At 34.7% G+C, this 243793-nt stretch overlaps 1 protein-coding gene across 2 annotated transcripts; it reads left to right on the top strand.

Annotated features, from left to right (window-relative positions):
• Positions 1 to 86048: 86048 nt before the first annotated feature.
• On the top strand, positions 86049 to 226790 carry LOC118188552 (glutamine synthetase 2, cytoplasmic-like). 2 transcript variants are annotated; one of them, XM_085825740.1, is made up of 7 exons: positions 86049 to 86183; positions 182787 to 182973; positions 185450 to 185611; positions 196713 to 196859; positions 213637 to 213764; positions 215913 to 216112; positions 226023 to 226790. In XM_085825740.1, the coding sequence occupies exons 2-7, from the start codon at positions 182805 to 182807 to the stop codon at positions 226309 to 226311; spliced, it is 1095 nt and encodes a 364-aa protein (XP_085681866.1). In that variant the 5' UTR covers positions 86049 to 86183; positions 182787 to 182804; the 3' UTR covers positions 226312 to 226790. The 2 variants fall into 2 exon arrangements, with proteins under 2 accessions (XP_085681866.1, XP_085681865.1); XM_085825739.1 differs by lacking the exon at positions 86049 to 86183 and adding an exon at positions 144719 to 144972.
• Positions 226791 to 243793: the final 17003 nt, after the last annotated feature.

The following is a 243793-nucleotide window of genomic DNA, read 5'->3' on the forward strand; positions in this document are numbered from 1 at the left end:
TCAAGGCGCCCCTTGCGCCGACTACCATTGACCTCTGTACAACGTCAAGCCCGTTTGCAGTGGTGTCGGGCTCATTCGCACTGGAATGTCACTGACTGAAGTAGAATAGTCTTCAGTGTTGTGTCCCGCTTTGAACTCAGCCCCGATGACCAGCGAAGGCGAGTTTGGAGACGTCCCGGACGCGTAATGGCAGACCGCACATTGAGTTGATAGTGTTAAGCGAATTTCGCTTACTGCGCATGCTTGATGGTGTACATTTGGCGCGGGGAGAAATATTGGCGAGTAAGCAACCCTACATTAGCTTATTTGTGATGTCCGTTGCTGTCCAGTCTGGTTCAGTGATGTTTACAATTGCAATATTATGGAACTTTGTTTACTCGTTATTTTAACGTCCTTACTGATTGAATTTGCTTTTTTTATTAATATATGTTTCATTTTAATTTAGGCTAATTTGCTGATAACGGTGCATTTAATATTTGTTAACATATGTTCGTAATAATTCATTATTTAGATTTAATTTGTTTACATGTTATAATTCAGTAATGTAAACTGGATTTTCTCTCCTAGTTTGGTAATGTATGTTGGTGTTTTTTTTTTTTTCTTTTTTTTTTCTTCTTATTTCAAAGAATTAAGTAAACAGCATTAAGTAACGGTAAAATTCTTCAGTGTTATTTACAAACACTTGCTATATTCCAATGAAGGAAACAAATCATTCCTTAAAACTTTTTTCTTGATGTTACAATATATAGAAATTTAGGAAATGTTAAAAAAAAAAAAAAAAAAAGCTAATGAACTGTATGTGTATTAAGAAAGGATGATACTGTGACATAGTACATAAACATACTTGCATTTACAGCATATCAAATTTACTGAAATGAGAAAATACATACCTGAAAGCAATCTTGCAATAGCATTTGTTTTGCAGTTCTTGCGCTGGGCATTTGTATTTACGCTGATTTCCTTTACCCATTTTTTGCACTCTTCAATCGAATTCATACTTGATCGTATCATTCAGCTTTCCAGTTGCTCGAGCAGTACAGGATCGTATTTTAACACAGTAATTACTTTACATTTACATTATACTCTACGAAGATTTAAACGCTAGATTTGTTTACAATCAGATGGCGGTACATTTACCATATACCGTCTTTATCTTCTTTTCAAATCGTGCCAGCATAATAATAACGCCAACTTTTTTTCTGGGCATGCGCAGTATGCGACATTCGTTTAACACCGTTCAACTCAATGTGCGGTCTGCCATTACGCGTTCCGGACAACGGTGTGATATCAACCTGACTGTCTTTCGGCAGACAGGCCGACAACCAGGAGTGATGGTCTGGGGTGCCATTTCATTTCATTAGTAGGACCTCTTTGGTTTTCATCCGACGCAACCTTACAGCACAGCGGTACGTCGACGAAGTTCTAAGGCCCGTTGTGTTGCTCTTCATATCACGCCACCATGGGCACACATTTCAGCAATACCAGTGATCCACTGGATATTTCGGTGCTGGACAAGTTATCTTTTGACCATAACCCGGCAGAATATCTTGGACATCGGATATTGCATCACATCGGACATTAGAGCCATTAGTACAGAAGGGCATTAGTTTATTAAAGCTCTGACCAACATTCTTACACTCTACCAACAGTATAAACGGTGGATGGCATTGATTCACAGATGCCATTATAAATGCGTAAAAACTGTTAGCAAACGTGTAAAAAATATTAGACCAAAACGGACTGAATATTAGACTGAACTTAGAAATCTGGTGAAGCAGTTGAAAGCAGCACGGAGGATTTTCCAGAGGATAAGACAGCCATTCGACAGGCACAGACTTAACCATCTCACCAATACTGTCAAGTCTGTTACAAATACGGAGTCACAAAACGACTGGACTAACTATCTAAATTCGCTCTCCACAAATGACAATTCCACCTGGAGAACTATTTCTAGGTGCAAGAAATGCTCAAATTCCGTATCTTAAAAGTTCTGATAGGATCCACTACATCGAAATTCAGAAATCAGAACTATTAGCATCGTATCTGGAATCTCACTTTCGCACAAACAGCATTCAAGACACAGCAACAGAACACAATAGTCTCTGACATTCACTCTCATAACTTTAATACCTCGTGCACTGTAATAACAAATCCCCTCGGAAACAACATTGTTGCAGACCGACCATTAAAAGTTCTTGGCTGTATTAAAAAGCTAAAAAAAAACAGTATTGGTATTGATCAAGTTACCAACAAATGCTTAAGATGCTCCCTATCGAGCTCATTAAACTTATCTTCAAACTGACAGGTATGTTCAAAGTGATTATGAAGTGACAGTACTTTCAGAGGAATGGAAAACAACAAAAATTACGCCGATTTTCAAACCAAAAAACTGTGCTATAGAACCTGGTTCATACAGACCGATAAGTCTTCTTTCATGCATAAGCAATCTGATGGAAATGGTCATTTTGACCAGAGTCAAGCATAATCTTGGTAAAAATCACATGTTAATGCCACAGCAGTTTGGTTTTCAGAGCAACTCATCCACGTCGCATCAGCTGTACTAAGTAGTAGAGCATATTTCAGGAGGTTTACAAAATAAAAAATACACATGTGGACTATTTTTTGACATAGCCGAGGCTTTTGATCATAAATGGATGGACGCACTAATCTACAAAATACACAATCTGGATTTCCCAGATTACATCACACACATAATTAAATACTATCTAACAGGTAGACACTTTTTCGTTCAAATTTCAAACACATACTCCACCCAGCGAGCTATTTCAGTTGACGTCTCACAGGAGTCCTTAGTAGGCCCTACATTATTTAATATATACGTGAATGACATTCCTTTCACACCCAGCACTACATAAAAAACGTACGCTGATGACACAGCGATCCTTGCAAAAAATGCATTTCTTAGTCCAGTTTTTCAGCACCTTCAAAACTAAATGCATGCACTGAAGGCCTGGCTAAATAAATGGAAATTCAGATTAATGTTGACAAGACTAGCAGTTATGTTTACAAGAAAGAAGAACAGCGATAAAAGTCTGCAATTTTATGGAACTACTTTGCCCTTGGATCAGCAAATTCCGTATCTTGAGGTGATCCTCACAAAATTTCTTACATGGTCCCCATATATATATATATATATATATATACATATGATATTATTCAAAAGTGTCGAGTACTTAAAGCTGAATTCTTTACCTTAATGGCTCAAAATAGTGTTCTGTCTATGGATAATAAGTTACTCATTTATAAATCTGTTTTCCGTCTCATGCTTTTGTTACGCCTGTACGGTCTATAATACTCTAATTTTCATTCATTTATTTATTTATATTTTTTAATACTGTGAGCGCACATGAGACTATGATGAGTTTTGGAGCTATGAACAAATATTTTTCATTTTATAAAATTGCCCTGGATGGTCAATACGAAAGTGTGTAAAGTCAGTCCTTCTTCTCATCAAAATTTTAATTTTAGCATCTAAATTCATACTTATTTCATAAAATAGTTTTTAGTAGTGTTGGGAGATAAATAATTTCAGAGGTTCCATTGGACCGGAAATATAGGTTTATTTACATATCACAGGAAAATATACAATTCAACATAAAAGGTTTGGCTCAATGAAATGGGTGACAGCAATTATAGTTACTAAGCATTTTTGAAACATACTACATAGTTCATTTAACTGCAATATAATTAGACACTTTCTGAAACAATTTAAATTCTAAACAAAGGCTAACTGCATCCTAATTTATACACGAATAGTTCACTGCATCCTCCAGTCAATATTGGTTAATATCACGGACTAGTAGGTGAGCTATATATGCTCTACATACACCTTTAAAGCATAAAATCATGTTGTTAAGAATTTTGTACATATATAAGTAATTTTAGTTAAATTATATGTGAAACTGTAGTAATGTATAATGTAATCTTAAAAAAAAAAAAAAAAAAAAAAAAAAAAAAAAAACCCTCAAGAGAGTGATATTCAGCTGGAAAAATAAGATTACAATGACAAGTCTATTTAACATCAAGGTAAATGGCTATCTTGCTAAATTTGCTAGATATCGCCAAGCGGACGATGAACGGCGACTACTTTTTGTCACCAAATTTCGCAAGAAATTGCCAAAAGTCACTTTTTGACGATATTTCGGTCCGGTCCCTGTACAACTGTAATTGAAACTGTAACTGAGCCCTATACGTAACTGTAACCACATCCGGCTATTATATTTAACCTTAACCGTATATGCCTTCCAGTAATCCCGAGAAATGGAAGGTATTAGAGATTTCCAGGCGGCCGGGAGAAAACTGTATAAGACAGGAAAGAGTATCCTTTTCTCAATTTCTAGAATTTCTAGTTCAGAGCTGGCTGCGAAGTATTGAGAGATCGTGCGGGCTTCGCTCTTTGGATGAGCTTTGTAATGAGTTTCATTTAAGGTTATTAGTACTTTGAAGTGATAACTACTGATTGTGTTCTGTTATACTGAAAACAGCTGTACGAGTACTTTTGTGGAAAGTTCCAGAACTCTAAAGTGTTTCTTTTGGGAAAATAAAATTTCAGCAAGGTTCTGTATGCATTCAATCCATTACGAGCCCCAATGCACGAGACAATATTATTAACATAGAAAGTATAGAGTTAGTAAAGATTTAGTTAATATGTTAGCAATTTCTGTATTTGGACAGATGAATTCAATTTTGATAGTATGTGCTTTTGCCCACTCCCGAATAAATTTCACATTAATATCTGTGTGTTTAAAATTATCTGAATACTTTTTTACGTATGCACTGATACATGATTGATTATCCTCAAACACTGTGATACTGTTATAAATTTTGGTATGTTCTGTAATCATCTAATAGTGTCCGAAATATTGGTAGACGTTCAATGAACTATCGCTAAGTGTAAAATAATAACTAAAATTTGAGAAGGGTGTAAAAGAAATATTTATTTAAAAATAAAAAAAATAAAAAAAAATCGAAGGCATACCTGGTGCTTACAAATCAGCCAACCACTTGTGGCTATGTAACTTAGAATAACGCAGTAAATCAAATGTAAAATTTAAACTAAAAGCTAGTAGCAAAAGGCTACACAAATAAATTTAATTCTAAGTTGGCCCCTTATCCGACCAGTATAGATATTTAAAACTGGCAATTGTAATACAATGACGATGACTGCAAATCTCATCTCATCTCATATAGCAGCCTAGTAACGTGACCTCGAGAGGCTGAATATGCTCTGTAGTACAATTACAGAGGCTTTTCGCCCATTTTTAGACGCTTTGCTATAAGAAATTGCCTGCTTAGAAAAGGTTTTTGAATTGCAACTTTATTTTTTAAATATCGTCTGCTACTTGACAATTTTGTTTTTATGCAAAATGGCGATTTTTAATGAAGCAATGGACGGAAGGCTAAGTTTGTGCTCTTTCTGAAGAAAATTATTCATGTTCAGTTATTAAAAATGCTGTGAAATCCATGATTTTATGGCATCTAAAGCAACGATAGATAATATTGTCAACAGGAAAAGAAAACAAAAACCGTCAAAGTTGGGTTTCAAGGAGAAAATTTGTTCAAAATGCATATCCAAGGAAAAAACGAAATGTTTCGAATGTTTCAAAGATAAGAACTTTGATGTTAAAAGAAGATTTTCAAAGTTAAAGGACGGTTGAATAATCATTAAAATGCTCAGTGTCAACTGTAGACAAATTGATTAATGCTGATTTGAACCCTTGTCCACGACATATCGCCGAAAGCAGAACGCGCTGCAGAATTCTCTATGAGAAACAATTATTCGGACAAAAATGGAAAAGTTTTTTCGCAATAGATGAATCTTGGGTATATTTAAATGAACGGCAACGAAAAAAGATCCATTCACTATCATCAAAGAGAAGAAAAAATCTTAGAATATGGTTAAAGAATCTAAAGAAAGGTTTTCAAAGGGATTTATGATTATCGCTAGTTTTTGATATAACTACAAATAAAAATTAAACAGTGGGCAGAAAGCTGTTAAGGTCAACTCTACATATTATCAGAAACTTATTCTATGGCCAGTTTTCAAATATGTAATACCCTCTCTTTACCCTCACTTTACATTCATTTCCATTTATTTCATCAATCAGTAGAACTGCATCAAGACAAAACAAGCAGCCCCACGTCAAAATCCCTTCTTAATTTCCTGGAAAAAAAAGTAGAACAAGATACGTGTGTCTAGGCTATACCTTTCACTCATATCTCTACTAAATCTCCTGATGTATCATCCACGGATTGTTCTTCTTTTGGGCTTTTCAAAAGCTGATTCTCCAAACGTCGACCTACAACCCTCCTTGGACATTGGAAAACTGCTCAAGAGAAATGGAATAAAATATTTCTTTTAATGATAAAAAAGGCTTTCATTACCTTGGAAATTACGGTGCAGAAAGGTGAAGAACAATAAGGGTTATCAAATGGAATATTTAAAATACAAACATTTTAGGTAAAATATTTCTATAAATGCAACGAAAATCGTCTAAAAAATGTGCGAAAAGCCTCTGTAAAAACCTCACTCTAAGTGCTCGCGGACTACTTTGCTCTTTTGTGGGAAAATGGAAGGAAGAAGTGACAGTAAAGATCCAAAACATAAAATAACTGTTTAATTAACATGAAGGAACCTTACATCTTTCCCCATGAGAATTTAATCATTCGTAACGAAGGTCTTTAACGACCTTGGTAAAATCTTCAATTTTAAACTAAATGGAGGCAACTTTTTACAATCAAATATCTTTAAAAAAATAACATTACAAAAGACTTTCACCAGGAAAATTGTTCGGCACACATTTATATTTTTTTCTAGAAGCAACAGCTCTCTTTTTCAATCATCTGGAAGGGAAAATATTTTAGCACAAAACGTTACATATTCATTTCCATTTTAGTTTTACCAGGAAAACTTTTATTCATGCATTCTTTCTAGCATTTAATTCTCCCGCTGCCTTGAGGAAAATGTACTGAATGGAAAAACATGTGATATTGTACAAGTATTTCAGCACTAACACCTGACCGAATACAAGTTAATAATGTACTAGACCTCAAGAACACCTAAATTCAAAACTTTTTATAATGTGCTATAAAAATTCATTGAACTTTAGTGTTGGTTGAAAAGTATAACATTTCAATACTTTCATGTATACCGCTAACTTTTACTTATTTTAGCTGAAGTTGCTAGCTTACTCTATTTCGTGCACATGTCAAGAATTCAATTTTTACAAATGTGCAAGCATCTACTTTTCCAGTTTAATAAAATCACACAGTTTAATAAAATCTTTTACGTTTACAAAACAAACTTCATAAAACACAATTCATATACATTGATAAAAATTTATTCAGTTTACACTTTATATCACATGTACAGATGCTGCTTAAATTTATTCTACAAATATAATCTTGTTACCTAAAAGTAAGTCTCGTGACAGCAAAGTAATAGCTGTTACGCCACTTTAACCAGCAATAAATATTGAATCAGAAGCTCATGCTATACAGGTAGAGCGTTTGCCCACACTTTCTAACTTTCCCTTCTAGAACTACAGTATTTAAACCTTTTCTCGTCATTGTATAATTTGTATTCTTGCACGCGCATTACCAAATTTAAATATTCTGATATTGACAATTGGGGGAATGAAGGCTTATAGGAAAGAAAGCATAAACTTAACTGGTTATTCAAAATAAATATAACCTAGAAAAGTAACAACAAAATACGAGTAGCAAACGCGAAGACAAAACATGGCATATTTAAAAAAAGGTGTTTCAAAGATTTGCATTTTGCCAGTTAAGAATAATGTTAAAACATTTCAGCCATAACTGCAAAACGTTTATGCTTGCGTGGAACTGTAAACTATGCTGTGATTTATTGGCTTTCTTTTCTTTCTATTATACCTTGTAGGTTCGAGGGGAAGCATATCAGAAAACTGTACGTTATATGTGGTTGCAAAGATGCATTGAGAACGAACGTATCGACAGAGCTTGCAGTGGAGGAAAAAAGTGAAAGAGAGGCCTGCAAGAATCAGGCCACTTTGGAATGTTGGAATGAACTGTAGATCTCATGATGGTGTGACGAATTCGAAGACAAGAGGTGCGTAAATAAATTTATTTGGGTTCTTTCTAGGCTATATGCAAATAAATAAATAAATAAATAAACTTATAAAATATTGTTCTCACAGTAGAGTGAGAGGGGGAAAAACTATAAACATATCCAGGCAGTGTGAATAAAGTTTCTGTTTAAAACTGAGCCAAGATGAAAGTTCTTGTTTGGAGATAGTTCAAGATGAGGGTTATTTCAATATGAGGCTGTTTAGAATTGATCGATTCTCTAAGCTAATGTCGACTGTTGTCGAACTGAAGTGATTCTGAGCAGGGTGCTCCTCCGTAAAGTAGCGGCGAACCCGGCTACCTTGCTGTAATCTCTTGGCAGAGATGCTAATATCGCTCTATGCAGAGCCATATAAAATTTGCTCCTGGCAGAGCTGGAAACCACCTTCTCTATATACAGCAACTTACTCTTACTCTCTCTCTCTCTCTGATTTTGTTCAAGTCGTCCTGGGCGTGTTGGAACGAATCCCAGGACCCTAATTTGTCCGTAATTTTAGAAGCGCTTCTTGATTGGCGAGAGCACTTTGATTAAAATCTGGAACGTCCGTGAAAACTTTTCGGTTCTGACTGGGGACTCAAACCGAGTGGTCTGAGACACTGAACCTATAAACTGATGAAAGGGAACGGAACAACGTCTCCCTTCGAACAACTATACGAGGAATAAAAGGCTGAGATAGTTTTGTGACTGCTAGTCACTTCCTCTTTCCGAGAATTCGTTAAAAAATACTCTGTACGTGGGAACTTTGGAGGTGGTTATTCTTTTTCTCAGAACTACGTGATGGTCGATAAAATTGTTTAAGACGTTACAATGGGAAGTAACTGCAATGAGACATGTAAAGCTCAGGAGGAGATCTCATGTAATCTGGACTATGCTAGAAATTCTTTTATTGATCCTCTTGTAATGCTTAATTTCAGTTTTCGAAACTGTACCTACAACGAGACACTAGACTAAACTGGCTGTCATTCACATAGAGCACTCGACCCCATTCCTTTTGCGCCCAGTTCTTGTGTTCGTTCCCGGAAGCATAAAAACCGACGTCTCCAATGAGGAAGCATTACCTTAATGGTCGTGGAGCATATAGACTATATTTGTGCAACATGCTGGCCACGTTAAGGTATGAAAGAGGACGTTCAGTAATTTGTTGCATGTGCTTTACGATATCTCCCGCTGGCTTCCTGTTTCTTTTCGTCAGTAGGACAATATACCGGTTGTCACCGCCGTTAGTGCTCCTAGACAACCACTGCTGAACCCTCGAACAGCTGCTTCTGCCGTTTGAAATGCTGTTCAGGCACATGAAACGATGCTTTGAGTGATACCGATCTCATCCGCTACACTTTCTACATTTCGATGTTATTCCAGCTTCCTTATCCAGCTTTCTAATAATTATGATACCTCGGGTCCTGCTGATGAATTCTTCTGGATTGCCTTTTGGCCCTATCATACGTTCGTAACAACTCAATGTCGTTGAAATCATTTCGCACTTTGCAATAACTTTCACCAAATCGCTGAGCGTACACCGCTCGTGCGACACTCCTTCCGACATTCCTCCTTCTAAAGTCATGTGCCATATATGCGCATCTCTAAAGCATATTCTAAAGTCATGTGCCAGTCTCAACTCAATCCACACATGTACGATAGGTTTAAATTTGGAGAATATAGAAAGAGATTTGATACTTCAGGACAGTTGTATATTACCTGCTGTTATAAAGTTGTATGTCTAACATCGTTATTATAACTCATAGAACTTGGATGTATTTTGTTTTCCGAGTTTTCTTGCAGATATTTTCAAGTTTTCATTAAGAATATTTATGCATTTATACTGATCCATATTATTTTCTATAAAAACTAAATTTCCTATCATAGAGGCAGCGAAACATTCCCAAGCCATTATGCCTCCACCCTCGTGCCTAACAGTAGACAATAAGTTTTACGGAGTCAATTCTTCATTATGCTTTCTTTACACAGACACATTCGTCTAACGGTCGCAATTATGCTAAATTCTCGTCTGAAAATATTGCAATGTGGTAAATCTGTTAATTGGAATAAATGGAATTTCTTGGTGTCTATACGCACGCCCTAATAACTCTTCCAACAGTTTCAAGATAAACTTTTTGTTGCAAATCGTTCTTCTAGCTCAACTGGAAGTTTTACAGTACTACTTTATTTTGATTTTTCACAGGATGAATTTCCGATACTTTGGCGCTAGTTTGGAATGCGGTCCAGACTTCAGTGCATTTTCAACAGTCTGACGCATTTTCTATCGTTTTAATACATGAAAAATAATGGAACGCGTTCTATAAAAGATTTTTTGGATATTTCCAATGCTTTTGCCGTCTTTAAAATGCTGAGCAATTAAATTTCTAACAGAACGTTTTTTAGTTTGTAGTGCCTTGCTCTCTTCATTTCAAGTATGGAGCCGCCAATATATTTTGTTAAACAAGTAGTAATTTCCAGTGCACATGATAGTTCTTCTGATGTATTTTAATTTAAAACGACGATTAAGAAATATCGTTTCTCAAAAGATCTCAACAAAAATGTTCGAATTATTATATTAGTTACTGAATAGCACTTTTTGAATAAATTATTTTATTAGAAGGAATACATTGATGATATTTATTTTGCTACAAACAAGGCTTAAATTTAAAAAAAAATGTTATATTAGGAAAAAAAAATAATTCTGTGTTTGAGTATTTAGTACAAGATCTATGGAAACACATTTTAAAAATATAAGTATCCGAAAACAAATTTGAGCCACTTTAAATTGCTCTTCGAAAGTACAGAAATGGCCTCTTTTACCCCACATGGTAGCGTTATTATATTGGCCAGCACCCAAAGAATTTTTAATAGTGGTAGTAGTATCATATAAATAAACCATATAAAGTGCATCTTTGTAAAACTGTTTATTTAAAATGCTCCTTATATCACTTGAAAATCACTTGAGTTCCCTTTATCCTTTGGATATCCACTTAAAACCATGCACAGAATAATATAATCTTTTGTCTGGAATCTGGGAAACGTTATACGTTTGCATTTTATATGCTTTTAGTTTGGAACAAACACTGCATTTTATCGGGTGTTTTACAACGAAAAGAATTCCATTCAAAAACTTTTATCAACTAAAACTTGGCATCACAGATAGTTCCTCAGTTAGGAGATAATTTAAAGAGATGAAATGATAAGAAAAGTTTTTGCAATACACACTTCGCTGTAATTTTCACTAAAATCTCGTTTAAAGAAGAATGGATATCTACTATGCAGAAAAGATCATTTGAATTTTTCCTGAGAAAAGAGTGATTTCGTTATGGATTCGCTATTTTTTTTTATCTTTCTCAAAAGCTTTTGTTTATCAAGTGTTTAAAACAAAGCAATCTTTTTCATTCTATAAAATGTAAGAAAATCGTTTGCTTTTAAGATTAGAGAAAATATAAGTATTTAATAACCACTGATAAGAATTAAAAACAAGTTCTTATTTTGAATTCAGAAAGTTACGCCCATTTAAATAAGTACACGGCAATAAATTTAGAGTGAAATTTCGAAGTGAAAGCACCCACTTTCTACCCCATTTAAATTTTTAGATTTCAAAATTTTGTGCAATTTATTCGAAGACATAAAAATAAATCTTTTGTCAAAAGCAACAAAAAGCTTTCAAATAATTAAATACCCTTATCATAAATTACTTTTAATTTAAAAATAAGAAGAAATGTGTTCTACATAAATTTTCTGATTAACTTTTGATAATGGAGATGGTTAGTTGACGTTTCGAAATTTTTTCAGCATTTTTCACTAAGAATGATATATATTCTTAACGCTGATGATTATTGTTTTAGCTTTATTAAAAATACTACTTTATTAATACAGCCTCCATTATTTAAACGATGGGCGGATTGTCGACAAATCTTTCAACTATATTGCAAACCATCACCAAATAGCGAGTAGTTCAAACTACGGATATTTATAGCCCGCCTAGTCACAGAAGAATTCTCAGTAGGCTACGCGTTACTACATTTGATTGTATTTTGCCATTTTCAAAATGCTGTGAATAATTTTTGATTTACAAAGGAGTGAAGAAGATGCTAAAGATTGCCAGTTATTTGTCGACGGTTTGGGATATACATTATGATTTATCGAAAATTGTGGCGGCGTTTAAATAATGGATCTCAATAATAAGGAAGCATTTTTGCTTATTCTTTCGAAATTTTTGGTCGAGCGTTTATTGCAGAAATTGTTACAAACCGACCGTCATTTTACACAGCGACTGTTTTCTAAAGAAAGTTGCTCATTGAGCTTGAAAATATTAAAAGTAAAGTTTATTGAAATGGAAATTATTAAGACAAAATACTGTTACAAAATTTCGATTTCCAAGTTGACAAATAACTTAGTCAGCTATTCCCTCAATATACAAATCATATGTTATTTACATTACATCACATAATTTTTTTTTACACTGAAAAGCATGTTTGTATAAAACAGAATTTGTTGAAACAGTGAAACAGAATTGGATGGAGAAAAACCTAATTTTAGTTTTGTAGTTGTAAAATGTCTGAAAATCTTTAGCTCTGTCAAAAATGAGAAAATGGGAGAAATGTTGGGGTTGAAGTCAACGATCTTTGAAAGATGCCTCCTGATTTTGATGAAGTTGGACGTGTAACTTTACTTTCCGCGTATACAATTGATTGCATATCAGTGCACAAAACATTCTTGATGATCTCTAAGTGATACATCGCAGAGCTTTTGCATACTAAAGCTTACAATTATACAAAGAATTAAAAACACTTTATACTTTTATATTACTTTATATATTTTTACTTTATATATTTTTACAAATTTTCCTCATGGTACTGACTGGTAGCGAATGTCATCAGCCATTCGAAATATCGAATTTATGGTTTAGAATCAAATTGAAGAACCTAGTTAAAAGCAATGAAATTAAAATCCAGCCATGATTAGAGACCGAGTCTCTCCTCTATGTGTCGGTGAAGTTTACTACATGTGCAACTTTATTAGATATCATTATCGAAGATTCAAATTTAAACTTTAAAAGACAAATCATAACTGGCAACTATTAGTCGGAATTAGAATTTAGAATTCGGTGACTTAAAATCCGAACTACGACGTCGTTCAACCTCTTTAAGACTGTGTAAGGACCATCCCAAGATCACTGTAGTTTAAGAAAGAGTCTTTTCCGTCGAATTGGATTCCACAACCACACCTTGTCACCTTCGTTGAATCTATGTCTCTAGCTCTCGTGTCGTGTTGGGCCTTCATCTTCTCTGTCGCCAAGTTGACTCGCCCTTGTGTAAAATTGTGCGTCACTTCAAACCGTGCCTGGAGGCCTAGAATGTACTCCACAGGCGATGAAGGCGCATCCAGGGGGCGACCAAACAAGAGATCACAAGGCAGACGAAGGTCCGACCGAAGAACTTCTGCAATGGGGAATAGCCGGTAGTCTCGTGAACAGCACTGCGATAGGCTGGTAAGAATTTCTTGACCCAATCCTTTTGGATTCTGGTAACCACGAACGAAAGATTATTAAGGATTGGCTCGATCAAACCTCTCTACCATGCCGTCTGACTGGGGATTTAAAGGTAGTGGTAATATTTGCTATATATGCCGTGAGATTGTAGGCAGCACTTCTAAACATGGTGCTAACGTTTATCTTTCCATGAATGATTAAACCTCTCTACCATGCCATCTGACTGGGAATATAAATATATTCTTTGTGTTTTGCCGATGTCGAGTATCTTGCAGAGTTTTGCACTCCAAAGATGGAAATCCAATGCTGTATCATTACCTCTGCTACTGTTACAGCCTCTTGACCAGGAATAGCATATACTTTAGGACACTTAATGAAGTAATCATTGACAACCAGGATGCATTTGTTGCAATCACAGAGGTTCTCGACAGAAACCTCAGGATGTGAAATGCGATGCGTTCAAAATGTGCTCCTACGTTGTAAACTTGCAGCTTCCTTCGGCTGCGTTTATTCTGCCCTTTACGACCCGCACAGGCATTGCTAGATTGGCACCACTTTTTTGCACGTTATCCTTTGCATAACTCTAGCAGAAGTGCTCTCGAACTCTATGCAATATCCTTTATATTCAGAAGTGGCCTACTGTAGGGCTGCTATATAGTTCTTTAAGGATGTCCGGGTTCTTGGAAATATCAGCTGCCATCGGAATGTCTTTCCATAACCCGATTCGAATTTCCGGTACAAGACGCCTTTTTGAATACGGAGTGAGTACCAGAGAGCCCAGTATTGTTTTCTCCTTGGACTATACTTCGAAATACCCTGCCAGATAGGTTTCCTGTTTGAAGATTCCATAAATTCAATTATAGGTTTAATGTCGCTCTCTTCCAACTGTCTTTCCTGACTTCTTCGTCACTTTATGGGTCTGGGTCAGATTATGTTGAATTTGTAACTTGACGTACGATCCGAATAAGCAACTCGTATTTCGCTTGAACCCTGTAACAATATCAGCAACTTTCTGACAAGGTCTTCTAGACAAGGCTTCGGCATTTCGACGTGATGATCCTTTCTGAGGTCAAATACTTATGTTATACTCCTGCAGTCTCTGTATCCACTTGTTATTTGACCTTCGGGATTTTTGAAATTTTAAAACCAGATCAACGCTGTATGATCTGTGGGAGCAGGAATTTTCTGCGTAGAGATAATAATGGAAATGTTCTATTAACTATGGCAAGCAACTCTTTCCTGGTGACACAGTAATTCCTCTCAGGTTTAGCTAGACCCTTGTTCCAGTAGGCCACGGCACGTTCTTGACTTATTATTTCTTGGTACAAAACATAACCGATATACTCTCTGCTCGCATCCGTGTCGAGAATTAATAGCTTGTCGAGCTGAGGATAAGTCAGGATCGGAGCAGATGTTAAAGCTTCATTGAAGTTGTTAAATGCATCCTCACATTCTTTTGTCGACAAGAAGCTTTGCTTGTTCTCTGTCAGCTTAGGGTCTTGCGGTGGAAGAAGAGCACTTCACAAATTCCTATAGTGGCTGCAATGCCCCAGGAAACTTCTCGGCTTATGCACATTTTCGGATCCACCCTTTAACTGCTGACACTTTCTCTGGATCCGTACGCACAACTTCTGCAGAGATGACATGTAAGTCACTTCCTGTGTGAATAATTTACATTTGGCGGGACTTTAGATTCACTTCCTTCAGTTTCTGAAGCACCCTTCTATGAATTTCTAAATGTTCTTCAAAACTCTTCTCGACGATGATGATGTCATCCAGGTAAATCAGACAGGCTTCGTAGAAAAGACCTCTCAACACGATCTCCATGAGGCGTTCGAATGTTGCTGGCGCATTAGTTAGTACCAACGGATAACCTTGAGCTGCCAAAATCTTTGTCCGGTAGTAAATGCCGTCCTTTTTCGGTCATCAAGTTATATCTCTACTCGTCAAAATCGACTCTTTAAATCAAGTTTCAAGTTTCAAAAATCACTTGCTTCCAGAGCCCAAAATATCGTTAGTTCTAAGAAGGAGGTAGCTGTCTTTCTTCGTAACCTGGTTCAACCGGCCATAGTCGATGCAAAATCTAGTTGAACCGGCTTTCTTTCTGACCTGGACAACGGGAGAGCACCATGGACTTGTTGAAGGCTCGATATCATCGCTTTCTTTCATGTCCTTTAGAAGTTTTCTACCTCTTCCTGTTTAGCATCGGTAGGCGTCTTGTAAGTTGCTTGATTGGTGGATGATACTCGGTACCGATTCTATGCTGTTGCAAACTGCTTCTACCTACGTCAGAAGACGAGCGGGAGAAAACATCTTGAAGATCTCGAATGACACGTTTGGCTGCATTTCTTTCTTTATCGATTAGTTGTGCATTCTGCAATAACTCCGGTATTAGGGTATCCGAAGACAAAGAAATTGGTAGACAATTGTGTTGTTGAATGCAGTTTACTGGAGTACATGCTGCAAGAAATCAACCTTTCCGAATGGTTTTGGTTTATCACTGACGTTGGCAACTTTCACCGGGATAACTGTCCTCTATATGTCGACGAGTGCCGAGGCTACTAGTATTTCTTGCTGGGTGTTAGAGTTCTTAGGGTATTTCATTCACACCGTACCAGAAATTTCTGTTTTTGGTCAAAGATCCAAGAGGTAGAAATTCTGTTCTTGTTGGTATTGTAATATTGTTTTGAGCTATCATTTTGTGGACAGATTTAACTCTTTCATCATTAATTTCGAATAAGATTATGTCCTTAGAGGCAGAATTCAGCTCCTTAAAGTCCAACGAAAAATTGTATTTACTTAGAAAGTCCAATCCGAGTATGCAAGGATCTGTAATCTCTGCCACAATTTCCGTGTGATGGTAGGCGGCACTCACAAACGGGATGTTAACGTTTAATTTTCCTTCGATATCTATCGTCTCGCCAAACACAATCTGCAGGGTAATTCGGGTTTATCTTCTAGTTGTTCAGCCAAATCTTTTAGGATGATGGCAACGTTGGCTCCTGTATCGATAGTCATATTGCAGGTAATTCCATTGTTATTTCCCGTGATAAAAGAGTCTATTAATGCCGCCATTCACTGTAGAAATCTGAAGCGCTCTGAAATGGGGCTTCTCATTAACTAGCTACCTCCGCCCCACGTGATGGCCTGTAATTAGTATCCATTCATCTGGCTGGAAGCGGCCTTTGCTTCCGTGCTCTGGGGTGTTCTGCAATTTCTTCGTACATTACCATCAGCATCTGTTTTTGAAAAATGAGCAGACATCTCTGCTCAGTCTGTTTTTGAAAAGCTTTCATCTCTTGCTTAACAGATACTTGACCAGCTGCCATCTTTCTTAAACGGCTTACATATCTCCTTTAACGGATTCTGGGCCCGCTTTCATCTCTTCTTTGAATGCAGCAAAGTCTGCCACCACTTGTATTAATTGCTCACCCATCGTTCTTGTCACTGGCATTCAATCCTACTTCTGACACAAAAAGGTGTTGTGTGCGTACTGCTTCGCAAGAGATTGAATGCACACAGCTCCGATGATAGGTTGATAAAATTCGTTGTATCAAAACACTTCGGAGGTCTGGAACTTTCCGCAAACATAGTCGTACAACTCTTCAAAATATCACAGAGTGCAATTAGTACTTACACTTCAAACTACTATGGACGTTAAAGACAACGGAATGCAAACGGAAACTAAACAGCAAAGTTATACTCCGAACTCATGCTAAGCTAATAGCTAACAACAGCTAAGAGCAGATGCACTCACCGGCCTTATATAGTTTTCAGCCGGCCACTGAATATTTCTAGTATTTTCTGCTTTTCGAAATTACTTGAAGGCAATATGAGGGTCTAATTACAGCTAATAGAATGATCAATTACATTGATTATTCAATTACAATATCTGTTACGGTGATACAGGGACCGGACCCAAAAGTCGCCAAGTGGCCGCCAAGTTTGGTGACTTTTGGAGATTTCCCACCAAATTTGGCGACAAAATAAGTTGCGGGAACCGTTGCCAGTTTGGCGATATCTCGCCAAATTATTGAGATACCCATTTCTCAATGTTAAATCGATTTGCCGCTATATTCTTATTATTCCAGCATAGCTTGTCTCAAAAATTTTCGACGTTACATTAACAAAAAAATAAAATTCATATATAATTGCACTAAAATCATCTATCTATGTTCAAATTCGTAACACTATATTATCTGCTTAATCAAGGAAACGCTTTTGTCTTAAAGATTTTATTATTTTACTAAGACAGTACACCATAAATAATTCACAAGATCTAGCAAATGATCGTAAACCACAATTAACTCAAGATTATTAAGATATACTTTAAAGCTTCGTTTCATAAACTCTTTTCAAGCGGGTACTATTTTAGTAAATTAGAATTAGTATGCGTCTATTTTTTCACAATTTCGTGTTTGTTTTTATATTAAATCAATTGGTGTTTTCCGATTTCTGTCCTCAGGCTTTAACAGAATTTGTAAAAAAGCAGCTTCGATATGTGCAGCAAATGTTATTCTATGTTGAGAAAATTAATTAGCAAATTTAATAATAACGGGTGCAGTTTTCTTTTCTTTACCTTCCACATTTAACAATGTTTGATAAGAAAATGTTTATGCCTACCTTTAATTAATGAAATCAACAGGACGCTTGGAATTCTTGCCATTTTATCACATGGAAAACTTTATTTACAGCAATTTACAATTCGTTTGCTTACAGAAGAATATTCATCATTTTTCTATCGTTGCCACTGCATCTCAATCAAAAAATTCGCAAACGGTAAGAAAAAATAATAAATATAACATAAAAAAGCTGCGCCCTCTCGTGGCTAGCAGCACGAATCTGTAACATCTTCCCCCTCGATGAACTCTTGGTTCAACAAAGGATTGGATTCTGAAGTTATCTTAAAGATTAAATGTTTTTAATCTTCTAAAAGTTTAAATGCTCATAGTCTCAGTGTTCACAATCTAAATTCACTGTATTCAGTTTAAACAATTCAGGCCATTTCTAACGGGTACAATAACTGCATAGGACAACGGAAATTATTTCCATTAGCTAAACGGATAGTGCAAACCCTTATCTTTCCATCTTGTCCTGGATGACACTCTTGTACAGCACCCATCTTACATAATAATCTTGGTAAGCTTTCCTCATATACTAGAACTACAGACCCTTCAAAAGATCTGTAACACCATTAGGGTTTTTCTCTTTTTCAAATTTCCCAGCAGGAGATTTAAAAAGCATGCAATGCCGTCACTGAGACTCGAAAACTCCAGACCTTTCCATTGCTAACCGGAGGTTTTTTCCGATTACACCCTGAAGGCGTGTGGAAGGCAGAAAGGTTAAAAAACTTAAAGGGCGACTGCGGAGGCCGGGACGCAGTTGCCAAACCCTGGCGGTGACGAAGCATCTTCTACCACCTTATTCGTTCGTACGTCACTTGTAGAGACAATTAGGCATTTTAGTTTGAAAATGAAAGTATCACGAACCCATGAAAATTTGTAATATTTACCACATGAAAAACAAGTTTCAAATGTGAACCTTAGAGATTCGAGACGCGAACGTATGTCAATGCATAATTCTTTCCCAATAGCGATATAATTTTCTGCTAGAAAGATTGTGGAAGAAAGGCAGAAAATAATGAAATATTTGGGTGTTTTACACAACTAACCAAACAAACCGAGTTTTCTCTCAAATTCCTTTAACTATTCTTGAGCAGTCAAAACATTACCTTGCAGACAAAGATTTAGTTTATTTTGTTTTAATAATAGATCTGAAAGTTGTCAATAACTTAGCCACATATCATCAGCAAAAAATGAAGTACAATCTTAATTTCATTTATAAATAACAGGACATTTCTGCCAATCTAGGAGAACCATACAGCAGACTTCTGAGAAATGTTGTCCTAAAGCGTATTGAGCTGTATACTAGAATGTTAATTTAAATAATTTAGAGATTTTAGAGATTTCTCATATGTCAGTTTTAGCAACAATTTTATCTTGCTCTATTAGAGGCACCCCTATTAGAGGCTACGACATATACGGTTCCTCATGGAAGACACCAATTTTGGTAAACTGCAGGGTGAGAAGAAAGAAAGTGAAGCCCTAGCCTGTGAACTTTTTCCGACATGGTTGCATGTAATGTGAAAATGTAGATGTTAGTGTTAATTAGATGCGGAGTTAATTACTTAACGCAAGGTTCCTAAGTTGATGTTTCTAAGATTAATATTCGTATCGATGAGTTCATATTTGAAGTTGTCAGCATAATTTACCTGGTCGTTTGTTGCGGCTTTGGAACAGAAATTTTTATTGAACTCCTTGATAAATGATGGTATGTTATGAACTTTAAGATTGCGATGTAATTGTTTGTTGCGAACAACTCAGGGAACATCGGTGATTTTACCGTAGATAGTTATCTTGAAAGGTCTGGAGCTTATTAAATTCGGTGTTGGATGACGTGCTCCAAGCCCGCAAGCCTCCAAGGAATATGTGGGAATTGGTCTTAATATTGAAATATAGACGCGTTTTTCCCTCGCAAGATGCACTGTTGACGAGTGTCTACGAAAAAACCTGAGTTTCCAATGGTTTTCCTGTTATTTTAGCAACGTAATATATCTCTATGGCGCTAGTGTATAACACTTTTGTCATTGTGGCCATGGCTTTTGAGTTAATAGTGCAGATCTTATTTAAATGATCTCACATTTTTTCCTTTTGTTTTAGACAGAGAGAAAAAAATTGTTGAGGAAGATGGATTGACGGGAGATAAAAATTGAAAGCGACAGTTGGTTGAAAAGATTAAAATGAAACAATTAGTTTTTTTCAAATAATATTCTAAATTTTAGATTAGGGGAAAAAATTTCGAAAGAATACTTCTGCTTCAACAATCAGTTAAATATTTCTGATATGTAAACCAAAGAGAACGTAATACGAGCGCATAGATGTAAAAACGTTAATTTTTCTTCAAAAATTATAAAATTTGCGTACTCATTGCCACACTATCCCATAACGTAATTCTGCAACAGAAAACTGATATCGCTTGATAATTCCACAATCCAGGCTATTTAAAAATAAATAGTCAAGTTCTGTTGCCAGTTTCTATGAAGAAATTTCTTATCTTTGCAAGTTGAAATTAAACAGCTGTTGCGATTATCTGACAATGGTTACAAGATGACTAGCAACCATTGTCAGATACAACAGCTCAATGATATCGCAATGAAAACCTATGTCTGATAAGAAAACAAATTCACAGAAATTTTATTTCAATGAATAAACATTGACTCGATTTATCTACAGCAGTTATTGGATACATATAGGACAGTGGTCTCCAAGCTGGGGTATGCGATGTGATATTTACTGGTACGCTAAAGAAGTAGTTAACGATCATTCGCAGTGTATGTCGTGTATCACGTGAGTTCGAGGTTCTCTCATTGGTCTCTGCGTCTGGTTTTACTAGCATATGGGAAGCTCAACATTATAACTGAACCGGCTTTAAAGCGCATGCATATTACATTACATTATTAACCCAAACGGGCGTTAGGTCAGAAGCGCTATTAAACTCGAAATGGCATTTTGCGTCGAATCACTTTTCAAATTGTTGCCATGAAATATTATCGCCCTGTACTGTATTTAAATAAACTAAATAATGAAGAATATACATGAATGTATGTATGCTTCTGACTTTGTGAAAAACCAACGGTACCTAGAGTCATCAAATTTTGAACAACATAGTCTTCCACCCGAACATGGGCACCTAGAAGCCCGAATTTTAAAATTTGTTTTATTGTCTATTTCATATTTTGGAACGAATTTTTGATTAAAAACAACAATTTCAAAGCGAGCAATGGCAACACTGTAGGGAAGAAAACATTTTTATCTCCAGCGCACAAGACTGTCTATCGGAAATTCCAATGATATGCTGTTTTTTAAATATTTTTAGCACAATGTAGTATTAGCTCAAATGCTAAAAATGAAAAAAAAAAAAAAAAAAACCCGCCCGTTTGGACCTAATATAGAATCTGAAAGCTTTCAATTATTATATTATATATTATATTATATATTTTTGCGTGCGCACGGGTTCGTAATAGATTGAAAGCACAAATCCAACAATAGGTTAATAAAATTTGTTCTTGTCAAAAGAAATATATCACAACTCTGGAATTTTCCTCAGAGATATTCGTTCAAGTGTTGAAAATATCACGCAGTATAATCAGTAGTTATACTTCAGACTACTAAAAACGTTAAATGCAACGTAATGCAAAACGCATCTTAAGAGAATGCTAACTCAGGTATATAAGTTCACACGGAACAAAACAACTCGCAACAAAGCAAACTGAGAGCAGATGCTCTCTCTTCGGCCTTAAATATTTTGCAACTGGTCGCGAGATATTTCTTGCACTTTATGCTTCTCAAAATTACTGGAAAGCAATACGAGGGTGGAATTACGGTTAGAAATAATGTAGCGGTCGATTGCATTTATTCAGTTTCAATACAAATTACCGAGATACCAATTTACTCAATGTTAAATACACGTGATCCTGTATTCTTACTTTTCCGGCATAGCTTTCTCTTAAAAATTTATCTTGCGCTACATTACACAGAAAAATACAACAATTTTAATTATAATTGTACTAAAATTACCTATGTAAATACAAAATTCGTAACAATATTATATTACAATGCATTATACTATATTATGTTATTTATATTACAATACATTACATTATAGTATTATAGAGTACAACTTATAATTACTTTCTTATTAGACGTACGTGATCAAAATTTTGAAGATCGCTGATATAGGATGTGGCATAAACTACGTAGGTTTGCAATATCACAGATTATCATGCAAATCAAGACTGCGAAGTTAAAGGTCTAAAATCTTTGTTTTTGATTAAAACACGATTACTGTTAATAACAAAAATCTTGAAAGAAATATCTTTAACAGAGCTGTCGTCTGAATGCAGTTCGTCGGCTTTGTTCGCTTTGTAGGTCCCCGCTCTTTTGGGGCTACCCTGGAATAACAAAATGCCTATTTTCGAGTCTTTAGAGTTCCGCTTTCGTTGAGTAAGGCATAATCCTAGTGGAAAAATTAGCAATTATACGCATATCGACATGTGAGTTCATGGGCGAGTACGTGACGAGTCCAAAAGACCGTAGCCGATCTGCCAAGTCCGGTGTGAAGAAATTGTATAAGTGAAAATCGTGAGGTAGTACAGAATTAAATGAATACCAGTAAAGCAAGAAAGAGTCCTACGTGCATAGTTTACAATACAATGGTATGCAAAAAGACACATATAAATACACAGCAAAGAAGCAGACAGATGACTTAATGAAAGACAAATGAAAGGTAATAAGTGGGTGTAATAAATACATGAGGAATAATATACAAATAGGTACAAATAAAACATACATATGGAATAAGAGTTGCATGTCCTAGGTGTTATTATTTTTTTTTGAATTAATTAGTACACAGTACCAAATGCTTAGTTTATATGTCTCAAGACCGCAAAGCGGTCTTTTTCTGTAAGCCCTTACGTTATAGTTGTATTTCAGAACAGGTATGGTAGAATTCTGTACCTGTGGAATCTTGTTAAAAAATCTGTCTGCCAGAGCAGCGATATAACTATGCAAACTCTCGGTGGATTGCCGAGTTTGTTATAAACCACGGACAATCCACCGCTTACCTTAGAACAATATTTTGCAGTATTTGCAATTTGTTAATAGAGGTTTTACATGCATATCCCAAGACAGGGCAGGCGTAAGTGAGGAGAGAACGTAGCGTGGCTTTGTAAATGAGTAATTTATTATCGATAGAGAGAACGCTCTTCCGAGCAATTAGGGGGACGAGTGTACGTTTACGCACTCGGAACTTGGCTATAAACTTTGTAATATGTGGGCATGGGATGGGGGTATTATACATATTGACGTGGATGCTGTAGTCAATTTTTTCTTTCTTGTGAATAATATAGCATCAGATTTATCTACGTTGATTTTGATCTACCAAGACTGCAGCCAGGACTCCAGTGTGTGTAGGCGATCTTGTAATGTTTGGATGACTGAACCATGAGATGCGTTTTGAGATAGAATTGCCGTGTCATAAGCACACATTGCTAGGGGTGTGTGTGGTGTGTCGTTTGGGTAAAGATTAAAATATAGGGACACCAGCTCTAATGGGTCTGGATGGGGGTATTATGGTCTGGATGGGATCCCCAACCCTAATGGGTCTGGGGAAGGAGATTAGATTGTTGACACGAACGACAAAGTGTCGATTCATGAGATAAGAGTAGGTGCTGTTAGTGAGGTAGTCTAGGAAACACAGATTTATGGTTTTGTACATGAGGCCCTCCAACCAGACTCGATCAAAGGCCTTATCCACGTCCAAGAAGATGGCCCCAGTTATCAATTTGTCTTAAAGACCTTAAGAGATGAGCTCCGTTATTTGATATCACTAGTGAACTGTAGAATGCTTTTTCTAAAGCCATGGTGTTCCGCAATGAGCAGGTTATTATCGTTGACACGGTTGAGTAGGCTTTGCTGCTTTAGGAACTCTGCAACTTTGCTGGTTGATGATAACAGGCTAATTGGACGATACGAGGCAGGATCAGAATGTGGATACAGTTCGTCAGACACTCATTTCCACGAGGCAAACAGTTATCTGTAAGAAGCAAAGTTTCTTCGCCCACTGCGTGCGCCTCCTTTATACTCTCGGACAATGGAATGTCTGATCTTGTGATATTGAGGTTTGACTGGAAGAAATATTCCTGAAGATTCACCGCATGGTTTTTTTTTTAAACCATGTGGAAGCTCTAATCTTATCTACCTATATGCATGAAGAACATGAAGATATGCTGTCTTTATATCACCTCCCGAGTAAGATGAGTTTTTAAGGAAAGGGTGGGGGTCATTTGAAACAGTTTGTCTCAATCAAGCGGAGCACTTATCATTATCACATACATGTAACAATATAATGCCCTGGTCTCAAAATAGCGGCCCGCACGCCTCATGCGGCCACGAAGCAGTTTTATATAGCCAGCGAATACATTTCCTGGGAATAAATGAGCATTATTATAAAAGAATTAGAAAAAAATGGAGCTAATTAATTTACAGTGTGATGTAAATATTAATCAAAGATATTTAGATGAAAATTTGAATAACTTTTACTAGCACATTTCAAAAGATATATACCCTCACAGTTATGAATTTTGGAGATAAGAATAATCGTTTTGTTTGGGATCACATTTATATGTGCATGCTTTTTTAATTTGCTTGAAAATTAATAAATTCTCTGAAAAAAATTAGACTGCTGATGAGTATCTACAATTTGCGATTAAAATACTTTCTAGCAATTTTCTCCAAGTTACAAATTTTATAAAAATCGAAACGCCATAAGGTGTTGTGGATGAAACATATATTACGAAACAAAGAAGTTTATAATTATTTACACACAAACATTCATTTTTTGTATGCGTTAGAAAAATGTAATAAATAAAAGAAAATAAATTGTCATTATTTATTCTCAAATTTTGTTCACCTCAATATATTAAATTTATTTGAATAAAGAACATTCCGAAAATTTTAGTATTTAGCTGTGAGTACGTTTAGATAATGAAATGTGACCAAAAAAATTTCTTGTAGATACCAACCTCTAGATTTCAGACATAAAATAAATTATAAATCTCAATGTTTTTCTCTGCGACATTTATATCTAGATCTATACCTAACTATCTATCTATCTGTTTATCTATCTATTTTTGCTATATTATTTATATCTAGATCTATACTTAACTATCTATCTATCTGTTTATCTATCTATTTTTGCTATATATATATATATATAGCAAAAATATTTTAAAATTTAGTTTAAAAATGTATTTCGTTAAAAGAATTTTAACTTTGCAGCACATTTCTGCAGCCTTGAGATCGCGTATTTCACCTGCGTGCAATTTGAGTTTGGGGCCATCCTCCTGCTTTAAAACCTCGAAGCAAGAATTTAATCCTGCTAAATAACAATTTTAACTGGTCCTAACCTAGAAATTAAGAATTTGCAAAAGTTTCGTCATGTCAGTCAATACATGAAGAAATGTAAGTAAGATTTGTAGAAATTTCTACAAATTTCTGTGGCTTATGCACAGAGTACTTTCGAAATTTTAGACAATATCTTACAATATGTATTACCTTCACAATATTAAAATTCTACAAATTTATTTAACACAACACATTTACTTATCACATTAAGCATTTTACACACTATAATAATAGGGTTCAAAAATTCAGTAAAATAATCAAGTCTGTGAATTTCTCAGGATGACTCATTGATCGTTTTCCGCTAAACGCATCCACATTTTTATTTGCGGGTTCTAGTCTAGGTTAGACTTTGTAGTAGTATGATTAGATATATAGAGACAACATTAGCAGTAATGAATTGCATCTGAATGAGAATTTAGCCATGTGAGAGGTCAATGAAGAGGTTAATGTGTGTAGTTTGATTATGGCAAAGCCTCGAGGGCTATCTGCCTAAAGGGCCTTTGTGGAGGACTTTCTAAGGGAAACTGGCTCGTATACACGTTACACATGGGGAAAACCACGAAAACGCTCATGCAGCCAGCCCGTTCGGGGGATTAGAACCTCGGACCGAACTACCAGTGTTTAGCGACTTTACCGCTCGGCCGCTGGTGGGCCGAAGAGGTCAATGAGAGAATTTTCTATATATGGGATCGAGTAATGGTACTTACTCTCTTCGACAGAACTTTACTATTTTCGAAGAATTTGAGCTCGAATATTTTGTGTTGCTAGAATGTAGTGTCCCGGATTAAGGAGTTAAAAGGAGTTAAACACATTGAGAAGGCTTCCCACCTCGAAAGGATGAGAAGGCTTCCACCGCTCAAACCTTGGAAATTCAGGGTGAACCTGTCCGACGAAATATTTTTAACGAAGACCGAAGTAACTGTGGTCTCTAAATGAAACGTAGACAGCTATGTTGGTATAATTAGGAAACTAATTATATCGCCATACTTCCCACATAGCTCCAAGACTATGGAACCGGTGTGCTCGGTGTTTTGCCAGAGCATTGGTGCTCGTGAGCCATTAAGCCATAGGAACTAGAGTCGTTTTCGTCAGGTACGTTTTGTTATGCGATGGTGAGTCTATTAATTGATTGCTTAATGGGACATAAGGCTCCTGGTAGAGTCCAGTATCTGACTCCAATGCCCACTGTTGGTGAAGCATGTGGCTAGCTACTGAAGAGAGTTGCAGATTTCATTGCAGGAATTTGAATGTTTTGTAGCTTCCTCGAAGTCCACAGTCCTCAGTAGAATTCGAAGCGCGTCTTTGTAGGACGGGCATAGGATTGAATCAGTGAAGTGATTGCAAATCGTAGTCAGCGGCGTTTGCTTGGTTGGAATTTGTGCAATTTGCCCACTGTGGCTGTTCTTTGCAAGTTTTAACAGGTTTATCGTTCACCTTGGCACACTCTACACACGATGGAGAGTTGTGGCGTTCCTTCTCAGGCGTCCAAAATGCTGATAGTTGTAGTACCGCGTGAGCCGAACTTACTTTCTAAAAGGGCAAGAGTTGAAGCCTAGATAGATGCGGCCTTTGCGAGCCAAGTTTAAGATAGTACTCCTTGTCTAGGTTTATGGACCTGCATTAAAACGGCATTGTGTGGACGTGTGAAAGATGAGCTCCTGCAACATTACAAGTATTTTATGGAAGTTTTGATTCCACGGTAATAATTGTATTATCATCCGAAAGTGTTTGTCAAGTGCTATTATTTCGTGCAATCATTGGTTCAATATCTTGTTTATAGCCGGAAATATTGGACTTTTAATTTGATTTGCACTGTGTGTGTGTCTCCAACTTTGTCCTATACTATAAATGCTAAAGGATGAATTTTTAGTGAAGTGCTGTGGTCATCATCACATTTGTTAAAAGATTTTGCAAATTCCAGCAGCCATCCGCCTTCATTCAAAATACCATCAGATAGCGGGTGTTTTTCGGCCTCTTCCAATGCAAGTTTTATGTAAGTGTGTTTTGTGATAGTGTACTAATAGTGTTTTTTGTAAAAGCTACTTTTGCGCCATTTTTCTGGATTGATTCTTCAATAACTTCGGTACTTTCAAGAATATCGGCTTCATTCTCATCATCAAAGGTAGGCCTTTGAATTTCCTTTAGTTTGATGTACTAAACTTGACAGTAGAGTCAATAGCCTCAGATTTATTAAGTTTTTCATTCATTCCTCCTTCTTAAACTTCATGTTTCCCCTTGGCTAATTCCGCAGCGTCGGTCCTTCCTCCCCTCCCCACTTAAGTACCGGAGCAGGGGTTGTCCGTGACCTTCGGGAATCAAGAATTCTCCAGTTGGCTGTGGCTCCCCTCTTTTAGAGACCTTGAACTTCTTCCCGATTCAAGCATGCGCTAGCGTTACAGCGTTAACCTGCAAGTCTTTTAAGTAACTAAGTACCACGCAAAACTGTTTATATATTTCGGCAGTTAGACTTTCTGCAAACAGTGTTAACCTTTCTATTTTTATTACAGTAGCGTATTAGCTGTATAAATATATATATCTGCATTTATATATATATATACGCATGCTGTATGTGTAGGTTTTAAACCATTATGTGAAATAATGTAATTACCATTAATATTTTTTATTAATTCTCTATGTGTTACTTCCACATAACTGGTACTATGATGTCAGTATTTTTATATATTATTGAACATAACTATGTTTTTTTATGCATATATGCTATTGTATTTTTCGCTGTGAGAAAAATTTTGATGTCCCATCTTACGACATGGAAGATATTTTCGAAGTTAGTGCTTAAAAACTAATTTTAGCAAAATTACCCTAAGGCCTCTATTTTTTTAAAATTTAAATTAAAAAAAAATTTCCTTCTAAAAGAGTTTTTAATTTAATTTTTTTTAAAGTTTTTTAATATTTGACCTTTTTATATTCTTCATGTTTATTTTATTTTCATTATTTTTTATATATATTACAAATCTTAAAATAAAAAATAAAAAAAGAAAAAGAAAAAAAGTCTCCTCCCGTCACTAATTGTTTCTGCGCTTTAAGTATTTTAATTTGTTTTCATTAGATTTATTTTCACTTAATTTCTTATTTCTCTCTAACAGTTTCGGCGCCCACTAACCACATTTTTCAGACTTCCCATTAGTTTTTTCTGTCCGTAGACAGCCAACATATTGTTAACACTAATTCAAGCCTCTGATCCCCCTTTTAATCATTTTTAACAACCTTTAATACAATTTATTTTTCTGATAGCTTGCCTTTATATGAACCTAGAGTTTTTTAATAAACTGCACCCAATTTTACTTAATTTTCCCCTTTTTTCTATCATTCATCCCATCTCCTTCAAACACCTCGAATTTTGCATCACCTTATAATTCATTTTTATTTCTCTCATATCTCCTCTTCTTATTAACCTAGAGCAATCTAGAAACCTCCATCTATCGCCTTATAATATCTTTCATCTGACCCACTCTCGACTCCAAATAACCTCCGTCAACTAACCCCTTTTTAATTTTTTTTTCCGCTAGTCTCTTTTTTCCGAACTATAAGCCTTCCAACAAACTCCCTTTCCCATCTTTGAATTTAAACTTTCTTCTGACATCACACTTAACTCTCTCTGACTCCCCTTCTTTTCTCCCTAATATTTACCTTGGTTTAAATTATCCTGTGCTTCTCTTCTAATTAATGTAGAGACTCCAAACAAACTTTCTTTTAGTTTTAACAGGTTTATCAACCTTCCCACTGAATTAATATAATTTTCTTTGACCCCCTTAATCTTGGCCCCTTTTAGTTAATCTATTTTAAGACTTCGGAATAATTCTCGCAACTCAGAAATCTTAGCTCTGCAGTTATTTAACTCTATTATTATAATTTTCAACCATTTTCATCTTACATACTGCAGTTGTGCGTACTTACTCACCTACTGATGAGCTAGTTTTATCTGATGAAAAATGAAAGATACATGCACTGCAAAATCTGAAAGTTGCCTAGACTTGGCAACACTTATTTCGTCAGATTCAACCACCCATGAGGAGAAAGTGCATTTAATCTTTAAAAAGAGGAATAAGTTTCTTCTACCAACGGAAGATCGTGAGCATATAGTTAAGGCTCTCGCTTCAGACCCTCGCTTTGCAAGGCCCCGCATATAGAACATCACCACCATCAGTTGAAGCAGCTGTAAATACAGATTTTGTACTTTATCCGACGTCTGGAACAGCTACCACAAACAATCTGCCAACAGAGCACATGCCCGTATTACGGCGACCAAAGAAACCTAGTTTAGTCATTCAGCCTCGTGGTGAAGTCTCTGCAGAAGAGCTAAGAAACCAACTTAATTCAAAGGTTCCAATAGCGCAGCTAGGTGTGGCAGTGGATAAAATTACATCCACTAGAAGGGGCGGAATAGAGGTAAACTGCAAAAGACTTGAAGAGCGATTTCAGCAGGCCAAAGTTTCAGCCGACATCAAGAAACCAGCAAGGCGGAAAACACGCTGCGTCATCCATGATGTCGCGGAATGCATTAAGCCAGAAGAAATCATTGATGAACTCTGTGCAATTACAAGAATGCCGAGAAGCTCCTATAAGCCCCTTTTCCGCCTCAAGGAAAGGACGAATGGCTGAGTCAAGTGGGTCATTGAATGTGACTGCGTCAGCTTCGCAGCAGCACTCAGAGTACAAAAAGTATACACGGGATGGACAGCGCATGGTATTAAAGAATACCTCGGTATCGTGCGGTGTTTCAGGTGCCAGCTATATGGCCACACCCAAGAAGTCTGCCAGAGTAAAAGAAATTACTGTGGATACTGCGGGGGAAATCATGCAACAAGAGAGTGCATGGCCAACGGTGCAGAATGTATCAACGGTGGAAAGGCCAATCACAAATACGGCACCCATCACGACTACAGGCACCCAGCATATCATCCAAGCTGCCCTGAATTCCAGTGGAGCATTCGTTACGTCCGCAGTATTACAGAGTACTAAGGCAATTACGGGGAAACGAACAGTTGTCACAGAACTCAATTTCTTGGCAATCCAGAAGACTGACACGTACTCAGGCAACAGAGCATCAGATAAGAATCTTGAACGTTTATCTCAAGAACCCACATCTTCCATAACTCACGAAAGCAATTTCCCTTTTATGCCAATAAATACAAACATCTTCGAGCATGATGAGATTAAGATACTCGAGATAAATTTACAAAGAGCGAGAGCCGCAACTGCCCAGCTGGTGCAACAAGTCATGGAAGCGGAAGTAGACTTTATTCTTGCTCAGCAGCCGTACCTGCAAGGAAATAATGTAGCTGGCCTCCCTCTAATGTGGACCATCATCCAGTCACATGATGGAGAAGGCCCAAGGTTAGCTACTATTTGCTGTAATCAAAAATGGGCATCCACTATCATCAAAGCTACCAGAGATACAATGGCGATTGAGGCAAAAAATTTTAGAATACTAGTTACTAACATCTACATCCCCCCCACGGCAGACATTTCTGAATCACTAGATCTACAACAAAGAATTCTGGCTGATTACCCCAACGAACAGCACCTTCTTGCGGGGGACTTTAATGCGCATTCTGAAACCTGGGGATATCCACATACGGATCTGAGAGGACGTGCAGTAGAAGACTTTGTGGCAAGTAATGGTCTATCCATTCATAATGAGCCTGTATGCCTGCCTACGTTTGAAACCGTTAATGGCAAAGGGTGGCCGGATTTAACGCTCTCATCTGCAGCCCTGACCCCAAAGATAAAAACTGGACAGTTGAGGATTCCATTACCAACTCAGATCATAGGTACATTACCTACAGTATAAACCAACAGCATGAAAGGCTAGTAATGAAGCGCTATAAGCTTACCAGAAGTAAAACTACTCAATTTTCTAGGAAAGCACGTCCAATCCTAAATATATTATTAATGGAGCTGCCAAACACCATAACAGTCAAAGACGCGGAAGAATTGACCAATAATTTGATCAGTGACCTCCAAATTATCTGTGACAGCACCTTTGCGCTGAAAATCCCCAAAATGCTACACGCTACAAACTGGTGGACCAGGGACCTCAGAACACAGCGTAGCCGTACCAGAGCTATGCGCAGGCGCATGAAAGCAGAAAGAGATCAGGAAGCTAGACAATTACTATCCATAGAATATAATAAAGCGCAGGCCAAGTATAAAAAGGCCATATTACGGGCCAAACTTAAAAGCTGGAAAAAATTCTGCACTAATCATAGAGATACCTATGGGATTCTGCAAAAATAGCCAGCGAAAAAGTTTTTAAACCGACTCTACATCATACTTTTCATGGTCATGCCTATGGAGAGTCAGGTATTATGGAAGCAACCATAAGAAGAATTCTAGATGCGGTTTTTCCCTCAGATGAAGATGACACATCAGACTTGCAATTGCATCCGGCTTTCTCCCTTATATCAGGCACTCCAAATGATGTACCTTATACCGATTCAGAAGTAAATGCAATTATGCGAAATCTGCCAAAGAAGAAAGCTCCAGGTCCCGATTCTTTAGATTACTATATCATTAGAGCGGTGCACAGAGCGAATCCGAAATTTCTTGTCACCTACTTCAATAAGATCCTCTCTCTGCAATATTTTTCTAAGTACTTTAAGATCGGGCAAGTGGTCCTATTTCAGAAATCCGGAAGAGACAAAGAAGATCCTTCTTCCTTTCACCTCTTCTGTCTTCTTTCGGCTTTAGGCAAAATTTATGAAAAGCTGACAATACTCAGGATCAAGCATCATTTAACTTTGTCTGGCCACATCTCAGGGGCGCAGTTTGGCTTCAGGGAGAACCGTTCCACTCTTAACGCTCTTGACATTGTTAAAGTTCAAAAGATCAAAGAAGATAACCAGCATGCGGCCGTCCTCAGTCTTGACTTACAGAGTGCGTTTGACTCCCTGTGGTGGCCTGCCATCATTGAAGCTCTACATGCGGCAAGCGTGCTTAATAATGTTCTACAAATAATTGAAATCTATCTCAGCGACCGCACTTTTACCGTGGTCTATAATGGCGGCATAGTGAAGAAAAAGCAAGTACGAGGCTGTCCACAGGGCTCATGCGCTGGACCAGATCTCTGGAATGTTACATTTAACTCCATACTAAATGCGCGTTGGCCGTCGCATACAAAGACAGTAGCCTTTGAAGATGATGCCACTTTCATCGTTCGAGGCCACAGCACGGACGAATTGGAGAAAAACTGCAACGAGGTTATCTCGCTCTTTGACAACCTCTGAACTGAAAAACATTTTAAAATATCACAGGATAAATCTAAATACATTATATTTTACAAGCCCAAACAAACTATCATAAGGAACCCGTGCATCAAGCTAAGAGGAGTGACGGTCAAGAGGGTCAAGGAGCTAAAACTCCTTGGCCTCATCTGGGATGAAAACCTCACTTGCAAGCCTAAAGGGTCAAAGCCACAAGAATAGCGACTAGAACTAAAAATATGCAGGGCAAAGATTGGGGATTACGACCCCACATCCTCAAGACTATTTACAAGACGGTAGTAGAAAAAATAGTTTTGTATGAGGTAGCTATTTGGGCCCTACCCATGACTGGGAGGAAATTGAATTTACTTAACAGCATCCGACGACCTTTCGTCCTTGCTATCACGAAAACATACAGGACAACGGCCACATCAGCGGCAGCGGTTCTAGCTGGAATTACTCCTCTGCCAATAGCCGCACTACAAGAGGCAACTGTCTCTACTGTCATGCTTCTTAGGAAGTCAGCCTCATTTAGGGGAACTACATTTGTACCATCAGACTTTGAGAACAAAAATTCTCAGCTCAAAGTTCATCCCGCTAGTTATGGGTTGGGCATTCGTACTCATACCTCTATGTCTCAGGATTTACGGGTAAGAGACACAGGCGGTGCAAATACCATCAGCATATTCACTAATGGCTCAAAAATCAACGAAGAGGCAGGCTGCGCTTTCTTTCTCATTATTATGATAAAGTCTTAGAAACATGGAAAGGATACCTTGGACTTAATAGATCGGTATTCCAAGCTGAAGCAGTAGCATTGCGCCAGGCTATAACAGCAGCTATGAAGTTTGTTGACCGAGAAGTTTGCATTTTCTCAGATAGTCAGTCGGTAATCTTCGCTCTTCGTGATCCATTCCATCCATCACCGATCATAGCAGATATACAATGCCTACTCAAAGAAAATGCGCATGACTGCAACATCCAGATTTTATGGATTAAAGCGCACGCGAGCCACAGGGGCAATGATGATGCAGACACTCTTGCAAAGGAAGCTGCAAAGAATATTGGTGCGCAAGATGTCCAGATCCCGCTTCCCAAATCTTATCTGAAGCGAGTCTGTCGCATTAAATCGCAGCAACAATGGCAAGAGGAATGGGACTTTATATCGCAAGGCCGTAGAACCCATGACTTTGTCCATAGAGTTTCCCAAGATCGACTCATCTCAGCCCCTTTTCTTTCCCGTTTCATTACAGGCCACAGACCATTTCTCCAATATTTCTATCAAAGGGGAATCTCAACAACTGATCATTGTGTCTGTAATGAAGTAGGTACACCTGATCATTACGTTACGTCTTGCCCTCTCACGGAAGAATGGCACATGAGGCTTCCTGATACTGACATTGCTTATAAACGCTTCTTCATTAAGCAGCCGGCCTATTTCAAGAAGCTCAAGAGCATTATTAACAAACTTGAAGCACTAGGACTAGAATTATGCAGCCCCCAATAACAGACTTAAATTTCGCAGAGATTCAAAGCATCAATGCACACTGGTTTCCAGTAGCCTCTGCAAGAAGCCCATCTTGAGTCAGTACGCAGAGTAACATTAGGCTGGGAACACGAAAAACAAATGTAAATATGATTTAATATTATCCAAATGTACATAGTTTAATTATGTATATTTGTAATGAGCATATTAATGCATGGGTGCAACATTGTAAGCATGTGCATTTTATAAATAGAATATTGTGCAGCGTATTGTGAATAATGTATTGTACAGCATACTGTGTATAGTACCTTGGTAAAATGTGTAAGTGCTCATAGCATGCAGAGCTATGCTTTGAGCCGCAGGATGCACAATAATTATAACTGTAGTACTACAACTTAATGTATTCAAGAGCACGGAATGTAAATATTATAGTAGTAATTATTATAGTAGATATATATGTAAATATTATTGCATTCTGTAAATTTTAGTGTATTGAGTGATTTATATATAGCAGTGTGTTAACGTGCATATTATGAAATGTATAGTGCATGGTAAATATGGTATTTAATGTATCTAGCACATGTAATTTTTTAACTGCAATTAATTTAATCTGTAATTTGTTTCCCTCAATGTGTATTTCTAACAGTATTTTTTATAAGCTTTTTGTATTAAGAATTATGTTGTATATAACAAAGAGTTACTACCACTGTCTATATTATTTAATCAAGAGTAATGTTCAATGCAATATGTAGCCAATACACACAGTGCATTAAGTGTAGAAATGAGTTTTGTAAGGTGTTCTAAATATACTGCAGTGTTCAATGTAATATGTGTTATAAAAATTTTAGCGTATTGAGTGTTTTATATATAGCAGTATGTTAAGGTGCAATGTAACCAGTAGAATGTTTAATTACAAAGTTATTTTTGGTATGTTTTAAGAATGCAGCAAAATTTATGCCACAGTTAACTTTTAACATGTTATTTAATCAAAAGTAATATGGGCTGTACTGTATCCTTAAATCTGTATTTTGTATATTATAAGTACAGCACAAGTAAACAAAGAGGATTTCTGTGTGCAAAATGTGTAATTTGTTTGTAATGTGCAATTTTGCTCTTTATTTAAGAGCTCTTAATTTATTTATCTGTTGTATCAAGTTATTCATTTAAGTCTGTCTTATATAATGAAGTTATGTACTCTATAATCCAGTTATGTCTTATTTAAACAATTACATTGTTCAGAATCTATGTTGAATTGTCAAGAATAATGTTTAGTGTAATATGTTGCAAAGAATGTATAGTGTATTAAGTGTAGCATTGAGTTGTAAATGTGCCTTAAGTACAGTGCAATTCTGAACAATGTATATTGTAGCGAGTATGTGTAGCAATGTGTTAACATGTGATGTAGCCAGGAAAATGTTTAATTTCGCATGCAGAAAAATCTATATTTTGCCCTTGTATGGCCATGTACTTTTCCCTTGTATTGTTTTCGGAGTGTAGCTTCAGATAGTTGCGGGATCCGGACGATACCCGACTAGTCTATGTAAGTCGTCCGGGTGTCCGGACCTGCTCTCACCTGTCACCTGTCTAGGTTTATGAGCCAGTTGACACGGAAGTCTGAACGTTGAAGTGACGTATGAAGCTGTATAGCTCTCTCTTTGTCTGATGGCTGATGCGCTTCAAAAGCTACTTTTAGGTCCTCCGCGGTGTAGTCTGGTGGCACCCCAAAGAGAATTATAAAGTCTCTCACGGGCTTGGGTTCTCTTATTCTAAGAGAATCGCTCAAATTCATTTCGGACGAAGATCGTCTCTTTTAATTTTGTTAACTGATCTTGTGCTGCGCAAAGGATCAAAATGTCGTGTGACCTTGTTGGGCGTATCTGTTGGACTTGCAGTTCCAAACTCTTTGATATAATGCCTGAAGTTAGTGGATGCTGAATATTAGAGGGAGTGGTGTTGTGATCTTTGCTGAGACGATTAAGATGTGTTCCGAGGATTTTAGCCTCGGTCGCCTATTTTTCGTCTGGACCAGTGAGAAAGTCTCCAAATGACCCTCGAATTAATCTAAGTCCAATGATGCAGCTATTCAGAAAATCGAAAGAGTAGAACCGGCTATACGACTTGAGATCCGTAGCGGTCACAATAGATTAACACGTACAAATTGCGTTAATGTTAATTTCTTATAACGGTGTGAGCTACTCTGATGTGAACCAAAAGACTCCTATTGGCTTGCTCTACATGTCAAAACAACTTTCCCCTGAGAAATTACCCACAAAGTAGACTAAAAACACGAAGCGCGAAAAATACGTCCTACACCTTCGAGATACCCCACTACATTACGTGGATCAAAGGACTTATCTGTGACCGAGGCCTTGATAAGAACGTACCCCAAATCACCTTCAATCTTTCTTTAGCAAAGGGTAGGCACTTAGACTCGTGATCCAAAGGCTGACAAATCCACACTATTTCGCTAGTTAAAGTTTTACTAAGAACATAAGAATATGTTATCACGTCGACAGAAGCATCATAATCATGTAGAACTAAAACTCTTTCCCCAAGATTATCGCTTTACTTATGTACGGTTCTGAGTATTTTTCTGCACTATTGTGCAAGTTTAAAAAGGGTCAAATTTTCTTCCTTCTTCTTTTTCCACGGGGGACATGAGCTCCGTAATTATAAAGCCAATCCCCCCTCTTAAAACATCGGAGCGGTTTCAGCTTCTCAGATTTGTTCACCTTTTTCTGATCATCTAGTTTCAGGGGGTTATTTGATAATTCTTAGGAGACCTACAATTTTCTCTTTTCCCTTCCTGTTTTCTAGTTCTGTCGGGTCTTACAATCTGTAAACACCTCTTAGTAGCTAATACATTTTCCTTGAAATCCTGCTTCACAGTTTCGAAATTACCTAGTTTCCTTGTTAACACGAGCGATGATTTAATTTGCTCCCATTTGTCTCCTTGGTTTCGGCGCTATTAGTTCTTTGACTATTAGTTCTTTGAGCTCAGCAAAAGTATTGATTTATAACCTGTTTACCCAACTATCAAAATACGTCTGCAATTCATATGTAAAAATCTTTCCATCTTTTGGCTTCTTTGTCTGCCTTGCAAATTTTTACCGAAAGGTTTTTGAGCTTAAACGGTAATGATCTAACAAAATCCGTTTAATTTGAGCGTACTCTCACATTCCTCCCATCATCTTCCATCCCTTCTCATATCAGCAAATTAGTATTAGCTGCTCTACTCTCATACGCAAAATAGAAACATAGGAATAGGGCAGACCATTTGGCTTCTGGAAAAGTCAAAGATTAGGCTTGGCGCTCAAAACGCGCTAAATATAAGCTAATATCAGTGAGCTCGACATCGAATTTTATCACGAGTCTTTTCATTTCAAGCAAATTTCGCTAAAATGGAATATTTGACAGAATGAGAATGGATTCCATAATGCTATTCGCGGTTGTAATTCCTAACTTCTCTAACTCAAACTGTCTTTCTATTTCCTTTCTCTCTCTCATTCTCTGTCTCTTTCCTATCTCTCTCTTTATTTCTTCTGTTTCTTATCTTCTTCATAACCTTTACTATTTAGAATTGTATTGCTTAGTAGCGTTTTTATCATTCCCGAGTCTATATTACGATCAAAATCCTCAGCTAATGGCAATAGCTCCACGTGCTCGGCTCTCATTAAATACGCCATTTTCGTATTTCTAAATTTCCTCTCAATTACTAAATTAAAATATATAATACTTGTATATATAAATCTGTTTTATATGCAGTATAAGTGCTTCCTAATCACTCAAAATTATACGACAGGATCACTCTTCAGATCTTCTTTGTCTGTTATTCGGAGTGCTGCTTGTTATATTTCAAAATCCTTGACAGCATCCACAAAATATTAGAGACTCAGTGTCAATTCTGCTCGCATACCCGCTGAAGAAACCAGGTGGGAGAAGCTGTGGTGGAATATTAGTGTCATCAGGAGAAGAAAGTTTCTAATAGGCTGAAAGTAAGAAGATAAATACCTCTGGATCTACGGGAGGGGAAACTATTGGACTAATTTCGGAGTCATACTTAGTATAAAATTTTTTAAAAATTTAAGCCGCATAGTAACGATAAATAAGGGGAAAGGAGAATTAATAACAGTGAGCACTAGCTAGATCAGTTGACGTTGGCAGCGACTATATAAGCAATTAATTCAGGTAGCAAAATTTTGAAGTATGTACAAAAATATTAGTCTAAGTGAAAGAGCTCTGTTCCAGGTCTTTTTCTATTCACACTATCATAGAGGTTATCATCTACTTGTGGTATACTTTTATTATGCACACTTTCAATATTTCTGAACAATGACTTTGCGACTTTTGCCAAGAAGAAAATCAAAGATAAAATGTATAATAATTGTTGTTCCAAGCTTATCGTTACTAGGGCAACTCGTTACTGTGCGATAAATTTAATTGTTGCCACAGTTGTCACCTTCCAGTCCAGAGGATAATCTAAGAAGCTTTGTATGGTTGAACAATTTTTACACGTCTACCAAACTTGGCAAGAAAGTTGGCAATGTTTCGTTTATCCTAGATTCAGTTTCAAACTCTTTATTGTTACTTTCATGATTTTTTTCTCAAGAGTCTACCAGTATGTATACAAGCTTTAAGTGATCTGCAGATACTGTAGATTTATTGCCATTTATACAGGGCTTAATTTCTAAAATTAGAAGAGCCCTATGGAAGGCCGTCAGCAAAGAGGAACAACAGTAAATAAATAAATAAAATGACTTTTAACTCATTAATAATTTTAAAATTAAATAGTTAATTATTATCAAATTAATTAATAGCCATTTAATTAATGTTTATAAATTGTTTTTAATCAATAATTATTATATAATTAAATAATTAAAATAAAATGAAATGTAAAGAGATAAATTAAAATTTAATAAGCGATTTTCAATATAATTCTATTGCTAAAAATAAAATTTTCGAGATAAAATTTCTACTGAAATTGTTATTAAATTACATAAAAAAAGTTCCGTAAACTTCTTATTTTGGCCTCCAGTGTGCTGCGGCTAGAATTATGATTTATTACAAAAACTAAAAGCATCGGAGCCAGGAGCCGGTGGGCTCCGGCGCAATTTAAGCTCTGATCGTAGGGAGGAAAAAGTTCTTTTATCATTGCAAAAATTAAATATACTTAAAATATAAAGCTGATGAAAATTCAGAAAATGCTAAAAAGAGGGCAAAAGGGAATGAGGGCGTGAGGGTATGAGTGGATAGAAACAAAAAATGAGGGGAATCTTGGTGAGAGAGAACGTTTTCTTTGACCGCGGCTCTTTGCTGATAGAATTATAGCCATCAACCAGATGTGTGTCAGGGGTAAAATGAAATATGAATCTGACTCCTAAGGATGAATGCAAAGTTGCTGGTTACGCTTTTCGCCCCCCCCCGTATTTGGTTACATTAGTGGATACTCTGGGAAGACGATGTATAGGACGTGCTTGAGCAGTTTATCTCAGTATTTCACTCTTACTGCACTCGCTGTCACTTAACGCACATTTAAGAACACAAAATTTCCTTCCTGTGAGGATAACTAACTGTAAGCATCGATAACGATACACTAGATACGATGGCATGACGAGAAATTTACGCGTTCCTAAACAAACTGCCCCAGATTTATTGCCCTTCTTAAAGGGAAAGGTTTCCGCATGTGAGTGAGGGGACTTTACTTGAACGTCTCATGTTCTCATGAGCTCGTACTTCTAGGGAAATATAGTATTGCAAGGTCTGCTTATTGTTAAACTAAAACATTAGGAATTATATATATTTTTTTCCTTGAAATTGTGGCTCAGTTTTATAAAAAGAAGTACCGGAACTCATCTTATTTAGGGCTCCGGTTCGCTCCGGCTAGATTTGTAATTTATCTTAAAAATTCAGAAGTACCGGAGCCGGGCTCCGGTGGGCTCGGGCGCAATTTAAGCACTGCATTTATATCAATTGTGAAAAATTTTTCCAGTCCTACCTAAAACTTTGAATGGTCCCTGGTATGGTTGCGCTAAAGGTTATGGCACAGTGTTTCGTCTAAGCAAGACATGCGAGCTTGTAAATAAATCATCATGAATGAACACGTTGCTCGAAGAGTGCAGCGAAGCGGGAGTTGTCGAATAAGTCGCAGGAACCACATTTGAAAACGAATTGCGAAAACATTCTCCTGGAAGTTTCAAGCAAGTTTCATAGACCATTTCAGCTGGTGATGATTCAATATCTTCTTTAATGCATGACCTCATTCCAAGCAAAACTGGTGGCAACACTTCACTCCACCTAATTGTTGCATGACATTTAATGGATGCTTTTAGTTGTCGATGCATGCATTCTACCATACCGTTATAAATTGGATTAAAGGTCTTGTTTTGTGAGTTTCTAGAAATTTTGTGAGTGATCTAAACAATTCACTTTCGAAGTTTGTACCACGATCAGTCGTTATGGTATCAGGTGCTCCAAATCTAGCAATTCACCCACAGTAAAAAGTCTCAGCTACAATTTCAGCAGTTTGGTTAGCTATTGGTGTTTGGTGTGTATTTAATTATGGCAAAGCACACTAGGGCTATCTGCCTAAGAGGAGGGATGCCTTCGTGGAGGACTTTCTAAGGGAAACCGGCTCGTATACACGTTACACATGGGGAAAACCACGAAAACGCCCATGCAGCCAGCCCGTTCGCGGAATTCGAACCTCAGACCGAACTACCAGTGTTCAGCGACTTTACCGCTCGGCCGCTGGTGGGCCTGGTTAGCTATTGGAAAAGCTTCCGAAGCTAGTGAATCTATCTGTACGAGTTAAATTACACCTGTAGTCTTTTGTAGGTGGAAGTTGGCCGATTATATCTATATGCATAATGCTGATCCTAACATCAGGTAACAGGACTTTTAGTGTGCAGATGAATTTTAGATTTTTGACAAATTAAACAATTTATGCATCCAATTCTGATCACTGAGTGTTTTCCATATAAATCGAGTTTTTATTAGGTTCGTAGTTGCTTTTATTCCTGGATGAGGTAAGTTGTGTAACGTTTCAAAAACTTGAAATCTGAACTTTTGGGGACATACGGTCGAAACGTTTTTAAGATATATCACAATAAATTGGAAGATTTGTTAAAGAGAAATTTAATTGCTTAAAAACAAGACCAGTATCAGATTTCAGAAGGGTTTGTAAATCGCTATCATTTATCCGAGCATGAGCCATTTTATCATAATCAATAACCGGAGGTAATGGAATTTCTGAAATTCTCAAAAAAGCAGCTGCTACTGTATTACTACTTCCAGAAACGTATCTCAAATCGGTACTGAATTGTGATATACATTATAAATGACGAATTTGACGAGGTGCTGCTTTATCATGTTTTTGTTGTAAAGCATAAATCAAAGGATTTGATCGGTGAATACCTCGAAATCTTGACCTTCTATCATGTGCCGAAAAAATTTAATTATTGAATATATTGCCAAAAGCTGTCTATCGTAAGTGTTGTACTTACATTCAGAAGGTGTTAATTTTCTGTAATAAAATTCTAAGGGTTCAACCTTATCACTGACCTGTTGTTTTAATACGGCTCCAATAGCTATTTCTGAAGCATCGGTAACTAACGAAAGTTTCGCATTTTGAACACGATGCGCCAACATAAGTAGTATTGGATAATAATTGCTGGCAGGTGTTGAATGCATCTTTTGTTCTATCATCCCATGTACATTCTGACGTGTCCTTCTTAATTTTTCCTTTCACCAAATCATAGAGACAAGCTTGCGTCTCAACTGCATTTCGTATAAAATGGTAGAAGTTAAGTATTGCAAGAAATTGACTTAGATCCTTTATAGTCTTAGGTAGCGAGTATTCGGACAGGGCTTTTATTTTTTCTAGTAATGGGGGTATACCACCCGAAGAAACTAGAAAACCTAGAAATCGGATTTCTTTTTGCCTCAAAACGTATTTATCTAAAATAATTTTCTTCAATCATTCAAACACCTTTTCTAAATCGGCTTTGTTTGAGGTTTCGTCTTCTGATGCTATGAGTACATCATCGGGTAAGCATAACAGCAATCTAAACCTCGTAGAACTTCATAAATAAATTTTTGAAATGCTTGAGCTGCATTCTTTAACCCGAACGTCATGTTTGTGTACTCATATAATCTAATGGGAGTAATTATCGCTAGCTTTTCTATATCAGGTTGCTGTATTGGAATTTGAGGATAAGCCCTGACAAGATCTGTTTTGTTGAATTTTTTTCCCTGTTAAATATTGGGAAAAGTCATGCATGTGTAATAAACTGTAACGATCAGGCAAGCTAATGGAATTAAATTTCCTGAAATCACCACAAATTCTTCATTCACAATTTTTTTTTTTTTAACAAAATGTATAGGACTAGTGTAAGGACTTTTCAATGGCCGAATGCTTCCTTTTTCCATTAAAGCCTTGAATTCCTTTTTTAAAGGTTCTAATTTTTCATGCGATAATTGTGTAACTTTCGAATAGACAGGAGGGCCTTTAGTTTCGATACAGTGTTGTACATTATGAGTAATTGAGCTATTGTGGAACTAAATAATTCCTGAAAGTTTAAAATTTTATTATAAAGAACATTGCCACAAATGAGAGTTATTCCCAAAGAAGGTCCTACAGCGAGCATTGTCACAAATAAGAGTTAATACCAAAGAAGGTCCTAGAGCACTATATCCTTTAGAAGTTAAATAAGGTTATCGATCAAACATCGATTTTTAATATCTACCAAAATTCCGAATTTATTTTTAAAATCTGCCCCTATGATAGATTGGAATAAATCCGCAATAATGAAGTGCCAGGAAAATTATCTTCTTAAACCAAGATTGAGTTCGAAACTTTTTGTGCCATAACTACATATTTTTGAACCATAGACAGCATATAAAGTCAAATTTTGAGTCGTCTTACATTTTGTAAATTTTTTTAGGAATGCAACTACAGCACTGCTATCAATTAAGAATAGAAAACAGGTACTTTTACCCAAAATGAATAAGCGGATCCAAAATGAATAAGTGCGCTTGACTACCATCTGTCGCCGCTAATACGGAGGCGCCTGATAGTTTTCCCGCCATTTGCATGGGGAAATGCATTTTTTAGCTCTTTGAGCAAAACGGCTATGATACGAGCACAAATCGTGAGTTCGCGATTTAGTATAATAACTTTGACCCCCTGATTTGCTATAATTTCGCTTTCTGCTTTCACTACGAGATGTGAGCTGTGCTGTTGCTTTCAATGCCATGATTTCATCTTTTAAGGTTTGAAGAACAAGTGCATCACAACTTACAGAGGCAGTTTCAGGTGGGTAACCAGATATCTCATTAATTTTATCGGCTGTTTTTCCCAACCCATTTTATGTAATGTAATATATGAGTGCGCTGCAACCCTCCTGGCCGACAATAATCGGCCTCATGGTTAATGTAGCACACCCAACACAAAACCAACTAATGTATCACTGCATATCGATAATATCTTTTGAACTGAAACTGGGAGTCTTTGAAGCCGAATGAATTTTAATATTTCCTGGCTTACGTTACTGGCTGATCAACTGCGCATTTCAAATAAGAGTTGTGAGGTCTTTTATCTCCTAACTGTGTGGAGTAATAATTGTTCTGGCGAACGACACTAAATCTTTCTTCAAGTAATGAATTAATGATGTGTATGATGTATTTTGGATATTCCAGGGTAATGAGTTTGTACAGTAACCCTTCCGACCATATATGATAAAAAAACCTTAGAAATATCGAGAAACAATACAGCAATAATTTATCGATTTTGAAGACCTTTGGAAACAAGCTCTGTGACTCTGTATAATTGATGGCTTGTAGAATGCTTTCTTATGGATCTATACTGTTGTGGTATAATTACATTCTTTGATTTCGTAAATTCAAGTATTCTGTGCAGGATGACAGCCTCAGGGATCTTCCTTAGCTAGGAAAGAAGACTTATTGGTCGATATGATGAAGGTTCTGTTGGCTCCTCTCCGGCCTCAAGATTGTCGTGATTATCGCCGTTTTCGTCTCTTCCAAAAATACTGAAATTGGAGTATAGCACTGATGGCTGTTGTAAACTTGAATAACATGAAGGTACTCATTTCTTGGATCATCTTCATACTGATATTATCCAAGGCTAGAGCTTTTTCTGGGCTTCCGTTTCACAAGATAACATTGAATTTCTGAAGGCATAACCGGAAGAACGTTGTTCGTGCATAGCTGCGTTAAGAATAGGGTAACTATACTAAAGACGATATGTTTTGTCTCAGGGTGAGAATTGTTATTATTAATGACAAACTGAGAAGCATAGTTATCAGCTAGTGACTCAGCTTTCTCAATCTCAGAGTAAGCGATTTAATTACAGCTACAGGGGCGTATGCAACACTTAAATGCACAAAACAATTAAATACAGGACGTGTAACCATAAATTAGATTAAACACAAAATAAAGCATAAAGTGACTCTTCTAAAATCAATAAACAAATAAAATAAATAAATAATATAATGTAGTATAAAATACTACATAAATACGGTAAATCAAAAAATGCAATAAAAAGAATTAAAATATTTACATATATTTACAACACGTTAAATGAATAAACTACATAAAGCTTTGATAGGTATAAGTAAGATATATTCTGGTACTGAAAAATCAGTCTTTTGCCAGTATAAGTTTCATAAATGGCGAAAATGAGTTTAATGCACATCGGTTTTTCTACTGATTAGTATGTATTTGTGCTGGTTCTTCGAAATTTGAACGTAATAAGCGGCAAAGTTTATTAACCAATGAGTTTAACCAGAGGCGGGTACTGCATTTTATTTTAGCGATTGTAACTTCAGCCCCACCCAAATTTATCCCAAGACCAGAAGTGACCAAAAAATGTAATTTTCAGTTTGTAACCTGCACTGCGAATTATAGTAAAGCGAATGTTGTGGCATTTCCTATTTATAAATTTTTAATTTCTTTTTTAATTATTCATGGTCATTCAACAAGTTCTGAATATGAATATATATTATTTTAAATACAATAAATTAAAAAGAAGTAAAATTCCTATTTTTTTGTCTTTTAAACCTTCTGTTTAACTGACACAATTACAGTTTTCTGCGATTGATGTTTTTAATAAAGCAAAAGCTGACAAAGCAGTTTATTAACTTTAAAATTAATTAATTCGATATTTTTAATAAGTATAAATAAATAAATAAAATAATAAATCTAATAATAATAATAAATACATTTAATAATAATAATCATAAATAACAAATAAATTATTTATTTTCATTTTAATACACATAATAAAACAAAACAAAACAAAAAACGCAAAGTTTTTATTTTTTATGAACATCCTAATTTTAAAAAGTCCGAGTCAGGAATTTTGGAAAGATGCAACCCTGTACTCCAGTCACGACGATACCTGCAACACTGCAACCGGGAGAATTTCGCAGCCGCAGTGAAACACAAACCATGGGTTTCTTTTCATACATCTCTCTTGTATGCTGCCTGTCACGCAAGATATATCAGGATAGTCGAATTTCTATAGCTGCAGCGAACTTTCTTGCAATTTTGGCTGATGTCTATTTCCTTTAGAAACCGTTGCTAAATAACAGCTCTGGGAATCTTTTGTAGCTTGTTTTAGACTTTGACCTGTTGTCTATATAAATCGCCAGTGAAAACATTATCACACAAACTGCAAGCATCGCTGCCAAAAGCTCTATATCCAACTTTCAAGAAATCTGTTCTCGTATACCCGTATCTCACTTATATTATTTTGAGAATGAACGAAAAACAGAAGTGATAGCAAAGTTCAAAAATCATAAGATAATGGGTTAAATCTACAACAGTAGCTATTATCTCTATAAATTTATCAAGGGAGCTTCCCGCCTTTAATATTTGCCGATGAATTTTGTGAAGATCCTTTGTTCTCACTGAACTATATGATAAATTACTTTTCTCTTTTTAGTTCATTAACTATTTTAAGAGTTCTAAATAAAAAAGTATTTTTTTAATAAAAGCTTATTTTATAAAATCTCTTTTTAATTTTTTAAAAAATATTCTAAGAATTTATTTAGCTCACTCATGGTGTTTTTGGCTATGGTCAAAAGCTTATCATTCATTTTGAAATTACTTCCGGATACGAAGTTCAAGTTTTGCACAAAATCATTTTTCCTTACAGGAGACAGGAGACTATCAACACAACAACTGCACCATCATTACGACTTTGAGCTTTTGTGTTCTATTGATGGAAACTATCTACTATCCGCTATCAGCGGCATTTATTTGAAATAAAATTTTACAAAGTTAAAAGTTTTCCCAACAATAGTAATCAGTCTTTTAGTTCTGACAATTCTGTTACGTCAAATAGTAAAAAACAAATAATGCAATAATTAAGATACAATAACACGCCGAACAAATATTAATTTAGAAGTCAAACAACAAAAATCAGCGTTATATTTTCAAATTTTCACAGGACTACTTTCGATGGTTTTACCGAACCATCATCCTCAGCTGCAAAAGGTCGAAATTTAATAAAGCAATATTTGAAGATTTGCGAAAAAATTAGAAATTAAGTTAAAAATTTCAGATAAGTTTAACTTGATTCTTTTCAGCTCTATGTGATGACGCTAACAGTAAAATTCTTAGAATTTTAGTTTGTTCGTTAAATGAAGATATATGAAAAAAACTTTTCAATATTAAATTTAAAAAAAAATTCATTTTTGTGGGAAAACCCCTCATTATACTGTATTGTCAAGTACAAAGAATCATCTATATAAAGGTGCAAAATTTGAGCTCACTGGTTTACCAGAAAGTAGTTTAAAAATCGATGACAAACATTTGACACGATGATAGACAATATGAGTGAGCAAAATAAGATATTATAAAATGGATGGATGTTATGCATTAAAATACATTACGACTAGTAATAATGAAGTAAAATAGCAGTAATAAAATCATATTGTATTTCAGTTAGAAAATTTGCAATATAAGTTAGCGCTAAAAGCTATTGACAATAGCATTTTACATGTTTAGGAAATAAAACCTCACTGCGCTATTTTTTTTTAACTAGTATATTTTCTCGCTTCTTATCAACAGTTTCTTAGAAGACTTTTCAACAAGATCTATAAAGCAATTTTGAATAAATAAAATCCGTTTCTTAAAGCTTTCATTTTATCACAACTGAGCAATTAGTATTTGAAGATTGGTTTTATCACCTTATGGTTATGTAGTGACATTATCGTCCTTCTGATTGACAGGGGTTTTAGCTTACACAGAACGCGCTAACTCCATATCATATCACAAGAACTACAAAAATAATAAAATGCACTTATAAATGTACGCAGAATGAAAACAATAATATTTTGATTACACCAGTGCGTTACAGCATTTCATTTACGCTATCACTCACAAGTTTTGATTTACGTAATTTTTTCTTACTGAAAAAAGAAAACGCAGGCCAAAAAGACATTCTCAATGTAAACATAAATTTTCGAGAAATAAACTATGAAGAAATTCTTATCACCTCTTTTTGTAAAAGGCTTCCATGCGATGAAACATGAATGTTTGTTACACTAATCTCAGATATTAAAGGCGTCTAAAATGAAATATTTGGCGACTGTTAAATGCAATTTTATCGTATATGAAATAAGTAATTAAAATAGTGACTGCGTTTAGTGATGCGGTACGACGGTCATCTTGTATTTAGAAAGGAACACAAATGTATCCTGAACATCATTTAATTGACACAAGACAAAAACAGAAAGACATAGAGCGAAATTAATGTTAGATTACAAGTATATTTAATGAATAAATGAAATTAGTTCGAGTTACCGTATGTCAGATACAAATCATCGAAGAATCTACAAGAAGTACCCAAATTTCCTGCATGATACACAGGGCCAGATTTAGACTAGATGAGGCCCTAAGCTATTTGAAATATGGGGGGGGCTTTATAAGTCAGTTATATTATGTTTTAACTTGGGGGGGGGTTTCTAAGCTATAGCTTGCGTAGCTTATACGTAAATCAATCCTGCACTGGTGATACACCTGAGTCTCAGGTTGAGAATCACAAAATTATTAATTAATAGTAGGTTCTGAAGTAGTATGCCAGGATTGTGGATTATGGATTATCTGCATTGGCTTCCCAAAACACAGGACCTGAGGGTTCTCTAACCATAGCTCGTATACATGTCGGATCTCTACAATGATTGTCATTATAATTAGAACTAATTGAAAATTCTGTGAATGTATCTTTCAAATTCCTTATTTGCAAAGGATTTTTTGCCGGATTCGTAAATAGCTTAAAAAGTCAAGATGCATTACATCCAAATGTCTTTAATCTTAATGCATCAATGTTTCCGAAGGTGCTAAGGCTGTAAATGATAGAGGTGTTATATGCTGGCTTAACAAGAAATTAACTAATTTCTTTATGGCATGAAACGTTTTAAAAAAAATCCTCCGTAGATTGTACCATTTTCTCTGCTTAACCATTTCCGGATGGATGACAGGGCGCAGTGAAACTTGTTTAACCCTTTCGTCGTCCTCTCCTGTCCGCGAAAATTTCCCCCCAGCGGCCGTCTGCTTTTCGAAACGTGTAATGTTGTTTTCTCTGTACATCATAACTTTCCATACATGATTTTTGTAATGGATGAATGTCAATGAATATTAAGTAAAATTATAAGGAAATAAAGCATAATGGAAAAATAATAATATCTCTGCTTATTTCTAACAGCAGGATAATTTGATAACATCTGATCCAGGCTGTGATGCTTCTTTGGCGATATGAAGCAACTCCAATGATGAAACACAGCAATAACTTTTATTTAACACTCAAAAATGGCGACATACAAACAAGAAGAGAAAACATATTCTAACATTTAAAAATAAATTACATTCTTCGTGCGAGAGTCGCACGTGGCACTCGAATCTGGTTTCAAATATTGCCATTCAAAAATACCTTAATGTTCATCTATTTAAATTATTTAAACTACAAGATTTTACTACTATTTAAACCTGTTACAACCTCTTCCCCAACGGAGAGACTTTTTCCTGTAAAATTTGACAGTTTAATAAGCTCGGCTTGTTCATTTGCTGAAAGAGAAAAGGTAACTTCTCTCATAAGTTTCCAAATTTCAGGTCAAAAATTTAAAGTTTTAAGCAAATACTTTTACACCACATTTAAATAGGAAGAAAATGGACAGTGTTCAAATTAGTCTTCTTTTTTTTTTTTTCTAGACGGCGCCTAGATCTCTTCCATGGTGGACCAGTTCCTCGGCTATAATTCACAGCAAAGCCTTTCATCAGTTCATCTGTGCCTTTCGGATAATATTCAATTGTCATTTGCTTTCGACAATTGTTTTCTTCGTCTATTAGTAGCGGCTTTGATATTAAATCAAAAGCCGAAAGATGATGATAACGCTGCATTGCAAAATGATTCTCAATATTAATTTTTTTATCGTTTTCCAATTTTTCGTGAACATCTTCCACGCCTAATTCCGGTGATTTAACTTCTTCTTCAAAGACATCTCTGGATGCTTTATTTTCTTCCTTCATCGGTTCCAAGATCTTCTCTTCTGCTATTTTTCTTTTCCTTTGAGCTCTAGTAGAGACGGCATTAACCTGGTGAGGATGACTATCAGGTTCCTTTCTTTGTTTATTCAACAGTGCAAAAGTTCGATTGCCTAATAAATACCTTCCCTTGTCGAGTTCATTTCTAATAATGGCAGCCTTAGTTATTACTCGCCCAAGATCGCAATTTAGTTCTATCTCAGCCAATGGTAAACAGGTTGGATTCAAATCTAATGGATGTTGCACCCACACATTTTCACCTGTCAGCATTTCCGGCGTGATGTATTTGCGACAAACTATATCAATACTAGCACCTGAATCCCTTAATATAGGAATTTTATGACCATTTACGTAACCTATACTAGTATAAGGTAATAGAAATTTATCCTCTGGTTTTGCACTAATTCTGTTAAGATTAGCAGGAGATTCAGTACTATTTTTAAGTTTTGGACATTGGGGCCTTAAATGTTGATAGGACTCACACTAATAGCATTGTGGCGTTTTTCGTTTTTCATATTTATCATCTGGACGTGGACTTCTAGGTCTATGAAACCAGCTTTGCGAATTAAATCCTGATGACAATTTTTTTTTCAGTTTTATTTTTATTATCTGAACTCAATTTACCTTGAGTTAGTGCATTGTATCTTTCTTTCTGCCGATCCACTACAGGTCTTTTTTTAAAATTTTCCGCAAACGTTTTCATAGGCATCAAGTTTTTCAGCTAATTTTTTAGATGAAATCCTCTCTACCCACTCATCAAGAAAATGATCTCGAATTTCAGGAGGAACTCGACGTTTAAGTTGGTCAATCACCATCAAATCTAGCAACTGATCAAAAGTCTTAACTCCTAGACCAGTCACCCATTCTTTGCAATAATTTTCTATTTCATAATTGAAATCCACCCATGTGGATTCGGTACTCTTTTGATGTTTCATAAATTTCTGCCTAAACTTTTCCGGGCTTAGTTTAAACCGTCTTAACAATAAATTCTTCACGTGTTCATAATCTTTATCTTTATCGGAGGGTTCTTTAGCTATTAACTGAGTTACTTCGTAAGGAAGTAGTCCTAGTAAATGAGATACAAATTCTTCTTTATCAATTTTAGCCCATTCTGCTTGCCTCTCAAACAATAGCAAATATAGACTGATATCTCCTTTCTTGTCATCGAATTTCTGCATAAGGCGACGCAGCTCCGTTTTCGGCCGGATCTGTCCGGTATTTTGAGACTTTGTCTCTGCTTCAAGTCTTAATCTCTCTAATTCATACTGTTCCTTTCTTCTCCGCTCTTCTCCTTCTTCCTGTCTCCTACGTTCTTCTCTTTCCCTTTCCTGCCTCTCTTTCCGTTCTCTTTCATCCCTCTCTTTCCGTTCTTCTCTTTCCTCCCTCTCTTTCCGTTCTTCTATTATTGTGTCTAAGACTCCTTTGACGAAGACTTCATCATAATCTCTACTTTCAACAATTTTCTGTTTTAAATCGACCATTTTCAAATCTGCAGTCACATGAACTCGCAGTTCAGCCGCGAGATTTTGCAAATCTTCCTTACGAGCTCTTCCTAAGTAAGACAGTGTTTCTATGTTTAAAATTAACGAACACCGTGTTCTTTATATTTCCTCAAAATAGCTCAATTCAATTACTTTAATTAATTAATGTAGTCAGGAATCACGAAATTAAATGCACTTTGTTAAGTACGTATACCTCAAAAATGAAATATTTAAATTATATGAAATTCATTCTCTCTACCACATTAATTGTGATTAAAATAAGAATAATAACATAGAGCAATATATATATCTACCGTCTGGACAACTAAAATGAATATTAAATATAATATCAAATACGGTAATAAAATAAGACAATTTATTATTAACAGGAAGTAATAATTTGGTATCACTAATATTGCGTTCAGTGATGAACTAATAAAATAAAGCAATTCTACATGAACAGGAAGTAATAATCTGGTATCACTAATATTATGTTCAGGGATGAACTAATAAAATAAAAATACGCACGATTATTCGATCTCGCCGGTGCCTCCAAAATAATTAAGACTGTTATTTCTTCTTTGGCGATATGAAGCAACTCCAATGATGGAACACAGCAATAACTTTTATTTAACACTCAAAAATGGCGACATACAAAAAAGAAGAGAAAACATATTCTAACATTTAAAGATAAATTACATTCTTCGTGCGAGAGTCGCACGTGGCACTCGAGTCTGGTTTCAAATATTGCCATTCGCAAATACCTTAATGTTCATCTATTTAAATTATTTAAACTACAAGATTTTAATATTATTTAAAGCTGTTACAAGGCGGTCCACTCCTCCCATTTTGTTGTTGTAATCTTTTACAATTATTGTTTTTTTACAGTTCTTTTCCGTGTTCTAACATCAATCATCGAGTTATTATGGACTGTACTCATCAAACATATATCCTTCTTGTCTTTCCAATTCACAACCTCATTTTTTTTCTTTTCCTGCTGAGTAGATGTTGAAGCTATCTCTCACTGTCCTGTATCTTATGTAAAATGGCGAGAATATAAAACCCGGGGCAAATTCAATTAAAAATAAAATGCCTGATTAGCGCTGCTCTCTAGGAGATATTAAAGCTCAAACAAGTAAACATTTAGAAAGCGTTTTAAACGTTTAAAAGTTTTAAAATGTAGAAGAACGCTTAAGGCGCATTACGACCGTCCTGAGGAATTTTCACTTGAACGCGGTAGACGCATTACGGACGACGATGTGGTTAATTGCATTATTTTTCAGGATAGAAAGTAGTGTATTTTTCTTCGAAAAGAACAGTTGGGGCTGTAGATAATGTCGAAGGCTTCACTTCTGACAGTTTTGAGGAAGAATCAAGAATAATTAAAACGGTTTGACCATAAAATTATCCTAAAAAATCAAAAGGTAAACGAGACAACCGAGAACGTTTAATTTCTCAAGGATTAACTGGAGTTCTAAGTAGACTATGCTGGCATAGTAACTGTAGCTGATCTTTTAACTGTAGTTGAAATTCCGGAATCTACGTTTAGCCACCATGGGTAGAACTAAGTAGAACTTCAGGTTTCGAAATTTGTCTCTGATTCTTCTGATACTGTTGACGAACAACGATATTAAATCAGTAGCAGCTCTTAAATATTATTTTATTTCAATATTCAAAATTTTTACTTAGCTTAAACTTTAAAGAATGTTAGAGTTTTTGTTCGTTCACCGATTTACAGTTTTTAACTTGCCATTCATCCATTATCAGATTACTGTTCTAACAAGCTTCTGGTTATCGAATACCTAAATTATAGGAAGCTTCTCTTTCCTCACTGCCTGTTTTGGTGGAGTAATTGAAAGCACATCTGGTTAGCAAGATTGGCCACAACTCATTTTTTTCTAATTTCTTTTTTAAAAAACCTTGTAGACTCTACAACAGTAATAGAATTCTTCTTCATATTTTTGCGAACATTCAGTCTTTGATAGTTTTAACTATTTTAGATAATATTGCACTGTATTCCACAGGACAGGTTGGTTGGTCTCTCAGGTCTTCTTTAATTTAGAACTCTGTTATGTTTAGCAACAGTATTTTATGATGGGGAAAGAAACGCTGATAATTTTTAAGTCAATCGTTTCTCAATTGTATCTGCAAATTAAGTACAGATTTATGAAATTCTAAATGCATATAACTTTTTGAAGAAGCCACGATAATAAGATATTGAAGTAATACCAATCCTAGGAAAACATTGTGAAGAACTTAAGACGATTTTTCAGATATTATCTATTGTAAATAATATCATAAATGCACGTATTGTATTTATATATTAGAGATGATTTTATTTGCAGCTCGATTGATGTCCTTAGGACTTTGTGACATTATTTTCCCATTCTAAAAATATTATATTAATTTTTGAGCAGAATATTTTACTCTTGAAAAAATATTTATTGTAAAAAAGAAGACTAAATAAACCCCCAGGCAACACGCCTCCAAAAATATACGTAAAATTTGGATGAAATAATGGTATGGCAGTTTTTTGGCAGTTTTTTCCTCCGTGTTTTCGAGAGATTCAGGTTAGAGTCCCGGCGACGGCACTGCTCATTTTTCCCATCTCCTGCATCAAAATAACATAATGACTCTACGGTGGCGCACGGACTAAAAAAGATTACGGATGTAATTTGTCACCACCAGGATTTGGCGATTGGGTCTCCTAATTCTCACTCGCTCTTTAAAAGGGAGAATGTATAATGTATTTTCTCCCTCCTCTTCACATGCCTTCGTGGTGTAATGGTATCACTCGAAGGATATTCGAGAGGCCCAGGTTCGAGTCCCGACGAGGGCATGGTACATTTTTCACAAGGAAATTCACTTTTTATACGTTCCTTCGGTTCCTTTACTTATATTTAGGAAAGTGCTTCCTTGCACTTTACTTAATTGTGCTTCCTTGTACTGTAAAACGTAAAGCACGAAAATTTCGACTTCTCTACAAAATTTGACCGAGGATTATATTTAAGGGCAGTATAAAAATTGAAGAGCGAAATGTTTGCACGTGTACGTAACTAAAAGTAAAATATCAACTTAGGAAAAGATTTCTGATGTTAAGAAAATAAACAATGAATACTTATTCAAGGATTATTGTGAAAAGTGTTGAGCAATAGAATTTTTTCAAGTTAGAGATCCTATTCACAGAATCTTATAGAGTTCGTGTTCTAGAACACACTGGCAAGGTTCAGAAAACTCGTAATATTATTTCCACCAATTAAAAACGAAAAATATTCATAGTTTAATGAACTTTTTGTATAAGTGCCAGAATATGATTCTAAAGTAGTAAATATCATAAGAATATGAAAAAAATATTTTTAGATTTTGATAACTGATTATTTGCGAGAACGTTCTTTCGGCATACTCTAGTAAATCACAAAATACGTTTAAGGAAGAAAGATCAACCTGGAATTACTAACCGACCCGTCAATGTAAAATTAAATCCCCAAATTCAAAAAGTCATAAATAGCAAATTTTTAACCTAAATATCTCAGTAAATTTTTGTCGTATAGGTACCTTTTTTTTCCCTTTAGCGAGCACAAATGTTTCCCAAATATAATTATAGGGACCGCAGGAACGTATTAAATGTTAGAAAATGTTATAACGTTAGAAAATGTTATAAATGTTAGAACGTATTAAATGTTCGTAAATTTACAAAACTGATTTCTTTAAATTTAAAAATATCAAAACATGAATATTTGAATATTATAGCCAACGGTTGCAAAAATAAAGGCCAGGTAAGTAAGACTTTTTTGGACACGATGGATACCAAAACAAGCTGAATAAAATGCAGACATTTGGTATTTTCTCTTTCCTTATGGAAAGCTCATTAAAAGCTAACGCAGCTTCAGCTGCATTCAAGTTTATCTACGATAATTTTTGCTATTATAACCTGATTTATTCTGGAAGCTTTTAGCATTTAAACATCTTAGCAATAGTTATTCTGTTCCTGATTTGCTATTCCCAGATTCAGAGTCAAGACAGATCAGTAATTGTTCTGTGATGACGTCTGCAGCCTTGATTAGCTGGTAAAGATGATTATAACGTCCGCCTCACATCACTACAGTATCCTGTTCGGCGAGTTGGTCAACGCGTGATCCATAGAGCAGAACGTGTCGCGTAACCTCGCTCTTAGTTTGTTGCCTAGTAGAACTATTTTAACATGCACAACAGCACAAAAAAAAGTAAAATTAGCCATACTTTATAAACTGAAACCAATCAGAAAAAGTTTTTTAAATACATATTTCTTAATCTTTAAGTCAGTATTGCTAATCTAGCATTTTTTTTTTTTTTTTTTTTTTTTTTTTTTTTTTTTTTTTTTTTCATGTGTGGCTTCTTATCTGTGTAAACCAAAAAATACAATACCTTGGTACGTACGAAAGGCTTGATTTCATTTTAGATAAATACTTTCTGTAAATAATATACTCATGAAATTTTTTGTTGGTATTTTATGTAACGAAAACTAAATTTATTCCTTATAAATTCAAGAGTAAAAACAAATCAGATGACTTTGTTTTTCTGCTAAATTTACTTACATCCACTAATGCAGGAGTTAAATTCTTCACCACCTAAATAAAAAATAAATAGGAATAAAAAATTTTTTTTGTACCATTATTTAAAAATGTGTCGAAAGGGGGGCCATTTTATATTCATTTAAATCTTTTGTGTACAGATAATACAATAAAAAATAATGTAACATTGGTGTGGCATGCAGCTTGAGAAATTCTGAACTAGTGTCTAAATTTATCTTTATATGCACAAGAACAGCGACTTATCGAAACATGTAGAATAAAATTGAACGAATGCATTTTTCTTGATGAATAGTACCATAATATATTAAAAAGGAAAAAAAAAAAAGAAGGAAAAAAAAGAAAAAAAGAAGTACAAATATACGTGCTACGAATTTTGTACATAAATAAATAAATGATATTAGTGCAATCATATATGAAATTGCTGTATTCTTCTGTATAATATAACATGAAAATCTAGAGACGAAGCTTGCAGGAAAAATAAGAATACAGTAAGAATATGTCCATTTAACATTGAGTAAATAACTATCTCGCTAATTTGGGAAGATATCGCCAAGCTGACAACGGTTTAGGCGACTGTATTTGTCGCCAAAGTGGCGAGAAACCGCCGCGAGAAGTCAGCAAACTTGGCGACCGTTTGGCGATATTTTCGACAGGTCTTTACATCACTGTAATCGATATTGTAATTGAATAACCGTAACTGATGTTTTATGCAACTGTAACTGTATCCAGCCTTCCAGTACTGTAACTGTATCATATGCCTTCCAGTAATTCCGAGAAGCAGAAAGTACTAGAAATCTCTTGGCGGACGAGAGGAAACTATATAAGACCAACGAGAGCATCCGTTCCTCAGTAGTAGTTGTTAGTTGTTAGTTTAGCTTGTGAGTTCAGAGTAGTACTGAGATATCTCCGGGTCAACTTCGCTTTTTAGATGAATTTTGCAGTGCGTTGTGTTTAACGTTCTTTGTAGTTTATAACTACTGATTGTACTCTGCGATAGTGTGAACACCTGTACGAGTATTTCTGTGGAAAGTTCCAAAACTCTTTAGTGCGTTTTTTTTATTTTTACAAAATATATTTTATTAATCTATCATCGTAACTGTGTGCATTCAATTCACCGGGTGACCCCAAAGTCAATTAACATTTGAAAATTCATTAATTTACGGTATAATGTAGGCAGAGAGGCAAAAACTGACACACATGCTTGAAATGACATAGGGTTTTATTGAAAGAAAAAAAAATGCAAAAAAAGGCCAACATATGGCTTTAGAGAGTAAAAATTGAGTGATGCCGCATGAGAATCGTGTATGAAATAAGCTGTAGTGAGAGAGGGAATCAGTCCTGTCATGACTTACTATCATTACTATGACGTCGTTACTTTTCTATCCTCGCCTCCGATGTTGGTCACGGTGTGATGTGGATTTATCACATCATTCGTAATCGGTCCCTTTTTCTTTGATGAAATGCGTCGTTCTGCTATTCAAATTGTCAGTGTGACGGGTATATGAGGGACGCTGACATGTTACAAAATAGCATCATCCCGAGTCTGGCTGATAAACACCTGTTGGAAGGTATTTTTATGGAGGCTAGCGCTCCACCCCATATTGCTACACGTGTGAATTATCTCTTGCACACATCGTTTGGCGACGATCACTTGCTGAGCCGCCACTTCCGTCATACTTGGCCTCACAGGATCTAGACCTCAGTCCGTGTGATTATTGGTTGTCGGCTTACCTGAAATCGCAAGTCTACTGTGATCGTCCGATCTCATTAGGGATGCAAAAGACAATATCCAACAGCAATTTCTCACCACACCTACAGATATGTTGTACAGTGCTGTTCACAGTATTGTCCCTCGACTACAGATATTGTTGATGAATGACGGCCGACATGTTTAACATTTGTTATAAAGAACATAGTCTTTGCTAAAAGTCAATTGTTATGCTAATTATTGCACTTGCTTTCATATGAAGCGCCATCTGTTTAAGCACTTTTTTGTTTTCAATAAAACCCCATGACATTTCAAACATGTGTGTCAGTTTTTACCTCTCTACCTACATTCTTGAGTGAATTATTGAATTTTCAAATGTTAACGAACTTTTGGGTCACCCGGTATTATGAACCTGTATGCCCGCAACAAATGCATATGAACAGAAAATTGGATTCTGAAGCAAATAAAATTACAATAAAAGGGGGCAAAAGGAATCTCTTTTAAAGAAGTTGATACTTCAGAAACAAAAGTAGACTTTTTTTATTAGCAGGACATGTGATCTCCTCTGATTCGTATACACATATCACAATTTGATTTTATGCTGTAAAGGTAGTTAATCAGCGTCTGGAAAGTTTTGATTGGTTAATAAAGAGTACCTCATAAATATGCAAATAAAATTGTAAAAACAAAGCACTGAGGTAATTCTATTTTAGCTTAATCAATAATATTATGTAGAAAATATTATTTTACTTCAAAATATTCCTTTAGAAAGATTTTTTGAAAATTATTAATAGTGAAATAAAACAAATTGCAGATCTATCTCGCGACAGACTGGTAAGTTAGCAATCGTATAACTATTTAAGAGTTTGATAGCCTATATACATATATTCTTCTATAACTTTTCGTTTACAATTTTCATGCACATTCGTTGAAAGCAAGTGAATAGGAAATCTGGTAGTCTATGATAAAAAGAAAGATAGAGCAGCGTAGCACAGATTTTAATCTCATATTCTCATTTTAGTTCAAAGTTTGTATTTCTTTCTAAATGAGGTTCAAGCTCACACTCAGAAACGTGATTAGTCATTGATTTGATTGTACGTTATGCGTTGTCCCCCCACACGATGAGAAAGAGCATAATGGACCATTTTTATTATCAAAGGATTTATTCATTTCTTATTTACGGTTTCATTTTTGCATTTTTGAGTTCATCAGGCTTCATAGTCACTTGCTTCATATGCTCATGGTTAATTTACTGTCGACCTATATAAGTATGTTACCGGCGACACAAAAAATCTTAGGTAGTTTAACTATTTTATTCGCATTCTTATATGCATCATTTTTATCAAAACTAAAATATATATATATTGATTGTCGCATTTACCAATTTTTATTCCTATCAATCCTCGATCTCCTTACAATCACTGCAAACCAAAAGATGATTATCTCAAAGCGATGATTTCTTGATCTCAAACACGACGAAGGTCTGTATGATTAGGAAATATCAAGTTGAGATTAGATACCGGCGATGATTAAGAATACATTTTTATGAAGAGATCTTTTACAACTGATAAAAAATATTGTTGCGTCGTAGGGGTTAGTAATAGATTGAATGCATACAGGTCCGATGATAAGTTGATAAAACTTATTTCATCAAAAGTAACACTTCAGAGTTCTGGAACTTTCCACAGAAATACTCGCACAGGTGCTCACAGTATCAAAGAGTACAATCATCAGATACGCTTCAAATTACTAAGAACATTAAACAGAATGCAAAGCAAAGCATATCCAAACGACGAAGTTCTCACGGACATCTCTATGCTCCAAAGTCGCTCTGAATTAACAACTCACAACAACTGACAGCAGATGCTCTCTCAAGTGTTTACTTGGCAGCCGAGATATTTTAGTACGTTCTGCTTCTCAAAATTACTGGAAGGCATATCAGGCCGATTATGTTTACAGAGCATCTAAAATCAATTACAGTTATTCAATTGCAATATCTGTTACGGTGATACAGGGACCGGACCAAAATATTACTAAATGATCGCCAAGTTTGGCGACTTTTTACTATTTAGCGCCGAATTTGACGACAAATGTCAGTCGCTAAAACCGTTGTTAGCTTGGCGATATCTCGCCAAATTAGCGAGATAGCCATTTACTCAATGTTAAACAGACTTGTCCCTGTATTCGTATTTTTCTGGCGGAGCATCCTCTCTCTAGATTTTCGTGTTACATTTTATCGAAAAATGCAACAATTTCACGAAAATTATCCGTATATGTACGAAATTCGTAAAATTATCTCATTTTATTATAAGCTTTTACTTAATACAATCATGGTGTTTGGTGGCTACCGCCAAAAGTTTATTATAAAGATAAAATTTTGTATACATATTGTTTGTGAACGGCTGTACTATGCAGTGAAACGATTCTTTTCAAAATTCGATTTAAATTTTTTGAAATTTAATATTGAAAATAATTTTTTGCACATATCTTCGTTTAACGAACAAGCTAAACATTTCATAATATTATTATAATATTCATAATATCATATTCCATCGAATACAGCGAAAGAAAAATCTTTTAAATGAAATTTTTATAAAAGTTTTTACCTAATTTCGAAAGTTGCTTGGTTTCTTCGAATATTTGACATCTATTATTGGAAAATTTCGACATCTAAAAATGTTCAAAGTTTTGAAATTTTCATAGATTATAAATGAAACACTTCGCTCCCTTTTAAAACAAGAAAGATGAAAATACATTAATAGAACGAATTTTCTAGTATTAAAAAAAGTATGCTGTGAAGGAAGAGCGGTATACTGGTTTTTCTTTTCGCATGGAAAACAGTTTCAATGTTAGAACGTCATTATGTCAATCTAATTAGTTAATTCACTTTGTCTTACAGTTTCGAGTAGATCGACGAGGGCTATCAATAGCGATCTCAATGATTTGACGTGAGAGCAATTTTTTGTTTTTTAGTTTTGTTTATAGCTTAAATCATGTCTATAATTACTAAATTAATGAAGAAAGAAGGAATTAGTCATTCCGGAAGACACGAAAATTGTTGATCTAAAAAATAGTAATGTTTTCAAACCTGATTAGTGAAAAAGAAGTACTGCCACAATGACGATATAATGACGATTTTTTTTTTAATTTAATACTGAAACGAATCTTCTCACATCTTCATTTGACGGAAAATTAATCTCGTAATTTTATTTTTGCTCTATCGGATAGATTAGAAAAAAAAATATTTTAAGCGAAGTTTATATGAGATTTTAATGTAATTTCAGATTTTTTTGGGCAAAACCTTTGCACGCACTCCTTTTTTCAAACACTTTACGTAAGGAAATAAGAGTGATTATTCGTTGTTGAAAAATGATTTTTCAGTTGAGTAATTTGATTGATAATGTAACCCTGAGATTAAAAAATTAAAATGAAAATAAAATAAAGCTTTTATAACATAAGATTTTATTTAAAACTTTAAAAGTAGTTAATGAATTTAGTTAGTAGAAAAATAATTTATCGTATAATTTAATACGGAATAAGAGATTAATATAAAATTCCTCTACAGTTTTATATCGCAAAAAATAAAAGCGTGGGCGCCTAATTAACGAAACTAATAATCGCTTTGCATTTCCAGAGCTATAAGCCATTAAATTTGTACATTTATTCCCCACTTTTATTTTAACGCAATTTAAATAACAGTCAGTTCAAATTAAACATTTGATCAGTTTAAGACTGCACAGTTGAACACTAAACTGGCTCATAATATTAGCGGAGCGTCAGTTTGAAGTATCCGCGGCGAGAGAACGTCAAGCCGAGCTAGATTAGAGCTGGCAGAAATAAGCACGTTACGCTAGTGCCAGACTGTCACTAACAAGATCCAAAAGCCTCAGCTTAAATACACAAAAAGCTAATTTGCATTCTGATAAAAAAAAAAAAAAAAAAACGGAAAGAAGTAGTTAAAGTACAGATCCAACTTACAAGTTCTTTAATTTAACGCTGATTGGGGGAAAACTTAAAGTCTACAATTTTTTGCGAAAAAAGTTTTAGTTTGGTTTATTTGGATTGTGACAAAGCATGCAAGGATTATCTGCCTGAGGATAAGATGTCTTCGCGGAGAATTTTCAAGAGGGAACTGGCTCTTATTCCTGTTATATATGGAGGAAACTATAAAAACGCTCACGCAGACAGCCCATTCGACTGGAATCAAACGCAGGTCGAACGACGAGTGTTCATCGACTTTACCACTCGGCTGTTGTTGGGTCCTGGGGAAAGCAAGGAAAAAACGCATCCCTTTCTTGTAGAGATAAAGGAAGCAGAAAAGCTGTTTGAAGCGGTTGGTCGTTAGAAACAGACTGATGTACGATAGCTCTTATTCTATTTAAAGCTTCTCTAATTTGCATATTCTGATGGAAACAGGATAAACAGAAAAAAATTTAAAGCAGCCCAAAATGTGTTAATTTTAATAAACCTTATAACTGCTCTTACGGCATGTGTGAACTTGAAGTTCTTGGTGCATATTTGTATAGGGCGCCTACTGAAGATAAAACTATTTTGTTACTGCGAAAAGTTGTTTATCCTCATTTATTTGTATGGAGAGATGTACTCGTGCAAAAACATGATTTTTAAAGTCAGTTATTTCAAAATAAAATTATTATTGTTAAGTTCGAGTTTGAAGAAAGCTTACAGTGATTTATTACAAAATCTGCCAGAATCAGCTTTACAAGATAACACAGAATATATATAAAGTCCATAACTAACTACACTTTATTCATCACTCCCGTGAAGTTAAAAATTTTTTAAAAAGTAATGAATATCGAATTACATATAGTAGTATTCTAAGAAACCGATTGCAGAATGATATCTTTGGCATCTGTATATAGTTTTGGTAAACGCGCTTTACATTCGCAAGCGACGGATATGCATTAACAACAAATATTTGCCGTGACAAAGATTAGAAGAAAAAACTCAGGAACGGCACTTTTCTGTCATAAATCATTCAATGAAATAATCATCGAAAACTCTTATCAATTTCAAAATTTATTCCGCAAAAAAATAAGAGTCAGCGAACTCTCACAGCACGTGGTTTTCAAGTCTTAAGCAATCCTGATTAATTTAACTTTGAAAAGAACGTTTCTCTTCCCTGATGTATTTCATAAAGGAGTACAACGAAGTCCGATAATATAGAACTTTCGGTGACTTTGGCCATGCCCGAATAGTAAATGTCTTCTTTTTCCGTACTATATTCCATTCTGCGTTTCTTCCCACGCTTTATCAAATTTCAGTTAGTAATGGTTCTTGAAATAAGAACTAGGTTCTTCAAAAGTAAGCACATTCGTTTTGACAATGTTAACCGTTTTATTTAAATTTTTAAAAAGCACAAAAATCAAGCTACTCCATCTTGAAATATCTAATAGTACAACTTTCTATACCAAATGTTTAGAATATCATTTTGATGTTGCCATTCTGACAAAGGACAATTTTTTCTCTTTTGTTCCTAACTCGCTATCCTTATTTATATATTATCATTTATTTATTTATAATCATTTGTAAAATTCACAATACACAGACAGTTGGATTAAAATTTTAACAATGCCGCACAATGATTTTTTTTCGCGGAGTGAATGTATTTAAAAATAAAAAAATATAAAAAAAAATGTGTTTAGTAATTCTGCAAGCATATTTAATGAGCCAAATTTATTAGTAAACATATTTATACATATTTTAATTATATCTAGTCAGTTTTTATTTTGAAAGTCATCAATACTGCCAAGCCATTAAATCTTTCCAAATGAAATTTGAAAGTCTTCTTGCTTCACAAATTATACCCTTTTTTTCGAAGATTATTTTTTAGAATATGAACATTAATATTTTCTTCAACTGTATTTTTTAAGGATTTATCGGCGAATTTCAGGAAAGTATTTAAGACTTAATCATTAAGTGATATCTTGTGTTATGTGCTTACGGGTTCGTAACATATTGAATGCATACACATCCGATTATAGATAAATAAAATTTTATTTTTTATTAAAAGAAATATTTCAGAGGTCTGAAATTTTCCACAGAAATATTCGTACAAGTGTTCACAGTATCTATCACACGGTACAATCAGTAACTACACTTCAAACTATTAAGAGCGCTAAACACAACGGAATGCAAAGCGCATCTAAAGAGAAAGCTAACCCGATCTTACTCTGAACAACAACAACAACTAACTGAACAAATGAGAGCAGATGCTCTGTCTCCTGCCTTATATAGCTTTCAACCGGCCGCCAAGATATTTCTAGTACTTTCTGTTGTACCGTTTGTTCTCTTGGAATTGTTAAAATCGCGTATTTCTGCTTTATTCCTTTGTCGATACATTTATTAAGCTTTGAAAATATTTATATACATATAAGTAAAGAAAATAAACATAAATAAAGATAATAAATAATAAAGAAATCAAACAATGCATTGTAAATGCAGGTTCTTGAACAAAAGGCTAAGTGGAAATGGGGAAAAAAGACCCGAAGCAAATATCGAGCATTTTCGGTTACTGCCGAATGAAATATTGGTAGCGCTGTCTGATGGCAAGAATGTGGGTGAAAGGGATATCGAATTATTGGGAGTGCTAAACCATTGGATGCAGAACTATTGGGCTTTTAGTACATTTAAAAGTAAATAAATAAATGAAAGTAAAAATAAAGGTTTCTGCAGAGTTGATGTTTGAGTTACTTGAAAGTTGGAAGAACCGAAATTATGCTCAATCAAAAATTTCAGTGTAATTTTTAACTGCGCAAGCAGTATCTAGGTAAGTTGCTGATGGTCAGAAACTTTACTGATAGCAAATCAATGGTATGTGTTTGTATGCATTAATAAGTGTTCGTAATCATTGTATGTTTCTGTGAGAACAACATGCCAGTTGAGAGAAGAAACTTGAGATTTTGTTGCAGAGCTATGCGATAATAATTTTTACAAAAGGAGAGAAACTGTAAAATACAGCTAAGAAGCGTAAGGTATCATTGTGCTCTGCGCAACGTAGGAACGAATATTATAGATTTTTTTTCTGAAAGTCCAGAATCATTGGTGATCATAAATTCATAATTATGGAATTCAAAATACATTATAAAATTGCAAAATCGCTCACAAGTAAAAACTGAAATTTGCTGAACATTAAAAATCAACAAATTCTTATTAGAATACAAGAAAACTAGGCTAAAGTAACTGTCAGCTTCTATGTTATTTATATTGTAGTATATCTCCCTTGTTAGACAATAACATCAGACCACGTCAACGAGTTTTATCATGGGCAAGAAGCAAGGCTTAAGCTTGTTTTTGTCTTAAGCTTTGCGTACCTTCTAGGTGACAACTGCTCCCTGCAGTATCATTTAATGAACGGGGCAGGAGTTAAAAATTTAGTTAATTATAGGCGTCAGTACAGTTTGTCCAATTCTTTCCCAATTTTGAAGGAGAATCCTGTCCACAGAAATAACGTATCCGTAGGTCTCCCGATCCCCCGAGAAAAATTTCCACTAACCTTTCGAAAAATTTTCGAATCGGCAAGATTTTATGTGCTTCCATACCGCAAAAAACAGTATGCACCCACAAATGCTAAACTACAAATGCTAAAAAACAGTAAACCATTGAAACTCACAAAATAAAATTAATACCAGCCAATTAAAAATTAAATAAACCAGATAGACATAAAATGATAAAACAACATACAGAATGAATAATATAAATAATGTATAAAAAATCTGATGTGTACACCACAGGACTTCCTTGCACGGAATATTAAATTATAGGCATTTTTTCTTGCATTTCATTTAAACGCATTGGACTGAATTAAATCTACTTCGTCGATAGCGCATAAACCATAATAGAACAAATGCACTCTTTAAAATTCACTATATTTGTTTACCACAGCGACACTCTGGCGCTAGCTTCACTTAATAGCGTTACATTTCGTTCATATTATAAATCAGAATGCATATAAATTTCTTTCATTTGAAGAATTATCTAATCGTTGCCACATGTTCTAAGCAAACAAGACAAAAAAGAAACAGTTTTTACAGACGATTTAGTATTTCTCATTCAATTAATTCAGTTCTCACTTCCCGACAAGGCAAAACTACATAAAAACTCAAAATATCTATATTGAAAATTACGAAATAAATCTTAAACACTTCTTTCCTCGAATACATTCCAGAATGAATTAAACATGATTTAATTCGCAATAATAAGAAAAGGCGTTATCTTTGTTGTTGCGAAGCTTAGTTTCTCTAGACTGGCAACAAATCCGCTATTTTGCCGAGTTTAAAATGTAAACAAACATGTCCGTCATCGCAAAATTCATTAGGCTTAGCCTGCACTTAAACAACTTTTAAACTGTTGATAACTCCACAAATATTACATGCAGATTTACTAAAGGCATAAAAACCTTAACCGGAAGATAAGAACAACATAATTCAATCATTTTTAAAGCAAAAAATGCACAACTTACAAACATATAAGAGTAAAGAAACTGAAATTACTGAGCCGGTTAACAAAGTGGATATATGTATATATACACATATATTTATATATATTTGGTGCGGCCGATTGCAACCAAAATACGAGATGCACATCTACATTTTATAACAGTCCTACATACAAAATTTTAATCTTCTGAGGCTACTCGTTTTTGAGTTATGCGAGATACGTACATGTACGTACGTACAGACGTCACGAAAAATTCTCTTTAGAATTAATTTTAAATCAGTTTTATAATTTTTTTGGGGAAAAAAGAGTCTTTTATTCTGTCCTTACGTACAGATGTCACGCAAAAACATCGTTAAACTGCATTCGATAGCGGTCAAAATGGATATTTTCGTTGAAATATGATGTCGGAAAATTTTCGCGATTACAATACTTCCTTTTGACTCTGTAGAAGGAAGTAAAAAGGGATATTATAGTAAGGTAAAAATCTGTGAAAAGTAAAAGATACAGACAATTACTGACATAAACTGGCATATTACGTACCATCTTAAAAATATTAAATTTAGGAGAAAACTGTTTCTGTACAGTTTTAATGTTTACCAGGCGTATTTTTAGATTTATGTGATTTTGAATTTTGTATTGGTCTTCAATAGATGCTTTAAAACAAAATTTCAAAATTAACAGAAATGATTAATTTATAAAAAAATATTAATAGGAATTATTAATTGAAATGGTTAATTTATATCACAGTGAAGCATATGATATTAGTCAAGCTGAATTCTACTTGTGCTTAACATAAAAATGGACATATTTCTAAAAAAGATTAATCTTATTTCCCTGTGAGTATTATTATTATGCTGTAAGTTACTAGTACTTCCAGCTAGCAAATGGAAGATCCAGTATCTAATCCCTTCGAGATCATAGCTGATATTTTGTGTTTCTTGCTCCAAAAGAAACCTAATGTTTCTGCAGTGGCGCCAGAACCTAAAATTGTGGTGGACGATAATTCATCATGACCTGGATTTGATCCACTGGGCCTTATGCCTCTTCTCAGAATGTTTGACTAGGAGAGAATTCCGTGGTCGGAAGCAATCTCGGCTACGCACTCACTCACTAGGAGAGAATGTAAGAAATATTTGCAAGTCTCTGTGCATTCTCTTGTGGTGTAAGTGATAACACCTCCAGCGAGCGATTAGGACATCCGTTCTGAATTCTGGCGAGAGAATAACTAATTTTTCGAGTTTGTGCTCCAAAATCAAACACTAACATTAGTCAATAGGAATTTTTTGAAGCAGAAAACATGAAAAATGAGCAATGCCCTTGCCATTACACCACGAAGCATGCTAAGAAGGCGGGAGAAATACCTTATAAAATCTCTAAACTTTTATAGAATTAGGATGCATATACGATAAATAAGCTAATCACAAAATTTTACATACGATCTATATTGATTTCGGGAGACTGTACGAAAATTAGGTTTAGTATAAACGAACTTTGTATTTTTATTAGAACCGTGTTTTATGTTGATACGGTGTTTCAAAGAGTTTTTGAAACGAATCTCACTGAGAATCTCAACATAATTTAAAGAAGTAGAATCAAGTAAGCTTAATTTTCACGAGAAAATATTTTACATCGTAGTTAAATTAAGGGATATAGAAATGATTCACCTTAGCTGTGAAAGTTTATTCATAATCCATTAGAAAAACTGATTTTGATGCGGACCTAATTTTTTCCTGCTTTCAGAGTAATTGTGTAGAGACATTAGGTTATTTCGAAGCAGGAAAGATGAAAAATGAGCAATGCCCTCGCCAGGACTCGAACCATGGGCCTCTCGAATACGCGCCGAACTTGCTGACCATTACACCACGAAGGCATGTTAAGAAGGCGGGAGAAATACCTTATAATTAATTGTTTTCTTTGAAATCTGCAAAATTAATAAATAAATTATGTCTATGCTTAATGTAAACAAACGCATAATATAAAGGGCATTATAATATCTGGCTGCCCGAGAGCAGACTAAAATTTAATGATAATACAGTGCTATCGTATTAAATCACGTGAAGTATTCTATCGTTTGATAAAGGGGAACAAAGGAATTCTTACAGAGAAATAAAACCGCAGATATGTTCTAGATAAAAATATTTTTGAATGTGTTTTTTATACCCAATAGTTTTACAATTTTGTAGCGCGAAATGTTGATAGAATTAGTATTATTAAATTAATTATGCGAATAATTAATAAACATTACTACGTATCAAGCAATTGTTTTTCTTTTCCCTTGCTCTTACTTCGCCCTTTTTTCTTCTTCTTCGCCCCCTTTCCAAACATGGTTTCGAAGATTTTTTTCTTTTTTGAATAATTTCAGAAAACTCAGATCCCTCTATTCATCTATTCATTAAATCTTTGCAATCTACTCAGTTTGTTTGCTAATCTTTTCAAATTGCTGCAAATTTTCCTGCTCAGTTTTTGCTTTAAATAAAGCACAAGCCATTAGCATAAAACAAAAGAGTATAGGAAATACAAAATGGGAAAAGAAAAGTGCCTAGACTAACAGCTATTCTATCGGGTGATGTAATAATGCTTGAAAATTAAAACTGGAAATTAAATTTGGGAGTAGTTTTCATCCATAACATTACTTAAGTTAATTGGACTTAACCTAGAACATATAGGTGGAGCACGAAATATCATACCCTTCGTTTTGTTCAATATACGTTTCTTTATCATCGAAATATTACAGAATGAATGATAGTTGTGTGGTCATAAAAAGTTAGTTTAGTGCAGAATGTGTTCAAAGCGTCCAGCCTCTAGCAAGCGAACCTTTGCATTTGTTCCAACCTGCCGGTACACATCTTCCGAAATTGCACGTCATAACTTTATGATTAGAGTCTTATAATGTATTTTCTCTCTCCATTCCGCATGCCTTTGTGGTGTAACTAAAAGCACGCCCAAGTGGTATTTGGGAGGTCCGCTGTTCGAATCGGTGCTACGTGCGTTGTTCAGTTTTTATGTTCCTGCGTTGATATAATCTACTGACTCTACAACCTTGAGTTTCACTACATTTGCTGGCCTCCTTGAGAATACCCTAAGAAAAAATCCTATAAAAAGATATCCCATAAATTCAACTTCAGGCTATTCAGGAATTCCTGCATAGCTTGCATAGTCTTCTATTTGGCACACCACCGACCGTTATTCGCTATCCTGTAGATAGTTTTATCACGGCAAATTTGAGTCCAATACTGCCCTTTTATGCCATTTACAGGATCTTTCACGAACAAAAGCACCCGAATATGCGTTTTTAATATTCAGTACATAATATTAAAAATTTAATGGGGTGATTGAATGATATGGCATTTCATGCATCACCTTGTAAAAACGTACTGCTGCAACGATAGTAAATGATTCAATAAAAATAAATTGTTCAATCGCAAAAATAAATTAAGTATTTAGCCCTAAATCTTCTGTTTCTGCATTGTCTTCTGTAGAAATACAAATGCGTACTTCCCCCCCCCACACACACACACAAATGCTGATTTTATTTATGGGACAAAATGGACTTCTCTCTAGATTAAACTACTTGATGATACAGGCAAATTATTAATAGTATTTTTTTCTGTTAATCACATTATCGGTTATCCCTCTTTTCTCTGTTTTTTGGCTACCTTCAAATTAACCGTGATTTGAGGTTGACCGTAGACACTGTGCCCAGACCCCAGTTAATAGAGAATTAAGTATATAAACAAACCTGCACAGTTTAAAATCTGTGTTTTTTAAGGAGTACTTAGCAAATGGCGATTTCAAAGCAAGTACGGCCATTCCAAATTTATCATATCCCACGGCAATGATATTCCATAGAATATCCAACTGATGTAATACATTTGAGGGAATGTGTGAAAGACAAGCCTAATTAGAACTATTCAGCCATAAGTTTTTAATCAGTTTCTGATATGCAAATCAAGGTGTTACATCATCTGGCAGTGAATCAAGAGCTTTGATCAGAAAGAATATGCGAGTGAATATTTGCCATGCAGCCTTTGATTTCAGTGTGTAAGGATTCAAAACGGTTTGTTATGGCTTCAAAGTATCATTTGAAAGAATCTGTAAAGTGGCGAATCATGAGCTGTTTAGAAGCAGGGAAGACAATCACAGAAGCAGTGAGACGTGTGAATATTTCAAGACAGATAGTTTCTACTCTGTAGAAACAATTTCAGAATTCTGGAATTATTGTAAGGAGACCTGGACAAGGTCATAAACAAAAACCAATCGTATCAAGGTCAATACCTGGCAATAACAGCCCGTCGTAATAGGAAGTCTACAGCTCGGCAGTTAAGAGTTTGTAGCTGCCACTAGAATTTTTGAATCACGGGAATCTATACACAGAAAGCTTAACAAAATATACGAGTACCTTTGCGCAAGTCAAGGATATGTGTGTTGTCTTCACGACAAAAGAGGCATCGCTTGAATTGGTGCAAAGAACATCAGAACTGGAGTGAACATTAATAGTCTCATGCTCTCTTTTCTGATGAATTGAGATTTAGTTTAACAAATGACTCTTAACATTGCATTTAATACTTAAAGCCTGCCTCGAATGATATATTGTTGTAAAGCTCTCATCACTGCCCTACAATCGGTATTAATAAACGTGAAGTGATGCAAAACCAAGCTCTTCGCTTAATTACAGGAGCTGTGAAGTCCACACCTATCGATGTGATGTTATTGTTGACAGGTTAAAAAAAAAAAAAAAAACCTTCCGGGATGCATATTTCACAAGTGCACATCTGTGTAGCCACCGAGGTAGTGGCTTCTAGGATGCACCAATGAGTATCCAGTAATGCTTCTGTCATGTCACATGACCTTTCGCTTTAATATGGTTGAATATGGTTGAAAACATTTTGCTACGTAATTTTCTGTATAAAATAATTAAAGCATAGTCGATTTTTTTTGAAAATTTTCATTGCGAACTTATCAAATATAAGAAGTTGTGAAGATTTCACTACCTGGTTGAAAGAATTTGAAATAAATGTTGGACACCCCGCAAAAATATCCATTTAATACTTCACATGGATATTTTCGCGTGGTAAATAACACGAAGAAATTAATATGTTACAAACATCTGAGCCCAAATGCTATCTTTATATAAAACTATGCATAGAAGAAAAATATTTGCACCATTTATATATTATGTAAATAGAAGTCAGCCCTTTTTATTGCAGTCTATATAAAAAAGATGTTCTATAATAATAGACAATGCAGAATTTTATTCAAAGTAAACTTTACTAATTTGCATTCGTATATATTTAGTATGTTAAATTTCACATTTAATAACTGTTCACTCTTAAATGTAATGTCTACACAAGCAATGCTCATCAAACAGAATGAAATTTCTTATTCACAACGAATATATTCAGTTTATTCAGATACAACATTTAATACTAAACAATAGATATAATCGTGTTATACACAATATGTATTCTATGTATTCGGCATCTTATACTTTCAAAATCAAAAGAATGCAAGCACTGAAATAAGAAAACACTAGATTCACTGAAACACTTCCAGTCCTTCTCAGCTTAATTTAAAAAAAAAAAAAAAAAACACTTGAATTCTCTTAATCCACAGCTGTTAGTAAATGCATAATATTCGAGGCTAATTGTAGCTTGAGTCATTTTCTCGATGTAAAGAGCTATAATATGCAGTGAACATCAATCCAAATATTAATGCATGATAAAAATCGCGAAAGTGAAATATCAGCGATTAATGAAAATCATAAAACGAAAGCACTATATGATTTTCTGCTATTACGCCATACATTTATTACTGCGAAGCAAACGAAAATTAAAACGTAAACGCTCACATGCACGAAGATTTAGCGTCACGAGAGCAATAGAAGCTCATTGGTCCATTTTCGAAACCCCTCCTTCGGTGGCTACGCTGATATGCACTTGTGAAATATGCTTCCGGGATATTATGAAAATGAGGGCCTTGGTTCTCTATGAAAAAGTACTGCATATGGAGAACCCCTACTTGAGCGACTACGTAGTCAAGCCTAGAAAATTAAAAAACCAGTATGGATTTATTAAAAAAGTCTTGGACCTTAAGAAAGATCTTGAGATTCCAGGTAATATACAACCACTCTTGACAACTAGAAGCCCTGGGAAGTAATTAATGTCGAAGTAAGGTTAGACCTAGTGGAAACCAACCATAGAAAGATATTGCACCAAGTGTTTTGAAACGTCTCGCTTTGGAGACCATTGCGACTTATAGATATCCACCTACTCAATGACGGCAAATTTTTACTGATGGTTTTCAGTTTGATTGTCATTTTAAAGTAGTGGCTGGTGTGTTTTCGAATCTCTTTCCTTTTTACGTCCCTGCAGGATATATTGGTACCTCCTTTGATGGTGAAATCGTAGCCATCTGTGTAGCCCTAAAGAAATTATTAGATATCCATTACAAATTTGCAATGGCAATCATTTTTTCTTATTCTCACGCAGCCATTCAGTCAATTTTCTCTGCTAAACATTTATTAACATCTGAAAGTTTGCAATGTCAAGAATTCCTGAGAATTCTCAATTTAAAGGGGAAACAAATCGTTCTCCAGTGGGTGCCTGGCCATGGCGGCCTTTGGGGCAATGAACAAGCTGACTTCCTTGCAAAAATAGAAGCCAGCTTACTACAACTTCCATTTCTTACAGGAGAATTAAACTGTTTTTTAAATATTTATTTACGTCTAATATCTTAGGATATCTTCAGACTCGTACAGCCTTAAAAAGTTGGAGAGTGATAAGGGCGTCTCTTATTCCCGATAGTCCAAGACGCAAGGCAGTTGCGGCTTTCTGCCTGTCTACAGGACATCATTGCTTTGTCGCCCACCTGCACCCCATAGGCTTTTCAAGCGATTCTATTTTTCCACTTTGTGATTCTGGAGAAGAAATGAACAGGGACTACCTGCTTTGATGTGGGGCTCTTCGTGGTCTTCCAGAGCAGTCGAAATACTGGGAGGCAAGAACGGTCCTTAGGCAATGACTTAAGTCTTTTTGTTCTTAGTATTATTGTTTGTAACCTCTGTTTAGTTCTTTGTAACTTTTCCTCTAGCCATTGGAAATATAAAAGTTTAAGAACTAATTTTAAATGTTTACATTTGTAGGAAGTCAAGAATGTGAAACTTTCTTTGAGCATTACGGAACATGACCATGTCGGAAATATAGGTGTGATTTTATGGAGAGGAATAATGATCGATGGACGTGCGCCTCTATACGGTTTTAACAACGGAACTGTGATCGGCCAGAGATATCAGCACAAAGTTGGAATCTTATGTAAGACTCTCCAGAGGTGCATATGAATCTGAGTTTTTATTTGTGGGCGATAATTTTCATCCAACGTGCAAGCAACCCTCGTTGACAGAATTCCTTGAAAGCGAAGATATTGAGCGAATATAGTAGCCAGCAAAATCTTCTGATCTTAATCGAATAGAGAATTTTTGGGTCTACTTGGAAAAACAGCTTCATAAATACATCCTTCTCCTAGAAATGTAAATGCCCTGCTGAAGACCATATGGCCGAAGAAGTGGAATTTGATTCCTGTGTCATTCTATAGTTTTGTATCATATTCAGTGCTCTTAAATGTTTTCCTTTGTATTTATATGTTATGATATTAAGCATTATTCAACATAAATTCATAAAAGTATAATTCACAATTTCTGAGGAAATTTGTAATTTCATGCATATAAAGATAATTTTAGTCGTAAGTGTAAATATGTTTCCAAAATTAGAATCTTGGCTCTCAACTCATAGCAATTGCATTTAATATTTATCCTGGAAGCCTGTAATTAAAACTTACTTTTCAGATGGTCGGAAATAAGAAGCACATAACAGAATGACTTCAAATTTTGCATGAATGCTAATGAAGCTGTGGAATTTTGTTTAATTTTAAAAAAATGAAAAATTTACTACAAAGGAGGATAGTTGGCTTTTTATTACGGTAGAATATGATACGAAAGGAGAACGTATTCACGAGTGACACAAGAAATGTTCATTATGCTGATCTTCCCTTTTGATACAAAATTTCAAAATAGCATGCTCAGCAACATTGCTGAGTGTTTCCATGGAGACCTTGGAGATACAATTCACGATGATGGCTTTCACTTCCACAAAATCCGCAAGGTGTCCATTTAACACGATATTCTTAAGATATCCCACAAGAAAAATGTCATATGAGTTCAGATCTAATGAACGTGCTGGGCATTTTATATAAAAATGACGCCTAGTTGTCATTTCATTTTTGAAAACATTGCAAAGTGGCCATTTGACTACTGCTGTGATATGTTTTGGAGCCCAATCTTGATAAAATCAACAAGAGTTTTCTTTTGAGATTAGAAAGAATGAACTAAATTTTTATTTTTGAATATAATTTTTTAACATTGTGCAAATTTTTAAATGATCTATTACATGGAGATAAAAAAATTCGGAACAGATGTAAATTTGTTTAATAAAAAATTTCAGTATCGTTTCGACATCAAAATATTTGAAGAAAAGTAAATTCATTTTAAATAATAATTAAATTTACATAAAATTAAGAAAATATTTCTCTTATCAGGGGTACATATAAAATAATTAAAAGCACTAATTCCCTGAATTGAAATTTTATAATGAACAGCATAGATTTAATTTTGTAACATTTTTTTAATGATTTAATTTTTGTAATATACGATCAACACTACAAAAATTGCGCAAACGTTACATAAATTTAGGAGCTGTAAAGTGCTAATTTAGGGACGAAAAAGGAAGCAATTTCCATTCCGGTATTCAACGAATATAAATAAGATGTTTTTATTTTTGCTCTTCAGTGTCCCATATAATATATCAGATTTAAAACAGATGAAAATTTGAAGCTACATTTCTATAAAATTCTGTTCTATGAAAAGTTTGAAAAATTTCTACAGAATTTTAGAGACAGGCTTTTCTATAGAGCATTTCCTACACAGTTCCATTTAATAGAATTTTATTGAAAGTACAGATCCAGTATATAGAAATTTTCGTCTAAATATAAAAATTTTAAATTATAAAAGAATTCTAAATAAGTTTCCTTGTTTAATTTTCTATAAAGGATTTTGCAAAAGTTTTTTTAAGGATTTAACAGCATTACAAGATCAACAAAATTTTCTTTTGGGATTCTAAAGAATAAATCAAATTTCTATTTTTTAATACAAGTTTTGAATCTAAATTTTGAAATTGCGTGAGACTCGGAAAGGGCATAAAATTTTTCTGAACGGATGTGATGGTTTTTCTACTCGTAATATAAAATTTCCATATCGTTTTGTTATAAATAAACAAATCTGTATAAATAAAAATAAACACTATCTCTTATCAGATGTACATATAAATAGTAATTAAAAGAATTATTTTCTAGGATTAAATTTTATAAATTAAGAGCACAAATTTAATCTTTATTTTATGCTTAACTAATTTTATGCTTTAAACTGATTTTACGCTTTTACAAGATTTAACTTTTTATTATATAATCAGTCCTGTACAAAAGATTGCAAAGTACTATTACATAAATTTAGAGGCTAAAAATGATAAGCTAGGGAGAAAAAGAGCAAATTCTATTAAAAATGTTTATTTTTGTTTTTCTGTATATCATATGAAACACCAGAAACTAAAAACTTGCTTTGATTAAAGAAAGTTTTCAGATTTCTATGAAATTTATATTCTATTTTATAAAGGCCATATAAAATGTCTCTATTACATTGAAAAACTACATTTCTGTTCCGTGAAAGCTTTATAAAAATTTTTTAGAGTTATACAGGAAAGTATTTCTATAGAGGATTACCCATAAAATTCTCTAGGAATTTCTACGTCATTGATCATTTCAAAATTTAGGATAAAAATTTTGTTCAAAAATGAAATTTAGTTCACTCTTTTAAATCCCAAAAGAAAATTTTGTTTATTTTATGATAATACTCAAAATACTTTTAAATACTCAAAAAACTTCTATAGGATCTTTAACGGAAAGTTAAAGCAAGGAAATTTCTTCCTAATTCTAAAGAATTATGACCCAATTTTCTAAAAACTGGATCTGATATTTTCAATATAATTCCATTAATTGATTCTGAATGCATTATACAAAATTCTAATGTGAGACCTTTAGAGATTATATAAATTTTTACAGAATCTCTCCGTAAATATCAATAGGATTATTGCATATATTGCTACAGATTCTTTACACATAACTGTAGAAGCTATATCTAAAATTTTGTAGAATTCTATAGTAGACTTCTTAGTTCACAAAAAACCTGGGCCATAAATTTTAAATGGAAAGATTTGCTCAAGGTCTCCAGTTTCGTAAAGAGGACCTGAGTACGAAGTACGTGTGATAGCTGAAGATAGCTTCATTCTTGTTGCTTATTGTGCCGCATCTAGTTTATATTCGCTACATTACTGTTACATTCCTCTGTAACTATGTAATGGTGCTCTGAAACCCCGAAGACAGTTATGATTCGTTCTGTGTTTCTGGCTCATTTTTTTTTTCTCTTTACATATTTAATGACATTATTTATCTCTTTGCCTTTTTCTAGCATTTCATATTATGGAACTTTAGTTACCAAGTAAGAACCCAGAATTAAACATCTGAAGAATACCATGTAAGAACACAGAATTTAATAAACATCTTTTCTTTTGAGCTACCTAATGTTTTTTTTTCCCTCTGTTATTTGTTTGTTTGTAGACTTACAGTTCTAAAATTTATCTATCGGAAAAAACTGAGTATATGATAAGAAAACTTTCTCCTTTCACACCTGAACAATTTAATATCGATAATTCTGTAAATATCTTTAGGTAGTTAAGGCAACGGTATATTTATCGGGAAGGACTTCAGACTGAATGGCGTATAAAAAAAAATCCCCCCCCACACACACTCCTGAAATGTTTCGAAAAATAAATAAAAAATGTGACAGTAAAGAAAACATATACACCGACTGATATCGACAGCTTCGAATTATAAGTGATGCGTAGGTTTACCGTCTTTTTCAGATGATAGCTGAGCGAAATTCGTGTCGCCAAAACGTCGCCAAATCTGTATTTTCATCGTTTTTAATACTTATCAAGACGTATTTATTAAAACCAAATCTTTTCGCAAGCAGTTAAAATTAAAATGCTTACATTCAAACACTTTTTAGCAAAATTAATTATTTTTAGCTATTAAATTCATAATTTATGGAGTAGGAAATACAAGGACTTAATTATAATCACAGTGGAAGTTTTTTATGTGTTTTTTGTTTTGAATTAAAATTTTCAGTATTATTAAATTAATATAATTGATTGGAAACTGGCAAAAGATTTAAAACATTTTGCATCTTGTTAAAACTGTTTTTTTTACACCTGATTTTTATCTGCGGGTAACTATCGATTAACCGTGGTGCATTTAAACAAACCGCACCTCTCTGCGAACATAAAGGAAAATTCGCCCTCACGATTGGTCACAACAGAAATGACGTTTCGGGGTATTGTATGAGTGACATTCGTACCTCTGTGTTTTCGTCCTTTCATTTTCGCAGCTTTATAATATCAGATGAAAAAAAAAAAATTACTTACATTGTTTTACAGACGGCGTTCCTAGTTTATAAAAAATAAAATTTTACAGAACGCTGTGAATTACCTGCCACGAACGCTGATTATTTTCTGCTTTTTCTCATAGTTAAGTCTCCTACCTCAGCCGTTAAGCATTAATATGCTTTAATACACTGTTTTTGATATTCATCAGTAATCAATAATAAAATGCATAAAAGAAATTTAAAATAAAAGTTTTTTTCTTAACAAGCATATTTTTCTTTAAATTATTTTTTAACTTTTTAATGCGTTTACCTAAAACCAAGCAATTAATTTTTTAATATTATTTCTTTCTTTAGATATATGTAATAAAACTGCTCCGTTATTGTGATAAAACTGCGTTATTATTGAAATAAGGTGACTTGATGAGAATTGCAACGGAATAGCGTCAGAGAGGACTGCATCATAACTTGAAGACTTTGCTGCGTAGTTAGAACAATGGAGGCATAAACCAGAAAAACTTTCAGACAAGGTATAAATTCCCCAAATAATTTTATTTCTTGGATAATGCACATTATCACTGTGGGTGCGCTATGTACTCTCCAACTTTGTACAGATTACATCTTCTTAAAGGACGAAAATTAGAAAAGTAACCTCTGCGCCAAGGCGATACTAGTGTCTGGAAGCAGAAGGGAGGATAGAAGAAGGAGAGTTACAACGCATTTGACCTTTTTATACTAAATTCCATTTTAGAATCACATGACAGTTTAATGTACAGGATTTTAGGTCTAGATTTCATCCGTAAGTGCGCATCAGAATTGCGGGGAGAAAACTTATTGTTTATTTTAGCATGAAACGGAAGTTAAAGGGCTATTAATTTATTATTTGAAAGCTACATTTTATATTTTATATATTAGATATTTTATATTTTACATATATATATATTATAAATGATATTATAGATTAGTTTGAAAATTAAATCTTTTATATGTTTGCATATTTTTTTACGTATATACATGTTTGTTAAAATTTAAAATTTAAATTTGTTTAAATTTAAATTTAATTTAAATTTAAATATATATATATATATATATATATATGAATATTACTGAATATATATATATATATATATGAATATTACTGAATATATATATATATATATATTCAATATATATATAATCAATATATATGTATTGAATATATATATATATATATTCAATATATATATAATCAATATATATGTATTCAACTTACTGAATATGTATATGTTACGGTGAAAGACCGAAATCTGGAGAATGTCGAATTTCACCGGTGAATGTCAACATTCACATAGTCTCTTAGTGTATGTCCGAAATATTTTCCAAATACTCTTATTTCTGACTTACACCGGTCAATGTCGACATTCACCACGTACTAATGGTGAATGTTGAACATATTATATTTTCTTCTCCGTAATTCAGTCGCGAATAAACGCACTTGAGACTTGAAACAAGAACATGAGAACCTAAAACACACAATACATTCAAAATGAGAAAGAAAATAATAGAAGTTAAAAACTTACTTAATTATACAGTGCGTTCTAAGTGAGAAAATAAAATAACAGTAATAAAAAACTTACTAAATTATGTGATTCAAATCTTATTTATTGCAACAACTTAAACTATTATGGCACTTTATGACCTCTCTTTTCGACTTTCACTACAGCATATCTGTGATTGTCGACATACACCGGTGAGGGTCCGAATAAACAAGAATGTAGTGAAATATTCGGTCTTTCACCGACGTAGTTAGTGAATGTTGATATTCTCCGGTGAAAGTCGACATTCTCCAATTTCACTCTTTCACCGTAGCATATATATTCAGTAAATTTGCGTTTTTCTATTTTTCCATTATTGCTTCAGATAGGTTTTAAGCTCAGATTGACTCCTTTATTTGTAGAAATCTCTAAGTACAGTTTTGCGGTTTTTTACTTACTTGTACGAAGTAAAATGGAACTATTGTAATCGCGAAAAGTTTCAGACAGCATTTTTCAACGAAAATATCCATTTTTACCGCTATCGAATGCAATTTAAGGATGTTTTTGCGTGATATCTGTACGTAAGGACAGAATAAAAGACTCTTTTCCTACAAAAAAATTATAAAACTGCTTTAAAATAAATTCTGAAGAGAATTTTTCGTGGCGTCTGTACGAACGTATGTACGTACGTACGTATCTCGCATAACTCAAAAACGAGTAGCCTCAGAACGTTGAAATTTTGTATATAGGACTGCTATAACATGTACATGTGCACCTCGTATTTTGGTTGCAATCGGCCGCACCAAACCTATATAAATATATTTATATATATATCCACTCTGTTACCCGGCTCAGTGATCTCAGTTTCTTTGCTCTTATATGTTTGTAAATTGTACATTTTTTGCTTTAAAAATGATTGAATTATGTTGTTCTTATCTTCCGGTTAAGGTTTTTATGCCTTTAGTAAATCTGTAGGCAATATTTTTAGAATTATAAACAATTTTAAAGTTGTTTAACTGCCGCTAAGCCTAATAATTTTTCTGATGGCGGCCATTGCTTGTTTACATTTGAAACAGCAGGATAGTGGATTTGTTGCCAATCTAGAGAAACTTAGCTTCGCAACAACAAAGATAACGCCTTCATTTATTATTGCGAATTAAATCAGGCTTAATCCTGTCTGGAATTTTTTCGAGGAAATAAGTGATTAAGATTTACTTCGTAATTTTTTAAACAGATACTTTGAGTTTTTATGTATTTTTGCCTTGTCGCGAAGTGAGAACTGAATTAATTGAATGGAAATACTCAATCGTCTGTGAAAAACTGTTTCTTTTTTGTTTTGTTTGCTTAATTTCTTTTATACATCGTTCTAGCTTTATTATAGTATTTGAGTAGAACATGTGGCAACGATTAGATAATTCTTTAAATGATATAAATTTTGTGCATTCTGAGTTATAATATGAACGAAATATAATACTGTTAAGTGAACCTAGCGCCAGAATGTCGCTATGGTAAACAAACAGAGTGAATTTTAAAGAATGCATTTATTCTATTGTGGTTTATGCGCTGTCGGCGAAGTAGATTTAATTCAATCCAATAAGTTTAAATGAAATGCAAGAAAAAATGCGTATAATTTAGCATTCCGTACAAGGAGATCATGTGGTGTACACATCAGATTTTTTTACAATTGGTTCATGCATGTAAAGGCGACGAAACATAATCGCTTCTATTAATTATTGTTACTTAACCGGGGATTAATTTATTTCCCTTGATAAGTCAATTAATTTCCGTTTATAATTGACAATAATTGATTATATGACTTTTCTTTCAAAAATTTGGTCTTTTACAGCTTATCACATTTTCATTAATTTAATTTTTAACGTTTTCAAACCATGTTCTAAAATTTTCTTTTATTAATACCTTTTCACATGCTCCAGCTCTTGCTTTAAATATTTTTACCTTATTAACGTTATAGATTATAATTTTTCTTTATATTTCTAAGAGATAATTTAATTCCTTTTTCTCTCTATATATAGTATTACAGAAATTTTTACAAAAAAAGTATCCCAAATTATTTTCCCGAAAAATGCTGCTGAAATATTAGTCAATTATAGAGGAAAAAGTAATTAATTTAGAACCAAAACAATAACGTCATGAAAGAAATAAAATGTAAAACCCGTGGAATCCCTAAATCTCCCAATGAAAATTTCGAAAGACCCTATCAACTCAGTATATTTAAACCGGAAGAAACCTCGAAAACAATAGAAATACATAAAAATACCAAAAAAGAAAGGAAGAGAAACACAATCAAAATATGATTCAACATTATCAACAGGAGGTCGATCAGATCCTAACTGAGACAATTTCTAGAAAAACCACTGTGCTTCTATTCACTGAATATTAGCTGATGAACTACTTTAAATTATTTAATCATTATAGTTCATGATGATGATGACTGCCATCGTGATGATGAAAGCTGATATGAAACAATTTACTTTTATATTACCTTATATTAATTAATTCTGTTGTTACTAATCTCTTAGCTCTGAATCTCAGTCTCGAATTTTTATCGTGGCTAGGAGGCAAAACGAAAGTGAATGTGATTGGTTCAGATCTCGGGCATCTTAAAGCTGACAGTACAAGCTTACCCACCTGTGTCCGAATTTTGTTGAGCACCCCCAACCTAGGGAGCGGATCTGAGGGTCTCCTAGGCCTCTTTCCCTATACCCAACTTCTCGAGAGGACTTCGGCTGTACGGTACATGGAGGTAAGAAGGGAAGGAGTGCCAACCGGCAGTAGAAGTGAAGCACTGCTTCGAAGCTTCGGTCACCAGATGGGGTGTTCTTTGTTTACATTCAGAAGCTCGCTTTACAATGTTCTGATAGTACTTCCACACACACGACAGTTCCATACAAATCGAAAAAGGGACACTTTCTCATGAAAGAAACATTCATAATGTGATGGATAATAGAAATTTGTATAGTTTAGTGACATTTACGCAAAAATCACGTCTTGGTTATTTTTCGGTAACTAACAACAGCGATTTTGATTATGAATTTGTTTTATAAAATTCTAAGCTGTTGAACTACAAAAATATAAATTTTAACAAAAATGTTATGCTTAAAAGAATGAAAAATATCTTACGGTACCTTTAAAATTGTATACGTCTTTCGATACCCTTGATAGAGTATTCGCTACTTTTATTTTATGTTCCAGACGCCAAAGTGTTTTAAATAAAAAAAATTTTTTTTTCACATCCATATATTATTGTAACATGTACCTTTTAAAATTTTTTAGAGAGGCTTTACTGCTGTTCATTTTAAACTCATCAGTTTAATTTTATATATCTGAAAAATAATTCCTTTGGGCTTACACGTTTTACTTATTTGAGTTAATTAAAAATAAAATATAGTGAATGCAGAGAAATTAAAGATTTGCACATGCCGGAAATGAAAAATATGAAATATGTATGGGTATTTATGCGTGTAAAAAGCATGTATCTGCCTTTAACAAAATACATAAATATTCATTAAATTGTTTATAAATGTATTGGAAATGAAGAATTTATTCATTTATAAACAACTGTGAAGAAATCTAATTATTAAATGTATCTAATTTATAATGATTATAAATGTTATCTAAATATATAATAACCTTAATATTGAATCGTAAACATAAATTGAAATCCTGTTGACAAATACGTTGTAAAACTATTTAAACAAGAATTGTTCGTATTGGAAAGCAATCTGTTAAAAGGCATTGTAAAGCAAATGCAATGAGATGCGCACCTAAGAAAGTAATAAAGAGTTTTGGAATATGTATTGTTGAAATTAACGGTAAAAAAAATCTGATAAGTATAATTAAAACAATTATTCCCCTTACATTTTATAACTCAGTTACAAATTTTAAATAATACTTAAAAAAAATCCTTATTTTATTCCCTTTCAGAAATGTTCAGAGCAAGTGAAGTACTATTTAAAGTATTTCGATAACTTCTAATAATTCTCTAATTTAAAATGAACCGAATAGAGCATTAATTATAAATTGACTTATATTTTTGGATTTAAAAGATGCCTCAGAAGCCAAAAAAAATCATGTCATATTTAAGAAAGTATTTTAGGAAGAAGCTCTATAAATAGAAAAGAAATAATGCATAATTTTAATATTAATAATACAATAAACTTTGATTTAAATTTTGTACCTTAACCGAATAAAATCGAATTACCTTAATTTTTTTTTCTAATGTAATTAACGAAAACTTGTGAAAATATTTCATTCAAATTAAACCATTCTGAGAAAACTGTTCTGCGAAAAGTGTAGCATTTAATTCCGTTCAAAATGAAATGTTCTTTAAAAACATGTTGTTTTCATATACTTAGGACTGAAGTGTTGTAGAAAAAGAAAATATATACATTTATATGTATATTTACGACGAAATTACAAAATATTTACATACGATCGCGTCAAAACCCATTGAATTTAATGGTAAATGACCCAATGTTTTGGTCACCACGTAGGGATCGCCAGTGCTTCAGAGCAGGGTACGGGAAAAACCTGTTTAGGACTACTCCATCTTACTTCCTACCTCCATGGTACGGTACTTTAACGATCGTCCCGTTCACAAGGACGTTATCCCTGTATTCTTCAGGATTCGTACTCGAACCCAGCCGACTTCGCTGCCACCATATCTATAGTACAGTATCTTGTACTAACAGAAAATTGTAATGAATGAACTTTCTAAATTTTATTTATTTATTTATATGTTTCATTGTTCGGTTGCTATAGTCTATTACAGGGGTGGCCAATCTGCGGCTCGCGAGCCACATGCGGCTCTTTGAAGGATTAGTTGTGGCTCTCCATAAATGTACTCCAGTTCCCTTTTCATTTTTGTGTTATTATATTTTAAAAAATTATTATCGTTCCGTATGTGTTTCAAAATGTCTTTTAAATTACAGACAACAAATATAAAAGATTAAGTGCAACGTTGTAGCAAATTTCCTTTCCGTCCATCGTCTCTGGATTTTTTTTTTCTAAATCCATTTGAAATTAACATAATTCAAAGTGAGTTTTCCATTTCCAATATAATTATGACCCAAAACGCATCTAGAGAATTAGAATTAATAGAGATAAAAAAAGGCTGCTTGTCGAATTATTTCAATATTCGGAACAACGTACTTATGTGAATCATTTTATTCCACTTTAAAATTCGTGAAATCCAAATCAGTATTAACTAACCAGCATCTCAAAGAATTACTGAGAAGTGCTGTCACCAATTATTCACCAAATTTTAAAGAATTATCAAGAGAAGTAAAATAAATGTGTTTAATTTTTAATATTTAAATTCAATACACACATTTTGTACTTTTATTTATGCGTTTACAATACATATAATTTCTGTAAAAAAATTTTTAATACTTTTTTTGCATACCTTTTAAATACGTAATTAATTGCGGCTCGCAAAAAATTTCAAATTTTGAAAAATGGCTCGGACTATAAAGGAGCTTGGCCACCCCTGTCTATTACTTCTATAGGCCTTCAAGGTCTTTTTGATCCTCTTTCATTTATGTTCGGAATGCGAATCGTTATCACTGCACAAGCACTTATTTTCTCCATTTGAGACTATAGTTGACGTCAGCCTTCATTAGCGTGCTTTTCACAAAGCGAAACACGCTAAAAGAAAATGAAGCGGAAAAAGTTATGGGATTCGAGCAACATTCCGAAGCTAACCTTACCATGGTTATGAGGCGTGTGGAAAGAATGACCTTGAACTGCCGGTTCTAAACACACACTAATCTGACTGTTATTTTAATTATACCATTAAGCTTCATCAGAAGGATTGATATGCAAATATTTCTAGCTGCGTATATATTATTATTGCTGTAAGAGTATATAAAAGCATTTCAAGTTATCTCTAACAAGACTGTCAACTTTCTGACGACCTGCTAATACAACAAAACTTACTAGGAGTTGAAGTAACATTTTAAATTTTATTATTACGAATAATTAAGTTTTTATTTAACTAACACTTTCATAACTAACACTTTGCAATTTTTCTGGTGTTTGGTATATTGAAAAGTATCTTTTGGTTTCGGGTATGCAATTTAATTTTAGGCGAGATTTGCTTTTTTAACAAGGCCCTCAACATTGGCTTCGTGGTTAAGACCCTTGAATGCTAGGATTTAACCCAGGGTCGACTAAAACGAACGGGTTGGCTGCATGGCTGAGTTTCTTGGTTTTCGCCATGTGTAATGTGAATTCTTGCCAATTTTCCTCAGGAAATCCTCCATTAAAGCATCCATTCACTTAGTAGACAGCCCTAGTTTGCTTTGCGATATTCAAATATCCTAACCTAACTTTTCTCGACAGGTCCTTCGTACTTAATTTACTAAAAATGCTGCATAATTGTTTTGCCAAATTAAGTTTTTGTTCAAGAGAGGTGAGGTTCAAAATACAATTCGTTTTTTCAAGGGGTATCAAGAGTAAAAAAAAGTTTGAGAACTCATATCTCGTAGAAAGTACTTTGTTATTGTATCTTAAAATACAAGTCATACGATCATTCGTAAAAAATCAATGTAGTTATTATGTCTAATTACTTTGAAGGATTTTATTTTACTTTTTAATAAAAACTATTATTTCTATGCTTATTTCCCTTTAAAATAATCTAAATATGTATTGCATAAAGTATATCCAAATTGGAAATAAATAATATTTACATGAAGAAATACTATTATCCTTTATTTAAATATTTTCCATAGCGAAATAAATGTTTAAAAGAGAACTTCCTCATTAAAACTTTAATATTTCGATAGTCTGTCATCTTTATGACTACTACTCTGAAAAACTCTTGAGTTGCGATAGACTGCCAAATGTGGCATAAGTTTGTAGAATCGAAGGTCAGTCAAATGGGGTGGAGGAAACAGTATGGGTGATTAGGACGATTAGAAAACCCTACTTCACAGCCAGTAATTTCCTTTCGCTCTCCCGCTCTCTCAGCTTCAGCATCACTCGCATCTAAGGTGAGTTTTATCTTATCTTTTCCCTCACGTAAAACCTCGCACTCAACTAACATCCAATGTCTAATCTTCATTTACGGTTTAATGAATTACCTTTAATGGATATTTCATTAAATACGTTTAATTTCAAAGACAAGAGTGGTTTTTTTTTTTTATTTTTTTATTTTTTTTTTTTTTATTTTTTTTTTTTTTAAGTCTACAATGCAGCAATTTTTTAAATTTCTGTGAAATCGGATAAATATGATCTGTAACTTTAAACAGGTATAAAGCATGCCGACAGTTTTTTAAAGAGTTAACCAAAAGGTAAGACTGTAAATAAGCAGTAATAAGTCAAAATAATTTATGGAATGAAACTATTCGATTAATTATTTACGTAATTCAGGCAAAATGAAATACATAGGCATATCACTTGCAGTCTAATACTCACATTAAAAAAAATTCTAAAGGTTTTTTTAAATTCGTTATCTGTGAAAATATTATTTAAAATATAGTCAGATGTTGAGATATATTCACCAGAAAAATCTTATTCTGAAGAAATGAAACTTCGACTCTCCATTATATACCGCTGAAAAAATTCTTTAAGCATTAGAGCTGAATACATGGAACTTTCGAGGCTTTCTCTATAAGTAAATCTATTTCCTTTAAAAAAGGCCTCCAAGTCAGACATAGCCGAATGCTTTGTCGTATAAAATAACCTAACTTAAGTAAGTTTACAATACTTAACCCTTTTTTCTGTATCAGAGGTACACAGAACAAGGACATTAATCTGTGATTTTTAAGAAAAGGTTTATCCTTTAAAAATGATTATTATAACTTTACTTAAAAATTAAAAAAAATAATTACGACAAAATTATTTAGTGATTCATTGATTATTTCTGTTTGCAACAACTAATTTTTCTGACTCACACCGCACTAAAGATGAAAGAACTTTTTTACTTAGCCGAAAGAAGTGACCTCAAGTAAAATGAGAAAATTTTGGTGATGTTACCCAGAATTTCCAAGCCGTAACTTTCTTAATAGCTAATTTTTCATATCTATTGCATTTTCTTGCTTCCCACACAGCTGATGTTTGCACAAAATTGTTAAATTTTCTCCATACAAATATCCTTATATTTTTTCTTTGCTTATACGTTCGTTAACTGTTCAAGGTTTATGGGATCCCCTAAAATGCGCTTTTATTGCACAAATTATATGATGAAATCCGACTATATGACACAGTGTTATCCTTTATCCCTTCTTGTGAAAACTGTACTTCATTCCTAAAATTTACTTCTGACTTTTCCAAGTTTTTCATTGTTCTTTCCGATTTTTCGCAAAGTTTCGCACATAAATGAGAACTTTTGTCAACATAACGATTGGAAATAGTTGTTCTGGTTACATATGAAATCTAAAGTGTGTATAAAGTTAAAACTCTTGACAAGAACTCAAGAAAAGTACAAGGATTTTTAAATTGATTGGACTCGCTTTGACTTTTAGATGAAGAATCTCCGCATTCATGCGGTCTGTACGAATTTGAATAATTGAAAATGAATATTATCTCAACGAAAAGTTTAGGATAGTTTAAAGCGACGCCTTTCTCTTTCCGGTATGCCATCGAATTTTGACGCAAGTAAATAGCTGTAGTTCTTCAGATGATATTACTACCTAATTCAAGCAACTGTCATGGGGGAATGTTTTTATTATTATGATCATTATTGCGATATTATAATAAGCGAGATTAATATTGCTGCCTCATACATTTCGGTAAACCTACATTTTATTGCAGAAACAAAGGTGTGGGTGCAAAATTTATATACTGAATAATTTGGTTATAATACAGGTTTTTTTTTTTTTTTTTTAATTAAGAAAACAAATATAAAACTCCTTGTGTTCCCCGAAGTATTCCACGAGGCTTACAGAGATGTAAGTAAATAACTCATAACGCAAATAGATAGAGTTCAACAATAAAAGCATGATACCTAGGTCTGGAAAGAGCAAAGAAATAATATAAAATACAAATACTGATATAATAAAAATACTAAAATATGCCATGATTATTTAAACTATGTTAATACTCCTATAAAAGAAAATAAACCAACTTAATAATAATACAATAGTAATAAAAATGAAATAAATAAATACTTTCTTTTGTATTTATTAAAAACATTTCAATTTAAAAAATTAAAATTGAACTAATTTTAAGAACAATTTTCTCTGCTTAATCCTTCAGACATAACAATATTCATCACATTTAAACGGTGTCTTATGAATATAAAAAGTTTATACGATCATTAGGTTATTTTGCGGCAGAAGATGTGAAAACTGTGCGATGGTCTCGCCGAGACTCGAACCTGGACCTCTCGAATAAGTACCGAGTGTGCTACCGTTACACCAGGAAGGCATGCTGGAAGGAGAAAGAAAATACCTTTTATACTTCCCATTTTAAAAGGTGACTTCGGATTAGTCGACCCAGTCGCCAACTCCCGGTGGTGACGAATTATCGTCCCCACATTTTAATTCAGGCCCCACTGTAGAGTCATTAGGTTATTTGAAGCAAGAGATGTGAAAAATGTGCAATGTGTTCTGGACCTCTCGAATACGCGCCGAGTGTGTTACCGTTACACTCCGAAGGCATGCTGGAAGGAGAGGGTAAATTTTTAAGTTAGATAACATCAGGTTTACTTATATACGTATAAAAACATGTGTTTTATATATATCCGTGAAAATGAATCTCTGTCCGTGCATTATTTTTTGCTAATATCAAAAGGTGTTTTTAAAAGATCATATTTTTTAGAAGTTATCCTATTAAAGAAATAAATTGAGACCGAGAGAATGGATTTCCTAATGACATTCTTATAGAAAATTTGCAAGCAGCATTTACCTGTAATATTTATTTAAAATTTTGTATGCATTAAATTTTTCAGTTTTAACTTGATAAAAATCCACATTTCTTTTTATTAAAATCCTCATTTACCGCTATTTTAAAAGGTTAACTACTTGCATTATATATTTTTTTTCTTCCCCGTAGAGTGTTGCCATTACTCGCTTTTAAATCGTTGAGTTTGTTACTCAAAATTTCGTTAAAGTTTTACAAAATACGAAATCGATAATAAAACAAATTCCAAATTTTAAATTTGATCTTCCACATGCCCATATTCGTAGGAGGATTACGTCATTCAAAATTCGATGGCTCTGTGTACCGTTGTTTTATCACAATGCGTTGGTGTGTGTATTTAATTATGGCAAAGCACACGAGGGCTATCTGCCTAAAGGGAGGGATGCCTTTCGTGGAGGACTTTCTAAGGGAAACTGGCTCGTATACACGTTACACATGGGGAAAACCACGAAAACGCCCATGCAGCCAGCCCGTTCGCGGGATTCGAACCTCAGACCGAACTACCAGTGTTCAGCGTCTTTACCGCTCGGCCGCTGATGGGCTTATCACAATGCGAGAAATAGACATACATTTATGTAGATTTTTCATTATTTAATTTCTTCAAATATAATGCAGGACTTTAACATTTGGTGGCACCAGTTTGAAAAGTGATTCGCCATTTATAGTGATTGAACGGAAAAATGGCAAAACGAAAAATAATAGTCCTTCAGGGAAAAAAAAAAAACCCCTTTGGACAAATAATAATAATAATAATAATAATAATAATAATAATAAATAAATAAATAAAATCTGAAATGTTTCAGATTTTAAATTACGTGCAAAGGGCCGTTTTTTTTTAATATTTCGTGTGTTACATTTATTTATTAAATATCGCGTTCTTCTCACTTAAACCATAAAAATCAGTTCAACAGCAATATCGCAAAATAGTTTTAAAATGAGCATATCTTTAGAATTTCCGATATAGAGACTCACGCGCTGGAGATAAAAATGTTTTTTGTGTACAACGTTGCCATTGCTCGTTTTGAAATCCTTGAGTTTGTTAATCAAAAATTCGTTAAAGTTTTACAAAATAGGAAATCGATAATAAAACAAATTCCAAATTTGGTCTTCCACATGCCCATATTCGTAGGAGGATTACGTCATTCAAAATTCGATGGCTCAAGTACCGTTATTTTATCATAATGCGAGAAGTATACATACTTTTATGCAGATTTTTCACTGTTTAATTTCTTTGAATAACACAGAGCAATAATCTCAATTTTAATCTTATTTTAATATTTGAGCTTTTTAAGGTTTACTTTTAAGGGTTATTTTAATCATAATTCCGTCATTGATGGGAGAATTTGCTGTAATAGGTGACATTATTTGAAAAATTTAGTTTTATGTGGAAATTATCAATGCCCTTATAAAGTACAGCGTGTTTTAAAAAGAATATACGTATTTCGAATGCATATATTTATTAAATTGTATGACATACGAATATGAAACTTTACACAAATATGTACAAACCTCTCAAGTTCAGATTACAGATGTTATAGATGTTCAATATGTCCTCTCAGCGACACGAACTAATCACATCGATACTCAAATTCCTCCCATACTCGGGCAAGCATGTTATGATAGTACGTCACTGATGTTATGATATTACGGATCCGGTTCTTCACCTCTGACATCTAACGTCTATTAATATACGTAACTAGACTATGTATTTCGTAAACTAGACTATGTATTTCGTTTCGCCAATAGCCGAGCTGAGGGGCAGTGATTGATAGTTTGGACAAAATAACACTTTATAATAAGTATATTCTTTTTCAAACACGGTGTATTTTCTCCGTCCTTTCTCCATGCCTTCGTGGGGTAACTGGAAGCAGGTTCGACGCGTATTCGGGAAGTCCGGTATTCGAATCCCGACGAGGGCGTTGCGGATTTCATCAGTTTCCTGACTTCGAAAAATTCTAAAAGACTATAAAGAGGCGCCCGAACTGTAATAAAAGGTGGTGTATGTGTGTATTTAATTATGGCAAAGCACACTAGGGCTATCTGCCTAAGGGGGGATACCTTCGTGGAGGACTTTCTAAGGGAAACTGGCTCGTATACACGTTACACATGTGGAAAACCACGAAAACATCCATGTAGCCAGCCCGTTCGCGGGATTCGAATCTCGGACCAAACTACCAGTGTTCAGCGACTTTACCGCTCGGCCGCTGGTGGGCCCATAAAAGGTGGTGAGCTATAATTTGTCACTACCAGGATTTGACGATTTGGTACACTGATTCTAAGTCACTTTTAGAAAGATGGAGTATATAAGGTTTTTTTCACCCTACTTTCTGCATGCCTTTATGGTGTAACTGGAAGCACGCTCCACGCGAATTCTGCAGATCCGAAGCTCGAATCCTACGAGGGCATTAGGGATTTCTTCAAGTTCCTGGCTGCGATATAATCTAATGACTCTGTGGCCTTTGGCATAATAAAAATATATCATATTTGCTACGCGAAGATTTATCTTTATCCGAAATTACATGATATACGATTTCTGCACCGAATAGCAGTTCTTTATTATTTCTGGTGCAACCGTTCAAAATAGCGAAATAATTTTATATGCTGTTGTTAATTTTTGTTTAGAGGGAAAGAGAAATGCATAGAAAGAAATGGTCCTTGACAAACGATTTTCTGAATTACTATTTAAGAAATGCATTTTTTAGACATGAAAATTTTCCTCGAAATTTAAAATTACTTTCTTGCAAAAATTTTTATACCTTTTCAAGTACGTAACTAACGCTTTATTTCCTTTAAAATGATAATATCATTTGCCAGCATCGCAATAAACCATCAGAATATTCTTTTCAGAGTTATAGTACAATAGCACCAGATTATATTTAATTACAACCAATAAACATAAATTAGGTGAATATTATATTATGTATCTAAAGACTTGTGATATTTATTATGCAAATTCATATCATGTTACCAGTTGGTGAGAATTTCAAAGATTTTTTTTTTAAGTTGAAGATTTTTTTTTTTTTTTTTTAAATTGAAAAACGTTGCACATTCTATCGAAAACATTAAGAATGATAAACGACAGTTACAAAAGAGAATTAGAAAGATTAGAAGGTTTGATTTAGTTTTATTTCAGTGCTTTATGACGGCCAATGACAAGTGTTTTCTTCAAAATCTTTTGATTACTACTGATACCCTTATCAAATGCGTCCTTCTGAGCAGCACCTCACAAATAATACCTTGTTTACTAGCGTAATAGACGCACTTTTTTTTTTTTTTTCTTCAATTTTCCATTGTGAAAGTCTAGGTGCGATTAGAATGCGGGGAAATCTACTACACAATATTGTACACTCTTTTGACGATTTTTTCTACTTGAAAAAGGGAGTGCGACTATTACGCCAGGTCGACTACGCGAGTAAGCACAGTAATTGTGAAGTGGAAAATACAGGAAGCCGGTTGAGTGTCGAACAGAAGGTAAAAAGTTGTGATGATTTTTGAAGAAGCGAAGAATTAGACGTTTCCTTGCACACACAACTGCAAAGATTTTTTTTTTTTTTTTTCATATCCTATATGAGATACTTAATGCGCGTGTAACATCACATAGGTTTCCTGAAAGTTACGAAGGTGGGAGATAGAGATTCCTGCATAGCTTGGATTTTAATTCACAGGATATCTTTCTATAATACTTCTGTTTTTAAAGGGTATTCGCAAGGAAGTCAGCCAGTGTAATGCAACTCAAGGCTGTTATCAAAAAGTACTGACGTGCAGTTTCGGAAGAGGTGGACAGGAGAGTTAGAACAAATGCAAAAATTCGCTTGTTAGAGGTTGTAAAACAAAATGGTGGACTCGTTGAACACATTCCGCACAAGTTCACTTTTTATGTCCAGACAATAAATTATGCGTTCATTCTGTAATATGTCGATAGTAAATAAAATGTGCAATAAACAAAACGAAGGGTATGATATTTCGTGCTCCACCCTGCATAATCCAAATTAAGTCTAATTAAATTAAATAATATTATAGATAAAAACAACTCCCAAATTTAATTTTCAGTTATTATGACTTCATCCGGTATAACTGCTGTTTCTCTAGGCGCTTTTTGTTTCTCATTTTGTATTTGCCATACGCGTTTGTTTTATATGGTAATAGTTTGTGCTGCTGATTTTTCTACCGTTTTACGATAAACAACGTGTCTTTTATTTTTTTTTTTAATATTATTTTTTTTTAATATTTTATAATAGGGAATGCTTAATCCATTTCAAGTAAGTTGATTATATATTTTTTAATTGATTATTTAAATAAAAAACTGAGCAGGAAAATTTGCGGCAATTTGAGGAGATTAGCCAACAAACTGAGGAGAGTACAGATGTTCAAAAATTTTTAAACGTATATCAGTAACAGATATAATGAATAGATGAATAGAATGATTAGAGTTTTCTGAAATTAATAAAAAACGAAAAAGGTCTTCGAAAGCCATTTTTGGAGGGGTTGAAGAAAGAAAAAAAAAGCGGGGGCGAAGTGAGAGCAAGGGAATAGGGGAAAAAACTGCTTGATACTTAATAACATTCATTTAATTCTCATAATAATTTAGTTCTCATCAATTTTTAGTCTTGCCAAGAATGGACTTCCCCTTTTCTCAGCCAACCGTATATTAGAGCGCTGTTTATGTTACTGCATTTGTTTACCATACGCTTTGATATAATTTATTCGTTAATTCCACATATTTCAATAAAAAAAAATTACTCCGAAGCCTAAATCAAAAACAAGTGCAACCCTTGCTTCCTGGTCATGGTAAAACTCCTAGACTTGGTATGATGTTTGTGTCAGACAAATGAGGTACATTACAACATACATGGTGATTCTAAATAGTTTTCACAAATTAAGAGGGGTGATAGTACTCATCCAGATGAGCAATAATTACCGTAGAATATATAGGGGCGCATTCCACTCTGAGAGGCAGAAAAGAGGAATATTAGAATTCCAATCTGAATTTACAACAGTGTTGGGAGAGCGGATGAATGGGATCAAAAGTTGTGCAATCAGTTTAGTGAAAAACTCACAGAAAATGCACAAAACGGATAAAACCGGAAACTTAATGTTCGAGTGTTAATTCGAGCTCAGACTTTGATGGCAAACACTCAAATGCACATCTTTGGTTCGCAAGGTCTCAACCTCGCAAACGATTGCAACAAGTAAATTATCTAATCAAGGGCTGAATATTATTAACTAACTCCAACTTCCGCTATATGCTGAGATTAGAATGGAATGTTCGTGCTGTGTTTCGGCTGTCAGAACTTCGTGTCCCATAGAAAAGCTCTTCAAGTAGAATGAGCGAAGCACTGAAAGTCCGGGAGGATAGGATAGTGAAGGCGAAGGGGAAAAAACTGCTACCTTGATGGTATCAAACCTACGTTGAGTTGGAGCGATTTTACTGTTCGGCCGCTAGTGGGCCTACAATTATTACGAATGCACAGTAATACTTATAAATATATACCATTGATTTGTTATCAGTAAAGCTTCTATAGCCGTCAAGAACTTACCTACAGGTACCTTTTTGTGGAGCTACAAATTACATTTAAATTTTCAATTGCGCGCAATTTTGGTGCCTCCAACTTTCAAGTAATTCAAAAGTCAGCTGAAGAAACTCTTCATGATTTTATTTTTAGTTCAAAGGGGCTTTGTCCTCGAAGGACTATTGTTTTCGTTTTGCGATTTTGCGTTGAATCGCTATAAATGTCCGTTTCACTTTTCAAACTGTTGCCACCAAATGTTAGAGTCCTGTATTATGTTTGAAGAAATTAAATAGTGAAAAATCTGCATAAATGTATGTATATTTCTCGCATTGTGATAAAACAAAGGTACATAGAAACATCGAATTTTGAATGACGTAATCCTCCTACGAATATGGGCATATGGAAGACAAATTTGAAATTTGGAATTTGTTTTATTATCCATTTCATATTTTGTAAAACTTTAACGAATTTTTGAGTAACAAACTCAACGATTTAAAAGCGAGCCATTTGCAACACTCTACGGGGGGGGGGACCTTTTTATCTCCAACGCACGGGCTGTTTATCGGAAATTCTAAAGATAGCTCATTTTAAAATTATTTTGCGACATTGCTCTTGAACTGAATGTTATGGTTTCATTGCAAAGAACATGATATTTAATAAATAAATGTAACACACAAAATGTTAAAAAAAAAAAAAAAAAAAAAAAACGCCCCATTGGACGGAATTTAAAATCTGAAAACCTTTCAGATTTTTTTTTCATTTATTTATTTATTTATTAATGTAATAAAAGCCCAATGGTTCTGCATCCAGTGGTTCAGCACAATAATCCGGCATCCCTTTCACCTATATTCTTGCCATCAGATGGTGCTACTAACATTTCATTCGGCAAAATCCGAAAATGTTCGGTAGTTGCCTTGGGTCTTTTTCCATTTTCAGTTAGCTTTTTGTTTTTATGGACCTGCATTTATAATATAATGCATCAATTGCTTTCTTTGTCTTTCATAATATTTCTTTATTTTCATTAGCCCAGAAGGACTAATAATTTCGTTTTGACATTTTGTGTCGATTCATTTTAAACGGCAAATCACTTTTCAAATTGTTGCCACAAATATTGTCGCCCTGTGTTATATTTAAAGATATTACATAATGAAGAATCTGCATAAATCTATGTATGTTTCTCTCATTGTGATAAAACAACGGTACCTGAAGCCATCAAATTTTGAATAACGTAATTCTCCACTGAATATATGCATATAAAAGCCCTAATTTAGAATTTGGAATTTGCTTTATTATCAATTTCATGTTTTATAACACTTTAACGAATTTTTTGGTTAACAAACTCAACGATTTCAAAGCAAGCAATGGCAATACTCTACGGAAAAGAAAAGCATTTTTATTTTCAGCGTGCGGGACTGTGTATCGGAAATTTTAAAGATATACTCATTTTAAAATTATTCTGCGATATTGCTGATGAATTGAGTTTTATGGTTTAAATGCAAAGAAATTTATATTTAATAAATAAAGGTAACACACAAAACGTTAAAAAAGTCCCTTTGGGCGTAAAGTAAAATCTAAAAGCTTTCAGATTTTTTTCATTCTTTTATTTTATTTACTTTTATTTATATTTATTTAAAATGTTTTTAAAGCTTAATAAAATATCGACAAAGAAGTAAAACAGAAACACGTGATTTTAACAATTCCCTAGAAGCTGGATAATATTAGTTCAGGGGTTAATCTTTGATTTATTCATAACTTTAACTGTAAATATGGGAAAGTTTCTTTTTAAAACTTATTGATTTCTAATTGCAACATCAAAGATTTTCATGCTCATTTCAAGAGAAAAGATGCATTTTTCACTGCTGTTGCTGCTGTATAAAAAATGTCTTGTCTAAATTTGAGGCCAAAGGTCAGTTTGCGGTCATGAAGAATAATTCTATCGAAGAAGGCGAAAATATTGATGATCCATTGATAAACCACTCTGAGTTACCGAACACGGTTGAAAGACTTTCTACGAATAATCCATTAATCACGTTTCCAGAAAATGAAGTTGTTGAATATATCGACAATGATAAAAATCATGCAGTTGTGAAAAAGTTAAGCGACGAGGTCATAATTCAAAATGTTTTGAACCTCCAGGTGGCAAAAGAAATGGATAGTGACTGAAGGGGATTCAACAAAGCATTCACTTGGAGAGATGATAATCAAGTCTTAAATACTTCTGCGAAAATCGCCGAAAAATCTTAAAGGCAGTTGAAGGAATTATTAATGTTCATATTCTAAGGAATAACCTATAAAAAAATAAAAATAAAAAAAAAAAAAAGAAAGAAAAAGAAAAGAAAAGCGGAATTTATAAAGGAAGATGTTTTCCGAATTTTATTTGGAAAGACATCATGGACTGGAAATGCTGATGACTTTCGAAATAAAAACTGACTAAATGTAATTAAAATATAAATAAATTTAATTACTCATTAAATTTGATCGCAGCATTCTTCAATATATTCAGTTACGCGAAAAAAAAAAACATTTTGCGGCATTGCAAAATTTTAATACAGTTGTCTGTGGTCTGTGAATTTTAAATACAAATGACGTTTGCAAACGATAATAAATAAATAAATGCATAAAGCTCGCGAGTCAGTATATGAATATGCGATTCGACGCATACATCTGATAACAAAGAACTAACCTGGAAGTGTCATGAAAAAGTGATTAAATTAAAATATGACAAACTTTTGTATGAATATCAAAAGTATTCCAGGAATGGGAGAAAATGAGTACTGTTAAATATGTATTTACCTCACAGGCGAGCGATTGAATTGGTTTGGTTTATTTAATTATGGCAAAGTAATAGAGGGCTATCAAAGTAAAGGGGAAGGGTGCCTTCGTGGAGGACTTTCTAAGGGAGACTGGTTTATATACACATCACACATGGGGGAAACCACGCAGCCATGCAGCCAACCCGTTTATCGGGATTCGAACCCCAAATCGAATTACCAATGTTCAGCGACCGACCACCGCTCGGCTGCTGGTGTGTCCGGATTAAATTGCTTAAAAACTTCAAAAATTCACCCCATTGTTGACGCTTTTAGCTCTCAGAGAGAGAAACCCTCTTTAAACGATTGTTTATTTAAAGAAGTTATTCTTACTGAAATAATATCTCATATTCTTGATCGTTTCAGAATCGTATCCTATCGTTGTAAGTACTGCCAATTTAAGCTTTTTTTTTATATTATCTGCTGCACCCAAAGACAGAGATTTCCTTAAATTCCTCCCCCCCCCGTGTAACGAAGAGCAAGAAATTGAGAGATATTGTGGAGTTGGAGTTTGTTCTAGCCCTAATTTGTTGAATGCATCTGTAATACATCTTTTAGGAAACTGGCCTCCACTGTATGATGAAACTCTTTATATGTGGACACTTGTGTAAGTGGAGTTTTTAATATTGTTGTGTGCGTGCGGTTTTGTAATAGATTGAATGCACAAGCCCGATAATAGGTTAGTAAAAGTTATTTAATCAAAAAAATATATTGCAGAACTTTGGAATTTTCTTTAGTTACACTTCAAACTGCTTAAAACGTTAAACACAACGCAATGCAAAACTCATTTAAAGAGAAAGCTAACTCGGATATCTCAGCTCACGAGGAACTAAACAACTCGCAACAACAATAACCAAGCAACTGAACTCAGATGCTCTCTCTCCGAGCTTTCATAGTTTTAAACCTGCCGCCTAGATATTTCTAGTGCTTTCTGCTTCTCGAAATTACTGGAAAGCAATAACATTGAGGTATTACTGTTACAGCTAACGTAGCTGTCAATTACATTTATTCAATTTCAATACATATTACGGTAAAGCAGAGACCGGACCAAAACGTCGCTAAATGTGGCGACAACGTAAGTGTAGTGTAGTGCCGTACTTCCTGCCTCTGCTAATAGATGGGGAGGCAAGCAAACGACAAAATCATGAAACATACGAACTAAAGCCTGGGACCGCCATAAATCTTTCGAATACGAACAAAATTTCCGTCACAGGAACTGAATATGTCAAGTTTTCTTTATTGCATATATTGCCATGGAAGAGCAAATCAAAATCTAATATCACTTATATTATATTTATCACAAAGTTAGCACTTTTCCTGATTGTTTTGCTGAAAAATATAATTTAAAGTTAATAACATACTTAATGCTTGAAAATAAATATGAAAGCAAATTTCAATACATAAATACGAACTGTACCAAAGCAGGTATTAATAACTGACCATGACGTGATCTGATAGAAGATTTGGGAATAAAATGTTCATAAATCGCAAATGATGTGATAAGAGATTGGATTGAATAGGGGGCTTGCAGAAAATTAATGTAGAATATTCAGTTATCAATTATGAATATTCATTTATTATTATATGTAGAATATTCGATTAACCAAACGACTGATTATCCGAACTCGTTAAAACTTGTTTGAAAAAATGCAGGCGGAGATTCTGGAAAAAGATTGGAAATAAATTGCGGGGGATATTAAACGAACTTCTCTGAAATCTTCCTGTTGAGCTTCACATAGTTGTTTTCAAGTATTTTATTATGTCTAGTATTTTATTTTAATCAAATGTAACTTTTGAATTCGTGCCTGTTTTTTCCTGGGAAACAAATCGTTTAACGAATGTCGATATTTTTAAGGAAACAAAAGCCGTTATCCATATGTCAAGGAATTATTCTCCGCGAATTTACGAAAGTGGGTAAATTTTTCAATTTCAAATATACTAGAAGGAATCCTTCTGGTCGTACACGTCAGCCATGAATGACTTCTAATGGAAAAGGGAATCCGCACACCTCTCGAAATATACTTAATATACGGAGGACGGAAACTGTCATTTCTACAGAGGTTTACGCCTATTCTAAGCTTACGGATGAATCCTCGAATTCGGCAGAAATATTTGGCCCCATAACATTTTGCTTCACGGATGAAATTACATCGACAGGGGATTGTAGTCAGAATGTGTTCGACTCTTCTGTCTATACCTTCATAGCTATATATCTATAGCTATATAGTTTCTTCCATACTCTCATACTGTTTCTAGTGCTCCTTCTTGTCATTAATGAGTCAGTGCTCAAAGTGCTTGTCATTAAAGAAGCTTCTATCGTTCATCTTTTTCATTGGAGTGCTGGAAGAAGAACGATCTTTTCTTCTATTATCTCTTGAAATAACGCATTAAACTGTACATTGAAGGCTTAATTCAGCCGGAGCCCTTTGAACTATTTCTTAGATTTTCACTGAAAGTGTAATTCTAAATTGAGCCTGAAATACGACGGGGTCATGCATTTTATATTATTATTTTACTATTTCTCATTGACTTAATAAACTATTAAATTTGTATTTATTTCTTTAAATTAGCTCCAGATAAGACGAATTTCGGTGTATTATTTTTTAATTTAACTGTTTATCATAAATTTAATAAATTATTAAATTTGGATTTATTTCTCTCCGTTTTACTGAATTTTATTCTCAATTATTTTATTGCTTTAATTATTTATTACTTTATTAATTATTGTATGTATTTGCTTTTCTTCGTGTCGTCCTTCCATAGGGCTCCCGTAATTCTAATTTTATACATTAAGTCTGTTGCTTTCTATTTTATTTCGAATTTATTTCTATCATTCAGTTGGGCGTGTGGACGAATAACTGTTTAAGAACTGTGCTCATTATGAGCAGCTCATATAAAGACAAGATTAAAAATTATCATCCGTTTAAAAAAAAAAAAAAAAATGCACTGATATGAATTGTAATGTGAGAAAGTTAACAGTTATGGATATTTATTGCGAATGTTACATTTTTTTGGTTCATTTTACCGAAAACAATTTAATGTCAATAAAATGCTTGAAATTAAACGAATTCTTTTTGGTTAAAATTAAAAGTGAACAAAATCTTGAAATATTATTTCTTTAAATATGAAAATAAATTATCGAAATAAATAGATTAAACTGATTCAGTTTGGTCATCATTCAGACATTTTGATTGTGCTGCCATCTATCGAGCAATTTCTAAATTTAAATTAAGATTCGTATTCTAAGTGTTCTTTTTTGTAGTTTTTGTTATTAAATTGAAAAACATTAATACAATAACTATTTCATTGCTTACAGTTTATTAACTTGATTTTAATCATGTCAAATATTTTCTTTTTCAATTTCGGCTAGTTTAAATATTAGGGGGAAAATAAAACTTTACAATTTATGAATGCCGTTTCAAGAATGGATAACTTGCGTAACTTCACCGACTTTCATTTTGCAATTACTATTATTTTATACAATGCATTTTACATAATTGCATATTTAAAATAGTTTTGAGATTCATTGCCTTATTATACTGCAATTAAATTTGCGAAATTTACAATCATTATTTCTAACCGCTAGAACCGATTGAATTCTAGGCAGTTTGTAATATACAATTGAATGTGTTCTCTCAAATAAAAGTAATTTACTCTACACTGGCGAGCAAACGTGTTAATGGACATCTTACTAGTTCCTTCTGTAAGAACAGTGTGTAGAATGAGAGTTAAATAATAGTTTCTTACTGCATTTTGTAAATTAATCTATTCTTTATGAAACTGAATATTCTTAGACTAATATTCCATCGAAATAATAGTGCAATAATTTCTTAAAAAATTTCAGCTTCCTAAAGATAAATACAGGAGATTTGACAATTTGCTAGTATGGTGCAAATTCTCAAAGTCTGAAATCCCAGCGAACAGGATTAGCTGCATGAAAGTTTTTGTGGTTTCCTCCATGTCTTACCCCCTTAGGAAAAATTTTTATAAAGGCTCATAAAATTTTACAGAGATTCCTGTAGACCTTTATAGGTGATTTGCGATAGAAATGCCTCTGTATAAAATGCTTATGAGCTTATGTTCTTCTGTAGAAATGTTGCTTTGCAAAATCATATTTAAATTTTACAAAGCCGTTATGCAATGCAATTCTATACACATCTACAACATTCTCAAACATCATTGAAAGCAAATTTTACGTTTTCTGATATACTGTAGCGGAGGATAGGATATAGGAGAGCACAAGTAAGTACTTTTTATTCATAAGTGTTGAATCATTTTCGAATGGAAATTTACCCCCCCCCGAAGCTGAATGTTTTTTAGCTTTTAAATTTATGTTACATTTTGTGCAACTTTTTTTTACAATATTACTTATATAATATAAAAATTAAATCCTGTGAAAATGTAACATCAAATTACATCATTAAATTAGTTTAAAAATTTAATTCCATTCTGCTAATTATAAAATATGAACTATCAAAATTAATGCTTTATTTATCGTATATATACACCACTGATAAGAGAAATGTTTTCTTAATTGTAATTAAACTTAACTGTTATTTAAAATACATTTCATTTTATTTAAAATTATTTTTTAAAAACTTTTTTTGGTTAAAAAATCATACCTGCGTAAGATCTGGTCTTCTTAGGAAAACACAATTGACCCCTCTAGAAGACAGCTGGTGACTTTTCACTGTGTCTTATAAATACCACAGAGACAGAGAATGGGTATAAAGCACTCCTTTATTAATCCAAATAAAATGTAACAGACGGCACCACCTCGTGCTTACAGAAGCCGACACTTTTGGCTTAAAACAAAGATAATGGATGAACTAAAAATTAATGACGTTTAAGTACGGTAACGGCTTCACAGTATAACTAGCGTGCAAGCTGTCTCTGACCGAAGTCCGCGTAAACAAGCCTAATGACAAGAATAACTCAACGCCGCAGAATTCTAATCGAGAGAGTCAAAGTTATCCACGTAGCCTTCAAGCAGGTAGAACACGCTCTAATTTGACCCTACAAAACTTCTTTTTTTCTACCTAATTTGAATATCGCGCCCTGGAAATTAAGATTTTGGCAGGGAAATGAAACGAGGCTTGATAGGAAAGTAACGTAAAATAACTGGTTATAAAATTAAAATGAGACCTTTATATATGTTTAAAAAATTTTTAGCCCTTCCCCTCCATTGACAAATCATTTGAAAATTTAGATTAACAAATTCTATTTAAATGAAAATTTAATTCATTGTTTTTAATTCCAAAAGGTAATTTTCCTGATTTAATCATGCTTTTAAGTATTCAAAAACTATATGTGCTGATTCATTATTATATAAGATTCTATACATGGGACCATTATAAATTCTTTAAAATTTTTATAGAAACTCTGCTCAAATCATTGTAAAATATCCGTACTTACCTGTATTGAATCACTTTACCTATATTGAATCTAAAATTTGATAATTCTACAGAAAATCTCTGACCTAGTTTGTAGTAGTTATTAGCTACTCTAACTTACGCTAAAATACTTCGAAAAAGTACATCTGAGAACCAAAGCGTCAAACACTGGAAGAACTAAGAAAGAGAAAATGCTGCGTCAAAAATGCCTTTTCCTCCTAAAATGCTCTTACTAGTATTTTTCGAATAAAAGTTGAAAATAAATCGATACTTCTGACTAAATCGATACATTATATTAGACTAACTGCAATCCACCTCTCTAATACATTCCACGAAAGGAATCAAAAGGGCACCTGCGTTATGAGCAATACCAGCTGAATGAGCAAGACGCGAATTTATGAGATCATTTATTCGTAGAATTGCTGAGATTCATTTTTCACATTTATGTATGCACAGCAACTTACTGTAAAAACTAATACTAATGTACATGTACTTGCGCAGCATTATATCAAATGCAGGACCGGGAGCTACGATTTTTTTTCCCTTTCTTCCCCCCCCCCTCCTTTTTTTTTTTTTTTTTTTTTTTTTTTTTTAAAGACACAAGTCTGGTTTAATTTAAGTCTACAGAAATTCGATCAAAAATACTTAATTTCAAACTTAAATCAATACTTTAATTTACTTTGAAAGCTTAACAAAAACAAGGATTTTTAGCTTCGTTTCCTAAAAGTCTGTGCTGCTAATTAATTACTTCGGTAAAAATGTTTATCTAAAAAGTATAACACGGAGAATGAGAAATGAAAAACAAGTTTTTTTTAAATTTAATCTAGACATAAGAAAGTTATATCAGATAAAATGTTTAATTCGACGAGCTTATGCCAAGGAAAAACAGAAAAAGTGCAAATCAAAACAAAAAGGATGAAGTATTCTATTTTTAATGCAATTCCCGATTACATGTCATGCATCACTAATGCGATGCATTGTCTTAAACGGATATCGGAATGTGTAGGTATTGTTAAAGATGTCTTAGCATAACTAGAAACTTTAGCTAAGTCTGGGAGGGGAGGGGAACTTCCAAAAAAATTTGTCTTTGAATTTGTGTTTATTTGTTTATTTATTATATCTTTACTTCATTAAGAAAACTTGACAAAAAAACTACTGTAAACCATCACCCAGCTGGGATTTGTGGAACGCAATTTAGCCTATTCGTTAAAATGCGAAATTTAATGTGTTGCCATTTAATTTGTCAACTCTAGAATTTCATTCCTACGCGGTTGAATATTCATTCATTAGCATTGAATGCTTGCTGGAACCAGTTCTGGAAAGACGTTATCAACAATTTTAAATGATTTCCATCGACTGAAAATGAAGCCAAAGTAATCTACAAACTGCAAAAGGAACTGACGCTGACGGATTTTCATTAGCATTGAATGCTTGCTGGAACCAGTTCTGGAAAGACGTTATCAACAATTTTAAATGATTTCCATCGACTGAAAATGAAGCCAAAGTAATCTACAAACTGCAAAAGGAACTGACGCTGACGGATTTTCATTAGCATTGAATGCTTGCTGGAACCAGTTCTGGAAAGACGTTATCAACAATTTTAAATGATTTCCATCGACTGAAAATGAAGCCAAAGTAATCTACAAACTGCAAAAGGAACTGACGCTGACGGATTTTCATTAGCATTGAATGCTTGCTGGAACCAGTTCTGGAAAGACGTTATCAACAATTTTAAATGATTTCCATCGACTGAAAATGAAGCCAAAGTAATCTACAAACTGCAAAAGGAACTGACGCTGACGGATTTTCATTAGCATTGAATGCTTGCTGGAACCAGTTCTGGAAAGACGTTATCAACAATTTTAAATGATTTCCATCGACTGAAAATGAAGCCAAAGTAATCTACAAACTGCAAAAGGAACTGACGCTGACGGATTTTCATTAGCATTGAATGCTTGCTGGAACCAGTTCTGGAAAGACGTTATCAACAATTTTAAATGATTTCCATCGACTGAAAATGAAGCCAAAGTAATCTACAAACTGCAAAAGGAACTGACGTTGACGGATTTTCAGATACGGAAGAAAGAGAAGTCAAAGAATTAATCAAGAAATAATGAATAAAGAACTAGATGACCGATAGGGAAAGCAGTGACAATGAAAAAGAAGATAAAGCGTCTTTAAATTTTAAAAAAAAAAAAAAAATTAAACGAATTGTTAAAAAAGACAGAAAAAAAACTGTGAAAAGTTTCAGATTTTAACAGTGGCATTAAAATGTTTTTACGTTCTCTCTGAAGTCGCAGTCTGCCAGTCTGTTGTTACATTCACTCCTACTAACCCACCACATTTTTTTTAGCCCAAAGGGGTAATTTGCTCAGAAGAGCCATTAATTTCGTTTTGGCATTTTGCATTGATTCACTATAAACAGCAAAACATTTTTTTAAATTGTTGCCACCAAATATTAGAGCCTTATATTATATTTAAAGAAATTAAATAATGAAGAATCTGCATAAATGTATATATGTTTCTCGCATTGTGATAAAACAATGGTACCTAGAGCCATCAAATTTTGAATAACGTCTGTCTCCACCCGAATATGGGCATCTGGAAGCCCAAATTTGGAATTTGTTTTATTATCTATTTCGTATTTTGTAAAGCATTTATGAGTTTTCGATTAAGAAACTGAACAATTTCAAAACGAGCAACGGCAACACTGCACAAAAAAAAAAAAAAAAAAAAAAAAAAAAAAAAAAGAGAGAGAGAGAGAGAGAGAAAGAAAGAAAATCTCTAGCGCGAGACTGTGTATCAGAAATTCTAAGCATATACTCTTTTAAATATTTTGTGATATTGCTGTTGAATTGAATTTTACGAAGAACATTATATTTAATAAATAAAGGTAACAACACACAAAACGTTAAAAAAGACGCTCGTTTGGGCGTAATATAAAATCTGAAAGCTTTTTTTTTTTTTTTTTTTTTTTTTTTTTGTCTTTTTGTCTTCGTAGCTTTATTATTAAGCACCATTTTCTCAGCACTTATGCCCTATACAATTCAACAGCAAAATTTAAAAACAATATAGCATTATACGTTTAGGATTCCTGATGCAGCTTTAAATGTTGGCATACATTTTCCCCCCCTCTTTTTTTTTTTTTTTTTTTTTTTTTTTTTCTCCCTAGTCCTTTTTTTAGTTCATCATATCAAAGTTCAGTTTCCTTACTAAGATGGCTTTGCAAAACTTTTTTTTTTTTTTGTCTTTTTATTATTAACGTTTTGTGCGTTTTCTTTATTTACTTCTAAATATTACTACTAAATACCGCGTTCTTAGTACATACGGAACATAAAACTCGATTCAAAATCACAAAATATTTAAAGCAGCATATATTTAGAATTTTCCGACAGATAGTCTCTCGCGCTTAAGATAAAAATATTTTTTTATGCATAGTGTTGCCACTTCTCGCTTCGAAATCATTGAATTTGTTAATCAAAAATTCGTTAAGTTTTACAAAATACGAAATAGATAATGAAACAACTTCAAACTTCAAAATTCAGGCTTCCAGATAGCCATGTTCGGGAGCAGGACTACGTTATTCAAAATTTGAGAGCTCTAGGTAGCGTTGTTTTTTCACAATGCAAAAAACATGCAGATTGTTCATTATTTAATTTCTTTAAATATAGTAAAAGGCGATAGTATTTAGTGGCAACAAAATTTGAAAAGTAATACAAGCTTTTAGTGATACGACGTAAAATGCCGTTTTGAGACTAATATCCCATTCGGGACTAAAGTCCACTTTTTGGATAATGAGACTGCATTTTAGGAACTGCATTTATTACTTTTCAATCACTTGATTTATTCTGATTTTGGAGATTAATCCAAATGAAAAAAGAAAAGGACACCTTAATAAGAGGTATTGAAAAACTTTGCGCTCTTTACCGCGAAAGTTTTAGAATTTAATCAGTCACCGCCACGAGCTAAAGATCACCAGCTTTATTGAAAAATAACTGTGTAACTTATTTATTAAGCAATAATTAAAAAAAATTCGATTCACTTTTGTTTCATTTTAAACTTTTAATTACAACAGCATTTAGGTTTGTTTAAATTATACTAACTTTCGCAATCTAAATTCTACCTAATAAATAAATTTCTCACAAATTAACTTTGCAGAATGCAATTCACACGTATGCTCAATGTATTAATAACGTATCCCGGCATTCGGCAAGGGTTTATTGTATTCTGCTTACAAATATATATATATAGATAGATAGATTTTTGAAAAGTAATGTTGATGATATTGCGACACCGAGGTGGGGGGAGAAAGAGAGAGAGAGAGTGAGAATGTGAGAAAGAAAGAAAGAAAAGAAACCTGAAAAATTAAATCACTATTATTTGTGTCGTATTTCTTAGGCAACAAGTAACATAATAAAAAGAAAGACTGAAATTTTACCTGAAATTTTACAAAATTTTCAAAATTTTTTATTTGATTAATATGCTTGATTTAATTTATGTAATAAAGGTGATATTCATTTAGCTTAAATATAAAATATAATTAAATAAAATCAACTTTAATTCATACATGCATTTACGTTATAAAAACTTTAATTGAAAGCTGATTAAATATTTGAATCATGGCTAAATGAATCTAAAATGTTGATAAAATACACTTAAAATATTACAAAATATTGAATGATTCATGATTTTTGTGCGTATACTCATAAGGCTAGATAAAGAGAATTTCGAGTTTCCACTTATGGTAATTTTTGTAGTCAAGAATCTGCTGAAACTCATTATATAGGCAAATATAATTGCTTTCTATGGTACATTTTCTATGAATAGCAGAAATTCTGGTTAATAAATTTAAATTCGTTAAAGTTTCTACCCTCATTTGAATAAAACTGTAGCTCTAATATCCAGCAATGGAGCATGATTATTTCATCACATTAAAAAGTATCTCTAAGACGGATATTCTGTACTAAGACAGCATGCAATATAAGAAAATCTAAATGAATCAGATATTATTTGACATTTTTATCTTGGAAAAGATAAATCTTTGGCCTCATTAATGTAATTACAGTCCTCAAAAGCTGTGTATTTGGTTCCTATAATATAAACTTACATGTGTAATATTATGAGAAATTGGAACTTTGTTTAAGCGGAATGTTTTACTGAAAAGATGCTATGCTTTGTTAGAAAGGTGTTATTAAGAGATATCAGCTGATAGAATGAGAATTTTTAAGGAGAAGTATCTGTATTTCGATGCACGGTAGTTAAAATATTTAAAAAATGTGCAGTAGATCGAGATAAAATATATCTTACTATTTCTTTTTTTTGGTTCAGTTAGTAAATGTATGTATGTTGGTAATAATTATATACTGTGTAAAGATATAACAATTCTTTGACATGCTTTCGCTCGCAAGCAATGCAAAACGAGACAAATGAAAAAGGAACATTGAAATTAATAAATAAAAGGAAAATGATTGTAAGGTTTATCCTAAGTTTTTAACAGTTATCTTTAGTTAAAGCTACTTTGCTTTCTCTCGTAATTTCAGCTTACAATTTCCTGCCAGAGTGTGGTTTTAGAATCGTGGTTAATGCAAATGAGAAAGAGCGGTATTTAAGTAGAAGTTCCACCGACTTCGTTAGAGAGCCAGAGTTTCTGAATAGCGCGCGTTTGCAATTTGGCTGCACTCTCTCTAAGCTATGACTACGCTCGGCTGTATTTCAGGCCCTTGATAGCTTTGCCAGTTAGTTAGCATTTACAGGCACTTGGAATTTTGAAAGCTTCGGCTATATCTTTTTAGTTAAGCATTAGTTAAGTTTGATTTCTTAGTGTTCTTGAGTGAAAGCCCAAGTAGAGGCTTTACTGTACGCTCTAAGACAGGAGCTGTCTGTAAATTCTTATTTTGAGGAATAAAGGGTAATTAACCCTTCTTGAGTTTACGTTTCTGTTTACTGAGCTAAAGCGATTATTCGCTTAGCAGATATCGAGGTTCCACACACTTAGCTGTAAGAGAAAAGGTTGGAACCCCATATGATTTACGAAAGAAAGACACGGAAAAGAACTTATTTACTTTTCCTTTACTGGGAAGCTCCCCTTTCCTTAAAAAGATGTATCGCGGTTTTCAGTTGCATATTTCGTTAAAAGCCAAAGTTGTAAAATAAAAAGTTCCCATAGTGTGGTAAATAAATCGCAGAAATATGTATCATGAATGAAAGTCATGTCTTTCATGAAATTAAAAGGGTATTTTGAATATATGTATTTTATCTTAGTGACCACGGAATGTGTTCGCATAATAACCTAACCGAAAAATATTTGTATAACAGTATATCACCTCGAAATCGGGTAAAAAATAGTAAGTATATTCCTAATGAGTTTAAAACACTCGTAAAAAACACTAAAAGCCGGAAATTCTAAAGGATGTTACAAATGACTAATAAATGATAACTTTGTAGAGTTGCGCGCCTCCAACCTGCACGCAACCAAGAGGTGACTGTTGAAACTGGAAAATAGACAGAGTCTTGCTAAGGGTTTAAGTCCCTTTTTATTCAACTTAAGAGATTACAATTGCGTGCTCTTGACGCTCACAAACTACGCCGACCCGGCGGTAAAATAAAAATAAGAACCTGAAAAAAATAATAACAAGACTCTAACTACGAGGCTCTCTAAAAGTAACTAACCTCACCGCGTTTTACAATACCGCTGCTAATTCAGCAAACTTTGAATATCACGTTGAACGATTAACAATTCTCCGAGGCAAGCACACAGGCCGAAACGCGGGGTTCTTCAATTTCTGGCTAACTACCTCCGCGCTCGTGAAGTACGAACAGCACACCTCGAACTCGTTTCCATTCTATTTAACTCAGAATACTTCCGCTGCTAATTTGAATCCTTGGGCGTTCTACTAAAATTTACATACTCTGGCATCGGCAGTTCCAGGGGAAAGTAAGGCTTGACAGGAAAGATAGTTTAAACTTAAAATAAATGTTAGTTAAAATAAATATAAACCCTACATTTGCCGCTGCCAGAATTTGGAAAACTTGGAAGCAGGTCCTACAAACGACCTGTTGTAAAGTTTCTATAATTCTGAACTAACTCTCAAGAGCCTCGTTTACACAAAAAAAATCTTATGTAACAAAATGTATACTAAATTTCTGTCGATACTTATATAAATCTCTCTTCTTACAGCAACTTTTCCTGGACTTCACCAATCAATCTTGTTCTTTTCCTTCCAGCATCTGGAAGGAATAAGTATCAGTATCTTTCTATATACATTATAATTTACACTTTCTTGACACTGAATAAATTTTTGTTTTTAACGATTCGTTTTCCTTAGTTACTGCTTAATTCACATTCATTCAATTATTCAAACATTAATTTAACTTTACCCTGGCTCTCCACCATGTGTGGTGTCAAACGGGAATATTTGTGTTTTAGTCTTACAACTTCCCCTAACCACCATGATTTGTTAGAATTCAACGACCAAATAGACACACCTTACTCGACATTCTACAACTCGATGAGCTACTTTAACATTCTTAAAAATTCAAGTGTAGGTGGAGAACCCTACAAAACACATTCATTCTAACTTCCCCCTCATTCATCTTTAGACATGCAGGCTTTCGCTCTAAAGCATGATTTTATCTACAGTTTAATACTTAAATTTTGAATTCATTGCTTTTGAGCATTTACTTTTAGCATCTAAAATTTTATGCTTCTAGACTAAATTCTACTTTTACATACTTTCAAGTATTTACGTATATTTACAAAATTTTAATACATATGATTTTTACAATTTACCATAAAATGAATAAGAGAAAATAAATTTTTACTTTACTCATTCTTCGCCAAGCTGGCGGCACTGAAACTAAAGTTTTTATTAATACAAGAATACGAAGTTATTTTTATCTGCGGCCAAATTTTGGCTTTAACATAACAGAATTAGTCTTTCGACCAACAGAAAATGCTTGTTCTTAGATTTGTATTTAAAGAAAATAATACTTTTGCCTTAGCTAAATAAAGTAAAACAAAACTAAGTCTCAACCGAGACATATTGACTTTCGTCAAAACATAGAACTTCGTACTTATGCATAACATTTCGGAACAAAAGAGAAAAAAAAAATTTATAGAAGATTTTAACTTATCTTTGAGTTTTCGATGCTTGAAACTCCGTCATTCTTTTGTGGCAATATTGTTCCCAAGTTATAGGTTTCATGGACGTCAATCTTCTCCTTACTGACCTCCGAGTGTCGTCCACATTAGTTTTTCTTTTGAGTCCTCTGCATGCTGGCCTCTTGGCGGAGTAATCGTCGGGCTGTTGTCGTTTCCGTTTTTCCATTGGACGGCTGGTCTTGACGTCCTCCGGTCTGGAGTCCTTCTTGAATTTCTTCTGTTGTTCCTGGTATTTTCGTTCCTCCTGCTGTCTTTTCAGTTTCCGGAACGGCGGCCTTGTTTGCACCCAACTCTCTGGCCCTGGGAGCGTTCTCCTTGATGTATAATTTCTACTGCGATACGTTGTAGGTGGTGTTTTCCTCTTTTCCAAGGTTTCTTTACGCGGTGGCTTTTCATTCTTGTTTTTCTTAAATGCTGGAGTTTGAAAGTTTTCATTTTTTCTTTTTGGTACCGTCGTCTGGGTTGTAGAAGGGCAAGGTCTCTCTTCAGTTCTCTGCTTCTTGGGTGGTGGAACAGTTGTTGTTATCTCTGGACCTTCTACTTCGTTTAAACTTGAGTCCTGCAAGAAACTTTTAAGGATTTCAAAATCATTTGGATTATAGTATTTTTTTCACCTGGTCGGAACTTGCTTTACAGATCTCCCCTCTCTCGTTCTTAAGGTACAATACGACTCCTTTGATTTCCTGAATTACATAGGGGCCTTCAAATTTTGGAGCTAACTTTGCAGTAAAATTGTCTGGGGCACTTAATAAAGAAAATTTCCGCTTCAATACTTTATCCCCAACTTTAAAATCTGCTTCACGGCGTTTTCTATCGTAATACACTTTTTGCTTATTTCTTGCCGTATCCGAACTTTTAAGCGCCTGATCAATAAGTTTTTGCACATCTTTCTGTTTAAACTCTTGCTCTCTTTGTTGCACAAAGAATAATTTATCTAAAGGCGTAATTAACTTTCGGCCTAAAAATAATTCTGCTGGGGTTTTTCCCGTAGTATCGTGATTTGCCGTTCTTAAAGCATAAGCTAATTCATTTATGTAGCCATCCCAGCGCTTGTGATGTGTGCTAACGTAACTGCGAATTATTTTTACGATGTTTTTATTCACTCTTTCTGCTATGTTTGCCTGTGGTCTATACGGAACCATTTTGATATGGCGTATGCCAATCCAGTGCATATGTTTTCAAATATTTGACTAATGAATTGTTTTCCGTCATCGCTAATGACTTTTATCGGTGCACCGTATTTTAAAATGTATCTGTGTAAGAATGCATCTGCGACTGTTTTGGCTGACGCGCGTTTAAGTGGAACAATTTCTGTCCATTTTGAAAAATGATCTACTATTTAATTATTATTATTTATTAACGATTTTTTATTTAACTCACTCTGGGGGAAGGGACCAAGAAGATCTATGCCTAAAATTTCATTCGAAATGTAGCGCGAATGCTATTTAAGTACCCGGCCGGGCTGTAATTAATATCGTTTATTAACTGACATTGATTGCAGGACCTGACATACGCAGTTACTATTTTGTATAATTGCGGGAAATATACCGCCTCGCGTACCCTTTTTAAAGTCTTTCTGACCCCTAAATGACCCGCTGTTCTCGCGTCGCGTAATTCCTTCAAAATGCTTAATCGAAGCGAGGCTGGGATGACTGGTTTGTACTCGAGATTTTCGTTTGTTGTTTTCGTATAAAATAATAAATTATCTATTATTTCATAGTTTTCTGCTCTATTTCTTATCGCACCCATATCTGTGTGCTCATAGCTTTCGGGGTCTTTCAAATATGCATAGATATTTCCAAATTCAGGATCAGCTTTCAGTTCAGTGATAATCGTATCTCTAGAATCTAAAATTTTTGAAGTCAACACAGCGCATTTAAGTTCATTTCCTTCATCGTCCAGTTTTATACGAGAAAGTGCGTCAGCTACATTGTTTTCCTTACCCGGTTTATATTTCATTATTAGATTATATTCTTGGAGTTTTAAAGCCCATCTTATTAACCTGGGCATTAGGTTTTTCCCCGAGTAAAGTCTACCAACAGCCGCATGATCCGAAAAGACTGTTACTGGTGCTTTGCCGAAATAAACTCGAAATTTGTGTGCAGCCATTAATACGGCTAATGTTTCTCTCTCTGTAGCTGTATAATTCCTTTTTGTCTGATTCAACGTTTTACTAAAAAATGCCAGAGGATGGATATTTTGCATAAGAACCGCACCCACCGCATAGTCCGACGCATCTGCTGCAATTTCCAGGTTTTCGTCCCCGTCCGGGAATTTCAAGACAGGGGCATTGATGAGCGCTTCCTTTAATCTTTCAAATGCTGTATTTGCTTCCGCTGTCCGCGTAAATTTACTTCTCTTTCTTTTAATTACTAAGAGTGGTTCAACAATATTAGCGAAATCTTTTATGAAAGACCGATAGTAAGAACATAACCCAAGGAAAGAAGAAAGTTTCTTGGCGGTGTTGGGCGGTGGAAAATTCTTGATTGCTTTTATTTTTGAATCTTGCGTTTCTATACCCTTTTGCGAAATTTTATAACCGAGATATTTAAGTTCTTTAGTTGCGAACTTGCATTTTGAGGCGTTAATTGTAAGACCGGCCTCTTTTAATAATTTAAAAACTTCTTCTAGATCTTTAATGTGTTGTTCCAACGTACTACTCGTTATAATTATATCATCTAGATAGATTAAAGTCGATTTTCCTAGGACAGGCTTTAGAATAATGTCCATAGCTCTCTGGAATGTTGATGGGGCCCCACACAACCCAAAGGGCATGCGTAAAAATGCATAAGTGCCCGATTTTGTTATAAACGCGGTTTTATGTATGTCTTCGGGTCTCATAGCTATTTGATAGTAGATAGACGTTAAGTCCAAAGTAGACATGTATCTTGTAGATTTGATCTTTCTAATAATTTCCTCTATAACCGGCAAAGGGTAAACTGGGAATTTAGTAATCGATAGCAAACCTCCAAGCCCTTTTATCCGAAGGAGGAAACTCGTTCTTTTTCCTACATAGTACGACTGGACTCGCGTACTCACTATTTATGGGCGTTATTATTTTGTTCTTTAACATTTCCTGAATATGTTCTTCGATGATTACGTCTTTTTGTTTGTCATAACTATATGGTTTAGTCCTACAAGTTTTTTCGGCAGTTAATTGTATCTGATGCGTAACTATTTGACAACTACCAGGCTTTTCTGAAAACAAGTTAGAAAAATTACTCACCACTTGCTGGATGGCTTGACTTTCATGGTCATTCAGATGGCTAAGGTCCACTTGCGGTTGTTCCACAGGTTCCACCACCCTCTGGTCCATCTCCAGCACCACTGAACTGTCTTGAAAATTCAATTTGGCCCTCGCGACCCTTAAAAACTCCATACCTAAAATAAATAAGAGGATTTTGCAGATTCTTCACTACAAAAATTAATACTTTGAGGCTTTCCTCTTTTACCTGTATGTTTAATGATAATTTCCCGATGCAGTGACAGGTTTTTCCTTGCGCCGCTATAATTTCCGTATTTTTGGTTTTAAATAATCGTAACCTATAAAAATTCTTTTTGAAGAATGTTTCACTCATAAAATTCCCTTCTGCTCCTGTATCGATGAAGGCTTCTACTGGTACATCGCCAACCAGGACATGTATAATTGGTAGATGTGAGTTTTTTACGATGACCGTATTTAAATGTCTTTTTGAGGGTTTTTTTAAAACTTCCGGGGTCTGGACCCTCGCTTTCACAGGCCCCTCTACTCGTTTAAAGCTTTCCTTTCAAGTTCTGCCTTCTGGGTACGCGGATGTTTGTTTTCGAATTTTCTTTTTGGGCCTTGACCTTCGAGGTTCGATGAGTTAGCTTGATAGCTCTTTCCCCCATAAGAGCGGTTTGCATTTCTGGTTTGCTCATTTGAAGATTTCCTTCGGGTACTTTGAGAATACGATGCCCCTCTAGCTTTTTCCGCTATTCTGCGATTTTGAAACTTCACCGCCAATTCGAAGAGCTCCTGCAATGTGCTTGGGTTTCTAATTTCGAAGTAGTCTTGAACAGCAGGTAACAATCTTGGTAAGGTTATTTCAATAATCTCTGCGTCGGGTTTCTTCCCATACAGCATATCCGTCAGCTTAATTTTTCTCAGATTAAAGTCCGTCAACTCTTCTATATTCCGTTGATAAAAACTACACAGTTCGGCTTCTAGCCTTGCTCGATCTTTCACTATGGGGAAGGTTTTTTGAAATTTTCAAATGTATATGTCTGGCCTCCGAATTCCCCTAATAAAAATTTGCCTATATTCTTCCACCATAGCGCGGCCTGTCCTCTTAGTGCAGATGCGGCGATGGCAACTTTTTGTCTTTCAGGCACAGGGTAGAGCTGGAAGTGATTTTCTAGGCCTTCTAGAAATATCGCCACCGAATTTTTTCCGTCGAAATTGACGTTTGGCTTGATTGACGCTCTCAAAGTCTGGACCAGGTATCCAAATCCTTCCAATTGGCTTGCCATTTCTTGGTGTTGTCCCGCGGCTTCCATCCGATTTTCGGCCATTTCAGTTCGATAAGTGTTCGGGCGCCAATGTAGAGTTGCGCGCCTCCAACCTGCACGCAACCAAGAGGTGACTGTTGAAACTGGAAAATAGACAGAGTCTTGCTAAGGGTTTAAGTCCCTTTTTATTCAACTTAAGACATTACAATTGCGTACTCTTGACGCTCACAAACTACGCCGACCCGGCGGTAAAATAAAAATAAGAACCTGAAAAAAATAATAACAAGACCCTAACTACGAGGCTCTCTAAAAGTAACTAACCTCACCGCATTTTACAATACCGCTGCTAATTCAGCAAACTTTGAATATCACGTTGAACGATTAACAATTCTCCGAGGCAAGCACACAGGCCGAAACGCGGGGTTCTTCAATTTCTGGCTAATTACCTCCGCGCTCGTGAAGTACGAACAGCGCACCTCGAACTCGTTTCCATTCTATTTAACTCAGAATACTTCCGCTGCTAATTTGAATCCTTGCTCGTTCTACTAAAATTTACATTCTCTGGCATTGGCGGTTCCAGGGGAAAGTAAGGCTTGACAGGAAAGATAGTTTAAACTTAAAATAAATGTTAGTTAAAATAAATATAAACCCTACAACTTCTTAACACAGATAATTATGCCTTAAGGAATGTTTGGACAGAAGGACGTGATGTAAAGTATGCCATTTCTATAATCTGATACTGTAACAGACCTATTTAAGTGTAATTGAACTATTTTATTCACGCCATGAACTCATGAACTGTGACCGAACTATTTTATTTAAACGCCATCTCGTGGCGATATGAAAAAACGTCAGTCGAACTCCAGCCGCCATGATGTTAGTTTACTATGTCTCTGTTATTCAACTGTTTGATGTTCATTTTTATGGTATATGTTTCATTTTTATGTATATTTCTTTTGTTTGTAACCGTTCCTGTGTGCTCTGTTAATAAATCCTTTTAAAGCTAGCCGGCATTAGTGTCTATTGAGGAACGGCTACATCACATTGGCGCTCAACTAAATTTGAATCCAAAATGTTTAGAATTTCTTTTTGGCTTTAACAAGCTCTTACTCCCGAATTTAACTTTTAGTTGCTGGAGATCGGCTTAGTTTCTTTTCAGGTGTGGACTACTGGTCAAATATTCTGGAAACCAATTCTGGAATTAAAATTGTCATACCGTTCTGCTAGCACATCGAATCATCAACTGGACAATTTCAACGGAAAAGATAAGTTTCGTTTACATTATCGTTTAATCTGAGTTTAAAGTTCTTTTAAACTGATTATTTATTATAAGCTGCTTCTTAAAGCAAATGTAAATTCTTTACTGAAATCTCATTTATTGATACTACATAAGAGTATTAAACGAAAGCAAACGGCTTTCTGTTAACCAAACGGCTTTCTGTTATTTCTTGAATTGTAATTTGTTATTTTAAAATGTTAATGCGCATTACTACGCGCATTAACATTTTAAGTTACTATGCGCATTAATATTTTAAATTAATTTGTGAATAATATTGTTTCACTGAATACATGTTTTGATGTTAAAGTTTGAATATATTCATGGACGTTGTTCATTAGAATTTATTAGTTTCGATTCTGACATACAGCAGCAGATGTTTCCCCCCCCCCCGCGGAAATGTTTAGACTAGCGATGATTTATGATGTGTTTACGTCAAATCTTTTATTATTTTTATTTCCCTTGAGTGCTGTTGTTCCTTATTAAATGTTTTATTCTACACAAAATAAAATATTGTACTTGTTTATTTATCTTTCGACGAACATTTTGAGAAAATGATTATAGTATAATACTTTAAGAAAATACGATTGTTTTCCTTTAATGAATGCATGTCTTGAAAATATTTCTTGAAGCGAAAGAAAATAATTATGAATAAAATCGAATGACTATTTAAATAAAGTAAAAGAGCTACTAAGTGTGTGTTGCTTAATCAGCTTAATATTTTGTTAAGATTAAGATTTCGAAGAATTCAGCTTAAATATAAAAGCTTATAGTAAGACATTTATGTATGTTTTGTATGTTTTGCTAAGTAGTAAACAGTTTTTGAGCAATTTATTATATGTTATTTTCTTGATACAAGTTGAATTTATGAGGGCATTTTATGATATTTTTACGACTCCGAAATAATAAACTTTGTGAGTATTTTTGTTTACATTTATAAATACTGTTTAATAGTGGTATATAAATGTACGAGTAACATTGTTTACATTCATACATGCTGTTTAATAGGGGTATATACATTTTACTTAAAGGTATAATTATTAATTCTAAAATACTGTATTGTGAATAAAATCGAAATAACAACAAATTCAACTTCATCTTTTCCCTCCCCCCTGACCTCTCATATAATTATGGCTTACCTTGCCAAAGAACGAAAAGAGGATTTAAAAACTCTCGCTGCAGAACTGGGTTTCACTGTAAACGACACTATGCGAGTAATAGATCTTAAAGATCTTACTGTCAATTCTGACACTTATGATGAGGCTTTTACCAGGAATCTTTTGGAAACTTTAATCGAAACTAGACAACAAAAACAACGTGAAAGCAACGATCTGGAGACACGTCAAAGAAAAGAACAAGAACTTTTATTAGAATTGGAACGTTTAAAAATAAACCTGGCAGCTGCTAGCTCAAACCCTAACTATGCCGCCTTTGCTTCAAATGCAGCTATTGGAACAAATATTCATCACCTAATCCCTAAATTTACAGGAACTTCTGACATTGCAACCTACCTGCAAATTTTTGAAAGACAATGTGAGAAATGAAATTGTGACAAAATGAACAAATAGATTACATCACTCATCTCCTACCTCTTCTGCCTATAGACATTTCGCAAATTATTTTAAGAGAACCAAAAGACAAATTAGAAGATTATTCTTACATAAAGAAGATTCTGCTACAAAGATTCAAATTAAATGCTGAATCATTTCGCATTAAACTTACTACACACCAAAAACACCCTGGGTCCTTATAGAAAGATTTTGCTTACGAATTAAACAATTATCTCGAAGAGTGGCTTCATAGTCTCGATGTTACAGACTTTGAATCACTCAAAGACTTGGTCCTGACGGATCAGCTTAAAAGAAGAGTCAGTAGTGACGTTAAGGAGCATTTTATTGATACTTGGGGAAAAATAAAGCGTTCATCTGAATTAGTACAGAAATTGGATGATTATGAAGCTGTACGTGTTAAAAATACGAACTATAAAACTCAACTTCCTGGCAGGCGGAACTATTCTTACAAATCGACTAATCCATCCAAACACAAAGTGGAAAATCGAACAAGTGACATACAGGGAACTCATAAAACTTTTTTAAATCGTGGTCAGCAACAAATAGAGGAAAAGCGACCTCCTTTAACATGCTATGGGTGCGGAAAAACTGGTTTTATCAAGTCTAAATGTTCAGACTGTAACCCCCCAAAGACTTCAAATTCATCAACACTATCCAAATCCGATCCTGTTTATCTTCCCCTCGGACTGCTGTATTTCGAATTAGTATTGGTGGTGTTTCCGGTACAGCTTTCGCCGACAGTGGTGCTAGTCACTCAATCGCAAGTGAATCCCTCTATCATATTCTGCAGAAACAAGATGCAGTATTTGAAAAGACAACACTAGAGATGTCTTTCGCTGATGGTTTGGTATCTGAAAAAGAGGTACTTCGCACCGAACAAATTATTCTTCTCGAAGGCAGAGAGTTCAAAACTCCACTCCTTGTGTTGCCTGATGCCAAAAATAACTCGACTCTGTTAGGAATTGACTTTCTTCAAAAAGCTAAAATTGTTTTAAATTTTGCTGAAAATAGGTGGAACTTTTCTAATGAACCTCGAAGAAAATATAGTTTCGTGAAACCTCATCAATCCCAAGTACTGGAAGAAACCCCAGTTGTTGTAAACAACTGCCAACTACGAGAAAATGAAGGACAACAATTAACTACAGCCCAACGGCTTGCAACTGATGCATTGCTTAACAAATATCACACTGTCTTCAAAGTAGGGGGAGAAGCCACTACATTCATTGAACACCATATTAACACGAGAAACAGCCCCCCTGTTTCAGTCCCTCCATATCGGATGAGCCCAAGTAAGAAAGAACTGTTGAAAAAGGAACTTGATGCCCTTCTAAAACAAGGTATCATAAAAGAATGTGAAAGCCCCTATGCCTCTCCTGTGGTTCTGATTCCCAAGGCAAATGGAAAAGTACGGTTATGCATTGATTATCGTAACCTAAATGCTCAAACCGTTTCAGACACTTATCCTTTGCCACGTATAGATGATCTGTTGAGTGAAGCAAAACCGACACCTTATATGTCAACTACTGATTTGAGATCCGGTTATCATCAGGTGAGAGTAGCTGAAGAAGATCAAAATAAGACTGCATTTGTTTGCCCTTTTGGTACATATAAATTTACCCGAATGCCCTTCGGATTGAGAAACGCTCCTGCCACTTTTTCTAGATTGATAGATAGGTTCCGTTCTGGACTTAATAATGTGTTTGCTTTGACATATTTAGATGATATCATCGTGCTGTCATCTAGCTTCGAAAAGCACCTTTCTGACTTAGAACAAGTTTTCCAACGTCTATCGTTATTCAAGCTCAATGCTAATCGTGAGAAGTGCCACTTCTGTTGTGAAAAAGTGAAATATTTAGGGCAGTACATTACTAAGCATGGTATAGCTGTTAATCCACACAAGACTGCTGCCATTGCAGACATGCCATCGCCGAAAACTGTTAAGCAAGTGCAATCGTTCGTACAAACGTGTTCCTGGTATCGTCGATATATTCCAAATTTTTCTCAAATAGCCAAACCGTTAACGGATTTAACAAAGAAGAAAGCGCTATGGAAGTGGGAAGCACAACAAGAAAATGCTTTCCAAGAGCTGAAATCCAAATTAATTAGCCCGCCGATTCTTAAGCAAGCTGATGGAACGAAGCCTTTTATCATTCGCACAGATGCTAGCAATGTAGCCATTGGAGCAGTGTTGCTACAAGGGGATTAAAAATGAAGAACACCCTATAGAATATGCCAGCCGCTTGCTGACTGCATCAGAACGAAACTATTCCACCATAGAAAAAGAAGCCTTTGCAGTAGTATGGGCACTCAACAAATTTAGAGGATATGTTGAAAGCCAGTCTATCACAATCACCTCTGACCACCAACCATTGAAATGGCTGATGTCTTTAAAGTCACCCACTGGTAGGCTCGCAAGATGGGCCTTACAAATCCAATCCTACCATCTGACTATCAATTACATTCCTGGACGATTGAACTTTATTGCTGATCTATTGTCTCGTCCTATTTGTGAACACTCAAGTACAGATTCTTGTCAAGTATGTGCTGTCTTTGTCGAAATCCCTACTATTAGCCCTGCAGAATTAAGACAATCACAGCTAAAAGATGATGATCTTCGGAAGATCATCGAAACTTTTGAGAGTCCAGAGAAAGAAGCAGACTGTGCAACTTGGACTGGAAGAGGCTACGTTATGAACAGAGGAGTTTTGTACCGATATTCCCCTGATTCAGAAGAGGAAGAAGCTCAACTAGTTATACCTCAAAAAAGAAAAGCAGAAATCTTGAAAGAATATCATGATTCGCCAACGGCCGGTCACTATGGATCTGAAGGAACATTTTATCTAATAGCAAAAAGATACTACTGGGTTGGAATGAGAAAGGATATAGCAGAATATGTCAAAAGCTGTCTCGAATGCTGTCGTTATAAAGCCACTAATCAAAAACCATTTGGCTTACTTCAAACTCCAGTCTATGTTCAACGTTTTGAGACCTTGTCAATTGATCTTTTCGGTCCCCTTCCTGAAACACCGTCTGGTGAAAAATGGATTTTTATTGTGCAGGACTGTGCTACGAAGTGGAAAGAACTATTTGCTTTAAAGGAAGCCACGGCCAGAGAATGTGCCACTATTCTTTTGGAGGAAGTCGCCCTTCGATTGCTGGGTTACCCAGGAAAATAATAAGTGATAATGGTACCCAGTTTACTAGTGCTGTTATGCAACAACTATGCTATATCTTGAACATTGATCAAAGTCTTACTCCTGTCTATCACCCACAATCTAACCCAGTTGAAAGGAAGAATAGAGATCTGAAACCACGTTTAGCAATACTTGTTGGTAACGACCATCAGTCATGGAAGGATAAACTGCCATTAATAAGGTTTGCTTTGAATACAGCCAAATGTGATTCAACTGGACATTCTGCTTCTTTTCTTCAATTTGCACGAGAGTTACGAACCTTAGATGATCTAAAGCATGATATAAAAGCCGTAATTGAGAACGATAATTTTGTTCCCAAAATTACTCCATATTTGAAACGTTTTGCAAGAAATGTACAACAGGTACGAGAAAGAGTCGAAATGCATCAAGATAAGCAGAAACGATATGCTGACAAAAAACGAAGAGAAACACCGAAATTCGTTCCTGGAGGTAAAGTTTGGGTCACCCTCCACCCAATCAGCAAAGGTCCACTGAAGAAAACTGCTAAATTCATGTCCAAGAGAGATGGTCCTTATGTGATAGTAACTACAAGATCTCCAACCACTTATGATATTGCCGATCCTCATGAACCAGACAAAATTCTCGGCAAGTATCATGTTTCAGCCTTGAAACCATATCAAGATCGAAATAAGCAAAACTCAGCTCGTGTAATTCCAATTGTTCCCTTAAAGAAAAGAGGACGCCCGAAGCGTGTAATACCATCCGAATCTGCACCTGTTGCACAAGGTGCTGGTGACGCAAAATCTACTCCTCGTCAAACTGGAGCCCGTCCATCTGATTCTCCGCCCGCTGCACAAAGTAGACAAATGTCAGTTCCTGACTGCTTAACGAGACGTCTACGAAGTCAGAGGGGGAGGATGTAACAGACCTATTTAAGTGTAATTGAACTATTTTATTCACGCCATGAACTCATGAACTGTAACCGAACTATTTTATTTAAACGCTATCTCGTGGCGATATGAAAAAACGTCAGTCGAACTCCAGCCGCCATGATGTTAGTTTACTATGTCTCTGTTATTCAACTGTTTGATGTTCATTTTTATGGTATATGTTTCATTTTTATGTATATTTCTTTTGTTTGTAACCGTTCCTGTGTGCTCTGTTAATAAATCCTTTTAAAGCTAGCCGGCATTAGTGTCTATTGAGGAACGGCTACATCACAATACTAATAATTGAAAATCGATTTTTTAATTCATGAAAATCATAATAGGAGAAATTATGACCTATATTTCACATAATCTAAATGAATCCAAAGAATGTTTGCAGAGTGAAAACTGTACCACAAGTAAAATAAAATAGAACTGTTAAACATAGACCAAGAACGATTCAATAAATAGCATATGAATAATAATTATATATATATATATATTTATAATTTATTTCCTAAACATATATATATTAGTTAAATATTAAGTTTAAAATTATCGGAGTATTTCAGAAATTTAAAATGTAAAAAATATGTGGAAATAAGTTAAAAAATGTAAGAAAATGTCAGAAAACGCGAAAGCGTTCTAAATACAGATATTAAAAATATAAAAAGTGCTAAAACTTTCGTCTGTAATGAATAATGTAATAAATAAATTTCGTGTAGATCAACAATTACGCTGGTAAAACGTAACAAATAAATTAAATTTCTAAGTATGTTAAAAATTACAAAGATTAAAAAGTGCGAAAAAAGTTCAGATAATGACTAAAATTAAATTAAATATATAAAGATCATGAGAATAAGCTAAGAATAAGAAATTACGTCTGTAAAATATAAGAAATGGGTTAAATTCAATACATGAAGAAATTCCAAAAGTTAAAATGAACGGAAGAAATTAAAAATAATGCAAACTGAATACAAGTCATGCGCGAATGAGCAATTAAAGTTGAAATAGGGATGCGAAGGAGTTTTAATGTAAAGTAGAGATATGAATGGGAATTAACAATTAAAGATAAAATAATCGAATAGGAAAAGAAATATGAGTTACAAAGTTTAAAAATCCTAAAAATTAATTAAGATAATCATTACGGAAATTATTAAATGACTGAAAGATTTTCGAACATATAATCTCTAATCAAATTGCAAATATCTGTCATTAAGCTACGTTATTTGCTCAAACGAAATGGAAAAACATTCAGTTCAGTTTCTTCAGTTTTGTCAAGCACGGGTAAAATTGCCGATATGCTGACATTAACGCAAAGATTTTAAATGATCATTTACAGCAAATGAAGTATAAGAAAAAAGGGATGTTACAGAGAGTTCTGTTATTAAAATCCGATATGAAATAAGAACTGGCTAAAGCAATATCACTTTCGAAGTGGAAGCCTTTTTCCGTTTGTTTAATTTGTTATGGTAAAGTACTAACCTGCCGAGGTTAATATGCAACTTTTATAATGTATGTTTGAACGCACATCCAGGGAAGTTTTTGCATCTTAAATATGCTGCTTGGTTAACTGACGTTCTGATAATCAGGATTCTGCTATATATTATACCATATTATTTCCTTGTTTTATTCTGTATAAGATATTATCCATATTATGCAACTACGTTATTCATCTAAAATAAGTTCAAGTAATTATTGATTGAAATTTTATTAATTTTCTTTAAAGGAGATTTCGTCGTTACGCCTGTGGATGCATTGAAAGTTGTAATTAATATAGCGTTAAGAATATTCTAATGGGGCAATTGCATATGCAAATAAAATTGCATATGCAAATATAAATTGCATATGCAAATATTCACTTAATAATAAGTTCCATTTTGATACTAAATTAATTATTAATATTAATATAATAGTTTGGAAAATTCTCAAAACCGCTGCTTTATACTTTTTTCTTTTGCCACCCAAAATTATCTATTAATCTATGTATCACCTTTTAAATCTATGTAGAAATGAACGCCAAACATTGGGGAACTTCACTAGTTTTATATTAACGTATGTTGCTTTATCAGGTTCAACGTTCCGTCTTACTTTCTTCGGGAACATGCAAGGACCTGACTCGGAACAGAGAGCTTACTAAAGCTATGTTCAATAACTGTGGGAAGTAGACAGGATACACAAGAAGGGTATACAAAACCCTTTATTTTTCTCTATTTACAATAACTTCCGTACTTCGGAATACAAAGACCCACTACTTATGGTCTAAACGTAAAAATATAAAAATAAAACTAAACTCTAATTTAACTTTAAAATAATAAACGTGGAAGATTGGCCTTATATTAACCGGAAGCCGTATGTAGTACAGAGAACTGTGAACACTACAATACGTTTAAAATTATCAAGAGGATTAAACCTCTGGCCTGGAAGGCAACCAGCAACTGAGTAAAACTTCTAAGGTAAGCGGCCTGCTTCGACTAACTGCTTCCTCTCTCTCGCTTGGCAAAAAGCCACAACTTAAATACTTGGCGCTCGCCAGACAAACTTTGCATAATTACGTTAACGCTTATAATTCTGGCCGGAAGTAGAAAATAAGAAGTGATAGTAAAGATTTAAAATAAAATAAACGTTAGTAAAACTTAAGATCCTTACATACTTCCCGCCACAGTTAATTAGTTTGAAACTGAGGTCTAAAACGACCTTGTTGAAAACTTTTAGCTCTAGAATCTAACGCGAGGCCAATCTTTTACAAACATTTTTCGCTAGAAACTAGAAATTTAAAAGAAAGAAATTTGTTTTTACAATAGCAGCTTCCAGGACACACAATTTTTTCATCTGTACTGCATCTAAACAGGAGCTTTTATTCAAATCTGGTTCCTTCCAGAGATCTGGAAGGAAAACTAGTTTAATGAAATGTTACACAATGAAATGGCAAGTAACATGTATAATTATATTTCTCTTAACATTCTTATTTCATTCATGACTATTTTAATTATCTCTCCCCGTGCTCTCTGACATGTGTTGTAAAAGAACACCAAACACGAATGTGTTTTATGTCTACGTGTTCGACACTTCCTCCTACAATCAAAGCACTAACGTGTTAAAAATTCAACATACCAAGACCTCGTAACACACCCTAACTTCAACTCTAAACCCCGAGGTACTATTCTGAAAGTGGTTACTCTGAAGTGTAGCGTCCGAGAGCCTAACTACATTCATTCAACCTTTAACACATATTCATCATAATTTAGTCTTTTTACAGTCACACGAATAACAAAAAATTTTAACATTACTTTCACTTTTACCATATCACGGTATTTCTTAACATTTGAAATAACAGTTCACATTGTATATAAGAACATATTAACATGCCGTTAATTTTACGCATTTGACAACATACATTAGTAGTACATTGTTAACTTCTATTCTTTTCAAAGCAAGTGCCAATTTTTCTACATTGAAATACTACATTTCAAAAAGTCTTTCAGACTAAAACTTCTTTCTTGCCAGAAAGTTTTAAATAAAATTTATACAATAACTTTTACAATCTTTAAGTCTTTACACATCGCTATTATACATCAACTTTAGTTTTACACGCGAGTAATTGAAAAACATAATACTAAAATAGGTAACAACTCATTTCTCGCCCTTTTGGCGATAAAGGTAGACCTCGCATGAGGTAAAACTTCTTGAAGTCTGCCACTTGCAGTAAGAATATAGATTAACTTAAGTTTGCAAAGTAACATAAAATTTTACTTATCTTTGTGATATTCGGACATTCTTTTCTGAGCCCAGTCCTGGAAAGTAGCGTAGATTGTTGTTTCATTTATCCTCCTTCGTGTGCGGGCTCGCCCTTCAGTGCCTTCCTCTAGAAGCTTTCTTTTTTTTCCAGTTCGGTCACCCTTGAATACCTTCTTTTTCGCCTCTGCCTGTGGTCTTGGCCGTTTGATGGCAGCTGGTCTTGGGGGAACCGGGAAACTTCTTTCGTGTTCCTGCTTGGACCTCGTTGCTGGCCGTTCAAATTTTCCTGGTAACTTTTCCTCCGCCGCTGGTGGCCCTTCCGCAGTTCGGCGACATTTGCTGCGGAGAGTCCTGTCGGATGAGTAGATCTTCCGTTTTAGAGCCGGGTTATAGTTGCCGTCATTTCTCCTGGCTCTCTTTGCATACGTCGTCCTTCTCCCTTCTTCATTCTGGGGGTGTTCGTGAGCTCTCTTTCCTGGACGGTGTAACGGCTTCTTTTTCTTGCTACCTTCAATTTTCGCGCGGGGAAACTTTCTTTTCACTTGCTCCTGCCTCTTAATGGCTTGCCCTTGTACGTGTCGTTGTTCCACCTCTGGAGCTTGTGCCTGCGGTGTCTGCCGTGCCGGATCCTGCAAAAGATCTGTAAATATTTGCATTTTATTACGATCATAGTAGGGTTTGATTTGATCAATGTTTGCGGAGCAGGTTTCACCATTTCTATCTTTTAACACCACTACAGCGTGAGTTATTTTTTCTATGACATATGGTCCTTCAAATCGTGGAAAAAATTTGGCAGTTTTATCTTCTGGTGCTGAAGAAAGTGAATGCTTAATTTTCAATACTTCATCCCCTACTTTATAAGTTACTCCCCGTCGTTTCAAGTCATAATACAGTTTTTGTTTTCTCTGTGCTACTTCCGTATTCTTTTTTGCTTCTTTAATTAATTTTTCTATATCACCCATTTTAAATTCTGGGGCTCTTTGTTGCACATAAAATAATTTATCTAACGGCGTTATAATCTTTCTGCCTAAAAATAACTCAGCAGGAGTTTTGCCCGTTGTATCATGTTTTGCGGTCCAGGGCGAAAGCAAATTCATTGACATAGTTATCCCAGCTTTTATGAAAATTTTTAACATAACTACGGATAATTTTCACTATATTTCTATTGACCCGTTCCGCTATATTTGATTGCGGCCGATACGGGACCATTTTTAAATGACATATGCCCAGTTTTTGGCACATGTCTTCAAATACATTACTTACAAATTGAGGACCATTATCCGATATAACTTTTAGAGGCGCCCCGTATTTTAAAATATATTTATTTAAAATAGAATCAGTAACTAATTTCGCGGAGGCTCGTTTTAAGGGAACAATTTCGGTCCACTTACTAAAATGATCAACCATAACAAGGAGATAGCGACTTTTATTTAACTGACTTTTTGGGAAAGGGCCCAATAAATCGATGCCAATTATTTCATTTGGAAATTCGGATTTAATACTATTTAGAAACCCGGCCGGGCGGAAATTAATATAATTAACTGCTTGACATGTTGGGCAGGACTGGACATACGCCCTTGTTAACTTTTGCAGTTCAGGAAAATAGACTGCCTCGCGTACGCGTTGGATAGTTTTTCGAATACCAGCATGAGAAGCTAAAGGGCTGTCATGGAGCTCCTGCAGGATATTTAATCTAAGACTAGCTGGGATAACAGGTCGAAATTCGTTGTTGGAATTTGTAGTTTTTGTATAGAATAATAGACCATCTATTAAGTCGTAATGGGCCGCTCTATTTCTTATCGCCACAATATCTTGGTGGCTAAAATTTTCAGGATCCTTTAAATACTCATAAATGCTTCCAAACTCAGGATCCTTACCCAGTTCGGTTATTACAGTTTCTCGGGAATTTATTGTACATGCTGTGAGAATTGCCACCTTTACGGTATTACCTTCTTCATCTATTTTAATTCTGGATAGGGCATCTGCTACGATATTTTCCTTTCCGGGGGTATGCTTGATTACCAGATTATATTTTTGTAGCTTGAGTGCCCATCTTATTAACCTTGGGGATAAGTTTTTCCCTGAGTACAATCTAGTTACCGCCGCATGATCAGAGTACACTGTTATTGGCGCCTTTCCAAAATAGACTCGGAACTTTTGCACTGCTAACAGAACTGCAAGTGCCTCTCTCTCGGTCGCGGAATAGTTTCTTTGTGTTTGATTTAAAGTTCGGCTAAAAAATGCCACGGGCTGCTGATTTTGCGAAAGTACCGCTTCTACCGCATAATCCGAAGCATCCGCTGAAATTTCTAAATTCTCATCCTTTTCAGGAAATTTCAACACAGGGGCTTGCGTTAATGCTTGTTTTAATTTTTCGAAAGCACTATTGGCTTCGGCCGTCCACGAGAATCTTGCCTTTTTCCTTTTTAATTTTAACAATGGTTCAGCAATAGCTGCAAAATCTTTTATAAAGGACCTATAATATGAACAAAGTCCTAGAAAAGAAGAGAGCTTCTTCGCCGTGTTTGGAGTCGGATACTTTTGTACAGCGATTATTTTTGATTCGTCTGTCTCAATTCCTTTCTGAGATATTTTGTAACCTAAATATTTTAATTCAGGGGCTGCAAATTTGCACTTTTCGACATTAACTTTTAGACCGGCCTCATTTAATAAAGAAAACACCTGTCTTAAATCCTGTACATGTTGGTCGAGATTATCACTAGTAATAATGATATCGTCTAAATAGATAAATGTGGACTTTCCAAGAACAGGTCTTAACACAATGTCCATACATCGCTGAAATGTTGCTGGCGCCCCTGAAAGGCCAAACGGCATACGCAAAAATGCATAAGTGCCAGACTTGGTTATAAAAGCAGTCTTAGGCACGTCCTCAGGCCTAACCCCTATTTGAAAATAACCAGTCGTTAAGTCTAAAGTCGTCATATATTTGGTGGATGTTATGTTCCTTAGAATTTCTTCAATAATAGGTAACGGATATACCGGATATTTAGTTATAGAGTTTAATTTACGGTAGTCAATTGCGAATCTCCACCTTTTTGGATGTGTCAAAGGATAGTCATTATTTTTCTTACATAAAACCACCGGGCTAGCATAACTACTTGAGATGGGCGTTATGATCTTTTTACGTAGCATATCGGTGATAGGCCATTCTATAATTTTTTCCTTATTCTTATCATACCGGTATGCTTTGTGGCGAACTGGCATTGAATCTCCGGTGTCAATACTATGGTTAGTAACCTGAGTAAATCCTGGAATATCACTAAATAACGAAGCAAATTCACTTACCACTTGTCGGATTCTTCCTTGCTCGTCATTAGGCAGGTGGTCAAGATTTAACATCGGCGGTTCAGCCTTTTCTCCACGAACTGGTTTCATTGTCAGCTTAAGGGACGCTTCATTAAAATCCAGCGTTGCTTGTGCCTCTGAAAGAAAATCTATTCCTAAAATAATATGTGCTTGCAGATTCTTTACTATGAAAAACATCACCTTTACTTGTTCGTCCTTGATACGGACATACAGCGGTAATTTACCTATACACTTACATTTTTCTCCTTGCGCCGCTAACACTGTCGTATTATCCGAATTATATATGCGGTATTTCCGAAAATACTTCCTAAAAAAATCTTCTGCCACACAGGAACACTGCGCGCCTGTATCCAGGAGTGCGGTGGCTGGGATATTATTCACCAACACTTCAATCTTCGGAAGAGTCAAATTTTTCACCATTACTGTATTTAACTTGAAGGAAGAGGGATTTTCGTGGCCTTCGGATTTCCGCACCCTCCCATCAGCAGAAATCCGTTTTAGTTTAAATTATTTTTCATTTCCGTGCTTTCCTTCTTTTTCCGCTGGCCTTTAGACTTTTTTCCTGGATTGCTATTGAACTGTCGACGTTCGCCGGCTGTTTTTGAATGCTCGGGTTTCCTTGCCCATTGATTCGCTTTGCTTCCGTAGCCGTGTGCTTGAGTTTGCTGTAGTCTTGGCGCACCAAATTGGTTTCGCTGTTGATATTGGCGTCTTCTTTCAATGTCCGCCGTTCTTCTACTTTCAAACTGGATTGCTAGCTCAAATAACTTTTCCAGTGTAGTCGGATTTCTTAATTCAATAAAGTCTTGCACTTGGGGCAGTAACCTCGGCAAAATCACTTGAATTATCTCAGATTCCGGACGGTTTCCATACAAGAGTTTGAAGACGTGATATTTTCTTAAAATAAAGCTTGAGAGATTTTCGATTCTTTTCTGATATATACTAAAAAGTTCCGTTTCTAATTTCGCACGATCCCTTACAACAGGGAAGGCTTTTACTAGGGCAGTCTTGAAATTCTCGTAAGTATAGGTGGGACTTCCTACTTGACCCAAGAGACTTCTGCCTATACATTTGAACCAATTAAGCGCTTGGCCCCTCAAAGCGCTGGTAGCTAAGGTAACTTTTTAAATTCGTGCACGGGGTAGAGCATGAAGTGGTCATCCAATTTTTCCAAAAAACTGGTTACCGGTGAGTTTCCATTAAATGTTGCTTCTGGTTTCATCGAAGCGCGCATGGTCTGGACGATGTAACCAAATCCTTCCAGGGCGGCAGCTGGCATTTCTGGATTCTGAGCCGCTTCTGCAGGCAGCACAGGTTCTTTTTGAAACTCGGCCATGGTTATTCTTCTTCGTTGGGCGCCACTATCAGGTTCAATGTTCCGTCTTACTTTCTTCGGGAACATGCAAGGACCTGACTCGGAACAGAGAGCTTACTAAAGCTATGTTCAATAACTGTGGGAAGTAGACAGTATACACAAGAAGGGTATACAAAACCCTTTATTTTTCTCTATTTACAATAACTTCCGTACTTCGGAATACAAAGACCCACTACTTGTGGTCTAAACGTAAAAATATAAAAATAAAACTAAACTCTAATTTAACTTTAGAATAATAAACGTGGAAGATTGGCCTTATATTAACCGGAAGCCGTATGTAGTACAGAGAACTTTGAACACTACAATACGTTTAAAATTATCAAGAGGATTAAACCTCTGGCCTGGAAGGCAACCAGCAACTGAGTAAAACTTCTAAGGTAAGCGGCCTGCTTCGACTAACTGCTTCCTCTCTCTCGCTTGGCAAAAAGCCACAACTTAAATACTTGGCGCTCGCCAGACAAACTTTGCATAATTACGTTAACGCTTATAATTCTGGCCGGAAGTAGAAAATAAGAAGTGATAGTAAAGATTTAAAATAAAATAAACGTTAGTAAAACTTAAGATCCTTACAGCTTTCTATTACATGAGCTTCTCAAAAGAATTGAAGTGAAAACGTATTTATATGTTTCAATATATTTTTGTTACTTAATTATCTTATTCCCAGCATACTTATTTTAATATATTGTTACATGCGTACGGGTTCGTTATGAATTGAATGCACAAATCCGATGAAAAATTAATAAAATTTATTATTATCACAACAAATAAAAAAGAGTGCTTAATTTCCTCAGATATTCGTACAGTATTACAGTAGTTATCTTTTAACTACAGTAGTTATCTTTTAACTACTCAAACGTTCAACAGAACTTAATTCAAAACAGCTAGAGAAAGATAATCTGCGAATTCGCTACAGTCAACAAGAACAGTTTTATAAACAAACTCTTTAAACAACAACTATGAATTGCCAATGCCAATGATTATAAATTACGGAGTGCCTATGGTTCAAAACCATGTACCTTTACATCAGAAAAATCAACTACGAATCGAGAGGTTTTCCTCTTTTTATAAGCTTTTTAAATCAGGCACGAGACTGTTCTAGCAATTTCTCGAAAGCAAAAAGAAAAATTTATTTATTAAATGTTAAATGCACGCGCTCTTGTATTTTTAATTTTCCGGCTTAGCTTTCTCATAATATTCGTCACGCGCTGCACTGCACCGGGAATAAAACAATTTAATTTATAATTCTACTAAAATTAGCTATTTAAATACCAAATCCGTAACAGTATGTTTTATTTTTGTCATTTATTAAACATTTTTATTAATTTCAGTTTTCAGTTTATTAATTTCGTCTTTCAGTTTCACTGCACCTTAATTTTAGGGTAAATTACTTAGCATAAAAGCTATGGTTTAGACAAGTTCCCCTCAATTTCACGTTCTCCATCTAAAAGACACATTTATAATTAGCATTTATCTAGATATCGGACAGTGTTTCTGAACTGGTCAGTGATTGTTTGAATAGTGAACCACTTCAGTACTTGAGTAATGCTTCTTTAACATCTTTATGTTCGGTCTTTCAAAATGTTTCCTTCATATTCAGATTTTTTTTTCCATGAATAGAAATTATAGAGTGCCCATTTTTCCACATGATAACAAATGAATTTTTTGATAAACTGCAAAGTTATAGATTTGTCTACATCTATTCTATATTTTTCGAATAATACTTGTCTTATCTTCAATACAGAACGTATACGTTTGCCAGCTCGACATACGGATATATTTTTGGCTTCGAGAATTTCCCTATTACACAATATCAGGTAAAAAGACTATCTGAAGTTGTTGTCTGCTGAAAAAAAATGATAAGTGATGATTATTTCATCACTTACCTGCTCCATCCGATATCCGGTCATAATAGTCATAATACAGGGAAGACCCAATCCTCCTAGTCCCACTGGACCATAAAAGGTCTTAAAAGGTTAAATTAAACTTTATGGGTCCACTGGACCCATAAAGGGTCGACCCCCTCAAGACCACAAAAGGAAAGAAGAGAGAAAAAGAAGCTAATTAACTAAAAATAATTGGAGGTTAATTAACGAACTAAAAATAAGGAAGAGACATACAAACAACGAAGCACAGCACGAAACATTCAAAATATCCGATATCCGGTGAAAACATTCACTTCCCCAGAAAGAAATCAAGCCAAGGCCATTGTGAGGGGATTTCTCATCAAGATGGCCTTGGTCGAGAGATTGGCGGACCTGAAGGCCACGACCTGGCGGCAGCTAAGAGCCCCGAGCTCCGAACGGCCCTCGTGTTCAAGGCCGGCGCCGCAACCGGTGCGGCCGAAACGGGCAACTAAATTTAAGGATAGGAAAATTTTCATAATTTAGATAAGCACTGAGCAGTAAAATTTAGGGATGGGAAAATTTTTAGAACTTTGGAAAGACACTAGACACTAGAATTTAGAAAAGGCCAAATTTTAGAATTTAGGAAGACAGCGGAATTTAGTATTCGCAGAGATTGCATCGGGCGGTAAAATGCCGAATACCGGACCTCCTCCTGATCGTAACGTCATTCTGAGATATAAACTTGTAATTAAAGAACGATAATAAACCCAAACTATTTATTACATTTAGTCAAATAAATAATCTATAACTTAAGTAATAAATCGAAAAGGAAGAGACATTTTTATGTTCTCAATCCTCCTACCTATTACCGTATTCTGGCTTATATAAGACGCCTTTCCCCCTCACAAGAAAACAGATAAAAATCATGGGTGCGGCTTATACACACGAATGATTAGAAATAGATACATACAAAGATGTGGGAATGCAGCAGCTCGTATTTAACAATTCAGTATAAAATCCATAATCGTTGGATGAATGTTACATATAGTTCGTTACATAGTTACTTGAATAGTATAAGTTTAGCTATAGGTCTATAGGTCGTCTGAAGGAAAATGGCAGGGAAACGATTTAGCTACAATGGGCATTTTAAGTTGCTGGTTATCCGAAAACGAGCTGTAGCATGTCATTTTGTTCATAGATGAACCCAGTATGCGACGGTGGGTAAAGCAGAAGAACAAACTTCAAGGAAAAAGACGACAAAAGGAAGTTGCTTCCTGAAAAGCAGCTAAGTATCCACAGTTGGAAGATAATGTTTTGTCGTATGTGAATGTGAAATGAAGTTCTGGTTATGCTGTAACTGTTGATATGATATGCTTCCAAGTCGTGATGATGTTAAGCATAATAGGGCGCCAATTTCTAAATGTGCGTTAAAGCGCTAAATCAGCTCTAAAGCGCCAAATGTGGTAGCTTGTTTATATCACGACATGAATAGAGATAGACAATACCGCTCTTTTATGGATCGGATAAGAAAAGTTCGCTCCCTGAAATGAATTTGTTCTTTTTGTGACTTACCGCTCACTAACAAAAATCTTGATGAAAAAGATCCGGAACGAAAGTTGAATCAAGAGCTGTTAGCGATGCTGGAGCGAAGAGCGGAACAAATCGGACTTGCAGTGGGATCGGAACCGGTTACTGAGGTTGGAGCGAAAAAAAAATGGAATAAGGAGTGGAATCAGAAAAATTGACTCAACCAAACGCTAACTCTTTGAACCGATTTATTTCAAAAGTAGTTTTGAGATTTCCTAAACCCTCCTTTCTACACAGAACTAACAATAAAACTCTAGAATAAAACTTTTTCAACAAATTGAGAAAGATAAAAGTTAAACTCATATTTACCATTTCTGTACATTGACGAAATTATTTCATATGATCATTTTCGTCAGCTGAGCACCAGAAAATTTTTTTTTTATTACTGTCGTTTAAACATACCAATGTCTCATCGAATGATAGCAGAAATTTCCATTTATCAGCAGCTAAGTATTTTTCATATAATTTTCTAGTTTGTTTTACTTTCCGAAGTATGTTTTGTCAAAAGCAGATGAACTTTATGTTTAAACATCTTTTTTACCTTCAAATCTTTATGCTGAATGATTTTACCAGAAAATTCCTATTTCCGAAACAATGGATCTTTGAGTTGGAGGATTTTCTTTCAGGAACAGAGGCTTTCAGAACAGAGTTCTTACGTGTGCTTTTTTTTTTTTTTTAATGTTTACCTACGTTCGAACACTCTTATACGGATTTTTTCGAGGCGACTTTTTTTTTTTTTTTTTTTTTTTTTTTTTCATCTTTACTTCAGCGGCTTCTTTTATTTTACATTTTCACTTAGTCGCCTTTTTTTTTTTTTTTTTTTCAAAATTTTATATATCAAAAACACCTTTCTTTTAAATACAATAATCTGGACTTTTACGCAGTTTTCGGATACAAATATTTTTCTTCGGAAAGGGCATTTACATAACATTTGAACCATCTATCAATTTTAGGAGTCGTTTCCGAAACAAGTCTGTTATTCTGCATTCCAGTCAAAATAAAACTGAAAATTTCAAATATCTCAAAATTACAACTAGAAAATTTAAACAGAAAGTCATTTTCGTAAATTGCGAATGACCTTCTGTATAAGCAATTTTAATTTTTATTTTGATCGAGAGACAAGAAATCAAACCGATCTTTTCTCAAACGACTTTACTTACCTCAAACAGAAGCCATCTGCTTATGCAGGGCTCGGGAACGGTAGTGTACGAACTGCGCCAACAGTGGCGTAGCTAGGATTCCAGCGCCCGGGGACAACTGAAGAATTTGCGCCCCTTTCTATGTGCCAAGAATGCAAAATATTCATTAAAAAATGTCGTAGTATTAATTTGGCGCCCCCTGGATGTTGCGCCCGGGAACAGATGTCCCCTCTTGCCCCACCCTAGCTACGCCACTGTGCGCCAAATTTGATCGAAAATCCCCGTCTCCCTCTTTTCTAATCCACGAACTGCGCGACGTTTCCTGTCCCCCCATTTCTTTCCAAGAAGATTGGGTGCTACAAAAAGTCGTTTATCGCCATTAATGGGGCATTCTATTGAGACTGCAAGCCTTTATTTTCGTTTATCGATATTGTAAAAATTGTTCATAAAAAACAAATATTAATTTAGTCTGGCGTGTGCTAAAAAATAAATTTCTTTTACACTCATTTTAAAGTTTTATGATGCTTAAAGGAATGATGAGCCAGATCTTTTTTATTCTTTGTAAGAATTAAAAACTTTCCAAGTTGTAGGTTTTAGTCGCTGATCAGTTTTGAATAGTAAAATTGATAGATTACTGACATACACAAAACTGATACATAATCAACGTATTAAATATCGGATTTGTAGCTCACCTTAAATAAGTTTCTTGTCTAGATAAATATTAACAAATCTTCTTAGATAGCAGAATGGTTTTAACTTTCAAATTTACCATTTAAGTAAACAGTTCTAATTTAATTTTGAAAATTATCTTTATTAAATCTAAAAATTGGACTTCTTAAGTCGTTCTAAATTCACACTCATATTATTGCAATATATTCCCGTATTAAGCTTTCCATTTTTAATCATTGAAGTTATTTTAAGGTTATTTAACTTTGTTACAAATTCCATATTTTAATACTAGAAACGTTTAAATATTTATTCTGTTTTTCACCTGATGTACTTTGGCATACATTTAATTTCTAATACACATTTAATTAATAAATTAATAATTATGAGCGTCAGCAGAATTTTCATAATTAACAATAAATAAATAAATAAATAAATAAACTCCCTTATATTCATATCCTGGAATCCTGGAAAATTCTGCTGACGCTCATAATTATTAATGAATTAATAATTGTGAGCGTCAGCAGAATTTTCATAATTAACAAAAAAATTAAATAAATAAATAAATAAAATAAACTCCCTTATATTCATATCCTGGGATTTTCAGTTCCCTTTTAATCCATTCCTTTTTCACATATTGTTGCACAGTACTCAAGTTTTCATGTATGTAGAATTTATATACTTTGTATTGTATTTATGCCAATTTACATTTAAATGATAATTTTTATAAATTCTTGCATCACAACTCTAGTTAACAGAAGATGTTTCTAACACCTTGGCAAAGCTTAATCTTCAGCATGTAGCTTATTTTCCAACCTAGTTTCAGGCTGAATTATTTGTAAAATTAATTACTTGAAATTATTTGTTAACAAAGATGGTCGCTAAATCACGCTAATAATGTTTCTAACTGTTGTAATTTATAATGCAAGGATTCATGTGATTTATAATATAATTCATTTATAATTTTTTCAGCAGTATTGAAATTAATAGCAGATACTGATAATGATATACATTTAGATTACAATGATTTAGATTGCCATTGCCTTCTTCACTCATGCTTTTATGCTACATTCCTAATATTTCATAATGGCATACAGGTAAGTTTAACTCATTCACCAAACATGTAAATCTCTAATTCAGCCCACTTTTGTTCTTACGTGTGCTCTATTTTCTATTTTCTTTAATATATGGTTCAGCCTAATTTCAAGAGGTCTTGTGGAAAAGTCACTACACATTGGTAGTTCGACCCGAGTTTCTAGTCCCAGTGATCCCCCAACTCTTTCTTTTTTTGTACTTATTTACTGCATAAAAATGTAGCGTAAAAATTTCAGTTCATGAAGTAAAATACTTTTTTAATTTATTCTTTAAAAATATTGCAAAAATTTTCACCTTTACCTTAGCATATCTTTTTAAAAATCCCTCTAATAAGAAAAAATAAGGAAAGAAATTAACTCAGTTTCGGTGATTTATACTTCGGTGCAAATTATATGTAACATTTTTCCAAAAGCATAGAGTTTATATGGATATCAATAAATTAAGGATTATTTCTCCATCTAATTTTCTTAACATGTTTATTCCAGAATTTTCTTTTCACACTGTAGCGCTTAACTTCATGAGTTTTCTATAATCATTCAATTTCTCTAGCCATGGCAACTTTGCATATCTTCTGACAAGTAGTTATATTTTTAACCACTGTATTTTAATTTATGTTGACTATCAGTACATTATTCACTTGTTTCACACGTGCAACTTTTATTTTATATGCAAATCTACGTAAAATAGCATTAAAACTTCAGTTATGCGGAGCTCCTGATCTATTGCTTGTTTTAGATTGAATGAAATTAAGCTTAATGTTACTGTTAATTAGCTTGTTATTAATTTAATTGTATGTTTCTAACTAATTATATGTTCAGATATTTCCAAGTGTATTACACAAACTTTTGCATCCTAATTTTTAGTTTTTGGTTAAAAAAATAAGCTTTTATTTATTGAGAGACCTGATTGATTATATTAATTTGCAGTACTGTTTATCTAATTCTTTTCTTCTAGATAAATTTTAGAAAAACTTCTTAGCATAATAATTTAAATTTATTTACAATTTATACGTCAGTTATCCAAACGCATAGTAATGTTGTTATAATAGATTTCATGCTAAGCTTTTTTTTTTTTTTTAAATTTAACTATTAATTTCTGCAAACATTTACATGATTGCTTTTATTAACGAAAAATATTTCTTGCACACTTTAACACACTTTGATATGGAATAATTTTTTGCACTCTATTAAATTTTCCAGTCTAGTTCAGACATCTTGACTATTATTCATGTAATTTATTTAAAATATAATTTGTATGCTTTATAATTATTTAATTTATGATATTACTATCATAAATGAAAGATGTTTGTAATGCTAGTATGTATGTTTACCAATACCTTTTATTTTCTTTGTTAGCTCTCGCATTTATTACTGTTATTCAAGTAATTAGCCTGCTTGTTAGATATTTTTTACTTGTTCTTGTCATATTTAATTCTATTTATTTATTTTTATTTTCCTCTTGGCTACAGTTGGCTTCGAAAAGTTAAATTGTAACCCTGTAGGCAGCAGGGGGAAGAAATTTTGATTGGCGCGCAGTTGGACTATAGCTCGACCAGGGGGGATTTTCATTAGCGCAGTTGGAGTACACCCTCGGGAGCAATAGCAAATATCACATGACTGACTGCAAATAGAAACCGTCTTTTCAATAATTTTATTCATTTGACTCAGAAGTCTGATAGCAATTAATAATATATATGCATATATATATATATACATATTGATAATTCGTAAAATATCAGAACTTCTCTGGTGATTATATAACAATATTTAGAAATAAAAATGTCAACTGCTGTTTTATTCAAATATTGAGAATGCCAAGTGGTTATACGTATTTAAATTTTTAGTACTGTTGAGCACACGTTGCGTTTCTAGCATATAATACGTAAATCTGTTTTTAAGGTGTCATACTGGTTTAATCCGCCTTTGCATTTCCCTCAGGATATGTGTTGCTGCAAGCATAAATGCGATAATCCTTATAAATTCTGCAGAAGATCTAAAGGATGCAACCCCTCCCCCTCACGATTCAGAAGCCTGAACTTCGACAGAGTTTTAAATATGGAAAAGAAAAAAAATTGATGAGGATAAAAAAAAAATCCATTTTGTAATAGGTGAATCAGCTGTATAAAGCATCAAGCTCATAAGAATCTATTCCTCAACAAACACAGACATTGCCTCAACAAACACAGACAAGCCGGGAGAGCTGCAGCACCGGGCAGAATTTAGGGTGGCAAAGTTTTTAGAACTTAGAGTGTAGAGTCATTAGGTTAAGTGGAAGCAGAAAAGAGGAAAAATATGCAACCGCCTTCACCGGGAATCGAACCACAGACCTCTGAAATACTGGCCCAGCGTGCTACCGTTACACCACGAAGGCACGCTAGGGAAGTGGGAGAAATACCTTATAAGAGAAGCACCGAATAACGAAATTTATAAATAATAAAATTTTCGGAATATAGAGAAAGCGCTGAGCAATACAACTTAGGTGCGGAAAATGTTTTGTAATTTTGGAAGGCACCGGGCAGCAAAATTCGTGATGCCCCTGGTCAAGGATTATCAATGTTAACAGCATTATGGATATCATTGTTACGAATTTGGTATTTAAAAAGCTAATGTTAGTTCAATTAGAAATTAAATGGTTTTATTTCTCGCGCAGTGCAGCGCGTGACGAATATTAAAAGAAAGCTAAGCCGGAAAATTGAAAATACAAGAGCGCGTGCATTAAATAAATAAATATCTCTTTTTGATTTCGAGAAAGTACTGGAAAATTCTAGCGCGTGATTTTAAAATCTTATAAAAGGAGGAAAACATCTCAGTTTGTAGGAGTTGCTTAGTTTGTTGTTTAGAAAACTACTGTTGTTGATTGTAGCGAATTCGCGGATTAGCGTTCTTTAGCTGTTTTGAATTACGTTCTATTGACATTTGAGTAGTTAAAAGAAAACTACTGTGAGATATTGTAATACTGCATGATAATTTGAGAAAATTTAAGCATTTTTGTTGTGATAATAATAAATTTTTGTTCATTTTTCATCGGACTTGTGCATTCATTTCATAACGAACCCGTACGCACGCAACAATTTTTGGTGTCAGAAGTGGAATTTGAATGCCAATAACAAGAGCGATGGAAGAACAATTGAGACAGCTCATTAGTGCTTTTGCTGCATTCCAAGAAAAGATGGAAGCTGGCCAAGCATCATTTAAGGAAGAAATGAAATTGGGCCAGGAATCCGTTAAGGAAGAAATAAATGAAATTGGGCCAGGAATCCGTTAAGGACGAAATGAAAGCCGTTCAAGCTGGTCAAGAAGAAATGAAAAGAGAAATTACTTGCATAATAGAAAATAAATTTGAAGCTATGGAAGGCAGAATTGACGCAGTTGAAAATAAAGTTGGACATATTGAAGAAAGAGTTTCTTCGGTGAAAGAAGAAATAGAAGAATGAGTTTCTTCTGTAAAAGAACAAATTGATGAGAGAGTTTCTGCAGTTGCCAAAGAAATGGATACTTTAAAGAAATTCGTAGCGTCGGCAGGGAGCAGGAGTGATGATTTTAAATTCTTACCAATGCCTGCTCGTCCACCTCTGAAGCTATCCACATATGATGGGAAGACCTCCTGGCAGGTGTATAAGACACAATTTTCTATCGTGGCGGATGCGAATGGGTGGGATTCCCAAGCTAAGGCCTGTCATCTCGCCGCTTCTCTAAGAGCCGACGCAGCGGATATCCTTCAGACTCTTCCCGAAAACAAAAGGTTAGATTTCGAAGCTCTGTCCGGCGCCTTGGAGTTGCGCTTTGGGGAGAAGTGTTTAAAAGACTACAGCAGGCTCCAATTAAAATCTCGTCAACAGAAGCCTACCGAAACACTTCAGGAGCTCGCCGCGGATGTTGAAAGGCTGTCCCATCTCGCCTTTTCGGAATGCCCGACAGAAACAAGGGAAATCCTGTCCTTACAATACTTTATCGACGGCATCCGAGATACTGAAATACAGAAAGCTCTACGAATGGCGGATGTAAAAGATTTAAAAAGTGCTCTAGTGTACGCCATGAAATTTGAGGCAGCCCAGCAAGCCACTCGTCGAGACCGCTACCCAGTTAGAGCTGTGCGAGTCCATGAGCCAGTGGATCAACTGATGGCTCGTTTAGATGATTTAGCCAGACAAGTCGAAGATTTGATACGGAGTAGGAGCGAGAAGAAAGTGGCTCTAAGGTGTTGGAGATGTGGTAGTGAAGGTCACCTAAGACGGAATTGCAGAACACCCCAGGGTACGGAATATAAAGCAGATGATTTTACCAGACAAGTCAGTGGCTTGAGACGGAACAGAAGTGAAAAGAAACTAATTCTAAAGTGCTGGAACTGCGGAGTTGAAGGCCACATACGAAGAAAGTGCAGACCCCGAGGTACGGAAAATAAGACCATTTCCCAGCAACAACGCAGTAAACAAATTAGTGACCATATCGAGGAACGGAGGTTGCCAGATAGTGAAAAACCTTGTTTTAAAGCTCTTAAAATTTATACAGTGAGTGGCAACAATAACGGACTGTCCATCAATGGGAATATCGATGGAGTTCCTTGCAGTATGATCATTGACACAGGAGCTAATGTTACCATCATTAGGAAAGATTTAGCTGAACAGTTTAAAGATAAACTTATTTGGACGCCATCCTGTGTTAGCCTTCAGACTGCGTCTGGTGACAAGATCGACATAACTGGGAAGTTAAACGTAAACATCACGTTTGGAAGTGCCGCCTACCATCACACGGCATATGTGGCGGATATTACAGATCCATGCATACTCGGATTGGACTTTTTAAGGAAATACAATTTTTCCTTAGACTTGAAAAACAACAAACTGCTTTCAGGATCTGAAGACATGACTATCCATCCTAAGAAGGGATCCTCACCTGGAAATGCCGACGCTTTGTCCGAAAGAACCAGCTCGAGAAACAGTCCAAATCATGCTAGGGTCGAAAAGAAACACCAGACTACCAGCTATTCTCCATCTCAGATGCTCTTCGGTCGAGACCTTCGTCTGCCTTGTGACCGCCTGTTTCATCGCCGTACGGATGCGCCTTCATCGCCTGAGGAACACATCCAAGATGTCAAGGCCCGTTTTGAAGTGATGCACCGTTCCGCACGAAAGCGAGTGAACTTGGCGACGGAGAAGGTGAAGACCAGATACAACACGAGAGCTGCTGGACATAGATCCAACGAAGGAGACAAGGTGTGGTTGTGGAACCCGATTCGACGAAAAGGAGTCAGGCCTGATTTACAGTCACCTTGGGATGGTTCGCACACAATCCTAAACAGGCTAAATGACGTCATGGTTCGGATCCGTGAGTCTTCGAACTCTTACGACAGGTTAGCTCATTACTATGGCCATAGTACGTAATGTAAATAATTGTAAATAGTATAAGACCATGGTCCATTTTTGTTTTTAAATGTGTATTTGATTTGTATTTGATAGCATTTGATTTGTTTTATGTATTGCATTTATTGTTCATGTTGTTTATTATTGTAATGTAATGCTTATTAATGCATTTATGCCACAGTTGTAAGTTTTGCTTCCTGTCCAGGGATTGTACTGCCCGGGACGTGCAGTCCTTGGGAAGGGGGCAGTGTTACGAATTTGGTATTTAAAAAGCTAATGTTAGTTCAATTAGAAATTAAATGGTTTTATTTCTCGCGCAGTGCAGCGCGTGACGAATATTAAAAGAAAGCTAAGCCGGAAAATTGAAAATACAAGAGCGCGTGCATTAAATAAATAAATATCTCTTTTTGATTTCGAGAAAGTACTGGAAAATTCTAGCGCGTGATTTTAAAATCTTATAAAAGGAGGAAAACATCTCAGTTTGTAGGAGTTGCTTAGTTTGTTGTTGTTTAGAAAACTACTGTTGTTGATTGTAGCGAATTCGCGGATTAGCGTTCTTTAGCTGTTTTGAATTACGTTCTATTGACATTTGAGTAGTTAAAAGAAAACTACTGTGAGATATTGTAATACTGCATGATAATTTGAGAAAATTTAAGCATTTTTGTTGTGATAATAATAAATTTTTGTTCATTTTTCATCGGACTTGTGCATTCATTTCATAACGAACCCGTACGCACGCAACATCATGATAAATCAGTGTGGTGTGACTCCTACGACAACTAGTCACAGACATCAATGCAAAAGAAATTAAACAGATTTGCACGCTTCCTCTGGCCGAGCGCCCAGCGTTCCCATGTGTTAGGACGGCCCTGCGGACTATGGTATGTGCTGGTTCTCCTAGAACTGAGTGGTACACCTGCCTTGCTGAGTCTTTGTTTAGAACATAAAAAGATAGGTGCAGAGATCAAAAGAACTGTAATGGGAAAGGGTTATTTGCTTTTCTAACATGAATGAGATCTTAATATCCTAAATAACTAAACATGGATGATTTTAACTGGTAGTAATTTTTTAGTTAAAATGCGCCGAAATTTTGGATAAAATTATGAATTTACAAAAGTCGTTTCAATCAAAAATATCCTTAAGTTCACTATATGCGATTTCACACATTTGGGAGTTGGCTATAACCGTATAAAATAACATCAAGTGTAAAAGACGGACCAAAATATTCGTTTGTTATATCCGGGAGTTCTCTATGAACCGGGTTCGCTGCAACCAAATTTAACTGTTAATTTTTTTAGGGGGGGGGGGAATACGTCAAAGAAAGGTGTTATTGTTTTCGCTTCCGGAATTTCAAGCTCTCAAAACTGTCAGTATTTGTGTCAAATACTTATTGTTAGTTTCGTTTTCAAGTGACTCAGTGAAAAAAATTGCAGTTATATATTGAAATTCCTTTACTAAATAAGCGCAAAAATGGTGGTTTAATTTGCATCGTGATTTAATTAACCGTGTTTCAACCATCGTGGTTTAATTTACATTGGAACAATATTACTGAAATAATTTCTATGCCGTTGCCATTGTAAATAACTCGTTTTGAATATATGATTTTATATTCGGCATTTTGAATTAATTATTAAATAAATAGTACTGTTATCTTAAAACTGTTTCGGGAGTTAAGCTGAAATCATTTAATTAATATGTATAAGATCAATTTTTTTAAAAAACTTTTATTATTTATTCATATTTTCCTGAAATTTTTATAAGATAATCAGTAAATTCATTTAAAGATTTGCGAAACTGGCATCCATTCGTATTTTTCAGTCGCTGTCTTTTCTTTGCCATTTCCAGGCAGAAAATATAACTGAAAAATAATTGTTTTTCTTCGCCATTTTTTAAAATTTTATTATCTCCCCCGCCTTTATTTTTTTAGCTGCGAGTCAGGAGAGTAATTAATTTCTTTTATTTTCATAAATAGTATTTTCAATGTGTATTGTTAAGCTGCAGTTTTTCGCAAATAAAATAGAACTCGCAATATTTTCGTAGCCAAAAAAAACCGGATTTTCTCGAAAGAAATGCTTCCCCGCTATTTACTCCAGTTGTCCCGCTGCGCAAACTTGAAGCTCATACTGTAACGATGTTGCCTGTAATAAAGCGCCCTCTAGCGAAATGCGTGAGAATCTGCTCCAATACTTCGGCCAAGTTAACTGCTAAATGCTTTTTATGTTGTGTGTGTGTACATTAGTCTTCGACTTCCAGCCGTAAAGAGGATTGAGGGAAGAAAGTTGTTCCTGTGCAGAGGAGATTGTGTCTAGGTTATATATAGAAGTTCGCGGTATCGTAGTCTTTTTTTTTTTTAAGAAAATATTTTATTCTTGACGATACTAGCGCGGCCATGTTATTCAAAACGGTAATGAGATGTTTACCTTTTGTGAAAAATACGAGAATTATTGTAGCTCGTACAAGCGTAACTGCTACAAGTCCTGAACATGCTGCCATCGAGTATCATCACAACTTCCGGGTAACTATTGCATTATTTTACATGCATGAAAAAAGATTAAATTTTTAAAACAGTAATTTTGAGACATTTTTTAAAACGTTATTTTGTACATAAAATCAGAAATGTTTTTAGATTAGATTGAAAATTGTAATTTGCGCTGAGCAGAAATTTTAATGGGGGCGTGAAGTATTTCATTTAATAATGAAATTGATTTGTTATCGTGAATTTGAGAGGGAGGTTATTTTAAGTTTAAAAGAGCGAATTTAAGAGTAGTTTTGTATTCTAATTGTATTAAAGTTTTAGTGATAATTAAAAATTGTGAATCAATGCAATGAGCGACTATGATAAGTGCAGTTCCTGAAAACTGTAACACTGAATGGATATGAATTCATTGCTATAATGTATGTTCTTACTATAACGTAGTCAAGAAATTCTACATCGTAAAATATAGTTTTAATGCTGTGTGTAAAAATTAAGAAGCATAATATATTAAATATTTTATGGTGTAGTTCGATTAAACAACCAGTTAATTACCTGTCATTAATAACCAAAAATATTAGGTACGATAACATGACGGAAGTAAAGGTAATTAAAAAATATATTAATATGTAACAATAAAGTGTTTTAATGTGAAAATTTTAGAAAGTAATTTTGGATTTCCTCCGTCACCCTTTTTTTCAAGCGCATAACTAGCATTCGTACTTTTAATTTTCTGTTTTTAATACGTGAATTTGTTTTCACTGAAATAGCTGGTGATTTTTGAAATAATTATTAAGTCTGAACTGGAGTGTAAAATTGAAATTTTAATGTTGCTAATTTGTTGTGAATTATTTTGCTTTATTAAAAAGTACAGCATTTTATAAACTAGTACGCACAGAAAGGGTTTATATAAATTTACTTTCTGCGGTCCATGTATTAAATATTGTGCCTTTAATGAGGTATTTTCTGTAAAAAATTCTTCAGAATCATAACGATGTACACTCGATCATTTGGTTTATCACGATATAGCAAAACAAGCAGCTCAAAATCGTGCCAAATTGCGCAGCAAAACCTGTTGAACAGCTGCAACCACCGCTACCGTCAATAATCCAACTCCACCTCTGCAAATAACTGTAGGTATTAAGTCACGAGTTAATTGCAGAGCGGTGTTTGCCAGCTGCAAATGGGTTGAAATTAAGTAACCGAGCGAAATACGAATTAATGAATTAATGTTATGTCTAAATAATTACAGACTGTGGTGGAAAATTAAGTTGTTATATGCACACCCTCAGAAATTTTCTTTACAACCCACAGTACTTACTGTGTATGCACTTTTAATTGCGGCATATAAGTATCTGTAACAAGTAGAGTCGAATGTTTTCCGGAAATGAGAATCCAATCTTTATCAGTACTAGAAATCTGAAGTAATATTCGAGTGTAAATTTTGTATTTAATATTTATTGCGTAACAGATTTTACTTTAATTTATATAATAAAAGTCTTAATCCACTTTTTTTTTAATTCATCAGAAATGTAACTTCTAAATCAAAGTTTAACATTCTCCGAACAATATCCTATAATTCTTCCGCCCTTTTTAAATGCTTTATTCTGCCCTTTGATTTTAAAAGCAGTAAATTCTTTATTCGTCAGTATGTTAATTTTTTAAATAAATGTGCAAATCGATGTATTTAAACTGTGATCGGAAATCGCGATGCAATCAATTTAAATAAACGGCATTTTTTAAAAAATTTTTTATGGAAGTATCTAGTTCTCTTCCTGAAGCTCGTTAGCACAGAATTTAAAATTTAACTGAAACAAATCTCAGATGTTGAGTGATTCTAAACACAAAAGTTGAAGTGGAAAGATTTGAGTATTTTTGGAATTCTACGTAACGCATTATCGTAGCTTAGAAAACGTTAGGGGTGATCTTAAATGTGTTGGAAGAGTGGTATAGAAATGAAATTTAGCTACTTCTAGCACTGTATACGCCTTTAATCACAATTTCTTGTTAAGAAGGAAGTATATTTTGAACTATTTCAAAATGAAAATTACTGAATGTGTTTAAAAAATAAACTAAGCTACGAAATATGCTCAAATTTATAATAAACAGAAGGAATAAATCTGATTTTTGTAATATTGTTTTCATATTAAAATTATTGCATTAGTTGAGTTTTTCGTCATTTTTTAAGATAAAAAACCAAGAAAGGAATTACAAATGTAAACAAGTTGGAAAACATGGTACCTTTCGTCGCTTCTGGCGCATCTGACAGCTATTCTGTTTACGTTTATTTAAAGCGCAAAAACTGGGTAAGGAGGGGGAAGGTGAGAGATGGGAATGCCCCTAGCTGCAATTTTGCATTCCTGCCGAAAAGAATATTTCTTTATGTAATAGCATCTGTGGAGAAATCAGGATTGCGAACTGTGACATTCCCTTTTTTGCTTATATTTTCGCATTTTGGGCTGTTATAATTAAAAGGTAGCCCCCCTTTTTTTTTCTTTGAAGTGAAGTGGCTTGCAATTAGCATATGGGTTCAGTTGGGCTAGTAACAATATAACTATTACTGGTAATGGATTTCTTAATTTGTATATATTTTCATGCTTTTAACCACATTAAAAATTTATGCCAACCACGGCTGAGCGTTAAAACTGCTGGAATGTTTTAGTTCGACCCGGGTTCAAATCAATGCAATACTGTTTTTTTTTTTTTTTTTTTTTTTTTTTTTAAATAATAACTTTAAAGAGAAAAGATTGAAGTAAATGTGTTAAAAATATTATCGATAATGCTGTAATAAAAAGTGAACCATTTCCTTTTTTTTAAATGAAAAACAAGGCTAGTCGTGAGTTATCTAATATAAATAATATTCAAACTGTCCCCTCCCCCCCACTTAGTTTGATGTATGTCAGCGGCAGTGGCCTTTACCTGCTCTGCCATACTCAAATCCTTTGCAATAAAACCTGCTTTTAAAAGGTCACATCATACATGGAATGATTCGGAACATTTCCCCCAGCATTTTTTTTTCATTTAATGAAGTGTAACTTAAGATAATCCATGACTTGAGTTTAAATTTTAATCTGTTGTTAAGTGATAGATGCGTAGTATTTCTGGAATGGGATTTTATAGGATTCATGTTTTGTTCTTTGTTCATAGAACGTTTTGGAAGTGTGTAAAATTTTAATGATGGAACTCTGAAAAATGTGCTTATTATGTTACTTAGACCGATTTGGTCATTTTGAAAAACGTTTAAGTAAGTTGAATGGAATGCTTAGGGGAAAACTGTCTATTTTGTCCCCCCCCAAAAAAATTGACAGCTTATAGACACAACTACAAACTTTCTGAAAGACCTAGTGACAATGAAGTAGAAAGACTTCCTTCACTTTTTAGAGTGAGAAGCTTTTGCAGTGGAGTTTAAAAAAAGAATTAGTGCTGATGCAATGCGTTCTTGGATTTAGTCGTTTGGAAGTCGGTAGGAATCATATTTTCGGAAATAAGGTTCGATGTGCAAAATTGTTATGTTTATATTAATGCATTTATCGTTTGTACGAGTTTATCTCCAGAAGGTCTAGTTTCCTGTTTCTAGTGTGCCTTGTAGATTTTCGTTTTAGATAATATTCCGTGTTTAACCCTTTCATTGCAAGACATTGATGTCTGTTACAGAATCTTATATGCGAAAGAAAATCAAATACGATTTTCGAAGAAGTGCTGAAAATGAATTGGCGATTTATTATCAATATGTGCTCCAAATCTGGACCTCTTAACATCAGTCATAAATTATGGAATTCAGATTTACTCGAATTGTTATCGGCTAGCTATCGGTTATCGGTCCTTTTATTGCTTCTGATTCCAATGTATGTAATAACTCCGATTGTTTAATACATCAGGCATAACACCCAAGGAATAATTTTTTGACAGTCTTTCTGAAGCAGACATTTGAACACTGGTAGTTCGAATTGGCTTAATTCCAACTGTCGAGCTGGCTATATAAAAGTTTACGCGTTTTCCCCATCTATAATACGAGTAAGAGCTAGTTTCTGTTATTCTTCCACAGAACATCACAGACGAATTCCTGCCTGGGTTATACCTTTCGGGAATAAACGTCTAGACTCTGGAGCCCATCCGAGCGATAACAGCCATGGATTAGTCTTCTACAAGTGCCTAGCTGGGGAGGGGGGTGCAAGGAGGATATCTGTCCGCGGGCCAGCATCCAGAGAGCGCCATATTGATGTTATGAAACTTTAGAATTAAATGTTTTCCATTATTGTGGAAACAGGAAAGAACGCGATCTTCAGATGGTCCCGGAAAAACGTTGAAAAACCGTAGACTATGCGTGCTTTGTTGTAATTTTTAAAATCGACTAATTTAAATATTTATTTCGCACAGACAGTTAAACTCTCATTTGTTTGTCTTGCGCGAGATCAAAGTGTGGAATTACTCACAGGTATGTTTAACTTAGAATAAAACATACCACATTATCCATAATAGAAGGTCTAAGCATGAAATTAAGGTGGGGAAATTCTTCAATCTTACAAGTATGTTTACCCTAGAACAAAACATATCACATTTATTCATAGAAGTTTTAAATAGAGGGGAGCAAGGAAATGAAGAGAACGTGCTTTCCATGCAGAACTCACGCAGTTACATAAATTGTCATCTGGATTTGATAGATTATAAATTTAGAACACAGAAATTGGGGGCATAAATTTTCTTTGTCAAGGAAATTATGCTTCAGTGAACTTCAGTCGACTCTCTTCAGTGTAAATGCATGCATTTTGAAGTTTGGGAGATTGCGACTCGTAATGTTAAACTTCCAAATCTTCAGCTGTGGCAAGAACTTCCAGGGAGGGAGGGGAAAGATTTATTTATTTTTAAATATATTCATCTGTTAGTAATTTCTGTGCTCATGCGTTACGGATTAATGCTTTTAAGGTGAATCTTTTACGCTTTCTTTTCGTATACCAGTTCGTTTCATCCCATTTTTGAATAGTACATTTTCTTTTCAAGCAGAACGCACGAAACTAAAAAAATAATAATAATAACAATAATAGGGGGGAGCTCCATATTTTTTTTTAACTTTCTTGCCCGAAGTAAAGGAAGTAAATCGCGAAAAGTTTCTGATATCATATTTAAACAAAAATATCCATTTTGACCGTTCTCCATTTGAACGATATTTTTGCGTGATATCTATACGTACAGGTAGAATAAAGGACTCTTTCCAAAACGGAATTGTAAAATGTATTTAAAGTCGATTCAGAAGAGATTTTTTTTCGTGACGTCTGTAAGTACGTACATATGTATGTCGCGTAACTCAAAAACGAGTGCCGTAGATTGCTTATTTAAGTAATTTGTATTTGCTTATTTAAGTGCTTTTTCTACCTGATGAGCGTCATGTTGCTCATCTGACGCCGAAAGCTTTTAGGTGTTTCTGCCATCGCGAAAATTGTTATTGTAAACAATAAGTTTTTTTTTTATTTCCTTGTGCGAAATAAAAGAAGTATTGCAATCACGAAAAATTTCGGGTATCGTATTTTAATGAAAATATTCATTTTGAGCGCTATCGAATGCAATTTAACGATGATTTTCCTTGACATCTGTACGTAAGGACAGAATAGAGGACTCTTTTCCTCAAAAAAATTATAAAACTGATTTAAAATGGATTCAGAAGAGATTTTTTTTCGTGCTGTCTGTTAAGTATGAATGTATCTCGCATGTCTCAAAATCGAGTACCCCCAGAACGTTCAAATTTTGTATATAGGACTGCTATAATATGTAGTTGTGCATCTCTTTTTTTAGTTGCAATTGGCCGCACCAAAAGTATAAATACATCTATACGTATATCTACTGTGTTACTCGGCTCAGTGAGCTCAGTTTTTTTATTCTGGTATGTTGGTAAATTGCTTTTTTTTTTTTTTTGGCTTTAAAATGATTGAGTTGTGTTGTTCTTATCTGCCGGTTAAGGTTTTTGTGCCTTTAGTTAATCTGCATGCAATAGTTGTAGAATTATCAACAATTTAAAATTTGTTTAGGTGCATTAAACCTAATTTTTGTTTACCATAGCAGCCGTATTTGTTTACGTTTGAAACTTGGCGGAATAGTGAATTCAATTTCTGCACCTTCAATGTCTTTTTGCCGAGTGGAAATAAAATTAAACTTTCATTTTTGTGCACCGAAAAATCTGCGTTGTAGCCTGCTGGCTGAATTGCTTGTTTTTGCGTGAAACTCTAATTTTAATCTCAATTTTTTTATTGTTTTAACTATTTGGTTTTTATTTTTCAATTTTTAATGAAGATATTTTGAGGTTTTATGTGTTTTTGCCTTGCCGTGACCTGAGAACAGAATTAATTGAATGAGAAATATATCTCTAATGTAATTCGAGGAAATAAGTTTAAATGAAATGCAGCAAAAGATGCGTATAATTTAATATTCTGTACAAGGAAGAAGGAAGTCATATGGTGTACACATCAAATTTTTTTTTTTTTTTTTTTTTTTTTTTGTGTGTGTGTGTGTGTGTGTGTGTGTGTGTAATGTTTTGTGTGGGTGTATTATCTATACTCATCTGGTCGATGTGACAGCGATTCCGAAATGTATATTCAAGATGTTTGTCTAAATTTTGTTTTAACTGGCAGAATTTTTTACATATTTCGCGCGAAAAACAAAATTTACTGCAAATGTACGTGTTTTTAGAAAAAGAGGCCATGAACAGGGATTGTTAAACAATCCATTATTTTACGGCTAAGAAGTACAGTTTTAAGTCCACGTATGTAAATTTTTTCTTATGTTGGGTGTCGGGCTCTCTTCATTCGATGTGTAAGTAAGTTGGATATCAACCAAGAATGAGGTGGCAAATATTTTAGAATGCCATTGGCATTTTCTGATACCTGGCAAATTGTTCTCCTTGTTCAGACAAAATGACAGTCAAAGCTGCATAATGATTGATAGAGTTCCAGATTAAGTTTGCAATTTCAATTTTATTTTGGAAGTTACCATAACGTGAAAAACTTTATTAGTTGATTTTTACGTTTGATACATGCCCAGTTCATTTAACCATTTTAATAGAACTGCTGCAACATACGTACCATCAAGACATTTATCTCTGGTAATGACGTTGGTGCAATACATGTGAACCATATTTTATCACGCCCGTTATGAATACATTCGATAACTTCCCTTCCTGCCTGATGAATTTTAATTTCCTCTTTTTTTAATTTTTATGACGCTAAATTCCGCGCAGAAAAGTAACACAAGTTATCTTGGAAGATGTAAATCTGAATAATGAGCATCCTTATTCCTGGGTCAAAGGCATCTGGAAGACGAACATTTTGCGGTAGTGAAAATAAATTTGTTACTTGAGAACCGTACAGATATGTTAAGCAAGCAGTCGTGTTCTCTAAAAAATTTATTCCTTGTCACAGTTTCAAATTCAGCATTGCTTAAGTTAATCGTTTTGTTCATTTTTCTATTTGATGTGGGTCTTAACAGGGAACTTTGAGAGTAATGGATTTCATACATATTGTATAAACAATATATTCATTAAAATCAAGCTCTGCGCAGTTCATTAATTATAGGACTTCGTTTCCACGAGTTCCTCTGACAAATGCTGACCATAGTTGACAACAGTATTTACCTATGGAATGTAAATACTAAATGTCAACGTAAATACGTTTCAAATAGGAAATAGGGCACTGATTTTTAACCTCTTTCAATTTCACTGAAATTTCAGTATGGTAATGGCTATTAAGTTTAGCCAGCTCTACCGCCTATCCGATTCGAAACAGAAAGTTAACGAATTACAGTCGATTTATGTAGAGATATATGGTAGCAGTTTTAAACCTACGTGCATGCATTTTAAAAGAAAACATCTAACCCCGAGAATTTCTCTTAGCAAACCATGTGACTGTACTTGATTAACGAATTTCTTAACGGTCTGAAGCTCTCTTCAAGGTCGATTTATGCTAATAAAACCAAAAAAAGAATTCGCGAAGAATTATGCGATGGGTTATTGGATGAAGTGTTCCTGTTTTTTCATTAACGATGAAATAGTAAGATATAACGGTCCTTGCTTTATTCATACGCTGCTTGATATTCTGCTGTTCCAAATATTAAGCTGTGTTGCTGAAACCACATAATTAAGCCGACAGGCAACGAGGTAATTATTCGAGTGTCGATCGCTTCTTGGAAGACCACAATCTCCAAAATAATGCGCTTAGTTGCATAGGATTTCAGAAAGGTGTATTCCTTGAAAACCGTGCAATTATTCATGCTCAAAACTTGACTTTCGTAGATCTGTAAAGGCTAAACATTTGGAAATGTGCATTTCTATTCTGCGGAGCCATGCACCTCATCAGAACGCAGTAGGAATAGGACTAAATGAAAATTCTTCGAACCATTAAGCTAAACAAGTTTCAATGAATTTCATTATTTAGAGAACCCAATGGAATAGAAATCCGAGTTAATTTAGAGTAACTATCCGAAAACTCAAAATAAAATACAAAGCCGTCGCTTCGGAAATTTTTTTGCTACTGTTCTATGTACTATAAATTCAGCTCGAGTTGAAATCTTGTCGAACGGGTTGGTTGTGTGGGAATTTTTATTACTTCTTTTCCTATGTGTAATACTAGCAAGTTTCCTTCGAAAGTCTTCTACGAAGACATCCTTTCCTTTAATGTACTTTGTAGTAATCTACATAATCTCGGAGATAGGCTAACTAAATGGATGTTTTCTCAATTTTTCCCTATGTGTAATATAAATAGCAGTTCTTAAAGAAGCCTTAACCAAGCTCGGTAGACAAACAAAGTGAGCCTCTTTCCAACGCTAACGTCATTTACTTACGGAAGTAAGAGTTCTGAGAAGTTGCGTTTGAGCCGATTAGGGGCATGGACCTTATAAGAAATAGGTCCATGATTCTGTGACGTCACATAAGAGCAAACCGTGTAGTAAAGTTATCTTGGCTTTAACGAAAACATACTTCCTGTTAAACAACTAACCCATGAATAGGCGGCGAGTTTAATTTCTGAATTCGGTCTGTATGAAATTCTATGTTACGATATTTTCATTTCTTTGGTGCCCGATTTTGAACGCAAATTACTGGAATTAGCAATGCAACCCATCTGTTGTTACAGCGTAAATGCGCATACACACGCAAGACCATACTAATGGTCAACTTGAGATAAGAGCACTAGATATGTTGAAAAGCATTTGCATCCCCCGAAGGATTAGTTCTGTCATTTCTAGTAGATTTAGTTCAGAAATCAAATAATGAATGAATGAGTATTGTGCGATAAGACTGATCAGAACATAGTTAACAGTTTATTTGATGAAATCGTAATTTCTTGACAATTAAAGAAACAATTAACGACTTTCCTGAATTGCAAAAAATAAGGAATAGTTTTAAATTTCTTCTCCTTTTCTGTTGACATACTAATTTCTTCTCTGGGCGAGCAATATTTAGGTCGCCCAAAGAAGAGAAGAAGCCTCAAGGAAAGAAGCAGAGAGCAATACGCCTTTAATATGTACTCAAAAATCAGCATTTATGACAAAATTTATTTGAAATTTTAAATGTGAACCTATTAAATCGCTTTCTAACATTGATATCGCAACGAAAAAACTTGAGAAAAGATGATTTTGTTGAGTAAGGAAAATAATAAGGAAAATTTTGAAGACTTTAAAACACTTGAAAAGTTTTGTCACTGATATATATGTCGTTTAATTTTAATTTGCAGAATACTGTAGTTCAGATTCTGTTAGAATTGACAAATTTACGGTAGGTTAATTTGATATAGGAAATGTTGCATTTAAGCAAATTAACGGTTTTTTAGGTTTTCCTAAGTGAAAATAAATTCAAAAATTTTCTGGATTATGTCAAAAAAAGTATTTAGTTTTATTTGAATCTATATATTTATATGAAAGAACTTTTCCGTTAACGAAGTACATGAAAAAAATAAATGTCTATCTCAAGTTCCTGATGAAAATTTACATTCAGTATTAAGGATAGCTACAACTGAATTGTAACCTAATTTGGATGAAATAATCAGAAACGAACATTCGAGATTTTCACATCTCAAATTAATTAATATACATTAATGAGTATTATTAATTAATTTTAGCAGTACTGTTTTTGTAATAAAAAATAAAAATGTTGGCTCAGCTAATAAATTTATTAAAATGGTTGATTAATCTTTATATTCCTTGAAATTTATATGTATATTTTATATTTCATTGGTTGATCCGCATGCAGAACCCGTCGTAATCTTGTGTTCATTATCTCTTGCGTATTTAAAATAAAAAATATGAAATTCAGTGCCTAAAACGCTATTTTAAATTGTAATTTTTTTAAGGTTCTTACCGGTAAGGTATCCCCCACCCATCGCACCCTTGGAAACAATAGGAACGCCGCAAAAGGTCGTGACACAAGGACTATCACACTCTAAGACTGCTAAGCCCACATGGTGTACTAAAATTTTGGCACGTTTTCAAATTATTTTCCTACCTTTAAACTCCCCCTTGTGTAGTTCGACTAGACAAACAATTAAAAAAAGTTAATTGAAGTGAATACGTCTCTTTAGATAATGAAAAATGGGGGTCTAGATCAGTGTTTCTCAGCCCTTTTATTTTTTTGCCCCAAGCACCCTTTTCACCATTGCTAGACGATTATTTCTCCCCCCCCTCATCCTCATCTTTTCCAAAACATATATTTGAAGGCGAACATCTAATTTTAATTGGCAAATAGGCCCTCTTATTCTTCATTTTAATTTGAATATTTCCGCTTTTTGCCCTATAAATAGTTATTATTATGATACATCAATCTAAAGCGTGTCATTTCAAAATGAATTTGCATCATGCAACCTTACGTAACGCTGTAGAGCAGGTATGTTAAACCAGTCAGTTTTTCGAAAATGAAAACTTTTTCGACTCTCTTGTGAACTTCTCTCACCTCTGGTGCGTTTCGCATGGGCGTTTTCGTGGTTTTCCCCATGTGTAACGTGTATACGAGCCAGTTTCCCTTAGAAAGTCCTCCACGAAGGCGTCCCTCCCCTTAGGCAGATAGCCCTAGTGTGCTTTGCCGTATTCTCAATACACCATACACCATTACCAGTCATTTAATTTTGCTGCACTAGGCCTTTTGCGGTTATAATAAAGAAATGGTGAAATACTTATATCAACACCCGTAGGCAAGAATCATATCTTAGCAGAGTCAGGCATTGAACTTGAGCAATTATACGTAAAGTTCGTAAAGCAATTAAGGGAAGCAATTCTGAAAAATCGATGAACTGTAGAAAATGTACGAAAAGTCCGTATAGCAATTATGATAAGCATGGCAAATGAAGAGTTCGATCGTAGCAATTCTACGTAAAGTCCATAGAAGCAAGTAAGTATTGTTGGCAATTGGTAGAAAAGCAGTCTTGTAGGCATAACTCTAACGCATAATCTTTGACTCTCAAGTTTTCTTCTGAATGTGTCGCCTTTCCTCTTTGGATAACAAGTGTCTCTGCTCGCCTCTGTGTCTTCCATTGTCTGAAGATGTCGGAGCTTAACTTCCAAAAAATGTGGATGCATATTTCGCACATAATTGTTCATAAATCAGATAATAGGTCTCAAGGATCGCTTTATCCAGTAATAAAATTATGATGAATTCTACGGCTATGTCTGTCAGCAAGTGTTATCCTACGAAATAAATCATCTTAATCCATTCCAACTATCTCTCAAATATATAACATATATTTGTTTAAATTTAGATTATTTTTAATATGTTTTATAAATTAAACAATAAAAGTATTGGAAATGTTGATAAATATCAAATCTCGAATAAAAGTAGTTTCTTATATTCATAAACTAAACAAGACAGACCTGTCCCCTAATTGGGAACCCGTATTCTTCTGTAGAAGTGGTCATATTAGAAAGGTTATGTTTATTTTTCTGACAAATATTGGTCTCTCTAGATGTTTCCATTGTATTTGTTTAATAATTTAATTTAATAATTCTTTACAATTGCTAACTCATATTTGATACATCATGATCATTGGATTTATTATTTAACATTTTGGGAATGACAGTACTTTTTTAATGTTCCATATGAATAAGCTTTAAATTTTGGAAACATTGCATAATTATACTTAATGTGTCTGGAAAAACCGGTAAAGTGGCGCCATTCTTATGTTTGTAGAATAAAGTAAGTAAGTATGTTAGCATCAGTTAAAAACTGCCTTTCTGTTGTTCGACGGGGCTGAAACTTTGCCTAATTTATCACGACGAAACTCGTTAAAATCAATGTCAGGAAAACGGCGCTTATCTTTTAAGCCTTAATTTGCGAAATATATTGTTCTGCTGAAATTTATCTTCCCAAGTGTCACTTTGTGCTTAATCTGAATGAAAGGGACGAATTTAATGGGGGGTGGGCTTTTGTTTATCGTAGTAAAAACAAAGTATGGACGCCATTCAGTAGAAGAAATTATGTAACATGGCAATTATTTTAAGCAAACACTTATTTTGGCATTTACGTGCTTATTCATTTTTGTATAAAATATTGATCAGATGTCTGAAATATTTGCTGAATTTTCTTCTCACGATCCCTAATCACCTTAATTATTTTAAATCGTGTTGCTGTTCGTTATATTTCTTTTAGCTTAATGTGTAGCAATAAATGAAAGATTTTACGAATCTGTTTACTCTAAAAATTCCTCTGTGAAAGTGTTCCATCCTTTTGGCAATTGCACCTCGCGTCACTTATAGTAAATCGATTTAGCAAACAATAAATGCGGATTTGTCACAGAGATGTTTTCTGTCTGAATACTGTAAAACGTTAACTTTTAATGAAAATTAGAATTTGTATTCAATATATGAAGTTTTTATATGACACATAAGTTTAAATCTTTGCATTTCGGAATCACCGCTTGTATGACAAAACTTGTTTTCTCTAACTTGTTTTTTACGAATTTTTTGTGTGATTTTATAACAGTAATTTCTTTATCATTGAAGTTACACTATGAGGTATTTTCTCCCTCCTTTGTGCATGCCTTCGGGGTGTAACGGTAGCATACTCGGCGCGTATTCGAGAGGTCCAGGTTCGAGTCCCGGCGAGGGCGTTCCTTATCTTTCAAGTCTTCTGCTTAAAAAAAAAAAACCCTAATGACTCTACAGTGGCACCCAAACTAAAAGGTGGCGAATGATGATTCTTCACCACAGGATTTGGCGATTGGGTCCTTTAATCCCCAGTCGCCTTTTAAAAGGGACGGTATATAAGATATTTTCTCCCTCCTTTCTGCATGTCATGGTATAACAATAGCACACTCGGCGCGTATTTGAGAGGTCCAGGTTCGAGTCCCGGTGAGGGCATTGCTCATTTTTCATCTTTCGTACTTCAAAAAGTCCTAATGACTCCGCAACAGTAACTAAAAAGTCATTTCTCAAAAATAATGTCAGTGAACATAAATGGTTTTTCCTCTTGGGTTTAATAAATTTAGCCTAACCAAATGCTGAGTGATTAAGACCACTGATTGCTGATAGTTTGACCCCGAGTTCGAACCAAAGCTGTCTGCATGTTTGGTTTTCAACATATGTAACGTAAATACGAGCTAGTTTCCCGTATAAAGTCCTCCATGAAAGTATCCTTCTACGTTTTGACATATTCAAATAACCTAACCTAAATAAGCAAACACGACTATGAACTTTAAATTTTTGGCAACGTCGCCTTTGTACGAGGCTTAGCTTACAGTTATTGCTTTTTGCAATTGCAATAACTTACGTAAGAGGTTCAAGAAAAATAAAGAAAGGGAATGGTACAAATTTTACATGCAGTCAGTTTAGCAGTTTTTTTTCTCTTTTAAAATAAAGTAGCATAATATGACGAAAATGAACTTCTGGGTTCTCCATGCGTAGCACTTCACTGAAATTTGAAGACTATTTAAACGTTTGCTTCGTTCAAGTCACTCCTTATCAACAATAATAAAATAATTAGAAAAAAACTCACTTCGATTTGAAAAAAAAAACGCAGAATTTTCTGAATGACGCAGTACGTAACATGGAAAGTAACGAATTCTTAGATTTTGGCATTTGATATTCCATTTGGTATTTTTAAATTAAACAGAAGTGCTGTTGATATGTTATGGGCCATTTAAATCATCGTTGAAAAGAACAGTTGGTATTTATTTCTGTTTTTAAATGAGTTCTTTAATCGAGACAAAAAAAAAAAAATAATTTAATCACCCCGGTCTTTAATTTTTAAGCTTTAAATGGAGAAAAATCCATTTTTTAAGGTGCTACTAACATTCCCCTTAAAAAATTGGTGTTTTATTATTATACTCATTTTGTTATTAGTGTCTGATATATTTCATATTTGTTATTCATTGGAAGCAGAGTACCAATCCAGAATTTATTTGCACGAATTTGATAAAGCTTGGACTGGAATTACTTACATTATGACACATTGCATAGGCGAGGACTATCTGCCTAAAGGAATGAATGCTTTCGTGGAGGACGTTCTTAGAGAAACTGGCTCATATTCGCGAATGATGGCGGAAATCGTGTCAGTTCGCATGCAGGCAGTCGTTTTCAAGGATTTCAGTCCATGTCGAACTACCAGAGTTCAGCGTTCTACGGCTTGGTTGTTCCAAATTCAGGACTTTCGGAAATTTTCAGTTTTGTAATAAAAGTTCCACCCAGTGTTTCATAAATGATGACTGGAAAAAATACGTAACAAAGTAAAAATAAACTTTACGTTTTTTTTAATAGAAGCTAATAATTTTCATCAAAATCATTAGCTTTCATTTAAAGCCGTAATGTTTATCGATAATTTAAGAAACTAAATGCACAGTTTTTGTACATCATGCGTTGTTAGTTAAAATATTTTTTCAAAACTTTTTTTTTTTTTTTTTTTTTGTTTTCAATGTATAGAAGAAAGTTTCTATTTATAAGATTTATTTTGAACATATGCTAGGTGTACGTCGATTTGAAGTCGGTCATTAAAAGAAAAAAAAAAAAGAAAAAAAAAAAAACTGTTATGTTTTATTTCATCCCCACCAGCATTCTTTCAGTTACAGATAATAAAAACTAGTTTTCACATTCCTCTTGTCTCGACACTGTATTTGGTTACAGCCCTATCGGGTAGGCATTTGTATGCCTGATAATGTATCTTACAATTTCTCTGAAGAATTCTGGTCTGTTTAGTTTGTACACAACGTATAAGCAACAAACGTTATTGTTTGTATCACGTGTCATTTAAAGATCCCGATCTTAGTAAGCAGATAGTAGCAGCAGTCATGTTCATATCAGGCTGGCTGACTAATGTAATTTTAGCCGATAAATACGAGTATTTGCCTGTAGTCGTATATATTTGCGAATGCCGTCAACAATTTGATATTTTCAAGGTTAGCGTTGAAATGAATTCCTGAAGACTTGTTTACACGAACTGTACATTGTATTATTCACTGCAAGAACAGGAATTTAATGATACTAGCCGTTAAATTAAGGCTTGCTAATTGCAAGAGGCACATTATTGTACTTGTATGTTCACGTACTTACACTGTTCTTTTTTTTTTTTTTTTTTCCCGTCCCTTAGCCTCCAAATAATATTTAGATCAAGAACTCAGGGGGTTGATGAAATTTAAAAAGGAGTCATCAAGGGGTCGATAGCTGAAAGATCCTATTGATGAAGCCTCTTCCCCCCCCCCGAAAAAAAAAACTCTGAAAGCTTTCAGATTTTATATTACGACCAAAGTCTTTTTCATTTACACACACATACATGTTTCGAGAGCGTTTGGGCTAATGTTCTTTTGGACTAAAAATATTTAAAAACAGCATATCCTTAGAATTTCCCATAGACAGTCTCGTGCGCTGGAGATAATTTTTTTTATTTTTCCCGTACGGTTTTAGCATTACTCGCTTTGAAATTGTGAGTTTGTTAATCCAAAATTCGTTATTTTTACAAAATGTGAAATAGCTAATAAAACAAAATTCCAAATTTGGGCTTCCAAGTGCTCATATTCGGGTGGAGGACTACGTTACTCAAAATTTGATGGCTCTAAGTACAGTTGCTTTTTCATAATGCGAGAAATATACATACGCAGAGTGCAGATTCTTCATTATTTAATTTCTATAAATATAATTTTAGCCGATAATGTCTGGTGGCGACAATTTCAAAAGTGATACAAGGCTTTTAGTGATTAAATGCAAAATGCCGTTTCGAGATTAATAGCCCTTCTGGCTTAAAAAAAAAAAAACGGGGTAGGGCATATTGTAAGATTGATAAATAGTTCATTTGTTTGACATAAAGTTATACATGTAGCTAAGAAGAAATCATATAAAGATAAGGGGAAATAACAAAAATTATATATTTAAAAAATCAATAAATTATACAATAACAATGTATAAATTTTTTAAGTGATCATTACGTGAAACTTCGTATCTTACCCCGTTTTGCTGAAATTTCGAGAATCATAGAAGTAGGTTTATTTTTCTTTTTTCCTCTTCTGAAGACATTCCTTCCATAATCGCATTTTGTTGCTGCTTCTGAAGTTGTAGGTCTTTCTTGTTAAGCTCGCTTTTTTGGCTATCTAGTAACTTCTGCACGTCTCTATTAACTTTCTAGCTCATGGTTTGTGAGATCGTAGACAACAAAGAACGTTCTGGTGATAATAACGTCAACCCAATCTGGTGATAATATCCTCCAGGTCGAAATCATGGTTCTGTAAGTCACTTGCTGCTAGGCTTTGTTAATGACAGCTAAGCAAAGGAAAATATTGTTGCGTGCGTACGGGTTCGCAATAGGTTGAATATCCACGCAGGTCCGATGATAGGTTGATAAAATTTATTTTATCAAAAGAAACACTTTCAGAGTTCTGGAACTTTCCACAAAAATAGTCTTTACAACTCTTCACGGTATCACATAATACAGTCAGTAGTTACACTACAAACTATGAAGAACATTAAACAGAACACAATGCAAAGCACATCTAAAGAGCCAAGCTAACGCAAAGGTATCGTAGTTCTCCGAACAAATACTGAACTGACAACTGAGAGCAGATATTCTCTTCGGTCTTGCGTAGTTTTCATCCGGCGGCGTGATATTTCTAGTACTTTTCTGCTTCTCGAAATTACTGGAAGGCATATGAAGGCCGGATACGGTAACAGTTGCGTAAAACATCAGTTCAGTTTTTAAATTTCATTATCTATGTTCTAGATCAAAATATCTCCAAGTTTTCCCAAAACATTAGTAGCCAAAACCGTTGCCAGCTTGGCGATATCTCACCAAATTAGCAAGATAGCCATTTATTCAATGTTAAATAGACTTGCTCCTGTTTTCTTCATTTTCGGCAGAGCAACGTCTTTCTAGATTTCCCTGTTACATTATAGAGAAAATACAATTTCATATAGAATTGCACTAAAATCATCCATCTTATATACAAAATTCGTAACAGCATTAAAATGGTATTTCCAGATGGCCAAAGTATCAATTATGTGGCATAGGAGTTACCTCAAAACAGCATGAAGAAATTTTTTTTTTAATGCATATAAAAAAAGTTTCAAAGAAATCCATTTCACCAAAACTTTTTTTAATTTAAAATTTTTACATTAACTTATCTGTTTTTCATTTGATTTAGTATTAATTTTGCAATACAAACAGTTGTCGTCTTCAGTTACTTTTTCTTTTAAAACTGCTTAAAACCAGGTTTATCTTTTTTGATAATCTTAATTGTTTTGAACGTACAAAGCATTATAACTTTGAACTGTGTTTGGAAGTTAGCCCCTTTTTCTTTGTGAACTTGTGGCAAAATGTAGAACACAGTAAGTGTACTTGAAGTCTTCAAGGTGACACAAAATAATGTGTGCTTTGTTTTATGTAATGGATTACGTGAATAGCAGCAGGGAAAATATTTTGATACCAAATTTTACTGGCTTCAGATGCGAAACTTGCTGCAATGAGTTTTGATGTTTTGGGAAATGATATACAGAAATGTTTTTAAACCCTAAAATTGCGTAACTTTTTTTTTTTGGTAATCCGGTGGTACAAAGAAAAGCCTTTAACATCACAGTAAAAAATTCCTGTCACTTGGTTTCTTTGGAAAAAGTACGACCTTGGCAGCGACACAAACCCGAACGCGTTGTTATTCCCAAGTAAAACATCACCTTAAGGCAAAGAAAATTGTCTCAAATTGTATCCAGCGTAAGAACTTCAATAGCATCAAAGCGGATATTTTTTAAAGGTAAAGTTGAATTGTTCCTTTGTAAATATGCGGTTAATGTAACTAAAATTTCTGAAATTTTTCTGGCTTCAGTTTGCCAAATTTAATAGAAAATTCTTGTATACATGAAAATTTGTCTTTACCAAGTTTATTTTTTATGTATGATAGTAAACTTTCATGTTTGTTGAACGAGATCCAAATTTATGCAGTACAAATTGAATGAAATCTGACTTTTTTTTAAACTTGAGAATTATGGGAGGGATAATAATGTGAATATTAGCAAACGTTTTACCATTAGAATTTTTTAATTATATGTTAGCACATAATTGTTGCGATTTTTTTGGGGGGTGAGAGGGTCACCGACGAAACGTTGCCATAATCAATACTGTGTTTCTTCATGCCTTTTTAAGCCTTCATGTTAGTATAAGTAAATCACACTGAGTGAGTATGAATAAATTCCTAGATTAGTAGCTCATTAGCATATATTAAAGAATTTTTTTTAATCTTTCGCTGCCGTTTCCGTAGTTACGCGTTTATTAACTACGAGGTATTTTCGTCCTTCATTTTTTAAGCCTGATTTCAAAATCTATTCTTTTTAAAATATTCTTATTATTTATTGTGCAATGTCGTTCATTATTAAGGATGACTAGTGACTGAAAAGCTAAAATAATTGAACAAAAACTCCCCCTTCCCCCCCCGGAGCTTTGTTCATGTAAGGGATTTAGTTCCATTCTTATAAACTCATTATTTGTAGTGTAATGTCGTTCATTATTAATGATGACTGGTGAGCTAAAATAATTGCACAAAAACTCCCCCCCCCCCCGGAGCTCAATTCATGTGACGGATTTAGTTCCATTCTTATTTGGATTATTTCTTCAAAAATGGAGAAATATATATATGTAGCTGAATAATAAAGATTAAAACAAATTGTTAAAAGGTGCGCCATTTTATCATTTTGAATTCATGTATATCTTTTTTGAAAAAAATGTACCTCCAAAAGTAATGTAATATATCATTAGTAAATCATGTATCATAAGTTTGAGAAACCCTGCTCTGTAAAAATGTAATCTATAAAATTTTACCAATTCGTTTCGGAAAATGAATGCTAATTTAAGAAAATGCTGTTTTTCGTATCCGTGCTTATAAATATATATATATCTGCCTATGGGAAGGGATTCCTGAAACTGCTTCGGCGACCAACCAGTAAAGTCGCTGAGTACTGGTAATTCAGTCCTGGATTCGAATTCTGGCGAACGTACTGGCTGCATGAGTTTTCGTGGTTTTGCCCATATGTAACTTGGATACCAACCAGTTTCTTTCCACGAAGGCATCCCTTCCCATAGGCAGATAGCCATAATCAGTTAACCTGACTAACCTAAAACTGCTCCTCCTAAATAATTTTCACTAACGATATTGATGCAGCCTTCTTAGTAAAGGTCGCCAAGATTTTAGGAAAGCATCAAATTCTGGCATATTTTTGCCTATGTGTGTAAGAACTACACCAAGATGGGGATGCTAGTGTACTTAGTTATTACTTTTATGTCAATATTTATATTTTGGATAAAAGTGGACATTTTTGGATGAAATTTAAGCGCTGAATACTGGTAGTTCGAACTAGTTTGGGTTCGATTCCAGACAAACGGCTGACTGTGTAGTTGGTTTGCATGATTTTCCCCTTATGTAAAGTGAATATCAGCCATTTTTCCCCAGGAAGACCTCCACGAAGGTATATCTCCTTTTAGGGAAATAACCTTTGTGGCTTTGCCATTTTCAAATAACCATCTAACAATTGTTTAAAGCGGTTGCAGATCAGTAGAAAATTCAATTTACTGGCTAGAAACTACATGTTAACAGAGAAATCTGTCACCTTTTGTTTTAACATATAGTCAAAATTTTTAGTATATCAACATTTTTTAGATGGATAAATGAGAAAATTATATATAAAGTAACCGCCGCTTCTTAAACGCATTGGTTAATAAACTCAGCCGCTTATCACGTTCAAATTTCCAGGAACAAAAAAACAAATGCGTACTAATGAATAGAAAAATCACCGTTTCAATTATATTGGCAAAAGACTGATTTTTCAATGCCAAAATTTTCATAGTTCGTTTATTTAACGTATTATGAACTGCAGCTTCGTCATTGAGGTAATGCATAGTTGATAGTACTTGAATAAACGGATATGACAGAGTAAGGGTTCCTTCTCGAATACCAGCTGATTGGAGGTGAAAGTGCAAATTCTGTATCCCATCGTTTAAGGTCACCTCCTTCAAAATCTTGGACATATGATAGATACATTATGTTTATAGTTTTATAAAAAGTTCCTGAAATGCTTCTAAGCATTACAATACGATAAGAATCTTTGAATGGAAAGGAAGTGGTACCTGTAGCCTGAAGAAAAAGTATTAGTCATGCTTATAATCATGAAATGGTAGATCGACTAAATGGGCAAAGGGCAATCTTTCTGCTGGCTAGAAACATAAGTTTTGAAATTTGAATAAATCGCTAAAAGAAGCATTTAAAAAAAATTTGTTGTGTGCTTAACTTGTAACTTGTCAAACGGCCAAGCCAAAAGACAAGCCTGAAGGAAAGGGATGAATTATTAAAAGATTTTTCATGTTCTTGCTAACTGCAGCTAGAGAAAAATTAAATTTAAACTGTGAATTTTCCAAACAGCATTTTGTATTTATTCAAACAAGGAATCCTAATTAATGAAGAACTAATAAAAAATGCAAATGTCTGACGGAAGCGCAAATACAGAAAATCGAGAGAGACATTGAAGTTGCTTTTCTATGTTGATTTCAAACTAAAAAGCTAAATAATGCTTCTAGAGCTCTTTCACTAATTCACTAAATTCTAGGAAAAAACGTAGTATTAACTGACATATAATGGCCTAAAAGTTAGAGAAGAAGAAATCCAACATTACTCATCAGAAATTGCATGATGAGAAGGAAGAAACGGATCATCATGCAGCTAAAAACTGAATAAAAGACGTTTTTTGGGGCTACTGAATGAATACAAACTACTCTTAATATTTATCTTATACAGACGAAACTGGGCTGCTCAACAGAACACTGCCAGAAAACGCATTGATATCTAAAGGGAAACTGCGGTTGATTTAAGAAATTGAAGAAATAAGTGCGTATTTTATTAACGTGCAATGTCATCCAACAATTAAGAAGACAGCAGTGGTTATTGACAAAAGCAGAAAATCTAACTTATCATAACTCATGGATGACAAATAGTACTTTTCCCTACTAAAAGCTTTCAAATGTCATTATACAAAAGGTGTTCAGTAAAAAATGAAGAGAATTGAATTTTGGGAAAATGCAAGCATTTCGAAAAATAAAAGTAAGTTGATATCTCTACTAAAGGTTGTGTTTATTTATTATAGTCAATGCAGGGGTTAATCTCTTAAAATCAGTTAAGAAGCGTTTTCGAAAATGTGACTTCTACGTAGAAGAAGCTTCAGAGGAATTGCAAAATATTGCTAATGTTTCAGATATCATTGAGGGAAATTGTGAGGATTCATTTTAAGAATATGTTTCAGTTCACAGCAATATTGAAACAACGCGTATAAAAACTGGCTATGAAATTGTTGACTGCAGAATTTAACCTCGAAAGTGATACCGAAAAAATGAAAAGCCATTGTCAACTGAAAATCACTGCAGATTCCAACAAAAATACTTAAACTGTGATCTAAAAGTTATCAGCAGTTTTACGAAATTGAGAATGCAATTGAAAACCTGTTGTTGAAAAATATGAAATAAGCACAGATAGAATAGTTGTTTGAAAGAGATTGTATTTCATCAAGAACGTAACTATAAAAAAATTCGTAAAAAAATTTTAATGAATTTAAAAATTGCGCAAGTAATTTTATTAATATTAAAATTAACTGTTACTTATAATTATTTTACTTGAAAAGTTTAAAACTGTTGTCGAAATTTGCAATACTCAGATTGACTGTAATTAAACTCAGATATGTTTGGAATGGAAGTGTGAAACGTTGTAGTAATGCGAGTGCGACATTATTCTGATTACGATGTTGTGTTTTTCGTTGCATCAATACATAGAAGTTGGATCATTTATTACGCATTGTTATTCTTTAAACATTCCGAGACGGCTGTGTACAGCAACTAAAACAGTCGAAAGGAAACGTTGCCTAGATGGCACTCAGCTCTAATTTTATATTCGGAGACTTCCTGAGCCTCTGAGGTCATTTTTTTCTGTCGTTCTGGCGACTTTATTTACGCGATAATTTTTTGTCTCGTTGTGGCTGTGCATTAAAATGACGTAATCTTCAGTGTAATTGAACGTAATTCATTTTACGGAAGTGGCAACATTTTAAGCTATCCGTTTTCAAGTTGTTTTAAAATTTAATTTGAAGGACATGTTGAGTAATAATTAAAATATTAAATTAACAACGTAGAATTTTTTAAATAATTGCTGTAAAAATTTCATTTGCGCACATATGCATGGCATATACATCAAACTCCTTGTAAATGATTTCTTTTTCAGTCGAAAAAGGTCACCTTAATATCTTTACTCGAGGTATTTGAAACATTTTCTTTGGCGATAGTGAACATTTTCTAACCTAAATAGTTTTGTAGTAGTAGTTAACCTATTTTATCTGAGACTCAGTTTATGCGTTAGAGAAAAAAAATTAGAATAGACTTCTTTTTTAAAGATCTTCCATGACCACTCTGTGAGCAGTATCTTTTTCTGATATTAAGTTCATCAGCTATCATTCGAAGAGGTGTAGTTATCATTTCGAATGACGACACTTTTGAATTTATCATCATTTTCGCTTCCATCGCGAAAATTATTCATACCAACGAAAAATGTTGGATTGCATTAATGCTTGACTTTCGCATGCTTTACCCAACAGTTAATGTCCTTTTTTTTTTTTTTTTTTTTTTTTTTCGTTTTACAGCAAAACGTTGTTATTTACATTCTTTGTTCAGCTTTCGAACAACCAGGCTGTTCACTGAATCAAAGTAAACGATTAACTGCACAGAAAATTCTGTCCATAAGCAGACGATGCTTTAGGAAAGGCAAGTTGATATGTGATTATGATAAATGCTATAAATCCTTATTTGGAAGGATTACTGGAATTTATTTTAAACAAATAATATAAAACTTTGACGCGCTGTGTGGAAGGAAAATTTCCCATTTCAGTTTATAAATTCGTATTAAAATCTGTTGCTTTAGAGCGGGGGTGCAGGAGAAGCCCCTACCTAAACATAAAAATTAAATATCATTTATTAAATTTCTTATAATAAAATATTTGAAATCTGCAATAGTGTTTCCAATATTGAGGCTCATAAAAATTCGTAGCACCTAGCTCACTTATCGGCAAAAGACACAGGAAAGAGCCAGTGCCGATGGGCGCATGCACTACGCTATGAAAAGGCATGAAACGCTACAAACGAACGCGAATAGGCAGCGAAACGAACGCGAATACGAGCGGAGAACGTTATCCCAGCATGCGCTGAGTTCAGTGTGGGAATACGAGCGGAGAACGTTATCCCAGCTTGCGCATGTGCTGAGTTCAGTATGTGCTACTCCAATGGAATCTACGGATTCACAGATTTGTATCTGCATCTACTGCGCCTGTGTTAGGTTGAGTCAACTATTGTGTCTCTGACATGTGTATTGTGTATTCTGACTTGTCCAGAAACGTCTTTAGACTAATACATTCTTAATTGCCCGTTCAAGCCGAATAGGATTCAGTGATAATACAAACGTAAGAACATTATATATATTATATTACATTAGTTCTAAATAATTAAATCGATTACAGTGAACACCACTATGTCAAAAAACTAAAATGGAACGATAAGTATGCCGGTTATAGATTTACCTGCACAACCGAAAAAGATGGCACGCAACGACCGCAATGCATCTTGTGTTCCAAGATATTTTCAAACAGCAATCGCAAACCATCAAAGTTATTAGAGCATTTCGACAATCTGCATGGGGACGAAAAAGCGCATAGCATGAACAGCTTTGAATTCAAAGAAGGCTCAGTTTGATACCAGTGGGACTATCCTAAAATTGTGCGGACCAGCAATTCAAACACCTTTATTTAGAAGCGTCATATCAAGTGGCATATTTATGTGGGGAAAAAAAAAAAAAAAAAAAACCTCACACGATCACTGAAGAGTTGATTAAACCTTCTGTTTTAATTATTGCTAAAACAGTTTTAGATTCGGAAGCACATAAAAAAATCCAACAGATTCCATTATCGAATGATATACGATCGCGAATACAAGATCTCAGTAAAAATGCAAGTAATTGAAGACATAAAAATCAGTCCACTAAAAAATAAGCACGCAACTGGATGAGTCAACTGATGTTGATAATTGTAGCCAACTTTTGGTATTTGTCAGGTATGTGAAGGAAAAAGAGGTGATAAAAGAATTTCTATTTTGTGAGCCACTGGAGGTGAATACGAGAGGAATTGATGTTTTCAATCGCATCAAAGATTTTTTTTACTAAATATCAATTACCAATGAATGTGATTGGCTCAATATGCACTAATGGAGCCCCAGCAATGTTAGACAAAAATTGAGAATTTTTTTCACGCATGAAAAAAGAATTACCGGAAGTTATAATAACGCATTGCATGTTGCATCGTCATGCACTTGCGTCGAAAGTATTGCTAGAAAGTTTAAAACAACATCTAACTACAGCAGTAAATGTAAAAAATACATCCGAGGGCGAGCGCTTAATCATCGCATTTTTCGTGCATTTTTGCGAAGAAATCGGTGCTGATCATACCATGTTCCTATATCACACCGAAATACGATGATTATCTAAGGGTCACATGCTTAACAGAGTTTTTGAATTGCGTGAGTAAATTATTCAATTACTGACTAGTCAAAATTGTTATTTAGTAAAAGATTTTGAGAGTGATGATGCAATGCTGAGGCTGACCTTTTAGCAGACATATTTATCCATTTAAATGAATTGAATCTATCAATGCAAGGATTTGGTATAAATATAATAATATCTAGTGAAAAATTATCTTCATTTATCGCAAAATTAGAAATTTGGATACGTCGAGTAGAAAAGAGGGGAATTTTGAAAACTTTCCCTTGCTTGATTCTGTTATTGCGAAAAATGAAAAGAATACAATTATACCCAACATTGTAATACATTTGAGACGATTGAGCAAATCATTCAATGAATATTTTTCTACCGGAAATATTACCAAAACTCAGAGATGGATACTGGATCCATTTCTATTTGATTTAAATTTGATGGATGATAGAGATATGAAAAAAGATCAACTTATTGAAATGCGAGCAAAGTGGACATGTTCAAATGAAATTCGAATAATTAGAATTGCAACAATTCTGGTGTTCACAGTTACAACGTTATCCAGAGTTGGCGAACGGAGCGCTGCAGTTACTCTTACCCTTTGCTACCACCTACTTGTGCGAAATGCGATTTTCATCGCTTTTGTATGTAAAAACTAAAGCGAGAAGTCGCTTAAATGCAAGTGATGACTTACGCGTATGTCTCTCAAAAAAGGAACCTCACTTCGCCCGTATAATAATGAACAAACAACAACAGACTAGTCATTAATAAAAATAATATTGTTTTGTATTTATATAAAATGTACAACGTTTTTCAATGAACAATAAGTTCCGCAAAAAATGTTTTTTTCTAGACTAAAAAAATTAAAACACATTTTTCAATGGGGTGCGGAGATATATTTTCAGATTCAATGGGGTGCGACTCCCTAGAAAGGTTAAGAAACACTGCTTTAGAGATAACTGATTATTGGGAGTTCAACCTGGTTTCGATTCCAGGCGAACGGATGGTTTTCGAAAGCTGCATGCTTGGTTCATGGGTATCGTATGCTTTTGAATAATCTAACTACTGCTTTAAGTATGGAGCATCACAACAGTAACTATTCTGCTGTTAATAACTGTGCATGCAGGCAGCCTTCAATCTGGCAAGCAAGGGGGGAAAAAAGGACGTTAATAAACTGAGCACTAATGCAGAAAGTTTTTTTTTTTTTTAATGTATTCATGAAATGGCAGAAGCCTTTTGTAGTTCTGAGTAAATAATTCTTTTCTTAAAAAAATTAGTTTAATAAATTAATAAAATCAATATAAGAAAAGAATTTAGTGTAAGGAAAATGAGTCCCTCCCCCCTAAATATATACAGATGTGTATAATGATATAATAATTGAAACCTGGCCGACGCGGAATTTTTGTGATCACGTGGTGGTCAATCGAGGTCGTGAAGAATGGAATCCTCTATTGCAGTGGTTCTCAACCTTTTGCCGAACGCGTACCATTGTGACGTCGTGGATGCTTCAGTGGGAACAGAATCAACACTGATAGTGGTGATGCATCACTTTTTAATAACACAACATATCACAGATACACCATTAATACATTTAGAAAACTTTAGTAGATATCCGAGCTGGTGACACGATCAGAGACGTTAACGAAGATGGTACTCGTCATCACTCGACAAACAAAGTCTCCACACCTCAGCTCGCTGGCGGAGCTTCCCAAAACTCTTCTCTCACAGGCGTCTCAACAGAACTCTCATCTCTTTACGCATGCGTAATTCTCAGTTAAGTCGTTGTCATTCACAGTTCTTTAAATAAGGTGTTAAAATGAATTATAGTACTCGTAGTGTGAGGAGTTTGCTAACGACGTTCTCTCTAGTCAAGAGCATCATAGGTCTTTCTAGTAGAGTTCAGGAGCGTTCTTTACAGACTAACTCCTTCCGCCTCCAGATTTTGTTTTCCTCGGACACAGAGGAAACAAAACTTTGCAGGATAAAATAGAAGTTCAGGCAGGTGTTCGCTACAAACAAACACCTTCCGCCTCCAGTTTTTGTTTCTCCGGACACAGGAGAAGTAAACCTTCACAGTTCACAGTTTCTGGTTTCAATACAGATTGTTCAACATTTTACCAGTTAATTTTAAACCACACTGTTAAAAAGGTTCTCCACTCTCATAACCAGGCCATCATAAAAAGAACACAATAAAAATACACATATAATATATGAAAAACCAAAACAAAAATTTTTGGTCTTTAAGAATAAAGCTACAATTTACTATATAGTATGAATTTTTAAAAAAAATACAATATACATAATCAAATAACAAGACAACTTAAAGGAAATGATAACTAATCTATTTAACTGGCATGTACAGAGTTTCTACTTAAGCAGTCTATATTTAAGTTGTTACTTCCCTTTTTATGATGTATCGTAAAATTATAAGATTGCAAGGCTAAGGCCCAGCGTAATAATCGACTATTTCTACTTGCATTATTTTTTAGCCATACTAGGGGATTATGGTCAGTTTGAATTGAAAATTTAGTCTGCCCATCTATATACTTTTTCAGTTTTTTTATTCCATACAGAATTGCGGCACACTCTTTTTCAGTGGTGGAATACTTCCGCTCACTATCAGTAAATGTTTTACTGAGGTACAATATGGGATGTTCTTTTCCTTTATCATCTTTCTGGGCTAAAACAACACCATATCCTTTATTTGATGCGTCTGTCTGTAGTATAAATGGTTTAGAAAAATCGGGTGCATGTAGCACAGGCCTACTAGATAGCTTTTCTTTTAACGATTTGAATGATTCATTACATTCATCATTCCAAACAATTTTACCCTTTTTGTTATTCCCTTTTAACAAATCTGTCAAAGGTGCGGCTATAGCAGAAAACATGGGTATATATTGTCTGTAGTATCCAGCTAACCCTAAGAAAGTTCTAATCTCAGTTTTAGTTGTGGGAACAGGAAAATTTTGAACCGCTGCTATTTTTAGTTCTGCTGGAGAACGTTTTCCTCGACCTACTATGTGACCGAGATATTGCACTTCTTCTTGTGCAAACTTGCACTTAGAGGGTTTAATAGTTATATTGGCTTTTCTTATTCTTTCTAAAATTTCATGTAAATGTTGTAAATGTTCCTCCCACGTTTCAGAAAAAATAGCAATATCATCTAAATAAGGGGTAGCATATTTCTCACATCCGCACAATATTTCGCTCATCGTTTTACTAAAATAATGAGGAGCATTTTTAAGCCCAAATGGCATGCGCAAAGGCCTATATACGCCAAAATTTGTAGTAGATGCAGCAATTTTCTTCGCTCTAGGGGTCAGCGGAATTTGCCAATAACCTTTAGTTATGTCTATCAAGGTGATAAATTTGGCTGCTGCAACAGTTTCAACACGTTGCTCTATATTGGGGATCGGATAGAACTCAGTACGCGTTATTTCGTTTAACTTTCTGTAATCAATACACGGCCTAGGATCCCTACCTGGTGCTTCAACAAGGATCATGGCTGAAGTATACTCAGAGGGTCCTGGTTCAATAATCTTGTATTTTAACATTTTTTCAATCTCGACTTTAAGAATTTCGTTCTGTCGATTTGTCATTCTATAAGGCTTATGCTGTACGCGTTTGTCACTGATTAGTTCGATATCATGTTCGACTAAATTTGTTTTCCCTGGAATATTCGAAAATATAGCAGAAAACTTTACCAACAACTTTCCCAACTGCAGGATTTGTGCATCACTAAGTCTTTCTTTAAGATTATCTTTTGCTATTATTTCATTAAAATCAAACACATTGGGGTCGGTTAACATATAAGGAAAATCCTCCTCTAATTCCGAGGGTTCAACTATCTCCTCGTTGTCAAGGAGCACCATATTCAAAAGTTCAGGTCTCTTATGATAAGGTTTTAACATATTGATGTGATACACTTTATTCCCTTCCTGATTCCCTTCAAAACTAACCACATAGTTTGTTTCTGATAATCTTTTCTCTATTTTTCCCGGCCCTTTCCATTGAGGAGCGAGTTTATGTGGTTGATTCACTGATAATACTAATACAGAATCTCCTTGCTGGAATTCCCTTTTCACGGCATTTTTGTCATACCATTTCTTCCTTTTGTCTCTGACCTCTTCCATTTTCTCTTTAGCTAATTCTTTAACCTATTGATTAATTCGAAAACATATTCTATTACGGTATCTTCTTTTTCCTGAGGATCTAACCATTTCTCATACAATAATGCGACAGGTGTTCTGAGGTTGGTCCCGTACACTAACTCAGCTGGACTAAATCCTGTACTATCATGCGTTACTGTCCGCAGGGCAAAGAGAGCGGCAGGTAATTGTACTTCCCATTTTGGGGCAGCTTCAATACATAATACCTTTAAGACCCTTTCTATTGACCTATGGAACCGTTCTACAGGATTGCTCTGGGGGTGGTAAACCGAACTTCTGGAATTTTTTATACCAAACCTCTTCAAAAATTCAACCGTTAAGCGACTGATGAAAGATTTTCCTTGATCAGTTTGAACCTCCCTTGGAAAACCCATCCGACTAAATACCTGCAAGAGTGCACTTACAACAGATTTCGACGTTATATCCGGTACCGGGACGGCGTCAGGATATTTAGATGCTAAGCACATAACTGTAATAAGATATTTATTACCTTCAGTAGATGTAGGCATAGGCCCGCAAGCATCTACATTAACCTTACTAAAGACTTCCGATATCACAGGTACTATTACCAACGGTGCCTTCTTTTTATCACTTGATTTTCCTACACGTTGACCAGAGTCGTATGTTTTAACGAATTCCTCAATGTCTTTATAACAATTTGGCCAGAAAAAATGTCTTAGTAACCGGTCTTTTGTTTTCAGAACTCCTAAGTGACCTGAAGTTCCTTCATGACAAATTGCTTTAATTTGCTCTCTGAGGTTTTCTGGAACAACAATTAAATGTTCTTCTCCTCCTAACTTATTTACCTTCTTTTTTACTAAAACCCCATTTTTAATCCCATAACTTGTTTTACTTCCGCTTTTTACTAGTTCTAATAAAGGGGCAAGTTCTTTACTTTTTTGTTGTTCATCAATGAAAGTACTTGAGTCAATTTGAATTGCAGGACTTGTGGGGACACAAAGGTCGACAGGAGGCAATATCTCTCCATTTTCTGACCTCTCATGAGCATCGTCCTCCTCTTCCAATTCTAACTCATTCTGCTCAGAATTTTGATTCGTCTCACATAAATTTTCCGCTTCCTTTAATTGTCGTGCTTGAGATCGAGTAACGACCGCATTAACATTACCGACATACGACGAATAATTTTTCTCAGTTCCTCTGAGAAGAGCCGCTCTCTGGTTGCCTAATATATATCGCCCTTGGTCTAAGTGGTCTCCTATAACAGCTGCTTTGGTGGTTACTGTACCCAAATCGCATTCAATATCTACTTCAGCAACAGGTAAACAAGTCATATGATCATCCAACAAATGTCGAACCCACACATGTTCCCCCTTCATTCTATCTCTGTCTACATATTTCTGACAAATAATATCTACCGTTGCTCCTGTATCTCTTAGAATAGGTACTTCAAAACCATTTACTCTTCCATTTAACGTATAGGGATCTAACAGATTCTTCTCTGATCTCCCGCTTATCCGATACAAATCTGCCTTTTGGGTTTTAAAATTAGGGCACTGAGGACGTAAATGGTCAAAAGATCCACATTCATAGCACTGGAGTCTTTTTCTCCTATCAAAATTCGAGTCTGACTTTTTCCCAACATTGCGTGCATCATCATCTTTTTTAAATTGTGTACCTTGAGGGTTTTTTCTATTTTTGAAAACGTTACCAGTGGACTGAAAAACACCCATTTGTCTACCTGATATTATCGTTTTCATTTCACCCAATTTCGTTTTCCCAACCATCGTCTTTTTCGCATCTTCAAATTCCTCTATTTTACCCACCAACAGTTTTGGTGAAGTGATCGTAGCCCATTCATCTATAAAATGTTCCTTAAACTCATTAGGCGTGCTCCTTTTAATCTGATCTACCAACATTAAATCCTTGAGTTGTTCAAATGTTTCGATTTTTAATCCCTTAAGCCACCCATCTAAAAATGTCTTAATTTCGTGATAAAAATCGTACCACGTAGAATCCGGATTTTTCTGAGTCTTAACAAGAAGTTGCCGAAACTTCTCCGCACTTAATTTAAATCTTTTAAGTAGTAATTCTTTAATATGTTGGTAATCTCTAGCTTGTTCTTCAGGTTCCCTAGCAATTATATTATTTACCTCAACCGGAAGGACACCAATGAGATATGACACCCATTGAACCGTGGGCAATTTTAGAACTTTAGCTTGCCTCTCAAAAAGTTCTAAGAATAAACTGATATCATCAGTTTTTAAATTAAACTTGGGCATAAGTTTCTGAAAATTCTGATTAAATACGGTTTCACCTGCAGGTTTAGCAGATTCAGTGTTCTGTTTTGCTTTAAGGCATTCTAGTTCTAACTGTTGCTTTTCAATTTCTTTATTTTGTTGTAGTATCTGAAATTCCCTCTCCTTAGCTTCCTGTTCTAACTGTAATTCTTTCGCTCTTGTTTGCTTCTCTAAGTTTTCCTTTTCTATTCTATCAGTCATAACACTTTCTAACAAATTTTTAACAAATTCTTCCTCATAATTTTTACTATTCGTTATTAAATGTTTTAAATCTATTACTTTCATATCTTCTAAAGCTATTTCCCCAAGTTCTGAAGCGACAAGGAATAGATCCATTTTCTTAGCTTTCCCCAGAAATGCCATTTTCACAAAAGTAAATGTTCAAAACAAATAACTCAAATAGTTATTCACAAGTAATACACATAAAAATATATCAGAGATATAAAAAACACTTTCTTCTTACTTACAAAATTAGGCAAATAAAAATAAAAGGTTAATAAAAGCATTAATCACTGTGGATTTATTTCCCTTCAAACATAAAACGAATAAACAACCTTACTGAATACTTCTTATAAAAAAATAATAAATTCTTTTCATTTAGTACAGCCAGACAGAAAAAAAACCAGAGTGGCGCCAATAAATATAAACACCTTTAATTAACTATCGTTTCAGATACTTCCGTTAGCAACCACATGGCCAACGCAAATACTACGTAAATTCGATAGGCGCAGGTTTAAATCAGAACACTATTAGAACATTTCTTTACTGCACAAAGTTTTAATTTTTATACAATGAAATGATAAAAATTTAACATTCTACTTATCCGAAAAAACACATCATATTAAAATACAGCACTGGTGTGCTTTCATGAGAAAACCAAAGTAACAAGTTTTTAATATCTTCAACAACTTATTTCTTTCACAAGAATTTAACATAAATTTTCTTCTAATGACTTAGAAATGAAAATTGCAATATTGCACTGATGTGCTTTCACATATACACAAAATAAACAGTTCAGATTCTATCACACCAATTTATAACGAAATGTTAAACATAAATACACTGATGTGCTGTTTATTTACGGGAATGGATTTTCCCCATTATCATACTAAAGAAAAATATCTCGTTAGATATATAAATGCAACACTTTGATTGTTTTAAAAACTCTTATGCACTGACGTGCTATAAAATGCACTGATGTGCTACGTGTTAATGGGAAAATGTTTTCCCGAATATACCACAAAAGGAAAATATCTTGTTAGATATACTATAAACCAAACACAGTGAGTGTTTAAAACTCGTATGCACTGATGTGCTACTTCTGCTTTGGGAATTGATTTCCCGAATAAGTAATAAATAACTACGTTATACACTTCAGGCCTGGAAATGAATATTGTGGAGAACACATACCTGGTCTCTTGTCACACAAATCTCGGTTGGAACCTCCAATTTTTTTTATTTTCTTTTTGTCTGTGACGTCGTGGATGCTTCAGTGGGAACAGAATCAACACTGATAGTGGTGATGCATCACTTTTTAATAACACAACATATCACAGATACACCATTAATACATTTAGAAAACTTTAGTAGATATCCGAGCTGGTGACACGATCAGAGACGTTAACGAAGATGGTACTCGTCATCACTCGACAAACAAAGTCTCCACACCTCAGCTCGCTGGCGGAGCTTCCCAAAACTCTTCTCTCACAGGCGTCTCAACAGAACTCTCATCTCTTTACGCATGCGTAATTCTCAGTTAAGTCGTTGCCATTCACAGTTCTTTAAATAAGGTGTTAAAATGAATTATAGTACTCGTAGTGTGAGGAGTTTGCTAACGACGTTCTCTCTAGTCAAGAGCATCATAGGTCTTTCTAGTAGAGTTCAGGAGCGTTCTTTACACCATCTAACCTTTAGTACCACCACTACAAAGTACCACTACCACCACCACTCTTGAACAAAGCTCAGATCGCATAAAATGTACGAGTGTTAGAGAAAAAAAAAACTCAATCAGGATGTTTAGATTTTAATTTTTGAATTTAAATATTAAAAACACTTTGCTGCTTTGCGTACCACCCGATAGAGAACCCCTGCCTGAATCTTACTCCAGTAAATTAAAAAAAGTTACGAAAATCGCCTAATTAATATTTTTTTTATCCTTCTCTTTTTAAAAGGGTCGGAAAATTGTTGAAAAAGAATCTCTGGAAATTTCTAGACGGTATAAAACTTGTACATTTTAGATACAAAAGTTTAAATCTGATAGAGATATATGATTATAAAAAAAATCGAGCTGTTTATAAAAAAACCGCCAAAAATTCGTAAATTAAAAGATTCGAAATAAACTTCCTTTAAAAGTTTTTATATGTATTACTAACACAATTATCTATTACTTTTTATATCTATTACTAACACAACGCAACAGCAGTAGTACCTCGTCGGGTTCTGGAGATGGAGTATGTTGAAAACTTCCATTTAGAGTCCAAAAGCTTTCTTTTCATAATGAACCTTTTAAAATAAAGTTTTGTTGTAGACTGAAATATGAAGTTAATATCCTATTTGCATCGAGAGTTTTTTTTAAAGACGCTTAATAATGGAGCCTTTGAATCTTGGTGGATTGCATTTGGAACAAAGATTGACACTGATTTTTCATGCAAAATCAAACTGAAATATTTCACAGGCGTCTCCTTCCCTATTATCTTTTTTTACTGTATATGGAGTCTCCTTCCCTATTATCCTTTTTTACTGTATATGGAGTCTCCTTCCCTATTATCCTTTTTTACTGTATATGGAGTCTCCTTCCCTATTATCCTTTTTTACTTACTATTATCCTTTTTTACTGTGTACTATTATCCTTTTTTACTGTGTACTATTATCCTTTTTTACTGTGTATGGAGTCTCCTTCCCTATTATCCTTTTTTTTACTGTGTACTATTATCCTTTTTTACTGTGTACTTGGCGTGTATGACTTCCCCCATTTTTTAAGAGAATATTAGAAGCTTAGGTAACTTATTAATTGCATTTGGTATTAATTGCGATTATTAGACTCGCAGGAAGCTTTTTCCATTATTTTGCGATAGAGTATACGATCTGTACAGGATGTCCCCAAAAGATAGTTTGAACTAAATATTTCTTGACTGATAAGTGGCGCACCTAACGTTCCAGTTAAGCAAATCAAATACGGTTACATTAGACGCTGTTAAGTGTGATCACAATTTTCCATAGCTATTTTGATAACATTAAACGATGTGAAAAAATGCCTTCAAAATAATTTCTTATAATTATAACATATAATTAGGTACACTCGCAGCATTTTAATTGAGAAAATATAAAAGTTTGTTTAAGAACTCTTCCATAGTGTCTGTAATGCATTTCATTTATGAACGGTTCATAAACGTGTCGAAATTATTTGACCGTAGCTGTATCCATATTCCGAGTATTCGGTGGGCATGCCTCATTGGAAGAGAACTTGCCTATGTAAAATTTAAAATTAGGCAAAAAGCAACACTAGTTACCGCAGATATTAACAGAAAAGAAAAATTAATCCTACCGGAACTTGTTTGCTTCTGAAGAGGAGTGAGTTGTGTCAGATCTTCCCAAAGTTGACAGAATTATTGAAAATCTCCATCAATCTAAATTGTTTTTGAAGAGAGGCTAGTGAGTGACTAAAATCAAAACTAGGATGTTCGACGATTTAATCCCTCACTTGGCGACATTTCTCTGTAACTTGGCAATTTTTAGAATCATTTTTAACTTAATTTGACGACTTTTTAAAATTTATTTGACAAAAAATTATTCTGTAATAATTTTACCATATTAACCGAATCGTTGATCACAAGTGATATATTTTCCATATTTTTGTAAACAAATGGACTTCAGCTATTCGATAGCAATATCTGAATGATCACCAACGTCTACTATATATGACGTCTTAGATAATTACTACGTTTTAATAATTTATTGTAGTTATGCTCCGTGCCCACAAAAATTCTTACCCGGCTTTTATTTTCGCAACCTAGTTTGCAAATTAATTGGAAAAAAGCGATTTTTTTCACAAATTTTAAGTTGGTTTGCTAGTTGGCGCTAGTAGATCACTTAGAGCAGTTTTATTTACCTCATTGTCATCTAGATATCTGCTTTTGACTATTTAGAACTGGTTTAGACAATAAATTAGGAATTATTGCACTATTTTAAAGTTGTTTTGGTGAAAAGAGGTAGTTACTTTTGCTGCTTTTGACTATTTAGAACTGGTTTAGACAATAAATTAGGAATTATTGCACTATTTTAAAGTTGTTTTGGTGAAAAGAGGTAGTTACTTTTGCATACTTTTTAAGTACGTTTCGCATTCGTTTATTTTAGTGTACTAAAAATGGATATAATGCCCAGAAAGAGAGTAAGGAAGATCTCACTTAACAATCACACAATCCATAGCTGTAACAAATATTGTTTCTGCACTGGGCGTTGGAAAATCGAGCGTTTCTCAAATTCCCAGGTTACACAATGAAACTGGATCATTTTCTCCAGAAAGGAAGGGCAAATGTGTAAAGAAGAGAAAAAAAACTCCAAAATCCGAAAGATTTCCACTCCGGAATGGCATTGTTAATACAATAAAAACTAGCAATGACCTCAAAAGAGATCTATTCGATATATATCGTTATTGATATTCATTCTTCAAACGTGCAGCGTAGACTTCTCACTAGTAGTCGGAAGGCGAGAAAGCCTAATAAAACAACTGTGACAAGTCAAATGAAGTAAAAACGATTATTATGGGTCAACTAATACAAATCTTGGACTACAAATGACTGTTCATTTTCAGCGATGTTCATTTCCACAAAGTTCAATTTCAGCGATGAGACTGATTTGTTCATGGTTACATATCCAACATTGTTAGACGAAGCAAGGTTGAATCAACAAGACCTCAGCATATCCTCGAAACCGTAAAATAACCTCAGAAACCAATATTGTGGGGTTTTTCCACTGCAGAGTCTTTGGAAATCTCGTTCCTAAATTTTAAAACACAGGATTGTGCCAGTCTCGAAAACCTTTGCAGGGACATATCAGCATGACTTGGCTCCAAGCCACAATACGAAATCTATCAAAGAGTTCATATTAGAAAATTAAATATTATATTAGATTGGCCTGAAAATTTACTAGATTTAAATTCGAGCAAAAACTTGTAGCACATTCTGAAGGAAAATCTTAGCAAAATGGCTTGTATGACAAAAGAGCGCGTGATTAAGAATGCTATAAATGAACAAGACTTGTAGATTCAATGCCTAAGTGTATTACAGAAGTCATTTGTGCTAAAAGAGGACATATTTCCTATTAATGTTATTTTTATCACTATTTATGAAGTGATGTATGTACACAAATTTTAAAACAAATTGCCTTCCCAATTAATTTGCTCATTATAGTACTTCCAGTTACAAAATTGTTTTTAATGACGCAACTATTTATATTTTGGCATTTTTAAGTTTAACTGTTTCGTGAAAATTATGAAATCTTAACTTTTTATACGTTCCCTCAGCGTTTTTATTATGTTTAGGAAAATTTGTTTATTATAAAACGTTAGTTATGTCTTCTCAAGTTTGACCCCCCCCCCAATACGACAAATAATTATTGAGATATTTCAATTTCAATTTGACTTTATTGAGCAGCGAAATGTTGGCGTTAATACGAGATTACAAAATAAGTTTAAAAAAAAAGTTCCTGATGTTAATAGATTGTGACGAGCATTTGCAAGCAGATCGTCGTAAAAGTACTGATCAATATAATTTTTTGTTTTTTGAAGAGATCATTTTCGCGTTATTATATCTTTTGCAAATTTATTTTCGAGAATATAAGGTGTCTCAACAACATTTATATACGGTACCCAAAATTTTAATGAATCATTTGTCTTCGAACAACCTATCAGCCTAAGGTAATTCAGTCCTACTGCTAATGCTATGTGACTACTGCTAATCCTACCCCTAATGCTATGTGACGTTTTAACGGCCATGTAATGATTAGGATGAATGACGTAATTGAGTTAAATATATGACTCTTAGCAGCTTAAAGACTGAGAAGTAAGAATGTTTTCCTGCAACTTCCGATTTTGTACAAACTTAGTCCTAAAACTTTGTAGATACTCTGTGTATTCATTGTAAATGAAGCCTTTACGAGAATTCAATCAAACTGTTAAAACATGTATTAAAATAAGAAAGAAGATTTTTGTTGATCTTAATTCAAAGTTTCCCGAGATGATTTTTTTTTTTTTCGATTTAAAAAATAAATCTTCCTTATCCATCGGAATCGTTAATTTATAGGAGTAATCTGTTACAAAAACAAATTTATGAATTCAGATTTACTCCCTGTGTCAGAAAAAAGGTTAACAACGTAACTCAAGTAACTGGCTAACCTATTTTTTTCTCTTGTTTTTCATTAAGTGTTTTGTTTCATTTCAGAAACGGACGGCAGAAGACATGGCCGCTCTTAATCCTTCGAATCTTTGCAAACAGACTCTTCTCAAGTACATGAGTCTACCACAGCCTGAACATAAAATTCAATGCACTTATGTTTGGATTGATGGAACTGGCGAGAACGTTCGATCCAAAACGAAAACGTTAGATTTTGTTCCAAAAGATCCATCAGGTGAGGATTCACTTTTTAAAATAAGTGTGCTGATTTTATAAGAATGTGCCATTCTTTTATTTATTTATTTATTTATTTTATGGTTCCTATTTTGAAAAAAAAAAAAAAAAAAAAAAAAAAAAATAGCTGAAAGAGGCTAAGCTGTTAATTTCTGTTCGAAACTGAACTGAAAATGCTTATATCTTTTTAATTTCTGTTCGAAACTGAACTGATAATGCTTATATCTTTTACTTGAAGTTATTGTTTAGTGGTGCTTATCATACATTCATTGAATGCGGGGTGTTATTTTAAGCACATCACGAAAGAAGTAAAACGTATTCTAAAATTATTCTATACGGTTTCCTGTATTGCAGTTGATGATCCCGATTTTTTCTGTGTCTGATTTTGTAAAAAGGAAGAAAAAAGTTATTGTATAGATGTTTTGTAAATCTATTAATATTAATCTTTAATCCCATTCTTGATAAGGTAATTAATGCTGTGTTCTCTCATACGTATGATTTATATAGCATAGAACATTCATTCCATAATGGTAACTTCGATCAGAATTTTCATTTTTATTTATTATCATTCAGTAGTCTTACGAGACCGCATTGTTAAGAATGAACTTTGAAAAAAGCGGATTTAAAACCCAACGTTAGCAGGGTTTGTTATTTGATATACAAGTTACTGTATCTTTTATTAAACTGAATATTAGCTATCAATAAAGTTTTTTCAGAAATTTTAAAACGCTGATTCTCAACGGGGTCGGTATTGTTTCTTTGGAGATCAATTAAATTTTAAAGGGGGGTCAGTTATAATCAAGGGGTCGACTGGGGGTTAATAGCCGAATATGCACTGACTGTTGATCGGCATATCAATATCCCATTGATTAATTATTTAAAAATATGACTATAATAATAAATATGAGTATTTATTGATATTAAGCTATATCATATAGTAGGGAAGAAATCATAAAATAAATGTAACAAAACAATACACTAAAATGAAGATGCAAGAGGAGTTAGTTGAATTGAAGGAAGATGTTCTTGAGACACATTGGGTACGCTAAGTTTTGGAATTTATAAGTCATACGAGAGAAATATCCTAAAGTTGTTACCCAAACCAACATGTCTGACGTTTACCTAGTGGAAGCAGGCTTTAGTCAAGTCAATAAGTTACTACAAAAAAGAAGCAGGATGAAATTTTTTAAAAAGGCGATTTAAGAATTATGTGAAACAATTTTATGTCAAATATTTATTTTAAGTTGTATCAGTACATCAAACACAACCGTAACATTAATTAAAATCCGAGTTTTGTGCAAAACAGAATCTGTGATTTTTCTCTGAAGATTTGTTTAAATTTGTGAAATTAAAAATGATCATAAAAACAGTAAACACCAGTCTAATAAACCATTTATTTCTAAAACTTTTGTTCCTATTCTTAATTTACTTGTTATCCTTAAATGCAGTTATTTGTATTACGATTATGTTGTTATGCTGAATATTATAGAGAACTGTAAGGAGATCAGTGAAGAAAATTCTTCTAGAAGAAAAAGATTGTGAATCAGTTTTAAAGCATTGGATTTCCGAGTTTTACGACAATGGCTTGTCTCTTGCAAAGAAGAGAATATTAAGAACAGAATCCTATACTAACGACAGTTCTTTATAGCTATATTCCGCATTTGTTGTAAAATTTCAAAGTTTACTGGTTGCGTAATATTGCTCAAGTTCTGGCAAATAACAGCGTTTTGAGTTTTGTAGTTTAAAATTTAACCGTTCTTAAAATGTTCGTTGATGCGCGTAATGACGATCGCTCATTACAGCAACCGTTCTACTGCGACGACCAGTGCAGGAAGTCTGCAGCTGATGAGAATGTGTATTAAATTTACATTCAGCCTTACCAGTGGCCAAGTGGTAAAGACCGATCCCAGGAGAACAAGCTGGCTGCGTGGTTGTTTTTCTCATGTATTACATGAATTCGAACCAGTTTCCTTATTAAAGATGGCCCACCTACGGTCGAGCGGTAACATTGTTCAACATTGGTAGTTCCAACCTGTGTTTGACTCCAGGCGAACGGGCTACCTGCGTGGGTGTTTTCGTAGTTTTCCCCATGTGTAGCGTGTATGTGAGCCAGTTTACCTAAGAAAGTTCTCCATGAAGGGCATCTTTTCCTTTAAGCAGATAGCCCTAGTGTTCTTTACCATAATCAACTAAACCAACTACCTAAGCCCTCATAAAGTCCTCCACGAAAGCATCCCTCCTCATAGGCAGATGTCCTTCCTGGCTTTGCCGTATTCAAATAACTTAAATCTGTATCCATCACAACGACCGGTCTCACTTTTATTTTGGGATTCGAAGATTTCTTTATAATTAGCAACAGCCATGTTTTCTTATTTCATTGTTTCTAGATGTTGTTCCGTAGTATCTGGAATTTCTGGTTATGTTACGCAAAATGCAAATATTTAAGAAACATTTTGAATTTTAATTTTTCATTGTAGAGCTCCCTGTCTGGGATTATGACGGTTCCAGCACGTACCAAGCCGAAGGTTCCAACTCAGATGTTTACTTGCATCCGGTAGCATTATATAAAGATCCTTTCAGAGGAGGCAATAATAAACTTGTCTTATGCGAGACGTACAGATTTAACAAGAAACCGACAGGTAAGGAAAATTTATTCATTTAGAATTACAATGTTGATTTAAGTGCATAATTCTGTATCTTAAGTTTTCACCATTTTAACACCAGTTGCCATACTGTAGATGGTGACGAAGATGTTAAATTTTTAATACATTCCTAAGCCTGTGTTAAAATTAGTGGAAAACGAATCCTAAATTTTTTTAAATCCACATCCTAGGATTCTGGTTGAAGGCAATAAAAGGTATTCGAATTTTTCAAATCTCTTAATTTTTGGAATGCCTTATATAAGAATATTACATAGTATATAAGTAAGGAACCTTATGTGAAATACCGTTTAAAATTCTGCGCCTGCATGAGAATCTTTGTTCAGAATCTGAGCTACTTGCATTCATGACGTCAGTCTGTATGCTTCGTAGTGGGAAGTTAAAATGTTTAAGAAAATAGATCGCCCCCCCCCCACAATGAAATATATCAGTTATCCGATTTTTAAGAGCATGAAACATGAACACTACGGATATTCATCGTCTGATGTGTGAAATGCAGTGGATGACAAAGAAAGGTGCGAAAATGGTTGAGATTGTTTTTGGAACGTAGGGAAAACATCCGTTAAATCAGGGTTCATAGCCACATTTTAGTTAAAAAAATAAGCACCTATAAGCACTTTTCAAGCACATTTTAAGAAAAAAAAAATAAGCACCTGTCTAATTACATTATACATAACTCCATAACCTTAAAAAAAATTAGACTTGCAATTTAAAATATGAGCAATGCAATATTTATTAAGAGAATAAGCATTACCTCAACCATGGAAAACAACTTTCTTTTTAAATTTTAAATGACAGTTCAATTTAAAGAATTAGTTTACAATGAGAGAAAAATGAACTATGCAGAACTAAACTATATTACAAGATTTAATGATGAAATTTCAGTTCAAAATATAGAAAATAAATAATAATAAGTCATATTAATTGTATTCGCTTGGAACCTAATAATAAATACAATTTATTTTTCCACTCATATTAATATTTAAATAATTTAAATCAAAATTCTGAACATTTTCTAAATTTTCATTGCATTACAGTTTTCCCTTAACCTATATTCCAAGCAAAGTAATTTAAGTAAAAAAGAGGAACATTTCTGAAATCAGGAGAAGGGAAATTGCTTCATGCAGTCATCCTTAAACAGTAAAAGCTTAACTAACCCGCATACTCGGAAATTGCCGAGTATTCCGTATAGTCGAGCGTAACTGGAAAAAGAGGACGGGGTGGATTGTAGCCGTTCCTTAGATTTCTCGGCTAAATAAATGATTTTGACATTTCGATATGTGCATCATATAAATATAGACCAACGGAACTGAGAAATATTCTGCTTAGAAAGCACAGTAAAACTCTTTTACGTGTTCATAAGTAAATCTCAGACTGAACATCAAAATTAATTATCTCTGCAAAATATCGCATACATTATATTGCGCAATACGTGCGGCGTAATTCTTCCATATGTGATATTACGCAATCGAAATCAACAGCTGTCGGTATTCGGAGAATAAAGAACTAAATGAAGGAAAAGAAAGAGACTTACTAATCTGGGGTGTTTTTGATTCTAATTTTGAACAGACTGCGTTAAATTTCTGGAATAAAATCATTCTTCGCTTGGGTTGGGTAGACCGCAAAACGTTTTAGTCATATTCAATCCAGATTGGACAGTGACAAAAAAAAAAAAAAAAAAAAAAAAAAAAAAAAAAAGTCCGCTGCTTCAATATTAGAGATTTTGCGGAGAAAGGAGAGAAACTCCCAACCTCCGTACTGTATAATGTATTGGGGGAAAAATTATTCTGACTGTTCGATTGCTTTCCTTTTATTTAAGCCATTCCGAATATTATTCCTTATAAAGCTAATCTGTGTAAAAATAAACCCATTTTTGGAAGTTTATCTACACTTCAGCAGCTACTGCAACTATATTATAAATATTCATGCATATGCTCATAATATAAGCATAACGATCATAATAAACACGAATATGAACTGACCACGCGGAACTAGAATGCAAATTATTAAGATCTTGATAGAAATTCAGACGTGTGTAGTATTTGGGTGGGCGGAAAAGAATACCGAATGTACCGGAATTTTCTACGGTTTTCGCAATTCTTTGAACAAAGAACGACGTGCAACTGTCTATACTCTCGCGCGCACCATAGGTTACGTTAATGCAGAGAAAGGGGGAAAAGCTATTTCCGGGAGTATGATTCACCATCTGACGTTCCATATAAGGAAGAAAAGTTGTTTATTTAGTTTCGTCTTTGGTACGGGAGGAAAAATGCCGTTCATTAAAAAAAAGCACTAAAAGCAAAAAATAAGCACTAAAAACAAAAAAGTAAGGTCTTTAAAGAAAAAGTAAGCACCTATAGGGCCTTTATATTTTATTTTCAAATATAAGGACATATAAGCACTTGTAAGGACGGCTACGAACCCTGTCTATAGTTACAGATGGCAAACCAAAGTGCTAATCATTTACAGGGTTCGTAGCCGTCCTTACAAGTGCTTATATGTCCTTATATTTGAAAATAAAATATAAAGGCCCTATAGGTGCTTACTTTCTTTTAAAGCCCTTACTTTTTTGCTTTTAGTGCTTTTTTAATGAACACGCATTTTTTCCCCCCGTACCAAAGCCGAAACTAAATAAACAACTTTTCTTTCTTATATGGAACGTCAGATGGTGAATCATACTCCCGGAAATAGCTTTTCCCCCTTTCTCTGCATTAACGTAGCCTATGGTGCGCGCGAGAGTATAGACAGTTGCACGTCGTTCTTTTGTTCAAAGAATTGCGAAAACCGTAGAAAATTCCGGTACATTCGGTATTTTTTCCGCCCACCCAAATACTACACACGTCTGAATTTCTATCAAGATCTTAATAATTTGCATTCTAGTTCCGCGTGGTCAGTTCATATTCGTGTTTATTATGATCGTTATGCTTATATTATGAGCATATGTATGAATATTTATAATAATATAGTTGCAGTAGCTGCTGAAGTGTAGATAAACTTCCAAAAATGGGTATATTTTTACACAGATTAGCTTTCTAAGGAATAATATTCGGAATGGCTTAAATAAAAGGAAAGTAATCGAACAGTCAGAATAATTTCCCCCCCCCCCCAATACATTATACAGTACGGAGGTTGAGAGGTTCTCCCCTTTCTCCGCAAAATCTCTAATATTGAAGCAGCGGACTTTTTTTTTTTTTTTTTTTTTTTTGTCACTGTCCAATCTGGATTGAATATGACTAAAACGTTTTGCGGTCTACCCAACCCAAGCGAAGAATGATTTTATTCCAGAAATTTAACGCAGTCTGTTCAAAATTAGAATCAAAAACACCCCAGATTAGTAAGTCTCTTTCTTTTCCTTCATTTAGTTCTTTATTCTCCGAATACCGACAGCTGTTGATTTCGATTGCGTAATATCACATATGGAAGAATTACGCCGCACGTATTGCGCAATATAATGTATGCGATATTTTGCAGAGATAATTAATTTTGATGTTCAGTCTGAGATTTACTTATGAACACGTAAAAGAGTTTTACTGTGCTTTCTAAGCAGAATATTTCTCAGTTCCGTTGGTCTATATTTATATGATGCACATATCGAAATGTCAAAATCATTTATTTAGCCGAGAAATCTAAAGAACGGCTACAATCCACCCCCTCCTCTTTTTCCAGTTACGCTCGACTATATGGAATATTCGGCAAATTCCGAGTATGCGGGTTAGTTAAGCTTTTACTGTTTAAGGATGACTGCATGAAGCAATTTCCCTTCTCCTGATTTCAGAAATGTTCCTCTTTTTTACTTAAATTACTTTGTTTGGAATATGTTAAGGGAAAACTGTAATGCAATGAAAATTTAGAAAATGTTCAGAATTTTGATTTAAATTATTTAAATATTAATATGAGTGGAAAAATTAATTGTATTTATTATTAGGTTCCAAGCGAATACAATTAATATGACTTATTATTATTTATTTTCTATATTTTGAACTGAAATTTCATCATTAAATCTTGTAATATAGTTTAGTTCTGCATAGTTCATTTTTTTCTCATTGTAAACTAATTCTGTAAATTGAACTGTCATTTAAAATTTAAAAAGAAAGTTGTTTTCCATGATTGAGGTAATGCTTATTCTCTTAATAAATATTGCATTGCTCATATTTTAAATTCCAAGTCTAATTTTTCTTTTAAGGTTATGCAGTTGTGTATAATGTAATTAGAGAGGTGCTTATTTTTTTTTCTTAAAATGTGCTTGAAAAGTGCTTATAGGTGCTTATTTTTTTAACTAAAATGTGGCTATGAACCCTGATAGATGTTATCATAAGTGGCACAGTTCTGTGATGTAATTCCAAAAAACTCATTGTTATCTACGATAGATGTTTGAACTAGCATGGAAATTATGTAGGAAAATAAAGAATTATAAGTAAATTCAGAAAATAAATTTTTTGGAAAGATTTTTACCGCGTTTTCTTTGTATTGAAAAACGGACCATACTTAAAAAAATAAACCTGCTAGTAAACAGGGAAAAATAATCAAAGCTTTCAGATTTTGTACTGCGCCCAAAGAAGCATTTTTTAACGTTTTGTACGTTACCTTTATTTATCAGGTATCATTTTCTTTGCACTTAAACCATAAAATTCAATTTAACAGCAATATCACAAAATAATTTTAAAAGAGCATAAAATTTCGGATACGCAGATTCGCACCCTGGAAATAATTTTTAGTGACTATTGTTTTCGTTTTGCAGTTTTGCGTTTGTTCATTATAAATGTCCGTTTCACTTTTCAAAATGTTGCCACCAAATGTTAGTCTTGCATTATAATAGTTGAAGAAATTAAGTAATGAAAAATCTGCATAAATGTATATATATTTCTCGCATTGGGGTACAACAACCGTATATAGAGCCATCGAATTTTGAATGACGTAATCCTCCTACGAATACGGGCAGGTGGAAGCCCAAGTTTGAAATTTGGAAATTGTGTCATTATCGATTTCATATTTTGTAAAACTTTAACGAATTTTTGATTAACAAGCTCAAGGGTTTCAAAGCGAGCCATGGCAACGTTGTACAGAAAAAACATGTTTATGTTCAGCGCGCGAGTCTTTGTACGGGAAATTCTGAAGATATGTTTGTTCATTTTGAAACTATTTTACGATATTAGTGTTGAACTGAATTTTATGGTTTAACGTGCGAAGAACGTTATATTTAATAAATAAATGTAACACACAAAATGTTAAAAAAAAAAAAAACGCTCTTTGGACGTAATTTAAAATCTGAAACCTTTTTTTTTTTTTCCTGTTCAGTGTTGCCAATGCTGGCTTTGAAATTGTTGAGTAGAAACTCATAAATACTTTACAAAATGTGAAATGCATAATAAAAATATTTAAAAGAGCATATCTTCAGAATTTCCGATATAATCTCGCGCGCTGGAGATGAAAATGTTCCCTTCCCCATACAGTGTTGCCATTGCTCGCTTTGAAATCTTTGAGTTTCTTAATCAAAAACTCGTAAATGCATTGCAAAATATGAAAGAGATAATAAAACAGATTCCAAATTTCGGGCTTCCAGATTCCCATATTCGGGTGGAGATGTACGTTATTCAGAAATTTGATGTCTCTAGGTACCGTTGTTTTTATCACAGTGCGAAAAACATACATACTTTTATGCAAGGTTCTTCTTTATTTAATTTCTTTAAATATAATACAAGGCTGTGATGTTTGGGTGGTAAAAACAATTCAAAAAAAGTGATTTGCCGCCTATAGTTAATTAACTCAAAATGCCAAAACGAAATTAATAGCGCTTCTGGGCAAGTTGGCCCTTTGGGCTAACAACAGTTTTTAGTTTTGAAAATACGTCTATATTTTTCGTGAAGTTGTAAGTAAAATTTAATAAACGAAATATGTTATTAAAACTCTTAGAAATTTGGCGATCATTTTCTTAGTGTCATTTGAGGGAAAAAGGCGTTTGAGTGAAAGTTCCGACAGTTGATACTTTCCAAGAATTCCTTTACTTCAAAAGGAGCACAGAAGGAAGGAGTATTTCAAGAATTAAACATACATAATAAACATAAGATACTCAATGCTCACAAAAAAAAAAAAAAAAAAAAAAAAAAAAAATTAATTAATTAATTGAGGTCAGCATTATTAATCGTTTTTGAGTTATAAAGCATTTCCCGAGTTTTTAAGTTACGATGCGAAAGATTCGAATGAAGAAGAAAGTATGAAGATTCGAATTTTCTAACCTTCAATCTTTCAAGAATTCGAATGCCCCAGTTTAAATCATTTGATATTCTGTGTATCCGACATTTTTATCGTGTACATGCCGCTAACACGATATTGTGTAGCGATAGGAAAATTTATATGCAATACTTTCATGTATTTTATACCTGCCTATGCATTGAACATTGCCCCCGGCCCCTAATATTTTGAATGCTTTCTTGGTGTTTTGGACCAAATTATGCGTGTAATGTGACTTTGTTTGTCGTTCTATAGTAGTCTTCGTTAGAGGAGAAAGGATAAAAGCAACTTAAATTTTTACGAGAAAAAAATGACGAAAGTATTGTTTAATCTGATAAAACGAGCAGTTACAAAGCCACATTTTAAACATTTTTATTCTATAAAGAAAAGAAAGAGCATGCTTATTTGGAAAGTATCAAAGCTTTGAATAAAAAGCTTTGTGATCGTTCGTTACGTGGGCGAGATATCTTTTTTGGTGTTGGTATATTATTAGGGCAAGTAATTTAATTACTCAAGGGAAAACATTTCTTTCATCATTTTAATGGTTTTAAGGCGTAGACTCATTTACATAGAAACATTTCTTCTATGCTGTTGGCTAATTAATACTTAAATATTTCAGATGTGAGTACTTATAATCTTCAAATCCTCAGTCAAAACTACTCAACAAAATAACACTTCACCAAACTGCTACTTAAGTTTGAGTGTGAGGGCTTCGTTACTTCCCCCCTCCCTATCTGCGAGGAGGAATTTAAGTTTCGAAAGATTTTTGAGTGGGATGAGAGAGATGAGCGAGTTGTTATATAAGTTATGTGGCAGAGTACGAAGTATTTTAACTGCCTTCCATATTTCATGCTATGACGTAATTGCTGAAAATACAAAAACATCAAAGTTATGAGAGTTCGCTGCTGATTTTGCAAAACGAGATAGATGTTTGATATGAAATGTTTGCTCTGGAGAGAGCATTTTAATAATATTTCCATGCTTTGTGTTGGCAGCTGCAGTAAAAAAGAAAATATCAAAGTAAGAATGCAGCATATATATCTATATCTATTATATATGCTGCATATAAGCAGTTACATGCAGCATATATAGTAATGTAACAATGTAGCAGTTAAAAACCTGTTTGTTCAGAAACGGTAAATTTTTTCCTAGTGTCAAAAATCACATTAATTTTAAAATAAACCCTTGGATTATATAACCTTCTTTTTTAATGCAATGTATTCTGAGGTACAGAATTACCGTCTTACGGCGTGCGTAGCATATATTATTCGCGAGAAAAAAAAAGGTTCAGTGTGGTTGGTATGGAGCCTGTTGTGTATTTTTCTCATAATGGGAATTACTACTGCTTTTCTGGAATCGGAGATAAATTATGATTATGACTGTGTGGTGAAACTGAAACTCGTAATTTGTTTCCGTAAAAATTAACCCGATAAATTTTTATTAACGCATCCATGAATGTTGGCCTTGACCCAAAATTTGGAGGATGTAGGAGCTATTGAGGCTGTTTCTCTGCCGGTAAGCCAGCGTCGCCATGGTAACCATGCAGCTCGGAATTGTTGACATGGATGGATGCTTATACCAATGCGTTGTCCAAGAACTGATTCTTCTGAAAGTAGTTATTTATTCAAAAATGCTGTAGTAATAATCAAATTTATTCCTCATCTCTCTGAAACGGGGAACTTTGTAATTTTACTCTTGACGCGTTTCGATGATTTTTAATTGAAGTCTGAGAAAGCTACTCAAATTTTAATATAATAATAAGCTAAAATAAGAATTAAAATCATGATTTTCACTTTCATATCGCAGATGGTTATTAAATCCAAAAATCCGTCTTTTACGGTCTGTTTTACTGAAAATATTTCAAAGCATATTATGACAAGAAATATCGCTGAAGATTTAGTTCATTATTCATCTGTAGGATAAATTCCTGGCTCTAGAAGGTTGGTTATTTAAGGGAGGGGGAAATTAGGTCACAATTAAATATCAACGTTACAGTAAGTGTCTAGCAACTTACATGAAATAAAATATAATTCGTAAATATTACGATAATTCGCATGGGAATTAAAAGATGTTTCCCGTTTTCTAAATCCTAGACCCTTGCGATTTATGTTGATTTACCTGTTTTTTCCTCGATGACTGCAGTTTTATTTATATCTTGCATCCTATAAATAAAAAAACATAATTGTTGAAAACCTCAATGTTTAATAGCATAACATTAGTCTTCGTACGTAACAATTTGCGGATAGCTGTTGCTCATCTGCGAATTGTTACGTGCATAAGGGTTCGTAATAATGAATAAAATGCTCATAGAACCGATGTTAGCTTGATGGAGTTTATTTTAAAAACTGTTATGGAACTCCTCGCTCAAAAGTACTCGTACAGCTCTTCGCAGTATGACAGAACACAATCAGTAATTACAGTGTCAAACTACTAACAACGTTAAAAATAACACAAAGCAAAGCACAAGTAAGCGAAGCTCGCACGGTGCTGTCTCGTTACTTTAAAATCTACTGCAAACTGATATCTCCAGTCTTATTTAGTTTTCTCCCGTCCGCCGAGAAATGTCCAGTACCTTCGATTTCCCGAAATTTCCGGAAGGCACACGCAGTTACCGTTACATAGGGCCGAATAAAGTTGTAAAGGGATCAGACCAGTTACACATTGATCTGACCAAAATGTCGCCAACCTTTTCGCGAAATTTAGCGACAAAACCAATCGTCAGTTTGGCGCTATGTTCCCGTTTGGCAAGATAGCCATTTATTTACTTCAATGTTAATGGCGATACTTCGCATTCTGAGGCCTTTTATGTGACATTGCACGATAGGTACTGCAATTTACATATAATGTCACTAAAATTATTTACATACATACAAAATTCATAACAGTATCGTAGGTAATATTTTTTAAACGCTGCACGAACTGTCTCAGTTTCTTAATGTACCTACATTTCCGCATGTTTTTAGAAGATCCAAGAATGCATTGCAGATATGTTGAAGTCATGGCATCTTGCAAGCCTAGCCAGTGGAGCCGGAGGTACTGCTTGCGCAGGTCTTATAATCGACTTCGTACATCAAGTTATGACTAGATAAAAGTCTCTCTGTGGCTTACATATTCATGTTCTTCATGCACCAGATTAAATACTGTGTAAAGAGATTTTTCACTACTGTGTAGCAGAATGTATCTTCCTTTCGAAAGAGAAGAAATTGTTTCAAAATACGAACTCACTGTACTGGTGTTGCGTTTCAGTACATGCTTCTTTCTGATAGGATGGAATCATGGTAATTTTTTTTCATTCTGTAATAGTGTAATGTGGGAAATGTATTATTAAAGAGGGGAAGCAGCTTCAGGTACACAACTGCGGAAGTACTGTTCGTTTCAACACTCTTTAATGTTATAATACAATATACAACAACTATAGAAAATTGGAATTAAATTTTCGATTGAAATGTGATCGAACTATATGTAGCAGTTACTTTTCATAACTATTTTAGCTCTTTTAATTCCTTGTGGAGCAAGCATTTAGGTTTTTGGCAAAGACTGTATGACGGTATCAAGCCTTCAAAATCCGGCCGCTGTCAAACCTTATAAACCAGATTTGAAACCTTTGAATTTGACTAATTTTTATTCCCCAAATTTAATTTCTGCCTGAAGGCCAAAGTTTTAACTTCATTTTGGAAGTCGAAGAAGCTGTGACGAGGTACCTAAGCAGAATCCCAACAGATTTTCTGAGGGGCAGCCAGCAGTTATGCAGCCGTGCCGTTAAGTATATGAACTTTACTAGGCACGACTTTACATTTGTTCATTGTTGTGAGTTATTAGCAAAGGATCAAACAACGAAGCTAGGAAAATTATGCTACACTTTTCTCACATTGTTCTAAATTCGTAACTGAATGAAAAGAATAAATCATATGGATCATATGTGAAAAAGGTAAGTCTTGCGCAGGTAATTGGCTCAATTTAAAGTGATTTTCAGTTTTAAAGACATTCCCTTGGAATTAGGGTAATATTAAATTGAATTTTTTCTAATGCAGTACTTTGTAAATTGTGTTCAGTCAATCTCCAGCGTTTCGTCATACCCAAATTTAATCTATTGTGTCGATGCCGTAGAAAAATGGTAACGCAAATACTGCTTTCTTTTGGTTTCGTAGCATGATTAAAATAATTTATCTTACCAAAATGTTGGCAGTATAGTATTAAATTTTGATCTATGAGAATTTGGCAACTGAAGCTTTATCCCAGTGTGTAATATAAAATGTGAGTAATTTTATTTCCTGTAAAGTTTTTAAGCGTTTCGGTCACTGAATGTTACGCTTTCTCACGGTAAAAAAACTAAAAATCGTAGAGCAAATTTTAATGTCACTAATTTTTCTGCTTTCTTACACTGAATAAGAATACAAAAAGTACAAGGCAGTTCTTTTTTATCTGTAATAAGACTACATTTAAATGCAAACGTATTCATATTGTTGCATAATCGCAACCTTGCTGCTAATACTGGAACTTCACATTTATTTTAATCTGCTGTAAGCTACAGCTAAAAGCACTTTGAACGTGTTAATACTTGTGTAAAGAGGTGTAATAGGATCTGTGAATACTGTGTAATTAGGGTCTCATTAAGTTAAACACCGCCTTGTTTCTGTGGCCTCCAGTGAGCATTTATTTTTATGATGGAAAAAACAGAATTCTGTTGAATCATTGATTGAAATATGTGGCCTTTTAAAATCTGAGCCCTAGCTGATAATCAGGCTCTGATTATAAGATTGCTGATGCTATATCCCGTTACATGTATTCAATTATTATAATAGTTTTTACTTATGTATGTACTTTATTGAAGTGTTTAACGTTTTTATTTCAGATTCCAATAAGCGGCATTCTCTCGCGGAAGCTATGACAAAGGCCAAGGATTTCGCTCCTTGGTTTGGTTTAGAGCAAGAATACACTTTTCTTGATACCGATGGGCATCCTTTCGGGTGGCCTAAACAAGGTTTCCCAGGCCCTCAGGGTACGTTTTTATAAAAATTGTTAATTCAAAATGTTAATATTTTTTATTTAGTGTTGCATTTCTCCTCTTCACGACTTATTAGTTTCTTTCAGGAATAATGTAATTCAGTAAATTAAGTTTCTATTTAACATATGTTTTTTTAAGTTGAATTGCAGTTAAAATTTTAAGTTCACAGGAGACAAAACCCAATGCTTATTTATGGATTTTAAACGATTAAAGTTTTTAATCTTCATATTTATACTCTTGTTTTGAGAAGTACGAGTTTAGAAATTTGAGTGAGAAATACTCATATACTAGCAGTCCAGAGTTAGAGTAATAAACAGGAAAGCAAATCTCCTGCTGTTGATGTGGTTGTTAAAGTAACTGTGACAGTAGATCCCATTTTTGAAGAACTACGTGGAACTTTCAACTCCTGAAGATTTAAAAAAGATGACTATGGGGAAACAATATTGAAAAAACTGATAAGATGCCAGAGTTTCAAACTAAGGTTACACAAAAGTATCAACATCTGATCTCTGTACCATGAGGGGATAGATAAGATGCACGACGCCATAGACAAGCAACAGCCGGACAGTTGTGTCGACAAAAACCCGTCCCAGTGAACCAATTTTCTTTAGGAAAACTATGAATAGATATCTAGCTAAGATGGGGTTGTACACTTTTGATGACCAGTGAGTGGTGTTATGTCTTTATCTTTTTCAGCAGAAGAGCCCCTCCTTTGAAATGCCAATAATGTTATTGTACCAGTCATTTTTGTACCAGTCAGACGAGTCTATCTTGTCCTGGCGCCATTGAGGAGTGTTTTTGCACTTCAATTACACTCAAGAGCCAAAACATTATGACCACCTGACAAAACCTTTGACAACTGACAAACACCTGAGCCAAAACCTGACCTGTCAATAACGAGTTGGGCCACCTTTGGCGCGCAACACAGCTTCAGCCCGCCTTGGCATGGATGCCACAAGTCCTTGATAGATGGCCGGAGACAGATTGTACCAGATGTTGTAGCAACGGTCACTGCGAATTGGTGGTCTTTGACCTCTGAGCTGCCGTCCCATGAGATCCCAAATGTGTTCTATCGGATTGACATCCGGTGAGTTAGGCGGCCAGGACATTAACTGGAAATCAGCATCATGTTCCTGGAACCACTCCAACACAATTGTAGCTTTGTGACACGGGGCGTTGTCCTGTTGGAACATTCCATTTCCAGCTGGAAAAACAGAGGCCATGTAAGGGTGCAACTGGTCCGCAGTGATGTTCAGATACCCTGTAGCATTCACGGTCTGCTCTACCACAACCACGGGTCCCAGAGACGCCCAAGAGAACGTCCCCCAGAGCATAATACCGCCACCACCGGCCTGTGTATGACCTACTGTGCATTGAGGGAGCAACTGTTCGCCTGGAAGACGGCGTATCCTGACACGGCCATCGGCGTGATGAATAACAAACCGTGATTCATCTGACCAAGCAACTCTCTCCCACTGATCCATGGACCAGTCGCTATGTTCCTGGGCCCAGCGCAGGCGCAGTTGGCGATGACGCTTAGTCAGCAAAGGCACACGAGTGGGACGTTTGCTGCGTAGCCCCATATCCAACAGTGTCCACTGAACAGTGTGCTGCGTTACTTTTCTACTTGGCCCTGCATTTTATTCGGCTGTCAGCCGAGCCACTGTCTGGCTCCGGTTTTGCTTCACCATGCGAGACAGTCTCCGACGACCTTTTTCTTTGATAGCGTGTGGACGTCTAACACCATGTCGTCTACTGCTGGTTTCACCGTCATTCATCCACTTTTCATACGTACTAACAACTGTAGATCGCGAACAACCCACGAGTCGTGCAGTTTCTGAAATACTTGTTCCGAGTCTACGAGCCATTACAATCTGCCCTCTATCAAAGTCGCTTAGATCCGCAGCCTTTCCCATCACACACAAAAGTAAGTGACAGAATGATTCTTCAGACTCTCCAGCAGCAATTAAATACCACTTCCACCTGATCACGTGCCTTCCACGTCATCCAGGCGCGTTCATCGCAAAATGTAGGGCTGGTCATAATGTTTTGGCTCTTGAGTGTATATATCTACGATCAGCCGTTGCGAAAGTAAAGGACGCATAAGGACTGTAATGGACAAGTGTGCATTGGAGTCTTTAACAGTTTTCGCTGGAAAATAATGTACCTGAGAATTCTGGTTAGGCTATGGAAAAGCATGTATATCTGGGGGTGTATTATCACAAAATATGGCTCAACAACTCTGTTCGTAACTGGTAAGAGAGCTCATTTTGAGATATATGATTACCCCGAATATTCACAGTCCGTATTAACTTTCTTTTGGGAAAAATTGCTACATGTTTTTGGTACTTTTTCTCAAATTTGTTCATAGCTAGTCATTATGATTATTCTAATTTCTCATGCTGTGAATTTTTCTTACTAACAAGCATTTAAATTTATCTAGTATTTTTGGAGCCGTTATACAATTTGTGTTTGCTTTAATTTCTGAAACTAATGTGTAATGTATTGATTGAAATTCTGTAACTCGTAATTTGTCAAAATTTTAAGTCAAATTAATTTAATTACTGTTTTTAAAAATTTATACTATCATTATTTTAAGACGTAATGTATGTACATTGTAAGGTTAAAAACTATGCAAATTAAGATTTTAACTTAAATTTGCAATACTCTTCATTTTAATTAATAACTTAACTCTTCATCTTAATTTGGGGGGCCCACCAGTGGCCGAGCGGTAAAATTGCTGAACACTGGTAGTTCGGTCCGAGGTTCGAATCCCGCGAACGGGCTGGCTGCATGGGCGTTTTCGTAGTTTTCCCCATGTGTATACGCCAGTTTCCCTTAGAAAGTCCTCCACGAAGGCATCCCTCCCCTTAGGCAGATAGCCCTAGTGTGCTTTGCCGTATTCTCAATACACCACCACCATCTTAATTTGGGCATTTCCTGCTATAGTAAACGGTATAAAGCTCCATCTCTTTAAACTGCTTCATTACCAAACTATACAAGTCATGCAATCTTATATAACGGTGCTGAAGCAGGTATGCTTTTAAAACAATCACGATGGTTCGAAATCGAAAATCTTTAGGAAACCATGATTAGTTTTTCTCTCCCAGCATTTTATCATCACTTTCCTGCTTTGCTTGCTTAGTTTTTCTCTCCCAGTATTTTATCATCACTTTCCTGCTTTGCTTGCTTCCTGTTTATGTCATTGCTCATTTCTCTTTCATCAATTGTGTTTTTCTTAAGAAACTGAAAAACTTTAAAATATGAGGAAGATTGTATGCAGATTGTACCCATAATTATGTATGAATCAGAATATGCGTCTCAAGAGTTGTTTTGTGCAGAAATAAGGTGTGTTGAATCCTCAAAAGAGGTAGGCTTGATCGCAGGTATAATGCGTTAAGCAATTATGCATTAGACCATCCACAGCCATCTGTCACGATTATTTGTAACCTCTCACATCCTAAATCATTACATAGCTATGGCAAATGAAACTGAGATAAATTTTGGCTCAAAATTGAAGTATTCATTACAAGTATTTACACACTGATGAAGGTACTGGAAGTTTTTATTCATTAATGAGGCATTAATAGTTTCGGGATTAGGTAGTTCATACGGAATTTTGTTAGATTAATGTTAAATGCTGTGTATTTTTGAGTACGCTTCATATCAAAATTGGTATGATATAAATGTATTTTATAAGCTATAAAAATCATAATATGTGAAGTTAATTTGAAGTTGAAATAGTAACCGACGACAATTTTGATGAACCTTGGCATACATAATTTCACTGATGTCAACAGCTTTTGTTTTTCTTTAATAATATCGTTAAGTTGTTATAATCGTATACCTTTCAAAATCTTCAAGAAACACTTTTACATTATGTAAATCGTAGAACTTGTAATGTACAGACAGTGTTTACACATTTTAAAAACGATTTTGGGGCCATTTAATTAATGTTTAAAATGTAAAGAGTATTTTTGAAATGTTTGATAGCCTTTTTTCTGGACTATAAGTCAGCATCGTGATTTCTAGATTAGAAGGGTTTTCATAAAATTTCCAGGGGCATTGATTTACGGTCCTGTGATACTATTTTCCAGGGTCCATCAAGCATGGTGGGCTTGCGCTTAGAAAGCGCTGTTTCCAAGAGACTCTTTATTTAGGATTTCCAAGGCAACAGTTTTGCAAGGCACAACAGTCCATCATCAGGGAACTTCGCAGGAATGCTTAAAAAGTATATATGCAATACCTGTATCAGTCTTCATTTTTTGAAGGAATGCAGTGGTACTTTTCGAAGTATGTCTTGTTGCTTTGTCGTCATGAAGTTCTTTGAAAGTCAGTTCGGATAGAGAAATGGAATTTCTTCTATAAATATTGGACGTACAACTTTCTCATGATAGTACCTTGAGTTTAATATTTTTTTCCTGTTTTCTTATTTATTATTTCCCATTATAAGAGAATTCCGCGACAGTACTAAGCTCTTTACTGAAATTTTCTTTGCATTGACGGAACCAGGTTTGTACATTTTTTCTCTTCATTTTCGGTAAGTAGACTTTGTTTTATAGCACTCATTTAGGTAAACCCATGCTTTATCATCGGTCACTATCAATGGTATCAACTTATGTTTTTTAAATATGTTTCATTCAATAGACATTATTCGGTTTTTGTTACCAATTTCACGGAGGTAAAAAAATAGGTTGGCCTTTATTATTTTTTGGAACTAAATTTATATTTAATTTACGTTCCGACTTTTTACTTCACTTTGAAATTATTTATATGTACACTGCTGGCTATTAAAATTGCAACACCAGGAAGAAATGATCTGAGGAACGTTCAAATCCACATGAAAGAGAAGAAGAGGTTGGGATATGCAGACGTTTATTATTTTAGCGTATTTAGACGACGCAGGAGAGAGAAACGACATCTGATGCACTGCGTAAAAGACAAGTTGTGTAGTGGATTTCTCATTTGTGGAAAGTGCTTTGTAAGGTCGGAGTTTGCTCAGAATATTGCGTTATGCCTCGAATAAGAAGAAATGCTTAGCAAGTGTCGAATTTCGATAGAAAAAAAAAAGGCTCGTTGCCTATCGAGAGTTGCCTATTAGCCTTCCGTGTTCCGGCTCGTTGCCTATTAGCCTTCCGTGATATTGCCTGTCGCATTGGTTGAAATCCAACCACTGTCATGCGAATATAAAATCGGTGGGTTGCTGAGGGTCATACTGAACAGCATGCAGGATCTCAACGCTCTCCCATGAATAATGCCCAAGAAGCCAGATATATTATGAGATCAGTCCTACAAAACCGTGCAACCAACTCACGGACCTTTAGTCAGGAAATAGGCATGTTTTCAGCATGCCGGGTATCCGAACGTACGGTGCGTCGATGTTTGCAGAAGTGGGGACAATCAGCACGGCGACCATTACTTCGGCTTCCCTTGACAATGCAGCATAGAGAGAGACTGTTGCGCCAAACGGCAAAGCTAGATACAGGAGTGGCACCATGTCGTCTTTTCAGACGACTCCCGGTTTTGCGTGCAGTGTGCGTGTGTGGAGGCTCCGAGGAGACCACACTTTCCCTGCTTGCATTCGATATCGGCATAGGGGCCCAGCACCTGGTGTGATGGTTTGGGCAGCCATTGGGTGGGTACACGACACGCACATCTCTAGTTCGGATCGACGGTAAGTTGAACGTAAATCGGTACATTTCTGACATCTTAGGTCTAGTGGTTGTGTTCTATCTTCGAGGCCTGCCAAACGTCGTCTTCCAACAAGATAATGCAAGACCACAGGTTGCACGTCTTGTTCTGACCTGCCTCGATACACAGGATCTGGAGACCGTGCTGCCCTGGTCTGCACGGTCTCCAGATCTGTCACCCACTGAAAACATCAGGTCATAGGCTGCTGAGAGACTTGCCCGCCACCCTTCTCCAGCTAATACGGTTGATGGAAATGTGACAGACTTAAACCAGCATGGGAATGAATTGACCGTTTCTGTCATTCAGACCCATTTCGACTCCATATCTAAAAAGGTAAGGTCCATTTTAGCTGCCATGGTTGCCAGCTGTTTTTACTAATATCACACCTCTGTAACCCCCCCCCCCAAACTGCTTGCAAATTTAATCATTCTGTCTTCATGCCATACTGTTTACGTACATTAAATATCTTTTGTGTATTTGCATTACTTCATGGTGTTGCAATTTTAATGGACAGCGGTGTATGTTTAAAGAAGTTACGCCAAGCCAGGAGATCTTCCTCCGCTAAATATCTAGGAGTGATTCTTGATGAACGACTTAACTTTAAAGACCATGTAATTAACCAAGTTAACAAAGCAAATAGAGCTTACATGTCCCTCTATAATCTCATAGGACGGAAATCTAAACTTAGCCTTAAAAATTAAACGTACTCGGTATTTAGCACTTATTAGACCAATTTTGCTTTATGCAGCCCCGGCCTGAGTCACGGCGTTAAAGACTGAACGAAAAAAAATTAACCTCCTGCAAAATAAAATACTAAGATCGATGGTTAATGCGCCTTAGTATGTTAGAAATACGATCATTTATGAAGATTTAAAAATTAAACCAATACTGGAGTAGATCCTAATGGATGCTCACAATTTTTTTGAGAAAATGGAGAATTCGCCTGTCAATACTTTGAGAGAACTTACGAACTACACTGAAGTGACAAAAGTCATGGGATAGCAATATGCAAATATACAGATGGCAGTAGTATCGCGTAGAAAATGTATAAATGCGAAGTGCTTTGGCAGGGCTTTCATTTGTGTTCAAGTTATTCATGTGAAGAGGCTTTGACGTGATTATGGCCGCACGACGAGAATTAACAGACTTTGAACGCGGAATGGTAGTTGGAGCCAGACGCATGGGTCATTCCATTTCGGATATCGTTAGGAAATTCAACATTCCGAGATCCACAGTGTCAAGAGTGTGCCGAGAGTATCTAATTTCAGGCATAACATCCCACCATGGACAGCGCAGTGGCCGACCACCTGCACTTAACGACCGAGATCAGCGACGTCTGCGTAGAGTTGTCAATGTTCACAGACAAGCAACACTGCGTCAAATAACCGCAGAAATCAATGTGGGACGTACGAGGGACGTGTCCGATAGGACAGTGCGGCGAAATTTGTCTTCCTTGGGCTATGCCAGCAGAAGACCGACTCGAGTGCCTTTACTGACAGCACGACATCGCCTGCAGCGACTCTCGTGGGCTCGTGAGCATATCGGTTGGTCCTTAAACGAATGAAAAACCGTGGCTTAGTCAGATGAGTCACGATTTCAGTTGGTAAGAGCTGATGGTAGGGTTCGAGTGTGGCGCAGACCCCACGAAGCCATGGACCCAAGTTGTCAATAAGGCACTGTTCAAGCTGGTGGTGGTTCCATAATGGTCTGGGCTGTTTTTACATGGCATGAACTCGGTCCTCTGGTGCAACTGAACCGATCATTGACTGGAAATGGATACCTTCAGCTACTTGGAGATCACTTACAGCCATTCATGGACTTCACGTACTCAAACAACGATGGGATTTTTATGGATGACAATGCGCCATGTCACCGGGCCACAATTGTTCGCGATTGGTTAGAAGGACGTTCTGGTCAATTCCAGCGAATGATCTTGGCCACCTAGATCGCCCGACATGAATCCCATCAAACATTTATGGAACATCATCGAGAGGTCCGTTCGTGCCCAAAACACTGCACCGTCAACACTTTCACAATTATGGAAGTTTATAGAGGCAGCATGGCTCAATATTCCTGCAGGGGACTTCCAACGACTTATTGAGTCCATGCCACGTCGAGTTGCTGCACTTCGCCGGGCAAAAGGAGGACCGAAAAAATATTAGGAGGTATCCCATGACTTTTGTCACTTCAGTTTATGATCCCACTGTGGAAAGCGTGGTGAAACGACCTAGGTCAATTCACCACAATGTAAAGTGGTAGCTGTAAATATGTATATAGTTTTATCCAACTTATCTCATTTTATTGAAGTATTTAATCAAGCATTTAATCCGAGTATTTATCCAAGTATTTAACCAAGATTTATTTCATGTTTGTGAATTTGTGTTTACTACTAAAAATATGGACTTAGTGCCTGGACAGGCAAAGACTTTTAGTGTTATTTGTACAATGTGTAAATAGTTGGATCTCACCACGCTTGCCAATGTGGATCCAACCGTATTGGCTAGTACCGGTCACGTGATACTCATACCCTGAATTCTCAAGAATTAGATATAATTCTCTCGAATCTCTCACTAAGCAGTTTTATGTTCTTCAGTGAGGACTCGGATGATTTTCATGACTTAAAAATTAAAATTTTTGCTATTATGTTAGTGTACGCCACCTTAAAGCTCTGATTGCCTGATCTCTCAGAATCTTATTTTCGCCTTCGAGTGAGTGGCGGGATAGCGCCCTAAATTTTTCTACAACCGTGAATGGCCGTATGGCAAGTTAGAATGATCAGTTTTAAACTCTAAGAAGTTTATGACTGTAGTGAATGTAAAGCATAAGCCAGGAGATGTGGAACTGACGTCACTCCAGGATGCCACCAGCAGAACATCAGATGAACAGCGGACGTGGTTTGGAAGCCGTGAGGCAGATAGTCCCATTTGAGGAAGGCAGACGAGCTTTCCAGGAGTATCGAAACAAGATGATCTTCCAGGTGTTTAATAGTGTTCATCCAAGGTTTGTATCTATCTGAATTGTGTGCCAGGGATGACAGATTATATTCAGCGAAATGGAACTGTGTATGGGACTATCATGTTCTTGTGGAGTCGCTCAGCAACTTTGTATTAGATCCTAGCTAGCCAATTTTCTTATTTAATCACAATAATTTAGTTAATAAGTAATTGATAAAGTAGTATAGTTTAAATTTTTATTGTTCTTTCCGTTTACACCCCACAAGAAATTTGGCTCCCAACTATGGAGAAATCAGAGAAACTAAAATCGCAGTGAGTGCGCGAACACTGACTTTAAGTGAACTCAAATCGTATCGGAGTTTCTTTATATATATGCATGTATTAATTTTGGTCGCTTCATCTAGACTTGTATAAGTGTTCTTTAATATTTTTGAAATGTTATTTATTTCATTTAATACCTTATGCATAAATATATAAATAACGAACTCAAAAGTTATTCAATATTTTCGTGTACTCTGGCTGACTTCATTTTATTTCTGCATCGTGTTGCTGAGCCTACTCCACCTACATCACAGACCGTAACCGTAGATCACACACAACCACAGAAACAAACGCAGATCACAATACTCCCTCCCGAGGTTAGTACAGTGGTCACAATACTCGGGGTGTCCGTTGCATTTAGTCTAACCCTGATTATGTTCATTGTGTTGTAAAAGCATGAATCTAGATTTGTTGGAGCATTTAGTTTGTCTTCGTTGCCGTAAATAGTCTGTTTCTTAGTTTACTGGAGTTGTTTTATTTTCCCCTCCCCCGTGCAGGTAATTTGGCTATGCTATCAAGTGGCTTTTTTTTTTTTTGCAACACAGATACTTAAGCCCAGCCCTATGAGTTGCTGCCATCTGCGACTGAAAATAGTTGATAGTTAAGACCATCAGTGCTTCACCGTATAATTAACGAATGTTGCCTTTCGTCTGTAACTGTCTGAGTATAACTCTTTTGTAGGGCACAGTATTTCTTCATTAGCTTGCTTGAGCGAAATAAAATGCACTCCTTGCATTTGTGAAGATACAATAATGAATTATGATATGTATCTTTTTCCGAACACTTTAGTTCTGAAGTGTGCTATTGTGTGAGATAATTAAGTTCATTGTTTTAGAGATAATCGAAAGCATTAATACAAGACTGATTTTCAGCCACGTGTTTTCCTCGTGGTCGGTGGTTCACCTGTATGTTTCAAACTGAATAATTCGCCAAAGAGTTCGCTATTTTGTGCCAATATTTTTAAGCTGTATTCTTCAAGGTTTCATATTCTTAGTGCGAATGAGCGGTAAAGTCGCTGAACTCAGGTAGTTCTACTTATGTTCAAATCCTTGGCTTCTTGCACGAAAATTTTCATTGCTTTCTGCGTGTGTAAAATACATACGAACCACTTTCCCTTGAAAAATATTCCACGAAGACATTCCTCTACTTGGGCAACTACCCCTACTGTGTTTTAGCGTGATCAAATAATTCAATCCAATCTACTCTTGTAAAAACTAGTAATCTCTCATTAAAAAAATTCAGTCATGTCTTTTCCACGACTATATGCAATGTCTTTAGCCACAATTGCTTTGAAATGGTATTAGCTTCATACTGAATCAACATTATTTGAAGTTTGGCACTGCGCATAATTTTATGCAGAACTTCACAATACTGGCGTATTTATTTAACTTTTAAGGCTCATTTTTTTAAAGGAGAGATAATAGTTGTCTATAAGCTTTTAGTAATCCCCCTTTTTAATGTTAACAGAAATGGATGCCGAATTTATATGACTCGCTTAAGTTAAAAATTAGTAACAAATAACAAATATGAGCTGAAATTATTTTATTCCATATTATTATTAATTAATCACTTTCAGGTACCATGATTTGTAATACTGGTACCAATATTGAAATTAAAAGGTATTGTTTTTGTCTTGGTTTTAACGAAAATTTGATAATTATTAGTAACTTGATTATTTAATATTGCGTAAAATTATGATTCTTCATCTAATTTAAAATAGCGCAGTTATTATTTTACTTATAATAATAGTTAAATGTGTGCAAAATATTCGTTGTATGAAAATAATTCATGAAGTCTTAAACATGCTGTGATCATACTTGTCTAAATTAGAGGGATATGAAATGTTTATCCGAAGTATAATTTCATATCTTTACTTTGGAAGTCGGTATTTTTCTTGTAAAGAATAATATTGGCTCATACAGTTATGTTGGGGTTTGCAAATTCCGAAAAACTGGTCTGCGAAACTGTTACATTAACGAAGCTACAAAAATGTTTCAGTGAACTCAGATTTGTGTGAAGTTTGTCTGGAAGGTTACTTGTTACTTCCGTCTGGCGATTGTCCCAAGGACGATTACAAGGATCTGGGGGAAAAAAAAAAAAAAATCTACAAAATTTTCTCAGAAGCAAGGGGGGAAGGGATTAGTTTATTTTAGTGAATGCAGAAATCGCTTTGCTTTAAAATTAAATTAAATTGAATCGGAATAAACATTTAGCAAGAAACTTCCCCTTCATTGCCTATTGTTCTTTCGTCCTGTTACTTGCATACCTTATTTGTATCTTACTATTTCTTGTGTATTTATAACGCTGTATGCATGTGTCATTGGTAAAGTTTTGTGTTGCCACTCTGCAAAGTGTAAGATATTTCTTTTAAATTTAATCAGGAAACTCGCCAGTATAAAAGAAGTGGCTTGCCACTCGCAGTATGTTCGTCTTTAGCCGAATTTAGTAAACAAACTCAAAGATTTGGAAGAAATGTGGTTGCCGCTGACTTAATAAAAATATTTTTTATCTTCCATGTTTCAGCAAAGCTAAAACATTTTTAATTGAATTTTGTTCTGTCATTTACTAACAAACTAAGCTATTTAAAAGCACTAAATACAGATTCATTTCAATAATATTAATTACTATCTGGATTCGTGAAATGGCACTAGCTGGATTCATTAAAACCATCTATCTATATGTATAAAAAGGATCCACTTGTTTGCGTGTGTAGTTCGTACAACTCTACAGTTTTATTTCTATCTTGATGAAATTTTGCGCATTTCTCTCCAAAACAAGAGGAAGCTCACTGTCTACGTAAGATTTCAAAAACCCACCCCACCAAGCCGACACTTGGGTCATTTATAATAATAGTATGTTGCGCTCACGTTGCTCTTCTAAGGTTCACGTCGCCATTATTGCGTTTCTGCTATGAGTTTGTCATGCATACTAAGCAGAAAATTTATATTTTTTTACAAAAAAATTGTTTCTACTTTGAAATCATTTTACCCATCTTAGGTTCACGTCGCTGTTGTTGCTTTCCCGTTATCAGTTCTCACTAAAGCCGTTAGATGGCGCTCTGTGTACATTTACTCTTTAGAACAGTGATTAATTTTAAAGCAGAATTAATTGCTCTTTCTCAGTTTTTTGCTAATATTTTGAAAATGGTGAAGAAATCGGCCAAAGTAATTGGCGACTTTATGAAAGTTTATTTCCGAAAGAAGGCATGACTGATTAACAAAGCAAGTACAAGTTTTAGCTAAAACCATTACATTGCATGTGTTTTACACTTGCACAATATACCTTGAACCAACGTAAGATTAAAATTACTGTCTGCCTGTTTCGGAAAAACTTGCCAATCCCCTTAGATGAAATCTCTGCATTCTTGAGTAAAGCCCGAAGAATGCCGTTACTTCATCTAGTAACATTATACAGTAGTCGAATCCTATTATGACATAAGCACTATTACTTACCATACGAACTTTAAATTTGCGACAGTTGCGTAGCCCTTTGACTTAACTGTAACCTGACATCTAAATAATAGAGTATGTACAAAATTGCCAATCCCGTGTTTCTTCAGGTATTGGATTAAATTCTTCACCTGTCTAGCGGTTATGTAGCATTTCCTGCAATCTAGTGATATAATATGAGAAATAAAATTCGCTACGGCAGCGCACGACCTTAATGAATTTTTAGCATTTAAAGTTGCGAATAGCGTATTAGAGGTGAATTGAGTTTGAGCTAGCAGTTTTAAGGGGTAAAGATAGAATATATGCTTACACTTAGCAGCTTCACCCAAGATTCGATTCCCCGTGGAAGAACGGCCAGGCTGCATTGGTGTTTTTGGCGAGCGGACGCTTGACTTCATGTACCCTCGATTGCAAAACACTCGAAAAATAAGGGGAGAGATGTCTTGGATGGAACGTGGAGGATTTTCTAAGGGAAATTGGTTTGTATACACGTTACACATGGGGAAGACCACAGCAGCGCCCATCCAGCCAGCCCGTTTACCGGGATTCGAAACCCAAATCGAACTAGGGAGCAGACGAAAATGTCTCGGAGACGCAAGGGGAAAAACGTTGTACAGAATGCATCGTAGAAGAAAAGAAGTCAAGGAGAAAAATCGGAATTCTAAAAAATCCAAGTAAAAAACTTCGTTGTAAAACATACAGCGGATCGAAAACTTGCCATTAAAAACATTATAGTACAAAATATCGCGGTGAAATATAGAAACCGTTAAATCATCGCGGGATAACATCGCAGACATTCTACTCCTTTACATTTTATATTTCTGAATTAACTATAAAGTTTTGCTGAAAAAATAAGAAGGAAACTTGAACATTTAATATTTGAATAATATTTGTAAACTAATGCTACATATAACAATTAACTAACAAATTAAACGAACTTTAAATTTATGTAATTAAAAGTCGTTATTTAATTAATGTCATTTAGGAAAATATATTAGTAATTTTTCATGAAAAACCATAGTATTAAAATAGATTGGAAAAACGAAGATTAGTAACTTCAGGAGGTGATCTATATTAAATAGTTTAATTATCAAATTGTAAAATTAATTGTAATAAATGCTATACATAGTATTAATTCCAGATTTTCAATGTTTTAAGTTTCCTTCATGCTTTTTCAGTAAAAATTTATCAATTCAAAAATATAAAGGGGTAAAATGTTTGCGATGATTTATTTATAAGGGTTTTTTTTAACTACAATGTTTTTAAAGCTACGAAGTTTTTGACCACTTTATTTTTTGCGGCGATGTTTTCTACTTACTTTTTTCCTCCCAGGATAATTTCATACAATGATGTTTTCACCTTGTATTGTTTTTCGCGATATTTTTGCCACGAAATTTTCCCCTCTTGTTACCGTTTCGTAGTTTTCTTCATTTGTAATATAAATATAAGTTAATTTTTTGTAAAATATTCGCACAGACTTTTCCACCTGTAAAATTATATGCGCGGTTTTTGCTGTCTTCACGTCAGAGGCTTAAAGGGAATTTTCTGCATTGGAAGTGCAAAACGATTTGGAATTGTATTTAATTCAATTAAATGGTATAACGGATTTTGTATAAAATGTAGCTATTCTGTATAGAGTAGCCAAGGTGTTTTATATTTAGAGCTATACACATTGAGTAAAATATGATAAAACTGGGGATAGATTTTTGACAAAATATTCCATTATTCAAAATTTGTATTAAAATTCAAATACTAGAATTAAATTTTTAAAAAGTGGGGCGTCCTGTTGTCAAGAAAGCGTAAATTCACTTCATCCTCACAAGTATATAACATGAAATTTAAGTTCAAACTATCATTTCGTTTAAAATTAGAAACGTGATTTCGCTAGCGTAATATTGGCCAAGAAGCAGGTTGTATTTTCAAGCCTTTTCAAGATCGATTTATCTGATAATTATTTGCAATACCAGTTTATTTTCCTATTTTACAAGTTTACTAGTGATGCGTATTCGATGTTGATAGAATAAGCTGAAATTGCTGCTTATAGTGAAATATAAGGGTACATCCACTTTTCTTGACAATTTCATGTAATCTCGTAGAGGATAATGAAGAAAAATGTAATGCATTTATGAGCAAATACTGTATTAAATGCATTTAAAAACAATTTTGAATAGGCAGTGTTTTTTAAGTAAGTTTTAACTTCTAAAAGTATTGAAAATGCCCTCAGCTAAATTCACAACTGACTTGCATGGGCAACTTTAGGTATGATCGAATACAAAATGTTATGCAGATTTCGCCTGTGGTACAAAAGTAGAACGTCCTTTAAAACTTCATATAGGCCGAAATACTGTAAAGCGATGAAAACTAATTACCATACATTTACATAAAATTTTAAAACCTCTACATCCTCCCCCCCCCAAAAAAAAAAGAAATAATTAATTTACACTCCCAGTTGAAAATTCCTATGATTCCGCCAGTGATCAAGGGAATGGAATTGATGAAAACTAACCCATGGAATAAGATAAGATTTTTCCCCCTGTTTTTCTATGTATATAAGTACAAATACGGATACTGTTTATTGTGAAACGCCCTCCCTCGATCGGTATAGTGGTTGGCTCTGTTGACTGTTTTACTGTGCGGCCCATTTTCGAATGAATAGGCTTAGGCGTTTGTAAATGTATAGTGTCTATACGGCATGGGGTCACTGAAAATAATAGTGAGCCGGAAATCGTTTGGAAAGGTTTGATGGTAGGGAAAGAGAGTAAGAGACCCTCAAATGCGTCGTACGGTATTTCTCCGCAAAACTGGGACAGAACTTCCTCATTCTTGCGAGTGTGAAATCGCTTTCCCTCGTGTGAATTAGGCAACAGTCTGTGTAATTAGGCAGCTCAATTTTCAATAGGTGTTGGCCATTCCCGATGAATGCATGAAATTTACATCTTTTACAGCAATTTTAAACAATTTACTGCGAAACTGCGAAATTTACTGCGAGGCAAAATTTCTGATCGACTAATAGCTGACTGATTATGTTCGACTCGCATTATGGTAATTTGCCCCAAGTTCGAGTTCCTACGCGATTTTTTATAATGTTTCTTATGTGCAATGTGTATTTGAAGTACTTACAGTAGATAGATTTTCGCGCTGCCATCATTATATGTTGGCAGAAATCCTTCCCATGCTTAACAAGTCCAGTGGTGACTTTCCTATTTTTCTTATATAAATATATGTATGAAAACTATCTGTTTGTAGGTAGTTTTACCATAAGCAATGCCTTTTCATAAGCACGTGGCTAGTTTAAAATTAAATCGGAGAGATAAAAATATATTTCAGGTAACTTGAAACTAGTTGAACCCTTCAAACAGAACATTACATAGAAATTTACTGCACGTATAAGTGAACGCAATATTTTTAAAGTCGAAATTATTTTTTAGCTTGTGGTAGTACTTCTGAAAAAGCTTAAATATTTGGGAGTTTTTAAGAGAGAATTAGCATATCTGTAGTAAGAATATAATTAATTTCGTACATAACTCTAAATTGGGATATCCACTGAAGTTTGCATGCCACTTAATTGTAATGGGAAAGCGTAATTAATAATTACCGAAGTCAGGGGCGGATGGAGGTACGGAATTGGAGAAATTTTCTGAGACGCTGGTGGCGTAGCGCCGCCTCGTCACCTGGTATAGATGGTTTAAAAACGAATGAAACATTAATCATAATAATAGGATTCGTGAGCCAAAAACAAAATCCTTGGAAGAAAAATATGTAATAACACTCCACCGCCTCCCAAAAGAAGCATAAGCTGTTGATAAACGTACTAAACGCATCGTCTGAACCCGTCATCAGCTCATCGGAAGTTCATAACTTTTCGATCTAATTCTTTGCTCCATAGTATAAAAGCAGGAAATTTTAATGTCCCAGCACCCCGACAATTTCATAACTATATCCAGTCGTAAAGATTCTGGCACATTTATGTAAGTCAGTGACTATTCGCCAAGACCTCAGCATGGACCTTCCGGCATCTTTATGAAAGTTTCATTCTTCGTGGTATAAGCTGAAACTTCGTAATAATGCCGTGTACTTTTTATGTCTTTATATCAGAGCACATTTCTGTCTTTTCGAACAAAGGCCAATTTTCAAAAAGATGCCAGTAACGTTTTGAAAATTGACCACTTCGGTCAATTTGACCCATCTACCCTTGACCGAAATTATGATTATTATAGCGGCAATTACTTATTACTATTCTCAAATACATGTTCCTATTTTGGTTATAAATAAAATAATTCTCTGAAGCATGATGTATAATTTAATGAAAAAAGTCCAAGTTTTAATTATCGATTCATTCTTTCACAATTTTTGTAGGTCCTTACTACTGCGGTATTGGAGCGACGAAAGCCTATGGAAGGGACATAGTTGAAGCCCACTACAGAGCTTGCTTATATGCTGGCATAACTATTGGCGGTACAAACGCTGAAGTCATGCCCGCTCAAGTAAGATGCTTTTAAAAATTAAACTCTAAAATGTTATATATATATATATATATATATACATAAAGATTAATTATTCAAGAATTCAACTTAAGGTTGGTGAATCAGCAGTTTTACATGTGATCGAAATTAGTTTTAAGCATATGAAAGCAAACAATTTAATAATTTTTCAAAATTCTAGTCAATAATATGTGTTCTTAATTGTAATACAGTGAACCCTTTCTAAGTTGACTGGCCACAGTTCTAGAGATGGTCATCTTGTGGAGGTGTTGTTCATTATGAATATTTATGTTTTCACAGATATTTGTCAGAGGTGCTCGTTTAGGGAGGTTTATCGCCACGTGGCAGTTTATCGTGGCAAGGAGAACAGGACAGTGCCTGTTGTTGGCTAGAGCCTTGAACACCATACAGGTGACAATACGACTTCGTTCAGTTCCTCCCCAGTTTTGAGGCCCAATTTGATTTAACAGTGAGATTTATTAATGTGAAATCATTTGCGTCTTTTCGGGACTTTGCGGGAGGTCTCTTCCTCCCAAAAAACTTAGTTTTTCATCAAGTACCTGTTTGGCAGATTATGTGTAGATAATCTCCAAAAGTAGATAATCGAGAGTTTAGTGTATAAATTAAAAGTGTAGGCCAAAAAGTAGTTTCCTTAGATACAGAGCTACGTCAAGATTTAAAAACATTTTTTTCCCTCCCGAATGCAACATTTCCTAATTTTTCGACATAATTGCCAAAAGCATTCAAGAATTTATCATAACATGCAATAAGATTGTGGTCTTCAAGCCATTTGACAACTGTCTTTCATTTCGTCGTCACTTGAAAATCGCGTATTCTGTCAACGTTTCTTCAGTTTTCCGAACGGCCCACGTGCTGGTTATATGCTGAGTTGGGAGCAGCTTGCAACAAGTCAACGACGTTGTGCCAACGATATGCGCCTTACTTTAACTTGCAGTGGGGCCCACCAGCGACCGAGCGGTAAAGTCGCTGAACATTGGTAGTTCGGTCCGAGGTTCGAATCCCGCGAACGGGCTGGCTGCGTGGGTGTTTTCGTGGTTTTCCCATGTGTAACGTGTATACGAGCCAGTTTCCCTTAGAAAACCCTCCACGAAGGCATTCCTCCCATTAGGCAGATAGCCGTTGTGTACTTTGCCATAATTGAATAACCTAACCTTATCTTGCAGTGTCGTCGTCAACGTCATGTATTTTCCTTTATGGCCCATTAATGCCTTCTCATAAAGAGCTGTATTCATAATCATTCCATTGTGCCATAAAATCAACCAATAATAGTCCATTAACATTCTGAGAAAGTTAATGCCATCACTTTTCTGCCGATCATCTTGAACGTTTTGCTTAATAGTTATGCAGGATTATTCGATTCTGTGCTTTCTATTTTTGATTCCGTATCATTGTGGCATACTCATGTCGAAACCCACGGCGATGCATGATTAAAAGTCATTTACCTTGCGCCTCATAACTCAGAAGGTTGGTTAGTGTGACACTCATTCTCTCGAATTTCTGTTAATCAGACAGGTGTTTCTGGACTGTTCTAGAGCACGCTTTCCGATGGTTGAAACGTTCATGGGCAAATGTCGCGTTCATAAACTGTGTGAAAGATAAAAGTACGTCTGGAACTGTGTGTCTGCTTTACCGCACCATTTTAACAATTTCGCCAACAAATGAGTCTGATGGTGATGGGCAGGCACTTTTCTGCAATCCCACATTTGTTTGGCTTGTGGAAAGTTCAAGACAGCGTTTGTTGGACAGGTGTCACGTGCTCTCCGCATGATGCTTCAGTCCTTATTTTCTGCGGTTCCTGCGCGCACTTCCTTTGTTACACTTTTGTAGTATCTTAGCCATTTCACGGCTTGAACTGCATCTGGATTCTCTTTTTATTTTGTGAACCTGTGCGCCATCAGTTGTGAGCAAGTGTATAAAAGTGATGTTTCGTAAGCTGCTAGCATATACATAACATTGCAGTGCGTTTCATTCCTTTGTTTCCAAATTAAAGTTAGGGAAACTTTTTTGACTACGTATTTTTTAAGAATTAAGATAGAAACTAAGATTAAATTTTTTTCGCTTTATCTTGTTAAATCCTAGTTTCTATATATAAACACTGTCAACGTTTAATGTGTGTTTTCCTCTTTATAGTGGGAATTTCAAGTAGGACCCTGTGAAGGTACCTCTATTGGGGATGAAGTATGGATGGCACGATTTATTCTACACCAAATTGCTGAAGAATTCGGCGTTGTTGTGTCTTTCGATCCCAAACCCATGCCTGGCAACTGGAATGGAGCTGGAGCGCATACCAATTTCAGTACAAAACAGATGCGAGAACCTGGCGGATTAAAGTACGTATGAAAACGAGAACACTGTTTTTTTTTTTTTTTTTTTTTTTTTTTTTTTTTTTTTTTTTTAAGTTACTGATTCCTGGTGATACACATACTGACCAATGAATTGGAAACTTTCGAGATTTTCATTTGAATGCGGTGCTAGGGATGACGTATGCAAATTGATTTTTTATGACGTGGGTTGCACGTGGTTAGAGAATGCTAATATAAGTAAGGTGTAAGCGTGCCACCCGGATATGTCTTCGCTATGCGCCCATGTTGGCTTATTTGTCAAAAGCCGGCAACGTTGCGTCAAAAACACCACAGACCTCCATAAAAGATATTGATTGATTGAATTTAGGATGAATAAAGTAAAATGAAGGAAAAAAAAAAAAAAGACAGGTCTTTCACCATTTGAAAAAAGGGCTTATTGTTGGTGCCCGTTTAGATTGGGCCTCGATTTCGAAGACAGCATATCTCATTGTGTTCTCAAAAGCAGCCATGTGAAAAGTTTCAAAAGCTGGAATTAGAACCCACAGTCCTTCTCTAGAAGACGTAACTGTGGTTCGAACACAATTTTCCAAAAGTGTGATCGGCGTCGTCTCCGACAAATTGTACGGCAGAACAAGCTCTAGCTGACACAGATCGTCAACCAAGGCTCTTCCCAACAGATTTCAGCTTGAACCATCCGCAGAGAATTGCAGAAGATATAAATGCATAATCGGGTGCCTGTGAGAAAAACCACTCATTTCTGCCCGACATGCAAGAATTCGTCTGCAGTGGTGTGGGGAAAGAAGACACTGGCCATCTGAGGATTGGAAACAAGTAATGTGGTCGGATGAATCACGCTGCATCTTATTTTGCACTGATGGTAGACGTCGAATTTGGCGAGAAACCCATGAAGCCATCTTGCCTTACTCGCACTGTGCAAGGGTCTGGTGGGAGTATCATGATATGGGGCATGTGCTGCTGGCATTGAAGTGGTGCCGTGGTGTTCCTCGAAGCAGCCATGAGATACCTAGGTATACTAGCAGATCATGTGCATTCTGAAATGTTGCATTTTTCCCCTGGTGGCGACGGATACTTCATGGACGATAATGCAACTATACATCGTACCAGAAGTGTTCAAAATTGGTTCTCTGAACATCAGCCTGACTTCCAACACCTTCCCTGGCCACCGCATAGCCTCTATCTTAACCTCATAGAAAATGTATTGAGATATGGTGGAAAGACGCATCCGACACCAGTCTGCTTTTCCATCTAATTTACAAAATCTAAAGCTGAATAGCCAGTGGACGTAAATGCACTTCAGAAGCATGTAAACTCGATGCCTAAACGAATCAGAGCAGTTATCCGTACAAAAGGTGGTAGAATAAAATATTGAACTTGGGTTTCTAATTCATTGACCAGTGTGTGTATCTATATTTTACTTTAATCCTCTCCTTTTTTGTCTTTAAATGTGTTGAGGCTTCATCACTTTTAACAGCCTAAGCTATCAGTATAGTTTGTGCTTATTTAACAGATTAGTAGTTGAGACAGCAAAATAGGTTTTTACTTAAATATCGCTTTTGAAAATGCTTAGCACAAATGAGAAAAAAAAATTATTCCCGACTGCTGTTTCGTTGGATTTAATCCAAAATTATCAAAGCAGTATCTTTATGACGGTGAACCATGTAGAAAGTGTTGTTGATCGAATGAAGAGCATTACAGCGGTTCTCAGTTTGGAGTATAGAGTTAAATTTTATGTAGTACATCCAAAGCTGGATTAACCATTAAGCAATGTAAGTACATGCTTAGGGTACCAAGGAAAGAAGGAATCACAAAAGGTTCTTTTTCAGGAAAAGGGTTACCAAAAATTTTGCCATTGCCGATTTTTCCACGGAATGCATGGTGCACCTTAAACCAAAATCAACAAAAAGAAGGAATAAAGAAAAAATTGGCTTAAATTTCCATTAAATTGGTGTAAGATATGTGAGGGCATCAGCATCTTTTAAGCGTTTACGGCCTTGAAGGTCTTAATCCGGCTCTGAATCTAGCGGTTCTCAAACTGGAATACATGATAAGAAAATACTAATAAAATGAGAGATTTTTCTTAAATTTTAAAACCTAGTAAAAGTTTTACTAATTGTAGAAAGCAAAAGATTTAATGTGTGAAATTTAACGAAAAATTTTAAAAAATTTTAACAAGAAAAACCATAGAATGTTCCCGACTTTTCAAGGGGAATTATTTTCCATAAAATTATCAGCAGTTCAGTTCGATCACATTTCCTCTCTCACACATTTTTGAATAAAATTCCTATGCCGAAATGTAAAAAATGCAAAATAAATCTAATTTCTGAATTTAGATCTTGATTTTCAATGAATGCGAGAGAAATGCCTTGATGCTATGAAGAACAGTAAATGTATATTGCGGAACAATATGTCAAAATAAGAATCAAGAGTGACTAAGTAAAAGTTACTGAATAGAAACATATAATACAACTAAAATACATTTTAAATAGTCTTATCAGTGTTTTAATTTTTACATTGGCAAAAATTAATTCTAATTTTTATTCAAAGTAATACTCATACTAAATACTGTAGTGGCCATTTTCCTATTCAAAATGAAGGTGCATTTGCATCAGCATGCTAAAGATGTCCAGGGTTGCTAAATTAGAATTTAGGAGAACTAAGTACTGTTCCGCTGTTAGATTTTGAGTTGGCAAGAAAATTAAATAAAGAAGCATTCTGATTCGCTGTCGACTAAGAAATCTAAATAGTACTGGAGAGGCTGCAGCAGGAGAGAATTCTATTCTCTCTTTGGCAAGATTGTGGATATTAAAATGACAAAAAAAAAAAAAAAAAAAAAAAAAAAGAGATAAAAAATATTTCTCGCTGAAAGTCAAAGAAAAAGAAAATCAGATTTGCAGTCAAAAATCTTCACTTAAAATGGAAAAAAAATTTCGTCTGTTATTGATAGGATAGAAGCCGGAAATATGTGCAGTAAAATTACAGTTTAACATAATAAAAATCTTTAGTTCTAACGAAACATCCTTTCCTAGCCTAATTTTGGTTTCAGATAAACTTATCATATCTGGTTAAAATTTGATATTTAACTCGCCGTTTTACTTCCTTGTACGAAATAAAGAGAAGTATTATAATCGCGAAAAATTTCTGGTATCGTATTTCAACGAAAATAATCATTTTGGCGGTCTCGAATTCATCTAAAGGATGTTTTTCTTGACATCTGTATGCACTGACAGAATAAGGTATCTAACCCCAAACGGATTGAAAAATTGATTTAAAATGGATTCAGAAGAGATTTTTTTCGTGACGTCCTGACTTTTCTGACGTTAAATTTATCGTCTTAAGAAAGATAGACGAGAAATTTAAATAGTAAAATAACATTGTAAATATATAAACAGTGTACGCATTTTATTTGGAAAATGGAATGGAAATCATTATTTCGTTATTCCCCCCCCCCACCTTTAAAAGGGGTCCGCTTCATATTTTATGTTTAATTTCATGGTCCACATAACATTCAAAAGTTTTTTAGAATTTTCGTTTAGCCTTGCAAAATACGGTTCTGAAACTCACTTATCTTATAGATTATAGTATTAGCTGGAAAACTTTAATGTATTTACCTTAAACGTAGAACTCGTTATAAAACTTTCTTGGGAATTCGCTTATAAAAATTTTCGCGAACGATCTTAATATGAAATTCTTACTAATAGCATCTAGCCATGAGGTTTTATGTTCTTGGCAAGCTGCTGAATCAAAAGGAAAACTGGTTATTCATTTGGAAGTTTTAGTCAAAATTGATGCATACGACATAGATATCCAAATCGAATAGAATGCTGTGTTAAAAATAAAATTTACAAACAGAAATCTCCACAATTTCCGTTATTACATTTCACGTTTTCCAAACATAGAAATTTCCTTCTTGGGAAATTTTTAGAGTGACATTGATAAATTACAGGTATGTAATATATGGCATTACATACTCTTAAGTATGACATTTTGAGCTGTTTAAAAAAATAATTAGTTGGACGCTTTTGATATAAATTTCAACTGTGGAAAATAGCGGATATACTTTCATTCGGCAGTATAACTTATACTGATGAAGTCCAGATATACTACTTTATTTTACACTATTCGGTTTCTTCCATTCGATTTTTATAGTTATACTTGCAGATGCATTAACATTAATTGATTGGTGAATAATCGATCCTGCAGACTATTTTTAACCAAGGTGATCTTTCCTATTATGATTAAATTTTTTAGTTAACGGATAAGCATTTCCTGGACGAAACCTTTGAAACGGAACGCCGCTTTTATGCACTTCGAAAAAGTTGCAGAAGGACAAGAAGTCTTTTTGGAGATTCTTTTTAAAGCTCTCTACCAATTTTAATTATTTCCAATGGCGAGCACTACGGCTGGAAGCGGTGGTCGCTTTATTATGAAGGCACCTAACAGCTGGGCCACCGTTGCTTCCTATGAAGGAGCGGATAAATTACATCCATGCTTTGTCCGGGATTCCAACCCGGATCCTTCGGTACAGCAGTCTGAGTCACTAACCACTTTACTGCCTGTGCAGTACTCCTAACAAGTCCAAACAAATATTTTATAAAATAATATTCCTTTCGTTATCGTCTTCGATAAGAATTTGCGAAATAGTTTTTCTGTGGATCTATAAACTTCATATTTTGTTAAAGAAATAATGAAATTCAAGGTGTGCAGTATTAATTTTTATGAGAACCTCATTAAATGAATGCTAATATATTACGGAATGCCTTGGAAATGATGCCTTCTTCTTTCTTTCTTTCTTTTTTTTTTTTTTTTTTTTTTTTTTCTTTCTTTCTTTCTTTCATCCTTTGGGAAAACTGTCTCGTGCTCACAATGCACAAGAGTAAAAAATCTAATGCATTTTGCCTTTACAGACACCGAAATTGAACACTTACCAAATTGTGCAAAGGCCAGTTCACACCAATGTGATAACGCGTTCGGGCGAAAAGCGGTAACAACTTAGTAATGAGTACTTCTCAGTCAACCGGAGATCACTCGAGTTCACTCAACTTCAACTTTTCGCTGCTTTCAGCGTTCAGTTTCAGATCTCTCTCCTTTTTTTAAAAAAATCTAATGGCTGGCACTTTCCTGTTCAGCGTTGACCACACCTAAGACCAAAAGTGGTTGGTTGGATTTTTTGGGGGGGGGGGTGGAGGTATCTAGTAGACGGCCACCTTTGCCTCCTATGAAGGAAGGAACAGTTGCCGCCATGCCTTCTCTGGGATTCGAACCCAGGCTCTTCGATACCTCAATACGTTCCCCTAACCCTAATATCGTCTGGGCGTCTGATTTTTTTTTTTTTTTTACAAAAATATCAAATGATAATTTTAAATACTTAAGAGTATCTTAATCAATTGTTTAAAGGAAAATTCTCAAGTTTATTAAGCGTAATAAACCTTAATATGAACCATAAATGAAATATGGTTGATAATTTTTATACAATAATCTATATACAATAATATACAAAGCAGTATATTATTGCGAGAAAATAATATTGGATTTTGATACCCCAGATTTTGAATTTACTTAAAATCTACATCAACTTAAGGCTTTTGTTGCCTAATGGATAAGGCGTTGCCTTCCAGAGTCAAAGATTTTTGGATTTAAGTGTCACCAGGGATGGTGTTGGTTGGTGTTTTTAAAAACGTATTTACAGAAAAATCTATCGCTAGTTTCAGAGTAACACAAATACATTGCTGGTAACCCAAATTGTAACACCAAGAAAGACAAGAGATATCACAACAAAATTTATTTAGTAGATAACATGTTGACCAAGTATCAAATGATTAAATTTATAGACTGTGAAGTGTGGTTCCTTCCAGAATCAGGCCCACCAGCGGCCGAGCGGTAAAGACTCTGAACACCGGTAGTTCGGTCCGAGGTTCGAATCCCGCGAACGGGCTGGCTGCATGGGCGTTTTCGTGTTTTTCCCCATGTGTAACGTGTATACGAGCCAATTTCCCTTAGAAAGTCCTCCACGAAGGCATCCCTCCCTTTAGGCAGATAGCCTTCGTGGCCTTTGCCATAATTAAATAATCCAATCAATCCTTCCAGAATCAGTAGCCAGAGTAGCCGCCATTGTTGGAGATCACCGCTGCCACACGCCTCGGCATTGATTCAAAGAGACTTTGGATGTGTTCTTGGGGTACAGCAGACCAAGCAGCTTCCACACGTTGCCAAAGTTGATCTGATGTGGCAGCTTCGGATGCAGTCTGGATCAATCGTTCATCAACCATGAACCACATGTTTTCTATCGGCGAAAGATCCGGAGAGCGAGCCGGCCAGGGAAGCAATTCAATCTGGCGATTGATGAAGAACCCTTGGACAATGCGTGCCATGGTCGCGCATTATCTTGTTGAAATATGGCTGTGGGCAAGTCCTGAAGGTAAGGAAGGACATGGACAGTTGTCCTTCTTTACTTTTAGGACTTGCCCATAGCCTCCAACACCTCGAATATGTAACGCTGGCTGTTTAAAGTACCGGCAATGCTTATTAGAAGAGTGCGAGAGTGATATCCAATACCGCTCCATACCATAATACCCGGTGCAGGAGCAGTGTGGCGGTGCATAACGCAGCTGTTATCCTCTCTCCACGGTGTCTCCAGACTCGAAGCCGACCATCGTGGTGCTGCAGACAGAAGCGTGACTCGTCAGTAAAGACAATTTCATTCCGTTCTACCGTCCACATTCTTCTTTCATCGCACCATCGAGGGCGGAGACGTCTGTGGTTCTGCGTCAAGGGTAGACGAAGCAATGGACGTCTTGCGGACCGACCACTCTGCTGTAAACGGCGTCGAATAGGTACGCTTAGATACTGGATGATGTGTTACAGACTGAATGTACTGTGCTGTGGTTCGTGATGTGACTGAGCGATCCGTCACTGCCATGCGCACAATGCTGCTGTCATCACGTGAAGTGGTGCACTGAGGTGGATGCGATCGAACACGTCGGTCCGTCGTACCCGCCTGCATCCAACGGTCACATATCCGCATTACAATTGTTTGGTTTCGTCCAACACGACTACCGATTTCCTTGAAAAATAATCCGTACTCTCGGTAGGCCATTATGTTTCCTCTGTCGAACTCGGATACTTGATCAAACGATGATCACTGTTTACTACGAGGCATAATTGATCATTTTTTTTGAAAAACCCACAAGAAAAACTCAATTGCCGAACTCAAAATCGTCGAAAACTCCAAGCCTTAAATAGCGCTTTGAAGTGGCGCCACAGGTGCGCGTGATGTGTGATGCGCTGAAATTCTAATCATTTGCATATCTCACCTCCCCTAATGCATGTTGTAAATTTCATGTTATTTGCATGCTTCCTTCAGGGTGTTGTGCATTTACGGTTTCATGGAGGTGAAGTCTGAAAACAAGATTTCCACGCGAGACACTGAGATAAAATTTTAGATGGTACAAGGTACGTGTGCTGTAGGTTCGGGACTTGCTTTCCAGCTTTGATGATGGTGCGAATGAATACACGTAATTTTTACTGCCGCGATTTTTTTTTTTTTTTGTGTGTGTGTGTGTGTGTGTGTGTGTGTTTGTGTGTGTGCGTGCCCGCGCGTGCGCAAGAAGTTTGCATTTATTTTTCATTACTATAAACGTCATTTTCGCCTTCTAAGCGGCACTATGTGCATTATCCTTCTTACAACAACGAGCCTTTGGCACCATTCATAAGATGATTTGACTGTTCTGATCTGATTCGGTTGACGTCAGACTAACAAAAGCGACAAGGTATTAAAGTTGCTGTTTTAACTAATTTAAAAAAAATTAGTGAGTTCTTAGTTTCAAACAACTGGTGACGAGTAAACCATTTGTTAAAAAAAAGCTAAGAAAACTATTATTTATACAGAGAGCAAGCTTGCCAGTATGTGACATTTAAATTGAAACAAAATTCAACATTAGATATAAGAGGATTTTATGGAATACTTCTGGACATTTTAATGGCTTTGTTTGTTTTCCACATGTTTAATGGCTTTTTGTTTTTTTGCATGACCACTTTTCAGACAAATTATATAGGAACTTTGGCAGAGGTTTAATCTTGATGATAATTTTTCATTAATTTAAAGCGCACTTGAATAAGCGTTAATAAATTTACTAATTGTGGAATTCAGTTTTTAAAACCGAAAAAGAAATATTATATAAACTGCAGTTACTTCAATGAGTTTTAGAGAAAAGTGATTTTATAAAATGACACGTTAGACTATATGGCTCTTCATTAATATATGAATGACTAACTGAAGCAATTAGTTACATTTAAGGTAAAAAATACTTACATAAGGCAGAATGTTTTAAAACACTTTTTGTTAAATTTCTGTTTATTAAATTGTTTTAGGTAACTACTTCATTTATGCAAGTGTGATATTTAGTTTGGTATTCCTATAAATCCTACATACATTTAAACAAAATATAATTTTTATTACATTAATTAAACCAATTGCATTGAGGGAAGTCATACATTATGCAAAAACTTTTATGGTGTTCTAACCCATGAAAAATTCACTCTCTAAAATCGAAATATGCAAATTAAGAATTTTTAATTATCGTTCAACAAAATTCCTAAATAAAGTAAATTACATCGCCCAGATTGTATAGTAGTTAGGGGTGCCTATGTGATACCGAAAGTTCTGGGTTCGAATCTCGGAGAAGGCATGGATGTAAATTATCTATCTCGTTATAGGAGGTAACTTTGGCCGCCTGTTAGATGCCTTCGTAATAAAATGACCACCACTTCTGGCCTTAGCAGTGGCGAAAGCCTAAAAATGGCTAGTGCCCGCTAATTTAAAAAAAAGGGGGGAGAACTAGATAAATACAATGATTCTTTTCTGGGGTATCCTATTCCTATCTCCCAAATGATTCTTTTATGAGATATTTTGACAAAAATTAGTGGCCTGCATTTGGAAAATTCATGAAATTGATGAGGCGTTATGCGAAAGTAATTAAAAGAAATTTCGATGTCATTCAAGAGCATTTCTTCAATTAAATTACTTTTGTTTCCTTGCTACAGTCATCTCTCACATATTACATACAAACCTCTCTTTTTTTGCTTCTCCTACGTAAGACAAGAAGTAAAATAAGTTTTAATCTAGCAGAAATGGGATCCATTTTAATTAAAAAAAGTATAACCATAAAAAGCCAAAATATGGCTCAAGAATTCCCGTTTTTCCCCAAATTTCCGCTATAAAGAGCCATCCAGTGTGCACATTATAAGAACTTTTTTGAAGGAAGCGTTTCCCGCCTAGATGTGAATTGGACGTCCCCGGAAAGCGGTTTTTTCCGCATTTCGCTTTTCCCACCGACTGACCGATGTGAACGCAGCTTTAATTAAGAATCACGCTGGAGATAAAGTATGTATTAATTTTTAGCGGTAAGAGGGTATCATGTGAAGAAAGGTGATCACATTGAGCATTCGTAAAATAATGATAACAAAACTTAATGAGTTTACCTCCTTCAGTAAAATAAAATTCTGTATCTCTTGTATAGTTTGTTATAAATTTTAAGTGTTTCGCCGAATTATCAGTAATTCTGTATATTTTTCTAAAAATATAAATTATCCAGATTTAATTTTTATAGAATGACACTATATGGGGCTCAGTATTTAATTTCCGTAGTATCAAATTACCTAAAGCAGTGTGTATCAATATTTTTACCCTTTGCAGAGCTTTTTGAATAATATTTTAAAGAAATCTCTGGTATTTTCTTGCCAAATACTAAGGTTCTGTAGAATCCGATTAAGCAATGCACATCTATTGTGTTTCATTGAAAGTGACTATATCGTCAAGTGTTTCATGATCGAAAACCTATGACTATCACTGCAGTTAGAAAAAATGTTGCCTTCAGAATCGACATTTCTTTAATAAGTATGAATTTCATTTGAATTTCAGGTTCATTGAAGAAGCTATTGAAAAACTATCCCGTCAACACATTCGCCATATCCAGGCATATGATCCAAAACAAGGTAAAGACAACGAGAGGAGACTTACAGGACAACATGAAACATCCAGTATTCATGATTTCTCAGCCGGTGTTGCCAACAGAGGTGCCAGTATTCGGATACCTCGCCAAGTGGCAGAAAAGAAGATGGGTTATTTGGAAGACAGAAGGCCATCTTCAAACTGCGACCCATATGCTGTTGCTGATGTCATGATTCGAACCATCTGTTTGAATGAGTAGAGTTTTAATTAATTACGAAATAAACTGGGAATTCCACAATTTTTGTATAACTCCAGTATACATTCGTGTAACATGTATTTTCATGTTCCTAAAATTTAACTGTTGAAAAGAGCGGTTTTAAAATTTTCCACTGCCAGTTTTAGTCTGAAAAAAATTCTGTGCGAGTATTTTTACTAAAAGCATTTTGAGGGCTAAAATTTGGAGGAAAAAAAAAAAAAAAAAAAAAAAAAAATTTTTAATTTATTAAGAAAAATTTTAAGTAAATATATATATTTTTGTGCTTACATATAATATCATAAAACTTGCTTTGTGAAAGTAAGATGCAATTTATTTTCGATCTAATTTTATATGAAAAGCATTAATATTGAAACAACCGCATTTAACAAATGTGTATAGTGCCTTAGAAATATCAGATTATATTATTATATTTGTGAAATATGTATTCTCAGCTGTATATTAAATGTTAATTTTGTGATAAATTTTGATTTCTTTAATTGCTTCATAAATTTAGCAAACACTAAAATCCCATTTCATGTTATATCTGCTCTGGCTGCTTTTTATATTTTGTTTCACATATTCTTTACAATCATAATATTTGAACACTTTAGGAATAATATACGGTAATATGCAGGATGCAAAAATATTGGTTATAGGCTTTTTTTTCCTTAAAATGTTGTTTCTAAATGTTCAACTTGTGGACAAGGTAATATCATGTAGATAAATCATAAAGGTTCTCAAAACAAGTTTATTAAAATAATTCTGACTTTGGAAATGGTAGGGATCTGTAATGTAAAACTTGAACAATTTTTATACTTTTTATAATCTTCGTAGAATGAATGACAAGTTCAGTTTGTGATTTTTTTTTTTTCTATTGACAAGGAATTCGAAAACGAATTACTTCCAACGTTGCCAAGTCATTTCGGCAAGATCGGATATAGAGAACAATTTCAAAATAAAAATTCCTTGTGTTGCCATTCCTTTGCGTGAACCTTACAAAGAATTTTGTTCATTGATATCCAAAATTAGAAGATAATTAAGTGAAATTACATTAAAATAAAACTAAAAATTTGTTGCGGGATAAAAAATCCAATATAAGTTGTACATAAACAATTTAATTAAGTATTACCTTGTTTACAAATTCAACGATGCCTAAAATACTGTTGAGAATGCTAAATTGTGCCCAAAAATTAAAAAAAAAAAAGGGGGGGGAAGTTGAGCCCTCTGTTTTTAAAAATATTTAACAGGGTACAGATAGAGGTGGACAGCAGAAATCAGCATTGGTCATATAGTTCCGCCCCTCTGTGCAGTTCCGCTCCAGTTTTGAGGCAGAAGCGGTCCGAAAGTCTGTCACCCATCTTTCCTTGTCACTAGTCTCTCGAGAAGACCTTTCAACTCAGCTTTTATTTTGAGTGTGTCCTTGCCTAACAGACACTATACACTTATGGCCACCTATGCCTTCTCAGGGATTCGAACCTGGGGCCATCGGTACGGTAGTCAACGTCTCTAATCACTATTCCAGATGGGCGGCTATTGACAGGGTATGTGATCTGTAGCAGAAAAGAATCAATTATGGCCTGTAAAATTAAATCCCGTTCTTCAAAGAAACGCAGGTCTAACCTGCTTCACAATGAAGCCTACAACGCCCTTACATGATGGACGCATAGCATCATCTATCTAACCCTTCTCGGTTACAGAACCTTTGTCATGGATATAAAGCTTAGTGTATCTGTTTCTCGTGATTCCTTTGAAAATCAAACAGCATAGAAAAAGCATCTTCTGTGGACTGGAAAATTGCGTGTTTCAAACTCTGTCTGGATGAAGATATGTCCATAGTCACTATATAAAGTGAACGCAGATTCGGCCGTGGGCCAATCATTTGGTTGAGTTGATGACGAAGATACAATCTTAAAATTGCTGTTCTTTGTTAATGCAGGAAGTGAGACGCATCACAATAGCCTTTTTGTGTGAAAATTATGCTTGCGAAGTCTTCTCTAAGAAGATCTGTTTGAGTATAAGCGACTACTGAAAGGTTCCAAGCCAACTGCCTAGAGTTGCTTGGTTATTTCTTTGTGCCAGCAATAGCAAATAACGGTTTTCAAATGCAGCATTTACCCATAGATGATAAGCTGTGATCACTTAGAAAATTAATTGATATCATGCTTTAAAAGCGATTTCAGATTCTTGATCACATTTTTAATGTTCTTTTTTCTGTAAATGTCCAACTGTGTTGGAGGCACATTGAATCTATCAGCCATTTTTTTATCATAACTTAATGTCATATAAATGATGTCTTAAAGGCATGACTGGCATCATCTGATCATTTTCAGACAGAAACGTTATTTTTAACTCGGATGTGTGCATGAATCGAACATGATATTGTGTTTGCATGAGGCTTAGCTAGGTTTTTCAGCACCTGGGAACAACTGAATATTTCGCGCTCTTCGTGTTTGCCAAAATGGATGCTGCTCTCGGGCAGATATCTCTCTTGCTCTCCCCTCCAGCTACGCCACTGGTGTTTGTTTGCCTTATTTCCATATTCTGAGCTCAAATAATTGCATAGTAATAGATTTTTATATTCAGTAGTATATGACTCAAGCTCAAACAACTGATGACAGACTGGATAAAAAAAATCTTCCATTACGTGATTGGATTTACAGCTGTGCAATTATTCTTTAGCGACTGTACCGAGCAGTAAAGAATTTATGGATATAAAATTCGCTTTAAAAGATATTAATTTATAGCCGGAATTAAATATAATAATAGTATTATATCAGAAGTTATGGGTGGTTAGCTATCGCAAAGTATTTGAGGACTACTTGCCTTTCTGAATTCTATCAGATTTTCATGTAAAATCTTCCAAAAAATGTTTTGAGCCCGTTTAGTCGTCGCAAACAGAACCCTTGCCATCTCGCGGAGTTAGCCACTGAGGGCAGATATATCAACACTGAAGAAGTTTGTTATGTAGCGTCACTCATAGTTCTTTTTACTTATAGAATTATTGAAAACTGGTTTTATAAGTCGCGTTATTCAAATCGAAGTGGATTCAGAGTTTTCCATTCGTATCACGTGCCAACCAACTTCATTTAAAATATGAGTACTGTATGTAAATCCTCCCTTGCTCGATTTGTTTCAGGAATTCGTTATCTCCAAAAATGTTAAGCGTGAATAAAATGTGCTTACGTGATGTGTCCGTTTTCCTATTAAAAATAAGCTTTCTTCTTTTACTCTTGAAGCTCGACTTCCCTTTAGCACCTTACGCTCCGACTCAAATACAATATTATTTACAAATTAAATCGCGAGGACGCATTTCCTCCGTTTCGGGGGGAACGTCAGTCCAAAACTTCCTTACACTAAGAATACTTATGAATCCTTTAGAATGTATTTAATGACAAAGTTACTCGGGAAATTTTATTTGGATTATTTTAATCAGGATTTTCCGTTACAGTGGTTCAAAAGATCAGCTAAGAGATCAATATTACCAAGTTTCATCTTCTTGAGCATATTGTTTCTACCGCTGTGATATTTTCTGCAGTGAATAATTGCATGCTTTGCACTGTCTATCACATAGCATAAATCACAGAATGGCAAATTCTCTCTACAATGTCTGTCCAGTAGTTGGTTCGTATCCAATAGTTGCAATCTTTATTTTGCTAATTATTACTTCCATTCTTCTAAAAAAATCAATGCTTAAACCTTTACTCCACTCTTTGTAAACATTACAATAGCTAAATCTGCGGCTGGTATAGGAAGTACTTCAGCAGTCGACTTGCTCATCCTTAATAGCCTTTGCGATGAAACTGTACGCATCTTCTGCTGAAATATTCCCCCCGTAGTTATTCATATTTCTCCTTCTCGCCTTTTTATCCGCTCTTTCAATGAACCCTATATTTTATGGCTATGAACCCAGGTGACAGTGAGGTGATGGAAGAGTTTTTTCCGCTCAAAGAGCTTACGAATGAGAGTTGGATCACCTATGAACACTACTCATAGCGCTGACTACTGACTTCCTATCCGTAAGAATAGCAACCTTTTCATCAGGATTCAGGTTCTCGAGAAGCTTACAGAGGGCCCAAGCCTTAGCAGAGGTGATTGAGATTCTGTGATCAATGCATTGGCTGACTATCACCGCATACTGCCTACAGCCGCAATACCAACTCCTGTATGAGACTTGGAAGCGTTATATTCTTGATTCACATTTATATCCTTGATTCACATAATCATTAATCATGATACGGAAATATTGCTGTATCTTCGCTTATAATAGATTTTTGTTCTGAAACTCGTACTCATTCATTTTAAAATGGGACTTTACATCTTCAGAGAAATCTATCTATAAGAGTAATATAATTAATATAATTATTAAACTCTAGATAAAAATTACTAAGCTTGTCTTTAACACATTGGCTAACAGGTTTGCGTATCGTTCCCCACCTATACTTACAACTTTGCAGCCAATTTTTCAAACTATCCACGATAGGAGAGGCTTCTGAAAAAGCAATATTCTTTATCAAGGATTTAATAGCAGCGATGAATCTTCTCGTATCTAAAGTGAAAACCCCTGCTTCGACATACAACAACAGAAGAGGGGTGTGATAGGCGCCCTGATGGCCACCCTTAAAGCACGATTATAGACAATTTGAAATTTTTTTCTTGTTACGTTGAGAGGTAAACATGAAGAGAGAACTACCGTATTCTAGTCTTCCTCCCTTATAGTAGCATTTGCTATGTTAACTATATCCACTTTACTTACACCCTACTAAGGTCTCGCGATGAATTTACATGCATTCAGCATTCTTTCCAGTTTCGGAACAATTTTATTTACATGGACGTTCCAACTCAGTTTACCTTCGAATCATATTCCTAATATTTTAACATAATCTTCCATAGGAACGCTAAAACCGTTAAGCTTCAGAAGATTCTCTTCGCTGCTGTTTGTCCCACCAAAAATAATCAATTTACTTTTCTCTGGAGAAATACGTATGTTCCACTCATTAGTCCACCTATGCACTTTAAACAGCGCTCGCTGCAAATTGCTAACTACCTACCTTAGGCTACATCTGCACTATACAGAAAGATGTCGTCCGCATACACGTAACAATCGAACATCAGTCGGTACAATCTCATAGATGTCATGCATGAAAGTGGTGAAGAGAATTGGGTTCAAAATGCAGCCTTGGGGGACCCCGCTGGTTAATTCGTAGCTTCTTGAAAGTACCCTTCTCCTCTTTACTTGGATTGTTTTCTGGTTTAAGAAGTCTGCAATTCATAGGATGCTATTCCCTTTAACGCAAAATTACATGATTTTGTAGATCAGGCCATCATGCCATACTGAATCAAATGCGGCTTTGAGATCAAGGGCCACCAGTTGAACAATTTTCTTTGCTTCCTGTGATGCAAGATGCAAGCTTTGTTAACCCTTTGCGGCACAGTGTGTCCGATCTGGACACACCTAAAAATTTCCTTCTGTACACACAGAAAAATTGAGTGAAAAAGGATTTATAGGTTACTATAGGTTACTCTGAACCTTCTTTATTTATAGTAGATGGCAGCTCAACACAAACCAATCCATATATTTTAGCCATGTTTAGTTTTTTAAGACCCTCATTTTTCAAAATCTTCCAGATTTTTTTAGGGTATAAAAGGAATTGTTTGAAAAGAAATTTCTGTTATTTATTTTTTTGGATGTATGCTAATCTCCTTATTCTATATTAGTTTTAAATTTTTAACTTGAAATCTTGCCTAAAATCAAACGGCGAACCCTAGGTGTACCCAGAAACCGTGCTCACCGATAATCTAGGACAACCGAGAGTCTGTATTCTTTGTTTCTTCGCATCTCATCGGTCAGTTCATTGACAACAATGCTCGTTTCAGAACTCTATTCGAAGCTCTACGATAAGTGCTATCTTCACAAATTTTACTTGTGTACTCCTCTAGGCCTAATTAGACTGCCTACTTTTTTTTTTTCATCAAAACTCTGACTTTAAAAGTTAACGTGCCGGAAAGGGTTAAGCAAAACCAAACAGCTCCTATTCGGAATAAAGCCATAATGCATTCCTGAAAGCCGTTTACTTTGCTGAATCCTCAGAAGAAGGCTACACTGGTTATCATAAATTAAGGAAAAATCACGATTATTGAAAAAATTACATGCAGAATTTTATGAAACTTACCCACAATATACAACACATAGTAAGCTATCAAATAACATAAAAATAAATTACCAGACAATTATGGTAGTATAGAAATTAGCACATGTATAAAATGAACAAATCGAAGGTGTCAGTTTGCAAACGAACTCCGCATACACGTAACAAAACTCTTGCAAAGCAGTTGCAAGTGCGGCAAGGGTCTGAGGGAGCGGATTGAGAGCAGCTAGACGTCTCTCTAAAAGCGTTATCGCATTAGCTGTTTGTTGCCGGGACAAAACGTTTGTAGCAACAGTTCTGAGAAACGGCCTTTGGCGAAATAGGGTTACCATCTTCACTTGGCAAACAGGCTGAAAGCCAAACAAGAATCAGTTATCGCTCAGATTGGCGAAAGTGACGTTTCCTTTTAAGTGGCATTCGCTTCTTCGTGTTGTTTTGTATCGCTCACACGCTTTTCGTTAAGCTTTATTGTTAGTAATGGAAGATAATAGAAAGGTGATTGCTATCAAGTTAATCACTTTGATCTCCACTCTTGCACTTCATGTAACAGATAAACACATTTCTGGTTATAGCAATCAATTACATCAGTAATAGCCAAATTCTGTATACACTAAGAATAGTTTAAAAACATGTGCTGGATAAGTCTATTTATCACACATCGCTTATGTGTATTTTCTGTTGTCTGCATTTCAATGAAAATTTGATGGCTCACTGGAAAATTTGTGACCTGGTGAAAGCATTTTCTGACTAACTTTATGGCTCATAATTACTGTTTTGTCCATTCAAATGACAAAGATCTATATGGCTGATATTTACCTCCTCACAGCCAGCAGATACTATTCAGCAAAATGAAGATCAAATAAAGCATATGAATACATGAGCAATCAAACATGTGCGAGTTGTTTACTGTCCCATAGAACACTCGGTAATATACTTAAAACACATTAATTATACCAACTCGTCGAAATTAGGTGTTCACATCATGAGTTTGTTTTATGGTTTGGTTTATTGAGATTGCAGCAAAGCACACTAGGGCTATCTGCCTAAGTGAAGGGATGCCTTCGGGGAGGACTTTCTAAGGGAAACTTGCTCTTATACACGTTACACATGGGGAAAACCACGAAAGCGTCCATGCAGCCAGCCCGTTCGCGGGATTCGAACCTCCGACCGAACTATCAGTGTTCAGCGACTTTACCGCTCGGCCGCTGGTGGGCTCAGTTAGTTTTATGTGATTACCGCAAAACCTCAGGGGATAACAACAGGAGGGATCCCTTTGTAGAAGATTTTTTAAAACTGGCTCGTATACCAGTTACAAATGGGGCAAACCAAGGAAACGTCATGTAGCCAGCCCGTTCGCGGCATTCTAACCTGAGACAGAACTACCAGTGTTCAACGACGCTTCGGCCACTAGTAGGCTCGTGCACTTAATTAGAAAGTGCAATTCATTATGTAAACAGACATGAAGGTGATAATCAGTTGTGCGCTGTTTTAAGTAATCAAATGTTATAAATGCACAGCTGTTACATTTCTTATTATTTATTAGTCATGTTTTTATTACGTAGATCATACGTATGATATAATTATGAATTAACCCAATAACAAAATGTGTACACTCTTTAGTACTCAAATACTCATCAATTATTTTTCAACTGATTATTACATACCCATAATAATTTGCAAAGAACTGATAACTATAGTTGCTGCCAATTACATAATCGTTATCTGAATTAAAAGTAACTTCAAATAAACTTCTTGGCAATGTTCATTTTTTATTCGTACATACATATATATATACACATCTAATAAGTCATATATTTACATACAGATAGATAGATGCGATATTTTAGAAGTTGTTAATATATATTTATTAGTATTAATGTAATGAATAAGATTTATATTAATGAATGTATATACAAATGTTTTTCATCATGCATAATAATAAATCCATAAATTTTCAATGTTTCAATATGTAGCATTTACAATAAAAGTATAGTTTCTAATGTATTTATAATCCAAAAAGTATTTCATTAATAACATGAAAATAATAGACAAATTTAATGAGTATTCTCATTATTACATAAGCTATGCTTTTCTTTTTTATGCATCTTTTATGCTGTTTAAAATGTGTCACTGATTATGCAGTTAACAATTTAAAAGATAAGTAATTAGGAGAAAAGCCGCGCATATACAAACGGATTTTAAAAAATTATTCAACTTAAATTTAAGAAATAAAATTCTATTATATAACAGAGTTGTAATACACGATCAGCACGAAATACGACAAATTTGGCGAACTTTTGGCTACGAACAATTTGTAAACAAATCCGAAATGCAAGAACGTCGTAAAATACTGTCAACTCTGAAATTTCCACGATTATATATTTAATGAATATATACACATTTAAAAAATGACTCAGACAGTTGTATTACAACAAAACAGCAATAATTAAATCGGCCTCTATTTCCACCGTCCATCACTTCACAGTAAGAGCCATCGCCATATTGAAAGTTACCCGTGATCCTTCAGAAGCTGACCTTTCGTCTGATTGGTTGAACGTTCGAGGAACACGTCTCCAGCCGGAACATTTTGGGAAAAGTTTTAAAATGTTGCTCGTAGCCGGGACACGTTCCTCCTAGCTAGACGAAACATTTCTCGGAAGCCTGCCGCTTAAAACCGTGCTACTAGAATCTCGTTTCTCGGAATTGTTCCGGGTAAGCGCGCGCGTCTATAGATGTGATAACAGCATTTAGCATCCCAAACGTGCGCGATAGGATTCAAGTCCGGGGATCGATCTGGCCACTCCATGCGCATAATTGTTTCCTGTTGAAAAAAATCATCTACGATGCAAGCCCTATGTGGTTTTGCGTTATCGTCCTGTAACAGGAAAGCATCACCTATTGCCCCGACACATGGGCGCACATAAGCATCAAGGATGTCATCTCTATAAACCGGGGCATTCACGGTTTCCGTTGGAAAGATATGGAGATCTATGCGTCTACCCAAAGAGATGCCACCCCAAACACAGACACTTCCTGTTCCGTATGCATCTCTTTAACGGATGTTTGACAGATGATAACGGGTTCCAGGTTCTCTCCATATCAAATAACGCCTACTATCGCTTTCTAGACTAAATCTGGACTCATCCGTAAAGAGAACACCCCTCCACTGATCAGGCATCCAGTGGACATGTTGTCGTGCCTACTGCAAATGGTTCCTCCTATGGCGTGACGTGAGCGGCACGCAAATGGCTGGTCGTCTCGCATACAGACCACCTTCGTGAAGCCTTCTACTCACAGTTGATGTTGACACCAACCTTCCAGTGGCTGCAGCAAGGGAGGATCTAAGAAGAGTCGGAGTAGCGGTTCTATTCCTGCGTGCACATAATGTCAAATATCGGTCATCGGCGCTCGTCGTAGTAGTTGGCCGTCCTTGGCTTAATTTCCTAGATGCCGAATCTGTGGTTTGAAATCACGCTCAAAGTCTATGAACCACAGAAGGACTCACATTTGGCCACTTCTCTTTGACTTTATCTTGCCTCTAGTCTCCCAATGCCTTTCCATCGTAGTTCTGCAGGCAACTGATGCCTGGAGGTCATTGTTACGAATTGGCTATCTCAGATTTCTGATGTCACTATCACAGTGAAATATGTGGGCTTGCTCTCAAACATGGACATTTATTCTCCTCGCAGATGACGTATTCCGAGTGCAGCGCCACTAATTTACATATTGCAGTTTTACTCAGCTACTCTTACTTGGAAGCATATTCAGATTTTACACGGTTTGGTTTATTTTTGAGGGAGTTATCGCTGTTTTTGTGGTTTTTCCTTAATTTATGATAACCAGTGTATTAAGAACCATTCCTTTCCATCACCTTGGCTAGAATTTGCGTTAAAGAGATAGGCCTTTAATTTGAAACCATCACGCTGTCATTTCCAGGTTTTAAAAACGAAATGATAATAGCTTCTTTCCAATTCTTAGGAATCAGTCCCGAGGTTCATGACTCGTTGCAGGCCTCAAGGAGCACACGCTTGCAATCATCAGCTAATACTGTAATAGCAGATCTTATGAGATCATCTTGCCTCGGTGCAGAGTTACAAAGACTCTTGATGGCTTTATCGAGTTCTGAACCTGAAAAGGAATTATTAATGCTGCAATTCTCTTCTCCACTAATGTGCAGGGGAATGAATTTCAGAATAGTGGATCTGGCTTAATGCTTAGCGAACATTTCTCTCTGCTCTTCTGCAGACTAAGTGTGGCCGTCCTTTAAGATGTTGTTCGGAACACGGATCTTTCATTGTTATTTTAAATGTTTCTTACTATCCTAAATAAATTACCATTTTTACTGGCATGTATACAAATTCTTTTCCAATATAGTCTTTTCTTAATTTTAATTATCCTTTTAAGATAAGCATTACATTTCTTGTAAGAAATCCAGTATCCTGTTGAAAGGTGAACTTTTGCAAGTCTAAGGCATTTCCTTTTCTGGTCTAGAATATAATTGTATTCTGTGTCCCACCAAGGACTGTTACTACGTTGAATCACTATTTTTGTAAGATTCTATCTTTTCGAGGTGCTCAAAATTCGGTTAATATTATCTAAGTTTCTTTCTTCTGGGTGCAAAGAACTGATACTATTACTGCTTTCCATAATGAACTTCTTCCAGTTGCAGAGAATAGTGTGCAACTATTCTCTTATTAGCAACAACTGAGACATTACTATCACTTGTAAAGCTAATTTTTTAATGGGTAGTGGTTGCTGCTAAAGAGATCAGAAGAAACTTTCCATTTCAATTGTCCATAGAGCTTGGCTGAGCATAAAGCTATGTCGATACAGATTCAATTCCTCCAATGCTTACGTGGAAAAGTCTTCCAGTATTTAGGACACAAAGGTTGTTGTTGTTACACCACTCCAATGGCAGTCTACCCCTGCTCGAGCTTCAAGCCGGGTTATGACAGTTGAGTCATGAACTTCTCAGGCAGCGTATCCAATACTTTATCCTACTCCTACACACTAAACTGGCCATTAGGAATCGGCTAATCACTGAACCTAAAGATCGGATTCATTTGCTTGGAAATCTACCCTCATTATTTCTCCTGCTATTTCATAACTGCTGTCTTTTACCAATAAGCTTGCCCATTCTTTCCTGATGGCTATTGTCATCCCACCGACGTGATAAGAACATATTCTGTCTTTTTGAAAAATTACTTTATCGGGCAAATAAAAATCAGCTGAGTTGGAAAGCCAGGTCTCCTGGATAACTAAAACATCACAAAAAATTATTTCGTGCTGATGACAAAATTTCTTTTGTTGGAGATGCTTCTTGAGTTCCAAAAGCAAATAATTAGCCCATTGAACTGGATGAGAAAAGGAAGCTAAAAAAGAGTAAGGGGGAAAAGAAGAAAAAAATTCCATTCAGTAAATATAATCACAGTCTTTAACCTTGGTCTGATTTTTTAGGTTTTGATAGTTCGTGCTTGCTTTGAATGCAAGCTTTCCATGGTAAAGACTCTGCTTTAAAATAAGGCTTCTTACCCTTGCTTCGAACAAGTTCTACTTCCGTAATTCACGCATCCAAGTCCAGCAAACTATCGCGTTCAACAACTCGTTTCCCGATATACTTGTCCCTGGTACATTCTGATATCTCAATCTGCTTTGTATGGAGCTTCTTTTGCAATTTATTAAACATGGTTTCATATTGTTGGTCCAGACCTGATAAGATTCTTTCAAAATACTCAGACTGCTGTTTTAACGCATTTTCAAAAGTCCCCTGAAGAACAGCTATTATTGGAGTTACCACTTTCAGGATATCTTCCTTTGCAGAACTTGACACCTGAGTTCCTGCCACCTTCTCATAAGAAGTTTTATTTGGTATTGTTAGAGGTCTATTAAAGAGACAAAGAGATTATTCTGCGTCATTTGTTTACTTTATTCCGACAGCTCTACCGAAAGTATTTTTTGTTAATGGAGGAATGAGAGATTGATAGAATTAATACTTGTTCTCAAAACCATTGCTTCCTGTAATATACAAAATGCCCAGATAAGACAAATGGCAAAATCTGTTCTGGACAAAATATCAACTTTTAGAATAATTTTGTTTCCTCGCGTATATTTAAAAATATTTCAATGTACTAAGCCAGTAACGAAATATTTGCAGACTAAATTATTAGATTACATTTTCAGGTATTTCTCTCTCCTTTCTGCTTGCCTTCGTGATGTAACGGTTAGTACACTCGACGCCTATTCGAGAGGTCCAGGTTTGAGTCCCGGAAAAGCATTGTTCATTTTTTATGTCTTCTGCTTCAAAATAACCTAATGTCTCTACAGTGCCGCCTGAACTATAATGGTGGATGTTGAGAATGAAGACATAAAAAATGAACAATGCTTTTCCGGGACTCGACCCTGGACCTCTCGAATAGGCGTCGAGTGTACTAACCGTTACATCACGAAGGCAAGCAGAAAGGAGGGAGAAATACCTGAAAATGTAATCTAATAATTTAGTCTGCAAATATTTCGTTACTGGCTTAATACATTGAAATCATCACGATTTGGCAATTAAGTCCCCTTATCCTCAGTCGCCCTTTAAAGGGAATTTTCTCGTTCTTTTCTGTATGCCTTTGTGGTGTAACGGTTGGCATACTCGACGCGTATTCGAGAGGGCCAGGCTCGAGTCCCGGCGAGGGTATTGCTTAATTTTCATGTCTTCTTCTTCAAAATAACCTAATAGCTCTACAACATCTTAGCATATATTATGATTAGGGAGGCTACAAGCTATTAAAAGTCATTTCTAGAAACCTTGATTTAATATTTAACGCATGAAAATCGTTTGCAATGGATTCCAGTAATAAACTAGAAAGACTGGGTTATAAAATAATTGTGGAAGTAGAACTATCTGCTAGAAGATGTTGAAAAGTGAAGCAAATGAACGACAAAGAATCGTTCGACTATAATTTCAATTGCCTTCTCAAACAATTCGAAGTTACTGTCTTTAATTTTATAATAGATAACATCATTTCATCCATGCAAAGTAGGTTTAGAGTACACAGGGAGTTGTATGAATTCATATCTCTTCTCGATCCCCAAAACTTTTCGAAGACATTGTCGCCGAACTCTTTCGAATGTTTATCTATACTATTGGGGCACTCAGGACCTAGTAAGTAAACAGGAAGTATTAAAAACTTAAATTGAAAATCATTATTTTGAATCTGATACCAAGTCAGAAGGAGAGAGTGCTCTATCTATTAATGAGCATTCATCCAAAGCTAAATGCAATTTTTGCAAAAATTGTGTTTTGTGTGTATATAAATTACTCTTGAATTATAATTTATATAGCAACGCAAACGCCAATGCCTTTGCTTATAAGTTTGTACCCCCCTATCTATAACGCTAGTTGAAAGCGAAAGGGCTTTTTCAAAATTAAAAATTGTAAAATGTAGATTGGGTACAATGAAGCAAGCTAATTTAGAATCATTGCTATTGATAAACAGCTAAAGCAAAAATTGAAGATATTGATGGAGAAAATATTTGCCCAGGCGGCCTAGAATAAAAAAAAATATATAAATGGCTGATTATGAATCAACCGCTGTTTTTTTTATATAATTATTTGTCACTGTTATTTTATTGTTTGTAGTTTATTTCTATGCACACACACATATATTACTTTTCTGCAAAGGTATATTTTTAGCCCAAAGGGTCAATTTGCCCAGAAGGGTTATTAATTTCGTTTTGCCATTTTGCGTTGATTGACTATAAACTGCGAATCACTTTTTAAATTGTTGCCACCAAATATTATCGTCCTGTATTATATTTAAAGAAACTAAATAATGAAGAATCTGCATAAATGTATGTATATTTCTCGCATTGTGATAAAACAACGATACTTAGAGCCATCAAAATTTGAATAACGTAATCTTCCATAGAATATGGGCATCTGGAAGCCCAAATTTGGAAATTGTTTTATTATCTATTTCATATTTTGTAAACCATTTATGAGTTTTTGATTAAGAAACTCAACTATTTCAAAGCGAGAAATGGCAACACTGCACGGGAAATAGAAACAGTTTTATCTCCAGCACGCGAGGCTACTATATGTATCGGAAATTCTAAAGATATGCTCTTTTATATATTTTGTGATATTGCTGTTGAAATGAATCTTATAGTTTAGGTGCGAAGAACATGATGTAATAAATAAAGTTACACAAAACATTTAAAAAAAAAAAAAAAAAAAAGCCTCTGTGGGCATAATATAAAATCTGAAAGCTTTCAGATTTTTCTTTATTTTATAAAGTTATTTTTATGATGATGATCATAATGATAACTTAAATGTATAATAACATTTCATATGGGGCCTTAAGGCCGGCATATTGTTTCCTGCCAGGCCAGATCTCTTAGACCAATCCGCCACTGATCATAGGATCAAAACTATTACCTTCTTTTGCCGATCATTTAGATCTATTTCCTGCTACGAGCGCTGATTGGTCACCTACCTGCTAAAGAATAAGTGTCTCCCTACTACTTACTGTTAAAGAGTAAGTACTGCGCGGTGAATAGTAAATCGAGAAAATGAATTTCGAATTATAATGTAGAACACTGAGCATTGGTTTATGGAGAGGATGAGAATGACTTCTTTGATGAATTTTATGGAGAAAATGCCAAAATAACGTGAAATTGCACTAGCCGCATATTTTTTGTCCTCAGATTATCCACTTGCATTTTTTTGTCAATTTCATGAATATAATTCGTCATATACATCTATTATTTTGTTTGATTATTTGTCACGGGTACTGAAAGGTATTTAGCGATTGCACTGAAATGGGATATAACACTTCAAGCAAGTAAACGTAGAATTCGAAATTTCTCTTCCGCTACTGACAAGCAAGCATGTCGGTTTAATGCTATACATGAATCTATCGAATCTTTTTTTCGAATATCAATTTTTAATCTATTTGTGGAGGGTGTGTTATTGCAGACAAGAAAATTTTAGAAAATATAAAGAAATACGAAATTAATTCTCCAAAAAGAATATATTCAGTCTTCAGTCTAACTAGGAAAGAAAACTTGAAAGACTTTTAAATGTTATATTGGTATATCAAATGCTGAATAACAGCTTTGACAAAGAAAATTGCTTCAAGAACAAAATAGTTTATCTGCAATAGGAGCTGTAAAGACCTACAATAAAGTGTTTTCCTAATATTTAGAAACTTTTGAAAATCTTAACAACATTAACCGTTAACACTTAAACTGCAGGAAGATAATTTTCTAGACTAAAATGTCTAAAAAACATTTTCGAAATAGTTCATGTGAAGTGCGTTTAAATGGAGGATTAGGTTTAAGGCGTACATAAAAAATGTATTTATAAAAAGTTTTTAACCTTCTTAAAATAACTCGCTGAATTAACATCAATATATGATTTGGTGTAAATTAAAAAAAAATGTTTTAGAGACTTCTTTGGCCTGATAAAGCAACGTAAGTATTTTTGCGTTGTTGAGGGGTATTTAATTAAATTTTCATCATAATTAGCATAATAATTAATACAAATGAAACTGAATGAATGTTATACTGTAAATAAATTGATATAATTACAGGTATATGACTTGTAGATTAAATTATATTTTTAGTGACAAAATTATAATTAAAAAAATTGCACTGCGATAATTTTGAATTTTTTTTTTTTTATGGTGACTGTACCCTCCCCAGAATTAAATTTTCGACACATTGCTACTGTAGTCGCCGTATGCGCCGCTCTCTGAATAATACTTTCCCTGGTTAGTGGGGCCCACCATCCGCCGAGCGGTAAAGACGCTGAACACTGGTAGTTCGGTCCGAGGTTCGAATCCCGCGAACACCTGGCTGCACAGGCGTTTTCGTGGTTTTCCCCATGTATAACGTGTATACGAGCCATTTTCCCTTAGAAAGGCCTCCACGAAGGCATTCCTTCCTTTAGGCAGATAGCCATCGTGTGCTTTGCCATAATTAAATAATCCAATCCAATCCCAGATTAGTGGATTGGTCAGTCTTGATAATTTGGCTCTCTGCAAGTCCTGATTTATACCAATGAATTTTTTAGTACGTGGATAGGGAAAGTAAGATCGGCAGTTATGAATACAGGAAAAGTTGTGTTGTACGGAATGGCAGCATCAGAAAGAAAAGAACGTTTGGTGATTCAAAATAAGACAGAGCAGGTGTTACCAGGAACGGAGGTAGAAGTGAGCGCTGCTCACCGCAATTGTAATTCACAGTAATTGTAATTAATCTCTTATCGTTAAATCCTTTTGTTATATCAATAAAATATGTTGTTTGTTGAGTAAGAAAGTTCGGCTTCATGACTTCATTCGGAGTATCTACGATTATCTCGGCGGGTCATTATAAAGGAGAATAAACACGAAATATTTCCGTTAGATGTTCTCAACAAAGAAGGAAGATTTACTGGGAACAAAACATTATATATTTTGAGGAAAAAATCGTGAACTATTTACATTCAGTACAGAATGGAGTAGCCGTTACTATAACCACACCAGACATAAAGTACGTAGATTGAAACAGCAGAATATTGGTTTGATATTTTCAGATCAAACAACTGAGCTTATATTAGAATTTACTAATTGTGCTGTTAAAAGAATTTTTGAAAATCATATTGCTATAGTCTTTCTATAGTCTTTTCTCCTCCAAATGCTCTCCAAACGAAAACAAAAATGTTTCACTTTTCCAATCGATAAAGTGAGAAAATGACTTCAGTGGCGTCTCTCGGAACCGAAAACAGTAAGGAAAATTCCCCCGTCATGAAGATGAATTGTTTACTTTTGCAATGTATATAGACAAAAGCAGAAAATATCATGCAGTCAATTCTTTTTTGTGGGACTGAGCACCGTGTTACTAATTAGGTACGTAATTTATTACTAAAAAAATATGAAAAAAGCATGAGAAGCTTATCGGCAGCGGAGAATTTTGTGGGGGGCGTTTTAATAGGAACTGGCTTGTTTTTACGATAAAGTAGGGCGAAATTCTTAGAAATGTTTTCTGCAGCTATTCGTTTTAGTTTCAGGAAGGCGCCATTCAGTCAAGTTTTGGTGGGTGGCGGAAGAACTATTATTGCATAGTGATCTTAATCAATCAGTTACATTGCTTAAACTGAAAAGTTTGCTTTTAACATTCTTGAATTCATATTATTAATTCCAGCCTGTCTTGAGCTTTAAAGTTATCAATGCGTCCGTAATATTAGATGGTAACTAGATTGACGTTGGAAATTTATTGAAAGTGTTTGTGAAGTGCATATTAAGTCTTTTACCTTTATAGTAAGTTAGTAACATTATCAGGTAGGAGTAGCTTAAGGATGACCTAAAAGA

The sequence above is a fragment of the Stegodyphus dumicola genome, chromosome 10, assembly GCF_044657685.1.
Source record: "Stegodyphus dumicola isolate Sdum_Otavi_A_Nest chromosome 10, ASM4465768v1".
In the NCBI taxonomy this organism is placed as follows: domain Eukaryota; kingdom Metazoa; phylum Arthropoda; class Arachnida; order Araneae; family Eresidae; genus Stegodyphus; species Stegodyphus dumicola.

Excerpts from the sequence above, each read along its gene's own strand:
- LOC118188552 (XM_085825739.1), top strand. The coding sequence starts at position 144,847 with ATGTTATTCAAAACGGTAATGAGATGTTTACCTTTTGTGAAAAATACG. Across the intron at positions 213,765-215,912 it reads CTGAAGTCATGCCCGCTCAA|TGGGAATTTCAAGTAGGACC; the intron begins GTAAGATGCTTT and ends TCCTCTTTATAG. Across the intron at positions 216,113-226,022 it reads CGAGAACCTGGCGGATTAAA|GTTCATTGAAGAAGCTATTG; the intron begins GTACGTATGAAA and ends TTTGAATTTCAG.